Consider the following 286349-nt stretch of genomic DNA (forward strand, 5'->3'; position numbering starts at 1 on the left):
GAGAAAGACTCTGCAGATGAGAGCTGGCTGCCAGAGCCGAGAAGAGGCAGTTCGACCCCCCTTCCCGAAGAAGACACTGTTAGCTGTCATGAAGTGGGAGAGTTGGGAGGCAGCCAGAGTGTTGCTAGGCAATCAGCAGATAAGCAGAGGACTGAGACTGTGTCAAGTGAAAGTTGAGAGGGGCAAGGCCAGCCTCTCAGCCCCCGTTCTAGGAGACTGGATAAGATCAGAGGACAACGAAAGGGCAAGAGGAGAAGGGCAGAAATTTGGCTTTCTTCCTGCTATGGGAATGGCGGAGTTCAGACTGACCAACTATCATCAATGTGAGCAGGCGAGAAGCTGTGCTCTAGATGTGTTGTTTTCATAAATAAACATGGATAAAACTGCCAAAGAGTCATTACTTCTTATTGGGGCTTGCCTGTCTGCCTGAGATCATTACAGCTACAGTATGATAGAACTGACAGTTCTAGGTACACTGGAAATAGCAATCCTTGGAAACGAGTTTCTCACCGACTTTCTCTCAGCAGTATTCTACTCACTGCAGTATTAAAAGACCCTTTACTGATCTGCTAAAAGAACAGACTGTTTCTCATGAGAGGACAAGTAATTAATCCAGATGGGAATTAGTGCAACAATAAGTGAAGCAATGGGAAGTTAGCTGAGGATAAGAACAGTATCAGGACAACAGAAGTCCATAACATCATATTTGGTTGAATGAGGTGACATCAGAGATGTGTATAGGAAAAGAAGACAGTTGGCATTGCTTGCTCACTCCCTTTTAGTGGAGGAATAAAAATACATCAGTAGACCTCTTTAAGGTAAAGGTTTTCCTATTTCAATGAATGTTTTATATAATGACCCAGAGCAGAGAAGAAAGGCATGTCTTGCCTGGATAATGGAGCTTCAGATCTTCAAATCGTAAGGTGCATCAGATATTCAAATAGCTGAGGTCCACCTCCAAGGGTCTTCTGGTGATTCCTTCACTATGGGAAGTGAAGTTACAGGGAACCAGGCAAAGGGTCTTCTCGGCAGTGGTGCCCTCCCTGTGGAATGCCCTCCTATCAGATGTCAAGGATATACAGAACTACATAACTTTTAGGAGACATTTGAAGGCAGCCCTGCATTGGGAGGTTTTTAATATTTGATGTTGTATTATGTTTTTGTGTTTTGCTGGAAGCCACCCAGAGTGGCTGGGGAAACCCAGCCAGATAGGTGGGGCATAAATAAATTATTAGTAGTGCTAGTATTAGTATTTTAGTATTATTACGGTTGGATCCAGAGATGTTTCCCCAGACTGATTAAGCTTCTCAGGATTCAACCCATGTTAAAGGGGGCTACCAAGATGGAGCCATCTTATGCATGATGTATAGCTTTAATACAGATGGTATAGTATATAGGAAGGAAAGAGTGAAAGCCAGGCAATAACATCAGCTGCAGAGGCCCTTAAACCTCTGGGCAGTGGGAATAACGTGTGTAGGAGAAAAAGGCAGAGAGAGACCAGCCATCAGTTCCTAAATATATTTAATTTAATTTATGGCATCTTCCACAGACATAAAGGGTTTCATTTGTTTTTGTTTGTTTGTTTGTGGGAGAGGAAGAATACAAATGTCACCCTGTCAATTCTTTTCTGATCTATAGCATGCATGAGACTGTACAACTAAAGGCTTTTTCAGAGACCTGGCAGAGTACAGTAGATATTTGTCTGTCCGCATTAACCATGATGTCAATCATTTCTATGTCTGCTGTAAGTAAACATTGCAGGAATGCTGCAGAAACAGCGGCTTGGGTGAAATATATTCAGAGCACAATCACACTTACTCTAATGAGTCCATCAAATATTAATTATATTAAATTCTTAGACCATCAACAATACTGTGATGATGTGGAGCAATACATCTAAACTATCTGAAAATGATAGTTCATAACTTCTCTCTGTATTTGAAATGAATGAATGAAATGGGGGCAAAGAATTGATTGGATCCTGACTTGGTTCAACTAAGGTCCTACTGAAATCATTGGAACAACTTAGACAAGGCTTACCTTTAGTCCCATTTATTTCAGTGGCAACTAAGTGCAACTACTTTAAGCATATAGGTTTGTAATTATTTTTGAATTCTCTTTGCGCTTACTGTTTCCCTAGGTAATATTATGAGAGACATGGAAATGAAAAACCAAACAGAGGTCACAGATTTCATTCTTCTTGGATTCGGAGATCTCCAGGATCTACAGATTCCCCTCTTCCTGTTCTTCCTTTTAATCTACATTGTGACCATGGCTGGAAACATTCTCATCATTGTACTGGTTGTAGCTGATCGACGTCTTCACACCCCCATGTATTTCTTCTTAGGGAACTTGTCATGCCTAGAGGTTTGCTATAGTTCAACCATCCTGCCCAGGATGCTGGCCAGTTTCCTTTCTGGCAATAAAATCATTCCTTTTAAGGGTTGCATCACACAATATTTCTTCTTTGGTGGCTTGGCTGGCACTGAATGCTATCTTCTCTCTGCAATGTCTTATGACCGTTACTTAGCAATATGCAAACCCTTGCAATATGCAGCACTTATGAATAGCACGGTCTGTCGACATCTGGCTTGTGGATCTTGGTTCAATGGCTTTCTTGCCAGTGCCATAGTAACATTGTTTATGTCACAATTAACTTTCTGTGGCCCCAATATACTCAACCATTTCTTCTGTGACTCTTATACAATTCTAAAACTCTCCTGCAGTAATGCACAACTTATTTTTACACTAATATTCCTTCTGTGTTCTGCATTCACTCTTCCTCCTTTTCTTCTAACATTGACTTCTTATATCTGCATCATTTCAAAAATTGTGAGAATTTCATCTGTTGCAGGAAGACAAAAGACCTTCTCGACATGTTCTTCTCACCTCACTGTTGTGACCATTTTTTATGGGACACTCATAATTGTGTACATGTTGCCAGAAACCAATGGCCTGGTAGACTTGAACAAAGTCTTTTCTATGGGTTACACTATTCTTACACCTTTGGTGAACCCTCTCATCTACAGTCTGAGGAACCGAGAGGTCAAGGAGTCAATGAGAAGGGTTCTTCATAAGTGTTGGGTACAGCATGGGTTGAATAGAAACTGATTAAAAAGCAAACAAACACTGGGTATTCTGTCCATTCTTTTTGAAATGTTTTGTATGGGTATGTTTAAGATAAATTTATGGTTCAAAATTAACTAGCACCAGGAGTTCAGTTAGTGGTCTTTGGGAAATTAAGTCTTAGCACTTGTGATTTGAAACTGGGTTTTGGAACTCTTTTCAAAGAGGGACGAGAAAATAGTTTTGTTAATTCCAACTTATGATTCCAGGTAGGGCTCCCCCCCCCCCCAGCCAGAACTCACTGGGACTCAGTTCCAGCACCTCTCATGTGGGCACCATTGCCATTCTAAGAGAACAAAGGAGGTGTTCATGGTGAGTTCCGGCACCTTTTTTCTAGAAAAATAGCACTGATTCCAGAAATATGAGGTGATTTGATCCTCTCTCCCTGTTAGCCCCCAAATCCCCTTGCCTTCAGTTGTCATAACAGACAGAATTTCTGATTTTGAGGTGACTTCTAAGGAACTGGTGCAAGGCAGGCAGGTGTAAATTAAGCCAGCATAAAGTTACAGATCCAAACCCAATAGGGCTGTTGCTGCTGCTCTGCTTGACAGAGGGGAAACAATTATTTAAGATTGTTTGCCAGGTAATGTGAATGAGCTAAATGGGCCTAAGATCCAGCCCAAATCCCTCTGGTCTCACCCTCACCCCCACCCTTTGGGGGATTTACACCAACATTGGCTCAGCCAGCTAAGTCCGAATGAGTAAGCAGAGTACCTGTGGCTGAGCCAGGGTTGGGAACTTAACCCTAGTTGAACCCCACTGAACCAGAAATAAGATGGCTGATCCAGAGATTTACTACCTCCTCAGCTGCTCATCCTGCCATAGGATTCCCCCCCATAGAAACTCACTTCAGTTAAGTGTTTTGAAGGCAAAGCTGTTTAAAAATGAAAAATGAGAATGAACTGTCAATTTACCAAGTACTCTGTAGTACTATTTGCTGTGGAAGGCAGAAACTAAGCCATGGGTGATGATTTTGCTGCCATCCTGTGGTCAGTCATGAGATAGTTGCCTATTGAATTGTACCAAAAATCATGATTCCTTTGCGTTGTTTTTTCATCAGCTCAGCAACAGATTGTGTGGATTAGAAACTTTATTTGCATTAGCCACTAGCCATAGCAATCAGATAAAATATACTGGGGATAGAGCTAAATAGTTAGCTATAAAAAAAATACATTCTTGAGGTTTAAAGGTAAAGGTAAAGGTACCCCTGCCCGTACGGGCCAGTCTTGCCAGACTCTAGGGTTGTGCGCCCATCTCACTCAAGAGGCCGGGAGCCAGTGCTGTCCGCAGACACTTCCGGGTCACGTGGCCAGCGTGACATCGCTGCTCTGGTGAGCCAGCGCAGCACACGGAACACCGTTTACCTTCCCGCTTCTTGAGGTTTACATCAATACAAATGGCAGAACTGATACATGATCCTGTAGCCACAGATTGTGTGAGTTGGTAAATTACTTGTGTGACTGTCCTCACATATCACTGCTGGTGGGAGAAACAAGACAGCAATAGATACTTGCTTATTGAAAGTTGGAGTTTTAAAATTGAAATTGAAAAATTCTGTATTTTGGTATAATCAAAATTCTGTATAAGCTCTTTGGAAGCAAACATGAATGCTCAAGAAAAAGTTAATTTGGAGAATCCACTTATGAGACCAACAAAGTGGATTTGGATCAGACTTTGAACCAAAGCAGACTTTGACTAGTCTCATCACGAGCACACACAAAATTGCAAAATTTTGTTTATTATGCTTATGGTACACAATTTTTGTTCGCCTGGTACAATATGAAGAAATTAATCAGCAAATTCTTATTAGTACTTAAAACAGAAAAATCATACTTAACAGAAAAATACTTCAGCAAGGGTAATATCTACCTTCCTTCCCATAACAACCGAGTGAAAAGTATTAAATTTCATAAAGCAAAATATTACTTTTTAATTTTAAAGTCCATTTTTTAAATCTACTCTCTGTATGCTTTTAGAAACATCAGGAAAGTTTTTGTATCTAATATTATAAATGTCTTTTTGTAATTCATGTTCGCTGTATCCTTGATGACCTGTTGTCATCAATTCTGTTGCAAAACTTTTTAAAAAAATAATATGTTTTCTACAAAGAAAAGGTTAGGATTAAGAAAAGTGGGGAAAAAGAATACTCTTTATAATACAAAGAAGAATGTGTTTTTAAATGTGAAGCAGCTGAGAAGGAAAAGGCAACATGCATGGCAAAATACAATAGCTATGGGGGGGCAAACTTTTTCTTTAGAAAATATTGTTTTCTAGTGATGACATTAGAAAGCCTCTCCTCCTTTTGATTCCCGCGTTCCGCCCCCTGCCCTGCCATCGTCGCTGGCGCGCCGTGCCCCCAGATGGGACCCAATAAGGTGACAGTGCGGGGGCGTGGTTTAGCCGCTCAAATGCGGCCACGCCAGTTCTCCCCGCCATTGCGTTCCGATTTTCCTCGAGTCACCCACCCACCACTCCCTTTAGGGCATAGCTTCTCGCTTGACCTTGCTATGGACCTATGGTTGGTCGCCCTGGTTGCCTAGGGGGCCTGGTAGGAGTTTTTTCCAATTGGCAAATTGGCACCAGCCTCTTGGTTTTTTCCGCCTACCTCATAGCAATCGTCACAACTTTCTCGGTATTTGGCGGTTAGGCATTGGAATGTGTTGATGGTGTATGGAAGGGCAAGGTGTGGCCATTGCCTACTCATTCACTTATGGGTATTCCGTTAAAGGAATCCGGCGGTCGTGGATCCTGTCCAATGCCCTGTGGGGCGGGGGGCCATGGCACGACCCCCGGTGACATCAGGGGAGAGGTTATAATTGTATTTGTATCAACAGGCTCCCCTTACTGGTGGTTAACCCTCGTCAGACTCACCCCTCTCCGAGTGGGTGGAGTCATATTTGCGGTTGTCCAATGCCTAAGCCAATACCTCTCACATGCTGTAATCAATAAAGTTGTGGCCTTTTCTAGCCCATTAACCTTATATACTGTGTCCACGTGTCTTTATTATTCCCAAGCGGGGGTCGGGTCCTTGAATCACGAGCATGCTGCAAAGAATCATGTGGTGCTGAGTAGCTCCCACTTAGAAAAGAGGCGAAAGGAAAATGTTGACCAGAACCTCCAAACTCAAAATTGGAATGAAAAGCTGTTAAGGAGCCTGCATGCTTTTCATCGCCTGCAGGATTCTTCCTTTGTTATTCCTCACGTTTGCTTTTGCTGCTTCTAGGAGGTTTTTGACCTCCTGCTCCTTGTAAGAAACTTTGAGGGTGGGATATTGTTCTCTCCATTCAGCTACTTTATCTTTAAAAGAAAGAGGATGTACATAAGCAAGTGCCTTGCTATTCACTTGGAAACACTTTGTATAACACTTAACCACACATGTTCTTCAAAGCACCTATTACATAAACAGATGGGGCAGGAACATGTCCAGCTTATATTATATAGGCTGAGCTATTGACTGTGGAGCTAGTGAGAACTCCAACCTTAATACCAGCTGTTTTAAAAACAAAACAAAAAAACTTGTAAAACTTCAGTAGAACTTGAACATGGAATCTGCTCCCCTCAGTTTTATAGGAACATAAGATTCCTGCTGCATCAGACCAAAAGGCCTATCTAGTCCAGCATCTTCCTCCCAGGGCGACCAATTATAACAATTATTGGGTGAGCCAATTTCACAAGGTAGTAATTTGGCCGGAGTTGCAACATTTATCTTCCAGGGATAATCAGATCCAAGGAGATCATTAGACCACGCTAAACAATGAAATTTGTTTTTAATTGTCTGTAATGATCTTTCTGATGCCGTAACCTGCCCTGGGACCTTAGAGTGAAGGTCGGACAATAAATAAATTATCAAAAACAATAATAAATGCATGCCCCTTTCTAAGCAATCCCCAAACACAATATACCTTTGCAGTTCACTGTATTGAAGAGCGGGAAATGCATGACAGTTGGAGAATCATGTCCTTGGAAAATGTAGCAGTCATAGGGACTGTCTTTACTCTTGTCCAACTCTGAGACATCAATATCAGGAAAAGGAAGATGATTTTCCTTGCAGTATAGGACTGCTTCTTTGACAGTCTATGAAGAGAAGAAAATGCAGGAAAGGAATGTGGAAATTGTTGTCTGAGCAGGATACCCCACTGGCGGTTGTCCAGGAGAAAAATTGTTAGGGGTGTAAAATTTCAACACATGGTGCTGCCCCAATACTTCTGTCACTGGGCTCCATTGAAAATGGCTTCTCCATGTGAACCAGGAAGTGACCTCTCCAAACAATGGAACGACTCTTCTTATCTCTGGAGCTGCAAGCTCATGGGTGATGTGCATGCCAGTAGGCAGTTGGATGCATATATGTGCTCCATCCATTTCCTTCTCACAACCTCAGATGCTGGCAACCCATGCTACACCACTGGGGCACCATAGATGATTTGGCTCTGCAGGGAGATGTCACCTCTACACAGAAAAGACTTCTGATCTTTCCACTTAAAAAGAAGTAGGTATAGCAACCTTGATCAATGCAGGGACCCAGATGCCTGGCTGCAATGCCACCCACTAGAAAAGGTGAGCAGACATACCAGCAATATCCAGGCACAGCAATTGTCTGTTGTCTAGACTAAAGCACCCTTACTCAAATTCTGGTGACCCATCAGAGGCCCAGTAGCCTTGAGTCACCTGTGTGGATTATTACACTTTGTTTCTTCTTTCCACGCCCAGAACACCACTATACCTGCTATACTAGCCAACTAACAGAGACTTAAAGCAGGCAGCCTTTCAGATTTCTGTATCTGGCATTTGCGAATCCACCCCTTTTGCATGTTCTTTTTTTGTCTGGCAAGAATGCTTCCTTAAACTCTGACAATGCTTCTGGCTTGACTAGATGGAGGCTGGAGAAGGATTGTGTTTGCATGTGCATGTACGGGGGGGGGGGACCCTACCATGTAAAGACAAAATTAATGTTTCTCATTCCACTTTTGCTACTGAATCTGCTCACTTGCCTTTTGGCAAGTGTAGTGTAGTGGTTGTTAAGCAGGTGACCCCTGAAAAGTTTTCTACAAGGGTATTTATCCCCTGAGCTGTAAAAAAACCAAAAAAAGGTCACCACCTCATTTAAATTGAAGAAGGGAGAAAGAAGCATGAGCAGCATGAATGAGAGAAAGAGAGGTTAGGGATTGTCTGGATAAATCAGGAATTATTCTCCAGCTGAGATATAATGTGCAATATTCACTTTTTTCTTGGAGGTGAGCATTACAAGCCTTTGCATCTCATCACCAATCCTGAGCCCAGTGAGCTTTGCTGCCAGCACGGATGCGGTAATTAAGAAATGAAATCTCATCATGACCCAACGCAACAAACCTACCTCAAAGGGATTTCCGCTGCTAAAGTCAAAGGAAAGAATGAGTTTCACTTCCCGTTCAGGACGGAGGACAAGCGGATAAGCAGAATTCATGGCTATACCAGCATCGGCCAAACGAAGTTCTTCCTTGCCTGTGAGATTCATGTCATTAAGGCTGGCTAAGGGGAGAGAGTCGGTTATTACCTTAATAATTTGTTTCCAGGGGTTGTTTCATATGCATGCCTTCCCTGCCATCTGGAGAGGTGCCAGGGCAAACTAGACACAGTGTGTAAAAGCCTTGCACAGATTCTGGCCAAGTCTATACAATCCCGCCCTCCCCCAATGACCTGGCCAGCCCTATGTCCATTTTGTAGTGGCTATTTATTTTTGGCTGCTAAGCAGACAGTCTAATGCTTGCTGGGTTCCCCCCCCCCCCCCGGTACTCCATTTCTTTCCATTCTGTCCTCCAAGAAATTCAAAGGGCATTTCTGGTTCTTCCCCTCCAAATGTATTTTTGTAAGTTGCTTTGAGACATATTTGTAGAAAGTGATGAACAAATAAATACTAACACCACCATCATTACAATAATTAATGGTGTGTGTGGTTTTCCTTACAGTATTTGTAAGTATAGTTGGAGATGGTCCCCCATTTCCATTTGAAGAGGCAATAAACAGTTTTTGACAGTATTCTCAGTGTATCCCATATACCTGCAAAATAAAAACTAGATTAGACATGAACACAATGTCTGAGAATTCTATTATTATTATTATTATTATTATTATTATTATTATTATTATTACTTTTAAAACACATTGAAAGAATGCCCCCCCTTCAAGGAATTTGTAGTTTACCCCTTAGAGAATTTAAATTCCCATAAGCCCTTCACAAACTACAGTGCTCAGAATTCTTTTGAAAAAAGTCCTTAAATGTGCTTTAAATGCATAGCATATAGGCAACCTATATGGTGGCTGCTTCACACAGCATGTGGTACAGCTCATCCCTGTTAGATTATCCCAGTTGTATAGAAGGCTACCAGTTGTATAGAAGGTGGTAACTGAAGCTTAGCTACATATTAAATGCATATCAGTGTCCTAGGGTCCTTGCTTCCTTCTCCAGGCTTATTGCTTAGGACTACACACACACTGGTCATCACGTTACTTTCCCTGAACTCTGCCAGAAGGGGTAGGGATCTCAGTGTATTGCCAGCTACGTTCCTTCACTGACAGGGGATGAAAATGCTGGCATAGAGAGAGAACAGATAAGAGTAGAAGGCAGAGGGGAGGGAGAAGAAGCAGCGAACAGCCATAACTTGATGCCTGGACACGGGGAAAATGAAAGAGAGAGCCAGAGTTAAAGAATGCAATGTATAGGCTCAGACAGTGAGACAGACACAGAAATACAGGGATTGCCAGCTCCAAAATCTTGTAGGATCACGAGACTGGCCGAAAAGCGCAAAAAGGACAGGAAGTGAAGGTGGGGGTTTTCCTGTTGGGGGGGAGGGGGCGGAGCTCAGTTCCAGCAACTGTGCTATCTGAGGATGATGGAGATTAGCGGAGCTCCAACCAGGGCTTCTTAAATTGCCTAATAAATCTGAATAATTAACTGCCGGAGTCATCTCGCGTGTGTGGGAGAGACCCAAGCCTTACATGTGTCATTCACCTAATGGTCCCAAAACACTACACCAATTGTAGGAGGTTGTGGGACTGCTGATCCCTGTGGTAAGTGTACAGTGGTACCTCGGGTTACATACGCTTCAGGTTACAGACGCTTCAGGTTACAGACTCCGCTAACCCAGAAATATTACCTCAGGTCAAGAACTTTGCTTCAGAATGAGAACAGAAATTGTGCTCCGGCGGCGCGGCGGCAGCGGGAGGCGCCATTAGCTAAAGTGATGCTTCAGGTTAAGTACAGTTTCAGGTTAAGAATGGACCTCCGGAATGAATTAAGTACTTAACCGGAGGTACTACTGTATCATGTAGCCCAGCTTTATATGATTGGCAAAGGTGAAAAATGGGAAGGGTGACACCTAGTCCTATTATGAAGCCAATATGGTGTATAATAGGTAAAGGTAAAGGGACCCCTGACCATTAGGTCCAGTCGTGACCGACTCTGGAGTTGCGGCACTCATCTCGCTTTATTGGCCGAGGGAGCCGGCGTACAGCTTCTGGGTCATGTGGCCAGCATGACTAAGCTGCTTCTGCCAAACCAGAGCAGCACACAGAAACGCTGTTTACCTTCCCGCCAGAGGGGTACCTATTTATCTACTTGCACTTTGACGTGCTTTCGAACTGCTAGGTTGGCAGGAGCAGGGACCGAGCAACGGGAGCTCACCCCATTGCGGGGATTCAAACCACCGATCTTCTGATCAGCAACTCCTAGGCTCTGTGATTTAACCCACAGCACCACCCGTGTCCCATGGGGTATAATATATACTGATAAATGTGTGATCATTCAATGATATTTTGATTATTTTTATTGGGCATGACATTAATAATTTAATGAGTTGGTGGTTTATAAAGGCCCTTATAAATAGTGAATGGATATAAAACCATCTGTATACCTTATAATCTCATTTTCATATCTGCAGATTCTCATCACAAACCTTTGTGATATACAGATAATCTGCAAAATGTTGGTTTGAAAATGATTTATAAAATGTGTGAATTACTTACTTCTCTTTGTTTCTTCGTGATGCGTGAATGGAGATGTCCTATCTGTCAAAAGCAAAGCATCATAGCATTGAGACTAAGGGATAAAATGCAATAAAACAGGTGGACTATAAGACATCTAAACTGTAAGATGGTTACAATATGCTTCTTGTAAATGGAGCAGAAGTTGATTAGGGTTCCAGTCCTTCACATTTATGTAGGATCAAACTCCATTGAACACAGTGGGGCTTATTTTTGAATAATAATGTGCATATCTAAGATTGCTCTATAACAGAGTTCTTTGGAAGTTTTGAAATTCATAGCCACACTTGCCTGAAAATTCTTGAGTAAACATGTCAGCCAGGGTCAAAAACTGTGCCACTCTTCCAGGCTTGTCTAGAGTGTTGTGTTTGTCCTTCAATAAACTGAGGAAGTTGTAGGTGTTGCTGCCTACTTGATCTATCAAAGAACGTAAGATGAGACTGGAATAATGAAAAAGCATATCCATCTGGTCTAACCAGATTAAAATTAAGTTTCACGAAACGAAAACCTTTGTAACACTTGTATTTCACATTTTTGAGATTTCAGCCTTCATTCTCAAATACTCCTCCTCCAATTATATTTGGAGGAATTCCAGTATAGGGAAGAATTGCACTGCCACCTGAAGACAGTTGTATGGTATCAGGGGTACCAACCTGCATAAAATATTGAGGGGGCCCAAGTAAGCCCCACCCCACATAATTGATTACATGAATGGCAATTGATCATTTGAATGGCAATGTCCATCAAATTTGGGGAGGGTGGCCCCCTCAAATATTTTCTTGAGGGGTGAAGCCCCCTTAGTCCCTAGGAATTGGCTCCAATGTATAGAACAAATATGTCTCAACTTTATTGATTAGCCTATAGAGGAGGGGTAGGGAATCAGCAGCCTTCCAAATATTGTTGGAATCTTACTCCTATGATCCCTGGTCAGTCTGCCTGAGGCTTTGAGGAGCTAGGGTCCAACAACATCTGGAGGACCATAGTTTCACCACTTTGGTAATACAGTCATCAAACTTACTAAAGACTCAGCTACCTGCAGGCAACTCCTCCCTCTGTGTTCTCACATGGGCAATGCCACCCAGCAATGGGCCTGATGTGGGTTTTCTATTGGCAACTTACCATGAAGATGAACGGAGGGGACTCCTCTAAATCCCTGCCTCACACGCACATACATAGATGACAGCACATGGCAGAACAATGGTCCCAGGTCCCAAGAGCACCTGTCAACACATACCCTCTTGAGCTGGGTGGCAATGCAAGGTTGTCTGCTCAAGAACCCTCTACTTAATTGGTGCCTACAGCAAACCTTGCAGGGAAACATTTTCTTTGCCTGCATGGTTTGAAATGAAATTACACAGACCGAGGAAAATGCTTCACCTGACACCATGGCATTGCCAAGTGATTGTCAGGTGGTTGCCCCTGCCCACCTGCCAAAGTGTCCCCTGAGTGTCGAAGGAGATCTGAATCTAGCTGGTTGGTAAGATTCAATTCTCCATCATTGATTTAAGTCATGGGTACAATTTTCTGCCATAATCATAGTCCTAATCACACACACTATACACTTTGAAGGGGTTGCTGGGAGCATGAAGATCTGTGTAGGAAAAATAGACACCAGTCATTCCTTAGCTTCCTCTTACCTTTAAGAAGTTCCATGATGTTTGTGATGTTTTCATCCTGATGTTCATGTGCCGTCCCTTCCATGGCATGAATCAGGAGCTTTATTGCATGTGAAGCAGCCTGACAATATATACAGTGACAACTGGAAGCTTCAAAAAGAGCCCCAAAATGCAAGCAACAAGAAAGGAATAAAGCTGGTTGGATTGTTCCAAAAGTTAGGATGCAACATATTGTAGGGAATGTGACAGTGCTGATAAAAATGGGCAGGGCAGGCCAGGCTTCAAAATACAGAGAGAATAACATGCTAAATGAGATATGCCTGATTTATTGGATCATCCCTGAAATCCCCCACACACATGCTGGCTCTAGTCAAGAAGCCCCAGCTCCTAGATGTCCCATCCTTATGTCACTGCTGGAATAAATGTATTGCCTATAAGATAGGTGAGCCATGACATCACTGACAGATTTCTCCCTTGGGAAGGAAACGTAACAATAAAAAACACCTCAATTCAAAAAGTTGTGCAAATGCACCTTAAATCCATTTCTTTCTGCAGCCTTTTCTAACTACCCTCCTCTAAACCTTTGATAGCTATGGGAAATGCAGAACTTGTCAGGGTTTCTATAGTATTGGATAACCCTTGCTGAAACACAGCCATAAGTCAAATGCAGACCTGCTTTTGCATAATACTTCAGGAGACAGCGATACTTATCTTCCAGCCCAACAAATCTTTACTGATAACAGAATGTTTTCCTAACTTAAATAGTGGCTAAGGCTGCTTCCACACAGGCTGACCTTCCTACCTTTGACCCTTTCTTCTGAAACTACTTTCCATTTTGTGTAGAGCAAACATGTGCATATAGGTTTGCAAAGTTCCTGAATAAAGAAGGCATCAACAGATGTATCCTTTTGAGACGGACTGATGGCAAAAAAATTCAAGCAATGTCAAGGACTTACCTGAAGCTTGTTCTCCCAGGCGTTTGATATAATCTGAAAATGTGAGAAGTACATTATATTTCCATAGCTATAGGAATATTTTATTAGATGGGGAATCTGTGTTCCTCCAGATGTTAATTGGGCTGCATTTTCCATTATCCATAACCATTGGCTATGCTAGCTGGGGCCCACAGGATTCCCATCCCTGTGGCAGAGAGAAGAATTGTGGTCAGGGTGAAGTGGCCCAGAGGAGCAGGGGACCATGGACCCAACCACTCCCCTCAAAAAAAGTGTTGCTGTGTACAAATACAAGTTGTCAAGTGTTGGCAAATTAAGTGAGGGCAGTCTGGCCGCAGTAGCATGTTAGTGTTGTAAGGACATAGAAGGCCAGAGGATTTTCTTCAGGGCTCCACATAAGCTACGCAACTACTTCCAAGTGTGCACACATGGGCTGTGCCTTTGGAATCCATACCAGGAAGGAACTTTCCCTAGCTGGGTCCAACAGGCTAAACATACAAAACCTTCTATTTCCTTGACGTCTTCTTTGCGATCTGCAAATGAACTTCCCCATAAGCCTGAAAGAGAAGGAAGGAAATGGAAATGACATTTTCTAGGAAATTTACTGGATAGCACTATGTTTAGTGGCATACATTAATCCTAATTGTATGCCACTAAACATAGTAGAGGGAACATGCTCGGTTCAGTGCGGGAAGGTGGGGAATCACTGAGCATGTGAACTAGTCTGAAGTTTGGATACTGCATCAATCTGTCATGTTGCTGCCTCTTCCCCCTGTCAAGTCAGCAGTACCTCTCAAGTAAGAAATGTCTTTTTCATTCTTCAGTATTCTCAGCACACCATTCTCAAATGTGCTGCCCAACAGCCTCATGTCAACAAATGCACCAGGGTGAAAGAATCCAGCATCATGGGGTGTGAATTCAAACCAGATACCTTAAAAAAAGAAAAGAAAATCAGTGTCAGAAAGTGTGGGAAACAATTGCTTACACACATAGACTTCTTTTGCTGTATCAGCTTCTGTATTTGTCATGTTTCTTTTCAACGTCTCACAAAAAGAAATTTCAATTTAGTTAATTGGCTGGCTATGTCCTGTCTCCATTCTGTCTTAAGCATATGCGGCGCCGGGGTGCAAAGATCCACCCGGTGCCCCCCCTCCCAGCTTGCCCAGTCCCAGTTGTGCAGGAGGGTAGAGCCAGCCGGCCACCTCAGTGTCTCACTGGCTTGGTCGCACCCGAACTCGTGGAGCAGAGCTGTCCATAGCAGAAGAGCCTGCCGCAGTACTCCGACCGGCCGCCGGGCTTTTCCCAGACTCAACTCTCAGGCCCTGGACTCTCGGCCTGGAGCCTCTGAGAGCCTGGAGCCCGGGTGCCCCACACCCCTAGCGCCTATGGGTAAGACGGCCCTGCTTGGAGGCATCTGTTCAGCCTCTGTGAGAACAGGATGCTGTTCCAGGTAGTCCTTTGGTCTGTTACAGAAGGACTCATCTAATGTTCTTATGTTAGTTCAGCCCACTGTCTGTCAATTGCATTGATCCAAGGGCAGTCTCCAATAACAGTTGCACATGCTCCTTGGATAAGTTTAACACACATAGAGATTATTGTTGGAAGAGTATAAAAGTTGGGTTATAGGCTATGTTAATCAGGCTCCAAGGAGACCCAATGGACAGTGATTTCAAGCACAGAGAAGACCCATGAACATATGGATAAGATCCAAGCCCTTTTAAGTTGTATTCATTTCAAAGGGAACATTAGGCATCATGAGAAATGGCCATATATAGCTGCTGATTTGTTTTGTTTCTTACCTGGATGGGTTTTACTGGTGTCATCTAATTTGTTTGAATCCACCGCTGCATAGATGGGGTAAGGAACTGCCCCATTAAAAGAGACCATCCTTTCTTTGGACAAATGACCATAATCTAGCTGTAGAGAAAGCGATTCATTAGTGAGGGAGAATATCGTCCCAATGCAAATAACAGCTTCAGAGAAGGAATTTTTCCCAGTTCCAAGCAAGGAAGGCAAGTGTTAAGTTCCTCCTCTGTACCTGCTGCGATTTTGGTAAGTTATAAGCCCTGCCAGCTGATGCTATTTGCATTTAACAATAAACAAATAACATCTTGAAAGCAAATACATTTTTTATCTCATGTGTAGCTTGACATGCTCAGTTGGCGAGAGCTAGCAGGATTATAGCCTGAGATAAATTGCTATTCCTACTGAGTATGTCACATTTAGAACAGCAAAACTGATCACTTGGGTACTTCTGCTATGTACCAAGAGGAATCAAAAGGCTCTGGACTACCGTAGTTTTTATACTGTATTTTATGCTGCTTCTATGTTGTATTACAATTAAGTGTTTTAAATTTGTTGTTAGCCGCCCTGAGCCCAGTTTTTTGAACCAGTAAGGGTGGGGTATAAATAAAACATTATTATTATTATTATTATTATTATTAGAGTAAAAATATACGTTGCTTGCCATTTTTGGTGGAATGATGGAAAATATCTACAAGGCTTCCTGTAGGCAGTGCCTTGCTGACAAGCTGCACCATAAACTGCATCTGGATCTTCCTGCAGCCTCTAAATCAGCTTACTATGTGATCTGGAAGTGGTTGTGTTGCAATTGTGGTTTCTCGGTGGGGAAGAAGGAACATGGGATGTACAAAAAGAGTTGGACTGTGGCATAGGTGTGTATGTTTTTTAAAAAGCTTTAAAAAAGCATATACAATGTTTTTCAAGTCTCCCCCCCAAAAAAAATAATAATAATAAAACAACAACAACAATTCTGTGCAACCACAAAGTATCTGTGGAAAGGAGGAAGTATACTTGCCTCATGCAACATTGCATAGAGAATGACACTGCCCCAGAAATCGGTCAATGAGTATGTCTTCTCTTTACTTGGTTCTACAAGGGCATCCAGGGATTTGCTGGGATCCCACGATTGATTTACAAGATTGTCACTCATCTTTGCTTCCAAACTAGGAAGCTTTCCCATCCATTCCTCATGTTCATAGATGAATGACATACACCTTGGAGAAAAGGCAAAGCATCGTGAACAAAGCTTTGAAGAAAGACTTTTCCTGGAGGAACATTGCCAATCACTGTAGATAATACTGAGATGGATATGCCAAAGGCCTGAATCAATATGATACAATTTAGCATGTTCCTACGTTGGGCAGAGCTTTCTTTATCAAATCCTTTAGCCATTAGAGACAACCTAGGTTCCTACTTCTTCAAATGGTTATGCCAGTCATCACTGAATATAGTTTATGTCCACTTACCAGGTAGAACCTGATACTCCACAGAGATACATCACAGCACCCAACAAATCCTCTTTCTGAAGTTCTCCCAGAACCCCTTGAAGTGCAATCATGGCCCGCAACCCTCCACCAGATCCTAACAGGGCAACATTAGGAACAGAACTCTAGGGAAACGGGGAAAGACAAATAACTGTCATATTTTGAAATATGTAATCACAAATACTTTTTACAATGCAACACCAAGCGGTGAAGCTAGAAACAGATGGTGCATGGTAGCAGAAGACATGGTGCTATATTGGTGCTTTCCTAACCTGCTGTTTAACACCCCTCTCTAGCCACCTGTAAGCAAAAGCAATTTGATCAACAGGGAGTCAGGAGACTGCTGCCATCCCAACCTGCTGTCTGCTACTGGTGAAGTTAAGTTCTGTAGGGAACAGTATATTCTCTTCCTTCTTGAAATATTGATTGATTGTGTAGCTTTCGGAAGAACAATGGGAAATCAATTGCTGTTAGTTATTGCAATTTAAGCTTCCATAACTCAACTCTACTGTATCCCTAATTTCCTCTCCAAATTCTGCTTTCCGCCATCTTCTCTCCCAGCCTCCCATGTTTTAGCCACCCACCCACTCACTTTGCCCTTTGTCTATTCATTTTTTCAAGCCCCTTTGCCTTGGTCATTTGCCTGTGTTGTCCATTTAGAGCACCTGAGCAGCTCAGCCAGTGACAGGCTGCCCCCTTTCCCCAAAATATCAGGGCTTTATGTACATCACTGCCAGAGATTGTGTCGCTATTATCCAAAGTGCGAGCACCGCCACATCCCTTAAGCATATTGCAATATAGACCATTAAACTTTACCATGGTGGTGTTGACCCCAAGCTTCAGAAAAGAATTGTGAACTTTGATTTTTCTTCTGCCAACAGCTGTTTTTTCTTCATCAGATACATCTCTGGAAATCCGGATCACATCACTAGTTTAAGAATAAAAGTCAACCATTTCAAAGTTGCTCATTCAAGTGGGAGTCTCTACCCCAGTCATCTGTGGAGCACATACAGACAACCCACCATTTTGTGCTTCAAGTTTCATAGAAACATAAAGTCCACTCACCCCTTCCAGGTGACATGAAGATTGTGGCCCCGTGCCAACCCCGCCTCCATCCTCATTTCCATGGCTTGGTCTCTGGCTGCAGCGGCTGTCGGGAGGTGCTACAGCCTCTCCCCCCAGCCGCAAAATTCAAATTTGTTTGTCTGCAATTTTGGACCAGTCATGGGTTGGCTTGAGAGTGTGGCCATAGAGGGTTAGACTCATGGAGTCTTCGCTCAGGTCCACTCCCCAGGGATAAAAGCCTTTGCCCAGGACTGCAGTCGGCATCAAAGTAGGAGAAATAGTCACACTACCAGAGAATTTGTTGGTCCTGCCCAGCTTCTAGCCCCCTACAGCACCACTGAGTAACCATGTGGGGGAGAAAGCCACTGCTTTGGTGCTGGTATCAGGGTGTTTTTTTTGGGGGGGGCATGGGTGGGATAGCACAGTGCCAGTGATGCCACCACCACCCAAATGAGGGTAGAGTAGGGTAGATGGGAGCTGAACTTGGCTCACATTCAGAAGTGGCACCACCATCTTCTTCTGAAAGCATTTGAGGACCTGAATGGTGGAGTGACTAGGTCAGCCTGGGGAGAGACCTCTATGACCTTTTGGGCAGTGCACAGCCTGGCTGGCTGCTGACAGGCATGCACCACCATCCTTCATGATTACTTCTGAGTGGGCTTACCTGGCACGATCTCCACTACTACCAGATAAGACAGCAAGTGTGTGAGGGCAAGATTGCAGGTGCATCAGCACTGCTGTTGCAGGGGTGGTGGTAACTGGTAGCAAGTATTGAGGAGGCTGCTGAACACTGGTGGGGAAGCTGAGAGCAATTGTCCCTGGGGCCCTGCAAAATCTGGAGCTGGGCCTGCTTAAAAGCAAGCTCCTTGGACACCAGCAAGAGCATGTTTCAAGCTACTTTCTGAGACAGCTGTATATTTTTCATGTCCCCCAGTATTTACAAGAGTGTCAGACAAAGTTAGTGGACCCTTCTGCTACATCTCATGCTACAGAACAGTTCTGAAGTTAGGAAACATTTCTGCAATCCTACAGGGTTTCCCCTTTGTTTTTCACAAAGGAAGCCCTCAGTTTCTTCACACAACCATCGGTTTTGCAAGAACAGTTCTGGTAATCGTTAGTTAGCAAACAACATCTGGATAAATATTACCTTTGGTTTGACCCAGGCATACATAACCTGTGACCTTTCGAGCTGAGTGAAGTTCAATAGACATGCTTGACAGTTCAGAAAGGCTATATTGGCTGCCTGTGTGGGGCTGCAGAAAGTGGATTTAAGCACTCAGAAGTCCACATTACTTGAGGAAGCACCATAGCTCAGTAACAGAGCATCTGGATCTCCTGCATACGTAGCATCTCCTGAAAGGGCTGGGAAAGAGAACCCTCTCTAAAAAGTCTGGAGAATCACAAGTTGCTCAGTGCAGACAGTGCCAGATTAAATCTTGTGGAGGCCCCTTGGCTGTCGAAATCTCGGGGGGGGGGGGGCTCGCAAATTATCTCCTAATACATTTTTTGTTTTACCAAGCAACAATTTTAATAAACCAATTTCAAGATCAAATCAATATTATTTTGATCTGTTGTCATGGGGGCCCCTAAATGCTCTGCCTATCTGGCACTGCACTAAGCTAGATGGACAAATGGTTTGATTCAGTAGGAGGCAACTTGCTATGTTCCCATCACTGACTGGTGAGCTGTGTTTTGCTTGATAGGACCCACATTGTATTAGCCATGCACCATCCACTGTTACACGTTAGTGCATGCATAATGAAAGCAGGAGGCTCCAACCCAAATATATGCAGGTCTACTGAAGAGCCAGAAAAAATCCCCACATACACAAACCATGCATACAGCTCAATGCGCAGAGGGAGTACTCTCTGACCGATGACATGCATAAGTAGAGCCAGTTTAGAGGAGCATTCCTGCCATCTGATCGTGCCCCTGACATCCTGTGGGTTCCCCAGTATCAGCACCCATCCTCAGTGGGATCACCAGGAGTGGTGGCAGCCAAGCAGAAGTGCTATGAGCTACAAGGGAGGGAGGCTATAATCCACCCAGCTTTCTCTGCTTCCCAAGCAGACCTTTTCTTGCAGCTCTTCACTGCAAGGTAAACTGCAACCGTTGGGCCCAAACCAGACAATATGTCAACACTGGCTGACCTTCAGCACCTGCAATGAATTTGAACTGTTTTGCCTTACCTTTGTTTGAGAGACAAGCTTTCTCCATTAATAGCCTCGTTTTCCTTTAATAAAGGAAGAAACAGAAAGAAAATGTGAGTGTATAATGTTTCAAAAACGGGGTGTGGGACATCAGATCCTGAGGCCTCAATGTGGCTCCCCAGGCCTCTCACTTGACCCCAAACTACACCCCACTCCTTAGCCACCCTTGCTCTTCAGACACACCCTTCACTGCCCTCCTTCAGGTGGTTATTGCCTTGCTGGACTGTGTCATTAACTCTGATAAGGCCTCTCGCTTGCCTGGAGGACGGAGAGGGATTGTGTGCAGAAACGAGCCACTGTACAAAGGCACAAATTGAAATGTGTTGATATTTTGTCTCTGGCCCTACCTACCACTGTCATGTGGCCCCCAGAAAGTTATTTCAAAAGGAATGTGGCTTCAGGTCCCATCCCCCCCCCAATATACTTAGTTTCACCAATCCTTCTTGTGCATTGACAGTGCCATGTTGATTTCTTCAGGAATGACATCCTGCTAATGAATTTGCTGTTGTAATATAGCATTGGTTGTTGCTTTTCTCTCCCCTTTCTTGATCCGCTACCCAGGTTTTGCTCACTTGCTTTGTATTTCCTTGTTTCACATAAAATATGATTTCATGTTTTTTAAGGTCTCTAACAATTCAACTGATTTGGAAAACAAGAGGGAGAGGAGAATGTTCCATAATGGATAGATTTCTTACCATTTCTCTTCCTGCTTTGTTTATTGGGTAACCCACAGATTTCAGTGTTTTCTGTGACAAAGAAACAATTTCACAAAGTCTTCAGCATTTGTCTTATAGGATGTTTTCAGATGACCAATTTATTGAACATTCATACTCATTTGTTTTCATGGAAGTTAGAGCATGGATTTGCACTGACTTGTTTCTTCATTAATTTAGAGGAGTCCACACGACATCTTCCTCCTCCCATTGTTGTCCCATACCTTTCCCCCTTTAACTGCAGACATTTTTGCTCCATGGAAACTTCCAAAATGACTAGGTGATGCACGCTTATCATTAGGACAGGGGTGGTGGTGGTGGTTTTGCCCTGATTTTCTTTTGGCAGCTCTTACTTCCCTTTGTTTTACCTTAGTTAGTCATCATGTAAATTTCGAACAAGGGGCTGCTTCTGAAGGCTTTTGCTCTGATCTTCTGATTTACGCTAAACTAATCAAGAGTTGAAATGACTATTGCAAACAAATTATTATTTATATAAAAGGAAAATGGAAGATAGAGAAGGGGATTCAAGTCAGCTGCTTTTTAGCCATTGCCAAAGCTTGGAAAGTGAAAAGGGAGGTAAATGTCCTTCTGGGCTCTGCAACCACTAAAGAACTGTTAATTTAAAGCTTCTCTCCTCCTCCTGCCTAAAAAAAAAAAGTGAACTAATTTGTGCACAATTGGGATTGAGTTGAGCATGTGAATGGGTCCTTCTTTCATATATTAGCAAGCTGAAAAATTGCTGCAAGAAAACATGGGGACTAGAAGCAGGAGGACGGGTGTATGGCTTAGCTGGTAGTTGGAGATAAAAATTTGATGGAAACAAACTGTTAAAATGTCTCTTGCTGGTGACCCATCTTCCACTTCTACTCAAATGGCTGAGAAGCAGCTGGTCACAAGAAGTGGGAGGGAGGGAAAAGGACATGAGGCTGGAAATGGGGAAGGGTAAGGATCTGGAAAAAGGAGAAGCAGTAGTCACCCACCCATATCACCCCAGCCCTAAAACCTTTGGGATGATTGTGTAGAAATAAAATGATGTTGCAGCTATGAAAGCAACCACATTTCTCAGCCTCAGTATTTTATTAGGAGAATCTTGCAAAAATGTACACTTTAGTCAAAACAGCAGACAAAAATGTGCTTATTAGAATAAATTCACACTTAAATGCTAAAGCATTTTCATGAGGGGGTTTTTAATTAAAAATCATCATAATTTGCTGTGGAAATGTGGTGAACTAAATTTAACATTGGAAAAACTGGAAACTGAAAGAACTTAATTTGACAAAGAGTGTGAGAAAAGACCTCTTGTATCAAGTCAATCCTTCTTCCCACAGTTGTCATCCAGGTGTGTCTTGGAAGCTCACAAGCAAAGCATGAAGGCAATAGTCCTCTCCCTCACTGTTGCTCACCCATAATCTTTAAAAACTCATTGGGTGATGTCCATGGGATTAGCTCTCTGTATTTACAACCTTACAGATTGGTGGTGGGATATAATAACAAACACACAAGCATGCAGGATGAATTTGTGTGTGAGTCTAACAGCACGCTTGCCATCTCTGTGGTGGTGGCTGCTCTCTTATTATAAGAGAATAATAATTTTAAAAAAACCCTCCGATATCATTGTGTATAATCTATTCACGAGGAAATCTATTTCCTCTTGAATCTATTCACGAGGAAAGACAGCAATCAGAAAGAGCTGTACTTACATTTCTGTCCTTTGGAGATGGAGAGTTGGATGGACCACGGTGTTCACCTGGGGTTCAGTGCAAAGATTCTCCACTCGGCCTGGATAGGTGTTGTGGAACAAGGAAGATATGTGATTGCACAGAGGACCTGAGTCATTTCATGTCTCCAGTGGCAGCAGTTTCTTTACATATAAGGTAAGAAGTTTTGCAATAGTTTCTGAAGAGTGACGAGCTATGTGCGTATTCATGCATCTCTTCCATCAGCACTTATTTACAAGGGGCAGCCCCCTTTTTTTCCTGGTAACTGTCTTTTCAGGTAACTGCAGTTTCTTATTTGTCCTTTTTTATCTCTGGGAATTAGTTGGGGATTATAGAGTTTGACCTTGAAGTTATATCTTTAAGGTGTGTGTATATCAGGGTTGTATCTTGTTCTTTGTGCATTGCATGTATACATATAAACTAGCAGTCACCATTTCTCCCCAGAAGCCCATCAGAATGATGCTACTGCATGCTATTCCAGTGTTGATGTCATGTTATCCCAATGCCTGGAGGGGGGGGGGAGTATGGCAGACACAAATGGGCAACTGCCAGGAGAAAACACCACCGCTACCAACAGTAAGCTCCCCATCTTTTTAAAAAATATTACTCTCCACTCTCTTGGCTCCCTCACCCTAAAAGCGGAGATGAGCACCACACCACATAGTCGAATTTGACTGGACTTAACCGTCCAGGGGTCCTTTACATTTTGACCTTTACTCTCCCTCCAATCAATTAAAGGTACTCAGTGTTTGCAATTAGGTAGAGGACTTGTTTCAACACTTTTACAGTATATGTGTGCATTATCTAAAAGAAATAAATCATTTTTCTTTCAAACGATTGATTTTCTTTCTTTCAGATTGAAAAAGTTAACTGAAGTATTAATAAACAAAAACTCATATGGATAATGAGTTAACTATAAAACACTGTGCAACTTTATTCGAAAAGTAAATCACAGCAACTTCAATAGGACTTACTTTCTAGTAAGTATACACAGTGTTGTGAATTGGGGGGGAGGTGGGGAGGCTATATGCCTGAGTACCTTAGAATCATAGAATCATAGAGTTGGAATAGACCACAAGGGCCATCGAGTCCAACCCCCTGCCAAGCAGGAAACACCATCAGAGCACTCCTGACATATGGTCGTCAAGCCTCTGCTTAAAGACCTCCAAAGAAGGAGACTCCACCACACTCCTTGGCAGCAAATTCCACTGTCAAACAGCTCTTACTGTCAGGAAGTTCTTCCTAATGTTTAGGTGGAATCTTCTTTCTTGTAGTTTGGATCCATTGCTCCGTGTCCGCTTCTCTGGAGCAGCAGAAAACAACCTTTCTCCCTCCTCTATATGACATCCTTTTATATATTTGAACATGGCTATCATATCAGCCCTTAACCTCCTCTTCTCCAGGCTAAACATGCCCAGCTCCCTTAGCCGTTCCTCATAAGGCATCATTTCCAGGCCTTTGACCATTTTGGTTGCCCTCCTCTGGACACGTTCCAGTTTGTCAGTGTCCTTCTTGAACTGTGGTGCCCAGAACTGGACACAGTACTCCAGGTGAGGTCTGACCAGAGCAGAATACAGTGGCACTATTACTTCCCTTGATCTAGATGCTATACTCCTATTGATGGAGCCCAGAATTGCATTGGCTTTTTTAGCTGCCGCGTCACACTGTTGGCTCATGTCAAGTTTGTGGTCAACCAAGACTCCTAGATCCTTTTCACATGTACTGCTCTCAAGCCAGGTGTCACCCATCTTGTATTTGTGCCTCTCATTTTTTTTGCCCAAGTGCAATACTTTACATTTCTCCCTGTTAAAGTTCATCTTGTTTGTTTTGGCCCAGTTCTCTAATCTGTCAAGGTCGTTTTGAAGTGTGATCCTGTCCTCTGGGGTGTTAGCCACCCCCCACCCCCAGTTTGGTGTCATCTGCAAATTTGATCAGGATGCCCTTGAGTCCATCATCCAAGTCGTTGATAAAGATGTTGAATAAGACCGGGCCCAAGACAGAACCCTGTGGCACCCCACTAGTCACTCTTCTCCAGGATGAAGAGGAACCACTGATGAGCACCCTTTGGGTTCGGTCAGTCAGCCAGTTACAAATCCACTGAGTGGTAGCATAGTCAAGACCGCATTTTACCAGCTTTTTTACAATATCATGGGGCACCTTGTTGAATGCCTTGCTGAAATCAAGGTAGGCTACATACACTGCGTTCCCTTCATCTACCAGGCTTGTAATTCTGTCAAAAAACGAGATCAGGTTAGTCTGACATGACTTCTTTTTCAGAAATCCATGCTGACTATTGGTGATCACAGCATTCCTTTCTAGGTGCTCACAGACTGTTTGCTTAATGATCTGCTCCAGAATCTTCCCTGGTATTGATGTCAGACTGACTGGGCGATAAATATTTGGGTCCTCTTTTTTGTTGCTTTTTTGTTGCTTTTAACCTCTCTAGCAAGCCTGAGTTCATTCTGTGCTTTAGCTTTTCTGACTTTGTGTCTACATGTGCTGGCTATTTGTTTGAATTCCTCTTTGGTGGTTTCCCCCCTTTTCCATTTTTTGTACACATCCTTTTTTAATCTTAACTCAGTTAAAAGTTCTTTAGATAGCCACCCTGGCTTCTTTAGGCACCTTCCATGTTTCTGTCTCATTGGTATTGCCTGAAGTTGTGCTTTTACTATCTCCCTCTTAACAAACTCCCAGCCATCATGAACTCCCTTTCCTTTTAGTATTACTGTCCATGGGATCTCACCCAGCACTTCCCTAAGTTTTATGAAGTCGGCTTTCTTAAAGTCAAGAAATTGAGTCCTAGTATGCTTGGCTGCTCCTTTCCGCTGTATAGTAAACTTCAGAAGAGCATGATCACTCGCGCCTAATGATCCTTCCACTTCTACCCCACTAACCAGGTCATCAACATTGGTTAGGACCAGATCTAAAATGGCTGTTCCTCTTGTTGCTTCTCCCACTTTCTGGACAATGAAGTTGTCTGCAAGGCCAGTGAAGAATCTGTTTGACCTTATGCTCTTGGCTGAGTTTGACATCCAACAAATATCCGGGTAATTGAAGTCCCCCATTACTACTATCTCCCTTCCTTTTGCATGCTTGGCCATCTGTTCCAGGAAGGCATCATCTATGTCCTCCGTTTGGCTTGGGGATCTATAGTAAACTCCCACAATGAGGTCTCTGTTATTCTTCTCTCCCTTAATTTTGACCCAAATGCTCTCACTTTGGCTTTGAGGTTCTAAATCTTGGATCTCTTCACAGGTATACACATCCCTGACATATAACGCCACTCCTCCTCCTTTCTTGTCTGGTCTGTTTCTCTGAAATAGATTGTATCCCTCCATTATTACATTCCAATCGTGGGACTTATCCCACCAGGTTTCAGTGATGCCTATTATGTCATATTTAGTTTGCTGTACCAAGAGCTCAAGCTCATCTTGTTTATTTCCCATGCTTTGCGCATTAGTGTACAGACATTGAAGTCCATTAATCATTCCCCCGTGTCTCTTATTTAAGGATTTTTTTCCTCCCACCACTAGGTCTGTGTGCTGTTTGCTCCTTTTGGTCTATGGCATTTGGATGATCATCTTCATCAATTGATAGACTCCTACCTTCAGGAGCACTGTCTCTCTCCCCCACATTAGTCAGTTTAAAGCCCTCCTGATGAGGTTTCTGAGATTTTTGGCAAAAACATTCCTCCCAACCGCTGTGAGGTGCAGCCCATTGCTTGCCAGAAGTCCATCTTCAAGAAACTGCAGTCCGTGATCTAAGAATCCAAACCGTTCCTGTTTACACCATTTGCGAAGCCAGCTGTTCACTTCCACTATTTTCCCCTCTCTCCCTGGGCCACGTCGTTCAACTGGGAGGACAGATGAGATGACAATTTGTGCATTTAATTGCTTCAATTTCCTGCCCAGAGCCTCGTATTCTCTTTTGATCTTCTGGAGGCTATTGCTTGCAGTGTCATTGGTTCCCACATGAACCAGGGGAAGGGGTATTTGTCAGTGGGTTTTATGATTCCTTGCAGTCGTTCAGTTACATCTTGGATCTTAGCCCCGGGGAGACAGCACACCTCCCGAGACATCTTGTCAGGCCCACAGATCACTGCTTCTGTTCCCCTCGGTAGGGAATTCCCTATCACCACTACACGCCTCCTCTTAGGTTTGGTCGGGGTTCTTCCATGAGCTGTCCGTTCCAAGGTCGCCTGCACATTCCCTGAGGACTGACTTTGCTGCTCGTCTTCATATACCTGATCGACTGTAATGAGGGAGAGATCCTCAAATGGAGTCTGTTCTTCGTCTTCCATGCTAGGGGAGAGGACTTCAAAGCGATTGTGTATTTCTAAACAATCAGAGTGAACCCTGGGCCTCCTACTTCTTTGAGTCACGTTTCTCCATATATCTGGCACCTGTGTTGGTGAACTAGCCTCCTTCTCAGGGGTGTCCCCTGTCTCCTCCTTGGTGGAGACGGTGTTCTCTGTTGCTTCCAAGAAGAGCTCCAGCTCTCTAATTCTTTGGAGCGTAGCTACACGTTCCTCCAGTTGCTGGACTTCGTCTTCTAAGAGGGCAATCAACATACAATTGCTGCAGGTAAAGCTGCCTGCAACCTTTGGCAAGATGGCAAACATTGCGCAGGAACCGAAGGCGACTGCAGCTGTTCCCTCACCCTCCATCTTGAAAACGTGTCGTTGGGGGTGGCTACAGTGGTCCTCCATCTTAAAAAGCATGAAGACAGGACAAATACCCCCCCCAAAAAAAATACCTAGGTCTCCCCCAACAAACGTTTGAGACTAGCTCCCCTAAATCTAAAAGATGGCTCAAACTCCTCCCACAGCTAATCACCTGACTCAACAGAAACCCTGCCCCCTCTGACCTTTGCACAGGGAGAGCAGCTAATCAGCCACAAACACACACACAAGAAAACACTTTTGCTCCTCCTTCAGCTGCTGCCCTGCAAGCTCTGATAAGCTCCTCCCACAGCTAATCACCTGACTCAACAGAAACCCTGCCCCCTCTGACCTTTGCACAGGGAGAGCAGCTAATCAGCCACAAACACACACACAAGAAAACACTTTTGCTCCTGCTTCAGCTGCTGCCCTGCAAGCTCTGATAAGCTCCTCCCACAGCCAATCACCTGACTCAACAGAAACCCTGCCCCCTCTGACCTTTGCACAGGGAGAGCAGCTAATCAGCCACAGAGAAACACACACACAAGAAAACTCTTTTGCTCCTTCTTCAGCTGCTGCCCTGCAAGCTCTGATAAGCTCCTCCCACAGCTAATCACCTGACTCAACAGAAACCCTGCCCCCTCTGACCTTTGCACAGGGAGAGCAGCTAATCAGCCACAGAGAAACACACACACAAGAAAACTCTTTTGCTCCTTCTTCAGCTGCTGCCCTGCAAGCTCTCAAATTCCTTCAAATTCCTGGACCCAACAAAGATTCAATAGCTGATATTGGTAATGGCCCCTAAGTATGGTTTGTTAAGGTAACAAAGGAAGTGACTCTGTGCCATAGGCCAAGTGGGTATACCCTCTCCCTCGATTCTCTGGTAGCTAGAAAGACAAAACACCAGAGTTGAGGTGTGAGAGCTAGAAGCTAGAAATTAGAAGCAGCCTGGGCAGCTGAGAGATGGAGTCATGTCTGATTTCTGCTGGAATCCAAAGCTGTGGCTATGGGAAAAGCAAGAACTTCTTGGGGTGCTAATGCTGGGAGCCCCTCTATCATAGGCTCAGGTTATATATATGTATGTATATATCATATCCTATATCATATACCATATCATATACCATATATCATAAAAACACCAGTCTTCACTGTTCCTTGTTACAAAAGGAAGCACTGATCCTGGGTAAGTTCCTGCAACCCCTGGAATCTCGTACCGCTCAGAGATAGGGGTAGTGTGCAACAATAGGATTGTAACACGGTTGCTGTAATCAGATGGCTATTTTCCCGTCTATACTGTATTGAGGACACATTGATGGGTGCATCTAACTGAACAACAGCGGATAAAGGTAAGTTGGTTTCCTTATCCGAAAGCATGGCAAGGGAAAGTGGGATGAAATATCTACTATCAACTGTGCAGGGGAAGGATTCCAGGAGAGGGGATGTCAAATGAAGACCACCTCAGGGCCTGTTCCACCTGCCCCCACCCCTGTTCTACCCTAGATTCTGTATCAGCTGTGCTGTTAGAAGGCTTCCATGGGAGAATGAAAGGTCTGGTAGGAGGGGGTAGTATCTGGAAAAAGCCCTAGCTTTCTCATATTCCATTTCTGTAGGAAGGATCCTGATAACTTTTAAATGTGTTAATATTGTTTGCTGCTTGGTTTGCTTTAAAAATGCAGTTTTAGGTTCCCTTGTTCACTGGCTTGGAAGTATCTGTATCCTGAACAGCAGGTCATATATTAAATTGCAACAAAGTAATAATGGATAATATAATAATATATTTGCAAGTGGGTCAAGCAAAGTGAATGGGAAGCAAGCAATCTGCAATTATGTCATAGGCAAGTGTTGTATGGCTCTTGATGGGGGGAAATGGAATTGGAGGGGAGTGAATATGAAAGCGAATATTGTTTATTGTGAAAAAAATTCTACCTGGCATTTTATCTATAATAATCAGGAGGCAATATCTGGTACATCAGGCAAAGAAGCAAAAACATACAAGTTCAGTATTAACCATCACATTTTTATAGACACACAATCTGAGCACTTTCCATCCTTCCCACTGAAAACTTTGCCACGAAAGGTACAGTATTAGAAGGGCTTAGGATTTAGTGCCTGGGGGCAAGAAGCCATGAAAGAGTGGTGCTTTCCTGCTACAATCTTGACTTCAAGAGTGAGTGTATGTATGTATGTATGCATGCATGTATGTATGTATGTATGTATGTATGTATGTAAATGCAGGATTGCAGCTCCTTTACTTCTGGTGAAATACGGTAGTTCACATGTTGGTTACTTCATATGTAGTATCCTGCACTAACCACAACTGTGTTGTACTTGACGGTGTATAGGATGTGGTTTATTGCATTACTGTCAGTGGTGCCACAGCCTGGCCACTTCCACATTGTCGAAACAATCAACAATAACATCCGTACACTTCTCTTACTTTTGGAAATGATGGAGGCACAGGCAAATAAACTACTAATCTGTGTACCACAGGACATGAGAAGAACAATGGGGCTGTTTCTGTCTGAACAATGGGGCTGTTTCTGTCACTTCTTATTAATTAGCATTCAAAATGGTAGATTATCTGTTGTCTGTTGTGCGTTTGATTTTGTTCTACATGTGTAGCTCACACCCATGTGAAATATGTTGCTACTGACAGTTTAAAATGCTTGTGCTTATTCCCAAAGGATGCAACAAAAATCCTTACCAAAAGAAATCTAGGGAAGAGGAATTCTCTCTAATACAGCACAACCCAGATGCAGTCTACTGCACTTAGATTCTTCAAATTCTTCTCATAGGTACAAGTTTGCTGAAGACTTTTCTAAAAATGTCTTTAAACTCTCTGTTCCTCAGGCTGTAGATGAAGGGATTGAACATGGGAGTCAGGATAGTGTAGAAAACAGAGAAGACTTTGTACAGATCCTTCAGTGTGTCAGTCTTTGGTAATATGTACACTATGATAATGGTACCATAGAAAATGGTAACCACAATAAGATGAGAGGAGCAGGTAGAAAATGCTTTCTTCTTGCCACTGTTTGAAGGGATTTTCAAAATGGTGCTGATGATGCAAACATAGGAAGCGAAGGTCAGCATCATTGGTGGCATGGTGCATGCCGATCCCAAGACTGACATCAGCATTTCTGCCTGTCGGGTTTCGCTACCGGAGAGCATTAACAATGGCTCATAATCACAAAACTAATAGTCAATTACATTGGGGCCACAGAAATTCAACTGAGATGCATGGAATGCTGTAAATGCAGCAAGCACAGCTCTAAGTATCCAAGGAGCAAAGGATAGGAGAATGCATAACCTACTCTTCATGATGGTTACATAATGCAGTGGTTTACATATTGCTACATACCTGTCATAAGACATCACTGATAAGAGAAAACACTCAGCACAAGCACAGGAACCAAAGAAAAAGGACTGCAGAAAACACCCGCTAAAAGAAATCCCATGATAGCCACTAATCAAGCTAGCCAAAAGCCTAGGGAGGATTGTTGAGGTGTAGCATGTCTCTAAAACAGACAAGTTCCCCAGGAAAAAGTACATGGGCTTGTGAAGATGGTGATTGGCTAGGACAGCTGCAGCTATAAGGAGGTTTCCAGCAACTGTCACGAGGTAGATAGCTACAAATTCAACAAAGAGGAGAGTCTGCCATTCAGGAAGAGAACTTGAAGTCCTGGAGGATAAATTCTGTCACTGCAGTTTGATTATACTTTTGTCTTTTTGCCATGAGTTATTCTATCTAGAGTCAATATATTTTCTAAAACAGAAATCACAAATGTAAACATGATGTGAGTGCCATCTGCTAATCCACATATTTAATACTATATACAGTGGTAAAAATGTAAAGGTAAAGGTACCCCTGCCCGTACGGGCCAGTCTTGACAGACTCTAGGGTTGTGCGCTCATCTCACTCTAGAGGCCGGGAGCCAGCGCTGTCCGCAGACACTTCCAGGCCACGTGGCCAGCGTGACGAAGCTACTCTGGCGAGCCAGAGCCGCACACGGAAACGCCGTTTACCTTCCCGCTAGTAAGCGTTCCCTATTTATCTACTTGCACCCAGGGGTGCTTTCAAACTGCTAGGTTGGCAGGCGCTGGGACCGAGCAGCAGGAGCGCACCCCGCCGCAGGGATTCGAACCGCTGACCATGCGATCGGCAAGTCCTAGGCGCTGAGGTTTTACCCACAGCGCCACTCGTGTCCCTATATACAGTGGTACCTCAGGTTAAAAACTTAATTCGTTTTGGAGGTCCGTTCTTAACTTGAAACTGTTTTTAACCTGAGGTACCACTTTTGCTAATGGGCTTCCTGCTGCCGCCGCGCCGCCGGAGCACGATTTCTGTTCTCATCCTGAAGCAAAGTTCTTAACCCAAGGTACTATTTCTGGGTTAGCAGAGTCTGTAACCTGAAGCGTCTGTAACCTGAGCGTATGTAACCCGAGGTACCACTGTATATATATCTACCCACAGTGTTTAGATAAATCACATTGTGTAACAATTCTCTCTGATGAAGTTATGAGAGCTGAACTGAGCCATTATTATAAATATTTTGCTTCTCTATGTTGGGTCAAAATAATGATAATAATATAAGATACCAGATAGACCGATAAAAATGGTCGTGTTGTTGAACATAATCAAAATGTATGTGAGCAGAAGTGGGGAACATAAACAGAAATTGGCAACATCACTCTGAACACATTTCCTGCTGTTGCAGTTCATTTATTTCTAGCTTTTATGCCTGATGACGTCAGAAGGTCAACACTCTATATAATCTTCATTCGATTTTAGTGAAAAGGCAACTTAGCAATGCCCTCTATATTATTTCTTTATTTGCTCTTGTTATACCAGTGAAATTGGCTTAATTCCTACAACCTTAACACACACAAAGAAACACACACACACAGGGGGTGTGGAGAGACAGATTTATCTGTCACTGTTTCCTATTATTAGGGCTGTTGTGCCATATGAAGAAGTTTACAAAATGAGGACAGACCACAAATTAGTCAATGGTTGCTAATTTTTTTTTAAAAAAAAGAAAGTGTCTATGAGGAAATGCATATGGAGACAGAGACAGAGATTTGTCAAATATGAACATACCTGGTAGCATTTGCTTATGTAAATACATGCATGTAAGGCAGTGGAGATAAACCATTTTTCGTAAGAGCTCTGCATCAAATCCGAAGTGCACACTACAAATATAGTTCCTAGTGCTTGGCAGAAAGTTTTGACCTTCGGAGCTGCAACATAAGATTTGTACAATTCTGATATGTTTACAAACTCTGACTCCTGAAAAATGAAATGAAAGTTTGACAGATTAAACTTCTTGGTATCATCTCTGACCGTTGGTATCTTTCCAAGACTTTACCTCCCATTGCTTCCACGAATCAGTGGGAGTTCATTCAGGTATGCTGTGTAGGGATTTTAGACCAAGTGGCATATTACACAGTAGAAATGTGCTATAATATGTAAACAACAAAGTAAGGCTTAGATAAACATCAGGAAATATCAGCTGCTGCCACAAGTTTTATGAGACTAGTTCAAGCACAAAACCAAATAAAAAAGGAGAGAAAATGCTTATGTATTACAGAACACAGCCTTGAACACCTAAAAAAAGAATACATCATGGGAATACTAATATCACATTGCTTCAGACTACTGAGCAGTCCAGTCCAGTCTAATTGTCAGTAGCTCTTGAGCTCCTCAGGTGGGTTGGGGGTGGGGACTGTCTCTGCTCTGTCACTTGAAAATTTTCACCTGTAGACTGAATCTTGGAAAATCTACAATCCCGAGTTATATCCAATGATACAGGGGTGCCAACTTGAATAAAATATTTGGGGGGGGGGGCAGGTAAGCCCTGCCTAGCATAATCAATCACATGATGCAGTGCATGCACACCATTTGAATAGCAACACCCATCAACACTGGGGGGCCCAGCCCTCTTAAATATTCTCTTGGGGGGCAAAGACCCCCTTTGTACCTATGAGTTGGCTCTCATGTGATGATACTTCTACTCAGAGTTGACACATTGAAAATAATAGCTATGACTATGTTTAAGCAATTTAGGTACTTAATTAAAATGGGTATACTCTGAGTAAAACTAAGTTGAACACAACCATTTGTCCCTTGCCTTATAATGAACGAGTACCCATATTTTGCAATGTTTAACCAGTACCATAAAGGAGCTCCTAACCCCTGTGCTATAAAATAGCAGAATATTTGCAGCAGCTACTGAGAGAGGTCAACACTCCATCAAATAGTAGAATTGGAAGGGACCCTGAATGTCATCTAGTCCAACCCCCTGCAATGCAGGAATCTCAACAAAAGCATCCATGATACATGGTCATCTAATCTTTGCTTAAAAACCTCCAATGAAGGAGAGTCTACCACCTTCCGAGGAATCCGCTCCACTATCAAACAGCTTTTGTAATATCCCTAGAAATCACCCTCTCTTTCAACCTCTCACACACAAACCTTTGTACCTTCAAAGATGTGCTCCCCATCGGTGCTTTGACCTCTTCTTTCAAAGTATCAGGACAGCTGGATATAGATCCTTTGGTACTTTTCCATTTCTTTCCTCAAACAAAATGTGTGACTGCAATAAAGGTCTGTACACAGTATTCCAACCTACTTTCTCTGACTATATCTTGCAGTTATTTATTTTTACTCTGTGAAGATGTAAATTTTCTGGGCAGTTCTGCCAAAGTCAAGTCTCTGGTGAAAGTTCCTTTCAGAAAATAAAAAGGACAAAGGGGACCTTTCAATGGAATGTATTAATTTCTCACACTTCCCTCCCTCCCTTCCTTCTATAGAATGGAAATAAGCATCATGGGCAAGAAAAAATATATATGCCCAATTATGTGTGACACATGAAGCACTGCATCTACCAGGGAGATTGCAGACATACTGCAGGCCTGACAGAGTTGGATGGGAAAAAAACAACATGAAGAAAGAGACAATGCATGTGCTTTTGTAAACAAGGAAAATCTTTAATAAAAATTGTTTATATATTTTTTTAAAAAAACAACATGTGGAAGATGCCTGTGACCTCCCTAGCTTGCATCTTTCCTGCAAGGTGCATAAGTGTACCCTTGATAGCAACTTTGTGCATGCTTTCACTCTTCTAAGGTTGCGGCTTCGGGGGGGGGGGTCATGGTGTTATGAGACAAAGGCAGGTTCTCTTGATGACATAGCCTCAAGAAGCATGTCAGGAGATCCTCTGAAAACTGGGTGCGGGGTTATCAGGCATTCCAGAGCGTTTTCCAGGTGGCCTACTCCAAACGAGACTACTGGCACCTCAGCAACCACATGGGTGCTTTCCCCAAGGCTCAGGTACTGGCTGGGGGGTGCTGTAGCTATTGCCTTTGATGAGGCATTTTGCCAGCAGGCACAGCACAATCAGAATTCATAATGGGACCTCCATAATAACAAGCTCTGACTTGCTCAATCCAAAATATACTCAGAGTCCTGTCTTTCTCAACTCTATTTCTGCCAGCTCAGCATATTTCTTAGTGTCTCCATCCATGGTTTCCTTCCCCTTCTCCAACATCATAACTCCACCATTGGGTTGTTTCACTTCTCCAGGAAACATTGTGGAGGTCCTCTCGATTTCATTATAATGAAATCTATAATTATAATTATCTATTGCTTTACCATTCCATTCTCCAGTTCTGGAAATCCTCCATCAGTATTTTTTCCCAGGTACTCTGTAACTTCTCCAGCCTCAGCTGGTCCAGTACATTTTTATTCACCATTTTATGCATCTCTGCAGTCAGTGGGATGTTTTTCAGTATTTTCACCATACTGAGTGCTTTCTTCGAGATCCACACAGTCCTTGCTTATCAAAAGTACATTCCTAGCATTCTTCTCCCACAGCAGCATGGCCATGTAGTTTCACATTACAATCAGCAGATTCACCAGTGGGGTGGAGGATCAAAAATAAAGTGAAATAAAATCAAAACAACTCAGAGCTCCTGTTAACTGTTAAGAAACTTTCGTAGGTACGTATATTTAAATAATGCTTTTTGTTCTATTTTCTTTTCAGCCCTCTAGTGTCATCTCCTCTTAAGTCCAGCAGTCAGGACTTATTTCAGATGAGCCATTTAACCAGCAGACAGAAAACCTCTGTCATAATTTATAGCAGTTTCAGAAGCAGTTGAAGAAAGGGAGGTTTAGTCAATCTTTGCCCAAGGACTGACCCTCCTAGGGCTATTAAGTGGGGTTTGGACAAGATTGCAGTTCTTCCTCTTCCCAGTCACTCACCCAAACAGCTTCCTTGAAGGTTTCTCAGTCCCAAAGTGAGAGAGCAGCCCTTCCACAGCACTGGAAGTTAATCCCTGTTATCTCTGTTCCTCAGAGATAATATGATAGCTAATGGTTATCATTAATCACCACCTAATGATGTTTGTCAATGGAGTCTCAGGAGGAGATTTCTAATGAGCTGTGATTCCTCCTCAGAAATCTGGCCTGATTTCCACCCAACACTGGTACCTGTCTAAATTATTTCTGCTGCACTCACAATCCACAAAATGCACCTTTCAGAATCCAATACTGATTATGTCTAAATCCTAAAGAGAAATCTAGTGTGACATCTCTGGAGAAGTTGCTCTGCAAGGGAGTGTGGAATGGAGCTGGGAGTCTATCTGTTGTATGAGTTCTTTGATGCCCTTCCATGGAATCACACACTCCCCCCCCCCCGGAAGAGCTGTACCCTCCTTTGGACAACAACAATCACAATAGTGATGTATATGTTTCCTGAATCAGCCCATAATTTTGTAGCTCTGAATTTCCTTCACTGAGCCATCACTTGGACTGGCAGGTGAAAAGGTCTCCTACAACTCTCTCATTCCATGACCCCCCGCATCTCAGAGTATCTCTCTTTTTTTTTATCCAACACTAATTAAAGTACATGTAAATCTTAATTAAAGTACATGTAAATCTTAATGGGGACAGCGGGTGGCGCTGTGGGTAAAAGCCTCAGCGCCTAGGGCTTGCCGATCGAAAGGTCGGCGGTTCGAATCCCCGCGGTGGGGTGCGCTCCCGTTGCTCGGTCCCAGCGCCTGCCAACCTAGCAGTTCAAAAGCACCCCCGGGTGCAAGTAGATAAATAGGGACCGCTTACTAGCGGGAAGGTAAACGGCGTTTCCGTGTGTGGCTCTGGCTCACCAGAGCAGCGATGTCACGCTGGCCACGTGACCCGGAAGTGTCTCCGGACAGCGCTGGCCCCTGGCCTCTTGAGTGAGATGGGCGCACAACCCTAGAGTCTGTCAAGACTGGCCCGTACGGGCAGGGGTACCTTTACCTTTAAATCTTAATGGGAAAACTAGTGTGCCATCTATTATCTACTGGCGAGAGCCAGTGTGGTGTAGTGGTTAAGAGCAGTAGACTCATAATCTGGTGAACCGGGTTTGTGTCTCCTCTCCTCCACATGCAGCTGCTGGGTGACCTTGGGCTAGTCACACTTCTTTGAAGTCTTTCAGCCCCACTCACCTAACAGAGTGTTTGTTCGGGGGGGGGGGGGAGGAGAATGTTAGCTGCTTTGAGACTCCTTTGGGTAGTGATAAAGCAGGATATCAAATCCAAACTCCTCTTCTTCTTCTTCTTGAGAAGGCACTCTGCTAGGGATGGGGAATGAAGCTGGGTGGGTGAGTTTATCTATTGTATGAGTTCTCAGATATCAGGTCGACACCTGAAATTCCTCTGAGGCTAAGGGTGCACACATTAAGTCTCCAACCCCATGAATTCCCCTCTCACACACACCCCATTTGCTGCAAGTCTAAGGTTGCGCCAAATAGCAGCATCTCCTCTGTTGAGTACTTTATCTCAAACATAGGAGCCAACTCCAAGGGGCTGAGGGGCCTTCACACACACCCCATAAAATATATGAGGGGCAGCCCCTCCCAAGTTGATGGCCATTGCCATTCAAATGGTGAGCATGACTGTATCATGTGATTGATTATGCAGGGCAGGGGTTACCTGCCTCCCCCAATTTTTTTCATCAGGTTGGCATTCCTGATCTAAAATAATAAAAAATGTTTTGAACAGAAGACCCTGAAGAGTGGGATTATATGCTGCAATAATTTAGGCAAATGAATTTTCATGCCAATCTTCCCATAGAGATGGGCGAATAAATTGTGGTGGTGTCACAGGACTGCATTTGCCAGCTATGTCCTCATTGGCTCCACCCCAGTCTTCACTCATAGAGGCAAAGGATCTGAAAGAGAGTATTCACTGCAACTGGGAACCCTGTAAAGTCAGTGCCCTTTGCTGTACAGAGGATTCTTTTCCTTCTAGCTTTTAAAATATTTTATTCATCTGTGAACAAAAAAATTGCAAACATAACAACAAGTAAAGAATAAGAAATTTAAACCATAAAGCATTAGAGCCTGGAACGACAAAAGTAAAAAGATGTATTGCGGTTCCAAAGAGATAATCAAGTATTAATTCATACAAGGATCCCCTTTACAAATAATAAAGGTTTATAAAAAATAAATATATACTTCACCTGTTAGATCCATCATTATTAATAATAAATATTTTATTAGTCTTAAATGAGCCAGACATTTGCATACAATGATGGCACTGAGTGACCATGTTCCTCATTTTTTTTTATAAGAAATAAAATCAAGACACAAAATAGGGATGGGGAGTCCTTCAAGCTCTGCCTTTTAGATATTTTAGTTTGCGTGTTCAGACCCAGAAACCTCCCTCCTAAATAAATTTACACTTTACTCAAATGTTGGTTTTGGTTTTTAGCAGAATTTAGTCCACAACTTTATTGATTACAGAAAGTGACTGGTTGCATAAGCTCTGGTTCGACTAGCTCCCTGCCATGCAGGCATCACTGACCCAGAGTTCCAGCATAGGTCAGCCAAGAGGGAACACCTAGATAAACAGAAAGCTGGGAACGGGCTAACTCTGCCACCCAAATGTCCCCCTGGACTCAGGCACGGGCACAACCCCCTCTCAGGGTTTGACCAAACCATCAAGTCCTTGGATTCCTTTAACGGAATATCCTTCACATAGGGATGGTGAGAGCGTTCTCCCATCCCTATCACCTGAACCAGAGCCTATCCACAACCTTACAAGTTGTGATGATATGCTACGCTGCAGGCGAAACCCAAATGGCAACAGCCAATCAGCCAAGTGGGGAAATTTCCTGCCATGCCCCTGTCCCGAAGACAGACAACACATGACGGCATAGCAAGGTCAAGCGCAAAGCCCTAAAAGCAGGGAGAGGTGGGTGGGTGTTCCGAATGCACATGCCAAAAGAGGAAGCTCTTGGTCACGTGCATGGGTATAAATAGGTCCCTCAAACCGTTTGGACTGCGTCCCATTGGCCAGATTGCACCCAGCTATGAGGGACCTACCAATCGGATGTTGTGGCTGACCAACCGTACCCACCCACAACACAGGGTGTCGGTTTTCCAGGTCTCACCACAATACGTGCCCTCTTTAAGGGAGGACCCGATTTCTGAACTATCTTTTCAAGAATGGCCATTTGACAAATTCTTGAATGCCAGCGATAAATAGTATATGGATTTGAAAACAAACAAATAAATGGCATGCTGGATCAGATTTATGAATGAGCACATGCAAAACTGACACAGGATGAAAACAGACTGATACATCTCTAGTTAGGGCACCCTTTAATGGTGCATTTCCCCCCCAATGCAACAATATGATGGGTCATTGTAAGATAATTCAATGCCAGTTCATGGCTGGTTGGGGAGATATAATCTGCAGCCCCAGTCAAAAGTTGTGGGACCTGTCTGGCATGAGGAATTCAACGGTGTTAATGGTGCCTTGCCATTGTTAGGTATGCAGGCTTCCAGAATCACAACAAAATCTAAACCCTGCATTTCAGGCGGAACCTTAAACCCAAGGAGGTTAAATTTCTGTCACAGTTGTTGGATTAACCCCATTTCTCCCTCCTATGGTTCATTTTATTCAGTTCTGTAGTCCCAATAGATTACAAAGGGTGGAATACTAGGTTTTGGAAATGTCTCCCCTCTTCTGAGTGACATTATACATGTATATGCTCTGCATCTTTTTAAAAAGCAATCAGTGTTGTTAGTTTCACTAATTTCACTGGTGGATTTTTGAAATTGCAAGTCACAAATCACTTACTCCAAAGTGCTTCTATTGTTTTCAGTTTGTCTCCTCAGTTACAGAAGCATTTAGTTTTGCTGCATTTGGTTTCCTTCCATTGTTCTCTCCGACACAAATTTTCTGAAGGCTTTTGTAAGCGCTTGCTTGAAGTCTCTGTTCCTCAGGCTGTAGATGAAGGGATTGAACATGGGAGTCAGGATGGTGTAGCAAAGAGAAAAGATTTTGTTCAGACCCCTCAGTGTGTCGGTGTTTGGTAACATGTACACTATGATAAGGGTACCATAGAAAATGGTGACCACAATAAGATGAGAGGAGCAGGTAGAAAAAGCTTTCTTCCTGCCACTGTTTGAAGGGATTTTCAAAATGGTGTTGATAATGCAAGCATAGGAGGTCAAGGTCAGTATCAATGGTGGCATGATCCCTGCGAATCCCACCACTGTCATCAAGATTTCTGCCTGCTTGGTTTCACCACAGGAGAGCATTAACAATGGAGTATAATCACAAAAGAAATGGTCGATTTCATTGGGGCCACAGAAATTCAGATGTGATACACAGAATGCCGTAATTGCAGTAAGTACAGCCCCAATAATCCAAGGAGCAACTGATAACTGAACACATAGTCTTCTGTTCATGAGGGTTACATAATGTAATGGTTTGCATATGGCTACATACCTGTCATATGACATCACAGATAAGAGGTAACACTCAGTGCAAGCAAAACAGCCAAAGAAATAGAACTGGAGAAAACACCCGCTAAAAGAAATCCCATAATAGTCACTCAACAAGCTAGCCAAAAGTTTTGGAAGGGTTGTTGAGGTGTAGCAGATCTCTAAAATAGACAGGTTCCCCAGGAAGAAGTACATGGGCTTGTGAAGATGATGGTCAGCGAGGACTGCTGTGGCTATAAGAATGTTTCCAGCAACTGTTACCATGTAGATTGCTAAAAATATAACAAAGAGTGGAGTCTGCAGTTCAGGAAGCGTCTTGAATCCTAGGAGGATAAATTCTGTGACCACTGTTTCATTATCCCTTTCCTTTTTTGTCACAAATTGTTCCATTCTGAGACTAAATAAGTGCTGGAACAGAAAGCACAGATATAAACATTTTGTGAGTGCCATCTGCTTAACTCCATAAATAGAATCTATCTATCTATCTATCTATCTATCTATCTATCTATCTACCAACACCCTCTAGATAAGTCACATGGTGTATAACTTCTTAGTGATGTAGCTATGAAAACTAATCAAATTATTATAAATATTCTATCTCTGTAGCTTGGATTAATAATTCCTTTTTTAAAATATGGAGACTAAGATAACGTAAAATGAATGACGATGTTGAACAAAATCAAAGCATATGTCAGAAGAGTTGGGAAACATAAACTGCCACTGGCAGAAAATATATTCTATCACTCAGAATATATTTTGTGTTGCTGAATTCACTTCTTTCTAGCACTTACATCTGATGACATTAGAAGGCCAACACCCTATATAATCTCAATTTTATTTTAGCCAAAGGACTGTGAAGAGCTCCTGAAAACATCATTTGGGTTGATATTACTAATTCATATCATCTTACTGGAAATAATTCCTCCTCCCCTCCCCCTGTCTATTCCCAGATATAAATGATCTGAATCTAAAATCTTAAGAGCCATAGAGAACCACATATATGTATGAGAGACTGGTTATGTTGATACACAAACATAAGGCCATGAGTAAGTCAGATCCTTAATTACAATGAGCATACTCTGAGTAGAACGCAGTTGGATGCAGCCCTATATCCCTTGCCTCATAGTGAATGAGGACCCACAGAACATATTTATCTAACCATTTCCATAAAATATCTCCTCACCATCACTCCTGCTAGACCCATCATTGTGCTACGAAATCAATACAAAATGTGCAGCAGGTCCTGAGAGAGGTCAACACTCCATCTGATTATGACAGACACACACACACACCTGAAACTACTCCCATCTTTTGCATTCATTTGCAGAGACCTTTTTACCTTGAAACATGCTCTCCCAATCACTGCCTTGACCTCTGCTTTCAAAATATCAGAATAGCTGGATATAGATTCTATGGTACTTCTCCATTTCCTCAAACAAAACATCTGACTACAATACAGGTTTGTGCACAGCATTCCGGTCTATTTAGTTTGATTACATCATGCAATGTTTTATATTTTCTCTAACACAATGTAAGTTCTCTGGGCAATTCAGCCACAGGGAGTTCCAAGCCGATGCTGATTTCACATAACAAAAGGGCAAAGGGGACCTTTCAGTGGGATGAATTTATGCCCTCCACCACCCTCCCTCCTCCACTCTGTAGAATGGAAATAAGCATTATGGTAAACACACATGAAATTCCCCAAAGAGAAAATGTCAATTTGAAAGATTGCAGCATTTTCTGGGAATGCTGGACAAGTGAATTCTTTAACTGAGCAGGTGCTCGGCTTGGTCAGCCTCTTTGATTCTATAACCCACTCCATATCTGAATATCTTTTGTTTATCCAGCATTAATTACATGCAAACCTTAATGAGAAAGATAGTGTACAAACTATTGAGAAGGGTTAGCTCAGTCAGTAGAGCCTAAAACTCTTAATCTCAGAGCCGTGGGTTCAAGCCCCACATTGGGTGAAAGATTCTTGCATTGCAGGCAGTTAGACATCAAATTACAAAAATGAACACTTCCTCCACAAAAAATTACAGGAAATGTGGCAGAAAAAAACCCTTAAAATAATATAGCTAACACAAAGGGAGAGATAGAAAGCAGGGCCAGTCCCATCAGCTCTCTTGAGAGACTACCTTCATTGAGCACCTCCTTTCTTGGAATTATTGTAATATCATCTGGCCACCGTACTAACTACTACAGCAATGTGCAGCCCCCAAAAGAACACAGAGTGCCCTGTTCCAACAAGTTTAAATATCAGTTATTGAACATTCATTGGAGCAATTCCATACAACAAGGTCAACCATAGGCTGGGATTCAAATCACCTGTCCGGAAGAAGCTGAGTCCAAAAAAAAGTATCTAGGTGAAGCCAAGGTCAAAGCACAATAAAGCTGTCCAAAATTAAGTTTATTTCCTGGCAAACAGAGCTTCTGGCAAACAGGAGATCTGCCAAGAGATAGGGAAGATCAGGCTACCCGCTTATGGAAACTAAAATACCTACACTTTTCCAGCAGCTATGACATCTGAATTGAGGGCTTATATAAACTGATTTCTCAGACCATACTCAGTAGTAGCTACAAGCACTTAATTCTGCTATTGATTCTTTGACTTGCAAGGAGGTCTTCAATTAGAAGTCATGGAGATTCTTTGGGCTTTGGGGCATGCACTTGTTACAAAGTGGCCACATGAGCCTGAATTTCCAGGCATTTCTGCTCTCTAGGGTTGAGTCAATTCAGCCTTCCACTCTAACTTAGACAGGGAATCTTCTAGCATTGCTGATATGGGACGCCTTAGAAGCATCCTTCCAAGGCAGTAACTGGAATCTAGTGAAGTATGTCTTCAGGTACTTGGGATCTCATTTGCCCCCGGGTTCTCTAGGCTCTGAGAAGCTTGGGGTATTCAGGCAAGCAAACTGGGATCTGATCTTGGCCTGGCATATGGGGGAATAAACTGTCGTGGGTTCACAGGACTGTGCATGCCAGCAATGTCCGCAGTGAGTCCACCACAATCTCCATGCATTGAGTTGAAAGGGGATTTGACATCTTTCCGCAGGGCCTGCAAGATTTTCGGGCCCAGTCTGACCCCCTTCTTTCCATGAAACCCTGTATGTAAGTGGCCCTCTTGGCTCTTTCCATTGGCCCATATGGGACCAGCACAGGTGACTGGGCCTGGCAAATATTTAATATTCTTACCTTCATGGCTGTGATTCGTGGGTTGGCCACTTAATTTTATTCTGATTTTACTGTGATTTTGAGCTGTATTTTAATCAATTGTTTGATTTTGTGTTATTAATGTATTATATATTTGGTGTTAGCCACCATGAGCCAAGCCTTGGCCGGGGAGGGCAGGGTATAAATAATAAAATTTAGTAGTAGTAGTAGTATTCATACAATCCTCTGAAGAGAACCCTGTGCAGATAGTGCTCTTTGCTGCTCTTAGTGTGTTCACCCAAATGCTTGAAGAATCTCCCTTCAGAATTTCCTGTTCAACATGGGGTGGCCAAGGTAGAATCAGCAGGAATGGGGATGTTGACAATGTGCTTGAGGTACATAGTTTCATGCCCCTTCCACACCTTATTCCCTCACACATACTTTGAGGGTCATGACCCTGGCTCATTCATCAGTTAATTACTTGAACTGCTTGTAACAAGATGGAGATGATGATGGCAGAATAATAATAATAACAACAAAAACAAAAACAAAAACAATAATAATAATAATAATTTATTTATACCCCGCCTATCTGGCTGGGTTACCTCAGCCACTCTGGGCAGCTTCCAACAAAATAATAAAATGCAGTAGTCCATCAAACATTAAAAGCTTCTCTAAACAGGGCTGCCTTCAGATATCTTCTAAAAGTCTGGTAGTTGTTGTTCTCTTTGACATCTGGTGGGAGGGCGTTCCACAGGGCGGGCACCACTACCAAGAAGGCCCTCTGCCCGGTTCCCTGTAACTTGGCTTCTCGCACTGAGGGAGCCGCCAGAAGGCCCTCGGTGCTGGGCCTCAGTGTCCGGGTAGAATGATGGAGGTGGAGATGCTCCTTCAGGTATATTGGACAAAGGCCGTTTAGGGCTTTAAAGGTCAGCACCAACACTTTGAATTAATTAATCAAACCCTCCAGCTTTTAGTTAAGATTTATTGTTTTAAATGATGGGGACACTGGAAGCTGCCCAAGGATTCCACATGCTAATGGTTTCTAGGCTCTATAGCCATGCAGGCTTCCAAAACATAACAAAATGTCTGCCTTTCAGTCAGAGCCTGAAACCCCAGGGGGTTAAATTTCTGCGACAGTGGTTGTATTAACCCTCTCCTTCTTCCTACAGTTCATTCTCTTCAGTTTTGCTGTCCCAGCAGTCAATTGAATCAATATCTAATGAAATATATGCAGGGAACTTGATAATTCAAATGCAATACTCAAAGCTGATTTCAGCTATTGCATGGAAAGAGCCATCTGAAAGTGAAACTGTGTCCATCAACATCTCTCTACAAAAGACTGCTAAATATGTGAATATCTCTGCTATGGAGTCGAATGAGCAAATGCAGCCATTCTGCATAGAATTTTATGGAGCACTGAGTGTATTTTGCATCTGTTTTATAAGGGTACAATGCTACTACTTTTTAAAAATCCTTCCACCCTTCTAAGTGTCATATAGCTCAGCTGGTACGGCTTGAAACTCTCAATCTCAGGTCATGAGTTCAAGCCCCAGGCTGGGCATAAGATTCCTGCATTGCAAGGGATTGGAGTATCTGACGCTTGTGGTCCCTTCCAACTCTATGATTCTATGCTAATATGCGGACATTCTTTTTTAAAAAAAAAAATTCAATTGCATTTGTTTCTGTAATTATATTGCCACCTTCATTTAAATTAAAAGTCACAAATTACATATGCAAAAGTGTTTCTAGAAGCATTTCGTTAATAATAATAATAATAATAATAATAATAATAATAATAATAATAATGAAGCCAGTCTCGCACTTTGTTCTTTAGTTTCTCAAAACTCTGCAGTTTTAGTCTATCTCCAACTTGTTCCAAAATTTCCCAATATTTCGGCCATTTAACCTCCATATTGAGCTTTTTCTGAGCTTTCGCTTCCATCGGTGACAGCCACCTTGGGGTTTTATTTTCCAATAAATCCTTATATCTTATCCAAACGTTAAACAATGCTTTTCTAACAATATGGTTTTTAAATCCTTTATGCGCCTTGACCTTATCATACCACAAATATGCATGCCATCCAAATACATTGTTAAAACCTTCCAAATCCAAAATGTCTGTGTTTTCGAGAAGTAGCCATTCTTTCAACCAGCAAAAAGCTGCTGATTCATAATAAAGTTTAAAGTCTGGCAGGGCAAATCCACCTCTTTCCTTTGCATCTGTTAATATTTTAAATTTTATTCTAGGCTTCTTGCCCTGCCAGACAAATCTTGAAATATCTCTCTGCCACTTCTTGAAACAGTCCACCTTGTCCACAATTTGCGATGCCTGAAACAAAAACAACATTCTAGGCAATACATTCATTTTTATAGCAGCAATACGGCCCAGCAATGAAAGCTTCAAATTTGACCATATTTCTAAATCTTTTTTCACTTCAACCCAGCATTTTTCATAGTTATCTTTGAATAAATTCCCATTTTTTGCTGTCATATTGATCCCCAAGTATTTAACTTTCTTAACCACTGTTAAACCTGTCATGTTCTGAAACCTCTCTCTCTCAATTGGTGTTAAATTTTTCTCTAAAACCTTGGTTTTTGACTTATTCAGTTTAAACCCTGCGACCTGACCAAATTCTTGAATCAGTTCTAAAACCCTTTTAGTACTAGATTCTGGCTCCTGTAACGTCAATACTAAATCATCTGCAAATGCTCTCAGTTTGTACTGTTTGGCTCCGATCTGTATACCCTTAACCAACTGGTCCCTTCTAATCATGTTCAGCAAAACCTCCAGGACCGATATAAAAAGCAATGGGGAGATTGGGCAACCTTGTCGTGTCCCTTTTTCTATTTTAAATTCTTCCGTCACCACATTGTTTACAATTAATTTAGCCTTTTGTTCTGAATATATTGCACTTATACCGTTTTCAAAACCTTGGCCTACCCCCATACCCTGTAAGTTCTTTTTCATAAAAGTCCAAGAAATGTTGTCAAAAGCTTTCTCCGCATCCACAAATATTAAAACTGCCTTAGTGTTTATATTCACTTGTAGTTTCTCTAAAATATTAATTATATTTCTCACATTGTCAGATAAATGTCTTTCTGGGAGAAAGCCTGCTTGGTCTTTGTGTATCTCTTCCACTAACACTCTTTTTAGTCTTTTAGCCAAAATATCTGCAAAAATTTTGTAATCCACATTAAGCAGTGATATGGGACGGTAGTTCTTAAGCTGCGTCTTTTCAGTCTCTATTTTCGGTACAAGTGTGATATATGCTTCTTTCCACGACTCTGGTGCCCTTTTCCCCTCCATTATCTCATTACAGACCTCTTTCAAAGGTTGTACTAACCATTCCTTTAAAGATCTGTAGTATCTAGAAGTCAGTCCATCCGGTCCTGGATATTTACCCAATTGCATATTCTGAATGGCACCTTCTATCTCCTGTTCAGTTATTTTATAGCTCAACATTGATTTATTTTCTTGAGAGTTTTTTTGTAATCCATTTTTTTTTCAAAAATCGGTCTACATCGGTTTCTCTTGAAATCCTATTACTTGGGGACTGAATATTGGAAAGTCTGCATACATGATTTATAGTCAATGCTAGTTCTAATTAATTGACATGACTGACAGAGGACTATCACAGGTCCTTTATTTCAACTGGTTTACCCAATGTCCCATTCCCCTAGAACATATTTTCAATTATTTTTGTTCCACAAAGGATCTCTTCCTTTTCATTCCTGCTAATAATATCGCCAGGGCTCCATCACCGTGCTATAAAATCAGTAGAATATTTGCAGCAGGTCCTGACAGACATCATCACTCCATCTGATGATTTTGTAATCTCCATAGAACTGCCCCCTTGTTTCACTCTAACACACACAGACCTTTGTAACTCCAAACATGCTCTCCCTCTTTGACCTCTTCTTTCAAAGTAGCAGGACACCTAGATATAGATGCTATGGTACTTTTCCATTTCTTTCCTCAAACAAAGCATGGCTATAAGAAAGGTCTGTACAAGACATTCTAGCCTATTTTTTTCTAACTACATCTTGCAGTTCTTTATTTTTTCCTCTGAGATGATGTTAATTCTCTGGGCAAAACTGTCACAGGGAGTTCCAGGTTAAGTCTTTAGCAAACACTTGTTTCGGATAATGAGCTTTGCTGGTGAGTGAAGTTTGCAGCCGATGCGGCACTTCCGATGTGGACACACCGCACAGTGGACACTGTGCACATTCTCCTCAGCCACCACAAAGGCTCACGGGTTCCCACCAAACCCGGTTTTCAAATTGGGCCAATCTGCGGTGGCCTGGGGGGACATGGTTTGGTGAGCAGACCTGAGTTGGGCAGGCTTCACTCAGGTCTGCCCCGCAGATATATATCCCAGCCGACACAGTGCTCTTCATCCAGTCGGTCAGGCATGTCACCCACCCTTTCCCTCCTCATATTAATTCTTGCTGCTTTAACCATTTTTTCTTACAGCTAGGAGGGATTTGCTGTGGTTTTATGACAGTCACTGTATTTGGGGCCAGGAAGGAATTTTCCCTGCGCTGCAAGTTTCACCCTCCCTTCAGCACTAGTCACAAGCTGGTGTTTTAGGCCTTGGGCAGAATCCTATAGTTTTCATCCAATTGTGGGGTGGTGGAGTGGTGATTCACCCCCCCTCCCCGGTTTCTGTGGGGGCGATAACAGGGTAACTGGTTAGAGGGGTTTGTAGGGAAGTCTCTGTCCAAAGAGCCAGTTGCTTAGGGCCAGTGGGCCATAGAGCTTCCCTCAGCATTTGGGGGGCCATCTGCGTAAACCTGCATTTTGAAATTGACCCACCCTCAAATAGACCCTGTCATCCCTCAGTTCCCCAACAGGTGGCTGAGTGGGATATATGCCCAATGCCTGTGCCAAGGCTTTTTACATCTGAAATCAATAAAGTTGTGGCCATTTTAAATCATAGACAGTTGTTGTGTCCATTCATTTACCCCCCCCCCCCCGGAGTCAGGTGTGCCAGGTGGTGGTGGGGGACTATGCAGCTGGGCATGCAATATAAGGACAAAGGGGACCTTGTGATGGAATGAACATCTTTCTTCTTAAATTGGTAGCAAAGCTTCCTTGCCTCTTCCCCTCTATAGATTGGAATGAAGTATTATAGGTAAGACACATGAAATTCTCCAATGAAAACATGTCAGTGGGTAAAAAGAATAAAAGTTGGAAGTCTTAATGAGAGCTAAAATAAACCCCAACCTAGTTCATGAGGTCACATAGTAGAATTAATGGCAATAGACTCAGCACACAAGTTTAAACTCTTGACATTTTTATATTGTTGTAACTAGTCTTGGGACCTTATGGTGTGAGGCTGGTTAAGAAATCTAATTACTGCTACTGCTACTAAATAACAAGAACAAGAGCAACGAGAAAAACAACAACATTTCACACAGTGTAGAATTAGGATTCAAGAGGCAGTAGTGATGGACACTGGCTTGGGTGTTTTTAAAGGGGGGTATTGCAATTCTTCAATACCCAGTAGTGATGTATGGAAGTGAGTTTTCTGTCTCTACCTGTAGACGGGGGAGAGATGCATGCTGTGGAACATTAAAATCTGATATCCTGCCTACAGTCTAGAGTGGCACAGTGTCCCCCTGTTTATTCCCATTCATTAGGCTGCATGCATATATTTTGGCTGATTTCATTGGTCTTTTTAATAGAAAAAAAGATAAGCAAGCTGCAGATCACTACTGAACAGTTCTACTGTTTTCTACTGGGGCTGGATTCCCTGAGTTCTACTCAATGGCACTAAATGGTTGATGGTTGTCCAAAGGGCTTCCTTGAACTCTCTGTTCCTCAGGCTGTAGATGAAGGGATTGAACATGGGAGTCAGGATTGTGTAGAAAACAGAGAAGACTTTGTTCAGGTCCCTCAGTGTGTCAGTCTTAGGTAATATGTACACTATGATTAGGGTCCCATAGAAAATGGTGACCACAATAAGATGAGAGGAGCAGGTAGAAAATGCTTTACTCCTGCCACTGTTTGAAGGGATTTGCAAAATGGTGCTGATGATGCAAACGTATGAAGCGAAGGTCAGCATCATTGGTGGCATGGTGCATGCCGATCCCAAGACTGACATCACAATTTCTGTATGCTGAGTTTCACTACAGGAGAGCATTAACAATGGTTCATAATCACAAAAGAAATGGTCAATTTCATTGGGGCCACAAAATTTCAGCTGTGAAGCAAAAAATGTTGTAAATGCACTAGCCACAATGCCAGTCATCCAAGAAGCTAGAGACAACTGAACACACAACCTGTTGTTCATGAGAGTCACATAATGTAGTGGTTTGCATATGGCTAAATACCTGTCATAAGACATTGCAGATAAAAGATAACTTTCTGCTCCAGCCAAGAAAGCAAAGAAATAGAACTGAAGGAAACACCCACTAAAGGAAATTCTATGGTAGTCATTTATAATACTAGCCAAGATTCTAGGGAGGATTGTTGAGGTGTAGCAGGTATCTAAAACAGACAGGTTCCCCAGGAAAAAGTACATGGGCTTGTGGAGATTATGATTGGCTAGGACTACTGCAGCTATAAGGAGGTTTCCAACCATTGTCACCATGTAGATTGCTAAAAATATAATAAAGAGCAGAGTCTGCAGTTCAGGAAGCGACTTGAACCCTAGGATGATAAATTCTGTCACTGTTGTTTGATTATCCTTTTCTCTTTTTTCCATGAGTTGCTTCATCCCATAACTAAAAAAGATAAAAAACGGAAAAAGCCAATAGTTGGAAAAAATTGAATGAATGACAGTTTCACAACTCCCCTCGCCCCTTGAGCTCTGTGTGTGTGTGTGTGTGTGTGTTTACATTTGGTTACCACTCCAAACTGATGCCCACAATGGCCAGGTAAGTTGTGTTGTGTATGAGTTTCTTTTGGTGCACTTATGGAAGCTCATTAGAACCTTTATTAACACCCCTGGATACTTAGCATGTGGAGAATGACAAATTCTGTTTCTCATTATTATAAAAGTCTGTTATGCGATGGAGAGATGGAAAAGTTAAACAGCCATTGCTGTTAGAGATCATGTCTTTCTAGAGCTTATGTCTAATGCAAAATAGGAAGAAGAATGGCCCAGATAATCTTCCTATGTGATTCCTGTGGTCATACAATTAACCCAGTTCCATTAGCATCATAGGAGAGATGCATTGCAATTAATTCTAAAGCTTAGCTACGATGTGCATCATCAACATACAAATATTTCATGAAAGAAAGGGCATTTCATTTTTTATGATACAGATACCAAATTTTAGTAGATACATATCATGGTAAAGATGTTCCAGCTCAGCACCTCCACTTCTGGAACCAGTGTAGCTTTTAGACATTTTATTGAAAAGCACTATTGTTTAGTCTAATTCCAGGAACAGAGGCAGTAAATTGCAATTTATGAGACTTCTGTAAGAACATATGAAAATCTCAGCTGATCAGTGGCCCATCTAGGCCAGCATCCCATTTCCCTCCGTGACCAAACAAATGCCTCTAGGAAGTCCACAAGCAGGAATAAGATAGTTATAAATTAACATATCTGGTGAGATATCATCATGTCACTGCATTCATGTGAACAAGAGGTTGTCACCCTTTTCTGGCAACTATGGAAGGACTGAATTTGGAAATATACAAATATAATCCACGATACCTTGTATCGGTGGTGGCTCAAAAATGTTTAAAATGCTATTCATGCAGTGCTGTTCTTTTCAAACGTAATCATGACCAAACTGAACACTTCACAAATCAAACTTATTGGCAGTATAATTGTCTCCCCACCCCATGCCAGTAGACTTTACCTTCACTTTGAGGAGATGTGGAGCGAACTTTCTGACAATATGTCATCCATATTTTGTTTCCAGAAGTCAGTGAGACCCCATTATAGCATGCTGCCTTGGGATTGCTGGCTAACTACCATATTAAGCTGGAGGAGGGAGCAATGCACTGCAAAGCACAAAGAAATAAGGCATAGCAACTGTCTTGAGATCTTATAAGAATCTAGTTCCTGTGCAAAGCAATTATAAGATACAGCAGTGAGGAATGAGAGAGAATTAATTCAGTTTACATTTAAAGGCAAATTTACATGATTGACAGATTCCAAAATAATACACAATCTGAAACACATCCATCCTTCAAAATTTGTAGTGAATTTTGCAGTGCAGTTTACCAGCCATGTAATGTGCACAAAAATGCATGTTCTTGGGTAAAATATGTGTTTAAATGCTTATATAAGTGAAAACGGCATACCAAAATGCATTACATATGGGGAAATTGCTTTCTGAAAATGAACATGAGACAAAATTGCATATTAAAATCTGTATATTTTGATATTTTTTTACAGGATTTCTGGTAAAAAGTGTAAATTGATGTGGAGAACAGAATTTAAGAGTGAAGAAAAATGAGAAACTGTGAGAACTGAAATGGTCAGATTCACCCATTTTTTATCGTAGCTATTTGCAAACCAATAATGATTACAACACATATTTTAAAGCAGCCACCAACCACTGACCTACCTAGTCCCTTCTGACTCTCAAATATAACAACCAGTGGACTTTTATAGCTCTATCACCTGATATCCTTTTCTTTGCAAAATGCTAGATAAAACTTAAGCACTTCTGTGCTTCAACAACATGCAATGGGACCTCACATAATGAGACAGAACTCCCTTAAGAGTGATTCTATTCTGTATTATGTAAACAGTTCTATAAATGTTCTCACTGGCACTCTTTTCTTTGCTGTAAAATCAACAGAATAGTTGCAAAAGGTTCTGAGAGGTCAAGATCCCAATGTGATAATTTTGTAATACCTCTAGAACTCTCTCTACTCTTCTCTCTTTTTCACACACACACACACACACACAGAGAGAGAGAGAGAGAGAGAGAGAGAGAGAGACTTTTGTACCTTCAAACAAGATTCCTCCTCTCTCAGCATATCAGTAACCCAGTATATGGATTTTATGGTATATTTTCATTTCCTACACAAAATGTCTATCTATGTGATAAGCAACAAAATGAGATGTTCCAGGCTGCACTCTCTGACTACCTCTTGTGGCTATTTATATATTTTTTCTGAGAAAATGCTATGTCTCTGGACACCTCTGCCACAGAGGATACTGTTCAGCTTTTGGGACACTCATTTTAGAAACTAAAAATATCTAGGAGGGGGAATTGACTGAAAGAACTCATTATTAAAGTGAGAGAGAAGCAGTGTGTGCATGTTTTTGTGTACCTTTTAAAATTATAGATTTGAAATGTGACACGGTAAGCTCACATAAAATCACCTGATGAGAATATGCCAATGCAGAAAGAATTACACCATGATTCAAAGTGTGATATCTCTGATCTTATAACGCTAGGCGATGTGCTCAAATTATTGGCAATAACATTATTGCAACAGACCACTTTATAGAATTCCGGGTTAGAATTTGATGCCATACGAAATAGTTAATGGGGATTTGTGCTACACTCCCAGCAGAGGTTTCCCTCTCAATGCATTTTTAAACTTGCCTTTTATCAGAGGAAATCAGGGCAGCATACATGCCGTCTTCAAATGATTTGTTTAATTACGAATAGAGAAAAACATGGATGCAGTTAAGTTGTTACAATCTTTGGTTACACAGTGCTTGCATAATAAACACCAACATTGCTACAGATCTTTTTAATGTAGATGGAGTGCAACACAAGTGGAAGTGCGAATGGACCACAAGAATTTGGAGTACAAGGGCGCAGGGAGCACGTGGTGAAATGGGATGGGTTGTCCCTGCAAATGTTCCTTATGTGCAAGCATATCAGCTTCCCAGATGGAATGATCTCTGCTCCCCCTTGCTGTTCTGGGTGATCTCCTGGCAATACCTCCTGAACCAAAAAACACCAAATAAATAAACAACACACCGAGTATTTCCTTTAAAATGTAAAAATCCCCCACTCCCAGATGAATATGTTGGCCTCCCAAAAGAGGACATGTCCAGGATTTTCTAGATGTATGGCAACCCTATCTGAGCACCCTGACAAACCAACATCTCCATATGGTTGGTTCTCCATATGATTCTCCATATGGTTCACAGTTGAGCTGGAGATATGCTGCCATATCTCCCTCATCATGGCTCAGTCAAGACCCCGACCGCTGACTTAAGCCTGGCAGATCTTAAGCTGGCATAAGCCGTAAAAAGGGAGAATCCTGGGGAAATGGTAGAGCAGAATGGGAGGGACTGGACCCTAAACCCATACATCTGACCTGACAACCCCACATAAATTAAGCCAACAAATAGGGTGGTCTAACCTAAACAGTTAAAAAGCAGAGACATCACCTTGCCAACAAAGGCCCGTATAGTTAAAGCTATGGTTTTCCCAGTAGTGATGTATGGAAGTGAGAGCTGGACCATAAAGAAGGCTGATCGCCGAAGAATTGATGCTTATGAATTATGGTGCTGGAGGAGACTCTTGAGAGTCCCATGGACGGCAAGAAGATCAAACCTATCCATTCTTAAGGAAATCAGCCCTGAGTGATCACTGGAAGGACAGATCCTGAAGCTGAGGCTCCAATACTTTGGCCACCTCATGAGAAGAGAAGACTCCCTGGAAAAGACCCTGATGTTGGGAAAGATGGAGGGCACAAGGAGAAGGGGACGACAGAGGACGAGATGGTTGGATAGTGTTCTCGAATCTACCAGCATGAGTTTGAATAAACTGCGGGAGGCAGTGAAAGACAGGAGTGCCTGGCGTGCTCTGGTCCATGGGGTCACGAAGAGTCGGACACGACTAAACGACTAAACAACAACAACCTAAACAGTATTTGAAGGCTCTGCCACGCTTAGGCCAGCTCAGTAAGCCAAAGCCCTGTTCCAGAATAGAGTTTGAATCAGAAATGCTTTACGCGGGCTTAACATAACTTTATGCCAGCTTCCCATGTATAGGATTGCTCCCTATTTTAAAATTTTATTTTAATACACATGACTAATGAAGGTTCATGTTTTCCTAGGTCTGCTCTATGTAAAACTTAATTTGATACAACATATTATCAAATTTGGAAAAGTTTTCCAGATATCCCTGGATAGGTGGATAAGACTCTAGTCTGAGTTTTCAGACTCTGTTGCAAAAGATCAAATGTTTACCTTTCAGCAGCCTTGGAAATTAACGTCAGAGACCACAGCTCTGAACATGCACTCTTTAACTTGACAAAGAGCCACAGGCCCACTTTGTATCAATTCAATTCACCTTTGGACAACATATTGAGAGGGGAAAGGTTGGTATATGAGTTATAGGGTAACCCAGAGGGCAGTTTGCTTAAATTCTTTGAAGTACGATAAGGCCAATGTCTATTTGTGCTGATTCTGGGGTGGAGGAATAACTTTGGCAGACTTTGTGTGACAAGATACCCCCTTAACAAATATAATGTGTAAATATTTTATTAATGTAATTATTAGCAGGGATATTTATTGTGTCCTAACCAAGTATACGACCGCGAGGTGGGTTCTCATTAACCCAACATGCATGTGATAAAGTATAAAAGCTCCTCTGCCCCTTTGCTCTTTCTACCTTTCGCATCATCAAAGCCCCTAAACAATTTGGAACCATGAAGTGGGTAACATTCATTTCTTTTCTTTTCTTGGCAAGCTTGGCCGCGTCAAAACACCTACCCAGAAGGTACCGGCATGCAGGTAATATGCCATTTTATGTCATATAATGCCATAAACCAGTTTGATTTGGTTGGTAAGATTAATGTTGCCTTTGTGATTTTTTAATGTGGGGGTTGAACCTCATTTTTAATAGCGATAGAAAAGTAAGTCAAGTGCACGATAAATACAGGGATTACTAATACATATTAAAGTCACAATGAGTGCAGTCCTGTGGCCCATGGGAGGCTGTCCAAGGTCCATAGGATCAGCTAGACTTCCCACTCTTGAGGGTACGGAGAAAGGAAGATCCAGCAGCCAATGTCTCCTCCCTCCACGGAGGGGTCCACTGCTACTTCATTTCTGATGCTGAAGTGCTGATATTGGGCAAGACTCATGCATCCCAGAGGCATGATGGGTGCTTGCATTCTCTTTTTAACTAATATGGCTGGAATTCTATACCCATTTACCACTGAGTAAAGCCTACCCAACTCAGTAGTGTTTTGGTCTGAACATATGTGCAAAGGCTTGTACTACTAGAAGCACTGAGTGAAATTTTGATTATTGTCTTCTTTACAGGACATCAGGACACCATAGCACAAGCTACCGAAGTGACGCCTGATGAGTTTCGAGGGATGTAAGTCTTTTCAGGAAATTTATTTCCAAATGACTTGAGCAGATACAGAGGCTATGAACTACCACTAGCTTAATATTCTGGACTGCCAATAACAAAATTGTATGAAGCTATTATCAAATGAAGCGAGACACATTGTAAACATTATAATCCAATATTGAGTTGACGAATCAGATTAATAGATTTAAAATCACTTGGTAAATAAATCGGGTTGCCCTTCAATTATTTTTTCAAGAATTATAATTATTTATCAAATAGGGTCTTACTATAACAAAAACCAACCCCACAGAGGGTAAGAACTGTCTTAGAAAGGTCACTCCCCATTGTCTCTGATGACCCTAAGGACAGGCTTGGTGTCACCAGTAGGCGCCTTTGGGAAACTGCCAAGATCTTACCACCTCTGTGGAGCCCACAGTTGTTGGTGTCTTTCATAAGCAAACCTGCATTAATCGGCTGCGTCTGAGAAGCTTCTTTTTTTAAGATTTCAGAAAATCTGCGGTGTATTCTGCAGTGTTGGGGGGAATTTGAAATGGCAGCTTTCCCACCATTATGACCACTTCAGCAAAGGAAGTCCTCTCAACAAGCCTAGAACAATATCTTCCTATGGCATAACTGTTTAAAGTTATCTGAAAGCAATCACAATCATTTTTATTTAAATGCTACTGTATGCACTACTAGTCAATTAATCTGCTCAAACTCATATAATGAATCTGGGAGGACTTATTAAATAGTGCAATAATCCTGGCTTGACTTATTCTCCATCAATAACTATTTGTACTAGCTGATTACATAAATAAGGTCAGCTCCTTCCTAAAGACTGTTTAGTTTCTCTATCTCATGAGGCCCCTATTTCCCCTCTGATATTTCTCATTGCATATTTTGAAAACCAGAGCTCAGATGCATTCCCATTCCTGGTCTGTTATACAAACTGAGACCCTATCCACATGGCTATGAAGTTAGGATTTCTTGCCCCAATATATATACAGTGGTACCTCGGGTTACATACGTTTCAGGTTACATACGATTCAGGTTACAGACTCTGCTAACCCAGAAATATTGCTTCAGGTTAAGAACTTTGCTTCAGGATGAGAACAGAAATTGTGCTCCGGTGGCGCAGCAGCAGCGGGAGGCCCCATTAGCTAAAGTGGTGCTTCAGGTTAAGAACAGTTTCAGGTTAAGTACGGACCTCCGGAACGAATTAAGTACTTAACCCGAGGTACCACTGTAATGGAATCTTTGCTTACATTGAATTGTATAAATGTCATTTTAATGTCTATCTACCCAGTTGTGAGAGATCTCTTTTAATCTCCTTACTATCCCATCTGGTTTTAACCACCCAAAAGAATGTGCTTGCTCTTAGAAGTCATGTAGAATATTGTTATACACAGAGGGAACATTTTTTCAAATAAATCATGTATGCATTTTCTAGTGCCCTAGTCATATCCTCTCAAGCCCTGCAACAAGCGACATATGAAGAGGTGTCAAAAGTAAAGAATGATATTGTAGAACTTCAGAAGAAATGTGCTGCTGATGAAAAATCAGATCCAGAATGTACAAAGCCTTTGGTAAGTGTTTGGGAGCTGAATTTAGAGAACATAGAAATAAAACTGTAAAGAAATGCAAAATATTGGGAACTGATCTATGCAGAGATGTAGCACTCTAAAATGGGGAACTTATTAGTTTTAATAGCAGGTTACATTTCTTGTTGGAACATATCCAGGTCTACTATCTGATATTCAGGGATCTGGTAAGATACATGTTACAGTATTTTGCTTTCAGATTGTTTTTAACGTTTTATGCTTTTATTTTATGGTTTCTATCATTTTAATGTTGTCAGCTGCTTTCGTAGGGGCAGTGCAGCAGACTTTGGAGGAAGGCAGGAGATGACAGATGGCCATCTAACCTCTGCTTAAAAACCCCCAAGGAGGGACAGCCTATGTTTTCAGGTTCTGTCTCCTGGCTCAAAATATCTGCCTCTGTTCACTGGCAGGAGCATTTTGAGTTATAGGTTATCAAAAATATTTGTAGACCCCACCACGTATCAGGACAGTGTACAACAAAGTTTCCATATACAAAATGTACAAAGTACAATAACAACAATATGGAACAATTATAAAGATGACTAGTTCATCTTTTAAAAGTTTCAGCAGAATAGACCTACCAACACAAAAATGTCTTCAAAAAATGTCTGACGATTAGCAGTGAGGATGCCTGCTAAATTTCTGCCAGAATAGTATTCCACAACATGGGATCCATGACCCTATATGTCCAACTTCTACTTGAAGCTACCGTAATCAGGCTTTTGAAAACTAGAGGGCAACTCTTCCAGATGATCTCAGTGATCAAACAGCAAAATAAGGGCTCATGCATTCTAGCGGTTTATAAACCAACTTAACTTTTCAATAAATCTGTCTGGTGACTGTCCTTTAAACCATGTAGAATATAGAAACTCAATTCTATGGACAACTGCCAGTTTAACATTTAAGAGGCTTATATGGTCCACCGTCCCCCCCCCCCACACACAAAAAAAAGATGTTTTCTTTATGTGGACTAAGCAAACAGGCGACTGCAATTGCAACCAGTTAAGAGAACACTTTGCTTCCCTCCACCAGGGTACCGTTTTTCTGGATGAATTTTGTCACGAGCAAGAAATTATTGCGAAATATGGATTTGCTGACTGTTGTGCTAAAGTTGACCCAGAAAGAAAAGACTGTATTCTGGCCCATAAAAATGGAACTCCAGGATTCATTCCTCCCTTTCAAAAACCATCTGCAGAGGAGGGCTGCAAAGCTTTTGAAGCAGACCCCGATCAAACCATGGGAAGGTAAGTAGATTGATTCAGTGCTGTAACTTTGAGGATTTGGCTGCCCTTTGTGAGAGGAACGAAACGAAGATAAGACGTACAAGTTTCTATTTCAAATCATCTATTCGATAACTGCAAATTCTGACTGCTACTTCATTCAAGCTGTCAAAAATGAAAGATAACCTCACCTCCAAACAGCTGTGCTCCTTCATCAATGTCCTAGCCAGCCAGTCTGTAATTTATCCCCACCTTCTCCTGGCCAGGGTTCTAGCTTGCTGACTAGACACACTATCGTCTAGGTTTTGCCATTCCATTCTCACCTATTTCCTCTTTTTCTTTTCAAACTAACACTTGATATGCTGTGGCAGCTGAGGATGCTCAGTCCTTACCAGGCTGGTGTGTGGTGGGATATCTGGCATTGTTTTGTTTTTTGTTTGTTTGTTTTAAGTAGGCATCTGCAAATCTGGGTGGCACGACCATGCTTCTCAGTGGTTCTGTTTAGGCTTCATAGGCATCTGAAAGGATTGCTTGAGTTTGCTATTGGAGGAAGTGATGTGGAATGCTACAAACTGACAAATCTCCTGCAATGAAATCTCTTGGATTTAAGTAGCCCACTTGCGTGCACAGTTGCAACCCGGGGCTCCATTGCGGGAATTTGAATTTATTTGTCTTTCCTTCTTCTTAGTAGTCTTGGATAAATGATTGCCCTCCCTCTGCTTTATATCATCATCTTAATTTATAAAGGTGCTGACTACCACATTCTTTCATGCAAGAAAGTGCAGTTCGTGTTATTGAAAGGCAACTTTTTATCCTAGGTATGTCTATGAAATTGCCAGAAGATACCCTTTTTCAAAGACCTCCAGCATCTTTGCAGGAGCTGGAAAATATAAGGAGGTACTGACAACTTGCTGCAAGGAAGCTGACAAAGATGCCTGCTTTACAGAAAAGGTATTCCGTTATCATCCAAATAATGTAGCTGATGGTTAAGGAATTTACCTCTGCTAGGTTCTTAGGATATTTTTTTCCTACCTGCTTAGACTACTGGTCAATCTAGCCAAATCTTGTCTACTCCTGGGATTCACACAGTAGGTTTTTTTTCTTTCCCTTCCCTGCACCAATCTAAACATTTTCTTTCTAAATGCAAAGGATTGGAACCTGAGGCCTTCTGCATATAAAGCAGGTGTTTTATCCCTGAAGCACAGTCTCTGCCATAATTCTTCCTCAGACTTTGGCATTCCCCTGTACGGGGGGAATAACAGAACGCAAAATGTTAGAACCTATGGCACTTCCTGGTTTTTGTGAAAACTAAGTAACATGATGCAACTTGTAATTTACTTATTTTTAAATAAACTTATTAAAAATACCTTTTGCAATAAAAAAGCATTGGCCCTGATTAACTGGAACACTCTCCCTCAATATAAATGCCCCAACCTCTAAGCCAGCCCAATGCAAGTCAAAACTCTCTCCCATGCTCTCTCCCACTCTTTCCTGCCCTTCTCTTGCCATAATTGCTGCTTGGACACTCACTGCAGGCAAAACTAAGTCTTCTAGCCCTTATACTAATACAAGCTTATACAACATTGAATACTATGTACCAATTTGATGCTAGAAGCAGTTGTCAATTACCATTCCTATCCAGCTATGTTAGTTGCTCATTTGGCTGCCACTAATGTCACTAGAAGGGAAGAAGAAATAGATGATAGATAGATGATAGATGATAGATAGATAGATGATAGATAGATAGATAGATGATAGATAGATAGATAGATGATAGATAGATAGATGATAGATAGATGATAGATAGATAATAGATAGATAGATGATAGATAGATATAGATACAGATAGATACAGATAGATGATAGGTAGATAATTCCAATGGAATTCAATGAAACTTAAAAGTGTTTTAACTTGCCCAATAGTTTTGCAATGGATGTTGTTATGGCACTATTTTTTTTAAAAAAAAATACTTTACATTTGCGTGTTCAGACCCAGAAATTCCCCCCTAAATAAATTCACGCTTGACTGAAATTTTAGTTTGGATTTTGGCAGAATTTAGGCCACAACTTTATTGATTACAGAAAGTGACTGGTTGCATAGGCTCCAGTTCGAATAGCTCCCTGCCATGCAGGTAGCACTGACCCAGGATTCCAGAATAGGTCAGCCAAGGGTGAAAACCTGGATAGGCAGAAAGTCGGGAACAAACTATGTCCGCCACCCAAATGTCCCCCTGGACTCAGGCACGGGCACAACCCCCTCTCAAGGGTTGACCAAACCATTTGAGTCTCTGGATTCCTTTAACAGAATACCCTTCACATAGGGATTGCCTATCCTGAACCAGGGCCTAGCCGCAAACTTACAAGTTGTGATGATATGCTACCCTGCAGGTGAAACCCAAATGGCAACAGCCAATCAGCCAAGTGGGGGAAATTCCTACCGTGCCCCTGTCCCAACAACAGACAACACACAACGGCATAGCAAGGTCAAGCACAAAGCCCTAAAAGTAGGGATAGGTGGGCAGGTGTTCCGAATGCACGCGCCAAAAGAGGAAGCTCTGGGTCACGTGCATGGGTATATAAAGGTCCCTCGATCCATTTGGACTGCGCCCATTGGCCAGATTGAACCCAGCTATGAGGGACCTACCAATCGGGTGTTGTGGCTTACCAATCTTACCCACCCACAACACAGGGATTCAGTTTCCAAGTCTCACCGCAACACATGCCCTCTTTAAGGGAGGACACAATTTCCACCCTATCCTAACATTTTTAGAATGAGTCAAGCACATTTTCCTTCTGATTTCCATTTTTGTTGTTGCCATCATCATTATTGTTGTTAAAGTGTTGTTGTTGTTGTTGTTATTGCTACAGGCAACAGAAGTCTCAAAGTATTTGAGAAAAGAGTTTGCTCGACAAAAGCAGATATGCTCTGTCCACAGGAAGCTTGGAGAACTGCCCCTGCGGGCTCTGTAAGTTTAGCTGCATTGGGGGTAGTAAGGGGGTGAGGTGGGGCAGAGTGAATTACCTACATAGATTAAGTGTTCCAGAGAAAGTCGAAAACGAGACTAAAATATATCCATGCAAAACATGTGCCAAATGCACTTGTTTCTCGGATAGCATCCTTTTGAGGTGTTCATAGTATTATAGCATCAGGAAAGAGCAATGTGAACATCAGGAAAGTTCCTGGGACATGACACTTTATCTAGCAGGAAGGAAGGAAGGAAGAATATGGGGGGTTCACAGGATGCTAAATTTTGTACCCAAAATTTTGAAGCTTTTATCTGCTTGTGTGGAGCCATGGAAAGCAACACACACAAGCACACAGCCCAGATAGGCAGCATTTCTAACACACACACACACACACACACACACACACACCATGTTTGATTGTAGGACACAATATGTTTATCCTACTGATAATACTAGAATTAAATTGTAGCTGTCATCCATCTCTCTTGGCACAATCGCAACATTTTGTTTATTATTTTTTTCAGAAAAGTTGCTCAGCTCAGTCAAAAGTTTCCAAAGGCAGATTTCCCTACAGTTCTCAAGCTTTCTGCGGATATTGTACATGCCTACACAGAATGCTGCAAGGGCGATACTCTGGAGTGCTTGCTTGATAGGGTAAGTTTTGTCAATTTCAATGTAATTGACTTCAACTCAGCAATATGTTCTTGCTCAGAAAAGCCAGTTGTTTGGCATTTGCTGAATTTAGAACAGAGCTGGGTCAGGCAGACATAAGGCTTGTAGGACCTATTCTTTTCTGTGCTTATGTGTGCTCATTTATGCATATCCTCCTCCTCATCATCATCATCATATTTATTTTTATTGTGCCTTTTTCCCTGGCTGGGACTCCCAGCAGCTTACAGACAAAATAGTAACAGAAAAGAACATGTGGTGGTGGTGGGGAATCAATAATTAAAAACAACAATTAAACATTCATAAAGTTAAAACTGAACATATATCAGTCGGTGCTCCAAAGCCTGTGGGAATAGAAAACTAGTCTTTGTCTTTATAAACTCTGCTGTGAAAGAATCGGCTGTAAGAAAATGAACTGCTTTTGAATCTCTGTGTTTACTGACCAGAAATAATGACAAGTTTCATTCCTGTGCCCATTGCGCCTTGGTCCCAGTCAGGCCAATGTAAAAGTGATAAATTTATTTCAGTTGAAATAAGTTTATTTCAATTATGGTTTTGTGACTTGCATTAATATGCAGGATAATAATTGTTATATTGCATAATAATAGTGATACGACAACAGATACTAACTTTCCCAGCTACTCTGGGTCTGCCAGATCACTGCCATAAATATTGACCAGATCCTTTCTTACAGGCTGACGTGTCAAAGTACATCTGTTCACATCAAGCCACTCTATCTTCTAAAGTGCACGACTGCTGTGAAAAGAGCCTGCTGGAACAAGGAGATTGCATAGCCCATTCGGAAAATGATGACAAGCCTGCAGATCTGTCTCCCACTGTCAGAGAATTCATTGATAACAAAGAAGTGTGCCAACATTATGCTGACAACAAGACTCTTCATCAGGCAAAGTATGCCATAGAAATCCCACACAATCTTTCATTCAACCCTACAGGGAGTTTTGAGTTTCAGCTAAACATGAAAACAGGGTGTTGAAGTGTGACTGGGGGGGAGGGGAGAGTCAGTTGGATATAACGATCTGAGCAAATAAATCTCCCCAAACAAGGACTGAAACAAAGTTGCAGGAAGACAAGAGGGAGAAGGCATGAAAGAGAGAGTAGAGAAGGAGCAGGCTGGGGCAGGGAAGAGGAAAGCTAATTTGCTACAGAAGCAAGTATAGAAATTCTTCCTCCACTCTGTCCACTCAAATGGCTGACTCCACAGGGAGAGTTACAGATAGGTAGCCGTGTTGGTCTGCCATGGTCAAAACAAAAAAAATTCCTTCCAGTAGCACCTTAAAGACCAACTAAGTTAGTTCTTCGTATGAGCTTTCGTGTGCATGCACACTTGTATTCACATGTATCTGAAGAAGTGTGCATCCACAGGGAGAGCGGCGCACAGACTAGGACTTCTGTATGATCACAGTAGTTTTCTAGGAGGGAGGAGAGCTCAGATAGCGTTTGCTGTTGTTGTTGTTGTTGACAGCAGTAGCAGTTTTTGTAGTTGTTCTTGATATCATTATGAGTTATCTTTCCAAGGCTAATATGGCAAAATTCAATAGGGGAGAGGGGCAGAGAGCGGCCCAACAGTGACATCCGTCTTTTCCCCATATAATATTCCTGGAAGCAACACAATGTGACCACTCTGCCAAATCTCCTCTGTTGTGTAAAAAAATCTCTGTCCTTGATTTGGATCAGGAGTGCCTGAAACATTCTCTCTCCCTCTCTCCCCCCTCCACCCCTCTCTCTCTCTCTCTCTCTCTCACACACACACACACCTGAATATTAATTGGGAGTTTCATATCTAATGTACATGAAAGCTGGAAGTATTGCTGAGATATATTTGAATTTATTTGAACACTAAGCCAAAACTGGGAACCTCAGACCAGGGACCAAATGTGACTTGCAAAGCTTCCATACTGCACCAGATTGGCTAGGGCAATCTGGCTGGGAATAACAACAACAACAACAAACAAACAAACAAACAAACAAACAAACTATGCAGGCCACACCCCTTACTAGCCTCATTTCCTTCAAGGACTTTTGCCTGGACGGAACATGTCCTTTAACTCAAATAATGATGTACAAATGTACAATTCAAATGTATTGCTGCAATTACTTTTGACTCTAGCCCTATACACCCCTGGCAGTGCCTCCCCTCCCTCCCTCCCACCAAAGGTTGCTGAGAAGGGAATGTAGCCCTCGGGCTGAAAAGTGTTCCCTTTCAGCGTTTATTTCTGTTGGTGTTAACACTGCCATCCTCATCTTCATACTCTGTTAATGGGATATTTCCTGTGTTTCAGGTTTGTGCATGAATATGGAAGGAGACACCCTGAGTTATCCCCAGAGTTGCTTGTGAGACTTGGCAAAGGCTATGGTGATTTGTTGGAGAAGTGCTGCCCTCTTGAGAATGTTGTGGAGTGCCTTGGCCATGGGGTGGGTTATGATTCATCTCCATACAAAGGATATTTGCTTGTTTCCTGATACGCAGAAGACAGGTTGTGAACATTTTGTAGGACAGGTAGAACTAGCTCTTACAAAGCAGGGATATCTCCTAGGACTACCTTGGATGCAAACAATTGGACCTGGGAACTTTAGGGTGGCAAAGCAACCCTTTGGTGACAGGCATTGCCTATGTTCGGGTAACGGAAATAAAATTTCCTAAGGTGCATGTTTTTAAGCAAAATGATATAATTCACTCCTCTCAGAGTAATGCATAGAACTAAATGTAATCACCCTGTGGACTTCACATTTCTCTGAATTATTTGATCCTGTACCAAAAATGTACAAAAGGGATGTTTAGAAATGTGAGTGTTAAGATAAAATTTGCACTTAAAGACATGTTTTGCCATAAATATGACTTTCCTTTGTTGCCTCATAATAGGCTATTGCCATCCTTTAGCTCCCTCAGATGGATTCTTCTGTGTTGCCTCTTACACTGTAGGAAATGATGCTGTGAAATTTCATGTTTAGCCATTTTTATGTTTTAAAAAATGCCTTTGTCAATCCTCCTCTATGTTTACCTTCAATAAAGCTCTTGTCTTCTTTTGCATAAAAGGCATGCTACAGAGCCTGTTCAAACTTCCTCTCAAAGCTGCATCTTTTCTTATAGTTCTGCTCTTAAAAATATACATATATCAGAAATTCTCCTTTCTTTCAGGAAGCAGAGCTCAAAAAACACATTTCTGACACCCTAGAAGTGATGAAGAAAAACTGTGAACTGCATGCGACAGCAGGAGACTACCTCTTCCAAAATGAGTATGTTTTTTATTGTCATAAGATTTCCAGCTTGTGAAAGGGGGCAAGATGCTCAACAATTCATGTGAGCTCAGGATGCAAAAAACCTTTCTGAGACAAAACAACTTCAATGATTGCCCCCGCATCTGTTGAAGAGTAAAAATTCTAGCTGTTGTGCATCTCTCAGGAATTCACCGTCAGCTAAGTAATATGGTGCCCTACTAGCTGTGTAACAAAAATCAGAGTAAAAACTATCTGTGTGTTTGCTTAGGTAGAAACAGAAGGCTTTGTGGGGATGGGAAGAGCTCATGAAATGAAACTCCTTTTCCCCATAGTCCCACCATAGTCCTTAAAAGAAGCCTCGCTTGTCTTCTCAAACCTGAGAGACAATGAAATTTCCTCATTACTGCAAGGCGGGGGGGGGGGGGGGTTAAGCCGGGACTTGCCAGAACTCAGTTCCAGCACCTTTCAGGTGGGCACCATTGCCATTCTAAGAAAACGAAGGAGGCATTCATAGTGAGTTCCGGCACCTCCTTTTCTTGAAAAATAGCACTGTTGCAAGCCCACCTCAGATGAGCATGGCATCCCAAATGTCCTCTGACTAAGATCTCTTTGCAGGTTGCTTGTCCACTACACCAAGAAAGCACCCCAGCTGACTTTTGACCAACTGTACGAATACACCAAGGGACTCACAAAAGCTGCTGCCAAATGCTGCCACGAAGATGAAGCCCACAAGCTACCATGTGCTGAGAAATATGTGAGCGTTTTCTTCTCCATATTTGCCTCTCTGTCTGTCCTTGCCCCTTCCCTTCCCACCCACCACCTCAGAATTCCATTAAGTGCCCAAACTGTTTGGGGATTTAAATGTAATGGCAAGCTATTGGAATCGGGCTGAGAAGTAGGGAGAAAGGTTGTTTTCTGCTGCTCCAGAGAAGCAGACACGGAGCAATGGATCCAAACTACAAGAAAGAAGATTCCACCTAAACATTAGGAAGAACTTCCTGATAGTAAGAGCTGTTTGACAGTGGAATTTGCTGCCAAGGAGTGTGGTGGAGTCTCCTTCTTTGGAGGTCTTTAAGCAGAGGCTTGACAACCATATGTCAGGAGTGCTCTGATGGTGTTTCCTGCTTGGCAGGGGGTTGGACTCGATGGCCCTTGTGGTCTATTCCAACTCTATAATTCTATGATTCTATTCTAAGTACAGAACAGCCATGGTCAGCCCAAGATATTGCAACATCTCTGGTGAAGTACGAAATGACATCCCTCTTATTCCATTTACGAATGCCAGTTACAATGGCATCAGGCTCTTGCTGGTAACAGGATAGCATCGTCCACTGCATCTAAGGGCACAGGTTTGGTCAGAGGCCATAGAAGCAGAGCTGTGCCCATTGCCTGCCCCTCATCACTTGCTTCCTAGGGATGGGCCATCTAGAAGAGCAACAAATGCTGGAGCATCATGCTCCAAACCATGAGACCCTCTACCCCCCATAACATCCCTTCCTTTTTGCATGTTGCAAAAATCTAATCTGCATGTGACATAATAATAATAGTAGTAATTTTATTACTTATACTCCGCCCATCTGGCTGGGTTTCCCCAGCCATTCTGGGTGGCTTACAGAACATATAAAAGCATAGTACAATGTCAAACATTTCAGGCTGGGTGTGGACTTCATGTCAGTGGTGGCTATGGCCCAAGGCGACACCTTTCACAAACTTGCAAGATACACGCACAGAGCATTCACATGTGTACAGTACAAAATTAGACACATTTGCCATGCACTGCATTACAATGAGAATGCATATCTGATTATTAAGCTAATGACTGGGAGGGGCAATTTCTATCCCTATCATGACAATGGACTTTTTGGAGAGGTTGAATGCCTAGCTCAGCTTTAGAATACAGATGAAAATAACTCTACCCTACAGGTACTCTTCACACATCCCCCTCCACAGTGATAGTATTATCACTGCCCCTCCCCAAATGATATATACTTCAATTTGCTTGCATTTTTTTCTAAACTAAAATGCAGTCTTTCTTCAAAGAGGTGTTGTTCAGCCTTTTGACCCCTTTGGTTACTGTTTTCTGAAACTCTTCCAGGTCTCCTTTGTGCTTGGAGAGATATGTCGGGAGCATGAAATGCATCACATCAACAAACAAGTGTGCAAATGCTGTGGTGACTCCTTAACTTTCCGTCGGGAATGTTTCAGTGGTTTAGGACCGGATCCAGAATATCAGCCTACACCATTTGCTCCCGACCTGTTCACCTTCCATCCAGATTTATGCACAGCTGATCCAGAAGTTCTGAAGCGCAAGAAGCAAAAGTAAGAAACCAGAAGCATGCAGCCCAATATTTGGCTGGTTATTTCAAATCAGTTAGTGTTTATGGACTTTAGCCTTCTTCACCACTTTAACTTCTGACCAAATGCACCTTGCTGCCTACACTCTGCCACCCTCTTTGGCTTCTCAGAAAGTTCTCCTATTTGAACCCCCATTCCTTTATTTATCCTATTGTCTTCCCAGCCCCCCTCCCTTAATATTTCCTGGGGTTTTGCCTTTCCTGCCCCTCTCTTCCCTAGGACCTTTTACCTTCCATTTCAGAGGGGAAGCATTGTCTCCTGCCTTGTAACATCATTTCCAACCCTATAATATCCCTAAAGATAAAGGTACTCCTGACCATTAGGTCCACTCACGGACAACTCTGAGGTTGCGCGCTCATCTCACTCTATAGGCCGAGAGAGCCAGTGTTTGTCCGCAGACAGCTTCTGGGTCATGTGGCCAGCATGACTAAGCTGCTTCTGGTAAGATCAGAGCAGTGCACGGAACGCCATTTACCTTCCCACCAGAGCAGTACCTATTTCTCTACTTGCACTTTGATGTGCTTTTGAACTGCAAGGTGGGCAGGAGCTCACCCCATTGCAGGGATTCGAACCACCGACCTTCTGATCGGCAAGCCCTAGGCTCTGTGGTTTAGACCACAGCACCACCCACGTCCCACATAATATCCCTAGTGGTGACCTAAAGTGATTATAATGACCCAATTTTGAAGTGATGCTTTGAAGAAAGGACATGCTTGGCCTGCTTTTACTCTCTCATCACTTTTCATGGGGCTAATGATTCCATCCTCCAACTTACTTTTGTTGTCGTTGCAGGCAGCTTGTCGACTTGATAAAGCACAAGCCCACAATCACTGATGAGCAACTAGCGGGCGTGGTTGTAGATTTCCAAGGCATGAATACACAGTGCTGCGAAGATGCTGACTCTAAGACATGTTTTGAAAGAGAGGTATTTTTTTAAAATGAAGACAAGTATCCATAGCATTTTTTTTTCTTTCACTGGCAGTGTGACAAGGCTATGGGCATATGGTGGAATATGAATGTGTGGCCCTGAACTCCTAGTCAGTGATGTGTGGCAAACAGGCATTTCTGCAGCTCTCTGAGAAGACACACCTCAGATGTCTTCATTAATGGGATGCAACTAGTGGGATTGCAGCTAGCAACACCATGAGCAGAAGGCATGGGAGACTAGATGAGAGATAATAAATGTGACTTAAATTTTTGCTGAGGACACTCAGTGCTATTTTTCCAGAAAAAGAGGTGCCAGAGCTCACCTTGAACACCTCCCTTGTTCTTTTATAATGGCAATGGTGCCCACCTGAGAGGTGCCAGAACTGAGTCCCAGTGAGTTCCAGTTAGAGAAAGCCCTGAGTATACTAATTCGGAATCAAGATAATCCTGAGGACTACTGTGAGCAGATGTCCTTAGGACTGCACTGAATACAAGGCAGAGAAAGAATCAAGTGCAGAAGTATCAAGTCCAGAATACTCAAATGGGGAATGGGGGAATACATTCTAGCTCAGATGCTTCAGATGCTTTTGTGTATGGGAAGCATTTGATGGTATACTGTTGTGTTCAAGACACACACACACTCACCACCACCACCACCACCACCACCACCACCAATCATTGGCTACAAAATGGTAGGTTACTATTGAACTGGGTTGCTACAGAGAAGATTGAGAGCTACCATAGCAGTAGACAACAGGGCTGTTCATAGACACCTCTGACCTATCCTGTGGTCCCAATCTACAATCCCTAGATTGGGCCAACCACCCTCTGCTGCTCTGTGAACCACTTATCCCACCCTGGATCTGTTCCCATAGTAAGGAAGGGGCAGGAGAAGCTAGGAGATGCTGCATGTCCTTCTTTCCCCCTCAAATTGGATTTAATCCTGTGGGGTACTGCACCTTGTTGAGTGACTTCCCTGCACACAAGGAGGCTGCTTGAGAAGGTACAGCAAAAGATTTGTTGCTGCTTCACGTGTGGCCTCCCTGCATGAAAGGGAAGCCACTTGTGAAGGAGTAGCAACCCATACTGCTCAGCTAGTAAGTGGGAGGATCTGACCTTGTGGGGTGCTGCTTTGAGGGACAGGAAAAAAGAAGAGTCTGGCAGGAAGAAGGAGAGGCAGAATAGGACTGGCATCTACCCACTCCTACCTTTTCCCACGAAGACATAACTGCCTATTCGGTTACTCCTTTTCATACTTTCGCCTTCTTCCTGCCCGGTACTACACCCTCTGACAGCCCCAATTTGCTTTGGACAGTCCAAATTGCAGCCATTTGGGGCCTGGCTAAACCAAGGCCCAGTTTTTCCTGAATCACTTCAATACAGTTCAGTTTGCCCAAATCTAGTAGACAAACAACTAACAATGAGTTTCCAGGAAACCAGGAACTGGGTCTCAAGGTTAAGGTGTGAGCAAGAGAACAACAACAACAAAATGTTTCTTTGTTTGAATGTGATGCTCTGGACATATGGAATTGTAATTGCTGCTTTTGCTGAACAATTAAAGTGAGACTGTGGGTGATGAGACAGAGTTTTAAGTTCCTTGCTTATGAAGAATTGGCTCTCCATATAATTTATGAGAGGCTGTTAAACTAGCATGATTAACTATTCATCCAGTGAAAGAACTATGAGGAATACTTTCCTTAACAATGTCTGAGGGAATTGTGTGTTTTTCTTCCAGGGTCCCAAACTGATTGAAAGGACCCGAACTGCTTTTGGAGAAAGCTAAACATCTCAGGTGAGCAGATGTGGAAGAGAGGCTTGTGTCAAGGTGTCTCCGTGATTTAGTACTGATGAAAAGACCTAACTGGTACCTGCTGTGGAGGCAGTTATGCACGGGGGACTATGATTGCATTGAAAGTTAGTGGATTGTTCTGTGTCCTTCCAGAATCATTTAGTTCTCTGTTGTTTTAGCTACATGCCTGATACATATCCATAGCCAAACATGACATTATGGATGTTCACGTTACATTATATGAGCACACAATCTGCATACAATGTCTGTGTTCACAAATAACTGGGGCAAACCCTAGTATAGTTATTCACTTGTATCATTCAACAGGTATATAGTCTATGCCCCTGTATAGACAATAACTGAGCTACACAAAGAAGTGTATGCTCTTTCACACAAACGTATGAACATTTGTACATGTGTAGACACAACTGGTACATGTATTCAGTGTAATGCATAATTATGCTATGACAAAAGGCTGTATATCTGAATCATTTAGTAAGCATGCCTTCCAGATTCATATAATACACTTCCCTTGGAGATACAGAGAAATGCAGATGTTGAGATATTAAAAGATTTTATTATTTCAAAGTTCTGAAAGGAACCAAAGTTTGTAGGGTCTATTGCGTCCATCACACATTTGCTTCACTATGAACAAGATTGTCAGGATTTTGGATTACTTCAAAAGCTTTCCAAACTTGTTGGATGAGGGGTGTCAGTGGAAGAAAAGACAGGTGATTTTATTTCATAGGAGCCAAATTTTCTCTTTTAATAGTCTCTATGGACATAACAAACACTCTTGTTGTAAGCATGATTCTGAAAAGCAGTTACTTCGATGGCATTTTTTCACATTATTCAGTGGCAGGCCCAAGTCTGTCAGTGGCAATATAGAGCATTCAGATGAAATGCATGGTAGCAAAGACACATTGTTCCTACATGCAGTTAACTGTTTACATTATCAAGTGCACAATCTGAATTCAAGTAACCCCCTGTCCCAGCACCCACATTTTCAACTTGATATTCAGACTTGGAAAGGTACAAGATCCCCCCAAACTCACATCTGAGTCTTCCTGGAATTTATCTTCCCTCATTATGAGTGGAACATTCTTAAGTGGGACGAATCAACTCAGTCTTACAGGAAGATCTTTATGTAACTAGTAATGGGACTGTATGAATTGAGTGAGGTAGCTTTTATTTTCTAAAATGTTCTGCAGGTTAGCCTTGGGACTTGTTCATTTATTGGTTCTTATTTTCTTCTAGCTCAGCAATGGAAGAATCCTGGAGATAAAGTCCAAATATGCTCAAGCGCCCTCGAATGCTTGCTTCCTTGTTAAATGTCACCCTTCTAATTCAAAGGAAATGATGATGTGATTCTTCCATAATCTTCATCTCTCATGACAGTCGTACTGTCGAGAATGAATAAAGTCTTTAAACAAATAAACATCCCCTTTGCAGTCCAGTGATTCATTTAATCAGAGCTAAAACAAATGTGTTGTGATTTTGTGCATGGATACTCTGTTAGTGTGGGGGAGTAGGGTGGGTGTAGGACCTTTGGGGGCACTCTGTAACTATTGCTGCCAGAAGACATTTTTCAGGTGTGTGTGTAGAGCAATTCAGCAGGCCACATTACCTGCTTCTCACCTTCACCCACCAATTCTAGAGCTCCCACCAACATGGATGTGCCAGCTCCTTTACCATTATCTTGTCCCAGATTCCTTAAGCATGTTTGCAGCCTGACTCGCATCTGAGATGTTCACCATGTGTGGATGAATGGAAAAAGATTTAGGTGTTCTTGCCCTTCCTAGCCAAGTAAGGCACACCTCTGATAGTTTAGTCTTTATTGACAAGAAAAGCATGTACAGTAGCTTCGACATTGCTCCAGATACACACTCATACACACTTCTAGCCTCAAGGCAGATGTCCACAGGTCCAGGCCCTGTGGAATAGTTGCAGCAACAGGGAGACTCCATCCTCCACTGCCAGCCTACATACCCTGTTCTGATGGGTTACGTGCCTGCAACCTGAGATTTCTCTTGCATGGAAGTCGCTGCTTCAAGACCTTCCTGGTTCTAGGAGACAGCAGAATGGGGGAAGGTGGGGAGTCTACTGACCCATCTGTTGGCTCAACAGCCTCTTCTTCTGCTACATCTGGCACACTTTCCTCCATCTCAGGCTGCCCTGACTCTCCGTCCTCTCCTGGCTCTTGCCTTGCAGGTGGTGTCAAACCCCACAAATCACCTCTCCTGGGTATCTGTCCTGGTCCCTGCCTCCACCCCACACTCTTTGGAGTGCTACCAGCCCCTGAGAGTAGGTCAGTTCTACTCATTGCCTCATGTCAGGCTATAGATTGAAAGGGCAGGACTGGATTGTATGGAATAAGATTTCAGGGACAATGTTCTTGTAACACACAAAAACCCCTCCCTCCATGGAAACAGATAGCACTTGAGGATGAAGGCTCTGCAAAACCATTTTTTCCTGGTCTGAACATTTTCTAACCATATAGTAATTTTATACGTCCGGAAGCATTCAAGAAAACCATCTTCTTCCTTTAGTAAGGGAAGGGAAAACAGCCCAGAATCTCTGCTTTCTGACTCAATTTTCTTATTTTCTCCATCTTGGTCCTAGCAGGAGAATATTCTGCAAAATGATTCCTTTTCTTGGCTGGGTAGGGACAGGCTGTGAGGATGTTATAGCTCTACACAAGGGCCATGCAATGCCTCCCTGCCCCTCATATGAGTAAAATAAACTTCTGCGACCATGAGCCCAGCATATTCATGAAAGCTTCCCATGCAGTTCTGTGTGGCAGAAAGTTACTACACAAGAGCTTAAGGGCATAGAAGAGTCATATGGTCAAAAGTGCATGCCACATTTGGGATGTAAAATGGATTGGCTGGATGCTGCATGGATGTCCATGCTGGGAAGGGCACCTGGGATCTTAATACACACAGTAAAAAAAAAAAAAGGAACAAGATAGAGGGAACTCAGATGTTGAGATATTAAGATATGTTATTAATTCACAGTTCTGAAATGGAACCAAGGCTTGTGGGGCCTATGCAGGCATGGCCAAACTTGGCCCTCCAGATATTTTGGGACTACAATTCCCATCATCCCTGACCACTGGTCCTGTTAGCTAGGGATGATGGGAGTTGTGGTCCCAAATCATCTGGAGGGCCAAGTTTGGCCATGCCTGGTCTATTGCATCCATCACACATTTGCTTCACTATGAACAAGATTGTCAGGATTTTGAATTACTTCAAAGGCTTCCCAAATTTGTTGGATGAGGGGTGTCAGTGGAAGAAAAAACAGGTGTTTTTATTTCATATGAGCCAAATTTCCTCTTTTAATAGCCTCTATGGACATAACAAACACTCTTGTTGTAGGGATGATTCTGAAAAGCAGTTACCTCGATGGCATTTTTTTTCACATTATTCAGGGGCAAGCCCAAGACTGTCAATGGCAAAGGAACAAGAAAGAGGGAAACCCCATGTCACATTGTGATTATTGCTTGAATTTATATCATCTGGTACTCCATGGAATGTTTTTACATGTAAACAGTAAAACACATACAGTGGTACCTCAGGTTACATACGCTTCAGGTCACATACGCTTCAGGTTACAAACTCTGCTAACCCAGAAATAGTGCTTCAGGTTAAGAACTTTGCTTCAGGATGAGAACAGAAATCATGCTCCAGCGGCAGGAGGCCCCATTAGCTAAAGTGGTGCTTCAGGTTAAGAACAGTTTCAGGTTAAGTATGGACCTCCAGAATGAATTAAGTACTTAACCTGAGGTACCACTGTACAAACATACCACATACCCATGAGTCTGATTAGACTCCTGGGAGTGATGGAAATAAATATGGATAAAATTCACTGCAGCATCTCCTTTTTCCTTCCGCCAGTACAGAGAAAAGTAAGAGAGAGAGCCTCTCAAACAGCTATGGAGAGAAAAGGATATGATACACAGATGAAAAGGCGAATCACAGCGGCTACCCAGAAAGAAAACACAGGTCACAATCAGGCACGAAAAAGAAACATGTAAACATGCAGGAAATTACCCAAGATCTACCTGTAAACAGCTCAGTAAGTCAATCTCATGGTATACATTTCAGTCTGTTTACTGGTGACCTTATTAATAAAAAGCAAGTTTTATTCCAAGTGAAACATATTTATGGATTCTCTAGTCCAAAGTCTGCAAAGTTTAGATGTGCAGAAAAGTCACCATGTAACCAAGAATGGTACCATTTCATTCAATAAAGAGAATATTATTTTCTGCACTTCCTTATTCCCCTAGGACATTGAAGAGAATGAGTCAGTCTGTCCCTCTTTGTTTATGCATGCTGGAAACCTGACATGGGGAAAGACATACAGAGATTGCGCCCAAAGTCTGCCATTACCCCTTTCTTGTGCATAGTTGCTGTGGGATGATTCAAATGACTTTTTTCAGTTTTGGCTGATATCATAATAGCTGCTTGCACTGGGATAGCTTAGCCACAGTTGTTGAGGCAATGATACTCCAGTACTGTAATTCCCTTTTAGATCTCTCATCCCCAGCAAATTGAAAGGTACTTAGCACAAAGTTTCCTGGATCTATTTGTCTGAAATCTGGAAGGTTTCTTACCAAGCAGTGCCTCTCTCATGTAGCCTATTTTCTAACCGTTTTCCAAAAAATACTATCCTTCTGAAATTTGGCAGAAATAGTGGCTTCAGAGTCACCTTGCTCAGAATAAAATCCACTTCTGCCTAAAAATAAATAGACACTTCATTAAAAGCAAGCAAGCAAACAAACTAACTATCCAACACAAAAACTAACACAAAGCTGCCCATCACAAAAGATCCTGACTTATTTTCTTGTAATTTGGGGTATATATATTTTTCTGGAGGGGCTAGTATGCCTGCAAATTTCATCCACTTCTGTGAACAGGGAGAGAGAAAGCAATGGTGACTCCAATACTGTATTACACCAATGAATACTATGTGAGGTTTTCCTTGTGTCTGGTACAAAAACTACAGTTAGGACAATATGCTGCAGCATCATTGTTAACAACAGTGAGATTATGTGGGGACATTGCACCTTTGCTCAAATAAGTGTACCAGCTGCCAAGTTTAAGGAGTTACTGTTAACATATAAAGCCCTAAATAGATTGGGGTTAGTTTATCTGAAGACTTGCTTGGCCTCACACATTCATACTCTATAGCTCCAAGCCTGTGCCAATTTGTAGTTGCACCAGTGCCATGTGAACTTTGTTCTTAATCAGGGAGGAAATATTCAGGGTAGCACCAATATTTATAACTCCTTGCCTTTGAACATCAAATAGAATCTCTCGTTGGACTGTTTAAAATGTTTCCTAAAACATTCTTTCTGTTGACAAGTTAACCTACATGTGGAATAATTTTATTACGTCTACTAGTTTTTAATTTTTGTTGTGTTATCTGGGGGTTTTTTCCAGGAGGGAATACAATATTCTATATCAAACACTTAGAGATTTTACATTTTTAACAGACTATACATTTTGTTAACTGAAGAAACAAAAATTATTTATTAAACAAGCAATGGTTTATTGGTGACCTAAGTCAACCTACTTGATCACATTGGGGAACATGTGTCAAAACATTCTCCTCCTCCTCCTCCTCTCTAAAATGGTTGTGCCATCTCTTTGCAGGGACTACACAGCCACACAATGTTCAACCAGTCATCTAGAGTGGTGGAATTCCTTCTGCATGGATTCTCTGATACTCAGGAACTGAAGACATTTCAGTTCATTATATTTTTGATCATATATGTGATCGCTGTCACTGAAAACCTCATAATCATCACAGTCATCTCTCACAGTGCTCAGCTTCACAAACCCATGTACTTCTTTCTAGCCAATCTGGCATTCCAAGACCTTGGCTCCATATCTGTCTCAGTTCCCAAATCCTTGGCAAATTCCCTGATGAACACCAAGACCATTTCATACAATGGATGCATATGCCAGGTTTTCTACTTTATGTTCTTCACTGTATCTCATTTTTTCCTCCTTGGCATCATGGCATATGACCGCTACTTTGCTATCTGCAATCCTCTGCACTATGAGACTGTGATGAACAGAAAAGCATGTGTCAAAATGGCAATCAGTGCATGGATTACTGGGCTTATCTATTCCACAGTATATACTGGCAGTACATTCACAATTGAGTTCTGTTCTAATGACATCAGTCAGTTTTTCTGTGAAATTCCACAGTTATTCAAAATTTCTTGCTCTGACTCATATCTCATCGTATTTTGGATTATTTGTGTTGGTGACTCTCTGGCCTTTATCTACCTTGCTGTAATAGTTTATTCATACGTTAAAATCTTCAGTGCAGTTCTAAAAATTCCTTCTGCCCAGGGAAAAGAAAAAGCCTTCTCAACTTGCTTGCCACATCTTATTGTAATATCTTTATATTTTGTTAGCGGTTCATTTGTTTATCTGAAGCAAAGCTCTGTGTCACTATCATCAAGTGACACAGAGCTTTTGGATATTGTTGCTTCTATGTTCTATTGCATGTTTCCACCAGTTATGAACCCATTAATCTATAGCATTAGGAATAAGGAATTGAAAACAGCATTATGGAAGTTGAATGCAAATCTCTTCCACCAATTCTCCCCCAATTTCTAATGGCCAGAACATGGATTACCTTTATATTTCCATCAAAAAAACTGTAAATAATTTCTAAACATTTATTATACATAAATCACTATTTGAATACCAAATGTAATCCTTTGAAGAACACACTTTCTAACTAACAACAATTTCTATATTTGTTTTCCTGTGCTCTATATTAAAGAGTGGAGACATTTTTGTCAGTTTGCTTATTTTGTACTTACTTTCTCACACTGTTTTCTGTTTGTTCTGCTGCATTGTGTCAGATCCATGGTAAGTCAGAACTATATTTTTCAGCTTGATTATATGCATGCCTTTGCAGATGTGGGTCCATATTGGCCTAATAAAGCAGATTTTCACCTGCAAGATCTGTGCATCATTGAGTGGGTGTACTTGTCTTTAGACTCATGTGAGTTGATGGAGATAGGCCCATGAGAAGTGGTTTTTCTGGATTCACAAAGTTGCAAAGATTCTGGCAAAGGAGCTACAAACAACCCACCAAGTCCAATTTTTGCTGTAGAATTGGTAAACCATACCAGAAAAGGGAATATCTGTTTTAACCAGGAAAGGCAAGAAGGAATCTCCTTTTTTAAACTGAGGACACATTCCATCAAATTCTATATTTGATCATCGCCTGCACCTCTTACTAAATCCACTCATTGCTGTTGACCTTTTTATCAATCTTTGCTATCCTTCCTTTATGAATTGTAAAATACGTGGCTAAATAAAGTGTTCAACCAGGAAATATTGATATATTGTGTTAATGAAAAGGCCTCTTCTTCAGCTTCACCTAACCCTATAGAAACTAGCCAAGGAATTTGAAAGTCTGAGGGACCCTAAAGGGAGGCCAAAAACATATGCTAGTCTCCCCATCGCCACCCCATGGACAGCAGGAAGAAGATCCATGTTAGAAAATGCATTTCTCAGATACTTAGAACCAGCATTTCAAGGCTTGCACAATTTCAAAACCTTTTAATACCCCATAGCTATCAAGAAGAAAGGCTATTTAATCTTTTTCTTCTTTTTTAAAAATCATTTAGCCTCAGCTTGGACATAAAAGCTGGCAATTGTTGCCTTAGCAAAAAGAGTGCTTTTCCTATGAAGAATCCTCATGGAGAGGTAGCAAGACTTGTTGCTTCTCCCACTTTCTTTCTTATGCAAAAACTGTGGACTCAAATATGAGTGGAACAGGATGTGTGGCATGTCCCTTTCCTATGTTAATTTCCCTTCCCCCTCAGAGATCGTCTCTCTTTGGCACTCCTCTTTCTTTTCCCTTGCTTTGTTGGGACTTACTGTGTGCTCATACAGCTTCAGGAAGACATTACAGATTTTTTTGCTGTATCTCTTGCCATAATGCTCAGAATCACTGAATTCTGCACAGAACTGGCAACAGTTCCCCATCTTTCCCTCTGCTCCTTTATCTCCCACCCATCATAACATATAGCACTTCCTCCTTTCCATTCTCTCTTTACCTCCTGCTTGCACTGTTTGATGTATTAAGATCTTCAAAATGGAACTCTCTGCTGAAGTCTTTCTCTTTCTCCTTGTTAACTATCCCAGGCCCTCCTTCATTTAGCAAAACCACTAAGTTATGTCTATCTTCCTTGCTTCCTTTCCCCCTCTGAGAGCAAAGGAAATTTTTTTTTTTTTTTTCCTTTTTATTTTTATTCCATAAATACAACATGCACACGAATCATCAACAAAACACAAACATGTAAAGAAAATACAAAAAATTCTCAATCGCAACAAACAGAAATAAAAAAAAGAAAACACACAAACTTCTTATTTCCGTAATTTTTTCATAACATATTTCTTTCTTTTGGGACTTCCTTCAGCCTGACCGCGAATCATACGGAGTCAGTAGGTAAGGTCGCACGTTTCATCCTTTATATTGTCATTATATCCATTATTGATCTCTATTTTCCTTATACAATAACCTTAGTCTGTCACAGTACTCTAAACCCCCTTAGCGTTATTTGCCCATCACTGATATTTTCCAGATAATTTACATATTTTTCCCAATCCCTGATAAACACTTGGTCTTTTATATATCTGATCTTTCCCGTTAATTTGTCTAACTCTGCATATTCTGTTAGTTTGCATCTCCACTCCTCTACTGTTGGGGTTTCCTCCTGTTTCCATTTTTGGGCTATTAAATTCCTTGCTGCCGTAGTCGCATAGTATATCATTTTGCAATCCTCCTTCCTTATCTCTCGTTGTAATAGTCCTAATAGGAAAATTTCTGGTTTTTTCCTAAACGTGTACTTTAATATTTTTTTCAGTTCTGTGTATATCTTTTCCCAGAACTGTTTTACCTTTCCGCACTCCCACCACATGTGGTAGAACGTGCCCTCTGCATCTTTACATCTCCAGCACTTTTTGCTAACCTTATACATTTTTGAGAGTTTTACAGGTGTCAGATGCCACCTATAAAACATTTTCATAACGTTTTCTTTTATCGTCGTACACGCTGTGAAATTCAATCCCTCTTTCCATAGTCTTTCCCAGTCCTCGTATTGTATACTGTGGCCTACGTCTTTTGCCCAGCAGATCATCACTGATTTCACCTCCTCATTTCCCAAGTTCCAGTCTAACAGCATCCTATATGCTTTAGATATATTTTTCACCTTACTATTTATTATTTCCGTCTGGAATTTTGAGTCATTGTCTGCATACCCTCTTTCTCTGATATCTCTGCTAAACATCTGGTTGATCTGTTGGTGACTAAACCAATCGTATACATATTCTCTAATCATCTCGTAGGGTTTAATTCTCCATTTCCCATCCACTTTAGTTACTAGTTGGTTGTATGTTGCCCGGTTACCTCCCATATTGATGGTTTTCCTGTTTATTATTTCGAGTGGTGCTAACCAATGGGGTGTTTTCGGTTCTAATATATTTTTATATCTCTCCCACACTTCTATTATCGGTCCTCTAAAGATATGATTTCTAAATCCCCTGTGCTTTTTCGTTTCATTTTTCCACATATAAGCATGCCAGCCAAGTTGGTTATCGAAACCCTCCAGATCAAGTAATTCCGTATTCTCTAAGTTGACCCAGTCTTTTAGCCAGCTTAGACATGTCGCCTCATAGTACAACATAAGATCTGGCAGCGCAAACCCCCCCCTTTCTTTTACATCTGTAAGCAATTTGAATTGGATTCTTGGCTTTTTGCCCTGCCATATAAACCTCGAAACTACTCTTTGCCATTCTTTTATAGTCTTACTTCCTTTTATTATAGGTATGGACTGAAACAGAAACATCAGTCTTGGTAAAACATTCATCTTTATCATATTTATTCTTCCCCATAAAGATAGTTTCAGGCGTCCCCATTTCTCCAAGTCTTTCCTTATTTCCCTCCATACCGGCTCGTAGTTATTTTTGTAAAGATCCATATTTTTAGATGTTATCCAGATACCTAGATACTTGACTTTCTTTACCTTCCCTATCTGCCATTGCTGTTGAATTAATTCTGTTGTCTTTGGATCCACATTTTTATATATCATCTTTGTTTTCGTCTTATTTAATTTAAAACCAGCCACCTTTCCAAATGCTTCTATCTCTCTCATTATCTCTCCTATTGATGTTAATGGCTCTTCCGTCATCACTACTACGTCGTCCGCGAAAGCCTTAGTTTTATATACGTTCTGGCCTAGAGTCACCCCTTTTATATTTCCATTTTTCCTTATAGAATTTAGAAGGGTTTCTAACACTGTTATAAATAGTAACGGAGAGAGAGGGCATCCCTGCCTTGTTCCCTTCCTTATCTCAATCTCTTCCGTTATTGTTCCATTTACAATCAGCTTGGCTTTCTGTTCCGTGTATATTGCTTTCACCCCATTGTAAAAATCACTGCCTACACCCATGTGTTCCAGGTTTCTCAACATAAAGTTCCATACCACATTGTCAAACGCCTTTTCGGCGTCGATGAACATCATTGTGACTTGTTTGTTAAACCTAATAGATAGAAATTCCAGCATATCCACAATGTGTCTTATATTATCTCTCATCTGCCGACCTGGCAGAAATCCCGCCTGATCCTTATGAATAACATCTGCCAATACGTCTTTTAATCTTTTGGCCAGGATTCCTGCATATATCTTATAATCTACATTCAGCAATGAGATTGGTCTAAAATTTCTGACTTGGGTTAGGTCCGAGTCTTGTTTGGGTAGGAATGTGATAAACGCCTCTTTCCAGGTTTCCGGGATTTCCCCTTTTTTTAATATTATGTTCATTGTCTTTTTCAAGGGTTCCACTAAGACTGATTTCATTTCCTTATAATAGCCTACTGTGAACCCGTCCGGGCCTGGGGCTTTTCCCCTCTTCAGATTTTTAATTATCTCCTCTATTTCCTTATTTTCAATAGGTATATTCAATCTTTGTTTTCCCTCCTGTGGGATTTTTTGTCCCTCTTTTTCTCTCAGGAATCTTTCTATCTTCCTTTGTCCTATCTTATCTTGGTCATTGTATAAGTTACTGTAGAAGCTTATAAACTCACTCCTTATTTCTTTAGGGTCTGATCTTTCTTCCCCCTCTACTATTAATTTATTAACTGTCCCTTGTTCTTTCCTTTTTTTTATTTGCCAGGCAAGCCATTTGCCTGGTTTGTTGGCATGTTCAAAGTTCCTTTGTTTAAGTCTTTTTATGTTCCATTCCACCTCCCTATTTATTATTGTGGCAAACTGGGTTTGGAGAATTTTTATTCTTTCCTTTGTTTCTGTACAGTTAGGTTTCTGAACTAGTTTTCGTTCGTTTATCATTATTTGTCTTAGAATTTCCTCTTTGTTTCTTTCTCTATTCCTGTTTTTTATTGCATTCTGTTGGATAAAAAAACCTCTTATAACCGCCTTGCTGGCATCCCAGACTGTACCTTCTTTCGTTCCTTTACCCCAGTTATCCTTAAAGTATTCCGTCAGTTTTTCCTTTGCCATTTCCACCACCTTTTGATCATCCAGAGCAAAGGAAAATTACAGTGGTACCTCGGGTTAAGAACTTAATTTGTTCCGGAGGTCCGTCCTTAACCTGAAACTGTTCTTAACCTGAGGTACCACTTTAGCATTTCAAGGGGCCTCCCGCTGCCGTCCCACAATTTCTGTTCTAATCTTGAAGCAAAGTTCTTAACCCGAGGTACTATTTCTCGGTTAGCGGAGTCTGTAACCTGAGGTACCACTGTAGTTGTAATTTTATTGTATTGCTGCCTTGGGCATACTTTACTTGATGAATTTAATGGAATCCCAGTTTTGCTTGCTTGCTTTTTTCTGTGTAGGCTTTTAGAATATAAAACCTGTATGATTCGTTCTGAGCATTTATGAACGCTCTTAAAACTAGCCTACGGTTAATCGAAGTAGAAGATGCTATGGTGCAGTGTGATTCAGTGGAGATACTCACATAATCACCAAGCAGGTGAGTTGCTGCTGCTCATTGGGAAAGGAGGGGCAGGTAAGAGTCCAAAGGGTGGGTAGATGAGGCAGAGGCACAGGAGAAATATCCAGGGGGAGGGACCAGTGATTTGTGGGGTTCTGTGCCACTTGTGAGGCAGGGAGAAGAGGAAGAGGCTAGGCAGGCAGAGACAGAAAAACATAGAGGTGGAAGACACTGACTTGGGCTGTTCGAATCTCCTCGGCTCCTCTCCCTGTCTCCAAGGATAAGGAGGGGTTTAAAACAAGAGGAGCAGGTGGAAATGTACACAGGGGGAGTTTCCGGTTACTTCCACATACCACATTAGAAGAGGGGGTTTAAATGTGCTGGAGGAGGCAGGGTGTGCAGATGCTCCAACTGCTCGTCTCAGCAGTTGGAGGTGTGTCTCAGAGCAGAGGTGTGAAGAAGCAGATACCCAGCTAGCTATTTAGCAGGAGTGCCACATGTGATTCTCACACCTTAGGAGCTGAATGTAATCAAGTGGTGAAATACAGAGAGAGAAACTGAAATTGGCAGATTTGTTCATTTCTATGTAAACAGGAAGTTGAACTATATTACATTTGCTCAGTGCTGCAGGGAATCATTGCTGACTTTAGCTAAATATAAAAGAAATTTCTGTAGTAAATTCCTGCCCATGGCCAGGAAGGGCCTCCTCAACAAGGAAGAAAGCATATCAATCTAAAGCAGTGTCTGTTGTGACACATTCAGATGTTGTCTAAAATAACAATAAAGGGTTCACTGTTTCTTCATTACGTGATTAGCCCAAAGCGCTTTCATTTTCCCCTCTAATGTAATCAAGACCCTTCAATGCATCATTGGAATAATAATTTGATGGAAAGTGAGAGCCAGAAAAAGAAAGTTCTAATGAAATTCTGCCCCGCCCATTTAACTGGGTTGCCCCAGCCACTCTGGGTGACTTCCAACATAATATAAAACACAGTGAAACATCAGTGTGGGATGGGAACAAAATAAAAATAGTAGGATTTCTGTCATCAGAAGACAGCTGGTCTGAAAATCTCTAGCTCCACTAAACATTTCTTTTCTGACTTTCATTAATGAATAAGATTCCAGTCTGGAGTTTCAGCCCCTGTTCTGAAAGGGCAAATATTTACTCTTCAACAGCCTTGAGAACAAATGTCACACAGGATACCATTGAACTTAAGCTCTTTAAATTGACCAGGCCCACTCACATCAATTCAATTCACCTTTGGACAGACTATTGATGGGGGGGGGGAGGGAGTTGACCTAAGAGTTATCGGGTAACAAACAAAGTTTGCATTACCTCCTGGGAGTCTGATAATTATTAGCAGGAGTATTTCTGAGATTCTAATTGGGAATGTGACAGTAACCCAACATGCATGCACAAAAGTATAAAAAGCTCATCTACCCATTTGCTGCTTTCCACATCCCAGCCCCTCCATAATTTGAAACTATGAAGTGGGTCACATTAATTTCTTGTCTTTTTTTGATAAGCTCAGCTGAGTCTAAACAGCTGCCCAGAAGGTACCGGGATGTAGGTATGTTGTGGGGGTTTATGATATGTTTGTTTTTTAAACTTATTAATTTTGTGCTTATGTATAATATATGCATAGTTCTATATCTATCTTTCTAGCTAGCTAGCTAGCTATTTGGAATGGTCAGATTATTGCTGGCTTCATTATACTATTTTAAACAAAGACTAGGGGCTCAGTCCATTGTGAGGTTTTCCTGTGCAAAACTCGTTTATTATTATTATTATTATTATTATTATTATTATTATTATTAAATCCTTTTGATTTTAACATTTATCAGTTTAAAAGTATCATTGATTCTTTATAAAGTGCACAATAAATATGGTGTTTAATAATACACAATAAAGTCATTAAGGCTAAAAGGCCTTTAAGGGTGTCTCCACCTGGTACCTTTATAATCCTTTTTAGCTCCCTGTCTGTAAAGCAGCAGAGAGTTCCACAGTCAGCTCCTCTCCAAACTAAGAGTTAGTGACTTTGTACACGGCAAAGAGGAAGCATTCTGGGGGCATGTTGCAATATTTGCAGTCTTTTGTGGATATGTTGGCTGTTATCATATGAATTGATATCCATATGTATAGGACTGTTGCGTAAGAAACACTTCTGTATATATAATAAGGATATGCACCAGCCTCATGATTAAGTTTGTATATGGATATTTCACTCCAGGAAGTCATCCACCTTCTTCTGAAATTTGCCTCTGGATTCAGATCTTATCTGCTTTCTGAAAACTGAAGCACATTTTTCTCCATTCACTATTATGGGGATTCAAAACAAATATAAAATACCTTCTCCCTGTGACCACCCTCTTCCACGCCATAGTGTGGTATTGACCTTATACAGTGGAACCTCGGTTTTCAAACGTAATCTGTTCCAGAAGACCATTTGACTTACGAAACGTTTGAAAACCAAGGATCAATGGGCAGTCGGCAAAATCCATTGAAAAAATTGAGAAACGCACCTCAAAAGCCGTTCGACTTCCAAGGCACGTTTGGAAACTGAAACAATTACTTCTAGGTTTTCAGCATTCGGCTTCCGAATCGTTTGGCTTCCGAGACGCTCGAAAACCGAGATACCACTGTATGGTAAACTGCCAATGGTGTGAGATGTCTCAATTGAAAATTTGATTTTTGTATTCTTTACAGGAAGCCATGACACCTTCAGACATTTCATTAAAATAGCAGAGGGTCAGTTTCCAGGCATGTAAGTCTTTTCAGATGGTTTTCCTTGATATGACCTCCAGTCTTCACACAAAAACAAAAAGGAGTAATAAATACAAAGGCTATTAAAGGATTAATACAGGCATCCCCCCCCCCCCCCACTTACATGGGTGTCACATTCCCGGACTCGACACGTATATGTGGAATTGTGTAAAATCAGGAGGGTGTTGTTGAGGGAGACTGTGGCGTAACATGGGGGGTTGTAGGGACTGTGGTCCTGGGCACAGTCACAGCGGGCTCCCTCCATGCCCCTCCTCTCCACCCCCACCTCCTGCATGCCCACCCAGATGGAACTAGCATACAGTTCGCCGCTGATTAAGAGTACATTCTCAACAATGGTCTGTTCATGTTTGTTTTGATTCCCATTTGCTTTTAACTTGTTTTTATCTTTTTTACTTTATTGTTTGGTTTTGTGTGTGTGTGCGTGTGTGTGTGTGTATACATATATATTTCAATTACAGTCCAATCATTGCCTCATTATAACAATACCAAATTATTATACAATTACTAATACCAATCATTCAAATACTGAATTATATAATTTAGGTGCCCCCCCCCCATGTTAGAGTTGATGGTTTGATTATTTCTTTATTTCTGTGTTCCAAAATCTTATTAATTTCAATTACATTCCGGTTGAAATAATAATCCCTTATACAAGAGCTGCAATATTAATAACTTCTATTCGTGTTGACACATTAAATGAACTACAAGTGAGGCACTCAAATTATATTCTTGTTCTTCCTGTGTGTGGCAATTATTTTGTCCGTGGTGTTTCTTCCTGTCCTTGTAAAATGATATGTCTATCTTTTCCTGGATATTGCTGTTCTCCATCATGCCTTGGGCAGAGCTAATATCCCATTGTTGTTTCAGAAATTTCTCCATTGCTCCATCCTGTGCTTTGTTGTTTTGCAACTTTAACAACAGCTGCAAAAATCACTCTGGCCCAATAAATAACCTGTTTTCACCATTTTCACCCTCTCAGCCTGGGAAGAAGAGTAGTCTGTCAAACTGCAGATGACTCAGTAATGAACCTTGGCAAGCTCACAGATTTCTTTCATCCTTTCGTTCGACTGAAGATAAATAACCATTTATACTTCCAATTAAATTAAATTCCAGGTCCTTTTAGCATTGTTCAGTTCACACCGTAGATAATAAAGGATGGTGAAGACTCAGCTCTAAGTTTCCATCGTAACCCTTCTGCAAAATAGAGCTTCCCTCCCTTTTTCCTTTTTTTACACACACACAGTTCTGTTTAATGTTATAGTCCATATCTATAATCCAGTTTCATCCCTCCTCACTTGCACATATATAAATTGAACTAATATTCAATAGAGGGTTGCCGAATCATAAATGTAGAGAAACAACTTTATTTCAAGAAATTGTAGGCTCCCCTCCCCCCACACCGTCTTTTGCACCAAATGAAGTCTTCTCTCAAGTTCAAACCTCAATGACTTTGCAGCTGGTTCTGTTCCAAATTTTATGATCTCATCTCTTCCAGCACGTTCCTGTACTTTAGTTCAAATTAAGCCTCTGCTTCTTAATGGTGGAGTAGGATAGTTATCAGCAGGCAAAGTGCTTTTGCACTCAGCGCCTCCCTGCCTCCCACATTCCATGCCGGAGCGAGAGCCAGGTATTGAGATGAACTGCGAGTGAAGCCCATTCCCCCCTGTTCCTGAGGGGAACTGGGAAGATTACCCTCAATCATCCTTGTTTTTCCTTCACAAACAATGTCCTGCTTTCATGGGAGCTGCCTCCATGAAGGCAGACCAGAACCGGAAGCTGGTTTTATATTTTTATATTGTAAACTGCTGTGATATATATTTTTATGATACAGCAGTAAATAAATATTCCTATCTATAAATAAATAAATGTGTTTTCCCAGCATCATCGGCTTGTCCTCTCAGAATCTGCAGAGAGCTTCATATGATGAGGTGGCTAAACTGAATGACAATCTTGTACAACTCGCCAAGAAATGTACTAGTGATGATCAAGCAACCCCAGACTGTGAAAAGCCTTTGGTAAGCCTTGGGACCTAAATTTGAAGGTTATGATTTGAAATATTGGTAAATTGCATAGTCTGGAGCCCTGGACCTTCATGGATGCTCTTCTGATTGATTATGAAATTAAATGACCAAACCGGGAACTTTAGACAGAAAACATTCCACTTATAAAGAAACTAGTTTATGTAGAGATGCATGCAACAGTCATAAATAGGGGACAGACCTGGTTTAAAAGCACAGAGCTAGGCATATTGGATCAGACAAAAGTCTGCCTAGTATGCCCGGTTGTCATAAGGTGCTTGTTCTTAACAATGTGCACTTGGCAAGGCATATTGGTAGCAAATGTGCACATTGATGGTAATATGGCCCACTGCTGAGCTAAGCTCCCTCCTGACAACCTGCCACACTTAATTACAAAATTTTTGATGCAGGGCAGTACCTTCCATAACAAGTAGCTGTGGAGAAATAGTAATTAATTCCCCATTGGTTCTCTCTCCTGCCTGGGATAAAAAGGACTCACCTTTAATGACAACTTGATTTGCAGGACACACCACAGTGTGGATGCGGGTCCCTAACTGAAAGAGAGACACCCAGGGAGTGGGAAATGTCACTGTTAGACTTCCTGTGTGCAGGATGTTTGAGGATGGAGCTTGCTTCTGACTCTCTAATCTTCAGTTACCTCCTTAGATAAGCCTAGGGCTGCCATCCTTGGAACAGAGCGGTGGAAGAATTTGAAGATGGGTGGTGCTCCCATAAAGAGGAAGTGGCACACAAGAATTCAACAAATGTACAATCTGTGCACTTGTGTGTACAATTGTACAATTGAACAAATCAACAAATGTATACTCTTTTACCCAGAGGTGTTCACACATGTGTAACGTGTATCTGTGTAGAGAAATAGTTGAGCTAGTACAGTTTATCACATGTAATTTTCAATGACTGCCTTTTCCAACTATGAACATAGTAGTTGAGTTACACACTCTTTCCCACAAACACTTATACATGTGCAGAGGAACTTGTACCCGGGTTCAGTGTAATATGTGAACAAACATGAAGTTGTATTTGGTCCTATGCGTGAAATGTTGTACTATGGTGGTTTATAAACTAAACTTGACTTTTCCATAAAACTATCTGGAAATTGTCCTTCTTTAAATCTCTTATAAAATGTAAACTTGATCATATAAACAGCTGCCTAGATACACTTACAATGGCTTACAATTTCAGACAACTATACAGATGTCCCCTAAAACACGTGATATTTGATATAACTGCAACAAGTAAACAGGCGAGTGCATGTCTAATAAATGAAAACATTTTGCATCTCTCCTTCAGCGTACTGTTTTTCTGGATGAAATTTGTCATGAAGAAGGTCTTGCAGAGAAATATGGATTTACTGAGTGTTGTGGCAAAGTTGATCCCGAACGAAATGACTGCTTTCTAACTCATAAAAATGAAACTTCTGGATTCATTCCTCCTTTTGTAATGCCAGATGGAGAGAACGTATGCAAAGTATACCAAGATACAAGAGCTGAATTTCTGGCCAAGTAAGTCAATTGAGTTGATGTAGTCATTTTGCTGAACTGGTTCTCCTTTGGGGGAAGAATGAAAATAATATGTAACATATGACTTTCTTCTACAAATCAGACGCTTCCAAATACTCTCACCTATTTCATGCAAGACGTTAAAAATTAGGTTGGAGCTGCAATAAAATACTTCAGGGTTCAATCCAGCCCCCCATGTCCTCTACCAGGATTTGTTGATCCACTCATTTCTTCCCCCACCTCCAACACCCAACATTATGTTACTGCTGAGCATACTCAGTCCTCATTGGGCTGTTTTCTGTGTTTGAGTAGGAAGGCATTGCTTGCATGGTTTTATGGGGGGTGGAGGGTGGGGAGGGAGTTCCTTCTTTTTGGACCTGTGTAAGCCATGGGGTCCCACCAATCATGTTGGTGCCTCTCTCTTCCTTCTCACTGGGCCCATTTTGAGACCATAGCTATCTGGACACAGTGTTTGGGTTTGCAATTAGAGGAAATGACATGTAATGCTACCTATATATACTGTATGCTGTCAAATTTCTTACCTTGAGGCCAATGGTTAAGTAGCCTAACTGAGTGCCTGAGTATCCTGTGTGGCAACTGGAATCTTTTTGCCTTGTCGTTCTTTTCAGTAACATAGGTTTAATAATTGTCCTCCCTCTCCTTAACAACAGCTTTAATTATAAAGGATCTTGGCACCTCAACTTTTTTTCCTTTTTTTTTAGAGTAATTGCAGTCCAGATTAATGAAAGTTTCCTTTTTGACCCAGTTACTACTATGAGCTTTCCAGAAGACATCCTTTTGCAAATGTTGTCGTACTCTATAAGACAGTTAAAGGGTTTGAAAAGGTACTGCAAACTTGCTGTCTGGAAACTGACAAGGATGCCTGCTTCAGAGAAAAGGTATTTCCTTTTAGCCCACATAACACCTCAATATTTTATTTAAAGACACTTACATAATGTATTTCATACCCTCTAACATTTCTCCGATGAAAATAGAGACATCCTATTCAATACTACTACTACTACTAATAATAATAATACTTTTATTTTTTATACCCTGCTTATCTGACTGGGGTGCCCCAGTTACTCTGGGCGGCTTCCAACACACATAAAAACATAATAAAACTATACAGTGCAACCTTCAGATGTTTTCTAAAGGTTGTATCGTTACTTATCTCATTGGCTCAGGGGTAGTATAACTCCATGCCCTCCAACATCTCTGATGAAAATAGGGATGTCCTATCAAACCCTCCAACATTTCTTCAATGAAAATAGGGACGTCTTAAGGAAGAATGGAACATTCTGGGATCAGATCAGAAATCAGAATGGCTTCTGTAAATCCAGGACTGTCCCTGGAAAATAGGGTCACTTGGTGGGTCTGGTATTTCTGCTAGACTGATAGGGAGCTGTTTTACATCTTCTCAGAGCAGTGGTCCAGGGTGGGAACCTTCAGTCCCTGAAGCTGACTGTGACCCTCCAAGCTTCTCCGTCTTGCCCTCAGGATTCTCCCCATGGTACAAACACTCCCCAACCACCACCACCCTACCAGTGGCGTAGCGTGGGGGGTGCAGGGGGGGCCGGCCGCACCGGGCGCAACATCTGGGGTTAGGGCAAATCCACAGGTTAGGGGGCGCAAATCCACGGGTTAGGGGGTGCAAATCCACGGGTTGTTGTTGTTTAGTCGTTTAGTCGTGTCCGACTCTTCGTGACCCCATGGACCAGAGCACGCCAGGCACCTCTGTCCTCTACTACTTCCCGCAGTTTGGTCAAACTCATGCTGGTAACCTCGAAAACACTATCCAACCATCTCGTCCTCTATCGCCCCCTTCTCCTTGTGCCCTCCATCTTTCCCAGCGTCAGTGTCTTCTCCAGGGAGTCTTCTCTTCTCATGAGGTGGCCAAAGTACTGGAGCCTCAGCTTCACGATCTGTCCTTCCAGTGAGCACTCAGGGCTGATTTCCTTAAGAATGGATGCGTTTGATCTTCTTGCAGTCCATGGGACTCTCAAGAGTCTTCTCCAGCACCATAATTCAAAAGCATCAATTCTTCGGCGATCAGCCTTCTTTATGGTCCAGCTCTCACTTCCATACATCACTACTGGGAAAACCATGGCTTTAACTATACGGACCTTTGTTGGCAAGGTGACGTCTCTACTTCTCAAGATGCTGTCTAGGCCTGTCATTGCCCTTCTCCCAAGAAGCAGGCGTCTTTTAATTTCGTGGCTGCTGTCACCATCCATCTACAGTGATCATGGAGCCCAAGAAAGTAAAATCTCTCACTGCCTCCATTTCTTCCCCTTCTATTTGCCAGGAGGTGATGGGACCAGTGGCCATGATCTTCGTTTTTTTGATGTTGAGCTTCAGACCATATTTTGCGCTCTCCTCTTTCACCCTCATTAAAAGGTTCTTTAATTCCTCCTCACTTTCTGCCATCAAGGTTGTGTCATCTGCATATCTGAGGTTGTTGATATTTCTTCCGGCAATCTTAATTCCATCTTGGGATTCATCCAGCCCAGCCTTTCGCATGATGTATTCTGCATATAAATTAAATAAGCAGGGAGACAAAATACAGCCTTGTCGTACTCCTTTCCCAATTTTGAACCAATCAGTTGTTCCATATCCAGTTCTAACTGTAGCTTCTTGACCCACATAGAGATTTCTCAGGAGACAGATGAGGTGAACAGGCACTCCCATTTCTTTAAGAACTTGCCATAGTTTGCTGTGGTCGACACAGTCAAAGGCTTTTGCATAGTCAATGAAGCAGAAGTAGATGTCTTTCTGGAACTCCCTAGCTTTCTCCATAATCCAGCGCATGTTTGCAATTTGGTCTCTGGTTCCTCTGCCTCTTCTAAATCCAGCTTGCACTTCTGGGAGTTCTCGATCCACATACTGCTTGAGCCTTCCTTGTAGAATTTTAAGCATAACCTTGCTAGCGTGTGAAATGAGTGCAATTGTGCGGTAGTTGGAGCATTCTTTGGCACTGCCCTTCTTTGGGACTGGGATGTAGACTGATCTTCTCCAATCTTCTGGCCACTGCTGAGTTTTCCAAATTTGCTGGCATATTGAGTGTAGCACCTTAACAGCATCATCTTTTAAAATTTTAAATAGTTCAGCTGGAATACCATCACTTCCACTGGCCTTGTTATTTGCAGTGCTTTCTAAGGCCCATTTGACTTCACTCTCCAGGATGTCTGGCTCAAGGTCAGCAACCACACTACCTGGGGTGTACGAGACATCCATATCTTTCTGGTATAATTCCTCTGTGTATTCTTGCCACCTCTTCTTGATGTCTTCTGCTTCTGTTAGGTCCTTACCACTTTTGTCCTTTATTATGGTAATCTTTGTACGAAATGTTCCTTTCATATCTCCAATTTTCTTGAACAGATCTCTGGTTCTTCCCATTCTGTTGTTTTCCTCTATTTGTTTGCATTGCTCGTTTAAGAAGGCCTTCTTGTCTCTCCTTGCTATTCTTTGGAAATCTGCATTCAATTTCCTGTATCTTTCACTATCTCCCTCGCATTTTGCTTGCCTTCTCTCCCCCGCTATTTGTAAGGCCTCGTTGGACAGCCACTTTGCTTTCTTGCATTTCCTTTTCTTTGGGATGGTTTTCGTTGCTGCCTCCTGTATAATGTTACGAGCCTCCATCCATAGTTCTTCAGGCACTCTGTCCACCAAATCTAAATCCTTAAACCTGTTCGTCACTTCCACTGTGTATTCATAAGGGATTTGACTTAGATTGTATCTTACCGGCCCAGTGGTTTTTCCTACTTTCTTCAGTTTAAGCTTGAATTTTGCTATAAGAAGCTGATGATCTGAGCCACAGTCAGCTCCAGGTCTTGTTTTTGCTGACTGTATAGAGCTTCTCCATCATTGGCTGCAGAAAATATAATCAATCTGATTTCGATGCTGCCCATCTGGTGATGTCCATGTGTAGAGTCGTCTCTTGTGTTGTTGGAAAAGCGTGTTTGTGATGACCAGCTTGTTCTCTTGACAGAACTCTATTAGCCTTTGCCCTGCTTCGTTTTGATCTCCAAGGCCAAACTTGCCAGTTGTTCCTTTTATCTCTTGCCTCCCTACTTTAGCATTCCAATCCCCTATAATGAGAAGAACATCCTTCTTTGGTGTCACTTCTATAAGGTGTTCTAAGTCTTCATAGAATTGGTCAATTTCAGTTTCTTCAGCACCAGTAGTTGGTGCATAAACTTGGATTACTGTGATGTTAAAAGGTCTGCCTTGGATTCGTATCGAGATCATTCTATCGTTTTTGAGATTGCATCCCAGTACAGCTTTCGCCACTCTTTTGTTGACTATGAGGGCCACTCCATTTCTTTTACAGGTTTCTTGCCCACAGTAGTAGATGTGATGGTCATCTGAACTGAATTCGCCCATTCCCGTCCATTTTAGTTCACTGATGCCCAGGATGTCAATATTTATTCTTGCCATCTCATTTTTGACCACCTCCAACTTACCCAGGTTCATGGTTCTTACATTCCAGGTTCCTATGCAATATTTTTCTTTGCAGCATTGGACTTTCCTTTCGCTTCCACGGGTTAGGGGGCGCAAATTACTTGCCTTGCCACGGGTGCATCCACGGGTTAGGGGGCGCAACTTACTTGCCTTGCCCCGGGTGCTGACAACCCACGCTACGCCACTGCACCCTACTGGCCCTGTTTCACACTGGCTGAAATGTGTCCTTGAATTCTGATAATGCCTCTTGCTTGCCAAGATGGATAATACAAAGGGGGGGTGCGCGGGCGGGCGGGCACGCACACACACACACACACACAGAAAGTATCCTACTGTACACAGGAAAAACTCACATTCCTTGTTCCACCCACATTGGCCTCTAGACCCACCCACAATTGGCATACAGGGCCTAATAGTTGCCCAGAAGGGAAGGTGGCCCTTGCCTAAAAACATTTACCCACTCCTGATCAAACCAAATACTACCTATTTTGACAGTTACTTTTCCAGGTTTCAATTAGGAGTCTTTCCCTTCCTCTGTTCTGTTTATCTAGAAATGGCAAACAATGAGCCTGGAAATACAGTATAAGGCAGGTGCTTTCTCACTGAAGTGCAATTCCTCCCACAATTCTTTCCGAGACTTTACTGGATCTGTTTATCAGAGCAGAAGTCAGAATTCTGAAAGCTTGGATTCATCAGGAGATATAGATCAAGGGGAATGAATTCAGTTCAATTAGCTGTGAACCAGCTGTAGATTTGGTTGCCCTGTATTGGTTGGGCCACCATCAGAAGCCCTTTGTTTTGCTTTTTCTCCAAGTTGCTCCTTGCAATGAATTAATTTTCATTGCTTTGTATATGTTGTTTTCTCTGACAGTTGCCGGCTGTGAGAGAGCAAAAGAATTATGCCATCGGATTGCAGAAACACACCTGTTCCACCCTGAAAGAGTTTGGGAAAAGATCCCTGAGGTTTCAGTGAGTCTGGGTGCTTTCTCTTTTTGGGGGGATGGTGGTGTGACATTAGCTACATGGATGATCAAGTATTCTTGAGAATTACAGGAACCTTTGAGCACAAATTAAACTTTTTCAGGTATCAGAAACAATTTCCCAAATGAGGCTCATTTAGATATATCTCCCTGCTCAGCATCTCTTTTACACAGCAGTTTCATGGAAGGCCTACCTGGGTGGTGAGATGCTCATAGAATTGTAGCATTGGGAAAAAGCAAAATGCATTTTATTTAACACACACAAAACATATTGCCAGGTACTGCAATTAAAACCATGAGGTGCTATAAGAAGAGAGCAGAGGCATCTGGTCACATCTACCCCATTTATTTAAGGCACACTGAAAGCATGTTGCTTCCCCCACAAAGAACTACAGAAATATTGGATCAGAAAAGAGCAAAACAACAAAAAACAAAACCCCTATATTTAACATTCCCCACAGGAATTTGGATTGTGGTGTGCTACTGAAAGGTGCCTGGGGATGTAAAGAATTATAGTTCTGATGTTTCAGGCAGCAAAGTCAATTCACATGTTTTAAACCCTCTTAGGTTTTGTTTTCTCTTTATTTGTTTATCACGTTTGCATCAACATTTGGTTTATTAGATTGTGATTCAGCCATTCAAACGTAAATGTAGCCAGTGATATAAATAGTGTCATGTGTACACTTTGGTTAAAGGATAACAATCCCCAATGGCATTCCAGGATCCGGATTGAGAATTAGGCAGCTATTCCAAAATTTCCATAGTATGGTTTGCTTTCTGCTAGTGGTAAAAAAAAAAAAAAGTGTAATGTGTCATGTATGACACTGAAAATGACCAGGAGTAAAGTTCTTGGGCCCTGGCATTGTCTACTCACATTAACCAATAAGTGATAAAAACTTTCTTTCCAGAAAAAAGCTGTGATTATCAGGGCACTGAATTAAGCAGCCGGTGCCAATTTCTGCAGCTTTTATCTGCTTGTATGAAATAGAAGGAAAGAAACATGAAGCCTTGAATGCAACTGTTCAGAAGTGTGGTACTGTAGGTATATAGTGGACTACAGGACACAATATGAATAAACTGCCAGTGTTGCTGGGAATAATATATATATATATATATATATATATATATATATATGCGCATCTGTCTTGAAACAATCTCAACATTTTGTTTGCTTTCTTTCCAGGGAAGTTGCTGACCTGAGCCGGAAATTCCCAAAGACAGATTTTCCTATCATTCTCAAGATTGTTGGTGACATTGTACACATCCATGAAGTGTTCTGCAAGGGTGATACTCTGGAGTATTTCCTTGATGTTGTAAGTTTTGTTAATTTTAATGTAACTTACTTCAAACCAAGAATAACATGGATGTTTGCATTGTCTAGTCATAATCTCCAGATTGGCCCAAAGCCTTATGGGAAGAATTCTGGCCAGGGAGCAAATTGGGGGCTTTGCATAGCCTTAGTTAAATGACTTTGAGCTGTGAAGAACGGAGGCCTCACAGAATACAAAAGTGTTCTCTGGTGAAAACACCATGAGTCTCAAACAAGATCCTGGTGGGGCTCTCCCTTGCTTTCTTCAATACTACACTGGTTGTTTGACAGAAGATGGAGCTGCTGACCTACTCCTTGCTTCACTTCACTTAACAGTGCTCTAATTGGCTAAAGAATACTATTGCTTCTTCTACCTCAGCTGGGGTCAGGTGGCACCAGGGGCAAATCGGATTCCATTTGAGTGTATAAAGCTGTGGACTCTGGCCTATTTTGCTAATGCGAGCATTTCAGTGATCAGGCACACCAAGCTGCTCTTTGTCTGTCAGCTTGAAAGATCCTGCCTTAAAATAACTACCGTATTTTTTGCTCCATAAGACACACTTTTTCCCTCCTAAAAAGTAAGGGGAAATGTGTGTTCGTCTTATGGAGCGAATGCAGGCGGGAGGCAGGCAGGAAAAGCCCCCAAGAGCCGCACACATGCTCCGCATGGCTCTTGCGGGCTTTTCACCGAGGAGGGAGAAGGGCAGCCCGTCACTGACTGGCTGTCCTTCTCCGACCTCGTAGGAAAGCCCCCAAAAGCTGTGCACTCTTTAAAGGGAGTGGGGCTCTTGGGGGCTTTTGTGGGAGATGGGGGAAGGGACAGAGGGCAGCCCCTCAGTCCCTTTCACGAGCCGCGAGGAGCGTGTGTGCAGCTCTTGGGGACTTCTCCCTCCTGGGGAAAATCCTGCAAGCGCCACACACACGCTCCACACGGCTCATGAAAGGGAGTGCTGAGCAGAGCCCGGGATGCATACAGGCTCTGCTCAGTGCTGCCTTTAAAAATATTTCTTTTCTTGCATTCCCCCTCTAAAAAATAGGTGCATCTTATGGAGCGAAAAATACGGCAGTTATTTCTGAGCCTTTTTTTCTTACAGGCAGATTTGACAGAGTATATCTGTACCCATCAAGACACTATATCTACTAAAGTGAAGGACTGCTGTGACAGGGAACTGCTGGATCGAGAAGAATGTCTCATAAATGCGGAAAATGATGACAAACCTGCTGATTTGACTCCCACTTTCAAGGAGTTTGGGGTTAAGGAAGTGTGCCAAAATTTCACGGAGAACAAGGCTACTCTTCTAGAAAAGTATGGTATAGAGAATTCAGATTGGTCTCAATCCTAACTCTGTAAACTCAGTTGCCAAGCATACTGAGGGCAAGAAGAACGCATGTGGTATCAGAGGGGAAAGAGGAAACGTAACTTCATTATCATGTGATGGATACTTTGTAACCTACAATTAAAAACCAATCTGATTGCTTCCCATGATTCCCCCCCCCCTCTGAGGAGAGGGTAAAGTTTTTTTAAAATTAAAAAAAACTACCTTGAACAGCTAGGTGCACAGTTCCTGCTGTGCTCTATCCAAATAGGGCAAGAAGAATGTTCCTGGAAGTGACACCATGTGATCATGTAGCATTATTTTCAGAGCAATTCTGCAGGGGAAGTAATGGCTGCCCCATGCAATGGTGCCAACTTGGGCCCCAGACTGTGGTTGCCCTGTGTAGGGGCAGTGGATCCCAACAGGGGCCTTTCCCAGTTGCTGCCACAGCCCTGGAGTGCCAGAGGTAAGCCAGTGGGCAGCGATGGCAGGCAGCACACGGTGGTGGGCAGCAGCCAGTGGCAGCTGGTAGTGGAGGCCAGGTACCCACAGCAAAATTTTTGTGAGTGCCCAGGCCCCCAGGGCCCTCTGGAGATGGCACCAGTGACTCCAAGGGTCTACAAGAGACAGCCAACCCCCTGTCCTCATACAGTGTACCTAAAAACCATGCTACCTTATCACTTTGCAACAATTCCTCACTTTTGTGGAGATGGATGCTCAAAGTCTAGTCCTGATTTTAATTTGCAGCCCTTGAACCTGGTTTTAGTTTGCAACTCTCCTGCGGCTGCAATATTGAAGTTATATTGATAAACAAACAAACAGCAGCAATAAAATTTAAATACCCAACTTACAGCGTTTGCCTAATGAATTGCTAAGTTGACGTATTCGAAGTACTTTCAACACTTTCTACGTGTATTACTATTATTGTTGTAGATAACACAACATCATAATCACCATGCATTCTTCCCTGTGTTCCAGGTTTGTTTATGAGACTGGAAGGAGAAACCCTGTGTTTTCTAAGCAGCTGCTGTTGAAAGTTGGCAGTAAATATGAGGGTTTGTTGGAAAAGTGCTGTGAAACTGAGCATCCTGAAGAGTGCTTTCATCAAGGGGTGAGTTATGTGTCATCTTCATGTAATTAATAGCTTCATTTGAAAATAAATAAAGCCATGTGTTAATTCCAGTGAACAAACAGATCCAAGTCCCAGATCTTTTTGTTCACTGGAACTGACACATGGAGGGTTGTTATTATTGTTATTATTATTTTAGAACTGAAGCTTTTATGCAGCTGAAGCTACCATTCCCTATTAAAAGTGGTCACCTTAAATGACTCATAACGTGCACACATTTAACTTGTGTGCATTCAGCTTTACATGCTTGGCAAATTACACACACACACACGTGGTGGAAAGAGGACAGGCATCTGGGGGGGAAAGACTTTGACAATCACATCTGCCATTGAACCCAGTGTGTTTTGACTGTATGAGATTTCGGTTTTAGGCACTTTTCCAAATATTTAATAGCAGTTATATTTTCCTTTAGGAAGGAGAGCTAAGACAATACGCTGACAATACCCTGGAAACACTTAAGATGCGCTGCAATCTGTATGAGAAAGCAGGAGACCACGGCTTCCAAAATGAGTATGCTCTATCCTTTTCAGATTATAGCTTGTGAATAGGGGTCAATTTAGTTGGGCTAATTTAGTTTTAGATAACCTCTTTGTAGAGACAGAATGCAGAGGATGGATACTTTTATTAGAAGCAATAAAGAATAGCTTTAGAGTTCTTGAGAACAATTCATGTGGATGGATGTTAACCCAAAAGATGTGGGGTGGGAAGGAGAATATGGGCATGATGTATGAGGCACAAAGTCTATAGCTGGTGTATCTTGACACTAGGATGGTGTGGAATTTAAGCAGACCTAATTAGAGGAATCTATGCTACGCAGAAACTGAAACGAGTCTGAAATAAAATCTGTTGGCACAAAGAAACAACAATTGCTGCCTCCTACTCCCATTTTGAAGGAAAGGGGGGGGGGAAACAGTGGTTAACTGTGTTTTGTCTGCATATGCAACATCAGCTAAGTTATATGAACTTCCAGCAGCGGTGTATCAAATCCAGGATAGTGATTAATTTGTTTGTTTGCATAGGCACACAATACTTTGTCGAGATGGGGAGAACTCTTAAATTGAAGCTCCAATGGTCCCAACAGTGCAGCCCTAAAAGTGACTTCACTTGTTCCAATAACCTGTCAACTTGTGGAAGACTGCAGTTTTCTGAGTCCTTGAGCATTACTGCAAACCCCCACCCCTGACAAGGGTTGCATCCCAAATTCTCATTGACTAAAATCTTCTCGGTTATGGTTCTTTGCAGAGTCCTTGTCCATTATACGAAGAGAGCTCCCGAGATGGCATTTGAAGAATTGTACCAGTACACAATGAAATTCGCAGGTGTTGTTGCCAAATGCTGTAAGGAGGATGACGCACACATACTGGTGTGTGCTGATGAGAATGTGAGTATTTTATCCTCCTTATTGCCCTCTTTCCTACATCCACATTTCTTTCTCTTTCAGCAGGGTTTATTAAATACTATTTTAAATGTAATGCCTTTGAATTGGGCTCAGATGAAAATAAGCAAACAAATATACAACAACTAATACTAGAATAATTAGAAATGGAGGAGGAATCCATTTAAAATGGATTTTTTTACATGGAATTTGACAGTTCTGAATATGTTCTAAAACATATTTCCCATAGTGTAACTTGAATGTGACCTAAAGGACAGGGATGTTTGACAATGGCTTAGATTTGACTTCTCCCGGTATGTCTACAGCTGACCCACTTACATATATGTTGAATGTTTCTTGGCTGGAGAACCACACCCACCCTTGGGAATCCTCCAGGGTCTGCATTCCTGCAGTAGGTGTGGCCACCCTGCACACACACCTCTTCCACACAAACATACAGGACAAATAGTACACACACAGGGCACACACAGGGCACACACAGCTCATCTGCTGATCAGTAAAGATCAGTTGAGAGCAGATTATATTCCCTGCACATCTGAGAATGGATGAAAGTAGAAATCAGCCCTTGCATTCATATCAAATGCTCAATAGGAGTAGGAGGAGATCAATTCGATTCCCATTGTGGCAATGTGCTTTTTGAAGAGCTTGAAACCTTTCTGCCCATCCGAGTGCCACAGTGAGGGTGAGAATCACTTTATACCCACTGGTGCTCTCCACAGGGCCATGTTGCAGCAGACAGAAAACTGGATGGGTGTCAGGCTTCGGGGAATCAGATCCCTCCCCCCAGTGGCAGTAAATTACCAGTTAGTTTCTTTAATAATCACAGCAAGAGACAAAGAAATGCATATCTCTCTAGAAATGGCATTGGTCCCAGTAAAGGTTCACCCCCTCCATCCCCATTAATCTACGTCACTCCTGTGTCAGGTAATCTGAGCTTGTTGCCAGTGAGCTCTCTGTTCTATCACTCTCAAAGCCCGTCTAGTCTTAGGTGAAGGGGGGGGGGGTCAAGAATGCTGTCCAAGGACACTGAACCTGCCAGCTGTCTCTCTCCTGGTGTTTCCTCTTCTAGCCGTTCCTCACCCAATATTTCCCAACTTTTCCCCTCTGGACTATGCCCCTCTGTCCTCCTGCCCTTGGGAAGGTTCAGGAGAAGGGGGCAGTGGCTCCAACCATTCCTCCTCAGTCCAACCTCTGGCAATGGGGGATGTTGAGTTACTGAGGAAAGTTTGGTAGCTTGGTAGTTCACCACTGTGTGCTAGCCAAAACTGTGAAAAAGCATTCAAGACCTCAACAGCCTCTCAACTAGCTTACCATTGTGTATCTGATCCTTCAGTAAGTGTGCTACCTTATCCAGAACAGGCTGACACGCATACCTGGATTGGTTGAAAATATAGAACTTCAGGTGTGTGTTGTGTGGTCAAGTCTGTTCATTATTGAATTTGTTCTGTAGTTGCCAGTGCAGCTCCATTAGACTCCCCGCCCCCGCCCCCGCCTTCCCCAATTTCATTGATAATCTTGATCATGGCTATTATTGTCTATCTTCCTATTATTTATATTCACTTGGTATTGTAATTTTATAGAATTGAAATAAATTCAGTGCATGTGGCAATATGGGATTGTTCAAGCTTTTAGCATCTCACAAGCACAGTGTCTTCAAAAGTTACATTACTTGCATTCATTGTATTGAAATAGTGGCTAATTTATGTGGCAAGCAAGTTGCTTTGATCACTCTTCTGTTCATCAAAGGTCAACATATTATCTCTCTTTCTCTAGACAGACCTTTTACTAGGAGAAGTATGTCAGCGACATGAAGTTAAACCACTAAACAAACAAATGCACAACTGCTGTGAAGATTCCTATGAGTTCCGTCGGGACTGCTTTAGCAATTTAGGAGTAGATCCAGATTATGTCCCTGTACCATTCTCTTCCGAACTGTTTACCTCCCACCAAGATCTATGCTCGGCTACCCCAGATGAATTGCTACTAAGGAAGCAAAAGTAAGAAATCAGCCCAGTAATTAGTTGGCTACTTCAAAGCAATCCAATACCTTTAGCCTTCCTCACCTCTGTTCCTAACCACAAAGACCTGTCCTTTATTCAGTCTCTACACATATTGCCGTTCTGAAACTCTCCACCTTGCTGAAATCATGAAGGAAACAACACTTGATTTCACTAGTATGAGAGACACATGCAGCTTATGCTTCCAACCTATCACTCACTGTTCTCATTGCAGGCAGCTTGTCCACTTAATAAAACACCAACCCAATAGCACCACTGAGCAAATAGCAGAAGTGACTGGATATTTCACTACCATGGTGACAGAATGCTGCAAAACTGAAAATCATGAGGAATGCTTTACGACAGAGGTAAACTTCTTAGAATGACAAATGTCTGGGACAGTTTCTTCTTCACTGACAGCCTGACAAGGCTGAGGCGAAGTGTTTGATTGGGATATGAGTACCTAGGCCTGGACTCCTCCTCAATGACAAGAATGGCAAGTAGCTCTCAGGGTTGTGGGATGTGGTGGGGACCAAAGGAATGAGGAAGAAAAGCTCCATGTTTTGAAAGTGGGGCTCTGGAAATATAGAGTTGCAATTGCTATTTATAGCTTTAAAAAAATAGAATGAGGCCATGGGTGGAGGAAGAGTATGCTGCAGGGATCGGCATGGCCTAGCAGAAGGCTGCACCGGACTGCACAGCATCCAGAGACATGTGTGACACTGCATGCCACGTGAGTGAAATCACACACATGCAACGTATGATGCCCACCCCACCCCCACCCCAGTCTTGGGGGCAACACCTCCGGTCCAGGAGGATACTATTGTCAGTGCTAACAAAAGCCTATGAAAAAGTCTAGTAAGAGCAATGGTGTCATGCTCTTCTGGTTCCTCTACCAACATGGGTCATTTGTCAGGGCAACCGGGGCAGATTCAGTTTCAAACCTGGGTCTGAACCCAAACTGAAATGGGTCTAGATTTCCTCTTGGAATGCCTGCAGCTGCTTTGACATTACCCTCTTGAGTACCTTGCCGCCAAAGGGGGCATTTGCAACCAGGCAGTAGTTGCTCACTACAGTAAATACTGTCATAAGAAAAAATGTAACCTGATCAAGCATTCTAGAGAATGTGATGGAAAAAGAGATTTCACCAGTTCCAGTCCAATATATTTTGTTGCCTGGAGTTTGCTTGTCTCCAGCATTCCAACCCCACCCCTACCCCCACACGACTCTCCTAAGGTTTCACAGCACTATTCAAACACCAGTTCCTGTCCTCTTCTATCCCCCCTGGCAGAACCAAGTCAGAATTTCTCTCTTGAAGAGAAAGAGAAACTGGTATCGCATGTAAAAAGTATGCCCACCTACATAGGAATGTGGCTAGGATGGGGTGGTGTGTTTAGCAATGCAAGGCCAAATTTGGAGGATGAGGTGGGAGCAACAGGGGCTTAGGAAGAAAACATGGTTGAATTTGAATGCTCTGCTCTAGAAATATACAATTGCAATCACCATTTTTGCTATAAAATTAGTGGGAGGCTGTGGGTGGAGGTTTTAAGTTTCTTCAAGGTGCCGGAATGAGCCCCTGTATCATTCACAATAGACTACTAGAATTAAACTGGCACAATTGTTCAATGCAGAGATCTATGGTCAACTTGGAGCTCTTTCTCTAGGAATGTCAAAGGGTGTTTGTCATTTCTTCCAGGGTCCAAAACTGGTTGATCGCAGTAGAGCTGTTTTTGGAGAGCAGTAGCCATCTCAGGTGAGCTGATTTGCAAGCATGGCTTGTGTGAAAAGGTTTAACTGATTCAACATTGACAATGTAGGATGAATGTTATCTGCCACTACTTGCAGTGAAAGTATTACGTATGAAGGACCTTGCTTAACCTCTGTTCTTATTTATGTTATACCACTAGCCAAGGTCTGGAGTATCTATTTATAGCCAGAACATGGCATTATGACAAAAGAATGGATATTTGAACCACTCAGAATGCATGTCTTCATGATTAACACTTCCTCCTCTAGGATACAGAGAGACTCAGATTCTGGGGACCCATTTTATTATCTCAGATATCTCAAAGAGGATCATGCCCTGGAGGTTCTATTGCATCTATCACATACAGTATTTGCCTCCAACAAATAAAACTTTCAGAGTTTTGAATTATTTCAGAAGCTTGCACCCAGATGAGGTATATGTGCCAGCTCCTAGAGGCCGAGGCAGTTTCAGCCCCCCCCCCAATGTTTTTTTTTGTTGTTGTTGTTTTGTTTGTTTTTTGTTTTTTTGGAGTCCAGGTCCCCTCAATGTTCAGAGGGCTTTTGGCTCTGCCCCTGGCTCCTCGCGGTGTTGCACACACAATGTCAGGACGTTGCACAACATTGCACATGTGACATCATGTGCTCCTGGGTCCCCTCAATCAAGGGGGCGGGCTCTTGAGAAAATAGTGCCTCTAATGAGAGGTAACAAAGAGGGGATGTATATAGAGTCATACCTTGGTTTTCAAATGCCTTGTGACTCGAAGGTTTTGGCTCCCAAATGCCACAAACCCGGAACTGAGAGTTCTGGTTTGCAACCTTTTTTTGGAAGCCAAACATCTGACGTGGCTTCCGCAGCTTCCGATTGAGCGCAGGAATCTCCTGCAGCCAATCAGAAGCTATGTCTTGGTTTTCGGAAGTCAAACAGACTTCCAGAGCAGATTCCATTCAAGAACCAATGTACAACTGTACACACAATAGGAACCAATGCCTTTCTCACCCCCCCTTTTTTTTATGTCTACAGCCGTAGGGAGGCTTCTCCAAACCAAATACTTAAAGGGCCTCTGATTATGCAGCGGCAAACCCACATTTGCCAACAAACATACACTCAGAGGTAATCCAAGTATAATACACAGAAACAAACAGAAACATAGTTCACACTTTACATTTTCAAGTGAACATTCTGGTCTTACCTCCCTCTCAAATTTTCTACCTGATTGTCAGTAGGGCTGATAAATTTCAATTTTGGGCTTTTAAAACATACTACTTGCTACTGAATTGCTTTGTAGGTTGCTTAGTTCAGTTTGCCTGTCCAACTATACTTATTCCTAATTTATTGCTCTTTTTTATGCTTTATATCCTCTCCCTGCCCTTGGAGTACCTTTCATTCTTAGGGCATGAATCCTGGAAAAATTCAGAATAATAGAAGCAGGGTTTTTTCCCAGAAGGGCATGTCAAATTCTCCCCTTCATTATTAGTAAAAAAAACAAACAAACAAAACCCAGCTATCACTTCTTTTTCTTTTGACATAAATGGATGGAATTTGCTGAAGTAGTTGTCCATCCAGGGTGAGTTTAGTCTCCCAACTTACAAGAAAGTACACCAAGTGTGTGTGTGCTGGGTGCCTTTAAATTAAAATTATTGTTGTTTCAAAATAATGGGACTGTGTGAACTGACTACTAGATGTGAAATGAGGGGTTTCTCGTTTTCTCTAAAATGTTCTGCTTGTTCTTATTTGATTGCTGCAAATAATTATTTGCTGTTTTCTTCTTGCTCAAGAAAGGAAGAACGCTGGAAATAAAGCCCAAATAAGCTCAAACATCCTTGGTTGCTTCTTCACTTGTGACGCATCACCTTTCTGATTCACAGGAAACAAGGATTTGATTCTTCCATAATCTTCATCTCTCACTATAGTTTTACTGTTGAGAGTTAATAAAGTGTTTAAAATCTTCCCCTGTTGCAGTACAGTGATTCAGTTAATTAAAAATATAACATATGGGCTTGCGTGTGTGTGCATGTGAAAGGAGGTGGTGTGTTGGAATTTGGGAGCACTCTGTAACTTTTGGTACCAAGCAGACAAACAGAAACCTGTTTCCCATGGACTTGCTCTCTCTATTTGACTATTCATCCCTAGAGTGTCTGCTCTCCCACATCTGGGCTTTAATCATGGTGTGTGCAGGGCAGGGCAAAAGGGTCAGAATGAGTCAGAAACTCTGAGCCAGATAAATCTGCAACTGTTGGAAGCACGAAGAAGCTGCTATGTTCCCTTACAGCTGAGCATTGAGCAGGGATGGGGAACTTGTTGCTCTCCATATATTTTTGGATTCCAATTCCCATCATCCCCAGCTAGCATAGCAAATGTCTGAGGATGAAGGGAGTTGTAGTAATCAGCAGAGCTGTAGCTAGGTGATCTTGCGCCCTTGGTAGAACCATCCAGATTGCGCCCCCTAGCCACGGACAAATTAGCTCTTCTTTTCACCTCTCCTCCAACCCACCCTCCTCCACCCATTCAATTCACCCTCTATTTAAAACCATTTCTTATGAGGCAATAATCAATATTTATATTTATGGACATATTTTTATCTGATTTAGCCCCACCTCCACCCCCATTGCATGTGCCCCTGTAGGGGGCCCACCTCACCACTCCCTAGCTAAGGCCCTGTCCATCAGCATCTGGAGAACAACAGATTCCTCATCCCTGGCTTTGTGTACCTCAGCAGGCTGCATTGCTTTCTTCTGACCTTTACACCCCTTCCAGATCCTGCCTCCTATATGGATATGGTGACTCCTTTACTGTTATATTTCCTCACAAAGCAAAAATATAGAGCTACAATGTCCACAATGCATGGCAAAGTCCAACTACGTACTCCAAGTGAATTATTCTTTCAGCTGATAAGAAAAGATGGTTTTGCTTTGTGTTCTAATTTGGGGTAAGTAGAAATAGTGGCATTTATGGTTTGAGTAAACTACTGAACTGAAATGCCTAGTTTCAAAATTAGAATTTTAAAAAATGTAAACACACATTATTATTATTATTGACCACACACTGTGGAAGATCAGGGCCATTGAGCGATGGGCTTGCATTTGCACCCCTACATCCATTCCTGGTTTTCTACATTGCACAATCAGAATAATGGCCTGAACACGACCACAGTTGTTTCAGTTTGGGGATTTTTTTTCCTGATGCGCATAGGTTAGAGGGGAGATCCCTATCACAATCCTGTTTCGTTATCTCATCCCAGTACAAGTTTCCAGAGTATGTTGTTAAACATCAAATATTTACTCTTCAGCAGCCTTGGATGCCAAGAATACAGAACTCTTCTTTGAACTTGGACTCTAACTAGTGATCCATTGCCATCATTTCAATTCAGCTTTGGATGAAACATTAATGGAAGGGGGAGGGAGGCGGTATAAAAGTTATAGGCTGATGAAGAAATCACTTACTGCATTATTGATTGGACTAACTTACCAATGTTATGTGTCCTGCCAATTTACTTTGGCAGGCAAGCCTTCACACACACACACACACACAGAGAGAGAGAGAGAGAGCGCAAACCAATATGTAGACATTTTGCTGCCTGTGTGAATGACAAGATGCCTGCACCTCTATATAGATAAGCAGGATGGAGTGGTAGTTGAACCTTACTTTAGCACAGGCAAAGCGATAGCATCCTTCACCTCATATGAAGGTTTCAGGCTATATTGAGGGGTGCACAAAAGGTCACACAGCACACAAAAAGAAGCACAGGATACCATGTGCTCATTGCTGCACCTGACACCTGCTTGCTGCTCATTTAAACAGATGACACAATACAGCAACGGTGAGCAGAGCAATGCAAACACATATGTGCTACCAGCTGCAGTGCACGGTCTGGCATCTTGGGGCCTTCCCCAAGATGTTGCACAACTGGGGTTTATATCGTGGGCTACAGCTCCTTCCTTGCATAATTTATTCTGATATCACCAAGTTGGGCACTTTTCTTTTGGGTGAAGACAGAGGGAAAGTAGGTGTTGAGCAGTTTCGCCTTCTCTCTATCACCCAATAGCATTTCTCTGTCTTCACCTTGCAGAGGATCTGCCATTTGTTTGTTCTTCCTTTTGCTTTGAACTTAGCCAAATAAACTTTTATTTTAAACTCTGTTGCAAGCTGAGCTCATTTAGAACTTTGGCCCACTCGACTTCCCTGCAGACGTTGGCTACTTGTATATACGCTTCCTTTGTGATTTCCCCTTTCTTCCATTTCTTATGCATGACCTTATTAAATCTCAGTTAAACTGTATGCTCCTCATGCAGCCACACAACTTTCTTTAGATGCATTCCTCTTTTCTTTCTCGTTGAAATTGTCTGCATTTGCACCTTCAACATTTGTCATTGTCTTTCAAATCCTTTCTGATGCTTTCTAGCCAACCAGGTGAATGTGTTCCGGTGTGTTGGGGGGAATGCTCTGTTTTATAAAAAAAGCTGAATTCATTGGATATTACACAATAGTTGAGATTTAGTTGAGAGGGCACGTCTTTGATACACAGATCATAAGAAATGATACACAGAAACTGTGCACTTAGTGTGCTTTTAATTATGACTCTTTCTATCCATCTAAATACAGTGGTACCTCGGGTTGAGAACTTAATTCGTTCTGGAGGTCCGTTCTTAACCTGAAACTGTTCTTAACCTGAGGTACCACTTTAGCTAATGGGGCCTCCCGCTGCCGCCGCGCCGCCGCCGCACGATTTCTGTTCTCATCCTGAAGCAAAGTTCTTAACCCAAGGTACTATTTCTGGGTTAGCGGAGTCTGTAACCTGAAGCACCTGCAACTTGAAGTGTCTGTAACCCGAGGTACCACTGTATTATTGTTTTTATGTTATGTAAATGAAATATATATTTCATTTCTTGAATGACAGGTCTTATACTTGTATGCAATGTGATACCTTATTACCATTTGGTTACTTTGTTTCTTTCTTAGTGTGATATGCTTACATTATTAATTTAATAAATCATGTATTTCCTCGTCTCAGGTGTTTGTGCTACCCCCGGTAGCAGCCCTGGCAGTGAAGGTTTGTCAAGTGCATTCTTAACTGGCTGCTTATTGAGCATTAGTGACAGCATCTCTTGTATTTTCTGGTACTTGATCAGTAGTTGCTAGGGCTGTTCTCCTTGTTTTGCCTTTGGGGGTGACTTGCTATTATGTGTTATGTACATCTGAATACAAAATATCCTACTATCAATGGCTGTGGGTTTCAGTGGCTTGATATAAAATAGCTAGGGATGGTTTGATAGAGTTAAGAAGAACATTGCCATTGTTACTCAGTATGTCAGCACAAAACTTTAAAAAGGGGGTGTCTGGTGAAGTCCACAGAAATCAGAGTGAATTCTGACCTGGAAATGGGCCACTCTGTGCACTCATCCTACGTACAGAAATATAAAAAATGGGCAACGCTACATTCACTTGTGTTAGAGCAGGAGAATCAAGTCAAGAATGACTTCACAATCACTTTCACTTTCATGCTTCTTGGATCCAGGACAGGATGAAACTAGCCTCTCTCTTTTTTTTTCCTTGACAGAAAAGAGATTGTTATTTGTGCTTCCCCTACAACTTCACTTTTATTGGGTATCCTGTCTCCTTTTGAAAAGTTGTTTACGCTTCCAAGAACGCTGGGAATGGTTTTATGCCAGACAGAAAGGCAGCCTGCTTGTGCCTGGACTTTATTAGCTATGTTACATCAGAAGATGTTATCTCCTCTGGCAACATGTTTGCTGTACCTGGAGGCAGTTCTGCAATTTTATCTGATATACTTGAAGAAACTGTTTTATGTGCCTATTTTATACGTAGAATTTTTCTCTAGCAGCAGTGACATACGGTGAAATTTTTCACAGGAAAACAGTTAGGGCTCATGCATGCGTATTGCTCTGGAGGGCTGTGCAGTTTTGCAGCCTTTGCAGAGGTAATCACACACAGAGAGACAGAGAGGTGTGCATGCACACACATACATAGAGCCTGGAGACACTGGCTAAGCAGGTACACAGAAAGGTCCTGCTGGGAACATTAAGGGGACTAGACAGCTCTATCACATTGGCTTCCACAAGCACAGAGTTCAGATAACTTTTCACAGCAATACATACCATGATAGGTAGAATTACATCCAAGAGATGCTTGATATTGCCCTTGCAGAAAGCTCAGTGGGGGAATGGAAGCTTAACATGTCTTTGAACATAGTGCAGGAATAGATAGCCTGTGGATCTACAAATGTTGTTTGACTCCAGCTCCCATCAGCTCCAGCTACCATGGCAGGTGCTTAGGAGCTATGTCAGTTGTACATCACCAACATTTGGAGAGCCAAAGGTTCCCTATCCCCCCTATTACTTCAAAAGAAAGTATGTGGTGGCTTTTGATGTCTTCAGAATTCTACCCATAACCTTTCAAATAGCATGAGTATATGCTGGAGAGGAGAGCAGCTGCCACCTTGTTCATTGCAGAGCTTTTAAAAGGTGAGTTTAGAACTGCCCAGTGGTTTGTGATTGTCATTTGCATGGCTACACACATCCGTATTTTCCTTGTTTGCATACATGCTTTCTTGCTTAGAGTGATTCTAATGGTGACATTTATAAGCCTACACAAAGTAGGAGTAAAACCTCACCACCAGTGGTGAAGCTGCATAGTCTGCACCGGGGGCGGAGAGCAGGCAGGCGCATGGCGTGATGGTACCCCCCTCCCCGATGGTGCAGGGTGTGGTGTGCTCCCCCCACCCCCCACCCCGTTCCTTCGCCAGTGTTCACCACTGAACTGTTAATCTGACTTGAGGGTGGGGAGAAGGACACCATACCATTTCCAAAACCATACCTCTTCTTTATACAGCAAGGCATAGCACATTACCCATTTAAATAAAACTAACTTTTCATTATCCAAAGTTTTTTTTTCCCCCTCTAATGAAGAAAACACAGCTATTCTAAACTTCAGACAAAACTGGGTGGTTCATTTCATTCCTCAACATGGCTCAGTCATGAAAATGTGAATTAATAAATTCGGTTCATCTGCAGGCAGAAGATATCACAGAATAATAATCACAACAAATATATTTTGTCTGTCAGTGTCCTCAGACCAAATCCACAGCATACATTGAAGGCACTAAAATATCTCTTTAAGCAGCCATGATCCAGCAAATTCAATAGTGTAAATTGCCACAATTAATGAGTTTGGGTACAGTTAGAATGTAGAATCCAGGAAATACAGATGTACCTCAGGTTAAGAACTTAATTAATTCTGGAGGTCCGTTCTTAACCTGAAACTGTTCTTAACCTGAGGTACCACTTTAGCTAATGGGGCCAAGGTACCACTGTATGTCAATAAAGGAGAGTTGGCATTGCCATTGTTGCATGGAAATAACAAAAAGGCCCTGCTTCATTCCATGTACTCCTGAAATAAAGATATACTCAGTACTTGTTTGCAATGCTTACTAGTCATTGAAAGTCAAATGATGTGCAAATCCCACAAAGGGGCTTCGCCCATAAGAGTTCAGCACCCTCACATCACTGCATTACTTTTACATTTGCTGACAATCCTCTTCCAAGCTTCCTTCACTTCTTTGTTCCTCAGACTGTATATAAGGGGATTGACCAGAGGTGTCAGGACAGTGTAAAATACAGAAAAAAACTTATTTAGCTCCTTTAGTATTTTTGTTTTTGGTAGCACATAGACAATAATGATTGTTCCATAGAAAATGGACACGACAACCAAATGAGAAGAGCAGGTGGAAAAAGCCTTCTGCCTACCAGTTGCTGAGGGAATTCTCAAAACAGCATTAATGATGTAAACATATGATGTAATGGTTAAAATAAATGACGGAAGTGTGCAGAAGGATGCCATGATGGTCAATGCAAGTTGAACCTTGTAGGTGTCAGTGCAGGACAGTTGAATGATAGGGAGGAAATCACAAAAGAAATGTTCTATTTCACTGTGGCCACAGAATGTTAGCTCAGATACAAAAACGATCAATATAGTGTTTTCTATGAAACCACACAGCCAAGATGCAGCTACCAGTTGAAGGCAAACCTTGTTGTTCATTATTCTTGTGTAATGCAGGGGTTTACATATTGCAGCATAGCGATCGTAAGACATCGCCGCAAGAAGGTAGCATTCGGATGCTGCTAAGGACGCTGCAAGCCACAACTGCATAAGGCAGCCATGGACAGGGACTATCCTTTTCCCAGTCAATAAACTATTCAACATTCTGGGCAGGATTGTTGAGGTATAGCAGGCCTCCAAAGAAGACAAATTCCCCAGAAAGAAGTACATGGGAGTATGAAGGCGCTGATCGGTCACAATTAGGACAATGATAAGGATGTTCCCAGTCATAGTCAAAACGTAGATGATTAGAAAGAGAAGGAAAAGAAGAATTTGCAGGTGCTGGAGTTCCCCAAATCCAAGGAGGATGAATTCAGTTGACATAGTTCGATTCACCCACTCTGATTCTACCATGCTTTTTCCCCCCCTAGAGGCAAATAAAATAAAAGACATGCAATGATGCTTATATTGCAATTCTGGTGAATAGAACATATGGTTCTACGATAGATCATATAGTTTTCTCTATGGATGCCCAGTTTCTCATTCCAGTTCTGTAAATTAATGTGGGGTGGGGGAGGAAGAAGGTCAGGCCAGAGTTTTCAGTTCATTAAAGAGGCATGTTGAATATGATCTATTTAGATATTTCAGTATCTCAGATATTTCACTGTCACAGTATGGTGAATTATGATGCTCACCTGAAATAACAGCAATAGAAATTACCTGTATTCCTTAGTCAGAAAATCTAAAGCTTGGGACTTGTACTTATATAGCAGTTAAATCTCTGTTGTTATTGCAAAAGGACTTGATTATCTTCTCAGATCTGGCAGTCCCCATTCCCATTGTTTCTGATCTGTGTTCTGAATCTACTGTTTAAGAGGAAAATAAATATTTTTGTGCTAATTGAACTCTTGAGGCAGTACTGCTGCTCCTAGTTCCAACAAATCTGTTTTACCCTTTAAGGAATATGTACCCCCAGTACAATTCATTAAAAAACTAGTGCTGTGTGAAAAATGTCTTCTGTGTTTTCCCCCTACCCATTCTCCACAAGAAAATAAATCACACTCAGAAATTGTCGAAGAGAGAAAAATGTCGGTGAAATTCTCAAGAGTGGGTTGAAGATTTTATGTTGCACTTACTTTTGTGAATTTCCTATCTTTTGTTCTACAGATCATTTCTCTGGTAATCTGCACTCTGTTCTGTAAAACAGATATAGATAAAATTTCTGACTGGTGATGTATATACTGTATTGTTGTGCAGTGTTGTATATTGTGGTGTATGGTGGATTGTCGTGTAAATTAATGTTGTTTGTCAAATAAAGTATTTTTGAAAAAATAAAATAGAGGACAAAGGGCCTTGGTGTGAGATGGGAAATGGGTGGGCCCCCTCCCTCCCCCCCTCCCTCCCTCAAAAGATAAAGCCAGAGTTTGAAGTAGAGTTTTGTGGTGATCTGGGTCAGAAGCAAGGCAGCAAGCTGAAGAGGTCCAGAGTGTAGATGCAAAGAGGAAAGTGCCTCAGAAGGGTGAGTTAACTGGGGCTGAAAAGCTGCAACTCAATTGATTTTGCCACTCTCTGGGAGCCTGCTGTGGAAGAAGGGGTGCAGCAGGAGGAATTGGAGGTACTGTATGTGTGAACATGCTAGAGGAGCAGCCAGCAGCTGAAGAAATGGTGGCTTATTTAAATAAACCATATTTCATAAAGATACCCCAGTCTCTTCTGTGCCTTACTTCCAAAGGAAACACGAACCCTTGGTTAAGCACCTGGAACCCTTGGAATCTTGCACCATTTGGAGATGGTGGTAGACTGCAACAATACTTTGCTTTGACCTTTGTTTCATCATGTAAATCACTTTCGGTCCCTTTTTTTGGGAAAAAACAAACAAAAAGATTGATTAGTGCTTATTATTAAGATTATTATATGTGGACAATGCTCTGGCAATGATGCTTCATCACACATAATGTCAGAGACTTCTGGGTGGAAGTTGTATTGTTCCCAGGGAATTGTGGGTAGAATGAAAAGTTCCACTACTTTGAAGTACGGTGTAGCTTTCTTCAAAAATACATCACCAGTTGTTATGCTGCTGCAGCCTAGTATGAGCCTGGATCCTTTGGGAATTTTCACTCCTGGGTAGATGAGGAAAAATGGTGGAGACCATTGTCCCAGGCATCGCCTAGAGAGGAGGAAGAGGCAGATAGCATAGACCTCCAGGAGTGGTTTGGCACAGGGCATACCTCAGAGGGAGATGAGGGCAAAAGTTGGGAAATAATAGGAGAGGAGGAGGAGGAAGTGGAGAGCATTCAACTGGCAGAGCCTGAGCAGCACTTGAATGAGAATAGAGAACAGAGAGCTCAGAGGCAACTGTCACGTACCAGCCACCGTTGGAGGCAGGAGGATGAATAGCGATGAATAGGGGAATAACGTAGAAGGGGTGGAGTTTCATTCGGGGCAACGTTAGGCATCATGGAGCATCTTCAATTTGCCTCTGTAACTTGTATTAATAAACAGAACACTGCTTTCCTGGGAATTGGCTGCAGCTGCCAACAGCACCCTGACAATGCCCTCTGCATCCAATTCTAAAAAAATTATGGTGAATGGTTCTATGGAGCCCAAAGCTGAGTTTTTACATTACAATTCAAAAATGCAAGTTCTTTGTTGTACTCACACAGTTTCTGGTTGGACACTGATTAATTTATAGCTCAGTTTCCTAGTAACTTTAGGCAAAAGACTGCAGTAATAGTAGGGTCGCCATACACCATTTTTGCCAATTTCCCTTGAGAATAGCTTAAAAACTGCATTCTTTTGTGATTTTGCCAAAAAAGCAACCCTAAGTAATAGCCAAAGATGAATACAAAATAAATCATCCAACCACAGCAAGTTTCAAAATAGAATCCACTTAATAGAGACAACCTGATGAAAACACAAGACCACAAAAGTACAGGGAGGGGATTTTGACACCTTCCTCATTTTGTTATGTGCTGTCAAACCATAGGAACAAGATTGCTGGTAAAATCTGCGGCCATCTGCTGGATGTGAATTTTGAGTCATCCAGAATCACTACAATGGTACCTCGGGTTAAGAACTTAATTCGTTCCGGAGGTCCGTTCTTAACCTGAAACTGTTCTTAACCTGAAGCACCACTTTAGCTAATGGGGCCTCCCGCTCCTGCTGCGCTGCTGCTGCTGCGCGATTTCTGTTCTCATCCTGAAGCAAAGTTCTTAACCCAAGGTAATATTTCTGGGTTAGCGGAGTCTGTAACCTGAAGCATCCGTAACCTGAAGCATATGTAACCCGAGGTACGACTGTACTTCATTAAAAAGTTCCATGCATGTCTCACAACATTACATCTTAATGCTATTGAACATTTGCATCTTAGCCACATTACACAGTGCCCTCTGAAGCCATTTTAAAAGGAGACACTTAGATATTTCTGTCTCCCACATCTGTGAATGCAAATCCACATTACAACAAACCCTGTGCCTTACACAAGGAACTTCCATGTGTACAGTAATGTCCCCACTTCAGAAGTAGCAACTAAACATGGGAGCTACCAAAAAAATGCTATGGAGGTGAGGTAAAGGTGTGGGCTTGCAGTACTATTGTATCTATGTTGCTTCCTCACAGCAGCAAAGCTTGAAGAAGCCTACAATGTGAAGTAATTTGCCCACTTTCTGATAGCTCTCCCCAGGGCCATCTTCACCTCTTTGTTCCTCAGGCTGTATATATAAGGATTGACCAGAGGTGTCAAAATGGTGTAAAAGACAGAGAAACCTTTATTCAGCTCTCTCAATTCAGTTGTGTCTGGCAAAAGATACACAATGATGAGGGTGCCATAGAAAATAGTCACCACAATGAGGTGAGAAGAGCAAGTAGAGAAGGCCTTTTGCCTCCCTGCGGTAGATGGGATTCCAAGAACGGTAGTGATGATGTACACATATGATGTTATTGTTAAAACAAATGGTGGCAAGGTGCAGAGTGAGGACAGGACTGTTGATAAAAGCTCTACTTGGTGTGCATCACTGCAGGTCAGTTTCGTCATGGGGATGAAATCACAAAAGAAATGCTCAATGACATTGTGGCCACAGAAGGTTAACTGTGCCATAAAAATTAACAAGATTGAATTTATCACAAAACCTCCAAACCAAGACCCAGCTACCAGCTGGAGGCAAAGCTTGAAATTCATCAGGACTGAGTAATGCAGGGGTTGACATATGGCCACATAGCGATCATAAGACATTGCTGCCAGGAGATAGCACTCTGTTGCAGCCAAAAACCCAAAAGCCCAAAATTGCACAATGCAGCCCCAGACAGAAACACTTTGGTTCTCAGTTATGAAACTGGCCAGCAATCTGGGGAGGATGGTTGAGCTGTAGCAGGTCTCCAAGCAAGACAAATTGCCCAGGAAAAAGTACATTGGTGTGTGGAGGTGCTGATCTGTCACAACTAGTGTAAGTATGATCAGGTTCCCAGCCATGGTCATGATGTAGACTGTTAGAAACACAACAAAGAGAAGAATCTGGAGGTCCCGGACTTCTCCAAATCCAAGTAGAATGAATTCTGTGATGATGGTTTGATTTACCCATTCTAGTCTTTGCATAGTTTTCATCTAGTGGAATGGGAAGATAACAATTAATGCAATTACTATTAGTTTTTTTAAACACAGTTTCAGTAACATCCAACTAAGCTTTAAGCTCTTCAGTTGTGTGTAGGCTATATCAGTTGGTTCCATTCTATGAACAGAAGTCTTTCCATTCATGGAAAAGTCCTTGATCTAGTGAAAGCCTCTCAAGGATGGGTCATGATTTTCACTGATTTCCTTATCTCCCTGTTGACCCTTTGGTTTCCATGCTGCTTCAGAGGGTGCACCAATTCTTGGGATCAGGTTTTCAGAGGAGAATGGGCAAGAATCACAATAGATAATTGATTTAAGTAGCTTTAAACACATTTAATTTCAGCAGTTTGTGCTCACTGGACACGATCTGTTCAAATTTTATATAAATTGTTTATTTAGAATATATGGGGTTAATAAAATATTCTAGTTTGGTGTCTAAAAAGAAAAGAAGGAGAAGAAAAAACCTTGCATCTTCTGAATTGCATTGTCATCCAACCAAGGGAATGGATTTTTTTTTTAGATTTTCAAATGTTATGCTAAAGAATCAAGTAGGTAGCCGTGTTGGTCTAATGCAGTCAATATATATATATATATATATATATATATATATATATATATATATATATTTTAAAAAGTCCAGTAGCACCTTAGAGACCAACTAAGTTTGTTCTTGGTATAAGCTGTCGTTCTGAAGAAAGCTTATACCAGCCTTTCTTAACCTGTGGGTCCCCAGATGTTGTTGGACTACAACTCCCATCACCCCTAGCTAGCAAGGCCAGAGCTCAAGGATAATGGGAGTTGTAGTCCAACAACATTTGGGGACCCACAGGTTGAGAACCACTGGCTTATACCAAGAACAAACTTAGTTGGTCTCTAAGGTGCTACTGGATATATATATATATATGCGCTAAAGAATGTGCAGTATATTTTCCTAACAAAGCATCAATATATAGTTGCTCAATGGATACATGCAGGGTCTCTGCCCTTTTCTATCTCCTGCAAGTTGCAAAGAGATCTATGAACAACAACAAAGACAGTAATTCTATTTGTCTGGGAGTGAGCCCCATTGAATCCAACAGGATTTCTTCTGAGTAGGCATGATTAGGATTATGCTGTAAGGCACATTGTTCTCCTTAACAAAATAAAAATAAAATAATTGACAGCTTTCTGACATGCTTTCTAGACCTGTCAAAACAAATAATAAACCAGGGAGGCAATCTGAAAGTAATTGATGAATACAAAATAAAATTTAAAATATCAATAAATACAAAATAAAATTGCTAAGATTAAAAAGATTTTCAGAAAATGATAGCAGTCTCCTCTGCCATTGCTGAAGTGCATGGGAAAGTATTGCTCACCTGAATTCCAATTTGCTAGAAATCTTTGAAGGTTAACTTCTGGCCTTCAAAACCAGTTGCTTTAAATATTGAGATGAAGCTACTTCAGTCATGCTCATTGATCAGCTACAATGAGAAAGGTTCACTTGCGCCTGAATGTTCAAAGTTCTTTATTTGAGTTACAATTGCTTAAGAAGAGTGGGAAAGCAGCAAATACTCATATCCTAATTAGACTCTTGGGAAATCTTTGAGTTTAGTTTCCAAATCAGTTTTGTGCATCTCTTTGAAGAACATCTACCTCAGATGAATACATTCAAAATGGGAAGGCTTCCTATCCTTTCCTCCCCTCCCTGAATTAAGCCTTTTGAATAAAGATTTTATTAGACATTACAGATTAGAATTTGCCTAATTCAAAACCTTTAGTAAATTTGAAGTGTTTCCTCTTCAGACTAACTACCTAAGAGATTTCAAAGGAAGCCCTAACAGTGTTGTTAACGATCACAAAATTTGTAACCTTATGCAATGTATATATTTTATAAATATATGAAACCCTTTCTTTCAGCAGCAAGTACAAAACAGAACAAATAAAATTGCAGGCCCAGGCAGCGCACTTCCTCCCCTCCTCCACTCAGGTGAGCCACCAATAAAGGAGACCACCCAGCTGAATGGGATCAAATCAGGCCACAAATTTATTGACTACAGATGAAGTGGTTTGGCATAGGCATTGGGTAAGCAATTATTTCCAGGCTGCCTTCCAGAAATGACATCAGGGTCAACCCAACAGCAAGAATTCCCACAGGGGTCACAGCTTCTAGAAGTGCTGAGGGCCAAGCCCCCCATCTGGGCAAGTGGACAGAAGCAACTCCATCACAGATCCCTTTAAAGTGATATCCTACTTCTGGAAAGAAAGGTGAGGGTACAACCCCCCCCCCCCACATACACAAATGCTAATGTTAGTAAAGGTAAAGGGACCCCTGACCATTAGGTCCAGTCGTGACCGACTCTGGGGTTGCTGCACTCATCTCATTTTATTGGCTGAGGGAGCCAGCATACAGCTTCTGGGTCATGTGGCCAACATGACTAAGCCACTTCTGGCGAACCAGAGCAGTGCACGGAAACGCCGTTTACCTTCGCGCCAGAGCGGTACCTATTTATCTACTTGCACTTTGACGTGCTTTCGAACTGCTAGGTTGGCAGGAGCAGGGACCGAGCAACAGGAGCTCACCCCGTCGCGGGGATTCGAACCGTCGACCTTCTGATCGGCAAGTCCTAGGCTCTGTGGTTCAACCCACAGCGCCACCTGTGTCCCTGTAAAGGCTAATGTTACCCAATGCTTAAACCACCCAAGTTGTGATGATTGCTACCGGGTAGACAAAACCTCCAGGTCATAGCCAATTTGCCTGATAGGCAAATTCCTACCCAGCCCCACAAATATGACAACCAACACAGCAATAGCAAGGTCAATTCAATGAGTAAATGCAAAAATTACTGGAGTGGGTGGGTGGGTGGGTTGATCTGACGAAGAAGTGCTGGGCATCGGGGGCTGGCATGGGCTGTTTCAAATCCTCTGGGAGCAGACCTGAAAGAAGCCTGATGGTTCCCTCAAGCCCCAGCCCTCCGGGCCAGCCTGCCATTGGTCAATTCAGCAGGCTGATGCAGAGCAGGATTTCAGAATTGAGTCAGTTTACAAAAACTTCAAGCCATCACAATCAAGTGACATAAGTCAGTGGTTTTCAACCTTTTTGAGTCCATGGCTCCCTTGACCAACTACATTCTTTCTGCAACACCCCTCTGGGGCTCAGAAGCCCATGGCACCCCTTGCCTGCAGAGGTGGCAGCCTCTCGCCCTTTCTTAAACACCCTCCATTGTGCAGTGTTCCCTCATTCTCCTCTCCTCTACCCTCTCCTTGGGAGTCCTCTTGGCAGCCACTGCTGCCACCCCTGGTCTCTGAGCTGCCCCCCTGCCCTAAAGAGAGGTGCCTCCCCCCGCCCCAAAGAGAGGTGCCTCCTCACACTGTCCCACAGGGGTTTGTCCATTCCCAACAGCAAGGGCTGGCAGACTGGCTGGCTGGGCTCCCTCGCCCTCTTGCTTGCTTATTCTGGGGCCACATCAGCTCCTGGCAACCAGCACCCCCTGGCCAGCTCCAGAGGCACAATTTGCCCACAGAGCTTGTCGTCAGGATTGCTGCAACAAACAGCTGTGCAAGCCTTTTGGAGGCAGAGATGCGAGAGGACATCAGAGGAGGGAGGAAAGGAAAGAGGGACAGAGGCCAGTGTTGCCTATGGCACCCCTGACTATAATTCAAGGCACCCCAAGATGCCATGGCACACTGGCTGAAAACCACTGACTAAGTGAATATGTGAATATTCACTCAACAGCCATTCATGTGGTTTCTGAAATGAAGCTGCATGCTTCAGACTTCTATAACCATATATCACATGGAACTCAAACAGTAAAATAGGTTCCCTCTCCCATGTGTACACGTACCACCCCCACCCCTACAGAATCTTCTCTTCTCAGCTTGAGTTGCCTCTTGGGATTGAAGCTTGGGAGTGAAGAGCTATAAGAGGCAAATATTGATAAAGTTCTTTGCCACATTGTCTTTCAACATCTGCCAATTAATATATGACCAACAGAACACACATAATCACTTCTAAATATTTATTTCAATGCTTGATTAGACCCATGGGAGTGAATGAACCAAATATAAACTTCATTGCCATGTCTCTTTCATTTCTGTCAATGCAAAGAGCAATTAGACAGATCATCTTTGAAACAGATAGAGTGAGAAAAACATGATAAATGGAGGAAATAGCAGCTCACATTTGGTGGATGGCTACACCAATGAACTGCATGATCAGCGATGGAGAGAGAGAAATAAAATAAGATTAGGTAACCCAGAATCTACCCATGCACAGCTAGGTAAGTTCATGTGGTATTTTCAGTTATCTTATTTGTTACCAATTTGATTGATTGTATCAGAAGTTTGTTATACTTTGGATACTCTGAAGAAATATCTTCAGGGGTTAGGTGTGCATAAAGCCACCATCTAAACTGGGGCTTTGATAAAGAAAATATTTCTACCAGTGCACACTCATTTCTTAAAAAACATTGAAGAAAACATGACAGTGGCAGCAATTCAGCAATTCTTCTTTGTCCATGTCAGAACTACAAGGAATAGACTGATCAGGCTCACAGGGCTTAGTTGGATTATGATGGGATCTGATGAGATGGGATCTGATGTTGTTGCTTCTGGAATTAAAAAGTGGCAGTGGTGCCATCAGCGTAGGACTTTGAGACAAAACTTCAGGCTTCCATGCAGAAGAATGAACAAAAGGGCCTTCAAACCAAGTGGTGCTGAATGCATCACTTTTGGGTGATATATTATACATTTACCATCTAAAGAGCTGCACCTCATAAGAACAATAATAATAATAAATAATAAATTTTATTTATATCCCGCCCTCCCCAGCCGAAGCTGGGCTCAGGGCGGCTAACAACAAACAAAATAGTCCAACATTCTAAAAACATTCATTATAAAATTAATTAGAACATTGAATAAAATATTAAATTACCTAGCTGCAAGGAAAGTGATACATGAATTACAGTTGTGTTCAACTCTGTTTTTCATTCTGAGAATGAATTGTTTCAGAACAGTGCTCTACAGTCAGATGTGACAACCAAATCATAGCTCTGTCAACGCAGAGTAGTGCTATAGTGAGAAATGTTAGCAGCCTTTTCAAAACTTGTGTAGCATATCTTAAAATTCCACAAATAATTTGTTTGGGAGGGAAAACATAATTTCATTCTGAATTCTGCTAGAGGAGAGTTTTCCATAGGCATGTATCAACTACCAACTTGTATAAGAAAGCACTGCCTCTGTTGGGAATAGCGCAGAAAGAACAGCCACTTAGGATCTAGTTCACTCTGCAATGCTCACACCCACCTGGCTAATTTCTGGGCAAGAATTGCAAAATAGGTATCCCCAGGTCTAATGATAGTTTCTTGACCATGCAGGGGACTTCCTTCTTCTCTAAGGCACTAAATTCTCAGCAAGAACCTAATATCCTAATTCAATCCACTTGAGCATTTGGGCATGTTTCCATCAGCACGTTTTCCATCTTCTCTTTTTCTAAAATGGATATGTCTTCTTTTCACAGCCACTGAAGAAGCAGACAATGCATAACCAATCATCAAGAGTGACTGAATTTGTTCTGCATGCATTCTCTGATGATCAGAAGTTGCAGACATTTCATTTCACTACTTTCCTAGCCATTTATTTGATGGCCGCCATTGAAAACCTTTTTATCATCACAGTCACCATTTCCAGTCATCACCTTCACAAACCCATGTACTTCTTTCTCTCCAATCTGGCATTACAAGACCTTGGTTCCATATCTGTCACAGTTCCCAAATCCATGGCAAATTCCCTGATGAAGACCAAAACCATTTCTTACAATGGATGCATCTGTCAAGTTTTCTTCCTTGTCTTTTTCACTGCATCTCACATCTTCCTCCTTGGCATCATGGCGTATGATCGCTATGTTGCCATCTGTAATCCACTGCAATACGAGACTGTGATGAATGGGACAGCATGCATCCAAATGGCAATCAGTGTATGGAGCATCGGGCTTCTTTATTCCACAATATACACTGGAAGTACATTCACAATAGAGTTCTGTACCAATGATATCAATCAATTCTTCTGTGAAATTCCACAGCTATTCAAAATTGCTTGCTCTGACTCATATATCATTGCATTTTTGGCTGTCTGGATTGGAACTTTTGTGGCTTTTATTTACCTTACATTAATAGTTTTTTCTTATGTTCAGATTTTCAGGGTGGTTTTAAAAATTCCTTCTGCTGAGGGGAAGAAAAAAGCCTTCTCAACTTGCTTGCCACACCTTGTTGTAATATCCTTATATTTTATAAGTGGTTCTTTTGCCTATCTAAAGCCAACATCGAGGTCCCTATCTACCATGGATCTTGTAGCTTCATTGTTCTATTGTGTGTTGCCACCTCTTATGAACCCATTAATCTATTGCTTTAGGAATAAGGAACTAAAAATGGCATTCCGGAAGTTGACTGCCAATCTTTCCACTCAGTTCTTACCCAGTTGTCATTGACTAGTGGACAGGTCTTAGTATCTGCAAAGTTCCCTCAATTTTATTGAAATGTTTCTAAAATTGTTGTTGTTGTTGTTGTTGTTGTTGTTGTTGTTGTTGTTGTTGTTGTTGTTATAAAGCTGGACACCATTTCTCCTCTACATATAAAAAGATTTTGGAACTTGTCACTTGTCTGAAATCTTGCAAGTAAATCTTCAGTCTTCTTTCTTAGAAATTGTTTCACTTGATTACATTTGTGGAGGTGAAAGAACTATATAGGGATTCAGTCCAAATCACTTCAGCCAATGGAAAGAAGAATAAATGTGACGACGTCCCAAACAAATGTGGAGAGAGGAACATGTCATAAATGGAGAAAATGACAAATCCCATTGGATCGCTAGAAACCAACAGAACAATCAGAGATGTAAAAGGAACAAATATAATGAATTAATCTACAAACCATGGCCCTTACTAACCCTTCTTTAATTGTTGTTATTGTTTAGTCGTTTAGTCATGTCTGACTCTTTGTGACCCCATGGACCAGAGCATGCCAGGCACTCCTGTCTTCCACTGCCTCCCGCAGTTTGGTCAGACTCATGCTGCTAGCTTTGAGAACACTGTCCAACCACCTCGTCCTCTGTCGTCCCCTTCTCCTTGTGCCCTCCATCTTTCCCAACATCAGGGTCTTTTCCAGGGAGTCTTCTCTTCTCATGAGGTGGCCAAAGTATTGGAGCCTCAGCTTCACGATCTGTCTTTCGGGCTGATTTCCTTAAGAATGGATAGGTTTGGTCTTTTTGCAGTCCATGGGACTCTCAAGAGTCTCCTCCCGCACCATAATTCAAAAGCATCATTTTTTCGGTGATCAGCCTTCTTTATGGTCCAGCTCTCACTTCCATACATCACTATTGGGAACACCATAGCTTTAACTATGCGGACCTTTGTCGGCAAGGTGATGTCTCTGCTTTTTAAGATGCTGTCTAGGTTTGTCCTCCTTCTTTAATAGTTGTTCTTATGTCCAGATCTTAAGGATAGTTCAAAGAATTCCTTCTGCACATAGGTGAGCACAATCAGTGTGTGGACTGCAGAGCTCTATTCCCCAGCACACATGGGAAATTGTCTGAAAAAAGTTCTGTGTCAATAATAGTCTATGGAATTCCACAGTTATTATTATGTGTTGTCTGAATTGTTGGGTCTGTGGAATGTTCTTGTTCTAATCATTTTTCCTTCTGTTTAGATTTTACAGGTCATTTTATGAATCCATTCTGCCCAGAGAAAGCAAAACGCCATTGAAAATTGCTTGCCACACCTTATTGTAATATACTTATATTTCATAAGTGGTTCATTTGCCTAGCCCACATCTGGGTCTTTATAAAAAATGGCTCTCATGATTTCTGTGTCCTATTGCATGTTTCCACCAGTAATGAACCTATTGATCATTAAGAAAAAGGAACTGAAAATGGCATTCTGGAATTTGATGGCTAGTCTTTCCCCCAAATTCTTAGCCAGCTATTACTCAGCAAGCCTCCTTATTTGATCCCATTTTGGCAAAGGCACACGCACCTAATCTATATCTAACCTCAGATATGACTTGAGGGGTAGAAATCTTGCTCAGCCACAAGGGGGTCTTCAAGGGTGCCTGCAAAGCATTATGAAAGGTAATGCTGCCAGATAATCAAGAGCCCATTGCAAGTTGTTGTGCAAGATACCATGTTGAAAAGGGAGTCTGCAAGACCCTTGCAGGCAAAAAAGGGTCACCGGATGCCATTGAGATTGGACAGATGAGAAGATGTTTGACAGATGGGAAGCTCTGTCCACCTTCCACCTTTAAGACTTGGAGCATGATGGGAGAGGGAGATAGCATGTCTGGCCCACCATCCAGATCCCCTTTCCTGGATTGTAGGGGCGGGGGACTTGACATTTACCTAATATTTTATTTAAACTATTATAGAATAAATACTTTTTAAATAAAACCAAACATTTCTGGGTTTTGCCCACTTAAGTTTTAAAAATGTGTCTGAAACTGGACATTATTTTTAGTCCTTGTTTCTTCTGACAAAGATGCAAACAGTTAGAAAACACACTTCCTAATTAGAAACTATTCCATGTTCTTCTAATGAATCCCTTTGGGGAATGTTTGTATCCACAATAATTTTGCTTAGCTCCTTGAGGGATGTGTGTCCCTCATGAAATTAATTAATAAGGAATAGCACTTTGCTTTGAAAATTAAGGTTTAAGATGTATCTTTCTGTGTTGATGACTTAGCTGTGGCTTTTTGGTTTCTGTTGGTTCTCTGACTGTTGCTATCTGCTGCCACCTGCTTGTTATTGTTACATGTTTAGTTATTACTAGGGACTTTGTTCTTGCACTCAGATTTTAAAGTGCTCTGCTTTAGCAGTCCATAGCTCTTCAGAACCCAGCTGTTAGCATTCTAGGTGAAACTAACATAAATTATGAAGCAAAGTGAATCCCTTTTAGTTTCTGCACAAAAAGCTTTTGGACCAAAGTGTTGGCAATCTGGTGGCCTTAATCCACTCTGAACAGGCTGCTGTGTTTGTAAAATTCATCCAGGGAAAAGGCTATATGCATTTTTCGATTTCCCATTATATTGAATGGAGAACACACAGATTCATTTTAAACAGAGTGGCTTGGAACTCAATACACAGATCAATGTGGAGAGAGTTCAGGGTAACTCAGAAACAGTTTGAAAACAAAACAAAACAAAAAACAAAACACACAGTGAAATGGCAAATATTGTGGCCTGTGTACATCCCATATGTAGCTCATAGAATCATAGAGTTGGAAGGGACCCAGAGGATCATCTAGTCCAACCCCTGCCATGGAGGAATATTCAGCTGTTCCATACAGGGATCGAACCTGAAACCTTGGCATTATCAGCACCACACTCCAGCCAACTGTGTGAGAAAAGCTGTCTGACCATCTTTCTCCATGTCGTTCAAAGAGGGTGTGTGAAACTGGTTGTGATCTGAAGTCTTTATTTCTCCAAGCAAATTATTTTTATCTTTTTTTAAAAAAAATGCACCTGCTAATTAGAAACTATTGCAAATATATATTTTTTCTAATCAGGCTCAGTCCAAAACAGCTTGCTATGAGGCAGATCAGCAAATGGTGCTGTTATTGCACCCAAAGTAAGATGGATACTGCCAATATGTTTGTTAAGGAATGCAGTTAATAGGTTAATTCTCTATGAACTAGCAGAGATCATTCATTCCCCACAATGCACCTACATACATCTTGTGATACTGTTATCTGTATTAATGAACAAATTTGGGAAGAAACTTTATGTATAAAAGGGCTCAGGTGTGGCTTGTGGTAGGAGACAGCCTTCAACAATTCCTGCAATATGTTGGAACGGTGGATCTGAAAGAAGACTTTTTGAAGAGATTGTCTGAGAAAGAAGTTGAGAAATTGCCAAATTTCAGAACTCAGAGAACTCAGAGAAGTTGCAGGACTGTGCAAGCAACTGAACCTAAGGACTTGGCTGTAGACTTTTAACACAGCAAGGACTTTGCAGCAAAGAACCCTCTCTGGGATCAGAGAGCAAAGACTACTTGTAACATCTGTAAATAGTGTGTATATGTATAGTGATGTGTGTTGGTGTTGGCCTCGTAAAAGCAGCCCTGCCAAATTGCTGTTTTCTGTGGTGAGATGCAGGAGGTGATCAAGCATAGAACTTGAGTGAATGTGCCCTCACAGAGTTAATAAAAAGTATTCTCATTCTTGCCTTTCCAGGCTAAAGCAGATATTCCCTTCTCTAGTACTCTCCACCAATTCTACACCAAAATTTGATCTGCTGAGTGGTTACTCCACATGGTGCCATCTCCACTAACTCACATCTGTCTGAGGACAATCACATTCAGCCAGTGATGCATGTGTCTTGCTTGTGGGAATCAGGCCTGCATGGTACCCGAGCCACCGCATCCCTTCCACCACTGCTCAGCGCGCCGGGGCTTCGGGATAAGAGGCAGCTCTGTGCAAGCCGGGGGAGCCCGGGGGGGACTCCCGCGGGCTCCCAATGCTTGCGGATAGCTTCCTGAAGCCTGGAGAGGGAGAGGCGTCAGTGCGCACCGACCCCTCTCGCTCTCCAGGCTTCAGCGAAAGCCTGCATTCGCCCCGTAGGACGCACACACATTTCCCCTTCATTTTTAGAGGGGGGAAAGTGCGTCCTATAGGGCAAAAAATACAGTATATATAAACAGCAGAATGTATCATTTGATGTAACAAACCAGAAAAGGAAGCTGAGGGAAGTCAATAGGGAGGGGGGAAATCGGAAAATGAATGTGTAGTAAGGATATTGGATATTTGTTATGAGGAAAGAAAATCAATAATAATTATTTTTAAAAAATAAAAATAAAAATTCTTTTATTGATTACTCTACACAGGTGATCAATAGCTGTTTTCTACCCTATAAAAGGTTATGAGTCCAGATGGTAATAGAACACAGAATATGGGATATCTGAAAAATTTTCAGACTTGTTGAAGTGATTTTTAAAGCAGAGGTGGACGGGAATATGCTTCCTTCCTAGTAGACAAAAAGCTGTTGCAGCCTTGAATAATATTAGCTTTTTTACTGCTGCTGCTGCTGCTGCATACAACTGTTGACTCATGTCATAGGACTCATGTCATAGGAGCTAAGAAGAAAAAAATATGTGAGCCCCAAAAATTAATGGGCACTGCCATTCAAAAGGTGTGTGCATGTTGTATCATGTGATTGATTATGTATGGTGGGGCTTACGTGCCTTGCCCCCACAATACCTTATTCAAGTTGGAACCCCTGACTCATGTGGAGTGAAGGAAATAAATATGGGTAAAATTAACTGGAGTATCTCTTTTTTACTTCTGCCAATACAGAGAACAGTAAGAAGAATGTGATCCACAGAGAAAATGGCAAATCGCATTGGTTGGCCAGAAATGACCTTTTATCAGTTGGTACTCCATGGAATGTTTCTATATGTAAACAGTAAAATACACATATATACCACAAATACCTGTGAGTGTTTCCTTCTGAGTTTGATTAGACTCCTGGGAGTGGTGGAAATAAATATTCATTGCAGCTTCTCCTTTACATTTCTGTCAGTACAGAGAACAGTATCACCTCTCAAACGGCTGTGGAGAGAGAAGGATGTGATACATTGAAAGGGCAAATCACATTGGCTGCCCAGGAAAAAATGCCACAGATCTTAATCAGGTATGAAAATGAAGCAGATAAAATTACCCAAGATCTGTCTCTGAACAGCATGGCAAGTCAATTGCATGGGATACTTTTCCATTATTGGTGACCTACATAATAGAAATAAAGTTTTATCACAAGTTATTTATGGATTATCTAGTCCAGAGTCTGCAAAGGTTAGGTGTGCAGAAGAGTCACCATGTCACCAAGAATGATACAATTTCATTCAATAAAGAGAATATTCTTGCCTGCACATAGAAGAGGACAGGTCAGAGTAAGTCCCTCTTTGGTTATGGATTTTGAAAACATGGCATGGGCAAAGACGGTTAAAGTTGACAGACGGGGTTACTTGGATTATGTTGGAAATTGATGTCTGCTTTGTATTCTTTCTATTCAGGTTTGGGAAGGCATGATTCTAGGCTTCCTATTAGCAGAATGAACAGAAGCATTCAAGCACACCCTCAAAGAAGAAACTGGTACACCTCTTCCATGAAGTCCCACTTTGCTTGTGCATCTTGGAAACTTGATATGGACAAAGATTGATGATCACTGGGGTGCCCACTCAACTATTTCAGTCTGCAGAATTGGCCGTGTTACAGGTGACACATAATATTCAATCCACACTTACAGAAACTGACTTTTACGGTGGTAGCCCCTACAGTTCTTTATTACATTAAGTTTCTATGTCCAAGGATCACTGGGCAGTTAGGAATTCCCTGCCTAATGACATAATTCTGGACAAGAGCCCTCAGTGGACTATTTTAAATAGCTTTTAAAACCATGAAATATGCCCAGACTTGCTGTTATATTTTGTAGATAAAAAATGTTAATTTTTGATGATTTTATCAGTGTTCCTTGAAAAAAGCATTTCACTATATTTCATATTGACTGCTTTACTATTTTGCAATTTAATGCCATTTAATTTTCTTTAAAACTATAAAAACCCCGAACAATTTTTTATTAAACAATCAATTGTTTATTGCTTACTTAAGTCAATCAACACGATAATATTGGGAAACATGCATCATATGGGAAAACAAAGCATTCTCCACCTCCTTTCTAAAATGGCTTTGTCTTCTCCTTGCAGGTACCACACACTCACACAATGTTCAACCAGTCTTCAGAATTGGTGGAATTCGTTTTGCATGGATTCTCTGATACTCAGGGATCGGAGACATTTCAGTTCATTATATTTTTGATCATATATGTGATCGCTGTCACTGAAAACCTCATCATCATCACAGTCATCTCTTACAGTGCTCAGCTTCACAAACCCATGTACTTCTTTCTAGCCAATCTGGCATTCCAAGACTTTGGCTCCATATCTGTCACAGTCCCCAAATCCATGGCAAATGCCCTGATGAACAGCAAGACCATTTCTTACAATGGATGCATCTGTCAGGTTTTCTTCTTTGTCCTTTTCTCTGGATCTCATTTTTATCTCCTTGGAATTATGGCATATGACCGCTACATTGCCATCTGCTGCCCGCTGCACTATGAGACTGTCATGAATAGAAAGGCATGTATCCAAATGGCAATCGGTGCATGGATTGCTGGGCTTCTGTATTCTGCATCATATGCTGCTAGTACATTCACAATAGAGTTTTGTTCCAACAACATCAATCAGTTCTTCTGTGAAATTCCACAGTTAATCAAAATTGCTTGCTCTGAATCATATCTCATTGCATTTTGGAATACGTGTGTTGCTGCTTCTCTGGCCTTCATTTATATTGTTCTAATAGTGTATTCTTATGTTCAGATCTTCAGGGCAGTTCTAAGAATTCCTTCTGCCCAGGGAAAGGAAAAAGCCTTCTCAACTTGCTTGCCACACCTTGTTGTAATATCATTATATTTATTCATTGGTTCATTAGTATATTTAAACCCAACTTCTAAGTCTCTATCATCAATAGATCTTGTACTTTCAGTGTTTTATTGCATGTTGCCACCAGTCATGAATCCCCTAATCTATAGCATTAGGAATAGGGAACTGAAATTAGCATTATGGAAGTTTATTTCCAAAGTTTTTGCTCATTTTTTTGCACACTCATCAATGCTCTTAAGGAAATAATAATGCAATTTTTCTTATTTTAATTACCACTATGTTTGTTTTCCTGTTTTTAATTACCACTGTGAAATCTTATGTCCTTACAAGAAAATACTGTATAAACCTTTAGCAACTTACATGCTAGTTTATCTCTATTTTATTATCTTCCAGTGAATCTCTTAACTTTCTTGTATTCTGAAACATATGTTTAAAGTTTCTAAACTTGACACCAGTTTTCCCATATACCTTTTTAAAGCATCCACCATCTGAAATCATTTTCTCCAAATAAATATAAATGTTTAGAAAACTCAGAAAGCAATTAGGAACGATGTCATGTTCTTCCAGTTAATCTCTTTTTCCTAGCCACGTAAAGAAAATGTGGTTGTTTTGAATCTTCAAAATATAATGTAGGTTTCTGGCCACGCCCACGATCAATGGTGGTTGTTCGTCATAGCCCTGCAGGGGCTGCAGGAAAGTTCAGGCAGGGGAAAGAGAGGATTTATGAGACATCAATTCTTGCAATGCTCCCCAGTGGTGTCTGGGGAGTTCACTACTGCCCATTGTGCCGCTCAAGCCCATGTCTGCCAACTTGAAAGGCAGAACAAGTGCGACCTGGGAGTGTGTCCCCGCCATGGATGAGCCTCCATTTCTGGCATGATTTGTGCTGGGTTCCTCCTTAATCTGGAATATTGACGTTAATCAAGAGGCTCCTGGAACAGCATAAGATAATGGGCTGCAATCAATCAGCTGCCGAAAGACTGGGTCTGGTTCTTTGAAGGCATTTGAATGTTTGCTTTTCCCCCTGAAGCATGAGAATCCTCACACAGCTGGAAAAGGAAGCAGGAGGAGAAGCTGCTCTGTGCTTTCATATGGTTTTCAAATGGTCTCCTTTTCCGCCTTGTTTTCCCCTGCAAAATGAAAGAGACGTGTGTAGCCATGGTGACGTGATTCTGTCTGTCACCATGGAAAGAGGCGGAAGGCTTTTGATTTACGCTCAACAAGGAATGTAACAAGATTTTATTATGCCCTCCCCCCTTGACCAAGGTTGTGTGGACTTTATTTAAAATTATCTTTGGGCTGGACCAGGAGTGTGAGGGAGCATTGCAGAGCAAGTCGAATGAACGGCTGCTGAAAGATCTGTCGAGAGGTTGAATTTGAGAAAGGAGTTTGTTTTTGGCTGTGTACTGAGGAAGAACTCCAGAGGGGACTTTTAATGGTGGAGACTGGACTTGTACTCTGTGAGTTATTTATACCCGCAGCCTGTACGCTAGCTGGTGAACAGTGAAAGGAATGGAGTGTGACCTTGTAACATCTAGATAAACACTGCAAGAACTGAATGAAGGAAGAGAGTAATTAACTCTCCCAGGACACCAGGTCTGAAACATCAATGTATATGATGTGAAATGGATTTTATATTTACATATTTTATATTTATAAGACGTAACAGAGGTGCTGTTTGTAAGGAGAAGAATATGATCAGCTGTGAGAATGGACTAACAACAAGTGAAGGAACAAGTGGACAACAAAGAAGAGAGGATGCGGCAACAGGAGATGATTGACATATGTTAGCAACACAAGCAGGAAACCTGATTTTTTAAAAAAGAAATTGTATTAAATTAAAGTAATTTGATTTGATTTGCAATAATTTGGAAAACTAATAAAAATAATTAAAAAAACAAACTTCAAAATATAGTGTATACTTCCTGTAATAGAATTTTAAGATGTCTTGGCCTGTACAGTGGTACCTCTGGATGCGAACAGGATCCGTTCCGGAGCCCCGTTCACATCCTGAAGCAAACGCATCTGCAGGTGTGTGGGTCACAATTTGCTGCTTCTATGCATGCGCGTGATGTCATTTTGACTGTCTGTGCATGCGCGAGCGGCGAAACCCGGAAGTAATGCGCTCCATTACTTCTGGCTCGCCGCAGCGCGCAACCTGAAAATACTCATCCCGAAGTTACTTTAACCTGAGGTATGACTGTATTGACCACTTAGCTGTGGTTTACTTAGGTGTTCTACTGAGTCACAACAGGAAAAAGCTTGGTGAAATCTGTTGCCATGCGTAAAATGTGTTTACAGATGGCAGCTATGTGCTGCCACCTGGCAGTTTGAGTGTTGGGTCATCCTGCCACTACCACTACTGCATAGGGAGATAAACCTGTCTCTTTTTGCTCTTTTACTTCTGTTTTTGTTTGCCTCATCGTGTTGTTTGTTGGTTTCTGATGATAATTCATGAATTAAGAACAACATCAACAACCTCAGATATTTTCCCACAGGAGGCATTATGCAGAATATGCTGCTCTGTAACATTTAGCAGGGAATGGAGCAAGGGGTTATGTGTAGGCAGCATGTTGGCATTATAATGCAGGGAAAGTCCAACCAGTCGGAGCTCTACGCAAGCCCATGCTGCCTATCAGATGCCAGATCTTAACTTGTGCCTAGGATTGTCAAACGGGGGCACAGGCTCAGATATGGGTTGGGCCGGTGGGCAGAGCTGACAGAGCAGGAAGGCTTCCCTCAGGTCTGCACTCAGGCTATTTAAACAGTCCACACCTGGAGCCTTTACCAGTTCAAGCTGCTATTGAATGACCTTGTTGTGGCTACGGTGGCTGAGTGGGAATTTGTCCACAAGGCAAATTGTCTCCAGCCTGCTGGTTTTGCCTACCTCATAGCAATCATTGCAACTGGGGCTGGGCATTGGGACAATCCTTGTCTTGGATGAAGGGCAAGTAGTAGTCTCTGCCTGGTCCTCCAAAAGCTAGGGTATCCCGTTAAAGGGATCCGGGGGGAGTTGCCATGTCCTCACACCCAACCAGGGACCAGGGCCATTGCCATTCCCCCAGACGGCGGTCCCTGCATGGGTCACCCTATTCCATTTATAGCTTAGTAACACCTGTTCGGATTGACCTATGTGTCACTTCCGGCAGGCAGGCTGGATGTATTTTCCATTGCCCCATGCCCAAGCCAATCCTCTTTCATCTGTATTCAACAAAGTTGTGGCCTGTTTCAATCCAAACCAGTCTCAGTTGTCTTTTCATTCATGGAAGGTTGTGGGGCAGGGGAGCCTGCCACTGTTCAGAAAAATGCAGTCGTGTTCCAAATTTCAAGCAGATGAAGGAATATAGGTTCTAGGCACCTATAAATCTGCTGGAGATGAAAGAACTAAAAAGGAATTGATTTCTGCACTTTTCCCACTCCAGTTTATGCTATCCTTTCCCTTTCACTCCACTCTGCTATTATTATTTATCTTTGCTGTCTGCAGCTCTTGGGACACACAATTGAAAGTTGAGTTCTTTCTTGGCAAAACACTCAATTGCATTAGCTCCTAAGGTGTGAGAATCACATGGGCCACCCCTGCTAAATAGCTAGATGGGCATCTCCTTCTTCACACCTGTACTCCATCCCAGAAGTTGGAACAACGGCATGCCATGCCCAGGTCTACTCCAGCACATTTAAACCCCCTCTTCTGGCGTGGTGCATGCAAAAGACTGGCAATTTCACGTGTGCATTTCCAGCAGGACCTGTGGGAGGCATGGCCGTGCGTAATTAAGACCACAGCACATCTGGGGAGCCCTGCTCTCTTACCCTTCGCCAGATCTCTCAACCCACCTGGCCTCTTTTTTATGCTTTGCTATGCCTCTAAAGTAAAAAAACTGGACTTGGTGGGTGGTTTATAGTTCACATTTCCCAAAATGTTTGCAACTCTGTGAATCCAGAAAGTCCACTTTCCATGGGGCCATCTCCACTAACTCAAATTAGTCTGAGGACAATCACATTCAGTCAATGAAGGAAGTGTTCTGCTTGCGGAAATCTGCTGAATAGAGATTTATTAGGCCAATGTGGGCCCACATCTGCAAAGTCACACATACAATCAAGCTGAAAGCATAGTTATGACTTGCCATGGACCTGACACAATTCAGCAGAATCAAGATAAATATATATGTGAAAAGAAGTAGAAAACAAGTAAATTAACTAAAATGTTTCAACTCTGTTATAGAGCATAAAAATGATAAGATCCATTGTTGAACCCATATAATACTTTATGAATTGTTATAAATTAGCATGTGTGTTCTCCAATATCTGCATCAGACATGAAAATAATGATTTCAAACTCATTAGGTTTTATCTTTATTATAAATGATTTGAAATATTTTCAATTGTTTTACTATTTTTGCGCAGAAAGAGAAACGTAATCAATGCTGTAGACGTTGCAAATAGGGGAAGAATAAGGTGAATAGATTTGCCGTCATCTTCCACAATGCCGATTTCAGTTGCCTATTCCGTATACTATAGATTATTGGGTTCATAACTGGAGGAAACATGCAATAGAACATAGAAAGCACAAGATCCATGACTGATGGGGACCCAGAAGTTGGCTTTAGATAGGCAAATAAACCACTGGCAAAAAATAAGGATATTACAATAAGATGTGGCAAGCAAGTTGAGAAGGCTTTTTCCTTTCCCTGGGCAGAAGGAATTCTTAGAACTGCCCTAAAGATCTGAACATAAGAATAAACTATCAGAGCAACGTAAGTAATGGCTAGAGATATACCAACACAAATAACCCAAAATGCAATGAGATGTGAATCAGGAAAAGCAATTTTAAATAACTGTGGGATTTCACAGAAGAACTGGTTGATTTCATTGGAACAGAACTCAAGTATGAATGTGCTTCCTGTGTATGTTGTAGAATACAGAAGCCCACCAACCCATGCACAGATTGCCAGTTGGACGCATGTCTTTCTATTCATGATAGTCTCATAGTGCAGTGGACAGCAGATGGCAATATAGCGGTCATATGCCATAATACCAAGGATGAGCAAATGAGATCCAATAAAAAGAATGAGAAAGAAAACCTGGCAGATGCATCCACTGTATGAAATAGTCTTGGTGTTCATCAGGGAATTTGACAAGGATTTGGGGACTGTGACAGATATTGAGCCAATGTCTTGGAATGCAAGATTGGCCAAAAAAAAGTACATGGGTTTGTGAAGCTGAGGACTGCAAGAGATGACTGTGATGATGAGAAGGTTTTCAATGAGAGCCAACAAATAAATAAGCAGAAAAGCAATGAAACGGAATGTCTCCATCTCCTGAGTATCAGAGAATCCATGCAAAATGAATTCCATCAGTCCTGATGATTGGTTGAACATTGTGTAGGTATTTGGTACCTGCAAAGAGAAAACAAACCCATTTTAGAAAGGAGAAGAGTATCAGAGGCTTTCATGCAGGTTCCCCATGTGATCAAATAGATTGACCTAGGTAAGCCAGAAACCATTGCTCTTTCAATAAACATTTGTTTGTTGTTCACCTTAAAATTAAAAAGTATGCACCTTTAAAAATGTGAAATCTCTAAGTGGTTAGTATTACATATTATAAAAATATATAAAGATAAAACCAATAAAAAGTTATTTTTGTATCCAGATAAAAACAATTAAAGGTTAAAACAAGTAGACAAAATAAAGCCACCTGTTTGGTTAGCCTTGATGGAAGAAAAATGTTTTAGCAGACATCTAAAACAATCCAGCAATGGCCCCTTCCTAATGTTCATAGAGCGGGAGTTCAGAGCTTGAAATATAGGCTCAAAACACTATTATATTACTTGAAACTATCATGAGTCTGAAAGTAACAATGTGGAGAGGCTAATTGGATCAGGATTGAGGGTAGGAAGAGCTTCCTGCTGACAACCCTGTAGAGGGGCCTATGGTGTTGGGGCAGACTGCATTTGGGGCTGAAGAGGCAGAGAAGTCACCCTGATTTAGTATTATAGATGAGGAGTCAGATTCCAGGGACAGTCCCAAATCAAGGCATCCTGGACTGCCTCTTTAGTAGTGGCTATACCACTGCCTCTCCCAATTGGAGAGGGACTATTCCTTCATGCAACAAAGTGGTAAACATGCTCCAGACCCAGGTAGCCAAATTTCCTCTGCTCAGTTTAATAAGCCAAGAGGCTCAAGGGGCCATGTAGTCATCCTTAGAGCTGAAAGCACCATTTCCACATCACCAGACTGCATAAACTGAATGAATGAATGAATGAATGAATGAACCTTTATTTGCGTCAGCCATCGGCCACAGCAACAAAACAACAATGTGATATACAAAGAAGAGAAATAAAAAGTTGATGATATAAAACACACTTTAGGGTCCTGGATCAGCAGTCAAATAATGGATCTTAATCTGATTGCCCCAGCTAAAAACCTTGCAACCTTTGCTGTCATCTGGTCATCTTGATCTGTCAAGAGAAAGGACACTGTGGCAGTGGTTGGGCAACCTGGAATGGATATTAAAAGAGGGGTCATAATGTCATTCATAAAGTCTTTTTAAAGAGTGCAAGTCAGAAGGGCATGCACCACTGATTTGGTACTGCCATCTCCACAGGGACATAAACATTTTTCGTGTGGAATCTGTTGGAATTTTCCATCAAGTACAGTCGAGGGCAATACATTCAATCTTGCGAGGCTAAAAGCACGTCTATATTTTAGAATTGCTAGGTTATGGAGATAGGTGCCAGAAAGTCGAAATGGGAAGGTGGAAAATAGTCATATCATGGGCAAAATTTCCTTATTGTGGCCAAGTTGTTCTGATGCTCAATTTCATTTAGGCGCTGAAAAATTAGACTGTTTGCTTTACTAATCTCATATCAGCACACAGACTGTAGCACTGGATGCTTCAACTAGAACTGCAACTTCCATCAAGTCAAGGACTCTCTTAATACCAGCAATCTTCAAAGTAGCGCTGTTGATGGGGGCCTGTCCCTCAACTTGTGGCTAGTTAGAAGGACAAAGGCAGAGTTGAGAGCAGAGACTGACCTAGACGCAAAGTAGGAAGCACTGAGACTGCAGAGTTTTGAGAAATTGAAAGATAAAGTGTGAGATTGGTTACATTATTATCAAATTAGAGAAGTATTTAATATGGACAAAAAAATAGGCTTCCAGGTGGAAAAATCAAAATTAGAAACAGAATTGTTAGAACCTAAAACTAAGGTACTTTCAAGAATGTATAACTTGCTGTTAAAATGGAATACTCAGGATGAAACGGTCAAATCAGCTATGATTAAGTGGGTGCAAGACATTGGTTATAATATCATGTTTGCTGACTGGGAACGGTTGTGGACCACCGGTGTGAAATTTACGGCATGTAATGCCTTAAAAGAGAATATTATGAAAATGATATATAGGTGGTACATGACTCCAGTCAAGCTTGCAAAAGTATATCATTTGCCTGACAATAAATGTTGGAAATGCAAGGAAACTGAGGGAACATTCTTTCACCTTTGGTGGACGTGCCCAAGGGTTAAGGCCTTCTGGGAAATGATCTATAATGAACTGAAAAAAGTATTTAAATATACCTTTCCCAAGAAACCAGAGGCCTTCCTTTTGGGCATTGTCGGCCAAATGGTGCCAAAGAAGGATAGAACATTTTTTATGTACGCAACAACAGCAGCAAGAATTCTTATCGCAAAGCATTGGAAGACACAAGATTTGCCCACTCTGGAAGAATGGCAGATGCAAGTGATAGACTACATGGAATTGGCAGAAATGACTGGCAGAATCCGAGACCTGGGAGAAGAGACAGTGGAAGAGGATTGGAAGAAATTCAAAGACTATTTACAAAAACATTGCAAAATAATTGAATGTTAAAATGATGCAGGATATAAAGACAATTTGGCATTAGTGACAAAATTGAAAGGAATATGCAAAAATATTTTATAAGAAACAAGGGTGAAAAAGTTAGAATAGCGTTATGTCAGAATTAAACGAAATGATATCAAGGGAAAAATCTGGTGACATAATAGCTGAAATGTATAATATACAATGAGATTTAAAAGAGGGTAAGATATTGCTGAATATGATTTTGTAAAAGAGAACACAGAAAAGGGGGATGTGAGGAGGTCAGGAAAGAGGGTTATGAAAGTAACAATCTAGAAACAGGATTTTTATGTTTTTCTTTTTTCTTTTGTAGTTGTATGTATTTTCTTCTGTATCCTTTATGTTTGTTAAATCTGTTTATTTGTTTAAAACTTTAATAAATATCTTTTTTTAAAAAAAAGACGCAAAGTAGGAAGCTGGGAAACCAGAGAATCAGAGCAATGTTTGATGTCTGTTTGAAACATAGGCTGTGGTTCCAGAGAACTTTTGTCCTCTTGAGGTGTTAATGCTGTGCACCCCTCCATTGTAGGCTCAGGTTGAATATATTAATGGAGCCTGGACAGCTCAGTTGGTTAGAGCATGGTGCTGATAATGACACGGTTGCACTTTTGATCCCTGTATTGCAGCGGTTTGAACTAGATGATCCTCAGGGTCTCTTCCATCTCCACAATTCTGTAATTCTATGATATGTATAAATAAACCATATATCATAAAGACACCATAGTCTCTGCTGAGCCTCATCCAGAAAAAAACACAAACCCTGGGGAAGTGCCTGGAGCCCCTGGAAACAGGCACTGCTTGGAGACTGGGGTGGTATGCAACAATACAGAAACAACAACAACAACTGGTTTCATTATCTGGCTAGGCATGTTTCTGGTTCAATTTCCACAGGGACAGAAGAGAGACATAAATGCTCCTCAGTGGAGACATGAAAGGATTAAATGAAACTAGTGAACAAACACCAGCACCTGAAGTGGGGTTGGCAAATGAAGGGGGAATCAAGTGGGAAACAGTTCAAGGACTATTCAGGATGCTCACTGAGCATGGAATGCTAACTGACTGTTGGAAAAAGTAACCAAATAAATAACCCCTGTGTTGCAAACAATTATCAGTAATATCAAAGGCAACACGATGACCAAGTACAACAATGCAATATCAATATAAACTCTTTATATAATCTATATGAAACATTGAGCAATATGGAATATATGAAATATGCACTCTCTGCAAAACCAAATAAACAGAAATCTTATAAGTCTCTGAAAGTCACAAAATCTGTACTCTTTAGAGACTTGACATCTTTCCGCAGGGCCTGCAAGACAGAGCTGTTCCACCAAGCCTTTGGCCAGGGCACAGCCTGACTCCCTCCTTTGGCAATCTTCACAGAACTCTAGCCCAATGGTTGCCATCAATTTGATTTGAATTAATATTATAATGAAATGATTTTAGAATGTTGTATTATTATTATTTTGTTAGCCGCCCTGAGCCCAGCTTTGGCTGGGGAGGGCGGGATATAAATAAAAAAGTATTATTATTATTATTATTATTATTATTATTATTATTATTATTATTTTATGGATTCTCTTGAAAACATAGAACCAAATAAACATAAGTCTTATAAGTTTCTGAAAGTCTTTGTAGATTATGCAAGTCTCTGAAAGAAGCAATAGGTTAGATTCTTATCTGATGAAAACAAGCCGTAAGGCTTTGTTTTATGACGTCCAGTGCTGCAGAAGTGGTCCGAAACAGAGGTATGAACAGTGATTCTGGATATACCCACTGTTTCATGGAATTCTTCTTCAGCACAGCAGAAGGATACAGAAATGCTTCATAAACTGCAAATGAATTATTGAAACGATGACATGCAAATACATGGTAACTTACAATAATTCAAATTATTACAAACTATACGCATGAATTGGTTTTGCAGATAGTGCATAATTCATATATTTCATATTGCTCAATGTTTCGTATAGATTATATAAAGAGTTTATATTGATATTGCATTGTTGTACTTGATCATTGTGTTGCCTTGGATATTACTGATGACTGTTGGAAAGAAACAGAGAAACTGAGGTGAGAGGGAATGGAAGGCAGCTGCTGCTTCCCTGAGCAGAAACGCTCCACAAGCCATCTTGTTGCAGGGCTTTACCTGCTGAATACAGTGCCAAAAACATTCAAACATTATTCTCAAGACATTTAACTGAATCAGACTGTTTGTTCTAAAGTGTCTCAGGCTTCAGTGAGCGTTTCCTGCAACAACCATTCAGTGGTCTAAGTTAGCCAGTCTAACACTACAAAAGTGGCAACTAATCATTCTGTTTCTGCCACTGGAGCATTGTTCTACTTTGGTGCAGCTTCGAGTGGGGATGACATCTGAAATCATTCCTCCTGGTATAATGCAGTTAGAAAATTTGCAACTCCACTAAGTGTCTTAAGGGGTGGAGCTCTTGATATGGTAAATTGACCTCTAAGAGTGGTGCATCAGTCCTGGCTGGGGTGCTGGTTTTGGGGGGAGGGAGGGTGCTTATGCTGAGTGGAAGCATGAAATTCTGACCTGAAAACCTGCTTGTTTAGTAGTACTGTCCTTTTCCACTGGCAAAAGTGTGTGTGTGTGTGTGTGTGTGTGTGTGTGTAAAGCAGGCATTATTTCCCATCATAATCCCAAAGACCACGATGATCCCCATCATTCAATGCCTTTTTCCATGTCACGGGTTTCCAGCAAGCACCAGCAAAGAGAATCTGCAGCTGACACATTCTCTTCAGTGCTTCATGCAAATTATTGAAAATGTTAAAACAGATATTGGTAACATGTTAACTTCTCAGCACACCTGAACCTTAAAGTTTTGTCCAGAATTGCCCTCAGTATAATTAACTTGTGATAAATTGGTTTTTTATCAAGTTGATACTCAATAAGCCACTTGAGAAGTGATCCATAAAAACTGACTCACCAAACTATTCATGGGCAGATCCTGGAGAATTTAATACAATTTTATGTGGTGGTATTTGTTATTGATGTTGCTGCTGCTGCTTTATGTCTGCTCATTTTCTGCTTTTCTCTGATCACCCAGTATGATCTGTCACATCTTTAGCTCTCCATCACTGTTTAAGAGGTGATCTCCTTTACAGTTTTCCTCACTGACTAACAGAATAAGGAGATGTAGTAATTACTTTTATTTATATTTTGTTTCTCCATTCCCAGGAGTCTAATAAACTCAGAAGAAAATTCTCAGGTGTATGTGTGGAATGCATGTGTATTTTACTGTTTACATGTAAAAGTGTTCTATTAGAATACCAAATGATAAAAGTTTCAAGCAAGAATCACTACGTCACATGGGATTTCACCTGATATACATAGATTGAGTAGCAATATATGGAGGTACATACATCACTTGGTTTCTTTTTCATTCATTTATAAATATTTCCATTATAACACTAAGATGCTTTAAAAATATTTCCTATAATATAATACTTAATATAATTAATATAATATCTATCTATCATGTTCCAAGTTCTTTATTATTTTTTCTTAAAAATTGTAATAACATAACAGCTATTGCTGATTCTTTTAATTTGAACTATTGTATAAAGCAGAGGACTGCTGGAAAATGTCTGAATGTTTTTAAAAATATGTTTGCTTCAAGAATCACTCAGTAGAATAGGCCGTTGGATAATTTGTATACAGAATCAGCAACTAAGATACACGACTTATAGACAGATTCCATTTTTGCTAAATTAAATTTTAGTGCCTAATTTATTCTATACAGTTTTTGGCTATTAATTACCTTGATTGGAAGATCTGCTGCTTTCGACAGCAGCTTGTGACTATGACGGATGGGTGCTCTGGTGCTGAATTGAGTGAACTCAAATTGCTTTTCCCTCCCTCCCCCCCCCCACTTGCTGCTGAGACAGAGGTGAGTTCAAAGGGAGGATCACAATGAGTTTCCTCTCAATCTGCCAGTCCCCTCGAAGCCCCGCTCTTCCGTGGAGTGTTTTTTTGGGGGTACTGAGTCCTACCACTCTCCCCACTGCTCAAACCAGCCTTTGCTTGAACTACAGCAGCTATCTCTGTGTGACAGTACCATTCACACTGTTCAAAATAAAACAGTATGTGCAGAATTCCAGTGGGATAGAGTTCTTTACCAAAAAAAAAGCCAAATCAAGAAATCTGGGCACTTTAGCTAATGGGGCCTTACGCTGCTGCCGCACGGCCGGAGCACGATTTCTGTTCTCATCCTGAAGCAAAGTTCTTAACCCGAGGTACTATTTCTGGGTTAGCGGAGTATGTAACCTGAAGCATATGTAACCTGAAGCATATGTAACCCAAGGTACCACTGTATTTGACCAACAAAACTGGAGTGGCCCCCTCACTTTGCCTAATAAGAGTTCCAGCCCTGCTTCAAATATAAATCCCTTAGGAAAATATTTGCATCCATAAATCTTTTGTTTAGCTCCTTGCTCAACCTGTGTTATACTTCCCAACTAAACTTTGAATATTGTTGATCCGTGTCCGTTGCAGGCAGTCAGTGGACCAGGGAACTAGGCTTGTCCCCTCAATATTCCTGGTAAATGAGAGTATTAAAGTACTAAAGCCAGGCACTTCCTTCTCAAAGCTGGAGAAGCTTCTGTCCGGCTTAGGGAAGGAGGGGTGATGCTCACACACAGATGTTGCCCCTGCCCCAAACAACCCTTAAAAGCTGGCACCTCCGGCCCTAACGTACCCCCATAAAAAGATTCACTGCACGTCTCTGATCCATGTGGAAAACATAAGTATACTCCTGCTAAAATCTAACACAATCTGTTCATTTTCTGACTTCGTTGCTACCTGCAGCTATAGTGCCTTGTGAATCTTATAATATGACTTTTGTTATGGTTGTTCTGTTTAGCATAATTTCTTTTAGTAGCTTTCTTAATAGTGTTCTATAGAAGGTGGTTGTTATACTGGTGATTTGTAATTATTTTACTGATGATTTCTTAATTATTCTATATAATTTATGCTGTGGTTGTGATGTTCAATTATCTGTTCTCCTCAGATTTGAGTGCCCAGTTGTTGAATGAGAAGGAAAGTGAGAAAAGCAACAAGTCTTACTACCTCACTGTGAAGGTTCTTCAGAGAGAGAAAACACCTTTTTGCTATGGCAAGAAACATTAGCTTTTATACCCAAGGTGTGTGGGATGTAATCCACACAGATCAGTCTAGTACAACATTCCTTGTTTTCCTAGAGTGGACATGCAAGGGAATGTTTGGTCGAGCCAGTCAAAACTTCCTGTTCCTCCTGCCCTGGAACATCCTTCCTTGCATGTAACTAGTGGGTGGGTGTGACTTTTCCAGACCTGGTAAAAGGACAAGGCATGCTGCCTCTCTCTCTCTTTTCCATCTTCCTTTTGTCCTGCAAACTTCCTGGAATGAACTGCTGGCTGCCAGATTTGGAAAAGGTGCAAGCCTTAAAAACTTGTTCTGTAGCACCCTGCTTGTGGTTAACGCTTAGCTGGAATGAAATATTCAATGCAGCAATAGAGAAATTAAAATAATAATTTATTTGTCAGACAAATAAATGATAGGCACAGTGGTATATTGTTACCAAAGCTCTGCCCCCTCCAGCCCTGATGGCCAGCACTTATATTTCCCTTGCTCCTCCTTTGGCTGCCTCTGTCCAATCAGCCTGGTTGAAATTCCTATTGGCTGTTTGCTAGAACCAATCATAAAAGATACACCCATTTCCTATTACCTTTTATGGGAGACAAAGAGCTATATTTCCTTCTATCCATAAATGGCAGACAAGTAGCCATATATCTTACATTTGCCTCGACAAGGCACCTTAATTACCAGATCACCTGTTGCCCCTGTTGCCCCTGCATTCCAAAACAAATGGCTAAAACAAATGGCTCATGGTATTAAATTCTATCTAAACAGAGATCTTGGGTTCACATTCTCACACACCATCAATGAAATAAGAATCTAACATAAGAATCTAACATTTCTTACTTTCTAAATCATTTGCATAATTACATTAAGCCAACAAATCTCATACATAACATAGATAGCTTTTTAGAAGAAAAGGCCTTTGCAAAGTAAAAAAGGAACTCAGTAAAAACAGCTTCAAAAGAAGCCTCTTCAGTTTACACCCTCCTTTCCCAGCCAGCTGCTTTTCCCATTAGCTCTTCCCAAAATTTATTGCCCTTTAACTTTCTCAGTATACCTTAAACCTTAGGAAAATATGGCTAGAGTCTGATGGGAGACACATGGTATTATTTTCTGTTAAACAATAAATCTTACTATTTACCAACTCTTAATTAGTGTTTTTGCAGCTTGATTGTATTCTGTAATATGTAGGGTCAGTGTAACATTTGCTCCCAGCCTGTAATTCCCTTTTACAACTTTGAGAAACTTGTCTCCTGCTACTGCTATAAATCAGGGGGGCCCTTGTTCAGGAGAGCAGGAAGATAAACAACTGCCAAAGTACTTAGCCAGCTGGTTTCTGCCTGGCATGAAACATACAAACATTTGCAAATATATCTTTAAGCTCATTTTAAAATACAGGCCTTGATCAGATGCCTCAGTTCTAAATATAGTCGTACCTCGGAAGTCGAACAGAATCCATTCTGGAAGTCCGTTTGACTTCCAAAACTTTTGGAAACCAAGGCGCAGCTTCCGATTGCCTGCAGTAAGCTCCTGTAGCCAATCGAAAGTTGCGGAAGCCACGCCAGACGTTCGGGGTCCACAGAACATTCACAAATGGGAACATTCATTTCCGGGTTGACTCCAAGGCATTTGGGATCCAAGGTACAAATGTATCTGAGAAATCCGCTCACCTTTTTTTCTGGTGAGTGCTGTTGTGTCCAGGTATCGGGGGCCCTGCAGTGTTCTGGTGGAGGGGAGATTGACGACTCTCTTGTTGCTGTCTGGGCCACATCACTGGTGCTGGGCGGAACCCACCTAGGGGTGGCCCCGCTGTCCAATCAGGACCTGGGGGAGGCATGGCCGTGGGTAATTAAGACCACAGAGCATCTGGGGAGCCCTGTTCTCTTACCCTTCACCAGATCTCCCAATCCACCTGCCCTCTTTTTTATGCTTTGCTATGACTCAAAGCAAAAACTGGATTTGGTGGGTGGTTTGTAGCTCATGTTTCCCAGAATGTTTGCATTCTGTGAATACAGAAAGTCCACTTTCCATGGTGCCATCTCCCCTAACTTACATGAGTCTGAGGACAATCACATTCTGTCAATCAAGGAAGTGTTCTGCTTGCAGAAATCTGCTGAATAGAGATTTACCATATTGGCCCAAATATAAGGCGCACCCACAAATAAGCCACACCTTTCACATTCAATGGAGGGGAGTAAAAAAACAATACCCGAATAGAAGCCGCTCCCTTAAAATTCCGCAGGCACTCACAGCCGTAAATGGCAGATGTAGAAGAAAACCCTACTGGTACTAGAAAGGACCCGCAAGTGAAAGCGATGAATGACATTAGAATTAATTCCACAACAGTCTCAAGCTCGCAAATCGGCAATAAAACATTTTTTTTGTTCTCTTTTACCATATGTCTGTTTCAGCAGCAATATCATAAAAGCCAATTTTTGTAAGGTTGCAAATTGAACCGCACTTTAACCTTTCACGGTCAGAATTTGGGGGGAAAGTGCAGCTTATATTCAGGCCAATACGGTATTAAAAGGTAAAGGTACCCCTGCCCGTACGGGCCAGTCTTGCCAGACTCTAGGGTTGTGCGCTCATCTCACTCTATAGGCCGGGAGCCAGCGCTGTCCGCAGACACTTCCGGGTCACGTGGCCAGCGTGACAAGCTGCATCTGGCGAGCCAGCGCAGCACACGGAACGCCGTTTACCTTCCCGCTGGTAAGCGGTCCCTATTTTATCTACTTGCACCCGAAGGTGCTTTCGAACTGCTAGGTTGGCAGGCGCTGGGACCGAAAGACGGGAGCGCACCCCGCCGCGGGGATTCGAACCACCGACCTTTCGATCGGCAAGTCCTAGGCGCTGAGGCTTTGACCCACAGCGCCACCCGTGTCCCACCAATACGGTATTAGGCCAATACAATTACACATACAATCAAGCTGAAAGCATAGTTCTAACTTGCCATGGACCTGGCACAATTCAGCAGAATCAACATAAAAATATGTGTGAAAATAAGTACAAAACAAGTAAATTAACTAAAAAAAAATCCACTCTGCAACAGAGCATGAAAATAGTAAGAGCTATTGCTGAACCTATATAACAGTTTATTACTCTAATGGAGCACAGAAATTAAAGATCAATCTCTGAATCTATTAGACAGCATCTAAAAAAGCAGGGACATCACCTTCCCAACGAAGGTCCATATAGTTAAAGCTATGGTGTTCCCAGTAGTGATGTATGGAAGTGAGAGCTGGACCATAAAGAAGGCTGATCACCAAAGAATTGATGCTTTTGAATTATGGTGCTGGAGGAGACTCTTGAGAGTCCCATGGACTGCAAAAAGACCAAACCTATCCATTCTTAAGGAAATCAGCCCTGAGTGCTCACTGGAAGGACAGATCCTGAAGCTGAGACTCCAATACTTTGGCCACCTCATGAGAAGAGAAGACTCCCTGGAAAAGACCTTGATGTTGGGAAAGATGGAGGGCACAAGGAGAAGGGGATGACAGAGGATGAGATGGTTGGATAGTGTTCTTGAAGCTAGCAGCATGAGTTTGACGAAACTGCGGGAGGCAGTGGAAGACAGGAGTGCCTGGTGTGCTCTGGTCCATGGGGTCACGAAGAGACGGACACAACTAAGCAACTAAACAACAACATTTACTATTAATTAGCAAGTGTGTTCTCAAAAGATTTGCAACTGAAATGAAAATAAAGATTTCAACACAGGTTTTATCTCTATGTTTAAAAATGTTTTACTATATTTTTACAGGAAGAGAAACATATTGCAAATTGGGGAAGATAAATTGGGGTGAAAAATTTTGCAGTCAACTTCCACAATGCTGATTGCAGTTGCCTATTCCGAATACTACAGATTATTGGGTTTATAACTGGAGGCAACATGCAGTAGAACATAGAAGCCACAAGATCCATGGCTGATAGGGACCCAGAAGTTGGCTTTAGATGAACCACTGGCAAAAAGGATACAGTGGTACCTCGGGTTAAGTACTTAATTCATTCCGGAGGTCCATACTTAACCTGAAACTGTTCTTAATCTGAAGCACCACTTTAGCTATTGGGCCCTCCTGCTGCTGACGCGCCGCCGGAGCACGATTTCTGTTCTCATCCTGAAGCAAAGTTCTTAACCCGAGGTAATATTTCTGGGTTAGTGGAGTCTGTAACCTGAATCGTATGTAACCTGAAGCGTATGTAACCCGAGGTACCACTGTATTGGATATTTGTTATGTGGAAAGAAAATCAATAAAAACTATTTTTTTAAAAAAATTCTTTTATTGATTACTCTACACAGGTGATCAATAGCTGTTTCCCACCCTACAAAAGGTTATGAGTCCAGATGGTAATAGAACACAGAATATGGGATATCTGAAAAATTTTCAAACTTGTTGAAGTGATTTTTTCAAGCAGAGGTGGACAGGAATATGCTTCCTTCCTAGTAGACAAAAAGCCGTTGCAGCCTTGAATAATATTAGCTTTTTTTGCTGCTGCTGCATAAAACTGTTGACTCATGTCATAGGAGCTAACTCTAGGGGCTGAAGTCCTGTCACACAAACACCCCAATAAAATATGTGATCCCGTAGAAGAAGGGCAGATGAAGATGATGGAGTTTATGGAGCTGGCTGATCTCACCGGGAGAATCCGCGACCAGAAAGAAGAGGAACACCAAGAAGACGGGAAGAAATTCAAAGACTATTTGAATAAATATTGTAATATTAAAGATATGTAACGACTTGAAAGAATTAATTAGGCCTAGGACTAAATTAGGATTAAGTAATTAAATAAGAAAAAGTATGATAAGAAAAGTTAGGAAATATGATTATGACTGTGATATGGTTTTATGAAATGATATTGAAAACTGCTATATATAATTACTAAGAAACTCAGATGGAAGAGATTAGAGGAAGTCAAGTAATATGTTGATGAAGATGGATTTTAATTAATTAATTAAGTTTTAATTTATGTGGTGATTGGATGTATTTTATGTTTTATATTCTTTCTTCTTCTTTTCTTTTCTTTTCATTTTATTTCCCCCCTCTTATTATTGTTTATTCTCTCTTTTGTTATGTTTTTGTATGAAAATAAGAAATATTATTGTGGGGGGGGGATATGTGAGCCCCAAAAATTAATGGGCACTGCCATTCAAAAGGTGTGTGCATGTTGTATCATGTGATTGATGTGGGGTGGGGCTTACGTGCCTTGCCCCCACAATACCTTATTCAAGTTGGAACCCCTGACTCATGTGGAGTGAAGGAAATAAATATGGGTAAAATTAACTGGAGTATCTCTTTTTTTACTTCTGCCAATACAGAGAACAGTAAGAGAGAGAAGGATGTGATCCACAGAGAAAATGGCAAATCACACTGGTTGGCCAGAAATGACCTTTTATCAGTTGGTACTCCATGGAATGTTTCTATATGTAAACAGTGAAATACACATATATACCACAAATACCTGTGAGTGTATCCTTCTGAGTTTGATTAGACTCCTGGGAGTGGTGGAAATAAATATTCATTGCAGCTTCTCCTTTACATTTCTGCCAGTACAGAGAACAGCATCACCTCTCAAACGGCTGTGGAGAGAGAAGGATGTGATACATTGAAAGGGCAAATCACATTGGCTGCCCAGGAAAAAATGCCACAGATCTTAATCAGGTATGAAAATGAAGCAGATAAAATTACCCAAGATCTGCCCCTGAACAGCATGGTAAGTCAATTGCATGGGATACTTTTCCATTATTGGTGACCTACATAATAGAAATAAAGTTTTATCACAAGTTATTTATGGATTCTCTAGTCCAGAGTCTGCAAAGGTTAGGTGTGCAGAAGAGTCACCATGTCACCAAGAATGATACAATTTCATTCAATAAAGAGAATATTCTTGCCTGCACATAGAAGAGAACAGGCCAGAGTAAGTCCCTCTTTGGTTATGGATGTTGGAAACATGGCATGGACAAAGACGGTTAAAGTTGACAGACGGGGTTACTTGGATTATGTTGGAAATTGATGTCTGCTTTGTATTCTTTCTATTCAGGTTTGGGAAGGCATGATTCTAGGCTTCCTGTTAGCAGAATGAGCAGAAGCACACATGCACACACTGGAAGAAGAAAATGGGGCACCTCTCCCATGAAGTCCCACTTTGCTTGTGCATCTCAGAAACCTGATTTGGACAAAGATTGATGATCATTGGGGTTACTTGGATCATTTTGAGAACTGATGCCTGCTTTTCATTCTTGCCTCTGGGAGTGAAAGGACCAGTGGTGGATTCGTATCAGGTCTGGGGGTAAGAATTTCAGACCTCCACTTAGATTAAGCAAAAGCAAGACATTCATACACCAAAAAAACTGGGACAGTACTGCTCTTGAAGATAAATAAAGTCAATGGTCCCCTAGTTTCTCTTCAAGCCTCTCAGATATTTCTCCTGGAAGGTAGATTGCAGGTTCATTTTCTGAAGTTCAATTTAGTGAAATTTTGGCGGCAGCTTTGAATTTCAAGGTGCTATAAATAGTATGTTAAGCCCTTTACAGCTTAGAACTTGGATAGGAAAACTAAGGCCCAGGGGCTGGATCCGGCACAGTTGCCTTCTAAATCTGGCCTGCAGCTGGTCCGGGAATCAGTGTGTTTTTACATGAGTAGAATGTGTCCTTTAATTTAAAATGCACCTCTGGGTTATTTGTGGGGCCTGCCTGGTGTTTTTACATGAGTAGAATGTGTGCTTTTATTTAAAATGCATCTCTAGGTTATTTGTGGGGCATTCGTTCTTTTTTTCTTTTTTTCAAAATATGGTCTAGGTCTGAGGGACAGTGGACTGGCCCCCTGTTGAAAAAGTTTGCTGACCCCTGGTTTAGAGCTTGTTTATTTGTTTACCAATACATGCCCACTCAACTATTTCAGTATGCAGAATTGGCCGTGTTACAGGTGACACATAATATTCAATCTACACTTATAGAAACTGACTTTTACTGTGGTAGCCCCTACAGTTCTTTATTACATTAAGTTTCTATGTCCAAGAATCACTGGGCAGTTATTAATTCCCTGCCTAATGACATAATTCTGGACAAGAGCCCTCAGTGGACTATTTTAAATGGCTTTTAAAACCATTTTATTTCAATGAAATATGCCTAGACTTGCTGTTTTAATGTTATATTTTGTAGATAAAAAAAGTTATTTTTGATGATTTTATCAGTGTTCCTTGAAAAAAGTATTTCACTATATTTCATACTGACTGCTTTACTATTTTGCAATTTAATGCCATTTAATTTTCTTTAAAACTAAAAAACCCCCGAACAATTGTTTATTAAACAATCAATTGTTTATTGCTTACTTAAGTCAATCCACACGATCATATTGGGGAACTTGCATCAAAGCATTCTCCGCCTCCTTTCTAAAATAGCTTTGTCTTCTCCTTGCAGGTACCACACACTCACACAATGTTCAACCAGTCTTCAGGATTGGAGGAATTCATTCTGCATGGATTCTCTGATACTCAGGGATCAGAGATATATCAGTTCATTATATTTTTGATCATATATCTGATCGCTGTCACTGAAAACCTCATCATCATCACAGTCATCTCTTACAGTGCTCAGCTTCACAAACCCATGTACTTCTTTCTAGCCAATCTGGCATTCCAAGACTTTGGCTCCATATCTGTCACAGTCCCCAAATCCATGGCAAATGCCGTGATGAACAGCAAGACCATTTCTTACAATGGATGCATCTGTCAGGTTTTCTTCTTTGTCCTTTTCTCTGGATCTCATTTTTACCTCCTTGGAATTATGGCATATGACCGCTACATTGCCATCTGCTGCCCGCTGCACTATGAGACTGTCATGAATAGAAAGGCATGTATCCAAATGGCAATCGGTGCATGGATTGCTGGCCTTCTGTATTCTGCATCATACGCTGTTAGTACATTCACAATAGAGTTTTGTTCCAACAACATCAATCAGTTCTTCTGTGAAATTCCACAGTTAATCAAAATTGCTTGCTCTGAATCATATCTCATTGTATTTTGGAATACTTGTGTTATTGCTTCTCTGTCCTCCATTTATATTGTTCTAATAGTGTATTCTTATGTTCAGATCTTCAGGGCAGTTCTAAGAATTCCTTCTGCCCAGGGAAAGGAAAAAGCCTTCTCAACTTGCTTGCCACACCTTGTTGTAATATCATTATATTTTCTCATTGGTACATTAGCATATTTAAAGCCAATTTCTAAGTCTCTATCATCAATAGATCTTGTACTTTCAGTGTTTTATTGCATGTTGCCACCAGTCATGAATCCCCTAATCTATAGCATTAGGAATAGGGAACTGAAATTGGCATTATGGAAGCTTATTTCCAACGTTTTTGCTCATTTTTTCCCACAATCATCAATGCTTTTAAGGAAATAATAATGCAATTTTTCTCTTTTTAATTACCACTATGAAATCTTATGTCCTTACAAGAAAATACAGTATAAACCTTTAGCAACTTACATGCTAGTTTATCTCTATTTTATTATCTTCCAGTGAATCTCTTAACTTTCTTGTATTCTGAAACATATATTTAAAGTTTCTAAACTTCCAATTTTTCACTTTACACCAGTTTTCCCATATACATTTTTAAAGCACCCACCATCTGAAATCATTTTCTCCAAATAAATATAAATGTTTAGAAAACACAGAAAGCAATTAGGAACGATGTCATGTTCTTCCAGATAATCTCTTTTTCCTAGCCACTTAAAGAAAATGTGGTTGTTTCGAATCTTCAAAATATAATGTAGGTTTCTGGCCACGCCCACGATCAATGGTGGTTGTTCGTCATAGCCCTGCAGGGGCTGCAGGAAAGTTCAGGCAGGGGAAAGAGAGGATTTATGAGACATCAATTCTTGCAATGCTCCCCAGTGGTGTCTGGGGAGTTCACTGCTACCCTTTGTGCCGCTCAAGCCCATGTCTGCCAAATTGAAAGGCAGAACAAGTGCGACCTGGGAGTGTGTCCCTGCCATGGACGAGCCTCCATTTCTGGCATGATTTGTGTTGGGTTCCTCCTTAATCTGGAATATTAACGTTAATCAGGAGGCTCCTGGAACAGCATAAGATAATGGGCTGCAATCAATCAGCTGCTGAAAAGACTGGGTCTGGTTCTTTGAAGGCATTTGAATGTTTGCTTTTCCCCCTGAAGCTTGAGAATCCTCCCACAGCTGGAAACAGAAGCAGGAGGAGAAGCTGCTCTGTGCTTTCATATGGTTTTCAAATGGTCTCCTTTTCCGCCTTGTTTTCCCCTGCAAAATGAAAGAGACGTGTGTAGCCATGGTGATGTGATTCTGTCTGTCACCATGGAAAGAGGTGGGAGGCTTTTGATTTATGCTCAACAAGGAATGTAACAAGATTTTATTATGCCCTCCCCCCTTGATCAATGTTGTGTGGACTTTATTTAAAATTATCTTTGGACTGGACCAGGAGTGTGAGGGAGCATTGCAGAGCAAGTCGAATGAATGGCTGCTGAAAGATCTGTCGAGAGGTTGAATTTGAGAAAGGAGTCTGTTTTTGGCTGTGCACTGAGGAAGAACTCCAGAGCCGAATTTTAATGGTGGAGACTGGACTTTGTGAGTTGTTTATTCCCGCAGCCTGTACGCTGGCTGGTGAACAGTGAAAGGAATGGAATGTGACCTTGTAACATCTAGATAAACACTGCAAGAACTGAATGAAGGAAGAGAGTAATTAACTCTCCCAGGACACCAGGTCTGAAACATCAATGTATATGATGTGAAATGGATTTTATATTTACATATTTTATATTTATAAGACCTAACAGAGGTGTTGTTTGTAAGGAGAAGAATATGATCAGCTGTGAGAATGGACTAACAACAAGTGAAGGAACAAGTGGACAACAAAGAAGAGATGATGTGGCAACAGGAGGAAATGATTGACATATGTTACCAACACAAGCAGGAAACCTGATTTTTTAAAAAAGAAATTGTATTAAATTAAAGTAATTTGGTTTGATTTGCAATAATTTGGAAAACTAATAAAAATAATTAAAAAAACAAACTTCAAAATATAGTGTATACTTCCTGTAATAGAATTTTAAGATGTCTTGGCCTGTACAGTGGTACCTCTGGATGCGAACAGGATCAGTTCCGGAGCCCCGTTCGCATCCTGAAGTGAACGCAATGCGTCCATGCATCTGCGCATGCGTGGGTCACGATCTGCTGCTTCTACGCATGCGTGTGATGTCATTTTGACCGTCTGCACATGCGTGAGCGGCAAAATCCGGAAGTAATGCACTCCATTACTTCCAGCTCACCGCAGCACGCAACCTGAAAATACTCATCCCAAAGCTACTTTAACCCGAGGTATGAAAGTATTGACCACTTAGCTTTTGCTTAACGGTTGCCATCAATTTGATTTTAATTAATTTTTATAATGAAATATTTTTAGAATGTTGGATTATTTGATTGTTTGATTATTTGATTGTTGTTAGCCGCCCTGAGCCCGGCTTCGGCTGGAGAGGGCGGGATATAAATAAAATTTATTATTATTATTATTATTATTATTATTATTATTATTATTATTATTATTATTATTAGCTGTGGTTTACTTAGGTGTTCTACTGAGTCACAACAGGAAAAAGCTTGGTGTAATCTGTTGCCATGTGTTAAATGTGTTTACAGATGGCAGCTATGTGCTGCCACCTGGCAGTTTGAGTGTTGGGTCATGCTGCCACTACCACTACTGCATAGGGAGATAAACCTGTCTCTTTTTGCTCTTTTACTTCTGTTTTTGTTTGCCTCATCGTGTTGTTTGTTGCTTTCTAATTCGTGATAATTCACGAATTAAGAACAACATCAACAACCTCAGATATTTTCCCACAGGAGATACTATGCAGAATATGCTGCTCTGTAACATTTAGCAGGGAATGGAGCAAGGGGTTATGTGTAGGCAGCATGTTGGCATTATAATGCTGTTCTTATTTATCTTTGTTGTCTGCAGCTCTTGGGACACACAATTGAAAGTTGAGTTCTTTCTTGGCAAAACACTCAATTGCATTAGCTCCTAAGGTGTGAGAATCACATGTGCCACCCCTGCTAAATAGCTAGATGGGCATCTCCTTCTTCACACCTGTGCTCCATCCCAGAAGTTGGAACAACGGCATGCCATGCCCACATCTACTCCAGCACATTTAAACCCCCTCTTCTGGCGTGGTGCATGCAAGAGACTGGCAATTTCACTTGTGTGCATTTCCAGCTGATCCTCTCAGCCCGACTCTCTCTGGCACTGTGTCATCCACCTCTTGCCCTACCTCCGCTTCTCCTATCTCTAACTGCACAGCCTCTACCTCTTTCCCCTGCTTTGCAAGTTGCACAGACCCCCACAAATCACTGGTCCCTTCCCCTGAAAAGTCTCCTGAGCCTCTGCCACCTCTGCCCACCCTTCAGACTCTTGCCTTTCCCTCCTGTCCAACAATGAAGATAAAGGTAAAGGGATGCAGGTGGTGCTGTGGTCTAAACCATGGAGCCTCTTGAGCTTGCCAATTGGAAGGTCAGCGGTTCGAAACTGTGTGACGGGGTAACCCCCCTTTGCTCTGTCCCAGCTCCTGCCAACTTAGCAGTTCGAAAGCATACCAGTGCAAGTAGATAAATAGGTACTGCTGTGGCGGGAAGGTAAACAGTGTTTCAATGCGCTCTGGCACTCGCCATGGTATCCCATTGTTCCAGAAGCAGTTTAGCCATGCTGGCCACATGACCTGGAAAGCTGTCTGTGGACAAATGCTGGCTCCCTCGGCCTGAAAGTGAGATGAGCGCCGCAACTCTATAGTCACCTTTGACTGGACTTAACCATCATGGGGTCCTTGACCTTGACCTTTTACCTCCAGCAATGACTCACCTGAATGGAGGTTATGTAAGCTTCTCCACTACACTGCACCATGTCATCTGCTACTGCTATTAAGAGTAGCAGTAAAAAGAGTAGCAGTAAAACTTTAAAAGTATCCCTGAATGGTCAAAACTAATCCCAAATTAATTTCCAAAAGCCTATACAGAAAACAGACAGCAAAACTAGGAGCCTGTGAAATTCATCAAGCAATATGCGTGTGTGTGTGAGCATGCACGCACACCCAAAGCAATAATGCAATATGATTACAAATAAGGAGTATTAAGGTTCCAAGATACAACAAAGACACTAGTGGGTTTCTGTGTGAGATAATGAGGGAGTCCGGTGCGCTTCTGCTGCCACTCAGCTTGCCAGACTTGTTGCAGAGTAAAACACAGTGTGTGCTCTGTGTGCAAGCATGCAGAAAAGAGAGTCTGTACTCAGCTTCTTCACTAATCTAATGAAGCTTTATTTGTACAGCAGCGATAAATCAACATCTCCAGGAGACGGCATAATTCCTCCCTTCTCCGTCAAAACCGAAACTAGGCTGAACACAAAGAACAGATTTCAAGATGAGGGAACCACACACTCACACACACACACACACACACACACACACCCCAGTGGGCTTCACGCATACCCTGTGCCGTTTAACCCTATAAGCTGGGATTCTCCTCACACTCTGCCCCTCCCTTTTGTTGTCCCTCAGAGGGGAAAGGGAGCAAGGAAGATAGACATAATTTGGTGTTTTGCTAATTAAAGGAGGGCCTGGGGTGATTAGGAAGAGGAAAGAGAAAGACTCCAGCAAAGAGTTCCATTCTGAAGAGCTTAAAACATCAAACAGTGCAAGAAGGGTAGAAAGAGAGAATGGAAAGGAGGAAGGGAAATCCAGTGCAGGGCAATGTGTTTCTGTGGTAGGGAGTTAAAGAAGCAAGGGGAAGGATGGAGAAATGTTGCTAGTTCTCTGCAGAATTCAGAGATTCTGGTATTGAAGGAATGGGTTGCCTCTAAAGTAAAAAAAACTGGACTTGGTGGGTGGTTTGTAGTTCATGTTCCCCAAAATGTTTGCAACTCTGTGAATCCAGAAAGTCCACTTTGCATGGGGCCATCTCCACTAACTCAAATTAGTCTGAGGACAATCACATTCAGTCAATGAAGGAAGTGTTCTGCTTGCGGAAATCTGCTGAATAGAGATTTATTAGGCCAATGTGGGCCCACATCTGCAAAGTCACACATACAATCAAGCTGAAAGCATAGTTATGACTTGCCATGGACCTGGCACAATTCAGCAGAATCAACATAAATATATGTGTGAAAATAATAATAATAATAATAATAATAATAATAATAATAATAATAATAATAATAATAATAATTTATTTATACCCCGCCCTCCCCAGCCAAGGCCGGGCTCAGGGCGGCTAACAAGCAATAATAAAAACAAGTTGAATAACTAAAATGTTTCAACTCTGTTATAGAGCATAAAAATGATAAGATCCATTGTTGAACCTATATAACAGTTTATGAATTGTTATAAATTAGCATGTGTGTTCTCCAATATCTGCGTCAGACATGAAAATAGTGATTTCAAAATCATTAGATTTTATCTTTATTATAAATGATTTAAAATATTTTCAATTGTTTTACTATTTTTGCGCAGAAAGAGAAACGTAATCAATGCTGTAGACGTTGCAAATTGGGGAAGAATAGGGTGAATAGATTTGCCGTCATCTTCCACAATGCCGATTTCAGTTGCCTATTCCGTATACTATAGATTATTGGGTTCATAACTGGAGGAAACATGCAATAGAACATAGAAAGCACAAGATCCATGACTGATGGGGACCCAGAAGTTGGCTTTAGATAGGCAAATGAACCACTGGCAAGAAATAAGGATATTACAATAAGATGTGGCAAGCAAGTTGAGAAGGCTTTTTCCTTCCCCTGGGCAGAAGGAATTCTTAGAACTGCCCTGAAGATCTGAACATAAGAATAAACTATCAGAGCAAAGTATGTAAAACCCAGAGACGCACCAACACAAATAACCCAAAATGCGATGAGATATGAATCAGAACAAGCAATTTTAAATAACTGTGGGATTTCACAGAATAACTGGTTGATTTCATTGGAACAGAACTCAAGTGTGAATGTGCTTCCAGTGTATATTGTAGAATACAGAAGCCCACCAACCCATGCACAGATTGCCAGTTGGACGCATGTCTTTCTATTCATGATAGTCTCATAGTGCAGTGGACAGCAGATGGCAATGTAGCGGTCATATGCCATAATACCAAGGATGAACAAGTGAGATCCAATAAAAAGAATGAGAAAGAAAACCTGGCAGATGCATCCACTGTATGAAATAGTCTTGGTGTTCATCAGGGAATTTGACAAGGATTTGGGGACTGTGACAGATATTGAGCCAATGTCTTGGAATGCAAGATTGGCCAAAAAGAAGTACATGGGTTTGTGAAGCTGAGGACTGCAAGAGATGACTGTGATGATGAGAAGGTTTTCAATGAGAGCCAACAAATAAATAAGCAGAAAAGCAATGAAACGGAATGTCTCCATCTCCTGAGTATCAGAGAATGCATGCAAAATGAATTCCATCAGTCCTGATGATTGGTTGAACATTGTGTAGGTATTTGGTACCTGCAAAGAGAAAACAAACCCATTTTAGAAAGGAGAAGAGTATCAGAGGCTTTCATGCAGGTTCCCCATGTGATCAAATAGATTGACCTAGGTAAGCCAGAAACCATTGCTCTTTCAATAAACATTTGTTTGTTGTTCATCTTAAAATTAAAAAGTATACACCTTTAAAAATGTTAAATCTCTAAGTGGTTAGTATTACATATTATAAAAATATTTCATATTGTTCAATGTTTCGTATATATATATAATATATAATATATAATCTATATTATATAAAGAGTTTATATTGATATTGCATTATTGTACTTGATCATTGTGTTGCCTTGGATATTACTGATGACTGTTGGAAAGAAACAGAGGAACTGAGGTGAGAGGGAATAGAAGGCAGCTGCTGCTTCCCTGAGCAGAAACCCTCCACAAGCCATCTTGTTGCAGGACTTTACCTGCTGAATACAGTGCCAAAAACATTCAAACATTATTCTCAAGACATTTAACTGAATCAGATTGTTTGTCTCAGGCTTCAGTGAGCGTTTCCTGCAACAACCATTCAGTAGAGATGGTCTAAGTTAACCAGTCTAACACTACAAAAGTGGCAACTAATCATTCTGTTTCTGCCACTGGAGCATTGTTATACTTTGGTGCAGCTTCGAGTGCGGATGACATCTGAAATCATTCCTCCCAGTATAATGCAGTTAGAAAATTTGCAACTCCACTAAGTGTCTTAAGGGGTGGAGCTCTTGATATGGTATATTGACCTCTAAGAGTGGTGCATCAGTCCTGGCTGGGGTGCTGGTTTTGGGGGGAGAGAGGGTGCTTATGCTGAGTGGAAGCATGAAATTCTGACCTGAAAACCTGCTTGTTTAGTAGTACTGTCCTTTTCCACTGCCAGAAGTGTGTGTGTCTCTGTGTGTGTGTGTGTGTGTGTAAAGCAGGCATTAATTCTCATCATAATCCAAAAGACCACGATGATCCCCATCATTCAATGATGCCTTTTTCCATGTCACGGGTTTCCAGCATGCACCAGCAAAGAGAATCTGCAGCTGACACATTCTCTTCAGTGCCTCATGCAAATCACTGGGCAACAATTTTTTACTTTTTGAATGTTGTTTAGATTTCTACAACTGATTTAGGGTATTTTTGCACTGCTGAATCAGGAAGTGGCATCCGTTTCTCTCCATCAGGTCAGGTTTATTGTAAACGGAATGGTGGGCATTGATAAAGGTAAGTACACGTAAATTGCATGTTGCTTCACCATTTTTCAAACTTCAGGGCTTGAACTTCCGTTTCTTGGAACTCCTGGAATGCTCAGCGGCAGGGAGGTCTCTCTTCAGAGTCCAACAGTAGTCAGCCATCATGACTGCGTCCCAGCGTCCCAGCGACCCTGATACCTGGTCTCCATCTCTTTCATGTCCTGATGGAATCTCTCCCCCTGCTCGTCACTCATTGAACCCAGGTTCTCAGGAAACCGGTCCATATGTGAAAATAGGTAGTGCATCTTGACGCTCATGTTGCAGCCCAGGTTTCTGAAAGCAGTCAGCATGTTGTTGACAAGTTCTGCGTAGTTTCTGGCCTTATTGTTGCCAAGAAAGTTATTCACTACCAGAACAAATGCCTTCCACGCTTCCAGTTCCACTTCGTTCATTGAGTTTCCGAACTCTGGATCTCTGATGAGCTGACGGATCTGAAGACCGTCAAAGATGCCACTTTCAACTTCTCCATGGTCAATCCTGGAAAAGCCTGGCACAAGTAAGTGAAGCAGTCACCATCCTTGTCCAGAGCCTTGGTGAACTGCTTGATTAAGCCGAGCTTGATGTGCAGCAGTGGGAAGAGTATTCTGTCTCTGTCCACCAGAGGGTCGTTGATGATGTTCCTTTTTTTGCAAGGCACCAATTCCTCCCGCACAGGCCAGTCCTTATTTGTGTAATGCTGAGCACGGTCCCTACTATCCCACATGCACAGAAAACATGGGTACTTGGTGAAGCCAGACTGTTGTCCCAACAAAAAGTTCACCATCTTCAGGTCAACACAAATAAACCACTTATGCTGATCATAACCAATTTTCTCCAGCACATACTTCACCTCTTCATAGTTCTCCTTCAGTGTACTCGAGTAAGCCAGGGGTATAGAGGCAATCTGGTTGCTGTTGTGTAGCAGAACACATTTCAGTGATCGCTTGCTGCTGTCAATGAACAGTCTCCAATCTTTGGGTTCGTACTGTGGCACTCCAAGCTTGAGCAGAAGCTGCGCAATATCTGCACAGTACACCAAGTCCTTCTCTTCCGAGAAAAAAAGGAGGTTTTATGACTTCAAACTGATCCCTTGTCGACATAATCACCCAGAACTATCAGACCTGAATACTTCTTGTCATTAAAATAATCATTTCCAATCAAAACAATTATTCAACATGGCATTTTACCCCCACCAACTTCTTCTAAAATGCTCCACGCAAGTGTACATGTGAACAAAAACATAAAAAAACCGACATGTGGCCATAGCTCAAAAACATGACCTGATTGAGCAAAACCAATGTGATCTTTGGATTCAGCGCATCAGATTCGTCCTAAAAAAACTGAAAAAACACAGACAACAAATTTGTTGTTGACCAGTGATTGAAAATGTTAAAACAGATATTGGTAACATGTTAACTTCTCAGCACACCTGAACCTTAAAGTTTTGTCCAGAATTGCCCTCAGTATAATTAATTTGTGATAAATTGGTTTTTTATCAAGTTGATACTCAATAAGCCACTTGAGAAGTGATCCATAAAAACTGACTCACCAAACTATTCATGGGCAGATCCTGTATAATTTAATACAATTTTATGTGGTGGTATTTGTTGTTGTTGTTGTTGCTGCTGCTGCTTTATGTCTGCTCATTTTCTGCTTTTCTCTGATCACCCAGTATGATCTGTCACATCTTTAGCTCTCCATCACTGTTTAAGAGGTGATCTCCTTTACAGTTTTCCTCACTGACTAACAGAATAAGGAGATGTAGTAATTACTTTTATTTATATTTTGTTTCTCCATTCCCAGGAGTCTAATAAACTCAGAAGAAAATTCTCAGGTGTATGTGTGGAATGCATGTGTATTTTACTGTTTACATGTAAAAGTGTTCTATTAGAATACCAAATGATAAAAGTTTCAAGCAAGAATCACTACGTCACATGGGATTTCACCTGATATACGTAGATTGAGTAGCAATATATGGAGGTACATACATCACTTGGTTTCTTTTTCATTCATTTATAAATATTTCCATTATAACACTAAGATGCTTTAAAAATATTTCCTATAATATAATACTTAATATAATTAATATAATATCTATCTATCATGTTCCAAGTTCTTTATTATTTTTTCTTAAAAATTGTAATAACATAATGAGGGTCAGTGTAACATTTGCTCCCAGCCTGTAATTCCCTTTTACAACTTTGAGAAACTTGTCTCCTGCTACTGCTATAAATCAGGGGGGCCCTTGTTCAGGAGAGAAGGAAGATAAACAACTGCCAAAGTACTTAGCCAGCTGGTTTCTGCCTGGCATGAAACATACAAACATTTGCAAATATATCTTTAAGGTCATTTTAAAATACAGGCCTTGATCAGATGCCTCAGTTCTAAATATAGTCGTACCTCGGTAGTCGAACAGAATCCATTCTGGAAGTCCGTTTGACTTCCAAAACTTTTGGAAACCAAGGCGCAGCTTCCGATTGCCTGCAGTAAGCTCCTGTAGCCAATCGAAAGTTGCGGAAGCCACGCCAGACATTCGGGTTCCACAGAACATTCACAAATGGGAACATTCATTTCCGGGTTGACTCCAAGGCATTTGGGATCCAAGGTACAAATGTATCTGAGAAATCCGCTCACCTTTTTTTCTGGTGAGTGCTGTTGTGTCCAGGTATCGGGGGCCCTGCAGTGTTCTGGTGGAGGGGAGATTGACGACTCTCTTGTTGCTGTCTGGGCCACATCACTGGTGCTGGGCGGAACCCACCTAGGGGTGGCCCCGCTGTCCAATCAGGACCTGGGGGAGGCATGGCCGTGGGTAATTAAGACCACAGAGCATCTGGGGGGCCCTGTTCTCTTACCCTTCACCAGATCTCCCAATCCACCTGCCCTCTTTTTTATGCTTTGCTATGACTCAAAGCAAAAACTGGATTTGGTGGGTGGTTTGTAGCTCATGTTTCCCAGAATGTTTGCATTCTGTGAATACAGAAAGTCCACTTTCCATGGTGCCATCTCCCCTAACTTACATGAGTCTGAGGACAATCACATTCTGTCAATCAAGGAAGTGTTCTGCTTGCAGAAATCTGCTGAATAGAGATTTACCATATTGGCCCAAATATAAGGCGCACCCACAAATAAGCCACACCTTTCACATTCAATGGAGGGGAGTAAAAAAACAATACCCGAATAGAAGCCGCTCCCTTAAAATTCCGCAGGCACTCACAGCCGTAAATGGCAGATGTAGAAGAAAACCCTACTGGTACTAGAAAGGACCCACAAGTGAAAGCGATGAATGACATTAGAATTAATTCCACAACAGTCTCAAGCTCGCAAATCGGCAATAAAACATTTTTTTTGTTCTCTTTTACCATATGTCTGTTTCAGCAGCAATATCATAAAAGCCAATTTTTGTAAGGTTGCAAATTGAACCGCACTTTAACCTTTCACGGTCAGAATTTGGGGGGAAAGTGCAGCTTATATTCAGGCCAATACGGTATTAAAAGGTAAAGGTACCCCTGCCCGTACGGGCCAGTCTTGCCAGACTCTAGGGTTGTGCGCTCATCTCACTCTATAGGCCGGGAGCCAGCGCTGTCCGCAGACACTTCCGGGTCACGTGGCCAGCGTGACAAGCTGCATCTGGCGAGCCAGCGCAGCACACGGAACGCCGTTTACCTTCCCGCTGGTAAGCGGTCCCTATTTTATCTACTTGCACCCGAAGGTGCTTTCGAACTGCTAGGTTGGCAGGCGCTGGGACCGAAAGACGGGAGCGCACCCCGCCGCGGGGATTCGAACCACCGACCTTTCGATCGGCAAGTCCTAGGCGCTGAGGCTTTGACCCACAGCGCCACCCGTGTCCCACCAATACGGTATTAGGCCAATACAATCACACATACAATCAAGCTGAAAGCATAGTTCTAACTTGCCATGGACCTGGCACAATTCAGCAGAATCAACATAAAAATATGTGTGAAAATAAGTACAAAACAAGTAAATTAACTAAAAAAAAATCCACTCTGCAACAGAGCATGAAAATAGTAAGAGCTATTGCTGAACCTATATAACAGTTTATTACTCTAATGGAGCACAGAAATTAAAGATCAATCTCTGAATCTATTAGACAGCATCTAAAAAAGCAGGGACATCACCTTCCCAACGAAGGTCCATATAGTTAAAGCTATGGTGTTCCCAGTAGTGATGTATGGAAGTGAGAGCTGGACCATAAAGAAGGCTGATCACCAAAGAATTGATGCTTTTGAATTATGGTGCTGGAGGAGACTCTTGAGAGTCCCATGGACTGCAAAAAGACCAAACCTATCCATTCTTAAGGAAATCAGCCCTGAGTGCTCACTGGAAGGACAGATCCTGAACCTGAGACTCCAATACTTTGGCCACCTCATGAGAAGAGAAGACTCCCTGGAAAAGACCTTGATGTTGGGAAAGATGGAGGGCACAAGGAGAAGGGGATGACAGAGGATGAGATGGTTGGATAGTGTTCTTGAAGCTACCAGCATGAGTTTGACGAAACTGCGGGAGGCAGTGGAAGACAGGAGTGCCTGGTGTGCTCTGGTCCATGGGGTCACGAAGAGACGGACACAACTAAGCAACTAAACAACAACATTTACTATTAATTAGCAAGTGTGTTCTCAAAAGATTTGCAACTGAAATGAAAATAAAGATTTCAACACAGGTTTTATCTCTATGTTTAAAAATGTTTTACTATATTTTTACAGGAAGAGAAACATATTGCAAATTGGGGAAGATAAATTGGGGTGAAAAATTTTGCAGTCAACTTCCACAATGCTGATTGCAGTTGCCTATTCCGAATACTACAGATTATTGGGTTTATAACTGGAGGCAACATGCAGTAGAACATAGAAGCCACAAGATCCATGGCTGATAGGGACCCAGAAGTTGGCTTTAGATGAACCACTGGCAAAAAGGATACAGTGGTACCTCGGGTTAAGTACTTAATTCATTCCGGAGGTCCATACTTAACCTGAAACTGTTCTTAATCTGAAGCACCACTTTAGCTATTGGGCCCTCCTGCTGCTGACGCGCCGCCGGAGCACGATTTCTGTTCTCATCCTGAAGCAAAGTTCTTAACCCGAGGTAATATTTCTGGGTTAGTGGAGTCTGTAACCTGAATCGTATGTAACCTGAAGCGTATGTAACCCGAGGTACCACTGTATTGGATATTTGTTATGTGGAAAGAAAATCAATAAAAACTATTTTTTTAAAAAAATTCTTTTATTGATTACTCTACACAGGTGATCAATAGCTGTTTCCCACCCTACAAAAGGTTATGAGTCCAGATGGTAATAGAACACAGAATATGGGATATCTGAAAAATTTTCAAACTTGTTGAAGTGATTTTTCAAGCAGAGGTGGACAGGAATATGCTTCCTTCCTAGTAGACAAAAAGCCGTTGCAGCCTTGAATAATATTAGCTTTTTTTGCTGCTGCTGCATAAAACTGTTGACTCATGTCATAGGAGCTAACTCTAGGGGCTGAAGTCCTGTCACACAAACACCCCAATAAAATATGTGATCCCGTAGAAGAAGGGCAGATGAAGATGATGGAGTTTATGGAGCTGGCTGATCTCACCGGGAGAATCCGCGACCAGAAAGAAGAGGAACACCAAGAAGACGGGAAGAAATTCAAAGACTATTTGAATAAATATTGTAATATTAAAGATATGTAACGACTTGAAAGAATTAATTAGGCCTAGGACTAAATTAGGATTAAGTAATTAAATAAGAAAAAGTATGATAAGAAAAGTTAGGAAATATGATTATGACTGTGATATGGTTTTATGAAATGATATTGAAAACTGCTATATATAATTACTAAGAAACTCAGATGGAAGAGATTAGAGGAAGTCAAGTAATATGTTGATGAAGATGGATTTTAATTAATTAATTAAGTTTTAATTTATGTGGTGATTGGATGTATTTTATGTTTTATATTCTTTCTTCTTCTTTTCTTTTCTTTTCATTTTATTTCCCCCCCTCTTATTATTGTTTATTCTCTCTTTTGTTATGTTTTTGTATGAAAATAAGAAATATTATTGTGGGGGGGGATATGTGAGCCCCAAAAATTAATGGGCACTGCCATTCAAAAGGTGTGTGCATGTTGTATCATGTGATTGATGTGGGGTGGGGCTTACGTGCCTTGCCCCCACAATACCTTATTCAAGTTGGAACCCCTGACTCATGTGGAGTGAAGGAAATAAATATGGGTAAAATTAACTGGAGTATCTCTTTTTTTACTTCTGCCAATACAGAGAACAGTAAGAGAGAGAAGGATGTGATCCACAGAGAAAATGGCAAATCACACTGGTTGGCCAGAAATGACCTTTTATCAGTTGGTACTCCATGGAATGTTTCTATATGTAAACAGTGAAATACACATATATACCACAAATACCTGTGAGTGTATCCTTCTGAGTTTGATTAGACTCCTGGGAGTGGTGGAAATAAATATTCATTGCAGCTTCTCCTTTACATTTCTGCCAGTACAGAGAACAGCATCACCTCTCAAACGGCTGTGGAGAGAGAAGGATGTGATACATTGAAAGGGCAAATCACATCGGCTGCCCAGGAAAAAATGCCACAGATCTTAATCAGGTATGAAAATGAAGCAGATAAAATTACCCAAGATCTGCCCCTGAACAGCATGGTAAGTCAATTGCATGGGATACTTTTCCATTATTGGTGACCTACATAATAGAAATAAAGTTTTATCACAAGTTATTTATGGATTCTCTAGTCCAGAGTCTGCAAAGGTTAGGTGTGCAGAAGAGTCACCATGTCACCAAGAATGATACAATTTCATTCAATAAAGAGAATATTCTTGCCTGCACATAGAAGAGAACAGGCCAGAGTAAGTCCCTCTTTGGTTATGGATGTTGGAAACATGGCATGGACAAAGACGGTTAAAGTTGACAGACGGGGTTACTTGGATTATGTTGGAAATTGATGTCTGCTTTGTATTCTTTCTATTCAGGTTTGGGAAGGCATGATTCTAGGCTTCCTGTTAGCAGAATGAGCAGAAGCACACATGCACACACTGGAAGAAGAAAATGGGGCACCTATCCCATGAAGTCCCACTTTGCTTGTGCATCTCAGAAACCTGATTTGGACAAAGATTGATGATCATTGGGGTTACTTGGATCATTTTGAGAACTGATGCCTGCTTTTCATTCTTGCCTCTGGGAGTGAAAGGACCAGTGGTGGATTCGTATCAGGTCTGGGGGTAAGAATTTCAGACCTCCACTTAGATTAAGCAATAGCAAGACATTCATACACCAAAAAAACTGGGACAGTACTGCTCTTGAAGATAAATAAAGTCAATGGTCCCCTAGTTTCTCTTCAAGCCTCTCAGATATTTCTCCTGGAAGGTAGATTGCAGGTTCATTTTCTGAAGTTCAATTTAGTGAAATTTTGGCGGCAGCTTTGAATTTCAAGGTGCTATAAATAGTATGTTAAGCCCTTTACAGCTTAGAACTTGGATAGGAAAACTAAGGCCCAGGGGCTGGATCCGGCACAGTTGCCTTCTAAATCTGGCCTGCAGCTGGTCCGGGAATCAGTGTGTTTTTACATGAGTAGAATGTGTCCTTTAATTTAAAATGTACCTCTGGGTTATTTGTGGGGCCTGCCTGGTGTTTTTACATGAGTAGAATGTGTGCTTTTATTTTAAATGCATCTCTAGGTTATTTGTGGGGCATTCGTTCTTTTTTTCTTTTTTTCAAAATATGGTCTAGGTCAGTGTTTCCCAACCGGTGTTCCGCGGCACACGAGTGTGCCGTGAGACGTTGCCTCGTGTGCCGCGAGATGCCTGGAGGGAGGCGGGCGAGTCGGGCGGCGAGAGGCGGGGCGGCGGCGGCGAGGAGAGGCCGCGCCTCCTGCTGTTGCCTGGCGCTCCTCCTCGCAGCCAGAAGCGCTGCCTGGGCGCCTCCGCGCGACTCTGCCTCGCTGGGTTTGGTCTCCCAGCAGAGACGGGTCACACGCGCCCCTCCCTCCCTCCCTCAGCCTGCGCGGAGGGAAAGCCAGAGAGAGGCATCGCTCCTGCGCGGCGGGAGAGGGAGCAGCCGGAGCGATGCCCCAAACGAACGCATGGGACCGGAGGGGAAATCCTCTCCGAGGCGGATTGAGCGCAGCTGAGAGAAGCCTTTCGAGGAGCTGCCGTGTCCCCTGGAAACCCCCTTCCCAGCTCTGCCTCAGCCGCCGCCGCCTCAGTTGCCGCCGTCCCTCAGTCCCTCGCTCTGCTGCCTCCTCCCACCCCCAAAGCTTGGAGGTTCCCCAGCAAGGGGGAGGGAAAAAACTTTCACTTTTGTGCGTCCCTCCCGGCGTGACGCTGCGCGCTGACGTCACGGGGCGGGGCTTTAATGGTGGTGTGCCGCGAGATTTTTTTTTTAGTAAACAGGTGTGCCGTTGCCCAAAAACATTTGGGAAACACTGGTCTAGGTCTGAGGGACAGTGGACTGGCCCCCTGTTGAAAAAGTTTGCTGACCCCTGGTTTAGAGCTTGTTTATTTGTTTACCAATACATGCCCACTCAACTATTTCAGTATGCAGAATTGGCCGTGTTACAGGTGACACATAATATTCAATCTACACTTACAAAAACTGACTTTTACTGTGGTAGCCCCTACAGTTCTTTATTACATTAAGTTTCTATGTCCAAGAATCACTGGGCAGTTATTAATTCCCTGCCTAATGACATAATTCTGGACAAGAGCCCTCAGTGGACTATTTTAAATGGCTTTTAAAACCATTTTATTTCAATGAAATATGCCTAGACTTGCTGTTTTAATGTTATATTTTGTAGATAAAAAAAGTTATTTTTGATGATTTTATCAGTGTTCCTTGAAAAAAGTATTTCACTATATTTCATACTGACTGCTTTACTATTTTGCAATTTAATGCCATTTAATTTTCTTTAAAACTAAAAAACCCCCGAACAATTGTTTATTAAACAATCAATTGTTTATTGCTTACTTAAGTCAATCCACACGATCATATTGGGGAACATGCATCAAAGCATTCTCCGCCTCCTTTCTAAAATAGCTTTGTCTTCTCCTTGCAGGTACCACACACTCACACAATGTTCAACCAGTCTTCAGGATTGGAGGAATTCATTCTGCATGGATTCTCTGATACTCAGGGATCAGAGATATATCAGTTCATTATATTTTTGATCATATATCTGATCGCTGTCACTGAAAACCTCATCATCATCACAGTCATCTCTTACAGTGCTCAGCTTCACAAACCCATGTACTTCTTTCTAGCCAATCTGGCATTCCAAGACTTTGGCTCCATATCTGTCACAGTCCCCAAATCCATGGCAAATGCCCTGATGAACAGCAAGACCATTTCTTACAATGGATGCATCTGTCAGGTTTTCTTCTTTGTCCTTTTCTCTGGATCTCATTTTTACCTCCTTGGAATTATGGCATATGACCGCTACATTGCCATCTGCTGCCCGCTGCACTATGAGACTGTCATGAATAGAAAGGCATGTATCCAAATGGCAATCGGTGCATGGATTGCTGGCCTTCTGTATTCTGCATCATACGCTGTTAGTACATTCACAATAGAGTTTTGTTCCAACAACATCAATCAGTTCTTCTGTGAAATTCCACAGTTAATCAAAATTGCTTGCTCTGAATCATATCTCATTGTATTTTGGAATACTTGTGTTATTGCTTCTCTGTCCTCCATTTATATTGTTCTAATAGTGTATTCTTATGTTCAGATCTTCAGGGCAGTTCTAAGAATTCCTTCTGCCCAGGGAAAGGAAAAAGCCTTCTCAACTTGCTTGCCACACCTTGTTGTAATATCATTATATTTTCTCATTGGTACATTAGCATATTTAAAGCCAATTTCTAAGTCTCTATCATCAATAGATCTTGTACTTTCAGTGTTTTATTGCATGTTGCCACCAGTCATGAATCCCCTAATCTATAGCATTAGGAATAGGGAACTGAAATTGGCATTATGGAAGCTTATTTCCAACGTTTTTGCTCATTTTTTCCCACAATCATCAATGCTTTTAAGGAAATAATAATGCAATTTTTCTCTTTTTAATTACCACTATGAAATCTTATGTCCTTACAAGAAAATACAGTATAAACCTTTAGCAACTTACATGCTAGTTTATCTCTATTTTATTATCTTCCAGTGAATCTCTTAACTTTCTTGTATTCTGAAACATATATTTAAAGTTTCTAAACTTCCAATTTTTCACTTTACACCAGTTTTCCCATATACATTTTTAAAGCACCCACCATCTGAAATCATTTTCTCCAAATTAATATAAATGTTTAGAAAACACAGAAAGCAATTAGGAACGATGTCATGTTCTTCCAGATAATCTCTTTTTCCTAGCCACTTAAAGAAAATGTGGTTGTTTCGAATCTTCAAAATATAATGTAGGTTTCTGGCCACGCCCACGATCAATGGTGGTTGTTCGTCATAGCCCTGCAGGGGCTGCAGGAAAGTTCAGGCAGGGGAAAGAGAGGATTTATGAGACATCAATTCTTGCAATGCTCCCCAGTGGTGTCTGGGGAGTTCACTGCTACCCTTTGTGCCGCTCAAGCCCATGTCTGCCAAATTGAAAGGCAGAACAAGTGCGACCTGGGAGTGTGTCCCTGCCATGGACGAGCCTCCATTTCTGGCATGATTTGTGTTGGGTTCCTCCTTAATCTGGAATATTAACGTTAATCAGGAGGCTCCTGGAACAGCATAAGATAATGGGCTGCAATCAATCAGCTGCTAAAAAGACTGGGTCTGGTTCTTTGAAGGCATTTGAATGTTTGCTTTTCCCCCTGAAGCTTGAGAATCCTCCCACAGCTGGAAACAGAAGCAGGAGGAGAAGCTGCTCTGTGCTTTCATATGGTTTTCAAATGGTCTCCTTTTCCGCCTTGTTTTCCCCTGCAAAATGAAAGAGACGTGTGTAGCCATGGTGATGTGATTCTGTCTGTCACCATGGAAAGAGGTGGGAGGCTTTTGATTTATGCTCAACAAGGAATGTAACAAGATTTTATTATGCCCTCCCCCCTTGATCAATGTTGTGTGGACTTTATTTAAAATTATCTTTGGACTGGACCAGGAGTGTGAGGGAGCATTGCAGAGCAAGTCGAATGAATGGCTGCTGAAAGATCTGTCGAGAGGTTGAATTTGAGAAAGGAGTCTGTTTTTGGCTGTGCACTGAGGAAGAACTCCAGAGCCGAATTTTAATGGTGGAGACTGGACTTTGTGAGTTGTTTATTCCCGCAGCCTGTACGCTGGCTGGTGAACAGTGAAAGGAATGGAATGTGACCTTGTAACATCTAGATAAACACTGCAAGAACTGAATGAAGGAAGAGAGTAATTAACTCTCCCAGGACACCAGGTCTGAAACATCAATGTATATGATGTGAAATGGATTTTATATTTACATATTTTATATTTATAAGACCTAACAGAGGTGTTGTTTGTAAGGAGAAGAATATGATCAGCTGTGAGAATGGACTAACAACAAGTGAAGGAACAAGTGGACAACAAAGAAGAGATGATGTGGCAACAGGAGGAAATGATTGACATATGTTAGCAACACAAGCAGGAAACCTGATTTTTTAAAAAAGAAATTGTATTAAATTAAAGTAATTTGGTTTGATTTGCAATAATTTGGAAAACTAATAAAAATAATTAAAAAAACAAACTTCAAAATATAGTGTATACTTCCTGTAATAGAATTTTAAGATGTCTTGGCCTGTACAGTGGTACCTCTGGATGCAAACAGGATCAGTTCCGGAGCCCCGTTCGCATCCTGAAGTGAACGCAATGCGTCCATGCATCTGCGCATGCGTGGGTCACGATCTGCTGCTTCTACGCATGCGTGTGATGTCATTTTGACCGTCTGCACATGCGTGAGCGGCAAAATCCGGAAGTAATGCACTCCATTACTTCCAGCTCACCGCAGCACGCAACCTGAAAATACTCATCCCAAAGCTACTTTAACCCGAGGTATGAAAGTATTGACCACTTAGCTTTTGCTTAACGGTTGCCATCAATTTGATTTTAATTAATTTTTATAATGAAATATTTTTAGAATGTTGGATTATTTGATTGTTTGATTATTTGATTGTTGTTAGCCGCCCTGAGCCCGGCTTCGGCTGGAGAGGGCGGGATATAAATAAAATTTATTATTATTATTATTATTATTATTATTATTATTATTATTATTAGCTGTGGTTTACTTAGGTGTTCTACTGAGTCACAACAGGAAAAAGCTTGGTGTAATCTGTTGCCATGTGTTAAATGTGTTTACAGATGGCAGCTATGTGCTGCCACCTGGCAGTTTGAGTGTTGGGTCATGCTGCCACTACCACTACTGCATAGGGAGATAAACCTGTCTCTTTTTGCTCTTTTACTTCTGTTTTTGTTTGCCTCATCGTGTTGTTTGTTGCTTTCTAATTCGTGATAATTCACGAATTAAGAACAACATCAACAACCTCAGATATTTTCCCACAGGAGATACTATGCAGAATATGCTGCTCTGTAACATTTAGCAGGGAATGGAGCAAGGGGTTATGTGTAGGCAGCATGTTGGCATTATAATGCTGTTCTTATTTATCTTTGTTGTCTGCAGCTCTTGGGACACACAATTGAAAGTTGAGTTCTTTCTTGGCAAAACACTCAATTGCATTAGCTCCTAAGGTGTGAGAATCACATGTGCCACCCCTGCTAAATAGCTAGATGGGCATCTCCTTCTTCACACCTGTGCTCCATCCCAGAAGTTGGAACAACGGCATGCCATGCCCACATCTACTCCAGCACATTTAAACCCCCTCTTCTGGCGTGGTGCATGCAAGAGACTGGCAATTTCACTTGTGTGCATTTCCAGCTGATCCTCTCAGCCCGACTCTCTCTGGCACTGTGTCATCCACCTCTTGCCCTACCTCCGCTTCTCCTATCTCTAACTGCACAGCCTCTACCTCTTTCCCCTGCTTTGCAAGTTGCACAGACCCCCACAAATCACTGGTCCCTTCCCCTGAAAAGTCTCCTGAGCCTCTGCCACCTCTGCCCACCCTTCAGACTCTTGCCTTTCCCTCCTGTCCAACAATGAAGATAAAGGTAAAGGGATGCAGGTGGTGCTGTGGTCTAAACCATGGAGCCTCTTGAGCTTGCCAATTGGAAGGTCAGCGGTTCGAAACTGTGTGACGGGGTAACCCCCCTTTGCTCTGTCCCAGCTCCTGCCAACTTAGCAGTTCGAAAGCATACCAGTGCAAGTAGATAAATAGGTACTGCTGTGGCGGGAAGGTAAACAGTGTTTCAATGCGCTCTGGCACTCGCCATGGTATCCCATTGTTCCAGAAGCAGTTTAGCCATGCTGGCCACATGACCTGGAAAGCTGTCTGTGGACAAATGCTGGCTCCCTCGGCCTGAAAGTGAGATGAGCGCCGCAACTCTATAGTCACCTTTGACTGGACTTAACCATCATGGGGTCCTTGACCTTGACCTTTTACCTCCAGCAATGACTCACCTGAATGGAGGTTATGTAAGCTTCTCCACTACACTGCACCATGTCATCTGCTACTGCTATTAAGAGTAGCAGTAAAAAGAGTAGCAGTAAAACTTTAAAAGTATCCCTGAATGGTCAAAACTAATCCCAAATTAATTTCCAAAAGCCTATACAGAAAACAGACAGCAAAACTAGGAGCCTGTGAAATTCATCAAGCAATATGCGTGTGTGTGTGAGCATGCACGCACACCCAAAGCAATAATGCAATATGATTACAAATAAGGAGTATTAAGGTTCCAAGATACAACAAAGACACTAGTGGGTTTCTGTGTGAGATAATGAGGGAGTCCGGTGCGCTTCTGCTGCCACTCAGCTTGCCAGACTTGTTGCAGAGTAAAACACAGTGTGTGCTCTGTGTGCAAGCATGCAGAAAAGAGAGTCTGTACTCAGCTTCTTCACTAATCTAATGAAGCTTTATTTGTACAGCAGCGATAAATCAACATCTCCAGGAGACGGCATAATTCCTCCCTTCTCCGTCAAAACCGAAACTAGGCTGAACACAAAGAACAGATTTCAAGATGAGGGAACCACACACTCACACACACACACACACACACACACACACACACACACACCAGTGGGCTTCACGCATACCCTGTGCCGTTTAACCCTATAAGCTGGGATTCTCCTCACACTCTGCCCCTCCCTTTTGTTGTCCCTCAGACGGGAAAGGGAGCAAGGAAGATAGACATAATTTGGTGTTTTGCTAATTAAAGGAGGGCCTGGGGTGATTAGGAAGAGGAAAGAGAAAGACTCCAGCAAAGAGTTCCATTCTGAAGAGCTTAAAACATCAAACAGTGCAAGAAGGGTAGAAAGAGAGAATGGAAAGGAGGAAGGGAAATCCAGTGCAGGGCAATGTGTTTCTGTGGTAGGGAGTTAAAGAAGCAAGGGGAAGGATGGAGAAATGTTGCTAGTTCTCTGCAGAATTCAGAGATTCTGGTATTGAAGGAATGGGTTGCCTCTAAAGTAAAAAAAACTGGACTTGGTGGGTGGTTTGTAGTTCATGTTCCCCAAAATGTTTGCAACTCTGTGAATCCAGAAAGTCCACTTTGCATGGGGCCATCTCCACTAACTCAAATTAGTCTGAGGACAATCACATTCAGTCAATGAAGGAAGTGTTCTGCTTGCGGAAATCTGCTGAATAGAGATTTATTAGGCCAATGTGGGCCCACATCTGCAAAGTCACACATACAATCAAGCTGAAAGCATAGTTATGACTTGCCATGGACCTGGCACAATTCAGCAGAATCAACATAAATATATGTGTGAAAATAATAATAATAATAATAATAATAATAATAATAATAATAATAATAATAATTTATTTATACCCCGCCCTCCCCAGCCAAGGCCGGGCTCAGGGCGGCTAACAAGCAATAATAAAAACAAGTTGAATAACTAAAATGTTTCAACTCTGTTATAGAGCATAAAAATGATAAGATCCATTGTTGAACCTATATAACAGTTTATGAATTGTTATAAATTAGCATGTGTGTTCTCCAATATCTGCGTCAGACATGAAAATAGTGATTTCAAAATCATTAGATTTTATCTTTATTATAAATGATTTAAAATATTTTCAATTGTTTTACTATTTTTGCGCAGAAAGAGAAACGTAATCAATGCTGTAGACGTTGCAAATTGGGGAAGAATAGGGTGAATAGATTTGCCGTCATCTTCCACAATGCTGATTTCAGTTGCCTATTCCGTATACTATAGATTATTGGGTTCATAACTGGAGGAAACATGCAATAGAACATAGAAAGCACAAGATCCATGACTGATGGGGACCCAGAAGTTGGCTTTAGATAGGCAAATGAACCACTGGCAAGAAATAAGGATATTACAATAAGATGTGGCAAGCAAGTTGAGAAGGCTTTTTCCTTCCCCTGGGCAGAAGGAATTCTTAGAACTGCCCTGAAGATCTGAACATAAGAATAAACTATCAGAGCAACATAAGTAATGGCTAGAAATATACCAACACAAATAACCCGAAATGTGATGATATATGAATCAGAACAAGCAATTTTAAATAACTGTGGGATTTCACAGAAGAACTGGTTGATTTCATTGGAACAGAACTCAAGTGTGAATGTGCTTCCAGTGTATATTGTAGAATACAGAAGCCCACCAACCCATGCACAGATTGCCAGTTGGACGCATGTCTTTCTATTCATGATAGTCTCATAGTGCAGTGGACAGCAGATGGCAATGTAGCGGTCATATGCCATAATACCAAGGATGAACAAGTGAGATCCAATAAAAAGAATGAGAAAGAAAACCTGGCAGATGCATCCACTGTATGAAATAGTCTTGGTGTTCATCAGGGAATTTGACAAGGATTTGGGGACTGTGACAGATATTGAGCCAATGTCTTGGAATGCAAGATTGGCCAAAAAAAAGTACATGGGTTTGTGAAGCTGAGGACTGCAAGAGATGACTGTGATGATGAGAAGGTTTTCAATGAGAGCCAACAAATAAATAAGCAGAAAAGCAATGAAACGGAATGTCTCCATCTCCTGAGTATCAGAGAATCCATGCAAAATGAATTCCATCAGTCCTGATGATTGGTTGAACATTGTGTAGGTATTTGGTACCTGCAAAGAGAAAACAAACCCATTTTAGAAAGGAGAAGAGTGTCAGAGGCTTTCATGCAGGTTCCCCATGTGATCAAATAGATTGACCTAGGTAAGCCAGAAACCATTGCTCTTTCAATAAACATTTGTTTGTTGTTCATCTTAAAATTAAAAAGTATACACCTTTAAAAATGTGAAATCTCTAGTATTACATATTATAAAAATATTTCATATTGTTCAATGTTTCGTATAGATTATATAAAGAGTTTATATTGATATTGCATTATTGTACTTGGTCATCGTGTTGCCTTGGATATTACTGATGACTGTTGGAAAGAAACAGAGGAACTGAGGTGAGAGGGAATAGAAGGCAGCTGCTGCTTCCCTGAGCAGAAACCCTCCACAAGCCATCTTGTTGCAGGACTTTACCTGCTGAATACAGTGCCCAAAACATTCAAACATTATTCTCAAGACATTTAACTGAATCAGATTGTTTGTCTCAGGCTTCAGTGAGCGTTTCCTGCAACAACCATTCAGTAGAGATGGTCTAAGTTAACCAGTCTAACACTACAAAAGTGGCAACTAATCATTCTGTTTCTGCCACTGGAGCATTGTTCTACTTTGGTGCAGCTTCGAGTGCGGATGACATCTGAAATCATTCCTCCCAGTATAATGCAGTTAGAAAATCTGCAACTCCACTAAGTGTCTTAAGGGGTGGAGCTCTTGATATGGTATATTGACCTCTAAGAGTGGTGCATCAGTCCTGGCTGGGGTGCTGGTTTTGGGGGGAGGGAGGGTGCTTATGCTGAGTGGAAGCATGAAATTCTGACCTGAAAACCTGCTTGTTTAGTAGTACTGTCCTTTTCCACTGCCAGAAGTGTGTGTGTCTGTGTGTGTGTGTGTGTGTGTGTGTGTGTGTGTGTGTGTGTAAAGCAGGCATTAATTCTCATCATAATCCAAAAGACCACGATGATCCCCATCATTCAATGATGCCTTTTCCCATGTCACGGGTTTCCAGCATGCACCAGCAAAGAGAATCTGCAGCTGACACATTCTCTTCAGTGCCTCATGCAAATCACTGGGCAACAATTTTTTACTTTTTGAATGTTGTTTAGATTTCTACAACTGATTTAGGGTATTTTTGCACTGCTGAATCAGGAAGTGGCATCCGTTTCTCTCCATCAGGTCAGGTTTATTGTAAACGGAATGGTGGGCATTGATAAAGGTAAGTACACGTAAATTGCATGTTGCTTCACCATTTTTCAAACTTCAGGGCTTGAACTTCCGTTTCTTGGAACTCCTGGGATGCTCAGCGGCAGGGAGGTCTCTCTTCAGAGTCCAACAGTAGTCAGCCATCATGACTGCGTCCCAGAGACCCTGATACCTGGTCTCCATCTCTTTCATGTCCTGATGGAATCTCTCCCCCTGCTCGTCACTCATTGAACCCAGGTTCTCAGGAAACCGGTCCATATGTGAAAATAGGTAGTGCATCTTGACGCTCATGTTGCAGCCCAGGTTTCTGAAAGCAGTCAGCATGTTGTTGACAAGTTCTGCGTAGTTTCTGGCCTTATTGTTGCCAAGAAAGTTATTCACTACCAGAACAAATGCCTTCCACGCTTCCAGTTCCACTTCGTTCATTGAGTTTCCGAACTCTGGATCTCTGATGAGCTGACGGATCTGAAGACCGTCAAAGATGCCACTTTCAACTTCTTCATGGTCAATCCTGGAAAAGCCTGGCACAAGTAAGTGAAGCAGTCACCATCCTTGTCCAGAGCCTTGGTGAACTGCTTGATTAAGCCGAGCTTGATGTGCAGCGATGGGAAGAGTATTCTGTCTCTGTCCACCAGAGGGTCGTTGATGATGTTCCTTTTTTTGCAAGGCACCAATTCCTCCCGCACAGGCCAGTCCTCCTTTGTGTAATGCTGAGCACGGTCCCTACTATCCCACATGCACAGAAAACATGGGTACTTGGTGAAGCCAGACTGTTGTCCCAACAAAAAGTTCACCATCTTCAGGTCAACACAAATAAACCACTTATGCTGATCATAACCAATTTTCTCCAGCACATACTTCACCTCTTCATAGTTCTCCTTCAGTGTACTCGAGTGAGCCAGGGGTATAGAGGCAAACTGGTTGCCGTTGTGTAGCAGAACACATTTCAGTGATCGCTTGCTGCTATCAATGAACAGTCTCCAATCTTTGGGTTCGTACTGTGGCACTCCAAGCTTGAGCAGAAGCTGCACAATATCTGCACAGTACACCAAGTCCTTCTCTTCCGAGAAAAAAAGGAGGTTTTATGACTTCAAACTGATCCCTTGTTGACATAATCACCCAGAACTATCGGACCTGAATACTTCTTGTCATTAAAATAATCATTTCCAATCAAAACAATTATTCGACATGGCATTTTACCCCCCACCAACTTCTTCTAAAATGCTCCACGCAAGCGTACATGTGAACAAAAACGTTTAAAAAATGACATGTGGCCATAGCTCAAAAACTTGACCTGATTGAGCAAAACCAATGTGATTTTTGGATTCAGTGCATCAGATTCATCCTAAAAAAACTGAAAAAAATGCAGACAACAAATTTGTTGTTGCCCAGTGATTGAAAATGTTAAACCAGATATTGGTAACATGTTAACTTCTCAGCACACCTGAACCTTAAAGTTTTGTCCAGAATTGCCCTCAGTGTAATTAACTTGTGATAAATTGGTTTTTTATCAAGTTGATACTCAATAAGCCACTTGAGAAGTGATCCATAAAAACTGACTCACCAAACTATTCATGGGCAGATCCTGGATAATTTAATACAATTTTATGTGGTGGTATTTGTTGTTGTTGTTGTTGCTGCTGCTGCTTTATGTCTGCTCATTTTCTGCTTTTCTCTGATCACCCAGTATGATCTGTCACATCTTTAGCTCTCCATCACTGTTTAAGAGGTGATCTCGGTTACAGTTTTCCTCACTGACTAACAGAATAAGGAGATGCAGCAATTACTTTTATTTATATTTTGTTTCTCCATTCCCAGGAGTCTAATAAACTCAGAAGAAAATTCTCAGGCGTATGTGTGGAATGCATGTGTATTTTACTGTTTACATGTAAAAGTGTTCTATTAGAATACCAAATGATAAAGGTTTCAAGCAAGAATCACTACGTCACATGGGATTTCACCTGATATACGTAGATTGAGCAGCAATATATGGAGGTACATACATCACTTGGTTTCTTTTTCATTCATTTATAAATATTTCCATTATAACACTAAGATGCTTTAAAAATATTTCCTATAATATAATACTCAATATAATTAATATAATATCTATCTATCATGTTCCAAGTTCTTTATTTTTTATTTTTCTTAAAAATTGTAATAACATAACAGCTATTGCTGATTCTTTTAATTTCAACTATTGTATAAAGAAGAGGACTGCTGGAAAATGTCTGTGAATGTTTTTTAAAATATGTTTGCTTCAAGAATCTCTCAGTAGAATAGGCCGCTGGATAATTTGTATACAGAATCAGCAAATAAGATACACAACATATAGACAGATCTTGTGGCGTCTATGTTTGTTGCATGTTGCCACCAGTTATGAACCCAGCAATGGGGAGGATATTTGGTGTGGATCACCAACTACACTTTGCTTGAACTACAGCAGCTATCTCTGTGTGACAGTACCATCCACACTGTTCAAAATAAAACAGTATGTGCAGAATTCCAGTGGGATAGAGTTCTTTACCAAAAAAAAAAAAGCCAAATCAAGAAATTTGGGCACCTGAAGCAAAAACACACACCAGTATACCCTTTACAAATTCCTCTTCTGCACTCTGGCAATAATTTAAAATGAAATAAATAGCATTTTGATGTCACTACAATGGTACCTCGGGTTAAGTACTTAATTCATTCCGGAGATCTGTTCTTAACATGAAACTGTTCTTAACCTAAAGTACCACTTTAGCTAATGGGGCCTCCCGCTGCTGCCGCACCGCCGGAGCACGATTTCGGTTCTCATCCTGAAGCAAAGTTCTTAACCCAAGGTACTATTTCTGGGTTAGCAGAGTCTGTAACCTGAAGCGTATGTAACCTGAAGCATATGTAACCCGAGGTACCACTGTATTTGACCAACAAAGCTGGAGTGGCCCCCTCAATTTGCCTAATAAGAGTTCCAGCCCTGCTTCATATATAAATCCCTTAGGAAAATGTTTGCATCTATAAATCTTTTGTTTAGCTCCTTGCTCAACCTGTGTTATACTTCCCAAATAAACTTTGAATATTGTTGATCCGTGTCTGTTGCAGGCAGTCAGTGGACCAGGGAACTAGGCTTGTCCCCTCAATATTCCTGGTAAATGAGAGTATTAAAGTACTAAAGCCAGGCACTTCCTTCCCAAAGCTGGAGAAGCTTCTGTCCAGCTTAGGGAAGGAGGGGTGATGCTCACACACAGATGTTGCCCCTGCCCCAAATCACCCTTAAAAGCTGGCACCTCTGGCCCTAATGTATCCCCATAAAAAGATTCACTGCACGCCTCTGATCCATGTGGACAACATAAGTATACTCCTGCTAAAATCTAACACAATCCGTTCATTTTCTGACTTCATTGCTACCTGCAGCCATAGTGCCTTGTGAATCTTATAATATGACTTTTGTTATGGTTGTTCCGTTTAGCTTAATTTATTTTAGTAGCTTTCTTAATAGTGTTCTATAGAAGGTGGTTGTTATACTGGTGATTTGTAATTATTTTACTGATGATTTCTTAATTATTCTATATAATTTATGCTGTGGTTGTGATGTTCAATTATCTGTTCAACCTCAGATTTGAGTGACCAGTTTATGAATGAGAAGGAAAGTGAGAAAAACAACAAGTCTTACTACCTCACTTTGAAGGTTCTTCAGAGAGAGAAAACACCTTTTTGCTATGGCAAGAAACATTAGCTTTTATACCCAAGGTGTGTGGGATGTAATCCACTGAGATCAGTCAAGTACAACATTCCTTGTTTTCCTAGAGTGGACATGCAAGAGAATGTTTGGTCGAGCCAGTCAAAACTTCCTGTTCCTCCTGCCCTGGAACACCTTTCCTTGCATGTAACTAGTGGGTGGGTGTGACCTTTCCAGACCTGGTAAAAGGACAAGGCATGCTGCCACTCTCTCTCTTTTCCATATTCCTTTTGTCCTGCGAACGTCCTGGAATGAACTGCTGGCTGCCAGCCAAGCAGTCCCTCAGGTCACCTCCCTTATGGGGTAAACCTGTTTTTATACGTTTGTAACTTTAAGCCTAAAGCCTGCCTTCAGGGATCACACTGTGCTCTGCCTGATCGTGAGTAAACTTTCTTTTTATTGCTTATGAATAAGACTGTCGTGTCTTTATTCTTTAAGGAGGGATTTAAAAGGGGATCTTACCAGGAACATACAGTTCAATCTGAGGCAGATTGAATTGCATAATACTAAGAGGTTCTAACGAGCCTGCAACAAGTTTTCTGCTGTGTAAAGGGGAATGCACTCTGCTAAGTAAAGGAACATGCTAGCACAAGTTAGGAAGGATATTAATAAATAATATATCCTCTATTGCCACCCTGAACATTCCCTGAAGGTGAGGCTAAATTATTTTTAAAAAAACATTAAATATCCTTTCTTTTTGATAGCTACAGGGTGTTAAAAGATTTGGAAAAGGTGCAAGTCTTAAGAAGCTTGTTCTAAATACAGTCGTACCTCAGAAGTCGAACAGAATCCATTCTGGAAGTCCGTTTGACTTCCAAAACTTTTGGAAACCTAGGCGCAGCTTCCGATTGCCTGCAGTAAGCTCCTGTAGCCAATCGAAAGTTGCGGAAGCCACGCCAGACGTTCGGGTTCCACAGAACATTCACAAATGGGAACATTCATTTCCGGGTTTGCGGAGTTCAGGAGCCAAAATATTCGACTCCAAGGCATTTGGGATCCAAGGTACAAATGTATCTGAGAAATCCGCTCACCTTTTTTCTGGTGGGCGCTGTTGTGTCCAGGTATCGTGGGCCCTGCAGTGCTCTGGTGGAGGGGAGATTGACGCCTCTCTTGTTGCCGTCTGGGCCACATCACTGGTGCTGGGTGGAACCCACCTAGGGGTGGCCCCGCTGTCCAATCAGGACCTGTGGGAGGCATGGCCGTGGGTAATTAAGACCACAGAGCATCTGGGGAGCCCTGTTCTCTTACCCTTCACCAGATCTCCCAATCCACCTGCCCTCTTTTTTATGCTTTGCTATGACTCAAAGCAAAAACTGGACTTGGTGGGTGGTTTGTAGCTCATCTTTCCCAGAATGTTTGCAACTCTGTGAATACAGAAAGTCCACTTTCCATGGGGCCATCTCCCCTAACTTACACGAGTCTGAGGACAATCACATTCTGTCAATGAAGGAAGTGTTCTGCTTGCAGAAATCTGCTTGCAGAAATCTGCTTGCAGAAATCTGCGCCCTTAAAATTCCGCAGGCACTCACAGCCGTAAATGGCAGATGTAGAAGAAAACCCTACTGGTACTAGAGAGGACCCACAAGTGAAAGCGATGAATGACATTAGAATTAATTCCACAACAGTCTCAAGCTTGCAAATCGGCAATAAAACATTTTTTTGTGTGTGTTCCCTTTTACCATATGTCTGTTTCAGCAGCAATATCATAAAAGCCAATTTTTGTAAGGTTGCAAATTGAACTGCACTGTAACCTTTCATGGTCAGAATTTGGGGGGAAAGTGCAGCTTATATTCAGGCCAATACGGTATTAGGCCAATACAATCACACATACAATCAAGCTGAAAGCATAGTTCTAACTTGCCATAGACCTGGCACAATTCAGCAGAAACAAAAATATGTGTGAAAATAAGTACAAAACAAGTAAATTAACTAAAAAAAAAATCCACTCTGCAACAGAGCATGAAAATAGTAAGAGCTATTGCTGAACCTATATAACAGTTTATATAGGCACAGAAATTAAAGATCAATTTCTGAATCTATTAGACAGCATCTTAAAAAGCAAAGACATCACCTTGCCAACAAAGGTCTGTATAGTTAAAGCTAAATCTAAACAGAAGGAAAAATGATTAGAACAAGAACATTCCACAGACCCACCAATTCAGACAACACATAATAACAACTGTGGTATTCCATAGACTATTATTGACACAGATTTTTTTTCAGACTATTTCCCATGTATGCTGTGGAATAGAGCTCTGCAGTCCACACAGTGATTGCATTCACCTATGTGCAGAAGGAATTCTTTGAACTATCCTTAAGATCTGGACATAACAGCAACTATTAAAGAAGGAGAACAAACCTAGACAGCATCTTAAAAAGCAGAGACATCACCTTGCCGACAAAGGTCCGCATGGTTAAAGCTATGGTGTTCCCAGTAGTGATGTATGGAAGTGAGAGCTGGACTATAAAGAAGGCTGATCACTGAAGAATTTATGCTTTCGAATTATGGTGTTGGAGGAGACTCTTGAGAGTCCCATGGACTGCAAAAAGACCAAACCTATCCATTCTTAAGGAAATCAGCCCTGAGTGCTCACTGGAAGGACAGATCCTGAAGCTGAGACTCCAATACTTTGGACACCTCATGAGAAGAGAAGACTCCCTGGAAAAGACCCTGATGTTGGGAAAGATGGAGGGCACAAGGAGAAGGGGACGACAGAGGACGAGATGGTTGGATAGTGTTCTCGAAGCTACCAGCATGAGTTTGACCAAACTGCAGGAGGCAGTGGAAGACAGGAGTGCCTGGTGTGCTCTGGTGCATGGGGTCACGAAGAGACGGACACGACTAAACGACTAAACAACAACAATTACTATTAATTAGCAAGTGTGTTCTCAAAAGATTTGCAACTGAAATGACAATAAAGATTTCAACACAGGTTTTATCTGTATGTTTAAAAATGTTTTACTATATTTTTACAGGAAGAGAAACATATTGCAAATTGGGGAAGATAAATTGGGGTGAAAAATTTTGCAGTCAACTTCCACAATGCTGATTTCAGTTGCCTATTCCGAATACTATAGATTATTGGGTTTATAACTGGAGGAAACATGCAGTAGAACATAGAAGCCACAAGATCCATGGCTGATAGGGACCCAGAAGCTGGCTTTAGATAGGCAAATGAACCACTGGCAAAATATACAGATATTACAATAAGGTGTGGCAGGCAAGTTGAGAAGGCCTTTTCCTTTCCCTGGGCAGAAGGAATTCTGAGAACTGCCCTGAAGATCTGAACATAAGAATAAACTATCAGAGCAAAGTATGTAAAAGCCAGAGACGCACCAACACAAATAACCCAAAATGCGATGAGATATGAATCAGAGCAAGCAAGTTTGAATAGCTGTGGAATTTCACAGAAGAACATATTAATGTCATTCGAACAGAACTCAATTGTAAATGTACTTCCAGTGTATACTGTGGAATAGAGAAGCCCACAAATCCATGAACTGATCACCAGTTGGACGCATGCTTTCTTGTTCATCACAGTCTCATAGTGCAGTGGATTGCAGATTGCAATGTAGCGGTCATACGCCATGATGCCAAGGAGGAAAAAATGAGATATACTAAAGAACAGAAGGTAGGACACTTGACAGATGCATCCATTGTATGATATGGTATTGGTGTTCATCAGGGAATTTGCTAAGGATTTGGGGACTGAGACAGATATGGAGCCAAGGTCTTGTAATGCCAGATTGGCTAGAAAGAAGTACATGGGTTTGTGAAGCTGAGGACTGCAGGTGATGACTGTGATGATGAGAAGGTTTTCAGTGACAGCCATCAGATAAATGACCAGGAAAGTAATGAAATGAAATGTCTCCCATTCCTGAGTATCAGAGAATCCATGCAGAAGGAATTCCACCATTCCAGATGACTGGTTGAACATAGTGCTTGTGTGTGGTTCCTGCAAAGAGGAGCAAACACATTTAAGAAAGGTAAAGTAAAAGGTAAAGGACCCCTGGACAGTTAAGTCCAGTCAAAGGTGACTACAGTATGGGGTTGCACAGTTCATCTCGCTTTCAGGTGGAGGGAGCTGGTGTTTGTCCACAGACAGCTTTCTGGGTCATGTGGCCAGCATGACTAAACCACTTCTGACGCAATGGAACACCATGACGGAAGCCAGAGTGCCTACCTGCTGCTGCAGTACCTATTTATCCACTTGCACTGGCATGCTTTCAAACTGCTAGGTTGGCAGGAGCTGGGACAGAGCAACGGGAGCTCACTCCATTGCAGGGATTCGAACCACCGACCTTCCGATTGACAAATCCAAGAGGCTTAGTGGTTTAGACCACAGCACCACCCATGTCCCTATTTTATTTAAATATTTACCTTTATAAACCTTTATTTAAGAAAAGAGGCACAATTAGTTATCTCCATGTTACATGGAATTTCATGTGATAGAGATTTAACAGTTTTTGTCCATGTCACATTTCCAGTATGCATTTGCTAAGACCGACATAGGCTGACCTGGCCTCTTCTATGTGGAATGAGGATGTGCAGGCCAGAATATTTCTCTTTAATGAATGAAAATGTATAATTCTTGGTGACATGGTGGCTATTCTGCACATCTGACCTTTGCAGATTTCTTACTAGGAAACCCATAAATATATTTAACTTGTGATAAAACTTGCTTTTTATCCAGTAGGTCTGTTATGCCTTCAAGGTTCTGCTTCTAGATGTTTCATTAGGTTCACTGAATTCATAAATCACTTCTCACAATAAAAGAGACCCCCAAGGAATTTACAATCATAAAATATGTGAGATGTCTTCTATTCCTAGCCATTAACCCTGGCTGGGACAAACTGAGCATGGGCTTTTGCATTGTAAAACTCTGGTTTCTAGATCTTCCTGAACAGTTTATCCAGGAGGTCATAAATAAAATAATTGAAAAGTCATCTATTCAAATAGACTTACCAAGCTGTTTGTGGGCAGATCTTGGGTGATTTCATGAAAGTGTTTACATGCATCGTTTTCATGCCTGGTTGCGATCTGTGTTGTTTTTCTGGGCAGCCAATGTGATTTGCCTTTTCAATGTATCACACCATTCTCTCCCCATAGCTGTTTGGGAGGCAATTTCTCTTACTGCTCTCTATACTGAGATGCTGCACTGGATTTTATCCATATTTACTTCCATTACTCCCAGGAGTCTAATCAAACTCAGAAGAAAAGACTCATGGGAATGTGTGGTATGTGTTTGTATTTTTACATGTAAAAACATTCTATAGCGTACCAAATGATAAACAGTTCAAGCAATAATCACCATGTCACATGCAATTTCATGTGATACGGAATGAGTGCCAATATACATTGGAATATACATCACTTGATTCCTTTTTTTTACTTATTCGTTAATTTATAAGTATTCATATTATAACACAAAGGTCTGTTTCCAAGCTTTTCACAATATTACACATGTACAATGATAGATTCCCCTCAATTCTGAAATGTCTCCCTGAAGCCATACTAAAACACCCAAAAATCCTAACAGAGTAAAAGAAAAGAAAGAGGAGTTCAAAGAAGGACCATCTAGATTGGAAAAGGAATATTAGCCTAGGTAAGATGTGTTCTACAAGTTCGTTTCTTCTTAGATTTGAGTGCAGAGTACTTGCAAGGGAAAGAAAGTGTGAGAAGCAATGAGTCTTACAACCTCGGTGTGGATTTTATGCCAGCGATTCTCCCCAAACTGAGGTCAGTTGTTTTTTTTTAGAAGGCTAAATGCCCTGTCTTCCTGAAAGATATTAGCCCTTTAGGGCTTTTGAAATGCCATGGGGAGCCATGAAGATATTGTAAATCTCTGAGAAATGGATCTTTTACCATGGATCTTCTTCCTGCTATCTACATGGGAGGGGGAGCAGATGTTCTTGGTTTCCCTCTAGGTTACCTCTGGCCTTCCAAACTTTGAAGCTAGTTTCTATACAAAGTGGGAGGAATGATGGAGAGGAATTTTCATTAATACAATATGTGACTTTCTCCTTGCGTAACACTTCCAGAAGTATGTTTTACTGTGGTCTTCAAACAACAACAAAACCTGCCTCCTCAGTAATGACATGGTCTGGTCTTAGCATAACTCCTCCTACCCATGATCACTGAGATTGGGTGTCCCAGTGTGTCCCAGTGCAGAGATTGTGTGTGTCCCCCATGGAACCTGCCCCAACCATTCTGTTGGCTGGGGCCTACTCCCAGGCAGTCCTGACTCTCTCCCCTTAAGAACAGAATACAAACTATATAAAACAATGAAAACTAATTAAAAAACAAAAAATCACAGTTCTACTAAAAATTAAACTAATTTTGTTGTTTAGTCGTTTAGTCGTGTCCGTCTCTTAGTGACCCCATGGACCAGAGCACGCCAGGCACCTCTGTCCTCCACTACCTCCCACAGTTTGGTCAAACTCATGCTGGTAACCTCGAAAACACTATCCAACCATCTTGTCCTCTGTCGCCCCCTTCTCCTTGTGCCCTCAATCTTTCCCAGCATCAGTGTCTTCTCCAGGGAGTCTTCTCTTCTCATGAGGTGGCCAAAGTACTGGAGCCTCAGCTTCACGATCTGTCCTTCCAGTGAGCCCTCAGGGCTGATTTCCTTAAGAATGGATGTGTTTGATCTTCTTGCAGTCGATGGGACTCTCAAGAGTCTTCTCCAGCACCATAATTCAAAAGCATCAATTCTTCGGCGATCAGCCTTCTTTATGGTCCAGCTCTCACTTCCATACATCACTACTGGGAAAACCATGGCTTTAACTATACGGACCTTTGTTGGCAAGGTGACGTCTCTACTTCTCAAGATGCTGTCTAGGCCTGTCATTGCCCTTCTCCCAAGAAGCAGGCGTCTTTTAATTTCGTGGCTGCTGTCACCATCTGCAGTGATCATGGAGCCCAAGAAAGTAAAATCTCTCACTGCCTCCATTTCTTCCCCTTCTATTTGCCAGGAGGTGATGGGACCAGTGGCCATGATCTTCGGGGGTTTTTTGATGTTGAGCTTCAGACCATATTCATCATGGAACTTTGGAGTGTCAGGCATAGCCCTACTGGCTTTAGCCCAAACGTAGCAGAGTTTTCCTGCACAGCAAGGAAGCTAGTTGCGGCAGTAATGACAAGTCAGCTAGACTCAGAATAACTATTTACAGGATTTATTAAAAGGAGAAAATAAAACCAGCAGAGTTTCTGCATACAAATCAAAGCAAAATAAATCCTCTCTTTCTCTCTCTCTCAAAACCATACACAGCACTTCTACTCCTAACAACACCTCACTTCAAACTGAGCTAGCAATCCCTTGATAACAGAGCAGAGTGCTGGTTGTTAACCAATCAGAGTAAGTAGTTTCTAGGTCAAGCAGACCTAGGCTTTCTGCCAAGAGTAAATTGACACCAGCCTGAGTTAATTGTGAGAAGCTAGAATCTGCAAGTTTCCCACGAGAACCAATTAACAGAAACTGAACACCCCCTCACAGATTCTGCTGAACAATTAACACCAAATACACCTATGTAGGAGATCATTTTTCCAGCAAACCTAAACCCTTGCACATTCGCTTGTTCTTTATCTTTGCCAATGGTTTAGTTAATACATCTGCTACATTTTCTTCACTTGATACATAAGTACAGGTGATTACATTGTCTTGTACACAGCAACGTACATTTTGGTATTTTACAGAGATATGTTTGGAACGCGATTTGAAACCCTCTGTTTTACTTAATGTTATACAAGCTTGATTATCAATGTAAACTTGTACTGGTTCTCCACAATTTACATTTAAATCTGTTAACAAATGCTTGAAATAAATCACCTCGTTGCACAATTCACTCAATGCGGCGTACTCTGATTCCGTTGATGACACACTTACAACGTCTTGCTTGCGTGACCGCCAGCTGATTAAAGCTCCACCGACCATTATGACTAGTCCTGTGACAGATTTTCTATCCGGCAAATTTCCCCAGTCACTATCACAGTAGCAACTCAACATTTCATCCTCTGAAGAATTTAATTGTAACATATAGCCAATTGTCTGTTTGAGATATCTCAGAACTTGTTTTACCCCTTTCCAGGCATTTAGTGTGGGTTTTGAGACCAATCTACTTAATATGCCTACTGCATAACTAATATCAGGTCTGGACCACTGTGCTAGATACAATAAACTTCCAATTACAGAGTGATATACATCAGGATGTTCAAATTCAGGACTCTCATCTATATGAAGTGTTTTTATGAAACCTGGATCCATAGGCACCACTGCCCCTTTGCAATCCTGCATCCTGTATGTAGTCAGTAGTTGTTTAACTTTGTTCTGCTGACTAATTAGGCAGCTGCCATCTTGGGCCCAGCACACTTCCAACCCTAGATATGTCCTAACCGGGCCTAAGTCTTTCACTTTGAACTTACTGGACAATTGTTTGGCAAACCTTTTAGTTTGTTTATCTGTTTTGCATGCATACAAAACATCATCTACATAAATCAGACAAAACTCTTGATCACTGCCTGTACCACGTACATAAACACAATTGTCAGCTGTACTCTGCTTGAAACCAAATGACACTAAGGCCTCATGGAAACATTTGTTTGTGGGAGTCATAAAGCCATGGTAAAGGCTTGCAATATTGCAGGGTGCCCCCTGACCTCGGCTGACCAGCACTCTGAGCTTTACAATGCATTGGAATGCATTGACCTTATAAGGAGTTATGTTCTCTCCCCCTCTGGGCAGTGTAACCCTATATCGTTTGTGGGTGGGTTAAAGCTTGACCGGATGAGGTAACGTGAGACATTGGAATGCAGCCATGCGGCTGGACAGAACAAAGGATAATAAAAAGTGATCGGAGGAGAGGAGAAGTCTCAATGAGCTCTCTCTCTTATTATGGAATATTACTCGCTCTCTATGTCTTTATTTTATATTAAAGAAGTGCCACTTGTAACGGCTGGCCCGACAAGTGGTGCCCCGTGTGAGGCTGAATAAAAGAATACGACTGAGGTTTTTAAAAGAGAGCTAAGAAGCGATTTAAAGCAAACAGTCTGAGGCAGACTAAGAGAAACTGTGAGAGGATTTTCGATCCAAGCAGTGAATATCATCGGCTCACTACGTCCGGCAAGGATTGCAAAGCGCTTTACATCTTTAAAAAAAGATCCCGGTGAGTCCGATCCCTTTTCTCCTTCTTTTATATTGATTTTAGAGACATGGGCAGCTCTTTGACTTCTCCGCAACAGAAATTTTTAAAAGACTTAAAATTTCTCCTCTCCTCCAACAAATTGGAAGTTCCTGATGGTGATGTGATACAGCTCATTCTGGCTATTGATGAACATTGTCCCTGTTTCCCTGTGAATGGAACATGGGAAATAAAACATTGGGATATGATTGGGACTCATTTTCATGGGCTCCCCAGCAGTAGTGCTCGGATTTTAAATGCTTGGTGTAAAATTCGATATGCTATGGGTTCTTTATCACCAAAAAATATCTCCATGGCTGCATTGCCAACACAACCTCCAGCTTCTTTAATTCAGCCTGCTGTGCTGGCATCTGTTCCAATACTGGCTTTGCCTGCAGCCCCAGATCCCAAACCTCCAGACTACAGTTCCTCACCAGAGGACCCAATCCTGCAAAAATACAGTGGTCTGGCTGGGAATGACCCTGCTCTTTCAGCAGCACAACCAGCTACCCCTTTTCAACGTGCAGTCCTTGCCTGTTCCTTATCTCAGGATACCATGGCATTCCCTGGTGCTCCAGCAGGAACTCAAGCCCAGCACCAACCTTTTGACTTTAAAATCTTGAAAGAGCTGCAATTGTCAGTAAGGACAAATGGACTGCAAGCTCCATTTAAACAAGCAAGAGGGAATAATCCTAATCTTACCCTCGCAGATGTGATGGATGCTATGATGGGGCATGGCCCCCTTGCTCAGGCTTCAGTACAAGCCACACTGCTGCAGATCTTATTGAGGGATACTGCTCTTGCTGCTCAACAAGCAATGAGAAAAATCCCGGAACCCACCAGTATCCAGTCTAGGTGGGGTTCAATCAGACAAGAACGGTGGCCTCCTCCAAAAGAAAAATCCGCAGCACCAGCTTGTTTCTGAACAGCTTATTTCTGAACAATTGACTTTTGGCCACATTGAACCGTCTTCATCCCACTTCTGACACCAGCAGACAGGAACGGTTTGCTTTTATATTGCCAGTATTCTCAACCCACCAGCGATATCAGTGGATTGTCCTGCCTCACAGCATGTGGAACTCCCCTACACTTTGTCAGCATTTTATGGATGAAGCATCGAAACCTTTCCGCATGCACCACCTAGAGGTGCTGAACAACAGCTGCATCTGACAGTATTTGCTACACCATTGTTGCCAACAGGAATTTTATATGCTCAGACATTGTGATCAAAGGACATTCACGTGCTATAGCTTTGAGCAGTTTTGATATTGCATCAATTTATTTGCCTTTTTCACAGACTGAACAGCAACATTTATTGATCACAAATGCTGCCGTGCAAATTGCTTTGGCAGATTTTATAGGTGTCATCATTTTTAACCCTCCAAAGGATGACCGTTTGACATTTCTGATGCAGGTCACCTATGTCTTGGCTATCCCCTTGTCTCTCACACCTCTCCCCTCTGCACTGACCCTTTTCACGGATGGAACAAGGAGTAGGGGGGTGGTGACATGGGAGGAGGGAGGAAAATGGAAATGTTATTTACCCCTCCACAGTCTTCTGCCCAGCTTGCCTTTCAATCCTTTCCTACTCAACCTTTCAATCTTATTGTGGATATGACTCAGTATGTATATCGCCTTTTTGCTATTTTACCAGTATCTTATATAACTCCTTCCTTGGATTCTGACTTGTTTTCCTTGTTTCTTGCCCTGCAAGCTTTACTTCAGCACAGAGAGTTCCCTTATTATGTTGCACATCTTCGCTCCCACACATCGCACCCAGGGTATTTAGCAGAAGGCAATGCACAAGCAGATGCAGCATTGAGGGACATTTCTGCCTTTTCTCTCTTTTCTGATCCTATACTATGTCATAACACCCTTCATCTCCCTGCGAAAGCATTGGCTAAGCAGTTTTCTATTCCTTTGGCCCAAGCTAGGGATATTGTGTCCCAAGGTGCTTCTTGTTCCCAAGGATGGCGTGCGGCCATGGCGAGCATCTTCAACCGCAGAAGCGCCTTCCTAACCATTTGCCTTGCCATCCTTTCCTGCACCGTTATACAAGGAAGAGAAGCAGATGATCCAGTCCAGTTGAAACCACCATATTTCACCTTATCAGCTGGCAAGCCGCTGTCATCAGAATCCTACTCTGGCTGGCAGCATCCACGGCTCAGCCACTCTCGAACTAGAAGAACAGTGTTGTTGAATAAGACTTTTAGGGGAGAAAATTATCATAAGATATGGAGGGATAATATTTTTGTACAAGATATGATTAAGTTTACTAGTTTATTGCATGCTTCTAAATGTTGGTTATGTATGCACATGCCGCCCTTTGCCAGTCATTCAGGCATAATGCTTCATGGTGTGCCTGTCAATGGATCTTTTCGATTTACAAATAGCATATCCCCTAAGCAAACCTTTTGGCCTCCAGTACAATTGACCCTCCATGAGCCTGCTCCCATTTGTTTTCAAATTAAAGAGGGGAAAGAATCATGGGGCATATATCCAAACTGTCAATATACATTGAAATTCATGTTTAATAGCTCTTGTTCTCTTACAGCGATACCAGTGCATGGTTATAAACCAGAAAGGAAGCCTACCATGCAGCTTGGAATCAGAATTCTTATATTCTTGGCTTCCGGATGGAAGTTGGCTTCGACATTTATTGATTATAGTGATTATTATAGTAGTTATTTGCATTATTTTGTGTTGCTATATACAATGTATTCCTTCTTTAATTTCTGTATGTACTGCATGGTTCTCCAGTCCGCGGCCCGCTTCCGGTCTCACAAGAGTCGCCTATCAAGCTCGACATAACCATATATATGGCTCTGATTAAAATATAAAGAAAGAGGGCATGTGGGAGTCATAAAGCCATGGTAAAGGCTTGCAATATTGCAGGGTGCCCCCTGACCTCGGCTGACCAGCACTCTGAGCTTTACAATGCATTGGAATGCATTGACCTTATAAGGAGTTATGTTCTCTCCCCCTCTGGGCAGTGTAACCCTATATCGTTTGTGGGTGGGTTAAAGCTTGACCGGATGAGGTAACGTGAGACATTGGAATGCAGCCATGCGGCTGGACAGAACAAAGGATAATAAAAAGTGATCGGAGGAGAGGAGAAGTCTCAATGAGCTCTCTCTCTTATTATGGAATATTACTCGCTCTCTATGTCTTTATTTTATATTAAAGAAGTGCCACTTGTAACGGCTGGCCCGACATTTGTTCCAAGATCTTGCAGCCTGTTTGAGACCGTATAGAGCTTTGTTTAATTTCAACACTCTATTGGAACCTGTCTCATAACCAGGCGGTTCGGCAAGATACAGGTCTTCTGATATTGACGCATGTAAATATGCAGTCTGAATGTCAAAATGGTTTAACAGGAGTTTTCTCTTTGCTCCAAGAGTTAAAATCAGCCTTACACTGTCCCCCTTGGCAGTAGGGGAAAAAGTCTCGTCATAATCTTTTCCAGGCCTCTGAGAGTATCCTTGAGCGACTAAACGAGCTTTGTATTTGTACTCTCCTGTCACCAGAGGTTTAAGTTTGTATACCCACCTGCAGCCTACAATCTTTGCCCCCTCAGGCGCTGCTACTGGTGTAAAAACCTTGTGCTCATTCAGAGAGGACATCTCTTCCTCCATTGCCTGTTTCCAGCGCTCTGCCTCCTCTTTTGGTAACTTTAACACCTCCTGAAAACTCTTGGGTTCTGCAATCACACTAAACACATTTGCAGTATCTGGAGAAAAACGCACCGGAGGCACTCCTTTGTTTTGTCTTTTAGATCTTCTGGGAGAAAATTTTTCTTCTGACCCACTTTCCTCCTCAGAACTACGACCTCTCTTTTGTTGCTTAGCAACTGGTCTTTGGCTAACTCCACTTTCTTGAGAGCTCTTATCTGAACTTTCCTCCCCCTCAGACTCTGATTCTCTATGTTTACCTTCAGAGTCATGAAGCTCCTGGGAAGGTTCAAACCAAACCTCAGTATTGGCATGTAGTCTCTCCCAGCCACTATGTTCACAAAAACTGGCATTCCTGGAGATCACAATGCCATTTGTCCCTTCAGCAAAGCGGAAACCTTTTCCCAGCTCCTGGTAACCCACAAACACTAACTGTTTGGTCTTAGGATCTCCCTTCTTCCTCATTTGTTTTGGAATTAATACCCAGGCTTTTGATCCAAACACATGCAAATGGTCAATTTTGGGTTTTTTCTGAAACAATTTAAAGTACGGGGTTGTACCTATAGTTTGATGAAAGAGCCTGTTTTGGAGATAACACGCGGTGAGCATGCTCTCCCCCCAATAAGACATGGGCAAATCAGCATCGTCAAGCATGGCAAACATCATATCTTGTAAAGATCTGTTTTTTCGCTCTGCAACGCCATTCTCCTCTGGGGAAAAAACGTTCGTTTTCCTATGCCCAATGCCACGCTTTTGTAACCAATCTTTAAAGGCATTTGACATAAATTCGCCACCTCTGTCCGTCTGAATCCTTTTAAGTTTAATGGACAGAAATCTTTCCACAGATGCCACCCAGCCTTTAAACTTAGTGAACACGTCACCCTTATTCTTCATGGGAAAAACCCAAGAATAACGTGTGGCGTCATCCACAATTGTTAGTGAAAAGCGCGATCCACCCCTGCTTACAGCAAATGGACCAATTACGTCCATGTGAACCAGCTGTAGCGGTGACTCACTAACTCTGTCACTTCTGGGGTAAGAGACTCTGTGGGTTTTAACCTTTTTACACACATTACAATCAAGGTACTTGTTACAACTCTTTAAATTACCCCCATCAGCCAATTCAGACATTTTTAGTACACTTTTCCAGCAAGCATGCCCCATTTTCCTATGCAATAAGTGCACACAGTTGTCATGTATAGCTTTGTTATTCACTGCAGGCTGAGATTTACTGACTACTGCTGCAACTTGAGATCCTGCTTTAAGCCAAAACAAGCCTCCCTCTGACTTAGCAGTGCCTAAAATCTCACCAGCCTTCTTAATAATGCAACTGTCTCCTTCAAAATGCACTTTAAACCCAGCTTTTAGCAAACAATCTACAGACATCAGATTGCTCCTTAATGAAGGCACACAAAGTACATTTTGCAGGCATTCACGAAGACAAGGAACAAAAACTGCACCCCCCGAAATCACTTCGGAAGTACTTCCGTCTGCTAGAGCCACCTGGCTGCGCTGTGCTGAGTTCTTGGAAACAAACAATTCATCTGAATTTACGATGTGGCGAGATGCTCCTGAATCGACCACCCAGACCGCTTGTTTCTCATCAGCACTCTTGACCTCGCCGGTCACCAGCTGAGCCGACTGTTTTTGTTTGAAGAATTTCTTTTTACGCTGCTGCTGCTGCTGATCTCGTCTCTGCTCCTGCACCGGCAACTGAGACTTGACCAACTCCGGACATTGTCGTTTTAGATGCGCTGAAGACCCACATCGGAAACAACGCCTAACAGCAAACGCTGACTCCTCACTGGTACGCTGCTTTTGCGTCACCTCTGGCACGGCATGAAAACTCCTTCCAAACCGCCCGCCTGTAGAAGCCTCTGCAGCCAACGACCTTTCTTGCCTCTTCTGCCATTCTTCAATCAAACGCCCAGTAACGTAACTGACTGATAAATCATGCTCCTGCATGCCTTCTAGAGACAAAACTAAATTATCCCAGCTTTCCGGGAGAGAACTCAAAATAATAGCCACCTTCTCCTGCTGGTCTAACGCACAGTCTCTTTCCTGTAGCGCAACAAACTTTAACTGTAAACTGTGTAGGTGTTCCTGCATTGTAACCCCAGGCTGTAACATTGCCTTGTACAATGCCTTGCGAATGAACAGCTTGGAAACCGCTGTCTCACGCACATGGAGTTCTTTAAGTGCTTGCCACACACCTCTAGCTGTCTTGATTCCCCTCACATACGGCAACTGGGAATCTTCCAGCCCCAAGACAATTGTGGCCCTTGCTCTTTGGTCTTTATCGAGGTCTTCATCATCAGGCTTCGCAGGAAACTTACTCACCACTTGCCAGAGATGATCCCTCTGCAGCACTGCCTGCATGCGTTCCGACCACAGCAAGTAATTGGAGTCATTCAGACGCTCAAAAGCCATCTGAACTGGTTGTGAGGCCATCTTGAGAGCGATGTCCCTGGAACCCGGAACCAGCTACTCACGACCACCGAGAGAGAAAACAGGAACCACAGCACCCAGCACTCACACGCTGCAGCTGTTGTCCTTGTGCCCGCTGCGTCACCAGCTCACCACAGTCAGGAACCAGCCAGTGTCCATCTGCTGCACCAACAGGAACAACAACTTCTGGAACTACTGGAACCAACGCCGTTGATGCTGACACCACCGCAACTCAGGCTGGCAGCACAATGCCCATAACCTCATGGAACTTTGGAGTGTCAGGCATAGCCCTACTGGCTTTAGCCCAAACGTAGCAGAGTTTTCCTGCACAGCGAGGAAGCTAGTTGCGGCAGTAATGACAAGTCAGCTAGACTCAGAATAACTATTTACAGGATTTATTAAAAGGAGAAAATAAAACCAGCAGAGTTTCTGCATACAAATCAAAGCAAAATAAATCCTCTCTTTCTCTCTCTCTCAAAACCATACACAGCACTTCTACTCCTAACAACACCTCACTTCAAACTGAGCTAGCAATCCCTTGATAACAGAGCAGAGTGCTGGTTGTTAACCAATCAGAGTAAGTAGTTTCTAGGTCAAGCAGACCTGGGCTTTCTGCCAAGAGTAAATTGACACCAGCCTGAGTTAATTGTGAGAAGCTAGAATCTGCAAGTTTCCCACGAGAACCAATTAACAGAAACTGAACAATTCAGACCCAACTGCAACTAAATGTTAATCCCTCCCCCAACAAGCAAAAACCAAACCATAAAACCAAAATTTAAAACAGCACAAATTAAAAACTATTTAAAAACATTTTTGACATTTGACCCAACCCCAGAGTTATTCCAGTGAGTCTGGGCTCTTCAGCACTCACAGCCAAGCAGTGTCTCTCCAGTGACGTCTTCTTCCTTCAACAAACGCATGTTGCACAGGGTTGCATGAAAAGAAACCCCTATGTCTAAGCTCCTGCTCAAAGGAAGATGCACTGCACAATCAGGAGAAATGCACAGTCAGGTGCCCCAGTCATGTGGTGCATCTACACACAGTCAGGATCTTGAATGTTGGGGATTCTTTACAGACAACAGCACACAATGCATGAGGTGGCTTGTAAAGCAGCCTGTAACTTCATGTGACACAATGGTGCTGGAGGAAGAAGTAGCAGTGGGGATGAGTCTCCATGGCATTTTGCATTTGTTTTATGGGTGTAATTTTATTGTTGATGTGGTGCTGTTTACCACCATTATTATTTTTTTCTTAAGGTTGGCAGCAGACTCTAGGGTTGTGCGCCCATCTCACTCAAGAGGCCGGGGGCCAGCGCTGTCCGGAGACACTTCCGGGTCACGTGGCCAGCATGACGAAGCTGCTCTGGCGAGCCAGAGCTGCACACGGAAACGCCGTTTACCTTCCCGCTAGTAAGCGGTCCCTATTTATCTACTTGCACCCGAGGGTGCTTTCGAACTGCTAGGTTGGCAGGCGCTGGGACCGAACAATGGGAGCGCACCCCGCCGCAGGGATTCGAACCGCCGACCTTTCGATCGGCAAGCCCTAGGCGCTGAGGCTTTTACCCACAGCACCACCCACGTCCCCATATATATACACACATAAAATAAATGACCAAATGTAGCACAGCTCCAGAACCAACTTGATAGGAATTAGCATATGGATTTGAAAAGTGCTACCCAAATGCTCGCTGCTCCCAAGGCTACATGTTAGGAAGATCATTAATCACTGCTGTTTCTAAGTCTGGAGTAAAACCCCATTGACTTTAGTGTTTCAGATTTACATTGGAGTAAATGAGAATATTTTTGCTAGAATCGGGGGGGGGGGGGAGAGAAAGAAAACAGAATTCAATGAACCCTTATACAGTTAGCGCATTTGTTGGCTGTTCTCCTTAAGGCCTCCTTCACTTCTTTATTCCTCAGGCTGTATATAAGGGGATTAAGCAGAGGTGTCAAGATGGTATAAAAGATAGAGAATACCTTATTGAGTGTTCTCAGTTGATTGTTGTCTTGTAAAAGATACACAATGGTGAGAGAGCCATAGAAAATGGTCACCACAATGAGATGGGAAGAGCAAGTGGAGAAAGCCTTTTGCCTTCCTGTGGTGGATGGGATGCCAAGAATGGCAGTGATGATGCATACGTATGATGCTATAGTCAGAACGAATGGTGGCAGGGTAGAGATAGAAGTCAGAACAGCCGATACCAGTTTCACCTGACTTGCATCACTGCAGGCCAGGTTCATCATCGGAATGAAATCACAAAAGAAATGCTCAATCACATTGTGGCCACAGAAGGTTACCTGTAGTATAAAACCTAACAATATTGTATCTATGACAAAACTGCCAATCCAAGACCCAGCTACCAGCTGGAGGCAAACCTTGAAATTCATAAGGACAGAATAATGCAAGGGGCGGCATATTGCTATGTAACGGTCATAAGACATTGCTGCCAGGAGATAGCACTCAGTTACTGCTAAGAACACAAATGCCCATAATTGCACAATGCAGCCATTAACGGATACACCTGGGTTTTTGCTTAATAAACTGGCCAGCATTCTGGGGAGGATGGTTGAGCTATAGCAGGTCTCCAGGCAAGACAAGTTGCCCAGGAAGAAATACATGGGGGTGTGGAGGTGCTGATCAGTCACAACCAATGTGACAATGATCAGGTTCCCAGCCATAGTCATGATGTAGATGATTAGAAACAGCACGAAGAGAAGAATATGTAACTCCTGGAGTTCTCCAAAGCCACGAAGGACAAATTCTGTAATGATGGTTTCATTTCTCCTCTCCAATGTCAACATCCTTTTAATCTGCTGAAGGGGAAGAAGAACAATTTGTGCAATCAATATTACTCTCCCCTCATGTTATTCTAGTATTTGCCCCCATCTGAATTAAAGGGATCTCACCCCAGATTCAAGTCTCCCAATAGTCCTATTCAGGTATTTGTTCCTCCAAGTCTCGCTTAAATTATTCCCATGATATAAGAAAAACAAGGACAAAGGTGAACTGTTTTGAATTTGAGTGCTTCGATTAACCTGCCTGCTTTTTCTGGAAATACGGCACCCCTAGGTGAGCTTTATAAAATGGCTGAGGGAGCCATTCAGTGGATAGAAACCCGTAATGCAAAGATTGCTGCCTTTCTGATATTGCAAGCGTGTTTTTGATTTTTTGCATAAAAGCTATACAGATGATATCATCCTACTTACTAATAAGGTAGCCTGAGACCAACTTGAATGCTTTACAAAGTATCAACCAGGCAATCATGGCTCCAGAATTTTAGTGATCCCTCTCACCCTGGATCAGTCAGGAAATGCAACCATGCTGCCACAACTAAAGAACATGAGAAACAAAATAACTTTGTCTTTTGGATGATTCCGAATTATGTCAGGGTGAAACCACATGAATTTATTGATGGAACAAACATGTCAAAATAATCTGTGGTTATAAATTGGGTTGGTCAAGTGAGGCAAGGTATTTATTATTTTATTTAACAGGTTTTATATACCATTTAATCATCAAAACCTCTAAGTGATAGCTGCAAGATATAGTTATCCTCTGAAATGCAATGCCATCAATAATCAGAATAATCAGAACATGCGTAAATGACCAACAGACACAGTGAAATAATTCAAATAACTCAAATATTTGCACTTGTAGATCAGTGAACTGTTAGCTGCTACCCAGCTTTAGCAAGGAGCTCTGTGACTATTAAAAGCTTGCACCCACATCAACATAGTTTTTATGCTATATAGCATCTACTTTCTCTCTTACCTTCCAGATATATCCCGATCCAGGTGTATCTAAGCAAAGGCTGCCTTATCATTTATCCACTGAAATTTAGGTAACTGAAGAGGCAGATTGGATATTGGTCCATTATGGAAGGATAGGAATGGGGAACCTGTGATCCTCCAGATGTTGTTCACCTCCCATCAGCTCCTACCAACATCAGCTTGATGGGAGCTGTAGATCATCAACATTGGAGACCCAAAGCTTTCCCATATCCTACCTTAGAGTGCCTAGATAGGAAGAGAACAAGGCTCTTGTAGCAATTGGGTGATTAACAAAGTCCCTCTATAAATCCTGGTGGTGCTCTGGGTTGGTTGTATACAAAGGAGTACAGGGCTCTTGCATTTTCACAAGGTGTCAAGAAAGAAGGAATTATGATGCCACCACTGAGCATGTCACAATGCTGAATGGATGATCAAAGACACACCTGAGTCTGACAGCAAACTAGTCATCATAGTAGACTTGCCTTTATATCACAGTGATGGGAATAATCATGCATTCAGCCTGTGTATGTAATTCTCACCTGAAATTCAAGGTAGTCAAAATCTTGGAATGCTCCCTTCTGCTTCCTAATATTTAATTTTAGGATTAGAAACACAAAGGTCTCTTGACTATGGCTGCTTGATTGCTTTTCAAAGTCATGTTCTGTAGGCATTGAGATTCTAAGATTCATCAGTCAATCTCATGGATCAGTTGAATTTAAAACCAGATCACTTTTTCATGCTCAAAGCTTATTATTTAGGCTACAACTGCCAAAGGGATGTGTGAGAAGCAGTGGGCATTATGCCGTAATTAGTCTCTTAAGAAAAACTTGTTTTTAAACACCGTGTTGATTGAATATCTCTTTGAGGAATAGCTCAATGAAGCACATCTCATCGGGAATAATAAGGGAAGCTGAACATTTCTTAGAACTGACCCAACATTTCTCAGAAGACATTTCTCTGAGAATTGTTTTGAACATTTTTTTTATCACATGCTGACTATCCAAAGAGGGGTTTTAAGCAAAATTACCTGAAATGTGGTATTCTTAGAAGAAAAAACTCTTCCAGTCATAGTCCGTTATGGTTTCAAATTGGGTGGAGGACTGCATGTTGTGATACCTGCATTGCAAGGGATTGAACTACATGACCTCTTCCAATTTTATGATTCTATGTTTCATTTTGCTGGTCAGAACAGTAGTCCATTGAAGTCACACTACAGATGCTTAACAACCACCAGTTTAACCTCCATATAGCATGAAAGGAGTAACAATTAGTTCTAAGCAAGGTACACATGCAATGTTTAGAGGTTGCATAACATGTATTTTTCAACACTTAGAAAGATTTACATTCATATTGTTCTATTTGGATCCAAATCTTTCCACAGAGAGCGGAAAGCTGAGTGCATGAGAGTCCCCTGAGTGTTCCATTCAGTTATTTCCAAGGCTTATACTTGTTTAGTTCAGAAGAAGACCTACATCCAGTACAAAATGATGCCTTTGTAATAGAAAAGGGCTTCATCATTCAGTTTGAAATCATGGCTTTAATAAACTCTTATATGTGCATATTTGTAAGCTACTTTCCTCAAGGCCTCCTTCACCTCTTTGTTCCTCAGACTATATATTAGAGGATTAAGGAGAGGTGTCAATATTGTGTAAAAGACAGAGAAGACTTTGTTCAGCTCTCTCAGTTGGTTGGTGTCTGGCAAAATGTACACAGCGATGATGGTGCCATAGAAAATGGTCACCACAATGAGATGAGAAGAGCAGGTAGAGAAGGCCTTTTGTCTTCCTGTGGAGGACGGGATGCCAAGAATGGCATTAATGATGCACCCATAGGATGCTATTGTTATACTGAATGGTGGCAGTGTGCAGATGGAGGTCAGAGCAAATGACAGAACTTTTATTTGATGTGTGTCACTGCAGGCAACATTCACTATTGGAAGGAAATCACAAGAGAAATGATCAATAACACTGTAGCCACAGAAGGTTAACTGCAGTGTAAAAATTAACAAGATCATGTTTACCACAAAACTGCCGATCCAAGAACCAGCCACCAGCTGGAGGCAGATTTTGAAATTCATAAGAAATGGATAATGCAAGGGCCTGCATATTGCGACATAGCGATCGTAGGACATTGCTGTCAGGAGGTAGCACTCTGCTGCTATCAAGAAACCAAAAACCCACAATTGCACAATGCACCCATTCACCGAAACACTTTGGTTCTTGGTTAAGAAACTGGCCAGCATTCTAGGGAGGATGGTTGAACTGTAGCAGGTCTCCAAGCAAGACAGATTCCCAAGGAAGAAATACATGGGTGTGTGTAAGCTTTGATCAAGCACAACTAGTACAACAATGAGGATGTTCCCAACCATGGTCATAACGTATATAATTAGAAACAGCATGAATAGAAAAATCTGGAGTTCCTGGATGTCTCCAAAACCAAGAAGGATGAATTCTGCTATGTTGGTTTCATTTCTCTCCTCCTCTTTCTTAATGGTTTTCATCTGGTGGAATAGAAGAGATGAGGTGGGGTGTGATCATTGTTTTCTTTGTTTTGCAAGTACAAATACAAACAGGAAGAATCATCAGGAGAGTCAATATGACACATGCAAGGGCCACATAGCTGAAGTTATAATATCATTGCACAGGAGGGAATACAAGAGTCTTCTTTATTCACCAGGACCGTCTTTCTTATGCATCCATTATAGAATATACAGTTTGTGGAAACAATACAGGTATTAATTTTTCCCATCAGTTGTAAGCAACAGTCATTAAATCACAACCTCCAAGTTAAGAGGGTTGTGTACTGCCTTCAGAATCAAAGGCAGTATGCCTATGAGTACAAGTCACAGAGAAAGGACAAGAGGAGGTGACTGTTGCATTCATATGCTGTTTGTGAGCTTCCCAGAGACATCTTGTTGGGCATTATGGGAAACTAAACACTGACTAGATAGACCTTTAGTTGGATTCATCAGAGTTCTCCATGTGTTATTGTGCTCTTATTTAATCCCTCTGATGCTAGTTGGCAACCCAAAGCTCTCACTGCTAGACTTCACCATGAGCTAAAACAGTTTGCGTAGGGGATGAGGAGACATTGAAACTTAGATTTTTTTTAATATGTTATTATTAGCAGTGTTCAAGTTATACATTGAGAAGTTATGTATAGAGTATAAATGTGTGTTCAAGCTTCTTGATTTGAGATAAAATAATGGTCCCTTTGTGGTCAACCTAAGATGTAAAAGAAGCAAGATATGGGCAAGACAAGTAAATTCAAAGGTTTCAATAGGTTATCTAGGGCCATTTCTGGAAGATAGCAATGTCAGGCATTTACCATAACCAACAAAGGGTCAATTCCCCAACAATGTCCTATTCTTGTATGTAAACAGAGCCCCCAAGGTGGTCAGAAGGTGCAGGAGAGAACTCTTGATTTGCACACCACACTTCAAAGCCCACTCACCAGGTTTATGAGAGGTGGGACAAGTCGTCCTCCCATTCATGCCTCCCAGGTTCTTTCCTCCCTTGTGTGAGGCTCCCTTGAATTTCTTCTCCTGTGCCTTTTGAACACTCCTGCTTGCCAGTTTACCAGGTGGAGGGGACATACAGTGGCAGGATTTAGGGGCAAGTGGTAGGCATTATTGGAAGCACATTGTGGTGGGGTCATGCATTGGATCCATCTTCCCAACACCTACATCACTTCAGCTAATCCAGATTGGGAGGAGACAGGGCAGCTCTAATGTTTGGGATGCACTGGCACATTGGCAGGAGCACTGCATTGGTTCCACCATTTCACTGACACATCCCCAACCTCACTGCCACCCTACATCACTCCATCCAATCCATGTAAGCTGCAGGGGCACAAGTGTTAGAAGGATGGATCTCTGGCACAGACTCAGCTGCCCTAGTGTTTCTCCTTTTACAGTTGGCCAAGTTGAAATTAAAAAAAAATAGTTGCATTGTCTTGTACAGGATCATTTCCCTGTGCTCAGCAAGTCTTCCAGGTGGGCCCAAGCTACATCCTTTGTATGATCTCTGCAAAATCCTCTGCTTGTTAAGGATTAATAAGCATTCTCCACACAGGAATTGTTGTGACTCCTTTCCCACTGAATGCCTTGAAATGAAATTCTGTAAAGCTGTTTCACAAAGAGACATTTTGATATTTAAAAGTGCCAGGTGTAAGCTTAGAGAAGCCCCTATTAAAATCCCAACAGAGCTCCGATTGATTAGATGTGAAAGAGGGAAAGGTCACTTCTGCCATGAACATTTGTCAAAAAAAGAATTTGTAATGGGCACAACCAAGCATGTACAAATACAGTGGTACCTCAGGTTAAGTACTTAATTCGTTCCGGAGGTCCGTTCTTAACCTGAAACTGTTCTTAACCTGAAGCACCATTTTAGCTAATGGGGCCTCCTGCTGCTGCCACGCTGCTGGAGCACGATTTCTGTTCTCATCCTGAAGCAAAGTTCTTAACCTGAAGCACTATTTCTGGGTTAGCGGAGTCTGTAACCTGAAGCGTATGTAACCTGAAGCGTATGTAACCCGAGGTACCACTGTACTGAAATGTTGAGAGAAGACACAACACTGTTTCTATACAACAGTTAAGAGACATAAAAGCACTGCCCTCTTTTGCATTTAGTCACCATAGTAGAGTTGCTTTTATATCACAATAATTGTGTATTCAGCATGTGCAGGAAATGCTATTCTGGAATCCAACACAGGGGAAAACTTCAACTACTTACCAGTGGTTTCTAATCTTTATACAGGAACAGTATACGATTGATGTTTGCAAAGGCATTTTGCTATATTATGAAATTCACGTTCTTCAGGTAATAAGATGAAGATTTCGCTGATCATACTGATGGATCAGTTACAGTGACAATGGCTGATTCTCTGTCATAGTCAGTGCTTCTTATGTAGACTGTAATTACATATGAAGAAAGCAAGAAGAAGACACTCACTGGCTAATTAACCTCTTGGGATATGCCCATGTTGGAGTGGGGATAAGTTTGAAAAAGGAGGAGGAGGAGCATCACTAAACACTCAACTTCCAAAAAGTTCAAGAGAAACCAACATTATTTATAATAACATTAGAAAAATGTCTCAAGGGTGGGGGAGCACCCCATCTCAAGGTTGTACTTGGATGGTGAGTTTGATGAGCTTCAATCCCAAAATACAAAATAAACAAACAAATAGAAAGGGAGAAGCAAATAGAAACAAATAGAAAGGGAGAAGAATAAGAAAATGCATTTCAAATATTTAGTCTCTCCTGTGGTGCAATGGGTCAGTGCATCTGACCATTAACCAGAAGGTTAGTGGTTCAAGTCCAACTAGTGACAGCTGTGGGCAGGAGTCCTGAATTGCAGTGGTTGGACTAGATGACCCTTGGAGTCCCTTCCAACTCTACAATTCTATGATTCTATGTTCTATTTGAAATAGCTCTAACTTAACTGAGGTGGTGAATGTAATTTAAACCTTTAAAGTTCTAAAGTGTTTGAGACCAAGACATTTGAAATAATATGTCATACTGGTCTAGTTTCCACCCCATTAATGGTGATCTTTACATCTGACCCACCTAATTTGGTCACTCAAGATTCCCTTGGTTCAGAGGTCAGAAGCTATGGTGCTCCTTACCAGTCGCTGGATGAGGGTCTGCTGGATCTGCATATCCTCCAACCATCCCAATTTGACCGGGACACCCCAGAATTACAGAAGCCATCCCTGCTTCTGATTGGATCCCAGAATGTCCCATTTTTGGTACTCCATTCTCACACAAGTTACCTGCCTCCTGCAAGTGTGAGACCAAAAGATGTGTAGTTTTTTGTGCCACACTTGCCTTGTGCACCTCCTCCTCCTCCACAGTTTTCACTTAAAAACCAGCATACTTGTTTCACACTTCCCAGATGCAAACTGAAACACAAATATCCTTTGAAACTCACATTTCACTGAATTTTATATAGCAGTTCTTCTGTGATCTAGTGTGTAAAAAAAACAACACCACAAAAATATGTGCATACATATGAATGTGAATATGTAGGTTTCGTGGTGGAGTGGAAATGACCACGTTCATTTTGACCAAGCCTATATTTGCCTTGGTCACGTGAGTAAGGGGGCTTGGTCAATGGGGCTTGTGTGTGAGAAAGAAGGAGTAGCACTTGAGTCGGTGTGTGGAAAGGTTTAACATCGTATTTCGAGGGAATGGAGAGGGGTATGTAACTAGTAAGAAGAAGTGCATGTGGAAATGATATGCTATGTTGATGGGTTATATGCATTACGTGAATGGGAAGTGTTGGACACCGGGGAGCATAACGTGCTTAGTGGCAGAGCAATGGGAATGTTAGAGAGGGTGTTGCATGAATGGTATGAGTATGTGATTAATTGTGCAGACATTAGGAATGGCTACAAAAAGGTATTGCAATTGATTTGTCATATGTAGCTTACAGTGTTCACCTATAATGTTCATTAGCTACAATACAGAGGGCTCTGTAACATGTCTCCAAGGTCTTAGAACATAGCCTAAATGACTTTTGAATGTTGCCTTTCTTAGTGTGTATGAGGTTCACAAACTCCATATCGTTCCCTTTTTTCTAGCTATGGAAGTCTAGTCACCTTATGCAACATCTAAAGATTTGAAGGCCAGAGTTGAATGCACATTTGCACATATGGCTGCCTGCTCTCCTCAAGGCTTCCTTCACCTCCTTGTTCCTCAGGCTGTATATGAGGGGATTGACTAGAGGTGTCAAAATAGTGTAAAAAACAGAGAATAATTTGTTCAGCTCTTTCAGTTCATTGGTATCTGGCAAAACATATACAATGATGAGAGTGCCATAGAAAATGGTCACCACAATGAGGTGAGAAGAGCAAGTAGAGAAGGCCTTTTGCCTCCCTGTGGTGGATGGAATTTGAAGAATGGCTGCAATGATGTACATGTATGATGCTAAGGTCAGAATGAATGGTGGCAGGGTAGCTATTGAAGTCAGAACAGTCGATATGAGTTTAACCCGCCGTGTGTCACTGCAGGCCAGATTAATCAATGGAGTGAAATCACAAAAGAAATGTTGAATGACATTGTGGCCACAGAATGTTAGCTGCAATACAAATATAAATACTGTTGTGTCCATCACAAAGCTGCTCATCCAAGATCCAACCACCAGCAGGAGGCAAACCTTTGCATTCATATGTGTGGAATAATGCAGTGGGCGACATATTGCCAAGCAGCGATCATAAGACATTGCTGCCAGGAGATAGCATTCTGTTCCTGCTAAAACCCCAAAAGTCCAGAATTGGACCAAGCAGCTATGAATAGACACACTATCATTATGTGTTAATAAACTGGCCAGCATTCTGGGGAGGATGGTTGAGCTGTAACAGGTCTCTAAGCAAGACAAATTCCCAAGGAAGAAATACATGGGTGTGTGTAAGTGCCGATCAGTCACAACTAGTCCAACAATGATCAAGTTCCCAACCATGGTCATGATGTAGATCATGAGAAAAACAATGAAGAGAAGAATTTGTAGGTCATGGAAGTCTCCAAAGCCACGAAGGATGAATTCTGTAATGATGGTCTCATTACGCCCAGCAGGTTTTTGCATCTTTTTCAGTTGAAGGGGGGAATGGAATTTGTCCAATCAACAATAAAAAAAATTATCGCTTAAAGAAAGAAAGGAAAAAATAGGGAGGTAGTCAAGAGGAAGGAAGAATACAGTATATTTTATATTTTGCAATTTCTTAATTTAAAAGCAGAGCTTAAAATCATGAAAGTATCCTTATAAGAGTATATAAAACAATGTAGGGGACTCAAGCACATAGAACTGTGTATAATCTTATGCATCAGGGAAAACCAGAGCATCGTGATACAGTAAGTCTTTACAAGATATCTGAAGCAACTGATAGCTACTGCTTTACATATGGCACATAGTACAAGGGCAAGAGCAGAAAATGTCAATTTTTTTGTCTCTACCCTATAATACTGTGTAGGGTGCACTGCCATGACTAGAAGTTTCCTAGATGATCTAAGTGATCTTACTGGCCCATGCAGGAGCAAGCAGTCTTTCAGGTAACGCAGTCCTGAATTCTTCAAGGCTTTCTATGTTAACAACAAGATATTGAACAGGGCCCGGTAGCTGATTGTCAGGCATTGCAGTTCCTTCAACTCAAGTGCAATAGCACCAGTTGCAGCTTCTGGAACAATTCCAGTGAAAGTGCCACATAAAAGAGCATTACAATAATTGATGCATGAATCAGAGTGACCAAGGTAAGGGCATTGTTGGCATCCCACCCTAAGCCAATAATAAGTGCTGCATGTCACAGAGGTCATTTGGCCCTCCAGTAACAAAGCTGGATCAAGGCGTGAAACTTTGTGTCTCTATCTTGACAAGATTCAGCTTTGGTTTGTTGGTTCTCATCCACCCAACCACTGCAGCTAGGCATCTTTGAAAATAGTCACAGACTCTCCTGCTTCAGATGTAACAGAGAAATGGAGCTGGGAGTCCTCACCATACAGATGACGCCATGTTATGATCTGACAGCAGATCACTGCTCCAGCATTTCATGTCTTACCGAGAATATTGTGTGTGGCCATGCAAAGTTGAAGTGCTGAAGTGTATGAACAGTTGTTTCCACAAGTCAGCTGGTGAGTGTATTGTTGGAATCGCATACCAAATAAGGCAGCTTTGTATGTTCATGTGATCACTGCATTCACAGAGCCCAGAATTAACTCTGTCCCAACTGCATTAGGAGGTTAGACTTCCCATAATTTACGACATAGTAAAGTGACATTATGACCTGTGACTGCCAAAAGAGCCCAATTCGTTCCATAGGTGTACCCTTTCAGCTCCAAACTCACTGCCACCATGTCCTTCCCCCGCCCCACTCAGATAAGCTGCAGTGACACCAGTGTTGGGAGGGCAGCCACCACAGCACTATACAAAACCATCAGCATCTACTGGTTTTTCTCCTTTCAGAACTGGCCACATTAAATTAACTCACTCTGTCTAGAAAAATTATCCCTGTGCCCACCAAGCTTGAAAATTGGGCCCAAACTGCTCTATAAACTCCCTATAAGCCTTCCTACTAGGTGGCTGGTTAATAAGCATTGGTCACCCAGTAAATGAGTGGCTGATTTCACACTGAATTTGTTCCACCAAAATTCTGCAAGCCAGTTGCACTAACATTTCCCTGCTTAAAGCTGAGAGATGAAAGAAGATCCTCTTTAATTTGTGACAGAGTTCTTGGCTGATTAGATGCAAATGAGGATAGGACTCCTGACAAAAAAAGAAGTTATCTAATAAAAACAGCTGAGCATGTCACAGTAGTGTAGGCTGGAGAGAAGACAGAATGAGAGAATTAAAGGGCATGGAAGCCCTGTCCTCCTTTGCGTCTGGTCACCATAGGGGACTTGTTTTTATGGCAGGCTGTTTGGAATAATCATGTATTCAGTATGTGTGGAGAAGGAACTGGCAGACCACTCCAGTATTTTGTCAAGAAAACCGAGGTTATGCTCTGGTTCATGGGGTTACGGAGGGTCAAACAGGACTAAACAACAACAGTATGTGCAGAAAATTCAAAACTGGGATCTAAAGCAATAGATAACTTGGACTACTCACCTTTGATTATAATCTAGAGTCGCTCTTTAGAACTGATCAGAAAAAGGTCTTTTGGTTTGTTATCAATTCCATAATTTTAAGGGATGAAATGACGATTTCTCCAGTCATGTTGCTGGATCAGTTTCAGTGACAATGGCTGATTCCCCTTCATGCTCAGAACTTCTTATCCAGAATGTAATTTCTTATGAAGAAGAAACAGGCACTTATTGGCTAATTGACCTCTTGGGATACTCTAGTGTTGTAGTGGAGTAATCTTTTAAAAACATCACTGAGAATTTCAAGTGAAGCCCAAACAATTTATGATAGATAATATTAGAGAAATTACTCAAAGGGGACCCACACCATCTTAACCTTCAAAGTCCTAAAGAGCTTGTGATCAAGATTCATGAAGGAATATCTTACTCTGATCTAAGCTCCCACCCCATGGATGGTGCTCTTTCTACCTAACCCACTTAGCTTGTCACCCAAGATTCCTTTGGCTCAGTGTGTATTTATTTCAAGAGCACTGTCACTCTTTTCATGCCTGCCATTCTCTTTATCACAAAAATATAATATTTTTAAGATTTAGATGACAGTTAAATTTCTGTGGCCACAATGTCATTGAGCATTTCTTTTGTGATTTCATTCTAACTATGAACCTGGCCTGTAACGGTGCACATCAGGTAAAACTCCTATCAGCCGTTCTCACCTCTATTGCCCCCCTGCCACCATTCATTCTGACTATGACATCAAATGCGTACATAATGTCGGCCATTCTTGGCATCCTGTCCACCACAGGGCTTCTCTACCTGCTCTTCCCATCAGCATCTCAGTCAAGGGTCTTTTAAATAAAGAAATAAAAACATATACTTCAAAAGCATTTTCTTATTATTCCTGTCTACACATATGCCCCAAAGGTGACTGGAAGCATAGCAAAATGCATACGGGAGAGGAGTAACTAAGGTTGCAATCCTATGGACCAGGAGTGGGGAACAATTGACCAGTGGGCCAGATGCAATCTCTAGAATTTTCTCATTTGGCCTAAAGTGCCTCCCCACACCCAGAAAGAATCAAGTTTTTGACTACAGTGGTACCTTGGGTTAAGAACTTAATTCGTTCTAGAGGTCTGTTCTTAGTCTGAAGCACCACTTTAGCTAATGGGGCCTCCTGCTGCCGCTGCACCGCCACTGCACGATTTCTGTTCTCATCCTGAAGCAAAGTTCTTAATCCAAGGTAATATTTCTGGGTTAGCGGAGTTTGTAACCTGAAGTGTATGTAACCTGAAGCGTATGTAACCCAAGGTACCACTGTGTACATAAATGCTTCCCTCAAGCCTAATTGCAGGAGTGGGACTTTTTACAGGGTTCCAACTGGGAAGGGCACTGGGCACTGCAAGCTCTCCAAACCACAATTTGACTTGAAAAAAAAGCTTGCTACTGAAGTCTTGAGCCTAATGGCTATGGTTGGAGGCAATATTCTGAAGAAAGTAGCTGGGGAGGGTAGGGTTATTGTATGTGAGCATTTCTGTAATGTGGTTGTATCCATTTAAATTAAGGGACCTAAGTTGGTCATGTCCATTATTTACTATGGGTTCATTCTGAGCACAACTAGCATATAGTACATCCCACAGAGCATGTGAATCTGTATCAATGGTCTATCTGAGTGTGTGATTTATATGAGGGTGGCTATACCCATCTAGTCTTGCCTGATTTTGTCTTGGCCATTCAAGTAATACATGAAAGGGGCTTGTGACCAAGAAGGGGGGGGGGGCAGCACTTTAACCAGCTGTGCAAGAAGTGTGTACATTGTATCTGTGTGAAACAGGGAGAGGGGTATGTAACTAGTAAGAAGAATATATGCCAAAGTCATGTGGCATGTTGATTTATTATATGGAGAATATGGTGTGTTAGACACAGGGAAGAATTATTATTATTATTATTATTTATACTTTTTGTTTTATTAATATTATTATGGGTTAAATTTCTATACAGCCCTTCATCTGAGGGTTATAGGGCAGTTTACAATATAAAAACACAAAAATACATAACATAGTTAGAAACCAAAACAAGAACATCCACCCACACGGTTTAAAAGGCCATAAATTGTTTAATTTGCCAAAGGTCTGGGAGAAGAGGAATAATAATATTTATTTATACATACATACATACCCCACCCATCTGGCTGGGTTTCCCCAGCCACTCTGGGCTGTTCACAACAGGATATTAAAAACACGATAAAACATCAAACATTAAAAACTTCCCTAAACAGGGCTGCCTTCAGATGTCTTTTAAAAGTCAGGTAGTTGTTTATTTCCTTGACATCTGATGGGAGGGCATTCCACAGGGTGGGCACCACTACCGAGAAGGCCCTCTGCCTGGTTCCCTGAAAGCTCACTTCTTGCAGTGAGGGAACCGCCAAAACACCCTCAGAGCTGGACCTCAGTGTCCGGGCTGAACGATGTGGGTGGAGATGCTCCTTCAGGTACACTGGGCAGAGGTCATCCAGGGCTTTAAAGGTCAGTACCAACACTTTGAATTGTGCTCAGAAACGTACTGGGAGCCAATGTAGGTCTTTCAGTTATATGGTCTCGGCGGCCACTCCCAGTCACCAGTCTAGCTGCCAGGTTGTGATTGTTTTTGCCTGGTTCCTAAACATATGTTATGAAGGCGCCAGAGGAGCCTCCCTGGGGAGAGCATCCCGCAAGAGGGGATCCACTGCAGAAGAGGCACATTCTTGTGTTGCTGACCTCTCAAGGCACACGAAGAAGGAACTCAGGTGATGATTGCAGAGTCTGGGTTTTATACAAAATAGTCTTAAAGTGACTTAAGAAGACAAAATGCAAACAAGTAAAACCGTTAAAAAGCCATAAAATTAATGTACAATGCAAAATGTTCTAGATGGCCATCCAAGGATACAGCAAGGAGATATCCTATCCCACCAGATGAACACCACAGTAGAGGCTAGTTTCACTACCAAAGGCCTGGGTAAAAGTAAGTATCTTAGCCTGGCACCTAAAAAACACCAATGATGGAACCAGATGCACTTCCCTGGCCAGAATATTCCACAAATGGGGGTCCACTACTGAAAAGGCCTGTAATCACATGGCCAGCCACTGCATGAAATATACAACAAATGTGACAGAGTAATGTGATTCAGGACTGAGTGATGATAATATTTGTAGGGATCAGATGGGATTACCATGAGGAATTATAAAATATACATCAAGCCATCGTGTCCACAATGAAAGCATTGTGTTGACTGGGTTCGATATATTGACGATAGTTTCTGATTAAATCCCATAAGATTCTACATTCATGCCCTTTCCATGCCCTTTTGCCTCTACTGTCCATCTCTCTTGCCTGAAAAGTCAGGTACACAGCCCATTTGCTTCGCCAGGCAGGCATCCTTGGCCATAAAGATAGTGGGCAAGCTTCTTGGAAGTAGCTTTCTGATATGGTAATCTTAGGATGTTAATCTTAGGGCCAGGAAACAGATCTCACAGGAAGGTGATAATGATTGTTGTCCTCCTGGCCATCCTTCTTATCATATGTATTGCTTGTTTATCACCTCCGGGGTTGCCAAATGCTCTTCTTTGTAGTTCTGTTCTTTGTTTACCCTGTGCTTAATTAGTTTTAGTAGTTCAACTTGTCCCCATGTGGGTTTGTGGAAATGCTCAGAAGAAATCTGATTGTTTCTTCCGAACACTCTGTAAAAAGCTTTTTTGTGAATAAAACTACCTGGGCCAGGGGCTGCAGATGGACAAGCACAGAGAGACGATTATACGCACCTTTCCCAGAGTCTTGCTGGTTCAAGCCTCTGTGTGTATTCTTATTAATCAGAGTTCAATCCTTCCTTTACTTTACGAATGCAACAAATATTAAAAGAGGGATAGGTGGTAAGTGTGACTAAGTGTGAACATTAGGAGAAGGTATTGCAAAAAGAAAGTTGATTTGTTATATGTGATTCATGACATCCATCTCTGATGTTCATTGGTCGAAATGTAGAGGGTACTGGAAGGAGTATCCCAGGTGTTCAATACAGCCAAAACAAAAGCAGAATCCTTTTAAATGTTTTGATTTCTTGAAGAAGAAGCCCTTTCATTCCTCATTACAATTCATCTTGAAACAAACACTGACATTCAAAATAATTGAACTGGAAACGACCAAGGAAAGTTAAGTACAGAAGTACCTGTACTTAGAACTTAGAACTTAGAAGTACCTGTAACTTAGAAGTTATGTATGTACAAGAAAAAATTCCAATTACCAATTTTCATCTATATTAATTTATATATTGTGGTTCCTCTGGAAAGCTCCAAATATGATATATGAGATTCACTATTAATCTCCAATCCAGATGGTACCCTGCTGTATCCCTCCTTAGCTATACAGGGAGAATATTCCAAGTGATATTAGAATTCAACATGATCAAGCCTCCTTGTTTAGAAACACCATCATAAGAGCTGAAAACAAGACGTCAATGCACTCTTATGTGAATTACAAAATTGGCTACCTGACTTTCTCAGGGCTTCTTTCACTTCTTTGTTCCTCAGGCTGTATATGAGGGGATTGACCAAAGGTGTCAAGATGGTGTAAAAAACAGAGAACACTTTGTTCAGTTCTTTCAGTTCATTGGTATCTGGCAAAACATACACAATGGTTAGGGTGCCATAGAAAATGGTCACCACAATGAGGTGAGCAGAGCAGGTAGAGAAGGCCTTTTGCCTTCCTGTAGCGGAGGGGATTTGAAGAATGGCAGCAATGATATACACATATGATGTTACGGTCAGAATGAATGGTGGCAGGGTAGCAAAAGAAGCCAGAATGGCTGATACCAGTTTAACTTGTTGTGCGCCACTGCAGGCCAGATTAATCAATGGAGTGAGATCACAAAAGAAATGCTCGATGATATTGTGGCCACAAAAGGATAACTGTGATATAAAGAGAAATGAGGCTGTGTTTATCACAAAGCTGCCAATCCAAGATCCAGCAACAAGCTGAAGGCAAATCTTGAGATTCATAAGTGTGGAGTAGTACAGGGGTCGGCAAATTGCCAAGTAGCGATCATAAGACATTGCTGCCAGGAGATAGCATTCTACAGCCGCAAAAACCGCAAAAGCCCATAACTGAAGAAAACAGCTATAAATAGACACAGCTTGGTTCTGAGTTAAGAAACTGGCCAGCATTCTAGGGAGGATGGTTGAGCTGTAACAAATCTCCAAGCAAGACAAATTGCCCAAGAAGAAATACATGGGGGTATGGAGGTGCTGAACTCTCACAACTAGAACAACAATGATCAGGTTCCCAACTATAGTCGTGATGTAAATAACTAGAAACACCACAAAGAGAGGAATTTGCAGATCACGTAGGTCTCCAAAGCCATGAAGGATGAATTCTGTAATGATGGTTTCATTTCTCTCCTCTGGTTTCTGCATCCTTTCCATCAGCTTAGCAGGAGAAATGCAATCTGTTTGATTAGCATTACATAAGAAGCATTACACGAGAAGCAGGCAAACAGGAAGGAGTGCACTCTGATTCGATAAAAGAATTGGGCAGCTTCTGGAGGAGTCAGGAGTTAATGTTCCATAAGGCAATACACAAACAGTTCATATCAACCCTGCAACAACAAACCCTGAAAATTTGCCACCTCTTTCAGAGTCTGAGCACAAGAGAAAGTATATTCCGTTTGTTAACTCACCTTCTGCAAATATCAGTAGACAAATAGTTTCCTATCCACTTAGGAGATGATAGGTTGAAGGTGATAAATGAAAACAGGTATCCAGGAAAATATATCACAATATGCTTATATGGTAAGGTGTGTTCTGTGAGTAAAAACACAAAGCTGTATGTGGTCTGTTTTGATTTTTCAAAGTCTTATTCTTTAAGCATAGATACGATGTTTCTTCATACATAGTCCTCTCAGGGATCAGTGCAGTGACAGTAAGTACATGACTCTCTCCTAACACCTTATATCGGGCATCAGAAGAATGTGAGAAGCAGCAGGCATTCATGTCCTAATTAATGTCTTAGGAAATGTTTGAGGGAATCTATGTTTCTGAGTAAGTAATAAAAAGTATTGCTTGTAAATCTCTTTGGGGAATGTCTAAGTAGACAAAACAAAGGGTTTCAAGGGAAGACAAAAGTGTTTGACTACCAGAATTTCTCATGGGATTCCCACACCCTCCCTAGACTGCCACTGAATTTCAGCTGAAGTGAAATTCATGTGCGACCTCCTAAAAGCCGAAGTCAACAAGAGTAGGGTGTGTGGATGGGTATGCACATGTGCCTGCAATGTCCCCTGCATGCTGCACACCCAGTGTACCAACACAGAATGGGAATGTCTGCAGGCATTTTCTAAGTCCATTTTAGTGAATATGTTTAGACACCGCTGTGCAGTAAGGAAACATTCAAAGTAAGATGGTCAGTATGGAGCACAAAGGGAAGCCATGGTTACTATTCCCTATTCAGGCATAGCATCTGAACATGATTAGTAAGTTGTATCAAACCCATTCACAATATTAATCATAATAAGAAGCACAAGAAAGCCAGAAAAACATGCAAATTACCGGGAGGGGGAGAGACTTCAAGAGAAACTGTGTGGATTTAAAAGTCAAAATAATAGGGCTGTGCACCTCCCCTCCACACCATCAACCCTCCCTGGGTCAACTTGGGGACCACCTGCTCCACCCTGAGTCCAGTCCCAAAGTAGTTTGGAGGGTGGTGTTTATGTTTAATGAATGCCTGATGCCTAATTAAACATACAGAAGAGAGGGGGAGGGAGAAGTAGATGTTGCTCTCCACCCCACTCCCAACTGACAGCAGGGTGGCAAGCTCAATTTTGCAGGGGGCTCTTTGGAAATGGCTTCTTTGCAGAGGCAAGGAAAGAAGAGGGTGTGTGTACATTAAGCCTGCAACTTACGTGAGGGTTCAGTTCCCAGGAACAGCACACAGGCACAAAAACACATAAAACCAGGAAGGCTCAGATCACCTCCTCTTCACTCAGATGACCTCTGCTTGTTCTCCATGCTCTTGCTAGGTCCTATCTTCCTCTCCAACTCTCTGACAATACCCGAATACTCTCCCAGGGTGAGTCCAATGGCTGATGGGATTACCAACGGTTGTTTCCCACTCCTCCACTTCCTTTTGGCATTTTTTCTACAACATGCTTTTATTTCCCCTGATTTTTCCAGTTTATCATTCTTATTCTTATTATTACAGTGGTACCTTGGTTCCCAAAAGACTTGGTTCTCAAACGCTTTGGTTCTCAAACTCCAAAAACCCAGAAATAAATGTTCTGGTTTTCGAACAATTTTTGGAAGCCGAACGTCCGATGCAGTTGTCGGCTATTGTTTCTGGGATGCCTGCACCAATCAGAAGCTGTGCCTTGGTTTTTGAACATTTTGGAAGCCAAATGGACTTCCGGAATGGATTAAGTTTGGCGCTTTTGTCTTTGCTATTCATTTTGCATTTTTGTTTTTGAGGCTTTTTCAGTTCATTTGTTTTTGTGACTGTGTGGAACCCATTTCAGCTACTGATTGATTGATTGATTGATTGATTGTGTGACTGCGGAAATGGATAAAAGTCCTCCATCCAAACTGACTATCATCAGTGCAGGGAAGAAAAAATAAATAAATTTTCATTTTTATCATCTACAATACTGTGTTATTTATTTTATAGTACAGTGCATTGATTATTGCTTTCATTTTATGGATCAATGGTGTTGTTAGATAGTAAAATTCATGTTAAATTGCTGTTTTAGGGGTTGTTTTTAAAAGTCTGGAACGGATTAATTTGTTTTGCATTACTTTCTATGGGAAAGCACGCCTTGGTTTTGGAACGCTTTGGTTTTGGAACGGACTTCCGGAAAAGATTACGTTTGAGAACCAAGGTACCACTGTATTTTATTGCTGATGTAAGGCAGGGTTGCCATACGTCCAAGAAATCCCAGACATGTCCTCTTTTGGGGGCGAACATGCCCATCCAGGAGGATTTTTACCATTTTAAGGAAATGTCTGGGGTTTGGGGAGGGGTTAAATTTCTGTGTGTGGGTGTGCATGTGGGTGGGTGGTTCAGGTTCAGGTATGGGCTCTGGTGTGGGCAGCATGGGCTCAGCAGAAAAGCTCAGCATATTTTTTGCAATCGCGGGAATAAAAGCTCAACAACTTCTTTTGTCTGGATTTTTGCCTCTGGAAATAAACCCTAATGTAAGGTTGGGATCACATAAGAAATGTGAGCATAAGTTGAAAGCTTGGTGTACAAACCTCTGACTTCTGTGTGGCTGGAATGTATTCTACCGAAAAAAATACATGAGCCACATCTATTGATCTGTCCACTTTTGTCTCTGTCTAGCTCTATCCACACATTCACACAGAGAGAGCTCCTAATACAAAAGTGAGGATGAGGTGCAGCTCTTAGCCCTTTGGCAGCGTGGCCATACTACCAGCACTTGCCTTTCAAAACCTGTACTTACCAATAAAATCTGACAACATATGAAAGAACATTTAGGTGCTACCTTTATTAGATTCATTACATTCTACATATGACATTCATTACAGTGATCTTATTTTGTTTCTTCGTTTTATTCATACTTTGACTGGATGTCTCATCTTTCAGAGAGGGCTTATTTTCTTGAGAAGCTGTGGATTCCAGTGAGATTGTTTTCCTTTGCAAAACTTTCCTTGTATATCACATATTTATGATAGATTTAATTTGGGGTGGAAGAGCATGCATGTTGCAGGCAGGTTCAATCTCTGACAGTTCCAGGAAGGGCTGGGAGAGATCCTGGTCTAAAATCTTGGACAGCCAGTGCCAGTCAGTATAGCCAACACTGAGCAAAAATGGACCAATGATTTGACACAGAATTAGGCAGCTCCCTATGTGCTCTTCTCCAATAGAAATCAATGGGACAAGTTATCTGCAACTTCAGTGGGACTGAAGTAACGTAATCTGAATCTTGCCTTATACTTATCACTCTTAGTACTACACCATGTAGAAAGCTGTGTAATATACAGAACAATTAAAAGCACCTCATAAGCAAAAAATAGGAGAGAGAGAGTTCCTTTGGACCATAGTCATTCTATTTAATCCATATAACACATTATCCAGAGAGTGTTATATCTACAATGATATGCAATATGAACTTGTATGGTTGACAGTATTATACATGTTATTTTTTTATCATAATCATTGTTATATTTTTCATTATTAGTACTGTACCATCTAGACCAGGCATGTTGAACCTGTGCCCTCCAGATGTTGTTGGACTCCAACAACATCTCTGATCAGCCTCAGCTTGCATGACCAATGTTCAGATATGCTGGAAGTTGCGGTCCAAACAACATCTGGAGGGTCAAAGTTCCACATTCTTGAAGCAGAGAATCACCTATGTATAAACAGACAATGCTTGAAACACACATTCAAAAAGGAAAGGAATTCTTCCTGAGCATATATTTTATATTTAATGCAGACATTACAGTTTTGCACCCAACCAATACCCAAAAGTGATTTTATGTTCTCCAAACAAACAAAATCTCATGAGGAGAGCCAGCTCTTTGAGGCTCTTCACAAGTTAGAAGGCCTGTAAAAATGTTATAACATTTGATTAAGGCCTTTGAGGAGAACCCATAATATCCTTGATCTCACCCAGAATCTTTTGATGATTATTTGCTACATTCATCTTCGCTGCAGTGAGTAGCTTTTCAATTTCTTCATCCGAATACTTCAACTTGAAGGTTTTAAACGTTGAAGCGTATTCATCAATTTTACCTGAAAAACAGTCACATTGGAGGGTGACTATAAAGTAACCCATTACTGATGAGTTTAAGAATATTGCATTTATTGGGGGGAGGAATTAATACAAAACAAGATAAAAGTAATATCTAGGATGTATGGAACCTTACTAGAATGGGAGGTGAAAGGCGAACAAGTAAAGAAAGTGATGGTGAATTGGGCAATAGATATAGGTAAACCTATTCAATTAGCAGCATGGGAAAAATTGTGGAAAGAGAACTGGAGATTCACGGCATGTGAGGCAATAAAAGAAAATTATTTAATGTTCTACCGATGGTATATGACACCTTACAAACTATCTAAAATGTATAGAACAAAATCGAAAATGTGTTGGAGGTGCAAACAAGCAGAGGGCACACTGCTGCATATGTGGTGCACTTGTGATACAGTTAGAAGTTTTGGGGATATGGTTTATGAAGAGCTGAAGAAAATATTCAAACAAATCTTTTAAAAAAAACAGAAGCCTTTCTATTGGGAATATTAGAGTCAGATATTGCAAGGGAAAATAAGAGAATATTTGACAGCTGCAGCAAGAATTCTAATTGCCAAAAACTGAAAACATGAGACAATCCCAACAAAAAAAGAGTGGCAAGATAAGTTATTTGAGTATTTAGAACTGGCTAAATTGACAGAGGCAATTAGAGATTAATCCAAACAAAAATTTCAGAAAGAATAGGGAAAATATAGTGAGTATCTGAAAAAGCAGTGCCCTCAAATTCGGTAATACCTGGACTTGTCTTGACTAATTTCCTCAAAACAAATTATGGTGTAAGAATGGAAGATAAAGAGAAAAACAGAGAAGAGGAATTGTGAAAGAAACAGTTGACTAAGTATACAGTCGGACCTGCGTTGAGGATGAAGGGAATCAAATAGAAATGAATAAGAACTGAATTAGTGATGTGTCATTAACATCTGCTTTGCATTTGTAGTTGTAGTATCTTTTTGTTAGTTTGTTTTGTGAGTGTTGTCTGTGTTGGTGTCAGTATAATAAATCAATAAAATAAAAAAGGCAAAAAAAGAGAATATTGCATGTAACTTTACTTCTCCCCTGCACTTTTCTACAGAAAGAGGATCACAGCTAAACATTGAATTGCTCATTGAGCACACTGCAAGAGTTGCATTATGCAGGATTCGCTGCATTCCCTTGATCTCTAGCTTTTAAAACTCTGAGTTTGGTTGCACAGATGCATCTAATGTTTATACACAGGCATATAAAGACATGCACTAGAGTATATAATGTCTCATGTAGTACAATGCCTCCTGTTTCACATACTATCATCGGTGATGTTGATTTCAAATTATTGATATCATATTGATAATATATTACCCAGAGTAGATCTAATATTTTTAAGTTACAGAAGCGGAGGTTTCATCCGAACATTAGGAGAATCACATAACGAAAACTACAATAGAGATACCAAAAATTTCAAAAGTCAATTGCTAGGCATTTGAAAAACATGGGGTCTGCAGTCTTAGCTAATTGGGGAAATTTTGGGGACATCTTTGTCAAAGATTTTCGAAAAAAGGTTAGAGAGCTACTTGTTTGGGATGTTCAAGCTCTAAATTTCCTAAACTCAGCAGGACAGGGTGGTTTACAAGGCCTGCTTTTACTCCATGAGTCTATGATAATTATATTTTTGTAGTATAGCTGAAAGAGGAAATGTTCTATTGTCCTTTTTAGAAAAATGAATGGACAGTCTATGGATATAATAGACTGAATAGAACAATGTGCAATCGGGTGGCTTGTGAATAGGGGCTTTGAGGTCTGTCCCTATTTTCAGTTGTGAAATGTTGGAATGTATGTGGCAGGGATGTTTAATGAGGCCCCAGTAGGATGTATCTGATATGAAGAAAGGAACCTTAAGGAAGGAAATGTTGACCAGTCAGGAAAAGGGGAAATGTCTCAGAAAGAAAGGAAAAAAGGAAGATGAGTTTAAACATGAGGGTGAATGTGCTACCAGAGCAATTTAATGTTGGGAGGAAATGACCCACTCAGTTCTTACTTCTCAATCATTTTAATCTCTGATCATTAAAAACAAAAACTCCAAATGAGCCCCATTCTCAAGTTACCTGGGCAGTTGACTCTGTTGAATAGTGGGAAATGCATGATAGTTAGGCCCTCTCCTTTGAAGATATAGCAATCCAACGGGTTGTCTTTCTCTTGCTGATCTTTCTCATCTATCTTGGGAAATTTGATTCCATTGACTTTGCAGTACTCTGCAGCTTTTGTGATGGTCTGTGCCAAAAGGAAGAGAAAACTATTTAATGCATTGACAAATCCACTTGGTAAAATAGCTGCCACTTTGCTTCCTGTGTTGCTTTTAGGGGCTCACAGGAACACAGGAAGCTGGCTTTTATCAAGTCAGATCAACAGCGCGTCTAGCTCAGTATTGTCTTCACCTCTTGGCAATATCTAGGATTTAAGGCATGGAATCTTTCTCAGCTCTACCAGAAGATGCAAGGGGTTGTCCCTGGGGCCTTTTGCATGAAAAATGGTGTTCTGCCACTAAGCTTCTATATGTCTCTTTCCTAAACATCCTTTTTTCCCTAACATTACCTCAGCAACTTGAGAAGTGATGTAACATTGCTCCCTCCTCCAATGCTCTGTTAACATCGGATTCTCAGTGTTGCATGCATTGATACTTGACAGCACAGGAGCATAATGGCTGCAGCAGGTTTGAAGGGGGGGAGAAGAATTGCACCAAAAACTGGTATTGGGTTGAATTAGGCCACAAGTTTATTGATTAAAGAAAAGAGTAGGTTTGGCTAAGGCATTGGGCATGTATCCTGCATCAGGCAGCCTGCCTGCTACCTGAAAGCAACCTGATGGGGTCATACTTGTGCTGGGGAGTGACCCACAACATGGATTGGATGCTATGACCCCACACAGGCTGCCATTTATAGTGGTGCATTGGTCCACTGGTCCCCCAGTGGTCTCCCAGACAGAGTACCCCTGTGACGAAGGATCCAGCCCAATGCTTTATTTGCCACTTGTTCTGTCAGCCATGAGGGTGGCCAACACCTGTCTGCCCCCTTAAATAGGCTGTGGGCAGGTTGCTTGCAGCCCCTAAGCTCCTGCCTATGGTTGGCTAAGCGAGCATTGCCCACCTTTACCTGAGTGCCCGACGTAGCTGGAGGTGGGCAGTGCCAGCCACCACCTCCTCCAGCCACTAGAATATGGCAGTTTCCTGGACCCACCATGGCCGTGCCATGGTGCAACAGCTGCCCACCCAGAGTCCCAGGTGAGCAGATATTCCCAAACAGTGTCATCTATGGAAAACTGGGATAATGCTGGAGAAGAGGTTGTATCATATTTATTTCACAGAGAGAGGGGGGTTTCTGACAACAATCGATTGGTCAGGAAATGAGTCAAAGAGTTGTATCCAACTAAGTTAAATTCAGAGTAGTCTCACTGAATTTAATGGTCCTACGTTAGTCACATCCATTACAAGGTTTCACTTCATCATCTGAATTCCTGTTGCCATGAAAAATTAGAAAGGGAGACAAGACGTATTTTAGCCTTGTATGCCTATCTGTCTGCCCCTTTCATAAAACGAATTACCTCAAAAGGGTCCCCAGAACTGAAGTCAAAAGACAGGATCAGCTTCACATTTCTCTCAGGGTAGAGAATAAGCGGGTAAGCAGTATTTATTGCCAGGCCAGCATCAATCAGGGACACGACATCTTTCCCTTTTAGCGCTGGGACTTTAACATCGGCTAAGAACATAACATCACACAAAACTTCAGTGTAAATGTTTGAACCAACACAAACATATTGGTGATTGATTATTAATAAAGCTCTGGAGAAAGATCAGTTGGGATACAAATATGAGTAAATAGCCCCAAGGCAACTCTGTTCCAGTGTGTTCCAAGGTGAAGCATACTGTTGCTGAGGATTTCCATTTTCCCCCCTTCTTAATTTGAAATATATCTAAAGCTGCCACATGCACCTCCAAGTTCTCCATTAATGGAAAACTCCAGTGGAGAAGAGGAGGTTTGGCTCTATGACTTATTAGCTGAATCTACCAATTCAAGAATTACTTTACCAGGTCTCCCCTTTTTTACTTTAAATGAAAGGTTTTATTTGGAAAGGAGTTGGAAGTAGCATTTAACTTTTAACTGCTGTTTGCTAGCTGACTCTCTTAGGAGCAGGAATGCATAACATAGGAAGCTGTCTCACAATGAGCCCCTCTAATAGGTGTGACCCATCCCCTTCTGCAGAGTGAGATAATTTGTCTTTGGGGGAGGGGACACGGCCATCACTACTTGATTCTTTCCATGACAAGTCAACCAATAGTTGACCATCCGTGGTCCAAATCCTTGCCCCATCTCTAAACTTATCCCTATTCGACAGTATCCCCATGGCATGATGATGTGGCAGTCACAGTCCGAAACATGCAGTACAGTGGTAGCTCGGCTTTCGAGTGTCTCAGAAGTCGAACGTTTCGGCTTCCGAACACCGAAAACCTGGAGGTAAATGCTTCAGTTTTTGAACGCTTTTCAGAAGCCGAACGTGCCACACGGCTTCCATATTGAGTTTTCCGGACGTAATTGCTTCCGGAAATGCATGCTTCAGTTTTCAAACGTTTTGGAAGTCAAACAGTCAGATTACATTCGAAAACCGAGGTTCCGCTGTAAAATATAAAAACTTACAATTATAAGTAAACTATCGTGAATGTGATTGCAATACAATCTTACGGTCGTTGTGAAAGAAGTTATCGGTGCTTCCCCAAGTCCACTTCAGAATACAGACATTGGTTTTGTGGATGAGCATGATCCAGTCTAAATTAAATGAGATTCAGAGCTAAGAATGCCACATAAATAAATAATAAAATAGCATTCGATAAGGCTTCCTGAAAACCAAACAAAAGCAGAACAAAACTATATACCGTATTTTTTGCTCTATAACATGCACCCGACCATAACACGCACGTAGTTTTTAGAGGAAGAAAATCCGTAGGCATGCCACCCGTAGGCATTCCCTCCATAACACGCACAGACATTTCCCCTTACTTTCTAGGAGGAAAAAAGTGAGTGTTATGGTGCAAAAAATACGGTAAACAAACACAACTGAACAGTTCACACTGAAGTAAATAGTGCACAAAAGATTGGATAAACCATACACCTTTCAATTATTTTGGGAAATAATTTTTGAAGCCTCAGGATCAGGTGATACAACCTGAAACTAACGAAGCACCTTAGAGTGTTCAGGAACACAAATACGAAATGTGATTTTGAAACTGTATGGTACTTATTATTGAATTCAGTGGAAAGAGCAATGCTGCCCTCTCACCACCCATGGCTCACATTGGGACAATCTGCTTAAACAGAGAGTACATTCAATTCTAAGCTACTTACAAACTTCATGTTTAACTATATAATTTACATTATATATCCATGGAATGTTTCTTGGGGGGAGGTGGAAGTTTATGAGGATTTCTTATTGTTCAGTTTCTAAAAATACATATAACAAGTGGGTTTTTAAAAATACACCATTCAAAGAGACATATAAAGCTCATTACTATTTCACCTCTCAAACTACCCAGGACAAGGCATTACAAAGGAAGGGTGCTACTACCAAGAAGGTCCGCTTCCATGTTGACATTTCCTGTTTCGACACAATGGTAATGAAATAGAACAGGCATAGGCACACTCAGCCCTCCAGATCTTTTGGGACTACAATTCCCATCATCCCTGACCACTGGTCCTGCTAGCTAGGGATCATGGGAGTTGTAGGCCAAAAACATCTGGAGGGTCGAGTTTGCCTATGCCTGAAATAGAACAATTGTCATGAACACATCTGAACACATCTGCGAGGAAGCAGTCAGACAGCTGGGAGTAGTCGGCTGTCTCCACAGTCACTTACAGACTCATTGTCAAAACTGTGTTTATGGAAGATAATCTTACTCGGCTATGAGTGATCGCCAAAAAAGAAGAACCCCCCCCTCCCCCTAACACAGAATGGAATGCTGATAAGACATTAGCAGAGAGCGGGGTGGAGAGAAGCCAACTCACTCAAGAAGCACAGGCAGGCTTGGAAAGCAGGAGGGGGAGCTTTTCCTCACTGGAAGAGGAGGCAATTAATCCCCTGAGCCCAAAGAGGAGACGTATGGGAAAGGTATTAGATGGGAAACAAACCCAGAAACATAAGGGTCATAGGTTCAGGATATTCTGCAGAACCAGGTAGCACTCCTCAGAAGGGTCAACTGAATCGTAAGGTACAGAAGCTCCGACAGAGCATCCGAGACTGATTGTTTGTTTTGCAATAAATCTTCAAGCTAATTACGACATGCGTGCTTTGTTATCCAGACGGCAGCCAACAACCACTCCACTTGCTTCCAGCTGAAATGGAACTGCATGGGGAAGAGGCTCTCCTGGATAGATTCAGGCACTTCCATAGGGATGTTTCAGAGTACAGATGGCCATTGCTACTAACTGATAGCGTTCCTGATTTGTTAAGAGCTTAGTAGCCTTTGCAGTGCTCATCAGTACCAAGCCCATGCTGATATTCTTAATTCTACTTAGAGGTGCAAAGTTGAGAGACAGTGATTCTCCCAAAGGCACATAGCAGAACCTTGCTAGCTCCAGAAGGTACTTTCTGCTCACATAAGCACAGATGTGTGCTTTGTTCTAGAGTAGGGATGGGGAAATGCAGATATCATTGGACTGTATCTCCCATTATTTCTGATAGCTGGCAATGCAGCTGATGAGATGCAGGATCTAACAACATTGGGAGGGTCACACATTCCGCATCCCTCTGCCAGAGCATTCTAAGAGGAAAAATGAAATTGAAGCAAAACATGTTGAAGAGTTTTGCACTTGCCCAATGTAAGCAAGAAACAGAATCTCTTGTACTAATTGTACTGGTGCTTGTGGAACACTGCTAGCAGCTGTTTTCTTTCTGTTCATAGTTCTTTGGGTTCAACTCAATGAGTCTAAAATGGGACTTTATTCAGGCATTAAAGATCCAAATCTAATTCTATGTCTATCCTCTAAATGGCACTGGCTACAGAGAATAGAAAGGCAATGCAAATAAAAAAGCAATTACTTACTTTTAATGGCTTGAAAAGGGCTGATAGATATCACTTTTATAACTCCTGTTTTCGGAAGAAAAACAACCATTTGAGAAATACAGTGGTACTTCAGGTTACATGCGCTTCAGGTTACAGACTCCGCTAACCCAGAAATAGTACCTTGGGTTAAGAACTTTGCTTCAGGATGAGAACAGAAATCGTGCAGGGGCTCCATTAGCCAAAGTGGTGCTTCAGGTTAAGAACAGTTTCAGGTTAAGAACAGACCTCCAGAATGAATTAAGTTCTTAACCCGAGGTACCACTGTATAGACCATCTCAACAAGCAGCTTGATGATACCGCAGGGAGATAAGACATATCTTAAGCTTCTTAAATTCCCATAGACACATTTTTTGGGGGTGGGGGTGTTAGAAGAAAAGCAATATGGCTGTTAATTTCACCAATATATGCACTTTTCTGTGAATTGGACATGTTCAACTTTAATTGCAAAGTGAACTGAATTCCTCCTCCATCCCTACTCAAAAGTAAGTTCCATTTCATTGAAAGGGGCTCACTCTCTAAAAAGTTGAACAATGTCCCGTCCCTGCAACATTTGCTAGTTGGCTTAAAAATAAGCTGATCCATGTCCCTCTTAAATAGGAAACTGTGTGGTTTATTGGAGAAAATCCAAATTACACCCGCTTAACACCCCCAGCCCCACCTAGCTCCAAAATTGTGGTTGTCAGATAAGCATTGTAAAAGCTTACAAACATCCACCGTCCTTGATTGCCAGTGATAAGTTTGTGTGACAGGAGAGGTCATCACATGGCTGGCAGAATGACACATTTCTGAGCCTTTGAATTGGCTCAGGGTTTCTCTGGGATTTTAAAAAACGAAACACTTTTCATGTGGAGTAGGAAGTTCACTTCTAACCATAAGCAACAGGTATGGATGTTGAAGTCTATTCTCAACCCTAAAAGAGTGATCCTGGGTTCCAGCCATTCTCTTTTATGAGGCCTTTCCACTCCCTTTGTATTCCATTTCTCTTTTCAGACTGTTACTGTACATTCTGCAGCTACTGAACATGCTCAGTATTCATCAGGCCTTTGGGGGGAGGGTTCCCAATTAGTAGTTTTGTTAAAAATTAACAAAGTGTGTGTGTGTGTGTGTGTGTGTGTGTTTGTGCGTGCATGCGCGCACAAACACACACACACACACAAATGTGCATGCTTGTATACATGTGTATTTGTTGCAAACTCCATACTGGTATCTCTCTCTCTCTTTTAAGTGGCTGTTGTTTGGGTGCAATAGTGTTAGCACTTGTCACCTGAGTTTGCTATTAGGATAATTCTTACACAAATAATAAAGTGAGCACCAGCATATATTATATTACCAAAACCCGATTCCCTAACTTTGTAGCGAGTCACTGTTAGAAGGCAATATATGAGCACTATGGTACTTGCCTCCAAAATCATCATGCAAAGCTTCCCACAGTTTCAAACATGCTTCCTCTTTTGCCTTTTCATCTGCTGTCGTCCAGGACTGACGCATCTCTTTGAGTGCCTTATAGCTTTTGCTGGTACTATGGACTTCACAGAAAATAGAGAGGCATGGTGAATAAAGGCAGGATAAAAAACTAAGCAACAAAGGGGAAAGAATGGGTTATTTACTCCCAATGGACAACTACCTGTATTAAAATCTGCAATAACGTGTGTGTGTGTGTGTGTGTGTGTGTGTGTGTGTGTGTGTGTAAGATTCTATGATATAAGGACTGTGGAAGAATGGATGATCAAAACTTGGGAAATATATAAATATGATAATATTAATAACTCTTCTCAGAGTAAGAGAAGGAAGACAGCCTCATAATTGCTTTGTAGAAAAGTAGAGCATGCTCATAACATAATGGTGCAACAGAGTACACGAAACCACAAGTTTAAGTATACTTTTAGGGATGTTCTAAGTCACTTAAGTAATGGTATATATTCTGTTTGGAAAGTAGCATTGTTGCTTTTCTTGCAATCTGTTTTTATTTAAGGCATACTTAGTTATAACATTAACATTTCTCTTCCCCACACTTTTTGTTGTAATTATATTTTGGCAAACTTGAATTTTGATGGACAATAATAATAATAATAATAATAAAGAAAATTAAAAAGTTAATGGGCATATCTAACAGATTCATTAATTCCAGACAGCCTACTCTGAACTAGTGCCCATCAATTTATTCACAAAGCACCATACTGCTTTCAAAAGGAAGAAAATACGTTGCTTAGAAATCACTTACCTTTCAGGAGGTTCTCTAAAAGGTCAAAAAATCCAGTTGCTGCTGCTGCTGAAGCATCTAATATAGACAGTTGCAACTCCAAAATATACTCATAAGCCTTGCAAAGAAAACTAAGTGCCTGGTACTCTTGAGAATGAAACACAACAGGAAAGTTGGTTACAAAGGCCGGCCTGCTCTCTATTTATTCCAAATGAGCTTTTTACAGTGGTCATTTCATTCAGATGTCCAGCAACTGCTATCCCTCCACCTCATAAACACAACAGAACTTTGTGGGGAATGGATGACCTCCTTTTCATTCTTTGCCTTTAACATTTCCTAAGATCTGCATAGGTCAATAAGATCCAGGACCAGCCCAATATATATTTCTCCCTTGGATAGAACAACAAATGACATCCAAAGCTGACAAAGTCAATTTGGCACCTGAGGAACAAAAATCTCTCAAGCACCCATTCTTGGGAGCAAGCCTATAATAAGCATAAATAACTAACAATTTTGTTTTTTCTTTACATCCAAAATTGCTCTGCTTAAAAGGGAGGACCACTCCTGAGGAGATCTCAAAGATAGATATACTTTCCTGAACCCAAACTATTGAGGCAGTTGCAAGCCACTACTCTAACCTGTGCTTAGCCTAAAGTTTCACAAAGATCTGCTTATACTGCTTGGTAACAGGGACTTTCTGGTGTGTACGGAAGAGAGAAGTGCAAGTTGTTCATAATCCGTGGGAAGCTTCCAAATTGTCTGAAGGCACAAGTCCATAGAACACCAGAAATCCCAGTAGAAGGTAATTGTAGGAATGAGTGTAGGTGAATAGGTATCTGTACAGGGATGTGAAAGAATGGGAGGAAAAGAAAGGAGATGGGTTAGAGAGAAACAAAAAGGTGTCCATTGTTGTCTCTCTGTGTTTCCTGGTTTGTTGCTCTCCCTCTGTGTGGTGAAGGGGTGACAGAGGGAGAAAGTGTGTCACCACCACCACCCATTTTACCCAAAGAGAATGTCATTCTTTGGCCCTCAAAATATGGTCCTCTCCGGGTTTATGGTGATGACTGGGATCTCATAAAGATAAGGAAAGAAAACTGATGGAAGAAAATGTGAGTTACCTGGATTCAATTCACGGGCTTTAAAATAAGCTTCTTTGTCCTTTTTTAGCAAATCCAGTAAAGCACCTTGAAAGACAAATCCCTATGTTAACACACATGTAAGGCTTACTTTCTCATATGTATCATTGTTTCATTTAATATATTATTAAAATTCTGCCCTGCACTTCCTCCCAAAGGAGACCAGAGTAGCTTTACTACAAGACGTCAGGGACTGGGCAGAGGAGGATGAATGGTGGAGACCGCCTCCCCATCCTGACCCTTCCAGGGAGGAGGAAGATGGTATAGATTTACAAAAGGGGGTTGAGCTCAGAGGCAGATGAGGGGGAAAGCTGGGAAATCATGGGACAGCTGGAACAACACCCAGCTGACACGTTGTCATTAGAAAGCATTCCAGACCCTCCATCTCCCAGAACCCAGCGAGCCTCAAAAGTAGGTGCTTGGGAGGCATCTAGTGAAATAGATCTGCTAGTACGAGGACTTTTGGCTGTGCAAAGGAATTTCTGTCAACTCTTCTATCCCTGCATACTCCCTATGCCCCAATATATCTGTTCTGGCCAGTCCCCCAGCTTTCCAGAGTGCATTTGGAGAGGGAGCAGGGGAGGGAGCAAGCAGAAATCCTTGTGCTAGTGGATCTATTTAGTTGCATACCACCCTATGTTTATGTGTGCTGTTCAAGGAGAACAAATAGATTTTTGTGATTTCATGGCTAAGGTCTGAGTTTAGTACCTGGCAAATGCTTTTCATCATCATTGGATCTTTTAAGAGTCTGACATGGGTTTTATTATAATTAATTAATAATCAATACCACCCTTCATCCAAGGACCATAGGGGTGGCTTACAATATTAAAAGGGTTTAAGCCTTCAGGAAAGCAATTTTTTGTCATGTGTTTTAAAGATTTTTGGACCATGAAGACTTTCCACAGCATGCATGCAACTTAAGAAGTGTTTTAAAGAATCATAGCACTATTGTTGTCTGTTTCTGTCTATAGCTCCTGAACAAGGAGCTCTTAACTCAGAAATGTGTTGAGTCACAATGAAGAATTTTGCTTCGTTGAACAACAGAGGCAAAAATGTAGCAACTTACCAAGGATTTCTTTCTTAATTTCTCGCTCGCTTGCAAGAGCACTTCCCCATAAACCTGAAAATCAGGAAGAGATGGCTTTTTAACAGTCTTTGGCAGTCCTTCCCCCCCCCCCAAAAAAATGTTTAGGGGTACTCTAATTTTCCTACTCATATTGAAATACTGCCCCTCGATGGGGCCAAACTTAGATTCGCAAAATTTTTAGGCATATGGGTACCCCAGCTTCACCCCAGAAAAAAAGCACTGGTCTTTGGTGTACTATAAATGTCCAAACCTGATGTTTAATGCTCATATAGCATTTAACTAGCCATGTTTGAAATGGCTCCATCCTTTGAAAGATTATAAAGATAACAATGCATACATCATAGTCTCCTTGGATATACATTTTCCCATCTTGTCTGCTCCAGGACATGTTGCTGCATGAACTCCTCTTATGTACCCCATAAACCTAGCATGTTTCAACACTACAGTGTTGTAAATATGCATGTTAAGGTTACAGTTCTAAACACAGTCCCTAGCAAGTTCCAGATGAACTCACTTCTGAGTAAGCATGGATAGAATTCCACTGCTAAACCTCTCAACTGATCACACACCCACTCTATTCTTTGATCTTGCAAAAAGAGAGGAAGGGCCATGGCACATGTTTTGCATGCAGACTATCCCAATTTCAATCCTTGCTGTCTCCAGGTAAAGCTGAGGGTGGAAAGACTCCTGTCTGAAATGTTGGCGAGCTGTAGCCAATCAGTATAAACCAGGGATGGGGAACCTCTGACCATCCAGATCATCACAGAAAGAACTCTCACTAGCCACGTACAGCATAGGCAATGTCTGGGGATAATGGGAGTTGTAAGCCTGTGATGTCTGGCGCCCAGATTGCTAGAAGAGATAGTACTGAGCTGAAACAGCATGAAGCCAAATGGACTTGATGTGAAGTTGCTTCTTGTGCATCTTTAGAATACCTTCAGAGCAGAGGAGGCTGGTCCATTAGCATGAATGGAGCACTGTCCATCAACCTCAAACTATACTCAACCTGCCCCCAGCTCCTTCTGTCTTGCCACCAATTGGGTGGTAGTCCTGACTGTCAATGGGTCTAGCTTCATTTACAGCTGGTGCCCCTGCCCTCCACCCCACCTGTTCCAGCCACCACTGGTTCAGAGGAGGTTATTCTACTTGGCATTCTGAGAACGACAGGCTTCAAATAAGCAAAACTAGGTTGTCAAACCTTGAAGGTAGGTAATATCTTTCTCCTTTTTCTTCTTGCTTAGTTCTCCATTTCTAAACAGACTCCCAAAGAGTTTGGTTTCGACATATCCTGCTGTACTGTGACCCCCACCTACGCCAGGAGCCCCTGCATCGTGTGGGGTAAATTCAAACCAGCTGCCTGGGAGGAAAGAAGATAAAAGAAAGTGAGAGAGAGAGAGATGAGAAGAAAATCCCAAAGTGCTAATGAGAACAGAATGCCCAGTAGACAAATGAATGGGAAACAAATCAGTAAAGAAAGAGCTGCCAAGAAATTCCATCTAAAGCAGAATGCAAAGCGATTTGGAAGGCCCTGTGCAGGGGAAACACTTGGAGGGATTTTGAAGTGAAGTTGAAAGGAAGTCAGCAATAACCATGAAATTCTTTGGGCAAGCAGGGACGTGCTAATATCCAATTGCTCAGATGAACTTGCTAATCTCTGTTTCAGTATCAGGGTGGGTAGTTTTACCCACAGAAATACACAGCAATCAGAGTGTAACCCTTGGGGCTGCAAAGTCGTCCCTCTCCCATGATGATGCTGGGGATTTTGGTAACCATTCTCAGTTTCCCCAGGGACAGCTCTTCAATGTAACCTCACAGACAAGGCTATCTTGATTGCTTTGCCCATGCTGGTATATTGAAGAGCTGCCCTCTGGAAAATTTGAATTGGTTTTGCTGCTAGTCTTGATTGATTGATTGATTGATTGATTGATTTACTTCTTTATTTTGGCAGGGAGTGAGATGGATCAGCTCATTTTAAAATCAAATCTGATGTGGTCCTGGGTAAGCTGGCAGAGTTTTGGCACTCACTGGTAGCCAGCTGGCTAACACTGTAGGGGGAGGCATGTGGAGAAAGGCCTTAGTGAATGATACCAATGGATGGGAGAAAATAATAAGAGAAAATGATATCGTCATGTTATTACCTACGTGGTGTCCTTCGTATCTGTGCTTGTCCACAGCTGCATAGATGGGATAAGGATTTTTCCCATTCTCACATGATCTCTTGTGTTCAGTCAAGTTGCGTTCATCAAGCTGAAAAGATATGGGTTTAGTTAATTGACATTAATACTCTACCTTTTCCCCAGCTGTCAGGGTTTACTTGTGTGTAACATTCAGGGATGGGGGAGAAATTTGATTCAGTTTGCATTTGAAGACGAATTGATCAAATCTGCACTTTCTGAGTGCAAGTTGAGAACCAAACCACACACACAAAATTCACACTTGTCCGAATTTTGCAATGCACCTCTTCGATAACAAATGTTCACAAAAATGCATATATTAGGTAGAAGTGTGCATAAAAAGGAATATATATAAGTGAAAATATCATGCAGAATGCATGGTATTAGGATGCATTGCTTGCAAAAATGTATGCATTAGTCAAAACTGCATACAAACGTGTGTTTATTAGGAGAAATCTGCATTAAAATGCTAAAGAATTTTTATAAGGTTACTGGCCACTCTGAGTAGAGAGTGAATCCACATGGTTCTAGATTAAGAAGCTATAATGACACTGCTTGCCACATAGGGAAGTGGTCAGTGGTTCCTGACACCAACCCACACTTGACTCTCATTCTTTCTTCCCAGGGGTGCATCAGATCATGGTTGGCCAACTTGCAGGCAAAATCTCTTCTTCAAACCCTTCCTGTCTAGCTCCAGACAACACCTTACCACATAATAATCCAGAGATGAAAACAAAATTACCTACCTAATTTTAGTGCTTCTGAATATATGAATGGATTTTTATGTTTCATATGATATATAAGAGATAATGGTAGGGCCTTGAGGGGAAAAATACTGTCCTGGTCACTTTTGGTAACTGCTAACTTTCTTTATATTCTTGTTCAGTTTAGGTCTCATGTGGTTTTGGATTCAAGCTTTTAAAAAATCTTCACCTACCTCCTTTAGCATTTTATACACAATAAAATAGGACCAGAAATCAGTCAAGGAGTAATGTTCATCTTTTGAGGCCTCCAATGCAGCTTCTGTTGCCTTCTTCAAATCCCATTTGCCATTTACAAGTGTTTCCTTCTGAAGTTTTTCCAAGGCCTCTATTTTTTCAGCCCAGTCTTCATTTTTGTAGAGAGCTGACATGCACCTTTTCATGGAACAATGTAAATATTATGAGTTGGTGGAGGGGATGTAGGCTGTATATCTGGGGGGCCCATCTAATTCCTGGATCCAGCATGGATTCAATTCCTGGACTAGGCAGGCTAGCTTCCTGGTGAGGTAATGGCCCTCTAAGTATGAGCCATTAAGATAAAAAAAAAAAAGTGGCTCTGGGTCAGATAACAAATGGGTAGGGCCCCCTTCCTCAACCCCCTGGTAGGTAGAAAGATAAAGGCAGAGTTGAGACTTGAGTGATGTGCGCTAGAAGCTTGGCAGCTGGGAGAGATAGACCCATGCCTGATTTCTCTTGGAATAGAAGGCTGCAGTTTTGGAAGAAGCAAGACCCTTTTGGGGATGTCAATACTGTAAACCCCTCCATTGTGAGGGATGGATATATATGTGTGTGTAAATAAACCATATATCCTAAAGACACCACACTTTCGACTGTACCTCATTCCAAAGGAAACACAAACTCTGAATAATAAGCTTCTGGAATCCCTGGGATTTTGTACCTCTCAGAGATTGGATTGACATGCAACAATATGTCTGAAACAATGGGAAGGAGCAATGGATTTCAGACACAATCCTATTTTGAAATATCTATAAGGTAAAGGGACCCCTGACCATTAGGTCCAGTCATGACCGACTCTGGGGTTGCGGCGCTCATCTCGCTTTATTGGCCGAGGGAGGCGGCGTACAGCTTCCGGTTCATGTTGCCAGCAAGATTAAGCCGCTTCTGGCGAACCAGAGCAGTGCACAGAAACGCCGTTTACCTTCCCGCTGGACTGGTACCTATTTATCTACTTCCACTTTGACATGCTTTTGATTTGCTAGGTTGGCAGGAGCTGGGACCGAGCAACAGGAGCTCATCCTGTCACAGGGATTCGAACCACCGACCTTCTGATCGGCAAGTCCTAGGCTCTGTGGTTTAACCCACAGCGCCACCCATGTCTCTCTCTCTCTCTCTCTCTCTCTCTATATATATATATATATATATATATATATATATTATTTTTATATATATTTTGACTGTGTCAGACCAACATGACTACCTACTAATTTTGAAAATACTCAAAGGACTAGCAAATGAAGAATGTTCTCTCAAGGTCAGAAGCCTTAACAACTCTCTTCCTTTTTAGGAGTTTACTTGCAACCAGACACACACTTGAATGAACTTTCATGAGTGATAAAAGAAGTTACATTGCAATCAGCTGGGATTAAAAATTCCAAGTCTACAGTGTTCATTCATATGTGATAAAGAGTAAGTGTACAATATAGTAACAGTTGAAGAGTCCCTAAATTCCTTTGGTCCCACACAGTCAATAAAACCATATATCATGGCAACTGGCCCTAGCTCCAGCCGCCATGTATCCAGCTCTTCTGACATAAAGCCCATTCTGTTCAGTGTGCAGAAGTCAGACGTCAGAGTCAATGCATTCACTCCATTCACTGACAAGACATATAGTGGTACCTTGGTTTACGACCATAATCCATTCTGGAGGTCCATTCGTAAACCAAAACAGGTCGTAACCTAAGGCACACTTTTGCCAATGGGGCCAAAAAGTTGTTCATAATCCAAAAAAACCAGGTCATAATCCAAAAAAAATTCACAAACTGGGACGCACACTTCCAGGTTTGAATTGGTCGTAATCCAAAATGGTCGTAAACTAGGCTGTTCACAAACCAAGGTACCACTGTATGCACCAGAGCATGAGAAAAGGTATTCTTTGGTATAATAATTGCTTACCAATGTGACATCCTTATTATTTCTCTGTGTTGCAGGATGTTTCTGTAAAATGGCTCTCTATATGCCAGGATAGTGAAAACTATTTTTTTCACTATGCCAACACCACCCACTCTTTCTTGTGGGGAAGTATGTGTGCCCTTTGTCTTGCACAAATGATTTCTGAAGACTATATATTTTGCATTTCCAAGATCCTTTGCCCATGAATAGAGCCTAAAATGAGACTGTGTTGTGGGGTAGCTGTCTATTCTGTAATTTAACATGTGAATTACAACCTCTTGTCATTACCAACTGAGCCCGGTGAAAAATGTAGCTTTGTTAGGCATGTTGCTTTTGCCTTGCTGCCATGGGCTGAGTTTGATCTTGTAAATGCTGATGGCACAGAGATTTTTATCAGTTGTGATAAGGTGTTGCTGCCAGAGATTGCAGCTTCTACCACATGCCACAGCTTGCTTTTCTCATTAACCATTTACATTCACTTACCAGGTTGAACCTGATACCCCAACCAAGTACATAATAGAGTCCAGGAGATCATATTTCTTCAGCTCCGTCAATGTCCCATAAAGGGCAATCATGGCCCTCAGTCCTCCTCCTGACCCCAGGACAGCAATATTTGGGGTTTTGTCCTGGTGGAAGAAAAGGGAGGGGACTTAACAAATCTCTGTTTAATCAAGGAATGAAAAAATAAAGTGTGTGTTTTCAATACCCAAAGCATACTTGTTTTACACAGCCTGATGAAGGTAATAATAATAAATGAAACCCTACCACATCATGTGGAATCCCAAGCTTGGCAAGGCATTTCTTCACCGTTTCTTTTCTAGAAGCAACAGCTGCTTGTTCACCCTGTGTGAGGGTTTGAATGATCCGGACTTCAGATTTTTCCTGCTGAGAAATGAAATGGGGGGGGGGGGTTCTCATGCTAGGACAATGCAATGACGCCATCTTTTGACTATGAAAACCAAACCATCACTTGGGGAAATTGTTTCAGTGGCTCTAGTTTCTCAGGCCAGTATAACGGTCTCATCAGTGGATTAAGTCAAAACAAACTGGGCTAGCTCAGATACATCAGTTGGTCTTGTGTTAGTGAGCTGCCGCCTTGCACATTCCCTGCACTTCCCCCTTCCTTCCAATGGTCCAATTCAGAACTTTATACTTAATTGGACCATTGGACTATCTAGTTTCAGCATTGTCTCCACTGATGGCCAGTGGCTCTCTAGATTTGCAGACAGGAAAGTTTCCCAGCCCTACCTGGAGACCCTAGAGATTGAACCTGGCAGCTACTGCATACACTACAGATGGTCAACCACTGAACTATGTCCCTTCCACCAAGTGACAAGATAACCTCCCTGGAATTGAAATCTTAATCCATTGGACCAGATAGCAGAGTTTTGTTTTTACTTCCATTATTAAAAGAGGGAGAGAGAATCTGGCTTCCCTCTCTTCAGCCTTCAAGCTTCTCAATACATCATTCTGCATTATATCTAAATGGACCCACCCTTTCTTAGATAATCTGAGATGCTTTGGTCCTAACTTCCCCTTGCCATGTTTGAGGCACAGCTAAGAACAGTACAGGCAAACCCATTGTTGCTTGTAGCTTAGCATACATTAGAATTAGAGGACTGTTACTGAGTAGAACTTATTTTTGCTTGGAGCAGAAACCATCAGTCACTGTTGATTGTAAGGTAGATATCGCTTACCGTCCTAGATGGAAAGATGTTCATCTCCTCTTCTTTACTGATGCCCAAAATGAGGAAGCAATAGCAGGGGGTCCTGAATACAGTGAGAACAAAAGAATCTCTTGTTTCCTGTTATTTATGCTTTTCTCCAGTTACTTTAGAGCAACTTGGTGAGACAAGAGGAAACCGTTCAGTAACTCATCTCCTGTTACTAAATAGCACTGAGTGCCAAATAGGCAGGAAGGAACCTGCTGCTGGGTTATAAGTTGGGCTGGGCTGAATGTTCAGTCCAGCCCAATTTAAGAGATTTTAGGAGTGGGTGTGGGTGAAAACCCTTCTGAAGATCAGGAGGGAGGGCAATGTTCAGGTGGGTTGGCACTTTTGGGTGTGGAAAATTTACTGGCTTTTTATGAGGTGGCAATGTTCACATTTATCTTTCCTTCTCCAGAGCAGATAGTGAGACAAATAGCACCTTTTCAAAGCCTATAGCAACAGAGTTGTCAAATGTCACATAAAGCTGGCTTGTCCTTGCTTTTAATTTTTATGTAAATAGAAGTGAAGAAAGAAGACCCCTCATAAAAATCCAGTAAAGAACACTCCCTCCCCACACAAACATCATCTGAATCCCACCTTCAAAGTCGTTCCCTTCCAGGGAGACTGATGGCACTTCCCCATGGTATCTTATTGTGGATTCAAATTATTTATTAGTTAATTTCTCCCAGCAAAATACAATGCCATTTCCCCTTCTCCATTTAATCCAGATTTACTGTTGCTGTGAGTATTTATTCATTCAGTTACTGGATTTTTCATTGAAACAATAAATGTAAATTAAATGGGAAAATAATATGGGGTGGCATTTTGGTGATAATGTAATGTAGACACTTCACATGCTTTCAATGCACAAGCAGCACTGAGTCCACAATAAAATGCTGTATGGAACTACCCTGAGACTCTAGAAAAGGAAGAGAGCTTCATCCTGGCAGTTATGGTAAGATCCCTTAAGCATTTCTTGGCTTTCAAATCTCACAACTAGATGGCTTAATGCACTGTTCAAAAACTTCAGCTGGTGCAGAGATCCCAATTTGGCTTGGCATGCTGTCTGAAGAACAGTCTAGGGTTCAAGGTACAGGCTTATATGATTGAGGAGTTTGGAGCAGAGAGTTTAATTTGTGGCAGCCTCACCCCAGAACCTCTCTACCACCAGGAGAATATCCCCAGACTTTGCTAAATATTAACTTGTTTCAGAGGATGTGCATGATTCCTTATTTCACCAATACAAATTCCAACATAAAATGTTGGGAGGTGGGGCTGTAGAAACACTGATATTCTGAATCCTCTTCTTAAAAAAAGGGGGGGAGTACTACTTTACAGAGGTATGGAAGTTTGGGTCAGAACTAGAAAGGACAGCTAACTGTGGAGAGTGGAGACAAGAGAGAGAGCAAGTTGAAATGTACCGGTAACTTACCCAGCCACAGAAAACTTCAACCATCCACAGAGGATTCTGTCAGTTGTGTCTCCTGGAGGGCTTAAAACCAAGGAAATTTAATAGAGGGTGGGGACACAGAAGTTGGCAAGAAAAAGTTAAGTCCCTGTCACAAGGGCAATCATGGGGTAAACTCCACCAAGGCAATTGATCGCCACTCCTGTTGTGCACTGGTGTCAAGAGTATATGCTGCTGTAATGCTATGAGCATATATTTTTGCTATGGGAGAGGTTTTACAGCAACCAGAGTTTTTTTCAGCTATGCCAAAAAATACCCACCCCACAATCAATTCAACCCTTCCTGGTGGATAAATACAGACTTTCCCTCAGAAAAAAATTACAAAAGAAAGGTATATGTCTTGGGTTGCTACATTGTTTATTAACTTGGTAGAATAGAATTGAGGAACCTTTTTAGCTCAAGGTCCACATTATCTCATGAACAGCCTTATGGTTCACGTATCAATAGGCTTAAGGTAATGAATGTGCCCCTTAGCTTTGTACAATGGGCTTATTCAGCCTCACAAGAATTGGAGGTTTCCAAACGTAAACTTCATGGTCATTGGGTAATAGGGTGGATATTAACCAGATAAGCGACAGGGAGCAGAGGCAGGAGTAAAGTAGAACTGGCCCTTCCATTGATTAGACAGCAGGAGGCTTCCTGCCACCTTAGGTGGCAAATGTTGAGGTGCAGGAGGCAGTGGGGAGGTAAGCTGATGAAGGATAGACCTGTGTGTGTCTTGTGACCTGCTTTGTTCACCCGAAACTAGCCTGCTGCCCTAAGTTGTGGTAGACCATTCTCAGGGGCATCTTGCCCATAGAGGCAAGTGGCGCGGTGCGCCAAGGCGCCAAGTTCTGAAGGATGCCAGGGAAGAGGCAGAGGCTGGATGTGGCACCTCTCAGCATCAGCTCACTGCCCTCACCCGCCTCCACCATGAACCTCTGCCTGCTGTGGCCACTGCGGCACGGGCACCAGGGAAGAGGCGGAGGCTGGGCGCAGCGCAGCGTGGTGGTGCCTCCCTGCTTCAGCTTGCCGCCCTCGCCTACCTCACTGAAGCAGTGCCATGCCTGGAGCCTCCACTTCTTCCCTGCTGGAGGAGCTGCCCTCCAGCTGCTGCCCACCTCCTTCAGCTCTGCAAAGCTGCCAGCAGAACCGTAAAAAGGTTGGCAAATCCACTTCCGACCTTGGGAGGAGGTAGTGTTGCGTGTTGCGGGCTTCCAGCCCCGTGCGATCTGGGGAATCCTCTGCCACGTCTGGCTGGCTCGGGGTGTGTGGCTTGCCACATTTAAGGCAAGCGCGGCAGAGGAGCTCCCTCTTTGCCGCCGATCAGTTGAGGAATTTCGCAACGCGGTTGCTGCTTCTCACTTCTGTCCTGTGTTTTTGTCTTAGGTATTTTGCAGTTGGTTCAGCTGAGTGGAACCGCGTGGAAGCCTTGGTCTATTCTACGGTCGTGTCACTCGTCTGCAGCTTTAAAACTATCGGAGATCAACTGAGGGGTGCAAGGAGTGCGGTTAGTGTGTCAGCAAGGGAGCGGGAGAAGGGAAACCCACCCGTTGCCTCCTTAGGAGTTTGGCTATTGCGTTAAACCACCTCCCCCTCTTCAAGATTTTCTCCCACACAGGGATTTTTCGCATACCCCCCCCCAACCGTTTCCCCCAACTTTTTGGCAACTCTGGGAAATGGGGAAACTTTGCACCATGGTGTCTGATATACTTAAGATGGACCTGACCATTGTAATGGGCTAGCTAGATGCAGAGGAGTGGTGGGAGGCACTAGTTGGAGAACCCCACAAGGGAATCTTCACTCGAAATGAGGAAGGTTCAGATTGGTGGTGGGACGATGATGTGGTCAGATGGAGAGGATTAAGCACACTGGGAAGAGGAGGTGTTGGCAGCTGAAGAAGTAACAGGGTTTAGTGGGCAGGAAGAGTGTGTGGCAGAGAGCAGTCAAGAACCAAAGGCAGAAGAGGAGGATTGAGAGGGGGGGGACAAGAGGCAGCAGTGAATTAGGCTAGTGAGGAAGCCAGGCTGTCTCCCCATCCTGTGATGGGCTGCTACCCTCCTCCCTGGTCTTCCAGAACATGAAGAGGTATGAAGAGGGCAGAGCAATGATAAGCAAGTTGAAGGAACCTCAGACTGATTCGGGAGGAACCAGGGGACTTTCACTCCTCACAACTGCCTAATTCAGAAAAGATCTGCTGGGAAGAATTGCTCTGCTCACTGGGCCTAGTCTCCTGAGCTGTTTTCTTTCTTTGAATAAAGGGAGTTAACTTCACTAATACCATTATTGCTGACCTGTTCCTGATACCCACCCAGTGATGCATGCTATTCCATTGCTGTTGAGATAAGCTTCAACTGCCAACCCAGACAGCTTTTGTATGTGGATTGTGTGTCTGTCAATGCAGATTAATGTTAAGTTGCCATACTAAATAGATACCAAGGCTGGTGTGGCTTAAAATAAATGGCATAACTGAAAGCCTAAGGGGTTAACAAAAAGTGGATCTGAATGAACGATTCAGCAAAAGTAGATGTCAGAGAGACAAATAGCTCTGTGTTTACAAAGATTTAACTGTTCTGTTGATGCATGATTTGTCACAGGACCATGCAAAAATGTATTTAGAAGGGTTTTGCCCCTGTGGTTCCTGACAGGGCTACTCTCTGCGACACACACACCACTTTTAGGAGATTATTTGTTCAAACCAGGGGTAGCCAACCTAGTGCTCTCCAGATGTTTTTGAATACAATTTAGCCCTCAGCCAGAATGGCCAATGATCAGGGACGATGGAGGGCACCTTATTGGCCACCCCTGGTCTATGCAGAAACACCTCTGAGATAGGTGCTTAGCAAAACACATTACATGAAGCCATGATATGCATATTTATCTCAGACTCTTGGATGCTACTCTTCAAAAGCTTTCCTAAGGTAACCTACACTAGAAACACACTAAATATGTGTGTGCTTGTGTTTCTCTCTGTGTGTAATACAATTTATCATAATAAAAGCAGATAATGAAAAGAGCAATGGAGTTTAGAAGTAGTAGTTGGTAAAAACATCATAAAAAACAACAATCAGATATTAAAATCCACAATTTAAATACTCGATAAAATAATATAAACTACTATTCAGTGTTTAAAAGGAAACAAAGAGAACATCAGCCAAATCTGTGTGCCATAAAAGAGTGTTTTTCTGGGGGACTTCCGGGGTGGCGCCATCGGCAATGGCGGACTCCCTCTGAACTGGAGGGACAAGCTCCGCGCGAAACGGGTCCTTTCCGCTACGGCGAAGCGGGGACCCTTTAAAAAATCACAGGCGGATGAAGCCTGTGACCATGGGACTCGGCGGGCACCCTTAGCGCCCCCCCAACCCGCAAAGGAACCCACTAACGGGCTCTGAAGCGATGAGGGGGAAGTGGCGCGGTGCTGTGAGTCAACTGCTCTTTCCGTGGAGCGAAGCCGCATAGCCGTTGCCGGAGAGCGCTGCCTTCTTCTTGGGACAATTTGGCTTTTAAAAATAATCACCCGTGAGTACTCAAACTTTGAACAATTGGACTTTAAATAAGGAATTGGGAACAGAAAGGAATCGGTCTTTAAAATTTACTTCAATTTGGTACTGAAACGGGAAGGTCTAAACAGGAAGTCAGCCTTCCGTTTCTTTGTAGACTGAACAAAGCAAAGACAAAGTAAACTAGAGCCTTGAAAATCATCATTAAAGGATTGGATTTCATCATCTAAAATAGTTGAACTCCCCCTTCGGCAGCAGGAGGAGAAGGGGGAGCTTTTCTTTGGACTGTTTAAACCTGCAGAAGTAAGTTTAAAGTAAAGTAACTTTCCACCGTCCTGAACCTGGAGCGGGTGTCAGGACTGACGTTTGAAGCTCATTGACCAGAGACAGAAGTCTTTTGACAGATAGCTAAAAGAAGAGAAACATTGTGATTCCACTGTTTCCTTTCGCATTTTAAAGGAACAAATATTGACAAAGTATCTCAAAAAAAGAAACTTTGTGGTTGGATTTGCAATAGAAGTTTTCCCCCTAGAGGGAGACTGTGAAATTGTAACTATTTCCAGGGAGTTTCCAGCCGCTACAGATTATAATCGTGGGAATTGACTGGTGACCTTGAAGGACAATGTATTCAGAAGTGCTGTTGTGTGCTTTTTACAAAACAAATGCCCTACTGGAAGAATTACATGAGAGAACGAATTTGATGACTGACTTGGTTGGAAATCTTAAGCAGGCAGTGGGAAATTTGGAACAGGCAGTAGGAAAAGGTATGGAGCCTACCCAGGAATCAAACCAGGAGTCTGCCCTGAGAGAACAGACGAAAGAAGAGGACGCTGCTGAATCTTGGGAGCCAGAGATGGAGGAAGTTGTGGCCCTGCAGGAACATGAGCCTTTGGACTTGACAATTGATCTTCGAAAAAATCAGACTTGGAAAGATAAAGTTTGGACTGGTTTGGAAATGGGGTGTTGGATTGACCCCCCTGAGCAGGGATCTATGGACTTTCCGAGTCTGGCAATGGGCCGTGAGAGGTTTGGAGTTATGGGGGCTCCCAATTTTGGAGGGACTTTGAAACATGTTTTTAAATACTACATGGAGCTCAGCCTGGACTGTGGGAAAGGGGCTGATTTGTTGAAAAGGGACAAAAACATTATTAAGTTGGAGTTCACACGAGTGAAAGGAGAATATGAAGAAAAATCATGGAAGGGACATGGAAGAGACTTAAGGGCTTCGGATATAAGGTTACCAGGTTAATGTGCTAGTTCAATGAGATAAAATGGACTGATAAAACCCGGGACCAGGAGGAAGGGACGCTGGATGAAGATTGGATTGTTTTATTTCCTTTATTTTGCTATTAGGATTGTTTTATATAATTGATGAATGTTAGAAGGATGTTTGAAAGGAAATTGCTTGGCTTTAGTAAAAATGTTTAAAGGATTACCGTAATTTTCGCTCCATAACACGCACTTTTTTGCTCCTAGAAAGTAAGGGAAAATGCCTGTGCGTGTTAAGGAGCGAATGCACTGGATCGGAGCCGTGGCTGCCGTCAGTCAAGCAAAGCGGGAGCCGCTTGCAGGGCTTTGCACGGCTCTAGCTTTGCTTGCTTATAGCCAGGAGGAGGGGCTCCTTTGCTTGCTTTAAAGCTACCTACGGAGGAGCCGGGGAGGAGGGAGGGAAGGAGAGCCATGGCAGCAAAGCGGGCAGCAGCCGCTTACACGGGAGGAGGGACAGACGGAGCCATAGCGAGCCGGGAGAAGGCAGGCGGTTCAAAGCCAGCAAGCGCTTTTAAAGTAGCCAGCAACAGCTGCTGCAGCCTCAGCTAGCAAAGGTCCGTGCGCTCTCTAAACGGAGCAATGAGGCTGCAGAGGGACAGGAGGGCTTGGATCAGGAAGGATAAAATTTAAGCAACCAGCAGCAAAAAACAACAACAAAAAAAAAACCAACCTGGAGCTCTGAGCCAGGAGCGCAGTGAAAACCAGGAAGTAAAAAAAAAGGCTATCCCCCGCTTCTCAGCTGCTTTCAGGCAGGATAGATTTGAGCATTGTCTGGGTCCTAGTGCCCCTACCGCTTTTTTGTGCTCCATTCTATTGCTGCTGGTGGCTGCTTATCACTCAGGCTGCAAGGAGGAGGGCTTTTACACAGCTAATGGCGAATCCCCTGCAATCCAAGTCCTCCTCACTTGCTCAAATCTATTCTGCCTCAAAACAAGGAGCAGAAGGAAAAGGCTGCAAACTGTTAAATGGAAAAAACCCCAGGCACAGGGCAAATACCTTAAGTATACCTTTAAAGCAACAGTGTTCTTTCCCTCCCCGCTCAGCTCACAGAAAAGCTCCTTCTCCACACCCCACATGCGTGCTCCTTGTCCATTGAGTGCTTTTCCTTCCCTCCCCACTTAAAACGTGGTTACAAAGCATGGTTCCACATGGATCCTCAGGATTTTTGCACTGGGTCACCCCAAACTCACCATCAGATCACATGTCTGTGGCCACAGCATGAACCACAATAATCATACATCTACTGTTTCGTTTAGAATATTTTTTTTTCTTGTTTTCCTCCTCTAAAAACTACGTGCGTGTTATGGTCAGGTGCGTGTTATCGAGCGAAAAATACGGTAGGTAAGAATACAATGGTTATGAGAAGTTAGGAAAAATAAGATTTAAGTTTTGAATTTTAAGGGTTTTTTTATAAGATAATGATGAAAATAGATTAAGGTAATGTAATGAAAGATTAGGATAAATAAAGTGAGAAAGGATTTGCTGAATTAACAAATTGAATTGGAATACAAAAAAGGGAGGGGTGAGGAAGTCCGGGAAACAAGCAAATGAAAGTTAAGTAAATGAAGATGGAATTGTTTTTAACTATTTTTATTTTGTATTTTTCTTTTTTCTTTTTATATTTTGTAACATTTTGAAAATCTCAATATATATCTTTGGGGGGGGAGTGTTTTTCTGCAAGGTCTTAAGTATGGTTGACCAGAAATAATGGGATGGATCAGGAGAATACATTAGACTTGAATACATTAGAGCCAGAATATCTGTTTATTGTGTAGGTGTGAGGAGCCTGGACTTCCAGATGTTTCTGGACTCCAATTCCCATCAACCCCAGCCAGCAATGGTCAGAGTTTGGCCGCCCAGCAACTTCAGTTTGGCCGCCCACTATTTAGTCCCATTGAAATCATTAGGAATTAGGTTAGTACTGCTTTGAGAAATCTGACTCCTATAAATTTATAATTGAACTTGCCCAGGCCACACATCCCTGATCAATTCTTGGGCAGGACTTCTTTTTTAAAACAGCCTTCTGAATTCTGAACATACCAACGCAGCTCTTTAAATTCTGACTTGAAGTTACATACCAAATATATACAGATGCAATCACCACACATTCTCGTGGAAGTAAATTGCTTTAAATATGGTTTTATGTTTTATTTGGTAAACAGCTTTGAGGTATTTTCTTTTTCAATCAAGTGGTGTATGAATTTCATGAAATAATAAACAAATAATTGCTGTTCCAAAATTTCATCCACACGCTTGGGCTGCAGAGGTTAAGAGGTATGCCCTGCTCTGATGGGAGTAGGCTTGTGTGCAAATGGGGAAACAGAGGGAGTTGTTTGGGAACGCTGACAAAAGGATTGCAACATGTCTGCAGTTTCTTGCTCCACAACGCATTGTTCTGAGGAAAGATTCTGTGCATTCTTGCAGGGTGAGGCAAATGTGTTCTGTGTTTGATAGTGTTAAACTTGTGCATCAAAGAACTTTATTTTCTTCTTTGCTTAAACAACATGTCATTTGTTTGTGGATGAATTGATGTTGATATGTTCCACACCGTAACTAAGATTCTTCACATTTTTTGCTCTTTCTCTCCCCATTAAACGGTCAGCAAATTTGTTTAAAAATGCTTGCTTTTTGCTATAGTACTGGTGTTTAATTAAGAGTGTGACAAGAAAAAAAATCTGTAACCACAAGGAGTCTTTGTCTAACTTGGTCACATGCTGGATGGGTGCATGTTTGAGTTATGAGGAGCATATTTGCTTGCAAACTTTGTCCTTAACTTTTGAATGGCAAGGGATAGCCTGAGTTCATGGGGGGAGGTGAGGATATGTCGTGGTATACATGAATAGCAAAGTCCTTATTCACATGCTGCTCCTGTGTAGAGTTTTGCCACATTGTTGGAGGAGCAAGGCCACACTTTTAGCCCCCTCCATGACATGACTACCCCTTTCTGCAGTAAAAGCTTGCTATTTGTGGTTATCAACAGCTTAAACTTCCATTTGCAAGGATCTGCACATGAATATTCCCACCAATCAGGGCAACCAGTTGTGCAGGTCTCCCAGTCATGTGGGAGTCATGAGCAGGTATTCACACATCACAGAGAAAACTCAACCACACACTGCACATGGTTCTTGCAGTACTGATGTAAAGGCAAGGCTAAAAGCATGGTCCTGCTTCTCCTTCAACACAGCAAAGCCCTACACATGAGTAATGTGTGAATAGAGCATATGTGATGTTATATATCTGAGTGAGACTCAGGTATAGCCTTTGGTCCAAATGTATCTATCTACTACTGCCAGTGCTTCATTGCCAACTAGAGACGTAAGAAGGCAGTAATTTTCGTTCCGTCCTGTATTCATCACAGTCTGTGTTTCCATCTCGCTGTGGTACAGTTACCACCAAATACTCATTTACTCATCTCACAATCACTATTTCATGTAACTATGTAACTCATGTAACTTATATCACATTAAATGAAAGGATACATCAAAACAATTTTTAAAAGGTATTTCATTACACATCATTTGAGGACTTAAAGACAACAATGGATGCCAATTTTATTTGACTGATTTCCATTTCCTGACCACAGATGGATCGTAAATGGCAATTTGAGATTTTCTTCTTTCCCTGAACTACAGTAGTACCTCATGTTGCGAACCATCCCCCTTACAAATTCTTCGGGTTACGCGCTCCACTAACTTGGAAGTAGATGCCCTATGTTGTGAATTTTGCCCTGGGATGTGAGCGGAAATCGCACTTCAGCGGCACGGCAGCAGCGGGAGGCGCCATTAGCGGAAGCGCACCTCATGTTACGAGTGGTTTCTGGTTACAAATGGACCTCAGGAATGGATTAAGTTCATAACCAGAGGTACCACTGTATAGGTACTAACCATAGTTTGTAGTTTCAGAAATAATAAACTGAAGTTAGTTCAATATTGGGTCCCCTCCTAACTGCAATAAATCCCAACGTTTGTTAATTTAATTTCAAGTCAAACTTCAGCATTGTGTCCAAATGAGGCCATTGATATATGCTATGTTTTTATTGATCAGTGATATTGTCAGGGTTGCTTCAAGATCCTAGCTCACAGAGGATCACGCTAGCCAACGGTCATTAAGTAAAAGTCTTTATTGAGTTACAGTTTCCATTCTCAAGCTGCTGCGTGCAACCCTACGTCTAGTAGCTAGATCGGCGAAGCTCCGTCTGAATCTCCGCCCCTCGTACACCAACTTAATATCCTAGCCCTGCTCCACCTTTTCCGCCTGACTGTTCTTCTCTGGGTCCCTCTGCCCCCCTGGGTCTCTTCCTTCCGGGATTCTTCGGACGCCGACCCCCCGGACTCTCCTGTCTCCTTGCGCCGGGCTTTAGGACCCGGCTCTCTTTCCGGGCTGCCTACTGCGCCTCCTTCCTGTGCATTTGAACTTGGCGCGCGCGCCCAACCTTCCACCTTCCGTCTAACCGTTTCTTCGCTCCCAGATGGAGGTGTGGCCACCCCTGACTCGTGCCCTCCCTCCTGCTGTGAGCTGCCAGCGCTTGCCCCCTGGCTCCTTCCCTCTTCCCTGCTCTCTGGCGGTGACGCTGGACCCGATCTCCAACTGCTCTCCTCTGATTCCCCTCTGGCTCTATCTCCCTGGGGTGCCCCCCTAAACTCCCCCCTTGCCTTGGCCACTGGTGCTCCTTTCTGTGAATCCTCCGACTCACTGGAGAGACTCGGAGATCTCGGGTCGTCGTCATCGCTCATCCTTTCTTCTGCCTCCTCCCCTTCGCTCTCTGTTTCCTCCCTTGCCCTTGCCTCTGCTCCTGAACCCCTGACATCCATCCCCCCCTCGAAGCCCCCCACTCCCCCTTCCCCTCCTTCCGGTGCTGGAGCTGGGTGCTGCTGCGTCAAGGAGACGAATGTCGGGTACCGTTCGGTTCCCGTAGCGGGCCTCCCTCCGAAGTCTTCCGGTTCTTCCTCCCTTCTCTCGTTGACGACGGTCACCTCTGCTTCCATCTCTGTGCCGCCGTGCTCGAAACCTGGATCGTCCCCGAAAATGTCCATGTCCGTCTCTCCCTCGCTTCCTCCAGGCGGCGTTGCTCGGCCTGGACCTTCTTGCCACTTCCTGCGCCACTGTTCCTCTGGTTTGTCGTCCCACCAATACGAGGGTTCTGAGGCAGATCCCGAGGGCGACCCCTCCGGGGAACGGACGTCTCGTATCGGGTCCTCGTCAGAGTCGAACCCCCGGAACGTGCTGCCCGAAAGCGTGGGTGTGAAAAGCCAGTCGTCGAAAAAGTCTGCTGGCATCGGTCTATGTGGGAAGAGGGCATGAAACTCGTCTTTGAGCAGAGGTTCGTCCAAGGCGTAGTCCGGCACCCAACTGTTCGCACTGGCCGGGGTGCCCTCCCTGGCGAGAAAGTATTCTACCCCTTCTTCCCCCCATCTGGAATCCAAAATCTCTGTGACTTCGTTGATGCGCTCCTTCTGTGCCACTCCTGCGTGCCCTGTTCTGTCTCTGGCCGGACTCTGCGCCGTTCCGGGTTCCTGAAACCTGTGCGGTGCCTTGTAGGGAGTGAGCACCGATCTGTGGAATACCGGATGCATTCTGGAACCCTCCGGAAGCGCCAGCCTGAAGGCCACCGGGTTGACCTGCTCTTCGACTTGATAGGGCCCCAGTTGCTTATGCCCTAGTTTCTTCTTGGCCAACGACCTGGCCGGCACTGCGTGGGCTGCTAACCAGACCCAGTCCCCCACGTGTAGCTCTTCGCCAACCCTTCTGCGTTTGTCCGCTTGTACCTTGTATGCGTGCTTGGCCAGCTCCAGGTGGCGCCTCAGCTGATCGTGGACTTCCTGCAGTTCCGACGCGAACGCATCTGCCGTCTGCGGCTCCCCTTCCCCCAGCCTTTCCAGTCCCGGGAAGGTTCTGGGGTGCCTCCCGTTGTTGGCGAAGAACGGTGTGACCCCCGTGGACACGTGCTTCGTGTTGTTGTAAGCGAACTCGGCGAGCGGCAGGTAATCCACCCACGTCGCAGGCTGTTGATTTGCATAGCACCTCAAGTACTGCTGCATGATGGCATTGACCCGTTCTGCTTGCCCGTTGGTTTGCGGGTGTCTCGCCGACGCCAGGTTGATCTTGACGTTCAGGAAGCCCATCAGCCGCTGCCAGAAATTTGAGATGAACTGCCGCCCCCGGTCGGACAGAATAGACCGTGGCAGACCGTGAACCTTGAACACGTGGTCTATGAACAGTTTGGCGGTTTGTTCCGCCGTGGCCACCTTCGCACACGGAATGAAATGTGCCATCTTGGAGAACAAGTCCACCACCACCAGCACTGCCGTCTTGCCCCTCGAGCTGGGCAGATCCGTGACAAAGTCCAGGGCCACCCTCTCCCAAGGTTCGGCCGGAGTTTGCAGCGGTTCCAACAGTCCGGCCGGCGGTCTAAGCACTGGCTTCGCCCTCTGGCAGGTGTCACACCTCGCCACGTAGTCCGCGACCTCCCTTCTCATTCCAGGCCACCAGAAATCCCTGGCTACTAGTTCCACCGTCTTCTCCTTGCCGAAGTGCCCTGCAGTGGGCGCGTCGTGCAGCTGCTGCAGCACCTTGGCGCGAAGTTCGTCTCCCGGCACGTAGATGGCCCCTTTACGGATGAGCAATCCATCTCTTAGCTGGAAACCGTCGGCCGCTGCTTTGCCCCTTTGCACCTCTGAGATCTTTGCTTGCGCGAAGGAGTCCCTTTGCAACGCTCGTCGCACCGCCTCCAGATCCACGGTTGCCGCGGCGCACGCCCACACTGTTGGTGCGAAGATGTGCATGGCGGCCGCTGGCGTTGCTTCCTCCAGATACTGCGGCTTGCGGGAGAGAGCGTCCGCCATGATGTTGGTGTCCCCCGGGACATACTCTATTCGGAAGTCGAAGTTCGCAAAGAACTCAGCCCAACGTATCTGCCTCTGGTTCAGGAACTGTGCCGTGCGCCAGTGCTCTAGGTTCTTGTGGTCCGTGCAAACCTGCACCGTGTGCTTGGCGCCGATCAGAAAGTGCCTCCACGCCTTGAACGCTGCATGAATGGCCAGCAACTCCCTGTCCCATATGGTGTAGTTCTGCTCGGACTTGCTGAGCTTCCTGGAGTAAAACGCTCCCGGTCTCCACACCCCCTGCGGGTCTTTCTGCAGCAGGACCGCCCCCACGGCTCTGTCCGAGGCGTCAGTCTCCACCCTCATCGGCTTGCTGGGGTTGACATGAAGCAGCTGCTCTTCCGACGCGAAGAGACGCTTGAGTGCCTGAAAGGACTGTTCCGCCTGCTCTGTCCAAATGAACTTCTTTTTCTTGGAGCTAAGCGTGTCAGTGATGGCCGCCGTCTGCATAGCGAAGCCCTTGATAAACTTGCGATAGAAGTTCGCAAAGCCGACAAACCGTTGGACCTCCTTCCGGTTGCGCGGGCTCTTCCAATCCAACACCGCTCGAACCTTGGCGCTGTCCATGGCGAGCCCCTTGTCAGACAGCTTGTAGCCCAGAAAATCCACCTCCGTCACGTCAAATTGGCACTTCTCCAGCTTGGCGTAGAGCCTATGGTGCTTCAGCCTGTTCAGTACTTCCTTGACGTGTTTGTCATGCTCCTGTTGCGACTCCGAAAAGATCAGGATGTCATCTAAGAAACAGACGCACGTCTTGTAGAGAAGTCCCGCCAACACGTGATGCATGAATGCTTGAAAAACGTGGGAGCCATTTTGCAATCCAAAAGGCATAACTCTATATTCGTAGGTCCCCAGTGGCGTGAACATGGCTGTTTTCCACTCGTCTCCCTCCCGCATGCGAATGAGGTTGTACGCACCTCGCAGATCCAATTTGGTGAACACTCTGCCCTTCCGCACCTTTGCGAGGAGGTCGTCAATTCGGGGCATGGGGAAGTCCGACGGCTTAGTCACACTGTTCAAGATCCTGTAATCCACTACGAGCCTCTTTTGGGGCGTATCCCGCTTCTTAACGAAGAACACCGGGCTGCCTCCCACCGCCTTGGACTCTCGGATGAAACCGCGCTCCAAATTATGATCTATGAACTCCTTGAGTTCTTGCAGCTCGTCCTCTGACATGGAATACAGTCTCCCCTTAGGCAGCGCCGCCCCTGGCAGCAGGTCAATCTTGCAGTCATATGGCCTGTGAGGGGGTAGCCTGTCTGCCTCCTTCTCGCAGAAAACTTCCAAAAATTCTGCGTACTTGTGGGGAATCGCTTGCAGCGTGCCTAGCAGTAGCTGTGACTCCTCTTCCTCTCCTTCCTGCCTGGGCACGATGCAGTGTTCAGCACAAAAGGAAGAGCCGAAGGTCAGCTGCCTCTGGTACCAAGCCAGCGTTGGGCTGTGTTTGTCCAGCCAACTCATGCCCAACACAATGGGCGTGTCCGACAATTGAGTGACGTTGAAGCTGATGACTTCTTGGTGATTCCCAAGTCGCATCACCATCGGTGGCGTCTGCTGCACCACTTGCCCTCCTAGCAGCTCCCTGCCATCCACCGTGACCACCTGCAGGGGCAGTGTGGCCGGCAGCAACTGTATAGCATGCTGGTTGACGAAGTCCTGCCCCATAAAGTCCGCATTGCTGCCTGAGTCAATGGTGATTGGCACGTCCATGGTGATGCCATTGGGCAGCTGGAGCGACGCGGTGAGCCTCACCACTGGTTTGGGCGGGAGGGGGTTCACGGGCTGTAAAATCTCTGGGGACTGCATCATTAATACGTCTGGCTGGGCCCCAGTGCCTCTTCCTCCAGCCAGACAGCGTCGTTTCCCTGCTGTGGTTCTCCTTGCTGCGTTGCTGCAGTCGCCATTGCTGAGGCTGCAGTGAGCTTGTGGAGCCTCTGGGGACACTCTTTCGCCATATGCCCTGGCTCCTCACAGACGTAACACTTCCTGTTCCCTCTAGGAGGCTTCGCTTTCACTGCTGCTGGTGCTAGGGCTCTGGTTGCTGACTGAGCCCTGGCACCTCCAACCTCCATCGGTTCAGCTCCTCCCCCTGGCGGAGGCGTGGATTGCGTACGTGCTGCTTCTCTGGGAAAGAAGGAGGAGCCCCTGGCTGGTTCGCGCCCTCCACGCCCTTCGTCCCTGCTCCACGGACGTCCTTCCAGCCGTACCCCCACTGCCAGCGCCCTCTGCACGACCTCCTGGGTGGTCCGGGGTCTCTCCCCCCTCGCAATCTCATCTTTTACAGAGCTGTTTAGTCCCTCCCAGAAAAGGTCTCTTACAGGGGTCGCATCTCTGTCCCATTCTAGGGCACTGGCCAAGGCGAAAAAGCGGGCATGGTACTGCCGTACGCTGGCCCTTCCCTGCTTCAGTCCATGAATCTGTTGCCGAGCAAGATCCACGTCAATGCTTGATAAAAAACACGCATCCATCGCTTTAATAAAGGCATTCGCATTTTGGAGCGCCGGATCGTTATCCCTCCATAAATTGCGCAGCCATGCTCTGGCATCCCCATGCAAATAAGACATGATGAACCCCACTTTCTCTTGCTCATCTCTAAAATCTTTACTCAGCAGTTGCAGTGCACACAGTACGTCTGCTTTAAAATTGGGATACTGTTGCAGGTTCCCATCGAAGTGAGAGACCAGACCGCCTGTGCGTCTCCCCAACCCAATCCCCTCTGGTTTGGGTGTCTGTTGCCCTTGCTTCGTAAGCACTTCCAACCTGACCTGGAGATCCCTGTAGGCGGCAGCTGCGTCCTCCTCTCTCTTCCTGGATGCGAGAGCCTCGGCATTCAGCTGTGACACTGCTTCTCTGAGTTCCGCTATCTGCTGTTCAGCCGTCATGTCGGCTGCCGTTCGTGAGCTCACTAGTAGGCACCTGCTTCTCTCCTCTCCTCGAGGCTGTAGATGCCCACAATACGTGAGACGGAGCTTACTGTCAGGGTTGCTTCAAGATCCTAGCTCACAGAGGATCACGCTAGCCAACGGTCATTAAGTAAAAGTCTTTATTGAGTTACAGTTTCCATTCTCAAGCTGCTGCGTGCAACCCTACGTCTAGTAGCTAGATCGGCGAAGCTCCGTCTGAATCTCCGCCCCTCGTACACCAACTTAATATCCTAGCCCTGCTCCACCTTTTCCGCCTGACTGTTCTTCTCTGGGTCCCTCTGCCCCCCTGGGTCTCTTCCTTCCGGGATTCTTCGGACGCCGACCCCCCGGACTCTCCTGTCTCCTTGCGCCGGGCTTTAGGACCCGGCTCTCTTTCCGGGCTGCCTACTGCGCCTCCTTCCTGTGCATTTGAACTTGGCGCGCGCGCCCAACCTTCCACCTTCCGTCTAACCGTTTCTTCGCTCCCAGATGGAGGTGTGGCCACCCCTGACTCGTGCCCTCCCTCCTGCTGTGAGCTGCCAGCGCTTGCCCCCTGGCTCCTTCCCTCTTCCCTGCTCTCTGGCGGTGACGCTGGACCCGATCTCCAACTGCTCTCCTCTGATTCCCCTCTGGCTCTATCTCCCTGGGGTGCCCCCCTAAACTCCCCCCTTGCCTTGGCCACTGGTGCTCCTTTCTGTGAATCCTCCGACTCACTGGAGAGACTCGGAGATCTCGGGTCGTCGTCATCGCTCATCCTTTCTTCTGCCTCCTCCCCTTCGCTCTCTGTTTCCTCCCTTGCCCTTGCCTCTGCTCCTGAACCCCTGACAGATATATACACTGATCTGATACTTTTAGAATAGCGGATACAAATTGAGCCGATAATAACCATGATGCTAACAAAAGTTAGAACTCTAGCAGAGGAAAAATCCTTGTTATGTGAACTTCGTTGTCAAGCAAATGTTGAAGAGGAAAAAACTTTACTTAAGCCCTTTATGAAGGAGGACCTACAACATTCTTGATCTCCTCCAAGATCTTTTCGTGAACATTTGCTACATTTTGCTTTGCTGCAGTGAGCAACTTTTCAATCTCCTCCTTTGAATAGCTCATCTTGAATGTAGAAAACTGTTCTCTGTATTCATGGATTTTATCTGAAAATGAGAGTTGCTGTGTATTAATGAATTATAAGGAATTGAAAACATATTCCATTAACTGTAGGGAAAAATTATAACACTGAGCATGACTCATCTGTCCTACTGAAAGAGAGGATAAAAGACTTCTTCTGTTTCCAGTGATCCTATTCTAATTCTGAATTTGGTCCCCATCATCACTAATGAAAATTGGAGTTTTGCTGAGCCAAATAAAATTAAATCTGCTTGGTGGGTCAAAGAGTTGTATGAATCTGGAGAAAGGAAGATGGTATGGGAAATTCAAATGCTGGAACTGTAAAAACCTTGCTAGCAAAAGGAAGTAAGAACTACAGGGAGATTGGTTCAGTTTAAGCATAAGGAAGGAATTCAGCACTAGAAATAAAATGATGTATCCAATTATTTTGTCTTGGTAATTTTTTAACTCCACTATCTGATCAACTGCACACTTACCAAATGGATCTCATCGACACATTACCTGAACAGTTGACTTTGTTGAACAGTGGACAGTGCATGACAGTTGGGACACATTCTGCATCTCCTCTGAAGATATAGCAATCCTTCAAATCATCCGTGTCCTGCAGCTCTTTCTCATCGATCTTGGGAAATGGGATTCCATGTTCCTCACAGTATTTAATGGCTTTCTTAATTGTCTGAACCAAAGGAGGAAGTCTGTAGTTAATTGCCATATCCACTTGGGTAAACAGAAGCTGGCTGAAAAGAATACTCATGGCTACTTCCTGGGTAGCAGTTAGGGACCCTTCAGACATTACCATCATGACATGGGAAGTGATACAGTTAGGCTCCCTCCTAAGCTGCTTTAGGAAGTCCCAGGGCACTTTTACCCTACCCATCTGGCTGGGTTTCCACAGCCACTCTGGGCAGCTTCCAAATGTAATGAAATGTCAAACATTAAAAACATCCCAGTATAGGGCTGCCTTCAGATGTCTTCTAAAATTGTTCAGTTCTATATCTCCTTGACATCTGATGGGAGGGCACTTCTGATATCACAGAGTGGCGTGAAAAGGAGTAATGCCGTGGTAGATACTGGTAAGGAATCTTCAGAAGGAAGTTTTAGATAACAACATACTAGAATCAAAGAATTGAAGAGATGGAAGAGATCCCCAATGGTTATGAGGTCTAAGCTCCTGCAGTACAGGCACAGCTGCTAAAGAACCCCTGACAGACAGCCATCCAACCTCTGTTTAAAAACTTCCAATGAAGGGGAGTCCATCTTCTGAAGTAGTCCATTCTACTGTTGAATGGCTCTTACCATGATAAAGTTATTCCTAATGTTTTGTTGGAATCTTTTTCGTGTAATTTGAATTCAGTGGTTCAAGTCCTACTTCTGGAGCAGTAGCATACAAGCTTCCTCCATCTTACATGTAACAGCCCTTCAGATATTTGAAGATGACTACCAACATCCCCTTCTCCTATCTAAATTTATTTTATTTAAACCTAAAACATGGATACCAAAGCTTATGTAATATTGTTTAATGAATCCTAACAGAATTATGCTTTGACCAGAATTTTAGCCATGTTTGATTGCCCCTGTAAATTAAATGAATTTACCAGAAAAGGATCTCCAGCACTGAAGTCAAAGGAGAGGATCAACTTCACTTTCCTCTCAGACTGAAGAAGGGATGGGTAAGCAGCATTTATCGCCAGGCCAGCATCAATCAGAGAGACAACCTGTTTGCTTGTCAAGTCAGGACATTCAACATCCGCTAGACATATGAAGTGAAACACAGAGCATCAATACAAAGCTTTTGGAATCAATGTCAACCTGCTGCCTAGGTAGTTATTAAGTTAGTTATTAAGAAGCCATACCAATACTACCACCGCTTATATATGGGCAAATCTGTCAATTTCAGTCCCCCACCCCACCCCAGTCTTCAGTTTGTCATATTTCTGCATCAGAAATGCCTACAGGCTGATGAAAGGTGGTAAGTGGATTGAGCCCATGTAAAGGATTTGAGAGCTGAGCCAAGTGCACAAGTCCTGCTAACCTGCCATCGGCATCCCAAATCAAGTCCACTCATCTATAGTAAAGGTACCTCCAACACAGATGCAATGAGTGGGCAACTTCTCAAACCATAACCCTTTGCCTGTGGTTTCCTTGAAGGCCATGAGCAATGTGTGCAATGAGTTGTGTTTATCTATGATACAGATATCACACTCTGCATCATAACCAGGTTATTTCATGACATTCATGGAGCTATGGGCTCACAACTCTGGGAATTCAGGCAAAAAGTGGCAGGTGTGAATAAGTGGCTGGTGGACTGTGCTACATGTAAGTGCCAAGGCCTTGGCTGGTTCAGATAATTATAGCTAAGTACCTAGTTACTGATCCTATAATAGACAGGAAGGAAGGAAGGAAGGAAGGAAGGAAGGAAGGAAGGAAGGAATATTATCAGGAAATGCTCCAGGAAGCAGCTATATGTTACCACAAGCTGTCTCTTCCTGGGTAGCCATATTTGGGTGAGGGGGGAGAGAGATTTTGCTGCAGCCCAAGAGCATAACATTCAGAACAGTGGTATCCATATATAAAAATAATAATATCAATGCAACATATGCTTACAGCAGTGGTACAGGAAGTTATTAGTGCTTCCCCATGTCCAGTTCAAAAGGCATAAATACGTCTTTCTCACCACATCATGTAAAACACAGAGGGAATCACTGGAAAAACCTAAAAGGGGATAATATTCAGAGTCAAGAATGGGAAAAAATAATTTCACTATTTTTTTTAACTTTGGAAAGGCAGTATCCAAATAAAATGACTGACTGGTTGACTGAACATGGAATGAATCTATCTTAAACCAGTCAAGTTGTCATCCCAGAGTCTGTCTGAGATCAACCCCAGATCATTTGGTTCTATAGCAGGGATAGCCAACATAGTGCCAACATAGTGCCCTCCAGATGTTATGGACCACAACTCCCATCATGCCCTGACCATTAGCCATCCTGGCTCGGGCTAACAACAACTGGAATCTAAAAACTTATGGAGGGCACCACATTCAATTCTCTCCATTGCAAATCTTTTCACTCATTACAACTCTTTAGTGGTAAAATGGATTTCCAAGGTCCAAAGAGTAGCAGATTTTTTTGAACCCCATGACATGCACTGTTATTGTGGATAAGTTTTAAAAGAAGAAAAAATGGGGAAGGAAGAGGTGCTAACACTTGGGCATAAAAAGATGAAGAATAAAGAGAGACACTCCTCCAGATTACATTGTACTACCAAACTCAGATATCTTTGAGGAGACTTTCGGGAAGAACAGCTGCTCAAAGGCAACGTATGGTTGCTATTACACTTGCCTCCAAAATCCAGGTCCAGTGCTTGACACAGTCTCATACAGTCTTTCTTTCTTGTTTCCGCATTAGCAGAAAACCAGGTCTTGCAGATCTCTCTAAGCAATTCATAGCTTCTGCTGGAACTATGGTCTATTTTTGCAGACAAAATGACATGGAGTGTTAAAGCAGGAAAAGAAAAATGAGCAATAGTTAAGGGTACATGAAAGACTTTTACTTCACCAAAGCTTTATTAGGCATAACAAATATAATATATTAAACAAACTCATCTTAATTTGCAGCAATATTTGGGATTTTTTCTGACGTTCACTTACTTTTCAAAATGTTGCGGAGGTGGTCAAAATGCTTATCTGCTGTCCTTCCATCTGATGTTTCACAGAGGTGAAGCTCTAGAATGGACTGATAACCCTCATAGAGTGTCTTAAGTTTCTGGTCATCTTGATCTTGGCAATAAAAGAGCATACAAAAGAGAGTTACAAATACTCAGGCCTGGCTTAAGACATATTGCTGCTCGAGGCAGAACAGCATATGCAACTCCACTCTACCTCCAAGTCTAGGTGCATAGTCTCTAAGACTGACTAAATTATTTTGGCATCTGATTTACCGGTAGATCTGGTTTAACGATGCCCATTAGCTTAGAGCTGCAGAGCCACTGAAGCCTCTCTGCTGCCACCTGCTGGTAAAGTTACTCCTCCTCCACCTCCTCTCAACTTCTGTGTCTAGAGCAGGCATCCCCAAACTTGGCCCTCCAGATGTTTTGGGACTACAATTCCCATCATCCCTGACCACTGGTTCTGTTAGCTAGGGATGACGGGAGTTGTAGTCCCAAAACACCTGGAGGGCCAAGTTTGGGGATGCCTGATCTAGAAGAAAATCACTCATTGATTGCACCCCAAAACAGACTTTGAGTAAGGCCTAAGGGCACAAACAACAAATAGTATAGCTAGATGTTGGGAGGAAGTGGGACATTCTAGACTAAAATCTATTTGTGTACTGCTTGATTCATGCTGTTAGCTGAAAACATACTATTGCTTCACATGGGGTGGTTGTGCATTGTGGAAAGGCTGCCACTCACACACCTTTTTCATGTCATAAGCTACCTTGCGCATGGTTTATACTTTGGAAAAGTGGCATACAAATAAAATGAGGTAAAGGGATCCCTGACCATTAGCTCCAGCCGTGACCGATTCTGGGGTTGCGGCGCTCATCTCGCTTTATTGGCCAAGGGAGCTGGCCTACAGCTTCCGGGTCATGTGGCCAGCATGATTAAGCCCCTTCTGGAGAACCAGAGCAGCGCATGGTAACGCCGTTTACCTTCCCACCAGAGCGGTACCTATTTATCTACTTGCACTTTGACGTGCTTTCGAACTGCTAGGTTGGCAGGAGCAGGGACCGAGCAACGGGAGCTCACCCCGTCGCAGGGATACGAACCGCCGACCTTCTGATCGACAAGTCCTAGGCTCTGTGGTTTAACCCACAGCACCACCCGCATCACATGTATGTATGTAGAGCCCATCAAAATTAGTGTGATTTACTTATGAGCAGACATGTATAGGATTGTACCATAAAGCAGAAGAATACTCATATAATACAAAATATTAGAATTCTATTCTATAGAATCATAGAATTGTAGAGCTAGAAGGGACCCCAAGGGCCATCTTGTTCAACCTATATATGGTAGTCCATGCAGGAATCACAGCTAAAGCATCCATGGCAGATGGCCATTCAATCTCTGCTTAATACCTCCAATGAAGGAGAGTCCACCACTTCCTGAGGGAGTCCATTTGAACATCAAACAGCTTTTACCATCAGAAAGTTCTTCCTGATGTTTAGTCAAGAATATCTTTCTTGAACATTAGACCTTTTCTGATCCCATGGTTAGGTGGAGGGGCATGGGAAATGCTTCACAGTTGTCCCAGCAATACTTCACCAAGTTTGGAGGCTGATGATGGCAATTACTGAATTCAACCTGAGAAATATTGAACTCAGCCTGTTGAAACCCTTAGGCACATATTCTAGTGATCAACATGGTACCCTCCAGATATTATAGTGCTACAACTCGCATCATCCCTTGTCATTGGCCGTGCTATCTGGGGCTGGTGGGAATTGAAGGCCTAATAACATCAAAACAGCCACAGGTTTCCCATAATTTTGGTAGAGTATTTCAACAATTTATTTCAGGTGGGCAAAACTGATCTTGCCCCTTCTGCCTGTTTTTCCTCCCAAAAAAATGCCCTGGGGGCACCACAAGCTTGCCATTCTTTTGTTTCATCCTTGATGGAATAGACACTAATGTAGTGAAGTGAATTTATTATTTCGGTCACAGACCAGTTCCAGCCCACATACAATATCAAGGAAGATATAAAACATGATAGGAATACATTTGAATTTGCAATTAGGTATAACAGGGATACTACAGATATAGCAACAGTTAAAAAATAAAGAAATTAAAACTTAGTCGCTAACATATAACCTAAAATTATCATTTAAGGCCTTAATCATTGTGATAGCACAGCTTGTTCCCTAAGTTTAATGGCAAACGCACAGAATTTGGCTACGCTAATAATGATCTCAGGATCCTTGTCCTCTGTCAGGGAATTTAGACATCACTAATGTAGTACTTGGGACGTGGGTGGCGCTGTGGGTAAAAGCCTCAGCGCCTAGGGCTTGCCAATCGAAAGGTCGGTGGTTCGAATCCCCGCAGCGGGGTGCGCTCCTGTTGCTCGGTCCCAGCGCCTGCCAACCTAGCAGTTCGAAAGCACCCCTGGGTGCAAGTAGATAAATAGGGACCGCTTACTAGCGGGAAGGTAAACGGCGTTTCCGTGTGCGGCTCTGGCTCGCCACAGCAGCGATGTCACGCTGGCCACGTGACCCGGAAGTGTCTCCGGACAGCGCTGGCCCCCGGCCTCTTGAGTGAGATGGGCGCACAACCCCAGAGTCTGTCAAGACTGGCCCGTACGGGCAGGGGTACCTTTACCTTTTTTAATGTAGTACTTGTAAAGGTAAAGGACATCTGGACAGTTAAGGCCAGTCAAAGGCAACTATGGGGTTGCAGCACTCATCTCGCTTTTAGGCCAAGGGAGCCAACGTTTGTCCACAGACAGCTTTCCGGGTCATGTGGCCAGCATGACTAAACTGCTTCTGGTGCAACAGAACACCGTGACGTAATCCAGGGCACACGGAAATGCTGTTTACCTTCCCGCAGTACCTATTTATCTACCTGCACTGGCATGCTTTTGAACTGGGAGCTGGAGCTAGGACAGAGAAATGGGAGCTCACCCCGTCGTGAGAATTAGAACCGCCGACCTTCCGATCGGCAAACCCAAGAGGCTCAGTGGTTTAGACCACAGTGCCGCCCGTGTCCTTACCTTTACCTTAGTACTTGTAAACCCTGTAACACTCTCTGCATATGGGTGGATAGCAACACAGTCTTACGCAAGCACACACATGAGAAAAGCACAAACAAAAACCAGGAAAATTGCAACACTATGAGTTATAGACATTAACACACGCAACTGAACTTGAAATCAAATCCAAGTACAAGGGAGACCAGGATATTAATGTTGGTTGCAACATCTTACCTAAGTTTGTTGAAGTTGAGGAAGAGTCTCCTGATCTCTTTTGTTTTAGATAATTCAGCAAAGAATCTTGAAAAAGAAATGTGCATGTTCACACACAATGAGAAGAGTCAAAGGGTCTTCTGATCCAGCATCCTGTTCTCACATTGGCCAACCAACCTAATGTCTAAATGTTGGCTTGGGATATCTGCTTGCAAGAGCACACTCCCTGCTCATCGTTCTGAACAACTGGTATACAGAGCCAAACTGCCTCTGAACAGTATGAAAAACCATCTTTCCCAAATGCAACAAGTAGCAAAATAGCTGGCAACATTCAGATTGCAAAAAGGGAGGGGACAACCAATACATTGTTCAGACTTCGAATTTTCGATTTTCATTTCGACAAAATATGATGCCTCATTTCAACAAAACCATAATCACTAGTCAGCCTTTGTTCACCTAGAGCTTAGGTCCTAGAGACAAGATACAGGTTTAAAGATACTGCATTCGCCACTTCTAAAACTAAGTGAAGCTTTGAATCACTGCAAAGGGCTAATGTCCCCAGATTCTCTTCTTCTTTGGCCAAAGTGAATGAAATATGCAGGTACCATCCCACCTCCAGAGTGAATTAAACCTGCAAAATTGTATGCAGATGCACCCACAGGTTTTCATGCAGGAAACCTTCCAGAAAAAACCAAACCCCAATCCACTTTATAATTCAGAATACACACAGAGCCATATTTTTAAAAGAAGATAAAAGAGCAATACCTATTATAGTGCTATAGAGTTCTTGTTCGCTTCCAAGGGCACTTCCCCATAAACCTAAAAATAAAAATGCTGTGGCATTAACAATCATATGTTTTACCTGGTGGCAGTAAAAGTAACGACAAAGTTAATATTTTATTTTTTTATGACATAATATCAGCACAGAAAGGGACGGTTATGAATGTAATCACACACAGACAAAGAGCCCATTTTTGTATGAGTTGTTAGCACCTGGGCTTTCTGCTGTAACCCATCCTCATCCTGTCATTTTGGCTAGATCTACGTATTTACACAATTTCATTTGCCACTCTTCCTTAGTTGGTATTGAATCCCCTTTCCAATATTTGGCAATTAACACTCTAGCAGCTGTTGCGTATAGAAATACTCTTTTGCTTTCTTTTGGGGTGTATATTGTCATAATGCCCAATAAGGCAGCTTCTGGTCTCTTAATAAATGTTTATTTTTTTAAAAAGGGGGTTTGCAAGAATATTTGTATGCATTCTCATGCACATTTGTCCTACCATACCCAATTTTAAACACAATTTTGTCTACTAAGCGTATGTTTGTGTTCACATTTCATTAGTGCATGTACTTTTGTATGCATTGTTTAGTTGGGGAACTGTGTCACAAAAATTGGAAAGGGGCCAATTCCAAAGGAGAGGTGTGTTATGTTTCATGAAGTACAATTTTGTTAGGTTCACATTAGCAGGCAAACTGAACAGATTTGTTATGTACTGAGCTTGGATCCTAGAACAATAGGCAAGTAGGATCCTAGAAGGCAGCAGCCCAATCAGGCTCCAGGAGGGGAGTTGAATCAGCCAATCAAACGGGATCCATTGTGTAAATAATGTATACATAGGCAGAGATTTTGGGGAAGACTCACTCCCTGTTTGACATGAGCTGAAATAAAGAGCATGAAATCAACATTAGACTCCGAGTATATTTCAAGATTCATCCTCCATCTGTAGTTCTCACACACATCTGACAAAGGAGTGGCTGGGACATAGTTTATTTGTTTGATCTAGACATTCAGGAGCCTCCTCTACATTCCTATTCATTGGCCATGAGAACACAGAATCTCTTACTTTCCTTGGAATTTGGCATTCTGAGAATGGCATGCTCTTAAGATACTGGAGGAGGTCAGGTACCTTGCAAATAGCAGATATCTCTTTTCTTCTTTTCTTCAGTCAGTTGCCCATTTTCAAATATGCTCCCAAAGTGCTTCATGTCTACATATGCTCCCAGGCCAGGAACCCCAGCTTCGTGTGGGGTGAATTCGAACCAGGTGCCTGGAAAACAAACAAAAGATTGGAGGGAAAGATATGAGAAGGGCTGGATGCCCAGGGGAAATATGAGCAAACCTGCCACCAACATCTCCCTTACAGCAACAAGAGAAACATCTGTTGGGATTTTGAAAGAAGTTGAAACATATTTCAGTAAGATTAGTAACTTCCCTCAGGGTGGTGAGTAAAGACTTCTCACATCTAAATGGTGAAATAGGAAGAGATGTGCTACTTTAACATTTATATCATGAAGAGGCAGAATGACAGCTTACAGCATAATTCCAACCATGTCTACTCAGAAGTAAAACCTGTTGAAATCAGTGGACCTTCCTTGCTCCTGGGGAATCTGAGTGAGCATTAGCCATTTTAACACTCAGCAATTAAGTAAAACTGTTTTCTGTCCTGATACATCTGTCCTGATACATCTGGCTACAGTGGTACCTCGGGTTACATACGCTTCAGGTTACAGACTCTGCTAATCCAGAAATAGTGCTTCAGGTTAAGAACTTTGCTTCAGGATAAGAACAGAAATCGTGCTCCAGCAGCGTGGCAGCAGCAGGAGGCCCCATTAGCTAAAGTGGTGCTTCAGGTTAAGAACAGTTTCAGGTTAAGAACAGACCTCCGGAACGAATTAAGTACTTAACCCGAGATACCACTGTATTTGCAGAGCCAATATTTGGGTGTTGAGTAGATAGTTATGGCCTTATCTGCACTATACATTTAAAGCAGTATCATACCACTTATAAAAGTCATGGCTTCCCCCAAGAATCATGGGAACTATAGTTTCTCAATGGTGCTGAGATTTAAGAGACCTCCATTCTCTTCACAGAGCTACAATTCTCAGAGTGGTTTAATATTCAGTCCCTCTTCCCAGAGAACTCTGGGTATTTTAACACTGTGAGGGAAATATTCTTGTCTCCCCCAAACACTGGAAGTGGGCTGGATGTTAATTAAAATTAATTAATCGCATGCCTGGATTCCATTCACCAGTTTTCCCTTACTTTGCATAACTTAGTTATAGAAACAGAGCTGAATGGGAGTTTGGAGGTCATCTTGTTCAAGCCCCTGCTCAATGCAGGACGCGACTACTATCACCTCCAACAAATGGCCATCTGCCTGTTTTGATTTTCTTAGACACAATATGTATGTCTGAATAGATATAACTACCTTCATGTTGTTGCTCATAGGTTTGCTTGTCCACGGCATTATAGATCGGGTAAGGATTTTTCCCATTCTCACAAGCTCCCCTGTGCACAGGTAGTTCAGACTCATCAAGCTGAAATGCAGGTATTTGGTTAAATTAAATTAATTTGATACCTAAACGGCTTCCAAACTACTCTTGGCCCTCTTTAAAGGGAGCTGCAACCCTGGTCTTCCAAGAATGCTATGTATAACACAGCCTCAAAGCACTTCTACCCACATGGGTGAAATAATATACTAATACTACTAATAACATATACACATATCCCTTCAGTCCTTCCTAGGCACCTGGTCTTCCTACAGGCCACACCCCTCAACCGCCCCACCCAAGTGCTTTTGCCATACTGGGATGTGACCCTGAACTGTAATAGAGCCTCTCATATCTGTTGCTTCACCTAGTTTTGGCTTTGGTCCTGCCCAGGGCCTTCTTACCCATAGGCACTAGGGGTGCAGGCCACCCAGGCACCAGGCTCTCAGGGGCGCCAGACTGAGAGTCAGGGGCCCGAGAGTTGAGTCCGGGGAAGAGCCCACCCGTCAGTTGGAATGCTGCGGGGGGCTCTTCTGCTGCGGGCGGCTCTGCACCGCAAGTTTGGGGGTGACAGAGCCAGCAAGTTGCTGTGGCGGCCGGCTGGCTTCACCCTCCTGCACCCCTGGGACTGGGCAACCTGGGGGGGGGCGCCGGGCGGATCTTTGCACCCTGACGCCACATATGCTTAAGACAGCCCTGGTCCTGACCACCATTGGCATGTGGCGATGGAAATGTGATTTCCCACCCCTGTAGAAGAACACGTGTGTGTGTGTGTGTGTGTGTGTGTGTGTGTGTGTGTGTGAGAGAGAGAGAGAGAGAGAGAGAGAGAGTGTTGCAGTTCTCCACTCACCTCGTTTAGCAGTTTATGCACAAGGAAATAGGACCAGAAATCAGTCAAAGAGTAACATTCATCTTCCGCAGCCCCAATCACAGCTTTCATTGCCTTCTGAAATTCCCACTGGCCTTTGACAAGGGTTTCACACTGACTTTTTTCTAAGGCTTCTATTTTTTCTGCCCAGTCTTCATGTTTGTAGAGAGCTGAAATGCACCTTTTAATGAAGGAGAACATTTACGTTGGAAAACATGTGAAGGATTTCTGTGATAGTCATTTGGAGTGTATTCAGGGCCAGATTCAAGTTTGATGAGGCGCTAAGCTACTGAAGGTAATGGGGCCCTTTATATGTCCACTTGTCCTTTGTCAACAACAAATTGTCACTGTTTTTTGTGTTGAATTTATGCTATTTGGTAATTTATGGACCTAATAGGTATCTAAAGCCATTTGCACAAACCAAAATATGTATTTTATCAAAGTAATTGTAATTATTTTCCTTTAATTTTTTTGGGGGGCCCCAAGAGAGTGGGGCCCTAAGTTATAGCTTATTTAGCTTATACATAAATCCAGCACTGAATGTATTCATATGACTGGGCCATGAGAACGCTGTTGTCACATGGTAAAACCAGCTTGTTGGCACATTATCTTCTGTCAGTGGCTGCCACTGCATAAGATTTAATACATAAATTTTGACACAAGGATTCTGTTTTAGCTGCTTCATGTATCTATCCCATAGTAATTGCATTTATTCTCTATACAGTGGTACCTCTAGTTATGAATTGAATTCGTTCTGGGGGTCCATTCTTAACCTGAAACTGTTCTTAAATAGAGGTGTGCTTTCGCTAATGGGGCCTCTTGCTGCCGTGGCACCGCTGGCACATCATTTCTGTTCTCATCCTGAGGTAAAGTTCTCAACTCAAGGTAACTCTTCCAGGTTAGTGGAGTTTGTAACCTGAAGCGTTTGTAACCTGAGGGGTTTGTAACTCGAGGTACCACTGTATAGAATTATGTATCAATGTGTGGTTTAATTCTTGTATCCCTGCGTTTTGTAACAGTCTCTCTTTCTGTCTTTCTACATTGTGTAAACTACTGAATCACTGTATCTCTTGCTTATCTATCCTTGAAGGATTGTTTGTGTAGCTCAAGGGCACAGATGGTCAGAAAGTTTAAGTTAGTATCTCCTCGATCTTCCCTAAAACTTGGGAAGATATAAGAATGGTATGTTAATGACTTTTTGATGGACAGAAGAAGATAAAGTAAAGCAAGACAGTTTTAGCTCCCTGACCTCTCCTTTCATGTATGCATCCTATGAGCTAATGATGTATTGCCTTCTGGGTAGTTCTCCTAACTGATGATTCTGGTTTGGAAGCTGTCCTATTTCAATAGCTTATTTCTCCGTAAACTGGGTTCCTGCTGGATGCTAAACTTGTCTATCCTATCTCTCTTGGTTGTGCTTTTCTTTAAGGTGTTATTACCTGGGCACGAGCCATTTAGAGGTGGTTTAGAAGTAAAAAGGCTGAAATGCACCTTTTAATGAAATAGAACATTTATGTTGGAAAAAATGGAAGGATTTCAGATGTGACCCTCATTAGGAATTTATTTTGAAGGAATCTGTAGGACCGGGTAATGAGAACGCTGTTGTCATGTGGTAAAACCAGCTTGTTGGCACATTAGCTTCTGTCAGTCACTGTGTAAGGTTGACTTCTTCCTGCAACACTGGTATTGCCAAACCTCCCCAGGCCATAGCAGAACAGCATCTTGTTCTTACTCTGGCCATTCAGATGTCTACGGGAAGCCCATGTATAGGACATGTTGCAATAGCAACTCCCTACTCCACCCTGGATCCTCGGCAACTGTTATTCAGAGACTTTGGACCTCTGATACTGGAAATAGTGTTTAGCCATCATGAATAGAAGCTACTAATAAGCTTATTCTCCATGAATCTGTTTAAAAGCCACTCAGAGTGGTGGTAGCGACTGCACCTTGTGGCAGAGAATTCCATACTATGTGCAGTATTAAGAAGCACTTCCTTTTATCTATCCTGAATCTCCCCACATTGGATGATCCTGGATTCTAGCATTATGCAAGAGAGAGAGAGGAGAGAGAGGAGAGAGAGGAGAGAGAGAGAGAGGAGAGAGAGAGAGAGAGAGAGAGAGAGAGAGAGAGAGAGAGAGAGATCTTTATGAATTCTTAAACCTTAAACAACCATATCATTTACCAAAAGCTACCAAAAGGCAGAGGGCCTTCTCAGTAGTGGTGCCCACCCTCTGGAACGCCCTCCCATCAGATGTCAAGGAAATACTATCTGACTTTTAGAAGACATCTGAAGGCAGCCCTATTTAGGGAAGTTTTTAATGTGTGATATTTTATCACTTTTTGATTCTGTTTGGAGCCGTCCGGAGTGGCTGAGGTATTTATTATTATTATTATTATTATTATTATTATTATTATTATTATTATTATTGGAGTAGCTGGAGCTGTCGGGAGTTGTAGTTCAAAATAACTGCAGGGCACTGGGCTGTGAAAGGTGAGGCAAAGCATATTTATGTATTTATAAATGTAAGACTTACTTGCCAAGATGGCTTCTAACTTCATCTGAACTAGCTAGCAAGGCAAATAATTCTACCTTCTTAAGTCCTGTATTTGCTCTCCCCTCTACCACTCTGCACTTACCAGGTAGAACCTGACACCCCACCCAAGTACATCACACAGTCCAAGAGGTTGTATTTCTTCAGCTCCGCTAGTGTCCCATAGAGAGCAATCATGGCCCGCACAGCTCCACCTGATCCCAGGACAGCAATATTTGGGATTTGGTCCTAATGGAAGGAATGCAGATATACTCAGTAGGTAACCTCTGTAGGTTAGATATTGTTTGACATCAACTTTGATGTCTTTGAATTAAATACAGGGTGATTCATAATGAATTATACAGTTTCCAGATGCTGTAAAACAGTAACAGGCAATGACACGGACCGCAACTGCGAACTGTGAGGTAGATGTACAGTACTCGTAAAGTTTGTGTTCTGCTACTGAGGGAACTGACGTAGGCGATAGTGCACGTGTCATGAAGAAGAAGAAGAGTTTGGATTTGATATCCTGCCTTTCACTCCCTTTAAGGAGTCTCAAAGTGGCTTAACATTCTCCTTTCCCTTCCTCCCCCACAACAAACACTCTGTGAGGTGAGTGGGGCTGAGAGACTTCAAAGAAGTGTGACTAGCCCAAGGTCACCCAGCAGCTGCACGTGGAGGAGCGGAGACGTGAACCCGGTTCCCCAGATTACGAGACTACCGCTCTTAACCACTACACCACACTGGCTCATGCGACTAATCAGGCAAAATGGCTGTGTCAGCAGTGGAGAAGACGTGTTGTGTTCTTGAATTGAGCAGAATGGAATCCCAGAGGGATACGTAAGCGGAGGCACGACTGTATTTGGCAGGTAACAGTCAATGGCATTTAGTGTTTCCAATATCCGATGCTTTACATGATAATGTATTTACAGTTAAATACCAGATAGAGATTGCAAAAAGTCTGAAGCTGCAACCATATACAAACATATACAATAAGCCCCATTGAACTCCTTCCTTTGAGGCAGACGCACAAAACGGATTCCTACCTCATTACATGGAATCCCAAGCTTGCCAAGGCCTTTCTTCACCTCTTCCTTCCTAGCAGCTGTAGCTGCTTTTTCACCCTCTGAGAGTGCTTTAGAAATACGGACCTTAGCTTCTCCCTGCCAAAAAAATACAAAACAGATCCAACAGAACACTTACAGTCACATGCCAACATGTACAAAGCAGAGCACTTGATAATTACCATGCGTTGGCCTTCAGCCAAGAAAGCTAGTATCTTCATTTGAAGCAATGACATCTGTGGCTGTGTTCACCAGCTCTGTACAGTGATGTCCACACTGGGTTGTTTCACACCACACTGTTCCTTATTTGGGAGGTGTGAGATGCTTCCATTCAAATATCTACTTTGCCATGTGGGAACAGTAGCAAATGAAGGTGCACACCAACCCTTGGCTGAGTCTACTATAATATACCTGCTTGGTGTTGCTGTATGCCCAACTCTCATCACCCTTAGCCAGCATAGCCAATAGTCTGGGATAACAGGAGATATAGACCAATAACAGCTTCCCCAGCCCCTCCACACAATTTGAGCACAATTGCTGTAGGGAAGTATTCCTGTAGAAAAGTATAGAGATGCCAACTGGTAGTTAGGGGTGACAAATGTGGGACTTTCCAAAGTTCCCTTTTTTGAATAGTAGGGAGAAAACATTTTCGTTGTTGGCAGTTGATGAGAAATATACTAATTTTTTTTAAATGTTTGCTTTAGCAGTCCAACTGATGAAGACAAAATTTCAATAAATAACATTGTTCTGGCAACCACTTATGCTAAGACCTAACAGACTATATATTTGTGACAGCTATTAACAAATAAAATGGACTCACAGACAACAACTACCCACATCCCTGCTCATGGGCTATGCTGGCTGGGGTTGATGGGAGTTCAACAACATTTTGAGGGTACCATGATGGCAGGCACAGAGACAGGTGCACTGCTAATTCTCAGAGGTATAGCTTACCTTCCCAGTTGCATTACTTGCCATCTTCTCTTCCCTATTTCTCCAAGGTCGGTTCAGTGCCTTTACACTCAAATGATGGCGTAGCCGAAGGGCTTCCTCTAAATGTCAGGGTTTTAAATTTCTGGCAGGCACTGAGCCTGCGGTGTTCCTCTTTTCTTCACTTTAAGCTGACTTCCTGCACGAGATTCAGCATTCCGCAGTTCTACCCGGACTCTGCTACTGGCCAGTACTGAATGACTCAGGAGAGTGGGAGGGAATGTGTTTAGAAGTAATACGATCCCTTCAATATTTGCCTTACAGCTGCTGCTCCAGGCTTTCTATTTGCAAGGCTGACGGATTTAACTAATTGAAAGCATCAGCTGTTGCAGTTATCCCAATTTTGCTGTTGTGGGTGTGTTTGGGAGGAATGCTATAGTTTGGTGGCTCATTTTCTAAGATCTTTGGCTTGCCACATTCTGAAGACATGGAACAACTTAAGAATCAGCATGGGCAAAATATCTCCTCCATACTTTCTTGGAACTATTGTTGTTGTTGTTGTTTAGTCATTTAGTCGTGTCCGACTCTTCATGACCCCATGGACCAGAGCATGCCAGGCACTCCTGTCTTCCACTGCCTCCCACAGTTTGGTCAAACTCATGTTCGTAGCTTCGAGAACACTGTCCAACCATCTCGTCCTCTGTCGCCCCCTTCTCCTTGTGCCCTCCATCTTTCCCAACATCAGGGTCTTTTCCAGGGAGTCTTCTCTTCTCATGAGGTGGCCAAAGTATTGGAGCCTCAGCTTCACAATCTGTCCTTCCAGTGAGCACTCAGGGCTTATTTCCTTAAGAATGGATTTTGGAACTATTAGTTTCCCTTAAGAAGAAGAAGAAGAGTTTGGATTTGATATCCCGCCTTTCACTCCCTTTAAGGAGTCTCAAAGCGGCTAACATTCTCCTTTCCCTTCCTCCCCCACAACAAACACTCTGTGAGGTGAGTGGGGCTGAGAGACTTCAAAGAAGTGTGACTGGCCCAAGGTCACCCAGCAGCTGCATGTGGAGGAGTGGAGATGTGAACCCTGTTCCCCAGATTACGAGACTACCGCTCTTAACCACTACACCACACTGGCTCTCTAAATATGGTGGCATGGAATATCAGTTACATCCAGGGGCAGGTAGGGTGGCCCAAGACATTTTACTTCCTGGGGCAAAGGAGAAGATGATACCCACCCTCATTTCATGTAAAAAAGCAAATTGGACCATTAGTTGAATCTTACTTCTGAATTTTCAATGGAATAGCATTGTCCACTGCACCTGAAGACCAGACCTAATTTATAAGGTGCATGGTGGGCTACGTGAGAGAAATAGCCCAAGTTTCAGAAGGAAAAGGCAGGAGTTGCTGACCCAAATTGATAGCTTTTCTGACAGTTCTGTATAGGGCCTCCTTGACATGTCTGTTTCTCAAAAGAAACAGTCAATTTCGTTGGGGCCACAGAAAGATAGCTGCAACTCTAGAGAGGTTATGATGGTGTTACTTAGAAAACCACTTATCCAGGAGCTACAAATAGAACCTACCATTCATGAGAGAAATGTAGCACAGTGGTTTGCAGATTACTAAATATCGATTGTACGACATCACAGCCAGGAGATATAAATATTCATTAATTCATATGATTCATATATCCTGCTGTTCTGTTAGATCTGTTTTGTATTTTTTGGCAGGGTAAAGGTCCTTATTTCTAAAGGTCTCTCAGAGGGTGAAAAAGCAGCTACTGCTGCCAGAAAGGAAGAGGTGAAGAAAGACCTTTGCAAGCTTGGGATTCCATATAATGAGGTAGGAATTCATTTTGTGTGTCTGCCTCAAAGGAAGGAGTGCAATGGGGCTTATTTTCAGACAAGTTTGTATACAGTTGCAGATTCAGACTTTTTGCCACCTCTCTCTGGTATTAAGCTGTAAATATGTTAGCATGTAAAGCATCAGATATTGGAAACACTAAATGAAAGGACTGTGAGCTCAGGTCATTTCCAGTATCATAAAAAGTTTCCTACTCTCAGAGGCACCCTGTTCTTTCAATCCTGGGCTCAGAATTCTTTAATTCTAACTGTATTTCTATGTAACTGGCTCTGGTTGGCAGATCTTGGGGATCTAGTAAAAAACAAAGAAGATACGACAAGTCTAAAGTCTGTCCGTGGCTGCATTAGAGAAGGGTTCACAGAGAAAAAACTTAAAATGCATTTTAGGCAGAACAAAAGAAAGCAAATCCCCCCCAACCTTCCTTCAACAGACATTCCATGCCTGCACTACGGTAACAACAACAACAACAACAACAACAACAACAACAACAACAAATATTGATATGCCACCCATCTGACTGGCTAATCCAGCCACTCTGGACAGCTTCCAACAAATTAAAACAGTAAGACATCAAACACTGAAAACTTCCCTATTCAAGGCTGCCTTTAGATGTCTTGCCATACATCCAGGAAATTCCAGACATGTACAGAAATTGGACGCCTAAAATGGCATCCAGGAGGATTTTTTTTTTTAATGTTAAGAGATATCCAGAGTTCCCCAAACATTTGGCAACCCAGGTTTTTATTGGTTTTCTGTCCCCCCATCCCCCGTTTTTGGGTGTGTTTTTTTAAAAAAACTTTTCCAGGGGAGGCCATGCCCTGGCAGCTGTGGAAGTGATGAAAGGTCACTTCCCTTGGCTGGAGGAGGGGGAGAGCGAGGAGATGGGGAGGGGAGGGTGCACCGGAAATAGTTAAAATGAGACCTGGATAGGCCTGGATAGGGAGGGCAGTTCAACAACTTCGGGGGTGCCAAGAATTTAACTTTTTGAAATATGGTAAGCCTACACAGGGCAGTCAGGACTACCAAGAAGGCCCTCTACCTGGTTCCCTGTAACTTCACTTCACGCAATGAGGGAACTGCCAGAAGGCCTTCAGAGCTGGGTCTCGAAGTCCAGACTGAACAATAGGGGCAGAGACACTCCTTCAGGTATGCAGGGCCAAAACCATTTACGGCTTTAAAGATCAGCACCAACACTTTGAATTGTGCTCAGAAACATGCTTGTAGCCAATGTAGATCCTTTAAGACCGGTGTTATATGGTCCAGGCGGCCACATTCAGGATTAAATGGATGTCTGCTGCTTCTGCTGCACCAGCTAAACTCGCCAGTGTAGGAATGGGCTGATTAGAAGGCACTTTGACAAGTCTCTCCACCCCACCCCCCCAAAGGAGATAGCACAGAGAAAGCTTTTAGCCCAATCCTAAAACCACAGAGCCTAGGACTTGTCAATCAGCAGGTCAGCGGTTTGAATCCCCGCGACGGGGTGAGCTCCTGTTGCTTGGTCCCTGCTCCTGCCAACCTAGCAGTTCGAAAGCACATCAAAGTGCAAGTAGATAAATAGGTACCGCTCCGGTTGGAAGGTAAACGGCGTTTCCGTGCGCTGCTCTGGTTCACCAGAAGCGGCTTAGTCATGCTGGCCACATGACCTGGAAGCTGTACGCCGGCTCCCTCGGCCAGTAAAGCAAGATGAGTGCCGCAACCCCAGAGTCAGTCACGACTGGACCTAATGGTCCATTTACCTTTAAAGCCCAATCAGAGTAAGAATAATGTTTCCTGCCCTTAGCCTCCTGGTTAAATATAAATTGTGTTCACCATCAGCCAGATCGATGCTAACTTTGCCCCACTGTTGCATCTCCACTGTGAGATATAAAATGCAGGTCCCAAGATTCTGAGTCCTGGGACCCCTTCAGAATAAAACCTGAAGAAAATTGGTGAAGCAACAAAGAGTTTATTGCTTACACATTTTTAAAAGGATAGGTGTCCAAAAGCAGGCACACCCAAGTTCAGTAAAACACGAGCATATATTTCCTTCAACCAAGTGCAAGGTCCCTCCTCTGCCTCCCCGTTGGTTGTGGGCGTACAGGGTTCGCATCTTATCACGACCGCCTAATTAAAATACTAAATTCTCTGCCTCTGTTGACATCTCCCATACCTCTGAATTCAGGGACCATCACCCTTAATTACTTTTGGCCAAATAAGGAAGTGTGTTCCTATGCTCTTACACATTTACCCAAGTGATAAAGCCACTTCCCAACTGCCTCTTAGGCGGACATGAGTTCTGTCCTGCTGAAGCATGCTGAAATGTCCAGATAAACCACATTCTAGCAGAAAACCACCCTGTTTCCAGGCATTCTAACCCCCTGCCAGTAAAGGTAAGCTTCTAAGCGACGTTGCGGTTACTTAGCTGTCACAACCTTTTCCTTAGCTATTGCAACTTGCAACCTTTGGGCCTTTTATGAAAAAGTGACGTTTTCATTCCTTACATCCACCCGCACAAAATTGCTCAAAACCTTACAAAAATGTAAGGAATGCATGTTGTGGACAGGGTGGTGAAGCAGTGTGTGTGTGTGTGTGTGTGTGTGTGTGTGTGTGTGTGTGTGTTGCCTCTTCATTTAGCTTAACAGCCACTGAACTGGTAGTCGAAACGTACATGAATATCAATGCAGGAGTTAGGTATGCATATATCATTTGCTCAGTCCCTGTCCAATGTGCAAAAATCAGGTGTTTGTAGTTGTGGCAGGAAGGAGTGGCCAAGAGGGTTTTATAAAGAGGGTAAATGAGGCCACTCTGCATTCCTATGCCTGTCAAGCTGCCTTAAAGAACTAATGGTTTCCATTATAACCTGCCTCTTGTACAGCTGGGTTCTCCTACCTTTGCTCACAGCAAGCAAAGGTAAGGAATGCTCCGTGTATAATTTCTGGTTCGTTCAAGCTGGATTACTATGCAGTATTGGTGATTTCCACTTTCAGCAGATTTTATATAGACCTGGCTTGCATAAGCTATGTTCCCATCCAAGGCTAGAAACGCAGTGAGTTAATTCCTCCCGCTGCATTTCAAGCCCCATTTGTGGCAAAGTTGTTCACATCAGAGAGAGGATGGGGATGTCTGCACCTGACACACATCATCTTTAGCTGTGATTTCTGCATTTCAGGGGGTTGAACTAGATGAGCTTTTGAGTCCCTTCCAATTCTATGATTCTACGGTTGCCCTGTCCCAGCAACTCCACCTGTGCCAGTGTGATGGCTGTTAGGGTATGCAGTGGTACCTCGGGTTAAGAACTTAATTTGTTCCGGAGGTCTGTTCTTAACCTGAAACTGTTCTTAACCTGAAGCACCACTTTAGCTAATGGGGCCTCCCGCTGCAGCCGCCACATGATTTCTGTTCTCATCCTGAGGTAAAGTTCTTAACCCAAGGTATTACTTCCAGATTAGCGGAGTCTGTAACCTGAAGCGTTTGTAACCCGAAGTGTTTGTAACCTGAGGTACCACTGTATTCACATTAGGGTAGTGGTAAAACGGGATATCAAGTCCAAACTCCTCCTCCTCCTCCTCCTCCTCCTCTTCTTCTTCTCCTCCTCCTCCTCCTCTTGCATACCCTCCAACATTCCTCTGATGAAAACATTTCTCCCTGCCAACTGACCCTCCTCAACCACCCATTTATTTCACCCCACAGCATTTCTTATCAGAAGAAGGGTGAGGGCCACCACTAATACACCAATGGGATGCAGTGCATACACCCTCCACTGTCCTGAGAAAACTCCTTAATCCCAATTTTATTTTATTCTTTTGTAGATTTACAACAAGGAAAACACACAGCAATAAATAAATTTTAGAAAGAGGCAAGATTAGATGCTGACCCACAAAGCATTATTTTTTAAGAAATAAAAAAAAATCAAGATTCTTTGTGCTCTGGTCTGCTCCCCCTTTCTTCCTACCCAGGGCAGCCCTGCCTTCTGCCTGCCCCTCAGAGCCAGAGCATTGTATGAGGCTGGGCCTCAGTGGTGGCAGCTTCTCCTCCTCCTTGCCTGCTCTCCAGCAACTGCAATGAGCTGCCCGAGGGAGGAGTCCAGCAGCCAAGGCCATGGAGAGTCCATGGAGGGGCAACGGGATGCTGTCCTGCAGCTGCCACTGCCTTCATCTTCATCACTCAGGACAAGCACCAGTTCATCTTCCTCCTCAGGGAAAATAGGGATATTCTGGGATCAAATCAGAAGCTGGGGTGGCTTTTGTGATTCCAGTACTGTCCATGGAAATTCGGAACACTTGAAAGGTGTGCATAAAGTGAGCTGTGGGTGTGTGAACTGACTAGTGCCAGCCACCCCTGCTGTTCAGCCGGCAGTGCATGCCAGGTCCCTAGAGCACCAAATCAACCAGCCTCCCAAGCTGGCCAACAATAGGAAGGGGTTAGTGAAGGGTCCTTCACCCAGCCTAACCCCCGGGTGCTGACCATGCCCTAAGTCACTAACCTGCCTGCACTAAATACCAATGAGCTTGGAAGGATCCCTCCCCAGCCCAACCCAGCTGCACTGCTATTCATCTCCAAGACTGCTGGGTGGTTTTCCATGGTGAGAAGAGAAAGCATGTCCTAAAGGAAAGTACTATCCAAAATAGGTAAACTAAAACTCTTTTTCAATAAAAATGAAAGATGTTATAGAAAAGCCACCATAGATTAGGGTTGGATTCTGGTAAGATTTTAAGAGTGGGTGATTAGCTTTTTCCCATTTGTACAGACAATTACAAACACATTAAACCCTCACATCTGTGTGAGAGGCAATTGCCCTCTAAGGACACCATCCCTATGGTTTCTTTTCTCCTTGAAGGAATGCCATTTTTCTCTCTCTCATTACGTCTTTAAGAGGCTTAACCCCAACAGTGCTGCACTTAAAAGAAAACCTTGCCTACGCAATACTTTCTTCTTTCAAGTAGCTGACGACATTGCTTAGCTTTAAATACAGATGTGAAGATTTCAGAGAAGGAGAAAAGGAGAGAGAGAGAATGAGAGAGAACAAAATATTTGGGAGATGCTGTTATATGCTATTATTCACTTAAGATTCCCAAGGTCCAGTACAGTCAACGTACAGCTCTTTTGAAGATTAGCTGGAGTGTATAAAGGATTGTATATGGTGATCTCCAAACCCAGAAATGGGTGAAGGACGTACACATACCACTCAACCCCCAAATGGAATCAACTTTGAGGTAAACCAATTTTGTACAATAGTTCTTCCTCCTCCCCCCATCCAACCTGTGGAGAGTGAGATTCCCTTTTCTATATATTTGAGAGAGTGTGACAATCAAACCAATTGACTTGTACCAAAGCTGCCTAATGGGACCTGTTGTTTTGACAGTGACCATCTGAGTCCTGTACCAAAGCATATAATCAAATTGTTTAAACAGCAGCAACTGTGCTTTTGGATGTCTAATTGGCAGCCCATAAAGAAGAGACATCCATTGTGATGCCCTCAATATATTATGGATCAGCCCCAGCCAGTTTGGTCATAGGTCAGGGTGGTGGGATTTGTAGCCCACAACATCTGGAGGGCACTATAAAGGGCTACCCTTGCCACAAATAATTTGTACCAAAAATAATTCTAAAAAAGAAAGAAAATGCCCACAACTTGCTATCAAAGTTATATGCTGCAATGGAGAAAGAAACCACATTTGTATGGCCGGTCACTCTCTCTTTGATCTTCTGTGTAATACTGTGTTGATATATAGTTGGACTTCATGAAAGAGATTGTTCAAATATGGGACCGATCATGGTTTATTTCAGAACACATTTCTACCCTACAAACTTGCAAACCTAGACAATAACAGTGGCCTTCAAAATCTGTTATGTAATCATTTGCAATATGGTTTTTAACCTATTCATATATACTGTAGCTGCAAATCACTGCTAGAGAAGGAGGGAATTCTGCATAAAATTGCTTGCATGGGTTGATGGTATCCAAACATATCCATGTTAAGAGTACACCCATTGTTATCAATAGGAATTAATTGTTGCTATGATATCCTTACCCAGTTCTTTGTAATGTCTTGCAATAACATAACCTTCAATATTTATCCAATAAAAATAGGGACATCCCATTCCATAATGATAATTTTACGGTTTATACCCCACACAACATATTGGTTTTCCCCATCACTCTGGGCAGATTCCAACATATATAAAACCGTAATAAAACATTAAACATTTAAAAAGCTTCCCTATATAGGATTACCTTCAGATGCCTCTGGGGTTGGATAACTCCATACCCTCCAACATTTATCCAATGAAAATAGGGACATCCTAAGGAAAAGCGAGACATTCCTGGATCAAATCAGAAACTGGGACGACTTCTCTAAATCAGGGACGTGCCTGGAAAATAGGGACACTTGGAAGGTCTGCAGTAATGGTTGTTCCTGACATAGCAATGCAGGCATGCTAATCTCAGTCAGCTCTGGATACTAGCTCAGTTGCAAAGAATGTGATGTTGCACAACTTCTGCCATTGATGTTGACCTCTCTTGATTCTCAAGCTAAAGTTCTGCACAGTAAGCTACTTAAATCTCATTGGGACTTTAAGCAACCTGTGTGCAGGGCTGCATCCCCATTCTCTAGCAGTGTGGCTCTCAAGAAGAGCCCATAGGTACAGAATAGAGACCTTCTTGCTAATGGTTGCCTTAAAAAATCCAAAAGTTAATCTCCAACATAGTAAGTTCTACAGAGTTTTCATTTCCAGTGAGAAATTGAGTGGAAGTAACACAAGGAATACCAATAGCTAATAGTTTGACACACACACCCTGAGGGGGTGGGGTATAATGGCATTCCTATATGAAGCAGAACCTTTAGTTCATATGAATAAGAATTGCCTTGCTACAGCAGACCAGCTCAACCATCACTTTATTTCCAAGATTAGACAACCAGATGCTTCTTCAAGCTCTCAGAAGGAATCAATATGATGATGACCACCGCCTGTTTATGATGTCTCTAATATCCTGTTACCAGGGCTGTATATATTTTCCACCGAAAGATAATTCTCAGCAAAGAAAAATCCTTGCATTTCAGAGAAAATTATAGTATTTACAGATTCACTATGGAAATAGTAGGTTAAGGCCATGGAAGCAGTACATGTTATATTGAAAAAATAGCTAACATAATACCTACCCTTCAGATGTTGGGGACTACAAGTCCTTGGGTACCATCCAAAATTGTCAGTGGCCAGGGATGATGAGTGCCAGATTTCTGTAGCTACCTGCAACATTTAGCTTGACATGAAGTAGGTCCTCTATTATTCTATTGTTACTGCTGCTCTTTTACTTTTGCTGCTGTTTTCCATTTCATTCTTTTGTGTTTTAATTATTGGATTACTGCTGCTGTTATATTTACTTTTTATTTGTAAGCTGCTTTGAGCAGAAAAGCAGAATATACGAATCATATGAATCAATGAATAGTTATAAATCTGCTCTTTGTTTCATAACCTCCTTTCTTTTCCTGCAGCAACTGCAAAACAGAACAAATCAAACTACCATTGCCAACTTCATTCTTCTTGGATTGGTTGATCATTACCCAGAACTGCAGCCTCTTCTCTTCCTGGCTTTCCTAGCAATCTACTTTATTACCATGGCTGGGAATCTCCTCCTTGTTGTGCTAGTTCTGGCTGATCTTCACCTCCACACTCCCATGTACTTCTTCCTAGGGAACCTGTCTTGCTTGGAGATCTGTTACACATCAACCATTCTTCCCCGGATGCTTTTCAGTCTTCTAACAGGAGAGAGATCCATTTCTGCTAATGGCTGCATTGCACAATACTATTTCTTTGGTTCCTTAGCATCTGCTGAATGCTATCTCCTGGCTGTGATGTCGTACGATCGATATTTAGCCATCTGCAAGCCACTGCGCTACACCTCTCTCATGAATGGTAGGCTCTGCCTATGGCTTATTTGTGGCTCCTGGATAAGTGGTTTTCTAAGTAACACCATCATAACCTCTCTAGAGTTGCAGCTGTCATTCTGTGGCCCCAACGAAATTGACCATTTCTTTTGCGATCTGGCCCCAGTGCTGAAGCTTTCATGTAGTGACACCCATGTGGTGGAACTTGCAACCCTCATCCTGGCATCCATGGATACCATACCCCCATTTCTACTTACCTTGATCTCATACGTGCTTATCATCATCAATATCCTCCAGATCCAATCCAAAGGCATGAGGCAAAAAGCCTTCTCCACTTGTTCTTCCCATCTCATTGTAGTGACCCTCTTCTTTGGGTCTCTCATCAGCGTCTACATGGCTCCCACAACTGACATACTGAAGGAACTTCATCAATACTTCTCTCTCTTTTATACAGTCTTAACCCCCATGGTCAATCCCCTCATATACAGCCTGAGAAATAGAGATGTCAAGGAGGCCCTATACAGAACTGTCAGAAAAGCTATCGGTTTGGCTCAGTTACCTTAACCTTTACTGGGTGGCTTTTTATGTCTGTTTCCGCTAACAAGGAAGTAAGGAGCTGCAGCAAAATCTTTGCACAGCATGACAGTATTACATAGGAAGCTGCCATATACTGAGTCAAACTACTGGTCTGTTTACTCAATATTTCCTACACTGAGTGGCAGTGACTCTCCAGAATTTCAGACACTACCGAGCTTACCTGGAGATGTCTGGGGTTGAACCTGGGACCACCTGCATGCATTGCATTCCCACCAACCCCTCTTTGTAAGTCACTATGGAAGCTGTTGAAAGTAATGGTATAATTTACTAAAACAAATTTTAAAAAAATAATTTCTTGTTAGTACTTGTGCCACAGCTAGAGAAGCTGAAGAATTCCAATGGAATTCCATTGCCTCTTTCTAAAATGTATGTATTGTTGTGTGCTATCCTTGTTGTAAATCTACAGAAGAATAAAATAAAATAAAATTGGGATTAAGGAGTTTTCTCAGGACAGTGGAGGGTGTAGGCAATGTGTCCCATTGGTGTATTGGTGGTGGCCCTTGCCCTTCTTCAGATAGGAAATGCTGGGGGGGGGGGGTAGGCCTCATTCACCACTTCCCTGGAAGGTAAGTTGTTCTTCTTCTAACAGCAAACACGTTCTTAAAGTGTGTGACTTTGCTTAGTCAAAATGGCAACTTTCGCACAAAAGAGGGAGGTAATAGCAGACTTAAGGGAGATTGCAGAAACACAAAAATGTGTTTTTGGGGGGTGGGAATAATTTGTATTAGTTTTCAATTACATTCTAATAATAGCCTCATTATAACATTGCCAAATTATAATACAATTAGTAATACCAATCATTCAAATACCAAATTATATAATTTAAGTGCCCCCCCCACATGCTAGAATTGATGGTTGGATGATTTATTTTATTTCTGCATTCCAGAATCTTATTAATTTCAGTTACACTCCCGTCAAAATAACAATCCCTTATACAACAACTGCAATATTAACAACTTCCATTCTTATTGACACATTAAATAATATATAAATCTACAAGTGAGGCATTCAAACTGTATCCTTGTTCTTCCTGTGTGTGGCAATCTTTCTTCCATGATGTTTCTTCCTGTCCTTGTAAAATATTATGTCTGTCTTTTCCTGGTTGTTGCTGTTCTCTATCATGCCTTGGGTGGAGCTAATATCCCATTGTTCTTTCAGAAATTCTCCATTGCTCCGTCCCATGGTTCACTGTTTTGCAACTTTAACAGCAGCTGCAAAATTCACACTGTCCCAATACATAACCTGTCTTCACCATTTTCCTTCTCAGCCTGGGAAGGAGAGTGGTCGGTCAAACTACAAATAACTCAGTAATGAACCTTATCAGTTCCTTGGCAAGCTTGCAGATTCCTTTCATCCCTCTGTTTGGCCAGAGATAAATGTGCAGTTGTACTTCCAATTAAATTAAATTCCAAGTACTTTTAGCATCATTCAATTCAGTCTGCAAATAATAAAGGATAAGGAAGAGTCAGCTCTAAGTTTCCAGCGTAAACCTTTTGCAAAATAGAGCTTCCCTTCCTTTTTCCTTTTTCTTTACACACACAGTTCCATTCAATGTTATATTCCATATCTGCAATCCACTTTCATCTCTCCTCACCTGTACATACATAATTTGAACTAGCATTCAAAGGAGGGTTACTGAATCATAAATATAGGGGAAAAAACTTTATATAAAGAAGCCATAGGCTCCCCTCCCCCCCCCCACCGTCTTTTGCACCAAATGAAGTCTCTCAATTTCCAAACTTAACGACCTTGCAGCTGGTTCAATTCCACAGTTTATGATCTCTTCTAGCATGTGCATGTAAAGGTAAAGGGACCATGGACCACTAGGTCCAGCCGTGGCCGACCTTGGGGCTGCGGTGTTCATCTCGCTTTATTGGCCAAGTGAGCCGGCGTACAGCTTCCGGGTCATGTGGCCAGCATGACTAAGCCGCTTCTGGCAAACCAGAGCAGTGACGGAAACGCCGTTTACCTTCCTGCTGGAGTGGTACCTATTTATCTACTTGCACTTTGACGTGCTTTCGAACTGCTCAGTTGGCAGGAGCAGGGACCAAGCAACGGGAGCTCACCCCGTTGCAGGGATTCGAACCGCCGACCTTCTGACCGGCAAGTCCTAGGCTCTGTGGTTTAACCCACAGATGATGAAAACAGGGACATCCTAAGGGGAAGTGGGATATTCTAGGATCAAATCAGAAACCAGAAAGGCTTCTGTAAATCGGGACTGTCCCTGGAAAATAGGGACATTTGGAAGGTCTGCTAATCTTATCTATCAAAACATTGTGAACCTATGAAACCCTGTTGCTGAATCTTCTGACAGTTTTGAAAAGCACTTCCTTCACTTCTCTGTTTCTCAAACTGTATATCAGCGGGTTAAGGGTGGGTGTTAGGACGGTGTAGAAAAGGGAGAAGGTTTTGTGTACTTCACTCGGTGTTACTGATTCAGGAACTATATAGACGAGGAATATTGACCCATAGAAAAGTGTCACAACAATCAGATGGGAAGAGCAGGTGGCAAAGGCTTTCTGCTGAGCAGCTTTGGATTTAATTCGCAGGACAGTGAGAAGAATGCAGATGTAGGAGGTTATAGTTAGTAGAAAAGGAGGACCTGTTCCCATAAGCCCAAGAATAAATGTTACAAGTTTTACTTGGTGCGTATTGCTGCATGAGAGGTTTGCCACTGGATATATGTCACAAAAGAAATGATCAATTTCATTGGGTCCACAGAATGTGAGCTCCAACATAAAAGAAGTAATTATAGTATTGGTCACTAGGCCACACATCCAAGACGTGAATGCTAACTGGAGGCAGAGTCTACCATTCATAATGGTTGAATAGTGCAGAGGTTTGCATATTGCCAAATACCGATCATAAGACATCATGGCCAAAAGATAGCATTCTGTGGCTGCACAGAAACCAAAGAAATAGTATTGTGTGACGCACCCCTTAATGGATATGGACCTATCCCCAGTAAGGAAACTAGCCAGCATTCTGGGTACGATGGTTGAAATGTAGCAAGTCTCCAAACAGGACAAGTTCATGAGGAAGAAGTACATGGGAGTATGAAGATGCTGGTCAACTGCAACCAGTAAAACAATTAGGAGGTTTCCAACAAGAGACAAAGCATAGATTGCAAGGAATAATACGGAGAGGAGAATTCGCAATCCAAGGAAATTGCCAAATCCCAGAAGGACGAATGTTGTAGGGCTTGACTGGTTTCCTCCCAATGCTGTTTGCAGATGAATCTCAAAGTCATTCTGAAATGCAATTTGATTAGTGTTAGCTTAGTGACTCTTTCCCCTCCCATTGACAGTCACAAAGCCAGCCACCCAGTATGGTCCTATCAGTACTGTTCCACTTAGTAATGGGAGTTGAGTTTTGTATGTTTTGAATGCTCTGACACATTTGTTTGTTCTTGTTTTTAAAACTCAACCCTCCTTTACACATAGTTGTATAACACCATGATAGGAAGCCTTCTCATAAATATGCTAGTTCCCTCTGTACAAAGCATTTTTTTATGGGGAGAGGCAAGAAGCCTCCCACTAGCATCACTTTTATCATTGCTACTACTACACATTTGCGTAGCATTAATAATGTGCAGTGCTGTATACATTTCACCCATGTCTCAGTCCTTCCCCCAGTCTGACAATTTGCAACAAATGAAATACAGTGATGAATGGAAGTAACAGGAGGTAGATAATGCAGGACAAGTTTGGATCAGGAAAAAGATGATGATGATGTTGATGTTGATGAGGATGAGGATGATGATATAGCATAAGGACAAAATAAGAGCCCTGCTTCATAAGATCTAAGTTTGATGAACAATCCCAACCCAAACATCTGCTCCGAGGTCAGTCTCACTGTATTCAACAGAGCTTATTTCCAGGCAAGTAGGCATAGGGCTGCAACCTTAGTCCAGTACTCAAGATTCACCAGCTGTCAACCATTGGGAAGCTGTTAAGCAAGACATAGGAGCAATAGTCATCTCCTGTTGTTGCTCTCCAGCAGCTGACTGTCAGTGGCCTACTTCCTCTTGAAGCCATGAGGACAAGAACATATGAGGATCCTTGCTGGATCAGGCCAAAGACCCATCTAGTCCAGCATCCTATTTTCACAGTGTCCAGCCAGATAACCTAGGAGAATTCCACAAGTAGCTCATGAGCACAACTGCACTTTTTTCACTTGTGACTCCCAGGCAGCAACTACCGTACTTTTCACACCATAGGACGCACTTTTCCCGTCTTAAAAACTAAGGGGGAAAGTCTGTGTGTCCTATGGAGCGAATGCAGGGGGGAGGCAGGCAGGAAAAGCCCCCAAGAGCCCCACACAAGCTTTGTGCGGCTCTTGCAGGCTTTTCCCCAAGAGGGAGAAGGGACTGACACCACCAGCCTTGCACAACCTCTCCAACCAGGGGGAGGCTTCGCAAGGCTAAAGAGGAAGCCAAGGCAGCGAGCGCGATCCATCCCGTTCACTGCTCTGGCTTCCTCTTTAGCCTTGTGCGCCCCTCCAGCTGCGAGAGGCTGTGCAAGGCTAAAGAGGAAGCCAGAGCAGCGAGTGGGATGGATCGCGCTCACTGCCTTGTCTTCTTTAGCCGCGCTGGAGAGGTTTAGCTCCTGGCTGGAGAGGTTGCGCGGCTATGGATCCCGTGCGCTGTCTTGGCTTCTTTGCTCTTTGGGGCTGGTGGAGGAACCCGGGCTTCCCCCGCAGCCCCGAGAAGCTCTGGGAGAAGCAGACAGGCTGCACGCAGCCTGTCCGTTGCTCTCTGGGGCTGGGGGGGATAATATTTTTTTCCTTGATTTCCCCCTCTAAAAACTAGTTGCGTCCTGTGGTCCGGTGCATCCAATAGAGCGAAAAATACGGTAACATTCATGATATACATTGCTTCATAAAGGTAAAGGTAAAGGTACCCCTGCCCGTACGGGCCAGTCTTGACAGACTCTGGGGTTGTGCGCCCATCTCACTCAAGAGGCCGGGGGCCAGCGCTGTCCGGAGACACTTCCGGGTCACGTGGCCAGCGTGACATCGCTGCTCTGGCGAGCCAGCGCAGCACATGGAAACGCCGTTTACCTTCCCGCCAGTAAGCGGTCCCTATTTATCTACTTGCACCTGGGGGTGCTTTCGAACTGCTAGGTTGGCAGGTGCTGGGACCGAGCAGCGGGAGCGCACCCCGCCACGGGGATTCGAACCGCCGACCTTTCGATCGGCAAGCCCTAGGCGCTGAGGCTTTTACCCACAGCGCCACCCGCGTCCCACATTGCTTCATACATTCTCCTAATTGTCATGACTAGTAGTCACTGATAAATAGAAAACTCTCCATGTCAAATTTTATTTTAAACCCATTTCATCTAATGGCCATCACCATGTTAACTCAAGACACTGAACTCCTTACATTAAATTTATGTTGTATGACTAAGTACTTTTTTCTGCCTATCCTGAATCTTGTCCCCGTCATTGTTCTGCCCGGACACTGAGGTCCAGCTCCGAGGGCCTTCCGGCGGTTCCTTCACTGTGAGAAACCAAGTTACAGGGAACCAGGCAGAGGGCCTTCTCAGTAGTGGCACCCGTCCTATGGAACGCCCTTCCACCAGATGTCAAAGAGAGCAACAACTACCAGACTTTCAGAAGACATCTGAAGGCAGCCCTGTTTAGGGAAGTTTTTAATGTTTAACAGACCACTATATTTTAATATTTTGTTGGAAGCCACCCAGAGTGGCTGGGGAAACCCAGCCAGATGTGTGGGGTATAAATAATAAGTTATTGTTGTTGTTGTTGTTGCTGCTGCTGCTGCTGCTATTGTTGTTATTATATTTCAATAGATGGTGAAACATTATCATTTTAGAAATTGTCCTGTGCTGAATCCTGCCCCCAAATTCCTAGATAGCTTTTGCCAAGTCAAAAGAGGTTGTATGTTTGATTTCTTTCTTCTTTCTCCAGATGCTTGAGAAATTCTTCTGTATTTCATTTTAACAGTTCACATTTACTTACAAGGTGGATGCTGGGTGCATGATCAGTGGAGGCTGGTTTATTAGGGCTAAAGGGTCATTGCCCTTAGTCTAAGAACCTTAGTCTGCCCTAGGCAGTGGCCAGCAACACTCCTCCTAACTTACTTCCTACTTAGTCCATGTAGTGTTGTCTTTGTAACAGCAGGAAGGTGAATGGGAACATAACTAGAATAAGCTGGCGCTCTCAGTTGCTGGCTCTGTCTGCACCTACTCTCTGCTTTCTGCCCTACTGGTCTCACTTGGCAACAGCCACCACTGTGTGTGAGTGAATGTCCTCTTCCATTCTACAGTCACTTATTGGATGTCTGCAGCCTTTTCAGCCAGCACTTCCTCAAAACCCTAGGATACTCTTGGCTAAGATTTCCTGTAATTGCAGCCACACTGGAAGTTTGCAAAATGCAGGCCAAGAGATACAGTAGGTGATTTATAGAATGAAATAAAGGACATTCTCAGACACCTTTTGGCCACCTCAAAAACAAATAAGAAGATAAAAAGCATCCCACCCATAAGAATTACAATAAAATTCTCAATCCTTTGATAATTTTCAAATGAAATTTCTTTTTCTCTATGCAATTTTGAGGTTATAACCCACTATTATAGTTGCTATGTTTGTAAACTAAAAAATACCTTGGACACATAAATCATGCCTGCTGACTCTAGAGAGGGAGGCTATTCATGCATATTTTTTATTAAAAAAACCCCAAAACATACCAGATTATAGTTGGCTGTGCAACACATTCATTCACATTCTCTGAACTTAACAGAGGCATATCCAGTTTGTTGTGTAAATTGGTCCTTTCGCATCAGATAATAGACATATTTTACAGTTAAGGGAGTAGGTTTCAAATGCTGATTGCCTTTTCCTCCAGAACGATATCACCGAGGCCACATCCACACAATACATTTAAAGCACTATTACACTGAGGACTTCCCCTCAAAGAATCCTGGGAACTGTAGTTTGTTAAGTTTGCTGAGAGTTGCTAGGAGATCTATATTCCCCTCACAGAACTACAGTTCCAGGAATTCTGTGGGAATAGGGGTTTACTTTTAAACCACTCTGAAATTGTAGCTCTATGAGGGGGGTGGCATCTCCTAAAAACTCAGCACATTTAACAAACTACAGTACCCAGGATGCATAGGGAAGTCATGACCATTTAAGTAGCATAAGAATGATTTAAATGCATGGCGTGAGTATTGCCTGAGTTCTACAGAACACTGTTTCCGCCTTGCTTTATAAATTAAACTGTGGATTAATATAAGCAGCTGTACTTAATCAATGTTTGGCAGACATTACAAGTTTTCAGATGGTCTCAAACAAGTTAAATGTTTGGCTTTTTAATCCCAGTTATATATATAGATATTATAATCCAGAATAGTTGGAGTTAAAGTGGCTCCTTGATTTCTGAAACCCCTCTGAGATTTCTCAGTTCTGCTGTGCTTCTGAGAAATCCAAAACACTGATACATTTATTGTTGTCCCAGGACATGGTCTGAGGGTAGATGGTGAAGCTAAGCAGATCTGTGTTTGACTGTGCTTGCATGGGAGCCCTTCTGCCTTGGGTTACATGGTGGAAGAAGGGTGGGATGTAAAATGTAATAAATAATACATTTTCTCTCTGAACAGCTTGCAAAATCCAAAAACTTGCTCCCAGAATTCTGAACATTGTAAAATTAATCGACCCAGGAAAAGATGTCAGTATGTGTATTGTATGCATTCTTGCCAAATCTAAACCTTCCTCATAAACCATTAGATTGATGTTCCAAATGAAGACAGGACAGATCC

General features: G+C 42.3%; 25 protein-coding genes, 1 long non-coding RNA gene and 1 pseudogene across 29 annotated transcripts; 9 read left to right on the forward strand and 18 right to left on the reverse strand.

Moving 5' to 3' along the window:
• The first annotated feature begins 2148 nt into the window (after positions 1-2148).
• Positions 2149-3111, forward strand: LOC144325357 (olfactory receptor 5B21-like). Its single transcript, XM_077918280.1, has one exon. The coding sequence runs from the start codon at positions 2149-2151 to the stop codon at positions 3109-3111; it is 963 nt and encodes a 320-aa protein (XP_077774406.1).
• A 1733-nt stretch (positions 3112-4844) lies between these two features.
• LOC114582080 (cytosolic phospholipase A2 gamma-like) lies at positions 4845-19421 on the reverse strand. The gene is made up of 15 exons (XM_077917229.1): positions 18064-19421; positions 17815-17926; positions 16981-17123; positions 16530-16728; positions 15511-15628; positions 14502-14642; positions 14215-14268; positions 13715-13747; positions 12780-12908; positions 11430-11559; positions 11125-11162; positions 9067-9159; positions 8477-8631; positions 7029-7200; positions 4845-6423 (listed from the first exon to the last, which is right to left on the reverse strand). Exons 1-15 carry the CDS (start codon positions 18123-18125, stop codon positions 6272-6274), a joined length of 1731 nt encoding a protein of 576 aa, XP_077773355.1. The 5' UTR covers positions 18126-19421; the 3' UTR covers positions 4845-6271.
• Positions 19422-20126: 705 nt separating this feature from the next.
• Positions 20127-23091, reverse strand: LOC144325038 (uncharacterized). Its single transcript, XR_013390320.1, has 3 exons — positions 22687-23091; positions 20969-21019; positions 20127-20296 (listed from the first exon to the last, which is right to left on the reverse strand). It is a non-coding gene; the product is annotated as an uncharacterized LOC144325038 (long non-coding RNA).
• Positions 23092-30142: 7051 nt separating this feature from the next.
• On the reverse strand, positions 30143-31103 carry LOC114582350 (olfactory receptor 6B1-like; annotated as a pseudogene).
• Positions 31104-37651: 6548 nt separating this feature from the next.
• Positions 37652-40530, reverse strand: LOC114582136 (olfactory receptor 6B1-like). Its single transcript, XM_028702930.2, has one exon. The coding sequence runs from the start codon at positions 40528-40530 to the stop codon at positions 39541-39543; it is 990 nt and encodes a 329-aa protein (XP_028558763.2). The 3' UTR covers positions 37652-39540.
• An 8024-nt stretch (positions 40531-48554) lies between these two features.
• LOC114582135 (olfactory receptor 6B1-like) lies at positions 48555-50018 on the reverse strand. The gene has a single exon (XM_028702929.2). It carries the CDS (start codon positions 50016-50018, stop codon positions 49035-49037), a length of 984 nt encoding a protein of 327 aa, XP_028558762.1. The 3' UTR covers positions 48555-49034.
• Positions 50019-54815: 4797 nt separating this feature from the next.
• LOC114582038 (alpha-fetoprotein-like) lies at positions 54816-71746 on the forward strand. Of its 2 annotated transcripts, none has more exons than XM_028702806.2 (15): positions 54816-54971; positions 55506-55563; positions 56990-57125; positions 58173-58384; positions 59179-59311; positions 61229-61326; positions 61852-61981; positions 62691-62905; positions 64297-64429; positions 65154-65251; positions 65849-65987; positions 67329-67552; positions 68381-68513; positions 70251-70307; positions 71562-71746. In XM_028702806.2, exons 1-14 carry the CDS (start codon positions 54887-54889, stop codon positions 70296-70298), a joined length of 1842 nt encoding a protein of 613 aa, XP_028558639.2. In that variant the 5' UTR covers positions 54816-54886; the 3' UTR covers positions 70299-70307; positions 71562-71746. The 2 variants fall into 2 exon arrangements, with proteins under 2 accessions (XP_028558639.2, XP_028558640.2); XM_028702807.2 differs by having other exon boundaries at positions 71567-71746.
• A 1714-nt stretch (positions 71747-73460) lies between these two features.
• Positions 73461-77290, forward strand: LOC144325115 (olfactory receptor 14A16-like). The gene is made up of 2 exons (XM_077917230.1): positions 73461-74381; positions 75962-77290. Exons 1-2 carry the CDS (start codon positions 74343-74345, stop codon positions 76937-76939), a joined length of 1017 nt encoding a protein of 338 aa, XP_077773356.1. The 5' UTR covers positions 73461-74342; the 3' UTR covers positions 76940-77290.
• A 6417-nt stretch (positions 77291-83707) lies between these two features.
• Positions 83708-104899, forward strand: LOC114582559 (albumin-like). 2 transcript variants are annotated; one of them, XM_028703657.2, is made up of 15 exons: positions 83708-83862; positions 84999-85056; positions 86956-87091; positions 88406-88617; positions 89381-89513; positions 93950-94047; positions 95242-95371; positions 96462-96673; positions 97662-97794; positions 98225-98322; positions 99055-99193; positions 100982-101205; positions 101441-101573; positions 102902-102958; positions 104728-104899. In XM_028703657.2, the coding sequence occupies exons 1-14, from the start codon at positions 83778-83780 to the stop codon at positions 102947-102949; spliced, it is 1839 nt and encodes a 612-aa protein (XP_028559490.2). In that variant the 5' UTR covers positions 83708-83777; the 3' UTR covers positions 102950-102958; positions 104728-104899. The 2 variants fall into 2 exon arrangements, with proteins under 2 accessions (XP_028559490.2, XP_028559491.2); XM_028703658.2 differs by having other exon boundaries at positions 104732-104899.
• A 5565-nt stretch (positions 104900-110464) lies between these two features.
• LOC114582134 (olfactory receptor 6C4-like) lies at positions 110465-111419 on the reverse strand. The gene has a single exon (XM_028702927.2). The coding sequence runs from the start codon at positions 111416-111418 to the stop codon at positions 110465-110467; it is 954 nt and encodes a 317-aa protein (XP_028558760.2). The 5' UTR covers position 111419.
• A 3222-nt stretch (positions 111420-114641) lies between these two features.
• Positions 114642-115604, reverse strand: LOC114582133 (olfactory receptor 11A1-like). Its single transcript, XM_028702926.2, has one exon. The coding sequence runs from the start codon at positions 115602-115604 to the stop codon at positions 114642-114644; it is 963 nt and encodes a 320-aa protein (XP_028558759.2).
• A 5521-nt stretch (positions 115605-121125) lies between these two features.
• On the forward strand, positions 121126-122073 carry LOC144325358 (olfactory receptor 14A16-like). The gene has a single exon (XM_077918281.1). The coding sequence runs from the start codon at positions 121126-121128 to the stop codon at positions 122071-122073; it is 948 nt and encodes a 315-aa protein (XP_077774407.1).
• Positions 122074-127289: 5216 nt separating this feature from the next.
• Positions 127290-129308, forward strand: LOC144325359 (olfactory receptor 14J1-like). The gene is made up of 2 exons (XM_077918282.1): positions 127290-127310; positions 128328-129308. The coding sequence occupies exons 1-2, from the start codon at positions 127308-127310 to the stop codon at positions 129306-129308; spliced, it is 984 nt and encodes a 327-aa protein (XP_077774408.1). The 5' UTR covers positions 127290-127307.
• A 4169-nt stretch (positions 129309-133477) lies between these two features.
• On the reverse strand, positions 133478-139917 carry LOC114582132 (olfactory receptor 14A16-like). Its single transcript, XM_077918283.1, has 2 exons — positions 139885-139917; positions 133478-134455 (listed from the first exon to the last, which is right to left on the reverse strand). The coding sequence occupies exons 1-2, from the start codon at positions 139894-139896 to the stop codon at positions 133478-133480; spliced, it is 990 nt and encodes a 329-aa protein (XP_077774409.1). The 5' UTR covers positions 139897-139917.
• Positions 139918-147761: 7844 nt separating this feature from the next.
• Positions 147762-150468, forward strand: LOC144325360 (olfactory receptor 14A16-like). Its single transcript, XM_077918284.1, has 2 exons — positions 147762-147782; positions 149488-150468. The coding sequence occupies exons 1-2, from the start codon at positions 147780-147782 to the stop codon at positions 150466-150468; spliced, it is 984 nt and encodes a 327-aa protein (XP_077774410.1). The 5' UTR covers positions 147762-147779.
• A 5133-nt stretch (positions 150469-155601) lies between these two features.
• LOC144325361 (olfactory receptor 14A16-like) lies at positions 155602-159390 on the reverse strand. Its single transcript, XM_077918285.1, has 2 exons — positions 159358-159390; positions 155602-156579 (listed from the first exon to the last, which is right to left on the reverse strand). The coding sequence occupies exons 1-2, from the start codon at positions 159367-159369 to the stop codon at positions 155602-155604; spliced, it is 990 nt and encodes a 329-aa protein (XP_077774411.1). The 5' UTR covers positions 159370-159390.
• Positions 159391-164456: 5066 nt separating this feature from the next.
• On the forward strand, positions 164457-167866 carry LOC144325362 (olfactory receptor 14A16-like). The gene is made up of 2 exons (XM_077918286.1): positions 164457-164477; positions 166886-167866. The coding sequence occupies exons 1-2, from the start codon at positions 164475-164477 to the stop codon at positions 167864-167866; spliced, it is 984 nt and encodes a 327-aa protein (XP_077774412.1). The 5' UTR covers positions 164457-164474.
• Positions 167867-172986: 5120 nt separating this feature from the next.
• Positions 172987-176752, reverse strand: LOC144325363 (olfactory receptor 14A16-like). Its single transcript, XM_077918287.1, has 2 exons — positions 176720-176752; positions 172987-173964 (listed from the first exon to the last, which is right to left on the reverse strand). Exons 1-2 carry the CDS (start codon positions 176729-176731, stop codon positions 172987-172989), a joined length of 990 nt encoding a protein of 329 aa, XP_077774413.1. The 5' UTR covers positions 176732-176752.
• Positions 176753-181824: 5072 nt separating this feature from the next.
• On the reverse strand, positions 181825-183872 carry LOC144325364 (olfactory receptor 14A16-like). Its single transcript, XM_077918288.1, has 2 exons — positions 183843-183872; positions 181825-182832 (listed from the first exon to the last, which is right to left on the reverse strand). Exon 2 carries the CDS (start codon positions 182812-182814, stop codon positions 181825-181827), a length of 990 nt encoding a protein of 329 aa, XP_077774414.1. The 5' UTR covers positions 182815-182832; positions 183843-183872.
• A 12144-nt stretch (positions 183873-196016) lies between these two features.
• LOC114582130 (olfactory receptor 6B1-like) lies at positions 196017-196973 on the reverse strand. The gene has a single exon (XM_028702923.2). It carries the CDS (start codon positions 196971-196973, stop codon positions 196017-196019), a length of 957 nt encoding a protein of 318 aa, XP_028558756.2.
• Positions 196974-199478: 2505 nt separating this feature from the next.
• On the reverse strand, positions 199479-200442 carry LOC114582771 (olfactory receptor 6B1-like). Its single transcript, XM_028704028.2, has one exon. It carries the CDS (start codon positions 200440-200442, stop codon positions 199480-199482), a length of 963 nt encoding a protein of 320 aa, XP_028559861.2. The 3' UTR covers position 199479.
• Positions 200443-204538: 4096 nt separating this feature from the next.
• Positions 204539-205528, reverse strand: LOC114582129 (olfactory receptor 11A1-like). The gene has a single exon (XM_028702922.2). The coding sequence runs from the start codon at positions 205523-205525 to the stop codon at positions 204539-204541; it is 987 nt and encodes a 328-aa protein (XP_028558755.2). The 5' UTR covers positions 205526-205528.
• Positions 205529-211967: 6439 nt separating this feature from the next.
• On the reverse strand, positions 211968-213231 carry LOC114582125 (olfactory receptor 5P50-like). The gene has a single exon (XM_028702915.2). It carries the CDS (start codon positions 212955-212957, stop codon positions 211968-211970), a length of 990 nt encoding a protein of 329 aa, XP_028558748.2. The 5' UTR covers positions 212958-213231.
• Positions 213232-216666: 3435 nt separating this feature from the next.
• On the reverse strand, positions 216667-235820 carry LOC114582772 (cytosolic phospholipase A2 gamma-like). Of its 2 annotated transcripts, none has more exons than XM_077917232.1 (15): positions 235561-235820; positions 234629-234745; positions 234347-234489; positions 231910-232108; positions 230937-231045; positions 229997-230155; positions 228778-228831; positions 227694-227759; positions 226597-226722; positions 225776-225901; positions 224355-224399; positions 222001-222084; positions 220865-221019; positions 219373-219538; positions 216667-217278 (listed from the first exon to the last, which is right to left on the reverse strand). In XM_077917232.1, the coding sequence occupies exons 1-15, from the start codon at positions 235582-235584 to the stop codon at positions 217115-217117; spliced, it is 1737 nt and encodes a 578-aa protein (XP_077773358.1). In that variant the 5' UTR covers positions 235585-235820; the 3' UTR covers positions 216667-217114. The 2 variants fall into 2 exon arrangements, with proteins under 2 accessions (XP_077773358.1, XP_077773357.1); XM_077917231.1 differs by having other exon boundaries at positions 234629-234748.
• Positions 235821-252548: 16728 nt separating this feature from the next.
• LOC114582346 (cytosolic phospholipase A2 gamma-like) lies at positions 252549-268508 on the reverse strand. Its single transcript, XM_028703294.2, has 14 exons — positions 268280-268508; positions 267308-267424; positions 266368-266510; positions 263713-263911; positions 262802-262910; positions 261500-261640; positions 260355-260408; positions 259611-259676; positions 256344-256472; positions 256036-256161; positions 255299-255406; positions 254290-254444; positions 253196-253370; positions 252549-252720 (listed from the first exon to the last, which is right to left on the reverse strand). Exons 1-14 carry the CDS (start codon positions 268301-268303, stop codon positions 252563-252565), a joined length of 1704 nt encoding a protein of 567 aa, XP_028559127.2. The 5' UTR covers positions 268304-268508; the 3' UTR covers positions 252549-252562.
• Positions 268509-277250: 8742 nt separating this feature from the next.
• On the forward strand, positions 277251-278764 carry LOC114582124 (olfactory receptor 5AP2-like). Its single transcript, XM_028702914.2, has one exon. It carries the CDS (start codon positions 277528-277530, stop codon positions 278536-278538), a length of 1011 nt encoding a protein of 336 aa, XP_028558747.2. The 5' UTR covers positions 277251-277527; the 3' UTR covers positions 278539-278764.
• Positions 278765-280570: 1806 nt separating this feature from the next.
• Positions 280571-281857, reverse strand: LOC114582123 (olfactory receptor 10A7-like). The gene has a single exon (XM_077916686.1). The coding sequence runs from the start codon at positions 281619-281621 to the stop codon at positions 280854-280856; it is 768 nt and encodes a 255-aa protein (XP_077772812.1). The 5' UTR covers positions 281622-281857; the 3' UTR covers positions 280571-280853.
• Between the last annotated feature and the right edge of the window lie 4492 nt (positions 281858-286349).

This window comes from Podarcis muralis, chromosome 13 (genome assembly GCF_964188315.1).
Source record: "Podarcis muralis chromosome 13, rPodMur119.hap1.1, whole genome shotgun sequence".
Lineage (NCBI taxonomy): Eukaryota > Metazoa > Chordata > Lepidosauria > Squamata > Lacertidae > Podarcis > Podarcis muralis.

Coding starts and splice junctions, on each gene's coding strand:
- LOC144325357 (XM_077918280.1), top strand. CDS start 2,149: ATGAGAGACATGGAAATGAAAAACCAAACAGAGGTCACAGATTTCATT.
- LOC114582080 (XM_077917229.1), bottom strand. CDS start 18,125: ATGGAAATGAGGATGGAGGCGGGGTTGGCACGGGGCCACAATCTTCAT. Junction 17,927..18,063: donor CTTCATGTCACCTGGAAGGG/GTGAGTGGACTT, acceptor TTCTTAAACTAG/TGATGTGATCCGGATTTCCA. Junction 6,424..7,028: donor CAATACAGTGAACTGCAAAG/GTATATTGTGTT, acceptor TTTCTTTTAAAG/ATAAAGTAGCTGAATGGAGA.
- LOC114582136 (XM_028702930.2), bottom strand. CDS start 40,530: ATGGAACAATTTGTGACAAAAAAGGAAAGGGATAATGAAACAGTGGTC.
- LOC114582135 (XM_028702929.2), bottom strand. CDS start 50,018: ATGAAGCAACTCATGGAAAAAAGAGAAAAGGATAATCAAACAACAGTG.
- LOC114582038 (XM_028702806.2), top strand. CDS start 54,887: ATGAAGTGGGTAACATTCATTTCTTTTCTTTTCTTGGCAAGCTTGGCC. Junction 54,972..55,505: donor CAGAAGGTACCGGCATGCAG/GTAATATGCCAT, acceptor TCTTCTTTACAG/GACATCAGGACACCATAGCA. Junction 65,988..67,328: donor TACCATGTGCTGAGAAATAT/GTGAGCGTTTTC, acceptor AAACTCTTCCAG/GTCTCCTTTGTGCTTGGAGA.
- LOC144325115 (XM_077917230.1), top strand. CDS start 74,343: ATGCAGGAAATTACCCAAGATCTACCTGTAAACAGCTCA. Junction 74,382..75,961: donor ATCTACCTGTAAACAGCTCA/GTAAGTCAATCT, acceptor ATCTCTTTGCAG/GGACTACACAGCCACACAAT.
- LOC114582559 (XM_028703657.2), top strand. CDS start 83,778: ATGAAGTGGGTCACATTAATTTCTTGTCTTTTTTTGATAAGCTCAGCT. Junction 94,048..95,241: donor AAAAGATCCCTGAGGTTTCA/GTGAGTCTGGGT, acceptor CTTTCTTTCCAG/GGAAGTTGCTGACCTGAGCC. Junction 98,323..99,054: donor GACCACGGCTTCCAAAATGA/GTATGCTCTATC, acceptor GGTTCTTTGCAG/AGTCCTTGTCCATTATACGA.
- LOC114582134 (XM_028702927.2), bottom strand. CDS start 111,418: ATGGTAGAATCAGAGTGGGTGAATCGAACTATGTCAACTGAATTCATC.
- LOC114582133 (XM_028702926.2), bottom strand. CDS start 115,604: ATGAAAACTATGCAAAGACTAGAATGGGTAAATCAAACCATCATCACA.
- LOC144325358 (XM_077918281.1), top strand. CDS start 121,126: ATGCATAACCAATCATCAAGAGTGACTGAATTTGTTCTGCATGCATTC.
- LOC144325364 (XM_077918288.1), bottom strand. CDS start 182,814: ATGTTCAACCAGTCATCTGGAATGGTGGAATTCCTTCTGCATGGATTC.
- LOC114582130 (XM_028702923.2), bottom strand. CDS start 196,973: ATGTTGACATTGGAGAGGAGAAATGAAACCATCATTACAGAATTTGTC.
- LOC114582771 (XM_028704028.2), bottom strand. CDS start 200,442: ATGAAAACCATTAAGAAAGAGGAGGAGAGAAATGAAACCAACATAGCA.
- LOC114582129 (XM_028702922.2), bottom strand. CDS start 205,525: ATGCAAAAACCTGCTGGGCGTAATGAGACCATCATTACAGAATTCATC.
- LOC114582125 (XM_028702915.2), bottom strand. CDS start 212,957: ATGGAAAGGATGCAGAAACCAGAGGAGAGAAATGAAACCATCATTACA.
- LOC114582772 (XM_077917231.1), bottom strand. CDS start 235,584: ATGAACATCTTTCCATCTAGGACG. Junction 219,539..220,864: donor GTTCTGGGGACCCTTTTGAG/GTAATTCGTTTT, acceptor CTTTTGGCACAG/ACCATCACAAAAGCTGCAGA. Junction 217,279..219,372: donor CAACAGAGTCAACTGCCCAG/GTAACTTGAGAA, acceptor ACTGTTTTTCAG/GTAAAATTGATGAATACGCT.
- LOC114582346 (XM_028703294.2), bottom strand. CDS start 268,303: ATGGCAAGTAATGCAACTGGGAAG. Junction 267,425..268,279: donor CAAGTAATGCAACTGGGAAG/GTAAGCTATACC, acceptor TTTTTTTGGCAG/GGAGAAGCTAAGGTCCGTAT. Junction 253,371..254,289: donor GTGCTGGAGATCCTTTTCTG/GTAAATTCATTT, acceptor CCTTTGGTTCAG/ACAATTAAGAAAGCCATTAA.
- LOC114582124 (XM_028702914.2), top strand. CDS start 277,528: ATGAATAGTTATAAATCTGCTCTTTGTTTCATAACCTCCTTTCTTTTC.
- LOC114582123 (XM_077916686.1), bottom strand. CDS start 281,621: ATGTACTTCTTCCTCATGAACTTGTCCTGTTTGGAGACTTGCTACATT.